Genomic DNA, 288358 nt, shown 5'->3' with positions numbered 1-288358 from the left:
ATTAATTGTTAAGAGGGTATTGTGATCTCTGCGTTAGGAAGAGGAGGGGATTGTTAGCCTTGGTGCAATGCTATAAAACTCGCCACCCTCCATGATGCAGAGACTGTGTATTACCTTCCTTGTTCCTTTTTGCGATATTGGGAGAAAAAATGGTCTTCATCTGGCTGGCCCAAGGCCTCCGGCAAGACAAAGTTCTGTATAAGGTGTGTGATCACCTCGTTCAATTCGACACCCTGTAAAATCGGCTCCTCTGAACGGCTTCATCAGAATAATCAGAGTCTGGCTTGTTAGAAGTGGAAGCTCTTGGCACTTGGGAGGGTGGGGACTGACCGCCGTAGGCTGCTAAAGGTGACTTCTAAAACATTATTAATCATGTATTTAAGCAGATCCATGTCAGGGTTGCACTGCCTGCACTGCAGCTGGCACTTCTTCTTCAGAAGAAATCTCAAGGACATTTGTCCTCTTCGAAGAGCGCTTTCCAGCCATTGTAATGTAATATAAGGTGGATTTGTAGAGCGCTGCTAGTCACCCGTGAGGGTATCAAAGTGCGAAATAGGTGAGTGTAGGTCTGTGGTGAGGCTGGGCCTGAATACAAGCAGTCTTGATGGTCTCGCCAGAAGACTAATTGTTAAATTCAAGAAGTGAGGAGAAGACCCTGATGTTTTGGGGGAGGTCGTTCCAGGATTTGCCAGCTTGGTAGGAGAATGTTTGACCTCCTGTTCTGTGGTTGTGGGGTGTGTGTGCGGGTGAGAGTGATGCTGAGCGGAGTTGTCGGGTGGGTTGGTGAAAAAGAAGCCGCTAATTGAGGTATGCAGGTCCCATGTTGTGTAGTGACTTGAATGCGTGTGTGAGATGTTTGAACTGGCAGTGCTTCTGGATGGGGAACCAGTAGAGCTCTCGGAGGAGTGATGTGGTGTGGGTTTGGTGCGGGAGGTTGAAGACAAGTCTGGTGGGAGCGTTTTGGATAATTTGAAGTCTGTGAAGAAGATGGGTTGTGATGCTGGTGTAAAGTGTGTTGCTGTAGTCCAATCTGCCTGTGATTAGGGCATGAGTGATGGTAAGTCTGGTGTCTGGTGGGATCCACTTGAAGATTTTACACAACATGCAGAGGATTAGGAAGCATGAGGAGCTGACGGCGTTAACCTGGGACTTTATGGTGAGTTTGGTGTCCAAGATGAGGCCTAGGTACCTAGAGTGGTCAGTTGGGGTCAACGTGGGTCTGAGTTCGCCGAGCCACCAGGTGGAGTCCCAATGTGAGCTCTTCAGTTTGTCTTAGTGGTGATGTCGTCTGAGAAAGAAAAATGCGCTTGGTGTCATCTGTGTAGATGATATTGATTCCGTGAGATCTGATGAAGTTAGCCAGAGAAGTCATGTATAGTATGAAAAGTACGGGGCTGAGTGATGATCCCTGTGGAACTCTGCAGATGAGATCCTTGGGTTCTGCTGTGAACAGTGTGAGCCTGATTCTTTGTGTTTTTCCGGAAAGGAAGGAAGCTATTCGTGTGGGTGCTGGTCCTTGTATTTCTGCTGTGTGTAGTCTGGGGATGAGTGTGTGGTGGGAGATGGTGGCTGAGAGGTCAAGGAGGATGAGGGAGACAGTCCGTCCACGGTCGATGCGTATGTCGTCTGTGACAGCGATTAGGGCTGTTTTGGTGCTGTGGTAGTTTCAGAATCCTGATTGCGAGTGTTTCAGGAGTTTGCGGCTTTCTAGGTGGTCAGAGAGTTGTCTGGTAGTGGTCTTCTGACTTTGGCTGGAAAGTGGGCAGCAAGATAGGCCATTTTGAATCACACAAAACTATTCGGGGAGGCACTTTAAGAAAATGCCAGAACCAGCGTTTTTATGTAGCACCTTGCTGCTTAACAACGGGGACACAGTAATTCCAACAGAACTGCCACACTGCTAAATCACTCAAAACCCATTCACAAAATGAAGAAGTAAGTACCCACAATCTCCAGGTGCTTAGCTAAGCAGGATGTGACAATAACTGGAGCACTAGCGGTGGCTACCTCCTAATTGGTTTGAAGGAGGTAACTTATTCCATTCTCATTACCTGCCACTGTTGTACTGAGGGCGGCTTCAGAATTTCAATGTTGGTCGTTACAGCCAGCCAACAACGACAACTAAAATATGAATCTGACATTTAGAATAACAATTACAAAAAATATTGGTCTTGTTCGTGGCTGTCGCCGGGCAGGAACGAAGAAAAAACAGGAAATGCGGGCAGGTTGGCTCCTTCCATAGGGGTCACAGGGTGTTGTCTTCATGTGGCGGCCATATAAGGGGGGCTACTAGTGGGATCTTTTTTACAGTAGTTATACTGACTGCTTCCACTCCTAAACTAAGGTTGCCACCTTTTCTATTGAAAAATAGCAGACGTCTGTTCATTCCTCAAAGGCCCGGAGGTGATACAGCTTGTCTATAAAATCATCTGTATTCATTTTTAACAAAGCATTTCTGTGTTTGTTTAATTTAATTATCAGTCAAGGGTTATTAAGGCAGCTGTAGAACACATTTTAAAGTGTTTTCTTCTAAGATGTGCTGTTTGCAGTATGTACTGGTAAGGGAAAAATACCAGCTTTAGGTTACTTTGCAATTTTTTCTATCAGCATGGATATTAAAATACTGGTCATGCGGTATAAAATTGGCCAGGTAGCAATCCTACTCCTTTCATTGAAGAAAGTCCTGCATATTAGAGCAACTCTGGTAATCGCTATCCGTCAACAATTAGTTGGTGTCAACAGATGACATACCAATACTGTCAATCCTAGTAGTGACAAAATCGTACAGCAGAGCCTTGCTGTCTACTAATGATGGGAGATGGGTTTTTGCTACATGCCTCTGCTACCCATAAAGACTGGGCTGTTAGGTCCCATGCAGACATAATACATGGAGAGGTCTGCCCACAGTATGGATGCATGGTTTATGATGTCTGTGTTGTCATCACAACAACAGCTTACATGTTGTGTTAGGCATCCAGGAGACAGTGGATGGTCCCTTAGCTGTGCTATCCTCTCAACCCACACAACAACCCCACAGTACTGTAGGCTTCACCCAGGGATGAGTCATTGTCTTGACACACACAAAAGAATGTCTACAACTTTCAAAGTGATTTCTGCACCTAATACACAAAGTAAAGCTTCACACTTAGCAAATGTGCTACTCCTATCACTACACCCAAGCTAACATTCATCACTGTGTAGTTATAGTTAGGTCAGAGTTTCCAGAGAAAGCGATTTTTGTTCTGCTAGTAAAGTTGGCAACCTTCAATAAAAATAGCATATACCTCAGCATCTTCATGGAAAGTTTTATGCCGATCTATCAGGTGGGCCAAATCATTGAAACTTTTGTTTTCTTATACAGAAAAAACAACTGAATAAAATTACACCAAATATGGCAAAAGTTAAAACTTTACCAAGAAAATGTGCTTTTAGTGATTTGATTTAAATCCGTAAAGCCGTTTTTGAGACAATTGCGTTTAAAAAGGTGCTCGAGTTGAGCTTGAAGGTGTTAAAAAGTTAGGTAAAACTGGACTGTTGGTCCCGCTAGAGTCCTGCGGAAGAAAAAATTAAAGAAAAGGGCCATCTGATTAGTCGAGACAGCTTTTTTCTTCTGTTGCCCATTTTGGTACTGTGGAACTGGGTCCTGCCTCACAGAACCAAGCTTCTGATTAGCTGGCAGCAACTAAGAGCAAAATGTTGCTGTTACCATTACAGGACTCTTGGACTTGGTCCCAGCGTCCTGAAATAATTTGTGAAAAAGGGTATAAGAGGGCAGTGTACTGGACACCGTGTCCTCTAGGCAATTTTTGGGCTACTCAGAGAGAACCCACAGGGGCCACAATGTTTTAAAAATAAAATTGTGCCACTGGTACTATAGTACTCCTACAGGACCCAACACAGCTCAACGTGAGGTACCATGCAACCTTAATCATTAAATAATTTTTATTGGGTGTTATCAACTTTAGACATTAGCAGATGTAGCAGGGTGAGATCAACAAATAGGCAATTGTAGCAGGTTGAGAACAAAAACAGGTAGCAATTTACCGATACAATACAATTTGAGTACATTAAAGAAATCAATGTTCAGTACCTGTTCAAACAATAGGCTAGTAGTAATTTCCACTGGCTAATAATGATGTAAATGTCAGAGTCCTTCGGCCACGTGCTGCCATGTAAAAACAGTATTCCTATGTGTCCTAGAAGGCTGAGGGGGACTCAATGAAAAATGGTGATGGGTTGAAGAATTTGGAAAAAGAATCCAGGAGAAGGACAAGCGATAAAGGAATAATGCTTAGCATATTATGATGTAGGGGAGGGGTCCCGGGGACCTGTGTCCTTTAAATTTGCCCTGTGAGGGAGAGATGTCCTCTTCAGCCTGTATTTTGTATTTAATAAGCATAGTATTCCAGGCAGCGGCTATAGGGCGCCAGGGTATACAACGGGCCTCCTCCCAATGCAAAGCGTTCTGCCTCTCTCCCTCTAAGTAGTGCCATGCACCATTGGGAGAAAGCCGGGGAGTGTTGGGCTCTCCAGGGCATGGTTAGTAAATGCTTGGCCAGAAGGAGGGTGCGGTTGGCGAAGCACACCCGAACCCTGTGATTTTTTTGTCTGTGGAAAATACCTAATGCGTTGATAAGTTCTGTGACGGTGGTTATTGAAGTGTGTATTGTGTGCCAATAACTTGCTATGCTGAGGCAAGATTAAAGCATGTGCCGAAGGTTGCAACCTGGGTAAGACATTTAGGACAAGTGAAGTTGGCTGCAGGGAACATAGGATTAAGTCGAGAGGGTGCAAGATATGCCCTGTGAAGGATCATATATTGGATGCTTTTAAAATTAGCATCCCTCAAAAGTCTTAGGGGACTCCAGGGCTCTGGACCACTCAGTATCATGAAGAGGTCTTATAAAGTACTCCTCCCAGAGGCGATGAAGGTGAACTAGATAGATGTCCACGTGTTCCCTAAAAGCTTTGTATAGCCATGTGATGAGATGCTGACCCCCCCATGAGGAATTGAGTATGTATCACAGCGTGGGTAGGCGGTTCTTCATCTAATGCTCAACATATTGATCGGAGTGCCACCAGCAATTGTACATATGTTGGTAACTGTACCTTAGGAATATTATGGTCCTGACGAATTTGCTGGACTGTAAGGATCTTGGCATCTTAGAAAAGGTCTCCCACCATTTTCAAGGAGTGGGCATGCTCTTCCAACAGCTGCTGATCCATATGCAGACCTAAGCATTCCGGTATTCCCAGGAGGGGAATTATGGGGGGGTATAAGGTGATTTTACTCATAAGCTGGAAAACCCTAATTAGACATTTATAGTCGATCCACCAGTGTAGGGACCACCAGCAGTGTATTGTGATAGTGGGGTGTAAGAGTTGGCATATTCTAAAGGAGGGGAGAGGACCATCCCCTGTGGTTGTCTCCTAAACATTTGTTCATGGCCGCCATCAGGATACCCATTGGAGCTGTGCCGCTAGGTAGAATGTTTCAAAGGATGGAACCCCAAGCCCACCTTGACCCATCAGAAGCTGATGTTTTTGAAGCGCCTCAAGTCGCCTCCTGTTGTTCCATAACAGGTACCCCAACAATTGATCCAAATGGCAGAAAAAGCTGCGTTTGGGTAATTTACAAATTAATATAGGAGGAGGGGGAGGATGATTATTTTAGAAAGTACTATCCTGTCTGTGAGTGCAAGGGTGAGCAGCATACTATGCTATTGTGCTAGCTTCCACAAAGCTTGACCGGCAGGTACCGCAGGAGTACAGCAGTACCTGCAAACAAGATTAACAAAAAAATTAAATATGGGTTGGCCATCTGCGAGGGGATGGGCGTCCAAAGAACATTGGGTGCACACAGCTCAGGCGTACCAACCTCCCTGGTATACGGCCATAGGCAGTGCATAGCGGGGGTTGGCTGTCTGCTTTGCACGGCCAACTGGTATAGGTATGGGGATAAAAAAACAGATATTCACTAAACAGCAAAGCTTAAAGTGACGTTATATTTAGGTATGGTAATGATATCTTCTGTTACGGTAAAAACCAACAGAAATTAACTGAAAAAAACAAAGGTCAAACTGACATAATAGTTAGGTTTAGTATATTGACCAAGAAATCCACTTAAAAAAACACAAAGGTTAAAGAAATTATATAGTTAAGTGTTAAAATGTGATAAAACAAATGTTTTAAAATAGAAAAAACACTGAAATTTACCAGTTACAGTTTACTGAGCTAACCATAATATGCACCTCAACCATGCACTGCATCACCTCACATATTTCATCGCTCATTACATGTTAAATGACATCATTGCAGATGTTACATATGACCTCACTGTTACACCAAAGTGATATAAAGCATAGAGTTACCCAACAACTTCCTGCTTGAAGGCAGCGGGCAGACCACTCATGCTCCGCTGCTAGGATGCCACCCTCCTCCTCCCCGCGCACCTCACGATGTTCTTGCCTTCTGCTTCTGAGTCATACCGCGGAGATACGGAGACCGTGAGACCAATAGCCCGATAGCTGACGGTGTGAATCGGGCCACAGTGCCGGTCCTAGTGCTTCTCAAAAGGTAAAGTCCTGTCTTCGAGACATTAGGGTCATCAGGAAATGCTCCAAACCTCTGATGTGGGCCTGCCCATGACTCTACAGATTTCAAGCTGAAATACTGCGCCAATGCAGTCCCAGGACAGTGGCTCTCAGTTTTCATTGCAAGCTCAATGTGGTCCACCATTTCAGTGGCTGAATTCAGCCTCCAATTCAGAGATGGTTCGGTTAGATCAACCCTAGCCCCAGGACACAGTTCTACCTAGGCCCCAGGAGACATTACAGGTGAATGGGCAGCAAGGCGAAAGGGTTTACAGCAAAGTGGGATATCAAAACTATGTTGATTGTAATCTTGGATGAAGTTTGGGAACTGAATGCTTCTCAAGCTATCGAAACTACATCAACAGTCATCTAAAATTGAAGAAGCAATGAACCGTCCAGGAAAGAATTCAGGAGGTAGAATCTAGAATTTCACATCTTGAAGATCTGGTTAGCACAATGCAGGAGCAAGTTAACTAAGTAAGGAATCAAAAGTATTGTTTGGAGAATAAAATCAAAGAGGTGTAAAATCACTCTGCTGCTCTAATTTAGCCTTATGGGAGTCCTGGAGGGCTGTGAAGGCCAGCAGGTCCTACAGTGGGTAGACTAGTTCATCCAGAGACATGTTTTTCTGGAGTAGGCCAGGGATTTTACAATCACACAAGTACATAAGGTCCCATCACAGCCATTCCCAAACTCAAAACTGCCACGCACCATATTGTTGAACTTTGTGGACTATCACATTAAAGAGCAGGTGCTAGCTAAAGCGATAGAAAAGAAACAGTTTTCATTTAATGAAATACCACATTGTAAATTTTGTTCGGATATGTCGGCTGCAGCAGCTTGCCGCCATAAAGAATTTGGCAAAATGTTGTATCTGTTTAAAGCACAGGGAGCTCAGGTAGCAATCGCTCAACAATCGAAATTGAGAGTATTGGTTAAAGGGAAGTTTCCTATGTTCACATATCTTGTTGAAGCTCAAGAGTTTCTCCAAACAATTTCTAACTGTCTCAAATTCAGAATATGGTGACATAGATGATTTTATGTGACGTACAAAGGGGGTAGGGTGGACTCTTTTTCCATTATAATTGTTTTGAAAGATGCTTTGGCGGTGGGGGTCTGAGGGTTATGTGTCCACGAGAGGTGCTTCACCATGGCACCCAGTGAGGCCGATCACCCTTGTGACAGTGGTACTGAAGGCCTTTTGTCTTTCGCTTGGGTTTGGGGCTTGGCGGGATCACAGGGTAAGGGGGGGTTGTGGAGGATGGGGCGCATGATTAGGACAAAGGAGCACAATCATAGGTGTATAATTGGGATGTTATTTGATAAGGAGGACAGTATTTAGAGTATGCTACTGGGGCAATGGGTCTCAAAGCCTGAATTATATAGTGTAATTCCAATGGTATGTCCAATTAGCAGAAGTATGTATGGCTGGTTAGAGGGCTAACCTCTTTATCTCCACAAGTCTTATTTCTTCAGAAGACTCACCTTAAAAACAACTCAACGAAGATTTTTATTCCTAACCATGATTCAAGGATTTATTTTGCTTCAGCTGGGTTGGCGGTAAGGGGGGTAGAAACCTATCTTGCTAAAGGGGTGGACTGGGTGGTTACTCAAATATGTAGGGACCTTAAAGGCAGATGGATCTGGCTTAAAGTAAGCATGAACCGTAACTCTCTGAATTCTGTAAATTATTATGCCTCTTTAGCGAACGATTCAAACGCAATTAACCAGATGAATTATAGGCCTATGGTAGCCGTAGGTCCAATTATTCTAGGGGGGAGGATTTTAATGTTATCTAAAATGTGATATGGGATACATCCAACAAAACTAAAAAACTGTTGAAGCTGAATGCCAAAATGGTATTAGATGCAATGAAGCAGGATTACCAGTTAATTGATCCTTGGCGCAGAGACCATTTTGGAATCTCACAATATACCGGCTTCTCGCATCATCTTCAAGCAGCTTCCCGTATTGACTATTTCCTTATTCCATTCTCCCAGAAATGTGTAGATTCTGATATCTGGGCAAATTAATTTCAGACCACTATTTGGCTTGCATTGAAATTGAATTGAAGGTAAGGAGAAGGGAGAGGTATAGGTAGCAGATGGATCGTAGCCTCCTTGCCAATCAAGAATGGGTATTAAGTATGAAAATATTTATTGGGGAGGTTTTTCAGCTGAATAAAGGTACAGCCTCACTGTTCTCTATCAGGGGAGTTTTTAAAGCAACTAGCCGGGGGAAGATGGTGGCATTTATGGCTTTACAAGCTAAAAAACAGGCACCGTGTATAGCTGAGCTTCAATCTGCAGGTGACGCTGCTTTGCAGAAGAGGAATTGCTCCTAGGGGTCACAAGTATTAAAAGACACACAGCTGGTTAAAGGTAAAGATGGATTGAAGGAATTTATTTTGTAGGAGATGAATCGCTCAATGGTATTCCAACAGCGGAATTAGGAGGAGAGCCAGATAGTTGGTAAATTTCTGGCCTGGTCAACACGGGTTAAACAGGAGGCTGCACTAGTTACTGAGTCTCAGAAGCCAGAAACCGAGGTAGTGGTTAGTGGTCAGTAATAGCGACGAGGTCTCAAAGGGTTTCTTACACCACTATGAAAACTTTTATGAAAGTAAATATTTGGTCTCTAATGAAAACATAGCCTGGTATTTCGAGTCTGTCAGACTGCTACAGTTGGCAAATTCTCAGGCAGAGAAAAAGGTTGCAGATATATTAGCGGTGGAGATTCAGCAAGCTCTTACACCCCTCTTAATTGAGCTTTTTAATTTTATAAAAAGGGGGGGTTTCTGTCGAATTTTAAGGAATCGACAGGTGTTAGTTTTCTAAAAAAAAAAAAGGGCAAAAATGTAAGAGATGTGAACTCATACCGACCGATCAGTCTGCTGAACACAGATTATAAGCTTTTAATGAAAGTATGGGCAAACAGAATTACCCCTGTAGCCCAGTTGGTTATATATACCGATCAAACTGGGTTTTTGGCTGGGAGGGCGATGTATGTCAATACATGTTTTAGTGCATGCACTATACTATTTTGAGGTAAACCAGACCCCTGCAGTCATAATGATGGTCAATGTAGAGAAAGCTTTTGACCCAGTAAATTGGGATGCCCTTTTTCATGGATGGTTTATTCCATCTCAATTTATTGCAATGCTCCAAAAGCTTTATGAAGGGGCTCCGGCAAATGTATTTGTGAACTCAAATTTAGCAGAGATGGTCAATATAAACAGGGGGACGTGTCAGGGGTGCCCTTTGTCCCCAGTTTTATTTTCATTTTTTATAGAAGCCTTGGCAGCCATGATTCGGGAAAATGCGGGGATTGAGACATCAATAGCAGGGATGTCAAAATGAAAATTATTTGCGGACTATATCATTCTATACCTTAGACTAGATGAGCAGAACATACAAAAAATGTTGGTAGAATATGAGAAATTCCAAATGATCGGGAGATATAAAATCAACCAGAACAAAACAGAACTGCTGTTATTTAATACATCTCTAAGGAACCTCTCCTCTACCCTTCATCAGCAGGTTAATTCTCTTAATCTAATTTGGTATTTAGGCAAACATGTAACGAACCACTATTCTGAGCTTTTTCAATTAAACTATCAGGTGAGGATGAGGAAGATCAAGGGCCAATTGGATAAATGGACATTGTCTTCCCTTACATTAGTAGATAGGGTAGCCCTTAATAAAATTGACAATTTTACCCTTATTGATATTTCTTTTTTCTAACGCCCCAATAAAAATCAGTAAGGCTTATTTTAAAGAACTTGAGGCCCTTTTTCAACGCTTTGTAAGAAGGCCTCAAGGGTTAAACTCCCAGTACTTCTACTCAATATAAATCAAGGCCAGCTGGCACTACCTCAGATGTGTACTTATTATAAAGTTCTCATCGATATACTAGTACAAACATCGGATGCGAAAGGGGCTATAGACTGTTTTTTTCTGGAAAATGGTGCAGGAGGCAGGATCCCAGCTCCCAGTATTTATCAAGACAGCCAAACTTCCAAAGAAAACAAGGTATAAAGTAGGCCAGGAATTTGGCACGAGACTTCAAGCTTTTTACTTATCAAAAAGTATATCAGCAGGATATAAGTATGTGCAGCTTAATAAATGTAAATATCTACTTCTAAAAATACTACGGAGTCATTTGAGGTTTTGGAACGCGAATGGTTTCAAAGAATTGGGATACTTTTGGGTGAGGGGAAATATATCACTTGACAACATCTTCTAGCAAGGAGTGGTGATCGATGTTAGCTTTTTTTTTTAGGATTTCAGCAGATTATTCAGTTATTGAAAAAAATGCTGCCTGAATCCAGTTCACTCACTAACTCTATATTATCTCCTTTCTTCAAGGTAAAACTTAGGGGGATTGGTAACTGGTATAGTTTATTGCGGAACCAAGAAGAGTGCCACCTGGTGAAAGGTTGTTTAGACAAAACTAGCCCGGTTGACATAATGCACTTTCTCAGAGGCAGAGTAGCACTCAATATCATTATTAAGCCACAAGGCTTTAAGAGCCGTAGATTTTAAGAGGATGTCCTTTTTATCTCGTTGGATGGCATACTATACTCCAAGAGCTCTTCAAAGAATGTACCTTGGGGGCGTGGCCAAGATGGCGGGCTGAGAGGACGCACTTGCCGAGAGCTTCCGAGCCCCTGGAAACCCTGCACCGCTTACATCTGCTGATCCCCCCCGGATCGAGCGGTAACCACACCTGGTGACCCCCGTGGTGGTGTAGAGCAGTCGGCGAGCCCCAGGTGTCCCGCCACGGTGGTGATCCCGCCCAGATACCGACTGAGACGGCGCCCGCTGATCGGCTTGTGGGGAGCCCGAGAGCCGCGAGACCTTCAGGCTTAGGGTCCCGGCGGCGTGATCCAGCGACTGCGAGTGACCTGCCGGAGTACCTGTGCTGCAGCGACCGAGTGGGTGCCGAGGCGACCTTCGCCGGCGGAGCGGTGCCGAGCGGAGACAGGCGACGGAGGCGTAGCCGGCCTACGACTACTACGCAAGACCGGGGCTCGAGAACGCCGGCACCACGTAGCTGCTCTGGCCCCCCCTGGCCATGGCGGAGTAGAGTCGCGCCTCCAGAGTATTTGTACATCCGGGCGAGCCGGCCCTAGTTGCCTCTCGCCCTGCGGGCCGGCCCTTCGACTGTGTGTGTCGCATTTGGCTCCGTGACGGAGGTAGGCCTCATTCCCTGGGCGTTGGCCCCACTGACTGTAATGGGCGGCCATTTTGGAGACCTCGGACCAGCCGCCCGGCCTTGATCGGGGCCTCTGCGCAGCAGTGCTTCCTGACCGACGACTGAGTGCCCGGCCGGCTTCTGCCGCTCGGCTGCCCTGACCTTCGGCGCCTCTTCACCGAGCTGCGGTCATCGGTGACTCCCGCCCCGCCAAGATGTCGAATGCCAGGGGTCAGAGGAGAGGCGACCGTACTTTGCCGGACATGTTGGGACGTGGTGCCCTGCGCAGCGGGGGGAGCCAGGCCGCCCCGAGCTCCCCGGCCCATTCCAGAGGCGCTGACGGCGGAGAGCCCCCAGTGACTCGATCGTTCCTGGAGTCGCTGTTTAGCTCCTTGAGGGAGGATTTTCAGACTTTGAAGCAAGAGGTGGCCGGAGAGGTCCGGGAAGTCCGGAGAGAGGTGGACTCCCTGGGGGAGCGAGTTAACACTGTGGAGGAGGCCGGTCATTCCAGAGATGAAGAGATCACCCACCTGCAGCAGGAGGTCTTGCGGCTGCGGGAGCAACAGATTGAGCTGCAGGCCCACGCCGAAGACCTCGAAAACCGGTCCAGGCGGAACAATATCAGGGTCCGGGGCGTCCCGTCCAACGAGGAGGGTGACGACGTGACCGCCTACCTGGAGGCCCTCTTCCGTGCAATCTTGGGGGAGTCAGAGGACTTTCAAGTCCGTATCGACAGGGCGCACAGGGTGGGCCGCCCTCGCAGAGCCTCGGCGCCCCCCCCGGACATTTTGGCCTTTCTGCCGGACTTCCCCCTGAAGGAGCGGATTCTCCGCGAGGCGCGGAGGCAGCAGCCTTACCGCTTCAGAGATCACCCAGTGGCTCTCTATCAAGACTTATCCACGGTCACGCTGCAGAAGAGGAAATCTTTTAAAATTGCCACGGACTTCCTTCGGGAGCATGAAACAAAGTATTCTTGGGGGCACCCCTTCCGCTTGATCTTCCGGTGGAACGGGACATTGCACCAGCTCCGGTCCCTCCAGGATGTCTGCGCAGTATTGGGAATCACGGCTTCGGATGCAGACACCCCGGCGCCGCGCCGCAGGTGAAGCACTCGAGACGGTTGGCAGCAGGTCGGGGAGAGGCGCTCCCCGCCACCGGAGCGGCCTGACTCGCCCACGATTCGGGCGGACATGTCGAGCGCTATCCAGGAGGCCTCCAGGGCAACGGCGAACAGTGATGTGGCCTTGACGGCCTGAACTTACTCCGGGGGGAGTCTACATTAGCTTTTCATCATTGCAGGTGCGAGGGTTCTGGGGGAAGGGGGGGACGGGGGTGCTGGTGGTGGTGGCTGGACGTCCACTCAATCGACTTTCCACAGCCTTGTCCGATAAGGACCGGACTGGGACAATGACTTTTTTGAATGGCTTGAGAAGCGGGGGGTGGGAAGGGGAGTTGCAGGGGAATGTTTCGAGTTGGGGGTTTGTTGGGGGGATGGGAGTTGGGGGCAGTGTGGAGCTGGATGGGCGAAGTTCCGGGGGAAGGGGGGGTCCACTTGGTTGGGGGGTTTTGGAGTTCGGGGACTGTACTGTGCCGTAGGGATGTTTGCTTTCGCTGTCTGCTGAGGTTTTTTGTGTGGCCTCTGTGTTTCGCCCGCTGGGCCTTGCCAGCCTTCATGTGCGTTTCTGGGGTTCCCCTCCTTGATGGCTCTTAAAGTTGTTACTCTGAATTTGAAGGGGCTGAATAACCCGGTTAAAAGGCGGGCCGTCCTGTCCCTGTTGGAGAACTCTCAGGCCGACATCTGCCTACTGCAGGAGACCCATCTGCTGGCCAAGGATTGTCCCAGAATGCGTACCCCTAAGTTCCCCACGCAGCTCTTTTCTTCCAGTGCTTCTAAAACGGCAGGTGTGGCGCTCTTGTTCTCTAGAGGGTTCAGAGGGGAGGTTTTGCAGAAGGTAGCGGAACAGAAGGGGAGGCTTCTGGCATATAGGATCAAGGTGGGGGGTTTGGTGATGACTGTAGGCTCTATATACGGCCCCAATGACCACCAGGACCAATTTTTGCACAGGGCATTCGAAGACGTGGCATCCACCTCTGACAGGCACATAGTGCTAGGGGGGATTTGAATCTGGTCTTTGATGCGACTCTGGACAGGTCTGTGCAACGGCGCCACCAGTTGGGAGAGCTTTCGGGCTCGGTTCGTACCCGACTGGAGGAGCTCGATATGCACGACATGTGGCGCCGCCTCCACCCCGCGACCCGCGCGTATTCCTATTTCTCTCATGCACACAAGTCCTACGCGAGACTGGATCATCTCCTAGTGACGGGCCCGATGTTCGCACTAGCCTCGAATGCCGATATGGGGGTCCTCTCTCTCTCCGACCATGCGCCGGTGGAGGGTACCTTCAGTCTGCCCCCGGTGGCTCGTCCGAGAGGGGTCTGGCGTCTCCGGGACACGCTGCTGCACAAGCGTTCGACGGTGCAACAGATCCGCGCGGCCATAACGGACTTCCAGCGGGTAAACGACAACGACGACACCTCCCGCGCGACGCAATGGGCTGCCCTGAAGGCTGTGCTCCGGGGCGAATTTATCGCTATCTCCTCGGCGGAGAACAAGGATCGCCAGCTCAAGAGGGACGAGCTCACTCGGCAGGTGCGGGAGCTGGAACAGGTACATCACAGAACGGGCGCCCCCAGAGTTTGGAGGCAACTGAAGGCCGCCAGGAAACTCTTGTCTGCTCTTGACACGGACCGGGCGGAGTATGCGGTGCTTCGCTTGAAGCACAAGTATTACACCGGTGGAGACAGGTGCGGCCGGCTCTTGGCGCACAAGCTCAGAGTGCAACATCAGCAGCACCGGGTGAAAGAGCTGGTTACTCCTACCGGAGGGTCAGTCACGGAGGACGAGCAGATCGCGGACGTTTTCCGTAACTTCTATGCTGATCTCTACACTGGCGAGGCCCCCTCCGCCCGGGCAGAGGCGGACTACCTGGAATCGGTGTCGCTTCCATCGTTGACGCCGGATCAGGCCCAGTATCTGGAGCGGGAGATTCGGATCGAGGAGGTGGTTACGGCGATCTCCCGGCTTAAGACGGGTAAAGCCCCGGGACCGGATGGCTTCATCCCTCTTTTCTATAAGACCTTCTGTCAGGAACTTGCGCCTCTGTTGACACGCCTCTTCAATACGTTTTCGGAGCCGGGTGCCATCCCCCCCCGAATTTCTCCAGGCCACGGTCTCCGTGATCGCGAAACCGGGCAAGGACCGGATGGCCTGCGGGTCCTACCGCCCTATCTCGCTACTGAACACGGACCTGAAGGTTTTCACTAGCATACTGGCAGCACGTCTGGCACTTCATCTCCCGGGCATGGTCGATTCGGATCAGGCCGGCTTTGTGCCGGGCAGGCAGACAGTGGACAATACGAAGAGGGTGACTCATATTCTTGAGAAGGCCTCCAGGATTCCCGGGGAACGCATGCTCCTCTCCATAGACGCGGAAAAGGCGTTTGACAGGGTGCATTGGCCCTATCTAGAGAAGGTCCTGGGCAAGTTTGGGGTCGGCGAGAAGTTCCGGCACCTGATTTTCAACTGCTACCGGTTCTCGTCCGCGGTGGTCCGAGTGAATGGGGGCAGCTCCCGACACTTTCCAATAGAACGTGGTACGCGACAGGGATGCCCACTGTCCCCTCTGCTCTTCGCTCTTTATATGGAGCCGTTTGCTCAAAGGGTCCGACAGAACCCCGATATCACAGGGGTCAAGATGGGAGAGTTTCATCATGCGCTTAGCCTCTACGCGGATGACGTCATTTTGACGCTCGATGACCCACGGAGGTCCCTGCCTGCATGTATCGCGGAACTGGACCTCTTTGCCGCGGTGGCGGGCTTCAAAGTGAACCTCGGGAAGTCTGCTGCCTTCAATATCTCGCTGACTAGCGCCACCAGAGCTGACCTGCAGAGGCTTTTCCCTTTGAGCTGGTCGGGGGACCAGATTCCGTATCTAGGGATCCTCTTGGCACCCTCACTCCCCGCGATGGTCACGGCCAATTACACGGCTTTGAGCACGAAAATCAGAGAGGAATTGGCCCGGTGGGATAAGGGCACGTTATCGCTGCTGGGCAGGGTGGCCGCAGTGAAGATGACCCTTCTACCTCAGGTGCTATACCTGTTTAGGGCGCTCCCGCTACAGCCCCCCAAAGGATGGCTCGCGGAGACTCAATCGGCCATCGCACGTTTTGTGTGGCAAGGCCGTAGGCCTTGGATCAAACGGACCATAGCTACGCTGGCGCCTGAGTCTGGAGGACTAGGGATACCAGACTTGCAGAAATATTTCCAGGCCGCCCAATTGCGCTATTTGGTGGAGTGGAGCCGGTGGGAGTCGGATAAACACTGGCTGTTTCAGGACCAGGCGGTAGCAGGCAGAACGTTACAGGAGGTGCCTTTCCTGAGACGGGCCCATCGGCCCCCTAACCTTTACGCCTCTTTTGTGACGCGGGTCCCGCTTCGGGTGTGGGACTCAGTGGCTACTAGGCATGAACTCACTACCTTTCCCTCTCCCTTCACGCCGCTGATTGGCAATCCGGACTTTGGCCCGGGTATGGAGCCTGGCGCCTACGATCACTGGCGGGCGATGCGCTGCTACACCTTGTATCATTTATATGGCCCAGAGGGTGTCGTCCCCTTCCAGGATCTACGTCGGGATTGTGGCCTCCCCGAGACGGAGCGCATGCGGTATATGCAGGCGCGCCACTGGGCGCTACAACCTCAAGTGCGCGCGACGGCAGACCGGGAGATCACGGTGTACGAGCGCTGGCTAGTCACTCGCACGTCGGACACTAAGCTCATCTCCGATTTGTACAAGATGCTGCAGCCCCCCCCCTTTCATATCCACCACCCGGGTAGGGAGCGCTGGGAGCGGGAGCTTGGTCGGGTGCTGAGTCATACTGAATGGGACCACATCTCCTACCGGGCGCGCCACTCTGCCTATCACACGGGGCTCACGGAGACCTTCACCAAAATTTCAACCTATTGGTATCGCACTCCTGAGAAACTACAGGAGATGGATAGATCAATACCGGGGACGTGCTGGCGTGACTGTGGTCAGCATGGCACGCTTACTCATATCTTGTGGACTGTCCCCTTTTGGCTTCTTACTGGGAGGAGGTCCTTAATGAGGTTGACAAATGTTTTGGGATAGAGCTGCCCCGCTTCCCTGCCTACGTTCTATTGGGATTGCCGAATGGATTGATGTACCCTCTCAGATCTAAAAGGGGTAGACAGATAGCGATAGCTTTGGGGTCAGCTGTACAGAACATACTCATACACTGGCGCTCCACCACGCTCCCCACTGTTGTCGGCTGGCTGCACAGACTGTGGCATGTCCTTGGCATGGAGAAGCTGTCCTTAGTGGTGGCAGGGGACGTTGATGCTTTTGAGGAGCTGTGGGCACCTTTCCATAATCTGTTGTGCTCTGAATTCAAAGAAATCACCTGCCCTAGGTATCTCAGACTGCTGCGGCTGACACCGCCGCCGGACCCGCCTGTTTTATTGGTCTAAACCGGCATCTGGTAGAGGGGGCTAATGATAGGTTGCTGCGAGGGGAGAGCAAGTGGTTGATGGCACAGTACAGGGGGTGGGGATGGGGTGTGGGAGTTGAGGGGTTGTTGGTTGGGTAGGAAATGGGGCAGGATTGTTTTCCCCTCCCTTTTTTCTTTCTCCTTTCTTCCCTTTCGTTCCCCCCCCCCCCCCCCCCCCTTTTTGTCTCCACCCACAGGTGCGCGAGCTGTGTTTCCAAGCATGATGTGCCCATTGTGGCGAAAGAATTGCTTTGATGTATCTAATGTACCGTACGCACTGAGTATGAGGGCACCTGTGGTTTTCTTTTTCATGTACTTTGTTCTTTCCTTCCTTACCCTGCTTCAATAAAATACTTTAAACCCAAAGAATGTACCTTGCCTCAGAGGATTGTTGTTTTCGTTGCCAGCAGAAGGAAATGGGCGACTAGTTGCACATAGTTTTTATGGCGCAGGTTTGAGTTAGGGTGCTTTCTGCCCTTAGTCTAGGGTTGCAGACTAGGCTTGATCCAGGGGCTAGTGTTGCACTTTTTGGCTTTTTAAGATAGAGGCAGGACACCGCAATAAGTAAAGGGGGTCACAAGTTTATCGTAATATCTTCATTAGTAGCTTGCACCTTGATGCTTCAGAATTGGAAGTCATCTAGAGTACCCAGATATCAAAAGTGGCTCATTAAAATGAACCAAACAAAAAAGTTTGAAGAGGCATATGTGAAAAGGGTGGGGGGGCGCTAAAAGGTTATTGCATAATGGCAGTTTATGGAGGTAATAGAAGATGCCAATAGAGCAGGGTAGTCCTTCATGTCATGATATGTAGGCATTCTAAGTTGTGTATTGTTAGACCTGGCATCTTTTAGAATATTTGCCCTGTCTTTTGCCTTCTGACCTCCTGTTTTTGATGGTATGCTGGACTTCTTTTATTGCTGGTTTAGTGTATCAGCGCACTTTTACACTGCTATTCAGTGCTGAAGTGCAAGTGCTCCTACTGTAAATTGTGGTATGATTGGCTTTACTTAGTAAGTCCCTAGTAAAGTGCACTGTGTGTGCCCAGGCCCTGTAAAGCAAATGCTACTAGTGGGCCTGCAGAACTGACTGTGCCACCCACACAAGTAGCCTTTTACAGGTATCAAAGACCTACCACTGCAGTGTCTGCGCACAGTTTTTACTGCCATGTCGACCTGGCAAATGCACCAACTTGCCGGGTCCTAACCTTCGCTTTTCTTACATGTAAGTCATCCCTTAGGTAGGCCCCAGATATCCCTATGGGCAGGATGTAGAGTATGAGAAAGGTAGGGCATGTAGTAGTGTGTTTTACATGTCCTGATAGTGAAATAGGGCCAATTTCGTGTTTCACTATTGAAAGGCTTGTAGTGTAGTTCCTATATTCCCAATAGGCTCTGCGCATTGGAATAATATACACTATAGATTTGACATAGGACTAAGGTCAGTATGTCTCTATCGAGTATACTAAACTAAATTGTGTTTTGACAGCTAGCTCAGAGGTCACTAGAAACTTTCTCGAATAAACAAGAAGGTATTAGTTTCTGACAACTGCATAAACATGACAACTTTGTTTCCCCAGGAATCGAAACGTATCTTCAGAGTCGTGGAAACAATAGATAACCATTTCACTCAGTCAATCGTGCATGCTTCTTTTCCACAGAGTTTGCACAGAAATAGAGAGACGGGCGTTTCAATAAAAAGGGGTTCATTGAACAGTCCTCTTTCTCATGCAAGAGAGGTGAACTGCTAGACAGAATGAGAAGTATAATGCGTACAGGACCACCTGATATTACCGGATCAATCTGGATTCGTCCCTGGCAGATCCACCTCCCATAACCTGAGGACCCTCTTCAGGTTGCTGCATAATGTGGGTCCTGAGCTATCATTTGCAGCGTTTTTTTGGGACGCAACGAAAGCTTTTGATTCGCTAGAGTGGTGGTTCCTTTTTGGAATACTAAAACGCATGGGTTTCCCACCTTTGTTTTTATCATGGATACGTCTGTTGTATCATCAGCCTGGTGCGAAGATACTGATCACGGAGTTCGATCTACAACACGTGTGACTTCAAGGGCTGAATTATTTCTGGACCGATCACCGGGACCAATGCCTGTTGATGCAGCCCCTTTAGAGCATACAGAAAGGTCCACGACCCCCTGCATTTCCAAGGTACTGTTTACGGGTCTTCACAACACCGTACCTGGCCTACGACTGCGCGATTGGCCTGAACTGTTGGATTTAGTTGTTCACTATGCCGTGATAGCCCAGTACGGAGCTATCAACGTCAGGGAACTGTATTTTAAGTCTATTTTTGCCAAATTTGTATTTTGATTACGGTATGTTGGATTTTTATTGTTTTAATTTTGTTTTACACAAATATTGGCTATTTTTCTAAAACTGATCTGGCGTCTGCTCGTGCAAAACTACCAAGATGGTGAGCATGGGTTATTTTATAAGTGTAATCCCCCTTATCCTGACTATAAGGAATGGTCCCTTCTTGGACAGGGTACAAACCTGCCAACCAGAGAGCCCCATTTCTAGCATGTATGTATTGTAATATCATATCCTTATAGTTATAATGGTAGCTTAGAATGTATTTCATCAAAGCACGGTTGCACTTTTTCTGTTCGCCATTCATCATCATATATTGTGTGTCACTCATGTGATTAATCTTGATAGCTGATATCGTATAAATGTCAAAAGTTAGTTGGCTATAATAGGTTCTGTATCTTAGACACAGTTGCACTTTTTAATGTTGCTGCTATCTTTGTGGAGAAGTGTGGCTCAATGGTTAGAGCGGCAGACCCTGATGCAGAGGTCCAGCCCAGGACCGTTCAATTCCCCGCCTCGGCCCCACTCTGCAACTCTGGGCAATAGCTTGCTTAATCTCCACAACGGCCCCCACAACGCTAAGGATGCCTGGCCTTCCCCCTGGGGGTGCCCAGGAGTGGACGCCTCACAGGGAAAGCCAGGATGGGTTCCACAGCGGTATTCCTACAAGCGCCTTGAGACCCTTGCGGGTGAGTAGTGCACTATACAAGTATCAATTTACATTTTTAGGTAGAAATCCGAGGCTGGCACAAAGGGACTTTATTGTTTATATGTGTAAATACTAATGTTTAGTAGGTTTGGCCATTTTTTAACAGTGTCTGGTCTTAAATTATGCTGAAGAAAGTGGATGATTGTTTATTTGTACATTACGCATTCCAGTGTTTTTTTAGGTATTCAATTTTCAATCTGACTCTGATCAATAAAAAATATTTTTTTTTTTAAAAGGATAGAGTTACTGAGTGTAAACATGTGAGTTCTGAGTCAGCCCTGCACTCGTGATTGGATGGCTTTTTGTCTATCTCACTACCCTGCTCCTGATTCAATAGCTTTCACATTCAATCTTCTATTTGTCCCGCCTATCTTTTTTTCCCAGCCCTCTTCCTTGTTCCCTCGCCCCCTTCCTAAAGCTGTCTGCATAGGAGAAATGAAAAAGGAAAATGAATCAATTAAAGACTGTAGGCCTATGGGCTTTTGCCAGTGTTGGTCTACTGACTAGCTTGAGTAAACAGAGAAAACAAATTTACTTGCAAATGCCTGCTGTCGGTGGGGCAGAGAGAGACAGAGGGAGAGGAAGATGGGCGAGAGGGAAATGGATAGGGTAGGGGTGGGGTGTCTTGTGACCAAGATGGAGATAGATATTAAGTGACAGAAAGATCTATGAAGAGAGAGTCAGAGTGAAGGAGGTGGGACAGAAAGAGAGGGGATGAGGAGAGAGAGAGAGTGCTGGAGGGAAAACAGACAGAGGGAGAAATAGAGGAGGAGGAAAAGTGAAAAATATGCACTAAAGTACTTGCCGACTAAACACAGGTTTAATAAAGATTATTTAACCACTAAATAGATGTATTTTACAGACTCATACAATTAGGATTTCTTTTTCATAGATCAACCGGTTCATTGTTGTGAAGTAACTTTTGGTGTGATGGGCTGCCAAGTGTACAAGCTCCAGAAACATATACATGGAACGAGACAGGCTTTATGATGCTAACATAAATTCAACAATAATTTCCAGCTCAGGGGAATTTGCTTGCAAATGATGATCCCTTTGGAAGGAAACCGGGGTCAGAGGCTGAAAGAGTTCAGTTGACCACAGAGATCCCCTGTTACTAAGTCAACATAGAAAGCCAGACTGAGGGGTGGCCATGGACGCCTGGGAAAGTGGAATTATTTGTATTACTAAAATTATGGCTGGAAATATGTGCAGACAGATGTCAAACATAAATCTGTTACCCATTACATGCATCGATTTCAAATGCAGATCGTTTCCTCAATGTAATTATCCGGGCTATTCCCAGTGCGATCCCATCCCTAGCTATCAACACCAGTTCCAGCGCTTTTCTTACTCTATCATCTAATTTCGCTCTTCTTCGTATGACGTTAGGACGTATGGTTTCAACGCTCAACGAGTAATTTAATAGTTTACGTAAATACGATTATAAATTTAAAGAGATGACAGACAGAAAAACGTCAGCCCTCTCTAGTCTGTTTACAGTTCAAATGCTGGTGCAGCACCTGGACAGCTAATGTTCTCTTCGACTTTATCCTGTCTTTACCTAAACTCTTAGGCCCACATGCATCAATATCGGCTTTTGCAATTTCTAAATTGCGAAAAATAGCGATTCGCAAGTTAGAAATCGCAAAAGCCTATGCATGATTATTTTTTCATTTTTTTTGCAATTCAGTAAAAATTGCTATTTTTACCGAATCGCATAAAAAATGCGAATTTCAAATTGCGAATTCGCAATTCCCATTCATTCCTATGGGCCAAAATGCCCATAGGAATGAATGGGAATTGCGAATTCGCAATTTGAAATCGCAATTCATCAATCCATTTCAAGGGTGGAGAGGGGGGTCTAAATGACCCCCCCTGCACCCATGAAATGTACTTTTCAGTAGAAGTTACATACACACATGTCCTAAGGACATGTGTGTCTGTAACTTAACAGTTAAAAAAATGCATTTTTGTGCATTTTTAAACAATTTCGCAAATTACCACGAGGTTGAACTTCGTGGTAATTTGCACTTCCAATTTGAAAAATCGCAAATTTTTTGGAAATGATGCATAGCATTTAAGAAATCGCAAAATTGCGATTTCTTATATGCTATCGCAATTTTAGAAATCGCAAAAAAGTTGCGATTTCTAAAACAGCATGATGCATCCCAAACAGCACTTCTGGAATCGCAAACGGCCGATTTTAAGGAATCGCACCATTTGCGACTCCAAAAATGCTTGATGCATGTGGGCCTTAGGGCCTCATTTATGAAAAGTGTTGCATCACTGCAGGAAAACAGTGATGCAACCACTTTCATAGCACCATCTTTGCGACACCACGGATGCACCGTATTTATTGTACTGCGTTCAATGTCGCAAGGATTTACAGATATGTCAGTATTTCTGACATATTTGTAGGAGCAAAATTGGCACATTGCTGGAGTGTGTTCGAAAACAGACGAAACTCCAGCAATGTGTTTTTTCACATGGGGCAAGCCCCATGTCAAAAGCCCTGCGCCACTCCTTACTGCGCCTTCAAGCAGGCGTAAGGATTTGACATAGTGACGCCCGAGAGGTGCCATGAAATCTCAAAGATTTTGCTGCATCACTTCTACGTGGAAATGCTGCGACAGAACACCCACCCTGCATACATTATAATTGATACAGTTATAATGTAGCGCAGGGGTTTACAAAGTTTGTAAAATGGTGCTGTGTGGCGCATTTTTTATGCCGTCGCAGGGTCACAAAAAAGTTACGCAGCGGTGGTGTAAGTGCCTCATAACTAAGGCCCTAAGGACCCAATCAGAGTTAGGTTTAGCGCTGATGGCGCTTAGTACGACAATCATGTTTCGGGCCCCCACTGGGCAAATGTGCCCCTCATCTATCTCTCCAATCAGAAGTTATTGCTAAACATAGCCCCCAATTCACCCCCCCCCCCCCAGGTCAATGCCCCCTCCACAGGTCAGCGGCCAGTACCGCCGCACTGCTCTAAAGCAAACCCTGGGCCCAATTCATAAAGCCAACTAGACCTATAAACTCAATTTGCATGCTCACAAGGTGTTTCTATGACAGTAGTCACATTTGTGATTCACCTAATGCATGTTTACATTTGAAATAGCACTTCCTTACACTTTTCTTGTGCTTGATACATTTTCTTCTTGGGGCTTAGAGTAAAGGCTTTCCAGAGCTGGAATTCCCTAGATAGGTTAGACACAATCACAAATGTACTTGTTTGTGGCTGGTCATAAAAGTATCCGTGTCCTATTCTGTCCTTGAAAATGGTCTGCGATTTACTTCAACCAAGGCATGAGTAAATCTGTAGCCATGGCAGGAATGGTGAGGGAAAATGCCAAAAATGGATTGCAATTCTAGAAGTACTTTCTTGATGGCCAAAATATTTCACTAATGCAACTTATTTTTACATTTGTAATAATACATTATGTAAATGTATTCACAAGCATAAGCGGAAATGAACAAAAGTCACGGGTTTGCAGGCATACTACATGAAACCTTTGTGAATAATGAACAATTGTGAATCCTGCCCTTATTCTTCTTACTTCTCTCTGTGCCTCCAGCGATGTTGCTGTGGCCTTCCTCATCCCCAGCAAAAAACAAAAAAAAACACACAGCACCTGGATAGCTATTTTATGCAGTCATAACTCGGAAAAGTCCCCTTGGCTCTCTAAAGGTATATTTACATCCTGCATATTCATTCTCTGCATCGCCTACGCTTGAAGGCCATGTACAAGTTAACCTCATGCGCTGAATGCTTACCACACTACCCAAATGTTCTCAAACTAGTGTTTTATCTCTATAATGTTCCATATACCATGATTTAGCCAAGGGGAGTGGTGAGACCCCTTAATGATTTTTCAGCTCTGGGTTCTGCAAGGCGACCCACATGGATCCGAGGGCCACAACAATTCAAACCAAGAGTGGCCAAGGAATGAACACTTGGCAAGCAAAAAGTGATCCCACACAGTAGATACATTAATGGGGCTGCTACCGAGCATCAGTGGTCCCAGATAGTAAACAAGAATGAAAACGGAGGTGCCCACCAGTGTCTTCAGCATGTACAGATGGCAGGATGAATCAACTGTTTCCTCAGAGGATGAGGGGACTGCAGAAGGGACAGTAGGCATCCAGAATAAGGCTACTGGCACGCGCTGCCGCATCTATATTGCTAGTGGTTGAAATATAATCATATGCTCCGGTACAGGGTGCAGTGGGATGTAGAAGGAGATCCAACAAGTTTAAGCGTGGGACCTCTTGATGAACTAGATAGCTGATGTTGAAGCCCCTTTGCTGCATAAATGTTTTTTATGTTCTCACTGGGAAACTGCAAACATATGGCTCTGTATGCATGAGATGCTCACTGCAGAGAACAGCAGCAGCAATATGGAGCAAGGAAAGGACTGAACAGACAGAGAAGTGAGGCAGCGGACACCAGTGGATGTGCAATTTGTTCTTATTCTGTAATCAGTGGCGGCTGGAATATACTGAAGGGGGTGCAAATGTAGGTGTTCGCGCGGTGCCAAAGAAAATAAAATATAAATAAAAGAAAACCACTTACCAGATCCTGACGGACGACGGTCTCCTAACTCCGACCTCTTCGGCTGGTACTGCAGTGAAGGTCCCAGCAAACTCCCTCAACCAATCCTGGCCTGCTCACAGGCTGTTAACCAGCATGTGAGCAGTGCCCTGATTGGTGGGAGCGGCCTCTCTCCGCACTCCTGAGGGTGCTGGATGCCTGCATGTGCTCTAAACGTAGCTGTCTTAAGATAGCTGGGTTGAGAGCTTTACAGTGCGCATGTCTGGCTGGCTGTTGCATGACGGCCGGCCAAAAAGACATGCGCACTTTGAACAAGTGCCAAGCAGCCCTGTGACCACCACTCCTCCCTTCCGTCACTCTGCAGGCCCCACCCTGCCCTGAAGCTCGGCTCAGGATGGGACGATGAAAAATAAAATGGTAATGAATTACCATTTTATTTTTCATCCCCGGGTCTTTGGGGGCACGTAAGTGGGGCGACGCTCCTCCGCTCCAATGGAGGAGCCAACCCTGTCTGTAATAAACTAAAGTTGCAAGCGTGGAAGCACGATTTGGCTAAGATTAGCTGTGCCCTCTTATGTGTACCCTCTTGGACGTCAGAGGGTAACTCGACTGGACTCCCTTTATTCAAAACAATGAGAATGTGCCTCAATGCGAATGAAATACCAGGGGTTAAATATCAGTGGAACCCAAAATGTTCCTTTCTCAGAGAACAGCAACGATTCGGAAAATGTTTTTGGAAAAGGGGTGTTTTAAGAGCGTTCCTTCAAAATACTGATTACTTAAGGTATGTGTTAATGTTTTGAGACCGAAATGTGGTTGGAAAACATTCATATTTTACCACCAACTCAAAGGGAGTGGTAAACCGCTCGCAAATGGGAGGGGGTTACCAACGAACCCCTTCCCTTTGTGAATGGTGAAAAAACATGGACCACTGCCTAGTCATAAAAAAAGTTTTTCTTTTTTTAACCCCTCCCCTGCTGATGACGGAACCGCTCCGTCATCAGCTACGGTTGGGCTGTGCTGATGACGGAGCGGTTCCGTCATGGCCCGGCCACCGCGCCTGCGCGGCACTGATTTTGTGCAGTTTTAATGAGCGGGGCGGGTCATGACGGAACCGCTCCGTCACCAGCACAGCTCAACCGCGGCTGGTGACGGAGCGGTTCTGTCACCAGCATGCGGCCGCCGAGTGGCCGCCCCGCCCACTTAGCGCTGCGGCGGAATAGCCGCCGCAGCGAAAGGGTTAAATGCGTCCCTTTTTCCTTTTAGGAAAACAGGCTGCATTTTTTTTAAAGTTTGCTTTATTTGAAATCAATCACAGACATGGTGAACTTCTTGCCCCAGCAAGTCACAATGCCTGTAATCATACCAATCATAGTGGGTTGTAATTTGCAGCCTACCTCATTCATATTTATGAGGTAAGTCGTATTGCGACCCACTACGATTCTGTATTTGTAAACCAATCTATTAATACATTAGTTGGTTCACAAAATAATTAATGTATTCGGTTAAAGTAGGTGTGCAAATTGTGACCCCTTTTACCTAATTTATTCTTTGTATATCAAGCCCATAGGGACTAGGGGCCTCATGTGCAAAGTATTTTAACAGTCCCAGATCCTCACATTCGGTAAATCTGAGTGTTTGCATTTGCTAAAACGCTTTTTGGAATGTTCTAATGCCAATTACTGATTTAGAAACGACTTTCTGAATCGTTAAATTAGTGTAGGAAACAATAAGGAATGGTTATTTGTAGGGGGAATGTTTAGGGAGTCCCTTCTAAATACTGAGGACTATATTTATGACCAAGTCTCGCAGTGCAGCTCAGAAAGTCACCTTACAGTGCTGCACTGCTTCACAGGGAAAGGGCAGGAATGTGCTGTATGTAAGGAAATATGCTGCATTCCTACCTTTTTTCTCTGCACTGGCGCCGTTTTGGCTACCTAGCGCCAACACATGCACCCTTGCACTATGGCACTGTGCTGTAACAAGGATTGTTTTTGTGAGGAAAAACAATCCTCTGAGGCTTTTTCCTCTTTCTATGTGTACTGGAGAAAGAAGCAGACATAAAAAACAGGAAAAAACTAGGAAAAATAAACATATTTCTTCTCGTTATGCCTCTCCTGGGGTGCAGTAGGTTTTCGGGCCCATTCCTAGGTCTACCACTTCTGGTAAATTTGGGAATGCGTCAAAATCCATGGAGGTAGCGTGGGAATAAACACACAATGCCAATGGATACTCGTCCCTGGCGCAGAGTAATTCAATGCGGCAATTTGTGCTGCGTTGCATTACTCAGGGCTAAGCAAGATGGCCTCGCGTAGCTTCATAAATCTCATTTTTAATTTGTTCTTGCACCACATTGAGTGGTGCAAGAGCAATGCAAAGGGGCTCGTAAATATGCCCTTAATGATATCATACTTAATGGTATGTATTCTTGTTTTGCAACCGATGTTCGGTTGCAAAACATTCATATTTTACCACAGACTCAAAGAAGGTAGTAAGTCATTTACAAACAGGAATGAGTTCCAAAGAGACCCCATTCCCTTTGCGAATGTTGACAAAAACATATTTTAGTAGTAGGCAGTGCCCAGTCCTAAAAAAGGTTTATATAATTTGTATTTTTTTAAATGCATCCCATTTTCATTTAAAAAAGATTACTTTATATAAAAGCAATCACATGCATGGAGTTCTATAGATTCCAGTAGGCCAGTATCCATGTCATTGTGGCATACATATGAGGTAGGTTGAATTGTGACACACCACGGTTCTGTATTTTGAGAACAGCCATATTAGCACATAGGCCAGGTCGCAAAATGCAAATGCATTCAGTAAAAGTTGGTGAGCAAATTTCCACCCCTTTTACCAAATGCATTCTTTGTACACGTGGCACCCTTAGCCTCTACTATGTCAGGTTACAAATAACATTTTAACCCCTTGGCAGCTGGGGTGAGTCCCACACGGTGCGGGGGCGGTCCGCGGCTGAGCTGTGTTCATGACGAGCTCAGCTCGTCATGACTCATAGTGAACCTGTGCTCATGACGAGCTGAGCTCGTCACAGACATGCCCACTCATTAATTCTCCAGCACAGGCGGGGAATTAGCCATGCGTTGGCGGGCTGCGGCCGTTATGACAAGCTCAGCTCGTTATGAGCACAGCTCCACTGTGACTCATGATGAGCTGAGCTCGTCATGAGCATGGGAGGGGTTAAAGGAGGCAATGGAAAGAGATAATGTCTTGTTACTTACTGGTAATCTTCATTACCCAGATTAAGGTCCTCCTAGTTCCAGTGCTTACCATGTGAGGCAATCCTACCTCACAACAGCCCCTCCCACCCACCACTATGCCTGTTATCAACAAGTCCAGACACAAACACAGTGGGAGGGAGGGAGGGAACAGGACTGGGACGAGGAAGACCTTAATTGGGATAATGAAGATTACCGGTAAGTAACAAGACTCCTCATATGTCCTCCTCGTCCTAGTCCTTACCTCGTGAGGAACTCACAAGCATAAAACCATGAAGAACAATGCAGGACACCAGAGATCCATGCAAAAGTACAAGTATATTCAAACAAATGATTACGGCACAGCAGCGTTCAAAGCGCCAACAGCAAAATTGTCCACAGAGGCATGCAAAACATCAAGACGATAATGCCAGACAAACGTGTGATGGGATTGCCAAGTGGACACCCTACAAATGCCCTGGATAGAGACCCTTGCCGCCTCAGCCCAGGAAAGAGACACAGAAAGCATCGAATGACCCTGCACCTGAGACGAAGGAGGCAGACCCACCGACTTATAGGATTGGCAGACCGCCAGACGCACCCAAAGAGTGATGGTGGAAGGAAAAACCTTCTTCCCCTTAGCCACACCCCACAGGAGACAAACAGAGCAGGAGAAAGACAAAACCTCAGGGTATGTTGGAGGTAAACCTGAAGGGCTCTGCGAACATCCAAGGATGAAGGAATACAGGAATACCCATTCCCAGGTAAATCAGGAAGGACCACCTCCTGTTGCAAATGGAACTCGGAGGAAATTTTAGGGAGAAATCCAGGTCAAGCCACAAAACAACCCTTTCCTGCAAGAACTGTAAATAAGGGAAGGAGATAAGCAAAGCACCCAACTCACCCAACCGCCGTGCGGAGGTAATGGCCAACAAAAAAGCCACCTTTGCACAACAAATCAGCGTCCAACAAAGCCTCAAAAGGGGACAACTACAGACCCCCCAAAACAGTTGGCAAGTCCCATGAAGGCACAATCACAGGAGACCAGACTAAAACTACGCAGAAGCTGACTCACCAAAGGAGCAACAACCTCCAAAGAGTCCCCCGGATCCCTACATGCCAGAACCGCAGCCCATTGAGCAGACAAGATGGAAAGGGAAAGGTCCTTCAAAAACCCATCACATAGAAAATCAAGAATAAAAGCCGGATCCCCAACCACAGGATCCACCCCACGAGAAGAACAACAGACCATGGCCGCGGGAGCCGGATGCTTCTAGGAGACTCCAGAACCAGAACGACCCGAGGCTAGAACGCCAAGGAGAGATCCCCACCCCAGCCAAGCACACGCGCAGGGAGCGCGCCCCGACAACTGAGCAGGAACGCGTCCTACCGGAACACCGGTGCGGCCACGAGCAAAGGAAGAATCACAATACTAAAACACAGTTTGCAAGAAAGGTAAAACTCCCTGCACCATAGTCCCCCAGTCAGCAGAAATAATGTTGAAACGGGAAAACACAGTATAGTAGCACACCAGTGCTCCGACTGACGTGTCGGACTGCAAAAAAAAGGCATAGCAGTGGGTGGGAGGGGCTTATATTATAAAAAAAAATACTAGCGTTCCTATTGGCTGTCGTGAGGCAGGATTGCCTGACATGGTAAGGACTGGGACAAGGAGGACATATGAGGGGGCAATGTAACCTGGAACTGTTCATCGATAGTGGGTTGGAAGGAACACTCCACAACAGGGGACTTTGGGGCTCAGCATTCTATGCATTCAAAGAAGCAGCCAACATTGTTAAAATACCTCTTTTAAAGCAAGCAAAGGAAGTGAACTTGAGTTTAGGGGTAGCGTGTTTCAAATTTGAAAAGGTTCTTTTGCTATTCCATGTTTTGGCATATTCGATTTGATGATCTGTTAATTGGCACAATACCACAGCAATCACAGTATTTAAAGTCGCTTTTATTTTTTCAGGTGCATGAATTACGAGTGGCATTTTTTTGTGGACATTTAAAGGTGATGTTATATTTTAATTGTACATGATTTACGAGTGGCCTTTTTTGTGGACATTTAAGGGTGGTGTTATTTTTTCCTTGTACGTGTTTTACGAGTGGACCTTACCAGGTCAATTTATCATAGTGTTAGATAAGCATTGTCAATGGTTTGGCTATGTATTTGTCGCCCCTCCAGTGTTTCTATCACTGGCAAACGTTTTTCAAAGGCGACTACATGATATGCTGCTGGGAGAAATATAGCTCACGGACGCTATGCTGAATTACGAGTGTTGGAATATCCATGCTTTCCCTTTAGAACTGTCTGGCAAAACTGTGGCTTGCATTTGGAAAATTGGGATGTAATTGTACCAGTTGTCAATTTATCATGAATTGGGGGATTACATCCAAACACACTGCTATGGGGGAGGGCGTGGGCATGGCAGAATCTTTGCAGCATGGGAAAAGTCTGCGTGTCATGTTTGAAAAATGCAATTTTGTGTTTGAAGTCCAAGGCAGATTTGTCATGTATAGTGCTTAATTTTATAGGAAATGCTCACTTTCTCACATCTCACCTGTTTCAAAGTGGCCCGGCCTCCATTATGCTGGCCACCCCTAGAGTGGGGCAGACCGCAAGCAGGCTAGGACGTACAGAACCCTCACATCATCCCGCCTGAGAGAAACTATGGTGTATGCTACATGTGTTTAAACGAGGGTGATTGTTGTATCGGGTTCATGCACGAAAATTCCAGAACTGCATGGTGTGGAGCAGGATTATTTCTAAAGAATTTATAAGTGATATGCCACATATTTCCTTTTTTCAGGCTCAAAGAATATTGAATTTTCCACAGACCGTTGCTCACTAGGAGGCCCCCAGAGTCTAAGTGAAGGAGATAGGTGCTGAGCTCATCAACCAACCAGAGTGAAACAGGAAGAGAGTGGTCTTGGAACTGGTAAAACAGAAACACACCGTAGACATTTAAAACAGGCATCAAATGATAAAGAGGTGCCCAGTCTGACTTAGGCCTTGATTATGAGTTGGACAGTAGTGGGGGAAACAGTAAACCTGCAGGTGGATGTGCCGTTACCGTGTGGTAAACCTACCCCAGAACCATACAGTTATGAGTTAAACCCCCTGGAAGGGGGAAATAGCACGAAGGCCCAATTTGTCCATTCATACAACCATACTGAATTCCCAGTGCCTGGGGTGTAGCGCATATATTAACTACCTGCTCTGCACAGGTGACAAGTGTATGTGTGGACATCTGGGTGGGGTTGGGAGTGAGGAATGGGAGTAAGGAATTAGGGGATGGACAGACAAGGCAAAATCTGGCAAAAAAAAGGGGAATGACACTTAGTTGCAGTCAAAGTCTCACTCAATTTTTTCAGACAGGTTTACAGGCCGGAAATCGGATATGATTTGCCCATGCCTTGGGAAAACAGATCTGGAAAAATCTACCTACTTATAATCAGTTTGAGTGGAATTCCATGAGTCAATTCCGCTCCGTCCGACTTGTAATTAGGGTCTTTTGGACTGAATTAAAGTTGCGCCAACAGTCTGATGGAGGAGGAGCCATTGGTGTAAGACAATGTACCACCTGCCATATTAGATGCACAGTCTGATATTCCTTTATTTCTGTTCAGGACCACCAGGGAGAACCGGGTGGTCTCGAACAGAAAAAAATAGCAATGAGCCTGACACCCTGAACGAAAACTCCCAGAGTTTCAGGGGTCATTAGTCATTTATTTTTCCAAAACTAACTCCTGCTTTGGGAGTTTGTTTCTGAAAAACAAAATAAAATTGGTGAGTGACCTCCTGAAACATAGCTGGCGTTCACCAAGCTTTCTGTGCCGTCACAGGAGACGCTATGGCAGTGACTCTTGTGAACATATAGAGATCGGCTCTGGGCCAGGAGTATTCTCCATATATGGCCATCCTCTGCTCATCAGTGTGGCGGATGTCATATCCTCCGACAGACAACCAGAATAAATACTGCCATACTTCAAATTGGGCCCTTATCGTGTTGCAGCGCCAACAATTCGCGCTATATAAAACGCGCTAAATAAAATAAATAAACAAAGGAGTAAAAATGATGAAACTAAGCTTTGGTATAGGCAATGAGGTGTACTCAAAGCTTTAAGATTAGGGAAGGAGTTGCTCGAATTCATATAGCTTGACAGAGGTATCATAGAACAATTGTAATTAGCAGCGACCTGTGATCTACCAGGGCCTAAGACAATGATCTCAGTCCCACGAGATTTGGGCAAAAAGCCAGGTCAGGTGTTCTCAGCTCTCCTCTACAAGACTTCACGAATGCAGGGAAAACTAGAAATAGTTCGACTGGGCGTTGAGATTTAGGCAGAGGTCACCAGTGACAAGGAAGCTTTCTTCTAAGTTCAGCTCAGAAAGAGTCCATGAACTTGTCAAGACACAGAATGTAGACATATGTAGCAAGCTCAGAATTTATGATGACATGAGCTCCCAGGGGGACTCCAGAAGCGTTGCCTGTTGGCAGAATGCCTGGATATCTTTGTTTCACAATACATAGAAATGTAGCTCCTTTCTTTTTCAGGAAAGAGGGGGAAATAAAACCTAAAATTACAGTCTTCTACTCGAGATCAAATATTACATTTATGAATAGGAACCTATGAGAAGTAGTGATCAGCCTTTGTGGTCTTTGGGGTGTTGGATGGAATGTGCCGGCCACGAGGTCCATACATTAGTGAGATAGGTGGTTGATAGTGGAGCTATGCACAGACCCTCATAAGCATGCTTAGTTTTCACCATTATCAACCCTCGCATGTGAAAAGACAAGGCCAAAATGATGTTAAACAAAGGACTAGGATAAATCTTTATGCATGTAACTTCTTCCCTGCTTTATCTTACACCGGGGATTAACACAGGAAATGCTCAGAATGCTGCTGAGGACCACCCAGAATGGTCTACTGCGTAGCACGGCTCAAACATCAGACCCTTTCCTTCACTGTATAAATGTCAAGTGGCTAAGGGCCTTGTTACGACTATGGCGTCGCAGTGGGGGGCCAACGACCGCCACACTGCGGGACCGCCCGCAGTATTACAAGCACACCGTGCAGGAACTTGCAGATGGCGCTATCACTGCATCAGTCTGCATCTAAGGCTCTCCGGTGAGCCTTACAAACCGCCGCCGCTGCAGCACCCTCTTGCCACCGTCCGCCACAGATTACAATCGTTCTCCAGTAGGCAGTGTGGGCATGGCTTTGGCGGTCCTCCCGTGGGGCGCTGGAGTGGCAGCCACAGCCCACTGGAGGACTGCCAAAGTCATAATAAGAGGATATAAAGAAAAACAATGGTCCTTGACTATTGATCAAAAATAATTCTTATCTGAAAATCTTCTCTAATTTTGGAAATGCAATTAAATCTGCATGCTTTAACTCAAGCAGGTGGGGGAGATATATTCAATTTCACACTGATTTTATACACATTAAATGCAAGAAAAAAGGCAGTACCCAAGATTAAAGAAAAAGGGATTGTAACCACACTTCGGATATTTGTGCTAACCAAATTTACATATTTATTTACAGTTTCATAAAACAATTGTAGTTATAGATGGCGCAAGTACAGTGAGGAAAGGAAAAGGGTGCTCAAGTGTTTAGAAGGAAAAAAGAAAAGCGTGTTATACTGTACAATTCCAATATTTACAACAAACAAAAGCGGGGAACCTTCCTCTTTTAGGTTGGCCTGTCCACACGGTTTTGAGGAGAAAGGGGTGGGACAACATAGGTACAGGCACACAAGTTGAAAGGCGTCGACGTTTCGACCCTGGTGTTCTAGGGATATTTGGGGCCTCGGCTGCGGGTCTTCTTCAGGACAAGGGACAAGGATGGGATTGGTGGGGAAGCTTGGCCGTGATCAGGCAAGTAGTCTGGTTAGGAACACCTGAAGTTGAAAATGAAGTGGGTATTAGAATTTGTCTGATATTAAGTATTTACAAGAGTGTCATTCAAGGGGGTACTTGGTACATTACCAATGAAGCTTGTCAGGGGAAAAGGAACTTCGTCCCGGCTTCCAGGGGGTAAGTCACCTGTAAGGCACAGAATCGGAACTGAGTCAGTGCCCATCTCCCAGGGGCAACTGATTGCAACCAATATACTAATCATCATGGATCTAGACTCACCTAGTGTTTTGAAGGTGATCTGGTATGGATTTACTTGACTGGTCAGCTTGTTCGTTGGGTAAAGTGACCTGTGGGGAATGGACAATTGGTGAAACCCCCATCCTAGTTATTAAACTCATTAACCTATAAGTGAGGACGACTTGTGACTTACCACTATATATGGTTGAGATGGAAAGTCCTACCGGTGCCCCCACGGGCGGCCCGGTGGTGAAAGAGTTGGAAATAACCACGTTTCCTCTTTGTATATATTTGATATATTATATATATATCAAAAATATAAGGTTTTGACAAAAAATTCTCTTTCTGAGTAATTAATTGAAATACGCTGGTTATCAATTGTTTATAATTGCTATACTTTAAATACTTTGGAGTGCGCTTGGTAAACTAGTGGAGTTTTACACTAGAGGTTGATTATTACTTTTCGGGCTGGCTGCCTCACAACCAAGCAGCACACTAACATGGTAAAAATAATGTATGATTAATTGAAAAATTTGTACTAAATAAGGGAGTGCGCAGATAAGAAAACAATTTTCTTAACTTCGTTGCCACATACACTTACCCGCAGCACCCCACACAAACTCATTTGAAAATGTCTTTTGAAAGTATATCTAATCTTACTGAGAACAGAGCTGACACAAGAACTTATACAGACACACAATTTCAAAGCATTTATTCACTCATTGAAGAACATTGTATCTTTAGTTTAATGTACGCAAGCATGAATTATTTACACATTGTCTTACTTTTGCAGTGCCCCTGAAGAAGGGAATCCTCCCGAAATGCATTGGGCCTACTTCTCAACTATGTTTTCTACTGCATCAAAATATTTTCTGCATAATAGCTTCTATGGATACATTATACTCTTGAAATATTAAGTTGTTATTTTTCTAATTATGCACTTACTGAATCTATGATTGAATTGTTGAAACAAATAAGATTTATATGCAAAAAGCTATAAAAATATAAGGTTTTGACAAAAAATTCTCTTTCTGAGTAATTAATTGAAATAAGCTGGTTATCAATTGTTTATAATTGCTATACTTTAAATACTTTGGAGTGCGCTTGGTAAACTAGTGGAGTTTTACACTAGAGGTTGATTGTTACTTTTCGGGCTGGCTGCCTCACAACCAAGCAGCACACTAACATGGTAAAAATAATGTATGATTAATTGAAAAATTTGTACTAAATAAGGGAGTGCGCAGATAAGAAAACAATTTTCTTAAATTCGTTGCCACATACACTTACCCGCAGCACCCCACACAAACTCATTTGAAAATGTCTTTTGAAAGTATATCTAATCTTACTGAGAACAGAGCTGACACAAGAACTTATACAGACACACAATTTCAAAGCATTTATTCACTCATTGAAGAACATTGTATCTTTAGTTTAATGTACGCAAGCATGAATTATTTACACATTGTCTTACTTTTGCAGTGCCCCTGAAGAAGGGAATCCTCCCGAAATGCATTGGGCCTACTTCTCAACTATGTTTTCTACTGCATCAAAATATTTTCTGCATAATAGCTTCTATGGATACATTATACTCTTGAAATATTAAGTTGTTATTTTTCTAATTATGCACTTACTGAATCTATGATTGAATTGTTGAAACAAATAAGATTTATATGCAAAAAGCTATAAAAATATAAGGTTTTGACAAAAAATTCTCTTTCTGAGTAATTAATTGAAATAAGCTGGTTATCAATTGTTTATAATTGCTATACTTTAAATACTTTGGAGTGCGCTTGGTAAACTAGTGGAGTTTTACACTAGAGGTTGATTGTTACTCTTGTAAATACTTAATATCAGACAAATTCTAATACCCACTTCATTTTCAACTTCAGGTGTTCCTAACCAGACTACTTGCCTGATCACGGCCAAGCTTCCCCACCAATCCCATCCTTGTCCCTTGTCCTGAAGAAGACCCGCAGCCGAGGCCCCAAATATCCCTAGAGCACCAGGGTCGAAACGTCAACGCCTTTTAACTTGTGTGCCTGTACCTATGTTGTCCCACCCCTTTCTCCTCAAAACCGTGTGGACAGGCCAACCTAAAAGCGGAAGGTTCCCCGCTTTTGTTTGTTGTAAATATTGGAATTGTACAGTATAACACGCTTTTCTTTTTTCCTTCTAAACACTTGAGCACCCTTTTCCTTTCCTCACTGTACTTGCGCCGTCTATAACTACAATTGTTTTATGAAACTGTAAATAAATATGTAAATTTGGTTAGTACAAATATCCGAAGTGTGGTTACAATCCCTTTTTCTTTAATCTTGGGTACTGCCTTTTTTCTTGCATTTAATGTGTATAAAATCAGTGTGAAATTGAATATATCTCCCCCACCTGCTTGAGTTAAAGCATGCAGATTTAATTGCATTTCCAAAATTAGAGAAGATTTTTAGATAAGAATTCTTTTTGATCAATAGTCAAGGACCATTGTTTTTCTTTATATCAATTTATACCCAGGTCCTTTGATTCTATGGGTGATACCCCATTGATTTTATAAAGTTATAATAAGGCCCTAAGTTTGTAGGCCTCGTTTGCACAGAAATGCAACAAGAGTCGACGCCCAGAAGAAGAATGATATAGGGACTGTGGCCATACATTTAAGCTCCTTTTAGGAGGTGTGCATGTAGACCATTTTCATCCCAGCTCACTTGTTCTGATGTAATGGGCCTATTTTAATGCATAAACTTTAAACATAAATTAGACAAGCTGCATGAAATGCGGATCTTTCTTTGAGTGCTATGGATAGTTCTGATTAAAGATTCCCATTGAAACATCAATGTTTCTCTTGTTTGTTTCCCCTAATTCGGTGCTGTGTGGATTACAATTATCTTGATGCTGGTGATAGCGAGTGGGTGGTTACTACGAAAACCATATGGTAAGAGGTAGAATGGTTACCCAGCCATATAAAAATAAAAGTAATTTGTTGCATATATCCATAAACCCCAGGATGTTGTAAGGATGGAGACTCACAATTCATAGTGCTTGCTAATTTGGGATGCTTAACAAAGCAACAACAGGAACTGTACCGTATTAACGCATGGGCAGTTGCCCAGGGTCCTCACGAGCATAGGGGCCCCATGCAGACCGGAATTTAACACTAATTTTCCGTTAAACATTTTTATTTCTGTGAGTTGTTGTGTAGGCAGGGCCCAGTGCATAGCTTTGCCCGTGGGCCTATAATGCTGTTAAGACGGCCCTGATTAGGAATTGCTATTTATTTGTAAACTTGAGAGTTAGCATTGCTTGAACCACGTGTACTGAATCCCGAATCTAATTCCTGCTGGAATAGCCGGCTGTGGCACTAAGAGTTCAAACACCATTAATGATCTCCAGATCGTTGCTAAGAGCCAACTGGTGCAATGGTTTGTGTTTCATAGAGCAAGTACAGCTTCCAACTGTGATGAGGCACCACAGGTAGAGAGAAGAGATGATGTGAGTAGGATCTGTTGACAGGAGAGGTTCCATTTTTGTTCTGATGTATCATTGTTACAATACTTCTTGCTTAATTTTCTTTCAAACAAGTGTGAAGCATGGTGAATGCTGCTAAACCCTAGCCTCAGATTTTCAATCCTTTCTGACAATTCAATCCTTTTTTGATGTCTGCCCTCCAGGGTGCACATTAGACATATTTCAAAGACAGATAGCTATCAATACAACTGGGAGAGCTGACATTTTCTTAATCCCTGATATGGCTCAAGAGTATCATTGAAAGTGATTTAAAAACCGTTCAAATTCTGGTCTTGATCACCAGCGTAGGGCCCTGTAGGTACAAACAAAAAATATACAGATCTAATTTTAAGGATAAACCTGAAACATTGGGATAAAACATAAGCTAAACTTTGGGATATATTTAGACTTGGAGCCTAATTTGGAGTTTGGCCGATGGTTTACTCAGTTACAACATGACAGATTTCCCGTTCACCTTATTACAAGTGCCATGGGATATAATACACTTGTAATTGAATACTTTAGTCAAGAGCAGGGGTCTCCATCCTTTTCTGTAGTGAAAGCTAATTCTGCTCAAGGAAAGTCTTGCTGAGCTACTGCCATATTTTATCACTGTAAAATGCTGATGATATGTATTAACATTACACTATGACCACCCTAAGCACAGTTATCAGTAGTAACCACCCAAAAATTCCAGGTGAAGTTATCAGCATATTGCTAGGAAAACCTTTATCAATATTAAATGCTTGTAATCAAGTAAATCCAAATCATCACATGCTGTGTGCCACAAAGGGTATTACCACAGCAGTAAGTCTCCCCAACTCAAATTGTATTATCATTCAGCTAACAACATTAAATGTGTTTTAGAATTGCAATATTTTGTCTGCATTTAGTATTTTGTCATGCATATCAAGAACAGTGTTCAGGCATCCCTTCTCTGTGTTTGACTGGATAGTCCCCCGTGTCGGTGTCTCCTAGCTCAGGGTGTTGTCAGGTCTGGGTGTTGAAATGCCGCTATGCGCTCCCCTCATTCTTCCACTATAGGTTATTTCCTTCATCCTGTTTTCCTCCAGCTTCAGTGCTTTGTATTCTCTGCAGACCCACAGTAGGAGGTCCAGCTTCCAGTGAGTATGAGGTGGGCCCCTGTCTGCTTTCCTGTCAGAGGTTAATTTGTAAAAAAATATAAGTGCTGGGGCTGTCGTCAGGAAGCAGCTTGCAACAGCCCATTTCTCCTGTTAGCGCCACCTAGAACAGAACCAGCTACTAACCATTAAAGTGGGGAGACGATGTGGTGTAATGGCCAAAGCTGCTGACTTCAGAGCTGGGGAACCAGGTTCGAGTCGCTCTCAACATCCTGTGATTCCGGGGATATCACTTAATCTCCCCTTAAATGAATGGGTCCTTAACTGGTGCTCGTGAAAAGTGATGGTGTTGATGATTAAGTGCTGATGCTGAGCACCAGAAACTACTGGCTCAAATTAAGCACTGCTTCCAGTCCATAGCTATACTACGCATCACCAGTGTAAGGGCTAGAGCCAGGAACATACCCCCCAACTGTCACACATTGGCAATGTGTGTGAGTCCTACATTCTGGTGAGAGGGGGCAATATGATGTTTACTGCCCTGACCAATCTGTATAATCTTTGTTGAAGAACTATAGTGTTTCAGAGGAATGGAAACATGCTATTTTTCGTCCATTACTAAAGAAACCTCATTTAGATCCTGAAACTATCAGGAATTACAGGTCCATTTCTCTACTGCCTGGTGTTAGCAAACTTCTGGAAAAATGATCAATAGAAATATCACAGATTATTTTAAAACCAACAATATTCTTCACCCAAACCAGACAGGTTTTCGTGCTGGTTGCAGCACAGAATCAGCTCTCTTGAGGACTACAGAGGGTCTTTAAATGATTACGGGACATGGTGGATCAGCAGCACTGAACTTTTTGGACACGAGTGCCGCCTTTGATACGGTTTCCTACCCTATCCTTCTTGGTTGGTATCATAGGAAAGGCCCTCAGGTGGCTTGTCTCATTTTTGGAAAAACACAGTTTTCAGGTTAGTGGAGGGCAATTTATGTAGTCCAGCCATTAGCTGTTCTGTGGAGTTACACAGGGCTCATCTTGGAGCCCTACACTTTTTGAAATTTATATTTGCCCATTGTCAGACATTATCTGTTCCTTTGGCCTGAAGATGGTATCCTATGCAGACAATACCCAACTGATTGTCACACTGGCACCAGACATGGACACTATTGCCGTGAGGCTTAATAGCTGTTTAGAAAAGGTGTCTGTGTGGATGACAGCCAGCTGCTTGAAAATGAAGTTGAAACAAACTGTTGTGTTGATACTAGGGAATAAATCAATGCTGTGTGATCATATCATCTGACCATCTCCTCTAAGGCAAAGTCCAATCACCAACTCAGAAGTAAAGAGCCTAGGGGATGATCCATGACAATCAGCTATACATGCCCTCCCAAGCAAAAAAGGTGTCTGAGAGCTGTTTTGGCATCTTGAAAGCCCTGAGAAAGGTGCTGAAATGGCTCCAGATAGAAGCATGTAGAATTACGATTCAAGACCTGATCCTGTCTCTGTCTGCCTCTTGGACCGCATGTTTCAGTTGCTACAGAGGGATACTGCAACCCAACCCCGTCACCAAGACTACTGATGGTTCCGTGACCTGAAGGCACTGCGGAGGGCACCGTCACACTTCGCACTGCAACCCTGGTCTCATTGATGACAACGACCGCCGCCGTCATCAAGCTGCTGCTTGCACTGCGACCAGTGGGCACTGCACTCTGCACCGCCTCGCTTCACTCCGCCGCCATGGTCGCACCAACTAAGCCGTTGCCAGCTGACATCGCCGCTGTGTTCTGCACCCTGGCCTGGGGGCACTGCTCATAAGCTACACGAAGCACCGACCCGTCCCCACACTGCAGCCCCAACGCCAGCCCCATTGCCTGCCGATCTCCAACAGATGTCACCGCTTGCAGCATGACTGTCAGCCCCATGATGAGCACTGCCCCGCTCTGCACCGCAGCTCTGGTCTCACTGACATTGCTGAACGGCCGCCACCGAAGGGCACTGCACACCGCACGGCTACGTTTCACACCGCAGCCTAGACCGCTGCCGACCCACACAGCCACGGTCGCCCAGAACAAAAGGTACTGTTCACAATTCTACTAACATCGGCGCCGGTCTGCACCGACACGGTCGACCAAAACTGTTGGATTTGGTTGTTTTCAGAACCTCAGTAGCATTGGCTGGGGCTACCGACTTCAAGAAACTAAATTTTTAAGGTTATTCTTGCAAGTGCATATTTTTGAATATTGTATATTGAATTTGTATCATTTTATCCTTGTTTTACATAGATCAATATTGGATATTTTTCTAAGACTGTTGTGGTATCCTTTTGTAGTGTTTTCACTGTGTTACTGTATGTTATGTGTAAATGCTTTACACACTGCCTTCTGAGAGAAGCCTGACTGCTCGTGCTAAGCTACCCAGGGTGTGAGGATGAAGCTCAGCCGTCTGAAACTGAACTCAGACAAAACGGAAGTCCTCATCCTCGTTCCATCCCCCTCCGCCTGGGACGACTCCTGGTGGCCTCCTGAACTGGGCACGCCCCCAAGCCCACGGACCACACACCCAACCTGGGTTTCACCCTGGACTCCTCCCTCACGAAGACCAAGCAAGTCAACGCCGTCTCCTCCTCATGCTTCAACACCCTGCGCATGCTCCGAAAGATCTTCCGGTGGATCCCCACCGAAACCAGAAAGACAGTCACCCAGGCCCTCGTCACCAGCCGACTGGACTACGGGAACGCCCTCTACGCCGGAACCACAGCCAAACTACAGAAAAGACTCCAGCGCATACAGAACGCTTCTGCACAACTCATCCTGGAAATCCCCTGAGGAAATATAAATTTTGGTCATGTTATGTTCCCTATCGTGTACCCCACCGACTCCATGTATCAGCTTAAAGTACATGTAACTTCCCTCCTGTGTCAGCTATGAAGACGCAAACACATTTGCATCCAACGTTAACATGTCCTCTTTCAGACCCACCCTGAATGGGTTGAATAGTCCGTTCCTAAGTATGCCATGCCAACGTCTTTTTGTGGTGTACTTCTACGTTTTTCAGCTCTAGCTGAGTAGGCCCTGAATTTCTGCCATCGAGCCTCTTTTCTGGCTTCTGACTCCGAGGGCCTCAGTCCAGGCTGCCTCTGTACCCGTGAACTCTGACTTACTTCCAGCGCGGCCCCTCGCGCTCAGCTCAGCCTGTTTTCTGCCAAGACTGACTTCAACCTTCGAATTATCTGATCTGCTCCTCGAAAATGCATTCCTACCTACTAGTTTAAGTAAACATCCTCCCAGCTGCAGAGCCAAAGGGCCGGCCTGTCTCTGTGCAAGTAATTCAAGTAATTCATAGCCTCTGTTACCATGCTCCCATGGAAGGCCCATGCCCCCACGCTTCTCCTGCAGACACTTAGGCGCTTATACACGCACTCTCAGTCAGTATAGAATAACTTCTGCCCCAGAGACCTTTCCGCCCAGATAGCTTAGTTCCTACAACATCAGATATCAGATATGATAAAAGTACAAGTTGATCTGACATGCCAGACTTCTGTCTCTTTCCGTCAGTTCGAATGTCAAGTCCCCTGCACCCTCCAGCTTCACGTCATTCACACGTCATGCAGCTGCGCGCGCATCCAAGTTTCCAATTTCTGCTGACATTGTCACATTTCTGCTTAAGTGCCACCCACCTGTGACACCTAACTGTGACGTTTCTAGCACACACCTCCAGTTCACGCCTAGTCCACGCCTCTTGATTACGTACTAGTAACACGTGGATACTGTTATCTTGTCTTCTCTCAGCTGTTACGCCTACTGCATTACTTCTTATGGTGTAAATCAAGTATATAAGCTATGTATTGTCAATAAAATGTTGCTCTATCCCTTCTGACACCCCTGTGGTGGTCAGAATATGATATCCTGGTCTTGACCATTCCTTTTTAAGGAATAAAACCCCTAAGAAACTCTAACACCACGGACTCTGTCTTTTTTCTTCCGATCTGAGTTATTATTGATTAAGTACTTACCTGCATAGAAATTAAGATAGTAAATTAATTATTTACGTCATTCTGGCGCCCGAACAGGGACCCCTCCCCCACCTCACGCGCCGGTAGGTGCATTGCAAGCTCTGTCCCCTGCCATCAGCTAGAAGGAACTTACGCGTACCGGCAGGATTTCCTGCATCTCCCTCTGGTCCACGGAGGTGACGAAGACTGCGATCAGTACCCAGACGAGGCGGTGAGGAGTGCGGAGGATCCCGACCAGAGCCTAGCCGAAAGAAGCAAGGTCCGAGGTGTCAAGAGGCCCACCAGGTTTCCGAAGTTCTCCGAAGTTTTTCCGAAGTTTTCCGAAGTGTCGAGTCGAGTCCAGTCGAGTTTTCCGAGGCCTTCTGTTTTCCGTGCTTCCCGGTGAGTACCATTGCTGGGACGTATCTAGACGGGTTTGGGTACACAAGTCCGGTCTGCACTGTTTTAGACAGTGTATCTGTACTGTTTCGCAGTATATCCGATGTTTTCAGTTCTTGCACTGTGCTCAGCAGTGTATCTGTGCTGTTTAGCAGTACATCTAGTGTAGGGGGGTAGTTATATGTGCCTTTAAATGTTTTGCCATGTGATTAATGTCGTTGTGTGAGTGACTGTTTTAATGTGTACTATTGTGTTCTTGTATAACTAGCTGTACCCAGTATTAAGTAAACCAAGGATTGAGCATTCAGTACTAAGTAAGCAAAATGCCGTTTTTCAACAAGTTAAAGCAGATAGGAACTAGGAAAGGGATACTAGAGGAAGAAATTCCTATCCCCCCTAGGGACACTCCAGGTAACTTTATGTACCACAAGCATGGCATAGATGCCATATTATATCTAGATTTATGGGCCGACTACACTAAACATCTAGACGAAAGACACAGATGGCCCGCTACCGGAACATGGGATGCCGAGTGCATCATGAAGGTAGAAGAAGCATTATGGAAAAAGAAAGCTAGACAATCTCAGAAAGACGCCATAGAATTTTGGCGTAAGGAAGCACATAAGCGTGCTGAGAAAACACTCCGTAGAGAAGACAGACTTAAAGAATCAGGAAAAGCCCAAGAAAACGAATTAGTTACTGAAGGGATCCAAGTCAAAACAGAACAAATAGACCGTGCACGAAACAATCTCGTAAACGGCATGTATCTTGCGGCCGAGGGTTCACCTGAGGCCATATCAGAAATACCGAAAAACCTACCGTCACCATTGATCCCAACTAAAGTAATGCACAAGACCACTAAAGATATATTCCTAAATTCTTATCTAGAGGATGTAGCACCGGCTTACACCAATCTGCCTGTTCGTGCCTTGCCTACTAACAGGGACGGGGGCGGTAACCTGCCCCCAGATCGTATTCCGCCAGTACCACGACAGACGTCCCCTGTTCCGCCAGCCCCACCACTTCCCGCACCCAAAATTGACCTACCGAAACCACGTTTACCTGACCCTACTAAAAGACAAATTCAAGTTCAGATACAGACTCCACAGGGAGATGATGCCCAAGCTTCCGCTTCAGGAGGTGCGACGGCGGGTCTCCGGACCCCGCCATTAGCACGCAGATTCAATCTCAGGGATATGCAGAGTCCTCTCACGTTCAGGTCACCCCGCCTTGACATATTTAAAGAAAACCTTTCAGTTTGCAGATATGATCCAGTACCCGGCAAAGATGATAGAATGATGATGGCATCACTACGGTTAAGATCTGCTACGGATTCCCTGCTGTGCTATGCAGGAATGAAGGAGCGCCTAGATCGAATATATAAGTTTGTTCAGACTGGAATAGACCCTGACAGTAAGGATGCCATGGAGCATCAGAAAGTCGACATTCAAGCACAGATATTACGATTTTTCATAAATTGTCTAATAAGAGAACGAGATAGGCCTGGGACAGATCAGAGTGAATTAGATGCACTAAGCAAGTGGGGCCAAAATATATCTGAAGGAAAACATGACAAGGGGACTTGCATAGCCACTATGTACAGGAAAATAAGAAAAGCAGTGATAGAAGCACACCAAAAGGAGAAAGAAAAGGCTTCCTCCGAGGAGGAAGAGGAAAGTGAAGAACCAGAAAAGACTACAGATACTATAGCATATGTAGGTAAGGGAACTTACCTTAGGAAGGGCATTCGTCCAGACAGCAAGAGAGTTTTCTTCTCTGCCTTAACAAACCCGAATTCTTCTGAACATCAGTTTCAGGAGACTGATAAAAGACTTCGAGACCGAATGGGGTACCATGTACTCAATTCTATGGATGAACAAGAACTAGCCCGGTCCGCCATATTATGGGCCGAAAATCCAGACATATATAATGATGACACCGTAGCACAGACGTTTCTGAACCTCTCCCCAGACGAGCAGAAATTAGCAGGTGTATACATGATTCAGCACCTCCTCATCAAGTACAGAAACCATCATTCTGACCCAGGTCCTTTACACGAAACACTAGAAGCACTACTCATGGATAGATGGAGAGGCTTAAGTACCAAGTTAATACAAATAATTCTGGAACAACGACATAAATATAACACTTTTGTAAGCTCTGAATATGTTCCCGCCCCGTCTCCAGAAAGGAAAATGTATCACATGCAACGCCTGGGTGGCATTGAAAGTCAGAACCCCTTACGAGAAGTGCACCCTGTTATGGGTGAAGATCATGTCTTGAAACGCGTGTATGTTCACACGCCTCTGACCAAGTTAGAACTGTTAGAAATGAAGAAACTAGTCCCGTGTCATGATAAAGACCCTGCAGGTTTTCACCGAGAGCTTAAAGACATGTTACTAATGGGGGATTACACGTATGAAGATATCATGAAAATGTTGAAGGTACTGCTGCCCACGGGCATCTACGAGAAATTAAGGGAAAAGGAATGGGAGGTGGGGGACAAAAAGATTGCATGGGCAGAAATAGAAGACGAAGAGAGTAAACGAGTCCCAGGGGTAGGCCTTGGGGAGAAAACTAAAGCATTACCCAGTTTGATAGTACAGGTCCTGCCAAGATTATTGACAACTAGAAAGGAAGATTGGGACGCCATCTCGTCCTGTAAACAGAAACATGATGAAGATACTAGTGACTTCTATTCAAGATTCGAGAAATGTTTCATTATTAATAGTGGTCTCAAACCAAGTAGCGAGTCATATCCGCATCTTTTTGTATCAAAATTAGTCGAGAATTCCCTACCATTAGTTAAGAATCGAGTGTACAAAGTTGAAAGTACTTGGCAGGCAAATACGCCATCCCAGATGTTACAGATGCTCCAATACCATCAGAACAGAATTAGAGAAGAACAAGATCAGGAACAGAAACGCATGAAAGACACGAAGATGAAAATGTTAGTAGCCCAGACGGTCCCAGCCGACGGTCAGAGAAAGGGTGGGACCCAGACAAGTCACACTACCGTTCCCGTTAAAGGGACATGCAATTACTGCAAGCAGCCAGGTCATTATGTACATGAATGCCCAGTCCTGAAACATAATATAGCAACAGGTAAAACTAAAGAAAGACCGCATCCGCCTAGACATGACCATGGGCATCAACAGACCTCACAGAACGAACAACCCATGCAGAATACACAGCTTATGCATGCCACATCACACACAGCACAGACAGTAGCGGTACCACAGCCACAGCCCATTGCCGCGACTCAGCAAGTTTCGCAACAGATGTACCAGTATGCCCAGTCTGCATACCCAGATTACCCCCGATATACATGAAACAGCCTAGAGAGGGAAGGTGGCTTGCCTCTTATTGAAATTCCTGTAGATCAAGAAGGTCCTTATGTACACAGTCACGTATTGGGAAAAGACAGAAAGTTTTTAATTGACACAGGGGCAAGTCGCACCACAATCAGCCATGATGAAGTCCCAGGGGCACCCCTCTCAGGCTCACAGAATGTTTCCCTTGGTTTTTCAGGACAGCCTATTGTAAATGAGGTAACGCAACCCGTTCCCCTGGCTGTGGGTCCATTATCACGTATTACAGACTTGTTGCTTACGAAATCATGCCCAGAAAACCTGTTAGGAATAAAAACTCTGAAGGCTCTAGGAGCTATAATATGCTGTTCCCCGGAGGGAGTTAGACTCTTTCTGCGGGATTTCAAGGGTCATTATGTTTTGCGAGAGTTTGATGTCAGATTGAAAAATGTGCCAGATTACTTGTGGGCAAAAGGCCCAACTGATGTAGGTTGCATGCATATCACCCCATACCGTGTTACCCTCAAGACAGGTGTTGTTTTACCCAGAATCAGACAATACAAGTTACCACCCGATGCTGTAGTGGCTTTACTGAAAATCATTGAGGAGCTCATTGCCCAAGGAGTGGTCGTAGAGACCGACTCCAATGTCTGTAATTCACCCATCATTCCGATTCTTAAACGCACCGACCCCAATGCACCGCCAGTATATCGGCTGGTGATTGATCTAAGAGAATTGAATAAATGCATTGTACCACAGTACCCTGTGGTTCCCGATATCTCTTCCCTATTGACTGCTATTGATTCTGAAGCAACGTTCTTTACTGTAATTGACCTCAAGAACGCCTTCTTTAGTGTACCTATTGACCCAGACAGCCAATATCTCTTCGGATTCAGTTTAAATGGACGAAGTTTCAAATTTTCCCGCGCACCTCAAGGATTCACAGAAAGCCCCAGCATCTACAGTCAAGCACTGAAAAGACAACTCGATTGCATTCAAATGCCAGTTAACACCGCTTTACTGCAATACGTCGATGATCTACTGATCACCGCACGAAGTGAGCCCGAATGCGAACAAGCATCACTGACAGTTTTACACTTTCTGGCCGACAAGGGGCACAAGGTGTCCCCTTCGAAGCTACAATTCTGTGTTCAGCAAGTTGTGTACTTGGGTCACTTGCTGTCCAAAGTGGGGAGACAGCTCACTCCCGATCGCATTCAGTTAATTGTAAATATACCACAACCCAGGTAAAAGCGTCCCCGTAGAGCAAGGTGGATTTCATCCTCCCGATCACCCTTTTGAAGTCCTCCAAATGGATTATATCCAGATGAACCGTTGTCGAGGATTCAAGTATGTCCTTGTAGTTGTTTGTGCACTTTCCCGTTGGACCGAAGCATACCCAGTCTCAGACTATACTGCTCCGACCACTGCCAAGCAGCTGGTTCGTGAATTCTTCCCACGGTACGGTTTGCCTCGTGTCGTATACTCAGATAACGGACAACCCTTCTCGTCCGAGCTAATGAAGCAAGTTTCTTTACTGCTAGGATACCAGTGGAAATTCCATTGTGTCCGACATCCCGAAGCCGCAGGCCTTGTAGAAAGGCATAACCAGACACTAAAAATACGCCTTGCAAAAATATGTCAGGAGAAAGGGGTCGACTGGATAGTCGCCCTGCCAGTGGCACTGTTCTATATGAGAATGGTTGCCCACTCGAGATCAGGGCTATCCCCGTACGAAGTGGTTTTTGGCAGACCACCAAATATGTGGGGGACGCCCATTCCGAAGAAAATCACTGATGTTGATTGTAATATGTTGACAGATTACCTTGCCTCCTTGATGTCTGCACTCCAATCATGTCGTTCACAGGTTGCCGCAGCCTTCCCTGACAACACTGATGTAAAGCCGCACGATGTCCGTCCTGGGGATCTAGTATTGGTGCGAAATTTCGATAGGAAGAGTCCGCTGGAGCCCCGCTGGAAATCCCCGAAGACCGTCCTTCTCACTACGAGGACCGCCGTAAAGATCGAAGGGAGAAAGGGGTGGGTTCATACGAGTCATGTGAAAAAATTCCATGAACTGAAACCAGACCGAGACTCGTCCACCCCCACCAAAGACTGTGTTGAGCCAAAAGACTTTACAGTTACCGAACGAGAAAAAACTCCCCAAGAGGAGTACAGGTCGAAACTCCGATCTAGCAAGTCAGACAGTTTAATTGTTTAAGTCCTCCCCTAGGTGAATCGGTTAAATAGTTTCTGACATGTATCCCCTAGATCGAGATAGAGAGAGAGAGAGACGATTCAAAAAACGTGCATATTGTAAATCACTTCGTAGTCACTGTATAGTGACACTATTAATCATGTTTATTCTGAGTATTTTAACTATTGTTGCTAGTATTCTGCTACCTATCTACTGGCCTATTTTCAAGCGTGAACAATCTGCTTACAATGTATCTGCTGAACATTCTTTTAGCGAATTGCCTCCACATGAGCTTTCTTACAGACTTGCGCTGCGCAACAATACATTCATTAGTATGTTACATCACTCTCATCAGACCAGCAATGCTACCAATTGCTGGGTATGTGGCCGACTCCCTCCCCATCAGAAATACCAGGGAGCTCTGCCTCTTTTTCCGTATCCATTCTCGCACAATGGCTCCTGTGGTGCATGGTTTAAAATACTTAATAAAATACTTAAATCTTTAGGTCCCGATATTGCCGTTACCCCCGAAGGGGAATGGATTTGGGGAAACCTGAATTCCGTCCTATTCTACGCCTGTTACCCTAATAGTGAAGGTCAATCTGTTTCCGTAGGAACTGATCTAGAAAATGAAGTATATGGGTTAGGCAATTACACAGAAAACCTTATGATTCTTGCTATTGAATCCGAAGCTGCACCCGCCCTTCCTGCCATGTCAGTATTACCAGTCACCGGTCACCTCTGTGTTAGAAAGAAGGGTTCAATACACTTAGGTCATAGTAAATGCACTACTGTAGTCGAATTCACTGATGAGGGTAAGTCCTCATTCCAAGCTAGACGACATACATATTTTGTTTGTGGCCATACCGCATACATAAGTCTACCTCCAGATTGGGATGGTACCTGTTACCTTGCTTTCCTTCTGCCCCCTGTTTTCTTAGCTCCCCCTGATTATCATCGTAATCCAAATCTAGTAAACAATAGATTCCGAAGAGACCTCCCGCTTGTCGATTATACTGAAACGGCATGGGAGCAATACACAGATTTTAATAAAGGATTCTTTTTCTTTGTAGGCCCCGTCCAAAATAGTAAAACAATACGTAGATTAACTAGAACACTTGAAGCAGTAGTACATGAAACCGCTTCCGCCTTAGGTAACATAACAGAGGAACAGTCTGCTATGCGGATTGTTGTCCTTCAAAATCGTCTTGTGATTGACGTCATCTTGGCAGATCGAGGTGGAGCTTGTAAGGTCATCGGGTCAAGTTGCTGTGTTTTCATCCCAGAAAACGCGCCATCTGTATACAAAGCTATCACCCGTCTTCATAAAATTGCAACTCTGATACATCAGAATCCAGGCACCTGGACTTGGTCCGGTTGGTTCTGGACAACGTTAACTGCTTGGGGATGGAAGATCCTATCCTTCCTAGGCATTGGCCTAGTCATAGTATTCAGTTGCTGCCTGTGCCTACAGTGTGGGCCAGCGATTTGTGGACTGTGTGCCACATCCTGCATTGAACATTCCAGTTTTCTCTCAAACCGCCAAAGAAAGAAAGATCAGCAAATGATGCTGCAAGAACAAACTGATCGATTCATGAGGATCGAGATTTCATGAAGGGTCCGTAGGGAACAAGGAGGGAATGAGGAAATATAAATTTTGGTCATGTTATGTTCCCTATCGTGTACCCCACCGACTCCATGTATCAGCTTAAAGTACATGTAACTTCCCTCCTGTGTCAGCTATGAAGACACAAACACATTTGCGTCCAACGTTAACATGTCCTCTTTCAGACCCACCCTGAATGGGTTGAATAGTCCGTTCCTAAGTATGCCATGCCAACGTCTTTTTGTGGTGTACTTCTACGTTTTTCAGCTCTAGCTGAGTAGGCCCTGAATTTCTGCCACCGAGCCTCTTTTCTGGCTTCTGACTCCGAGGGCCTCAGCCCAGGCTGCCTCTGTACCCGTGAACTCTGACTTACTTCCAGCGTGGCCCCTCGCGCTCAGCTCAGCCTGTTTTCTGCCAAGACTGACTTCAACCTTCGAATTATCTGATCTGCTCCTCGAAAATGCATTCCTACCTACTAGTTTAAGTAAACATCCTCCCAGCTGCAGAGCCAAAGGGCCGGCCTGTCTCTGTGCAAGTAATTCAAGTAATTCATAGCCTCTGTTACCATGCTCCCATGGAAGGCCCATGCCCCCACGCTTCTCCTGCAGACACTTAGGCGCTTATACACGCACTCTCAGTCAGTATAGAATAACTTCTGCCCCAGAGACCTTTCCGCCCAGATAGCTTAGTTCCTACAACATCAGATATCAGATATGATAAAAGTACAAGTTGATCTGACATGCCAGACTTCTGTCTCTTTCCGTCAGTTCGAATGTCAAGTCCCCTGCACCCTCCAGCTTCACGTCATTCACACGTCATGCAGCTGCGCGCGCATCCAAGTTTCCAATTTCTGCTGACATTGTCACATTTCTGCTTAAGTGCCACCCACCTGTGACACCTAACTGTGACGTTTCTAGCACACACCTCCAGTTCACACCTAGTCCACGCCTCTTGATTACGTACTAGTAACACGTGGATACTGTTATCTTGTCTTCTCTCAGCTGTTACGCCTACTGCATTACTTCTTATGGTGTAAATCAAGTATATAAGCTATGTATTGTCAATAAAATGTTGCTCTATCCCTTCTGACACCCCTGTGGTGGTCAGAATATGATATCCTGGTCTTGACCATTCCTTTTTAAGGAATAAAACCCCTAAGAAACTCTAACACCACGGACTCTGTCTTTTTTCTTCCGATCTGAGTTATTATTGATTAAGTACTTACCTGCATAGAAATTAAGATAGTAAATTAATTATTTACGTCACCCCCATCACAGCCACATCTCTGCCCACCTGAGAGACCTGCACTGGCTCCCCGTCAGCAAAAGGATCACATTCAGGCTCCTCATCCACGCACACAAGGCTCTCCACGACATGGACCCGAATACCTCAACAACCGCCTCACGTTCTACACACCCACCCGCCAGCTCCGATCCGCCAGCCTCGCCCTCGCCACCATCCCACGGATTCGCAGAACCACCACCGGAGGAAGATCTTTCTCCTACCTGGCGGCCAAAACGTGGCACTCCCTCCCCACCCACCTACGACTGACCCAGGACCATCTCTCCTTCAGGAAGCAACTCAAGACCTGGCTCATCGATAAGTAGCAGCACCCGCCACCCCCCACCCCATTTCTCCCAGCGCCTTGAGACCCTAGCGGGTGAGTAGCGCGCTCTATAAATGTGTTGATTGATTGATTGAGTAGGGGTCATTTTAGAAGTATATCCCCCTTATCCTGACTAGGAAGAAGGGTCCTTAATAGGCAGGGTAACAACCTGCCAACTAGAGACCCCCATTTCTAACATGCACACTCTTCAAACTTCTCAGGCACACATGCAAAGCTCTGCACGATATAAGCCCCTCCTAATTCACACCTGCATCAATTTCCACACCCCAACTAGAAACCTCAGCTTTGACAGCTCCTTGCTCGCACACATCTATACATGCCAACAAACCAATTTAGGCAGGAGACGCCTGATTTATTAACCCAAAAAATTGCTTAATTTTAACTGTCTCCCGTCTGAAATTGCCTCTGCTACAAAATATGTTGATGGGGAAAATACATTCTCCCGATTTTGTTTTCAAACCCCCCCTTTTCTGGTCTAAAATGTTGACATGTATGCACATCCCCTGCATACGCAAAGCCAGAACTGGATATTGATTTTTTTCATACCTTGCTCCTAAAGCTTGGAACAATCTCCCCCTACACATCAGAGTCACCTCCCTAGTCCTTGAGTTACACAAGTAAATTAAGACAGGGATCTTTAACCAGGTCAAACAGGATTATTTTAGAAGCCATCCCAGAGTCATTAGAGGATCACCCAACTATTTAGAAGTCATTTTCACATCATCAGACATCGACAAGCACATAAAGTCATCAGCAGAGTTTAAAAACTTGATACTGATGATCTGAGATTAATTCAAAATGAGTATCTGATGACTTCCCAAGATGTGATTGATGCTGATGATCTGAGGATGAGTATTTGATTACTTGACACAACCACATTGTTCCTGATTATCTGAGAGTGACTAGAAAATGAGTTTCAGATTTTTTTACAAGCACTTACAATATCAAATAATAATTACCTGTGATTCATGGGTGATTTGCTGAACATTTGAGAAGCCTATCCACCATTTTGCTCCATATTGTGTTTAACATGTTGACTAGTTGGATGATTTTGCAATTATTTGATTGCTGCACAATGAACTCCATTTAGATATCACATGATTTTTCAATTATCTGCAAATATGCAAATAATCTGCTTCAGGATACTGTATAGAGTCAGTCATTGGTAATACGAGGCCTTGGTGAAATTTACATTACGCCAGCATGATTTGCACCATTTCGGGAATGCTGCATTATGTGAAATTTCAAAATTAAGCAATTACTTTACTACATGTAATTATGCGCCATTCACAGTAAAAACTTACTGCGAATCGTGGCATTTTTAGTTAACATTTACCACTAACACAAAGGAATAAAAATAATGTGAGCGCCTGTTGTAAACAGTGCTTTTGTTTAAATGCGTCTTTGCGCAAAAATTTTACACAGGGCATTTTGTGCTAAAATGTATCAAGAAAAGAGATTATTATTGGTCATTTCGTGTTATTTAGGTGAAATTTCGTGTAATTATGCTAAAGCAATTTACAGCAATTACAACATTTACTACTTTATTTGTTACCATGTCACAGCCACAAATGCATACCGCTGAACCACTTGACACCACTTACTACTCACTAATATCATTCACCCATTTTCAAAGCACTAACAAATCCAATCAGAGCCACCCATTTAACACACTAGTCACCAAGAACCTACTGTACCACCCACCTAATTCACCCCACATCTCCCATCATGAAAGTCACTCAACCTCACACTCACCACCTCAGTGTTAACTTATGAAACTTCTTGCTCTCACCACTTAGTCATACCACTAGACCTCCTACATATAGTTATCATCCACTGAAAATCCCACTCTACTCTTTTGATTTGTACTCACCACTTACTTGCTGGTCAGCCTCTTCACTCATGGCCACTCCTATCACAACTCATCTTCACAAAACACAGTTACGCCACTTACCACCACACCCACATCAGTATTCACCCTTGCAAAACAAGCTTCTCACATTATTTTCTCGCCACCAATATTTTATAATATCCCTCAGTTGGGACGCCAATCTCACCTTGATTTATAACACATCCACACAATCACCCGCTCACCTTAGCCCATTCCCACACCACACCACTCTACACGCTCAGCATTATGGAACACCGCTCAGCCTCTCATGCTTCCAGCACAACTCATCCACTGGCAACACTACTCGCATAATTTGTTTGCAGCAGCAATCACTCATCTCACTCATCCACAGTATAACACACCTTTGCCAAAACACCAACTCAACCTGCCATTGAACACACCACTTGTTCTCAGACAATATTGTTAGCCAATGGTAACACTAGAGAGTAACATCACCACAAACTGAGACCACACAAAAATTAGTTTATATCATTGACTCCTCATTGTCATGTTATACCACTCACTTCACCAAATGTACATACATCATGTAGTATCATTCACCTTGCCACATCTCATTTACTCACAACCACTTAGAAACATAACACACATTCTGCTGTATGCAACACCACCCATCCACTCACAACACACTTTTAGCACCAATTGCTGGCTCCATTCACTTGCCTTCAGGCTGGTAAAATAACACTTACTATCAGCACTGATCTTTCACACTATTTCACAAGCACTAAAACACATGACAACTCATCTGATCACCATCACTAACATCATCAGTCGCCTTGTTACTCTTTCAATTGCATTACTTGGCTGTTCACAAAACCAGTTTCACTATACACCTCATCTGCAGGCACTCAACTATGTCAGTGTAATACTCTGTCTCCACACCACTACCCACAACTCACTTAGTTCAGCCTTTAAAATATTTCAATGAATCTACTTGCCTTTAACTACTTACAACATTCTCCCACAACAATTCATCAATATCAGTCAATCACCCTACTCCAATCACACTAGCAATCCACACAAACCCACTTGCACACTTCTTCAACCTCAGTTATTGTCAACTCTGCTCATCTATGTACCTACTTACTGACATGTAGTCACAAGTCTCATGCACTTCCACGAACAACCACATTCAGCCTCCTGCAGTAGGACCCAGCCACTCACAACTCCACTTTCACATCTCATATGCCCAACCCACAGTCCCATTACTCATGTTAGCCACTTGCACCACCCAATCACAGCTCTGCCTTAAACTGCAGCTCACACCATTTGTGACTTAGTTTTTGCAAGAACTCAAACTGCTTATCCCCAGTTCTTTACAGCATCAACTAAAAGCCATTCAGCTATGGCATTCCACAATATTTGCTCAGACTAGCAATGTCCTTCACAGCCAGTTGAACTACTGATCACAACTTTACTGAAATCATTCACAGCACATCCAGCACCCTTTCCAGTGTCTCATAATGCTACTTTTGTCACTAACTGTCATTTATACCAAATCGGTGCACTATTAATTCACATTCAAAAGACTGTTTAATTACGCTAGTTACCTGCTCATGCAGTCACCCACTTGAAACTAAAACCTACTTTCCTTTATCCACATAAACCTTGTAATCATACTCAGCCAATAATGCTGCAAATCACTATTCACTCACAACACATCCACCACTTCATGCAGTACCGTTCATCAAAAATTATTTTTAAGCTCACTCACTACTCACTTCCGTAATTTTCTCCGCCCCTCATCCTCAGTCCCATATACCTCCCTAGTTTTCATAATGAGGCCAAATAACTCTAAGCCGCACAAAACACTTTTCTTCACTCACAAGGACAGAGGCCACCCAAAACCAATTTGGTTAAACTACTTTCCATGAGATATTCTTTTAGACCGAGCACTCAGCACAAACACTTGCCATAGGCTTCTTTCTATAGAATCTCTCAATCACACCATATCTAAATTGCAGCAGAGCTGTCAGACAATCTGAATACTACTGTGGCCTAACAAATGAATTTTCGTCATCTTTAGGGTTATTGATACCAGGGGTACCAGTAACTGTAAGGGAGGGGGCAGTCAAGGGCAGAGAGGGTGTTTCATAATCATTAAGAGTTGGACTATAAGTGTAATTCTTGGAACGAGTAACTCTGGTAATTCCTCATCTTCCCACAGACTTACACACAGATATTTCACCTAACTTAAGCAGCTTAAATCTCAGTGTGAAAGTAAATTATGTATAATTCTGATGGGGCTGGTGCCAGCTGTTACTTGCTTCACTGGAGTTTATGGGCCTCTTGTAATACGGGCTTTATAGGCTTTTTCATACACCCAACACCAGCTCATCACAACATGTCTCTCCTACAATCTCAAACTCATGCACATGCAATGGTTCCCTCTAGACAAATCCTTCACTGATTGTAAGAGCCTCCATACTTCCAGTCACTTGTTTACATCTGCCCTCAACATAACTGCTTGATCGAGATGCCCAACATCAAAATGCGAAAGTAATGTAGACTCAGGATTAAAAAGAGTGCAATAACACTATTGACTTGTTGGTTCTCTGCTTTGGTTAATTCAGATGTGCTTTGAAGTTGTAATATCAAAGTTGTCAAACTTAGGATCTCCTGAACTAGTAATCATGAAATTATCCTGGAGTAAAAAAAGTATCATGATGGGCTAACAGGTTGGGCTATGTGACTGTTTTCTGATAAAGAAAAATGACTGCTCATGTTAACCCGCCTTTTACTGGACCCACTTCAGTTTACCACAAACAGACAAAGTGAACAGCCAACAGTAGCTTGAAGTGCTCTATGAACTGCTAAGAGATCAAAAGCCCATCCATGTAGCCACATACATTATATGACTAGATGTGCAGAGAACAGAACTAGAGTAAATGGCTTACCAGAAGCTGATAAGATTGGGCTCACCACTGATTACCTGGCATCAACCAATCAGAATGGGTCTCTGTGGTTAGCCACTGGTGTCTGAACACCATCATTGGATGATCCTGCAGTAGTAAATGATCATCAGATGTTTCCCACTGAAGTAATCACGAGATCATCCTGGAGCAGGTATTGTGATTACTCTAGTCATCTCTTTAAATATTTCACCCTATACACATACTTGAAGGTGGTTTCAGATGATTTCATCAGATAATTACAGGAATAGCCCAGCTACAGTAATCAGATAACTTCTAAAGAAGTCCAGATGATCTTTCTACACCACTCCAATCTACACCCCTCACTGTACGCCACTCCACTCTACTTTATGCGACTCTACGGCACTCCACTGAACTTCACGGTATTCCACTCTACTCCACTGCATTTGATTCCGCTCTACTCCAGGACACTCCACTCTATGACCATCTACTCTACAAATGTCTACAGCACTCCACACTGAAGGACCGGGTTTTTAAAACCCAGCGGCGTCAGGGAGAATGCCTGAAACCTTCGAGTTCCCCTGTCTTGGCAAACAGAGACACAGGATACTTCTTGATGACGTCAAAGACCAAAGTTTATTGGCTGCAACCAGGAACAGAGATCTACGAAGTACACACGGGTAGTTCGTCAGAGACTGCACAAATTCGATAAGCGGAGTATGGTCTTTTATGCCAAAAATCAAGCCTCAGGCAATATTCCAATTTACATTCGGTGCATCAAAAACTGACCAATGGCAGTGCAACATTTCAAAAGTAGCGAATGACGATAATCAAAGACAATCCCATTTTCCGTTGTCCAGCCCACCAGAAGTGACCACGCACATTCACATTCTTGTTCGATCAGGCTGGACAAACCCATCATAAAGCCTTCAACCCAAATCAATGATTATGTCGTAAAGGAAAGGCAGAAACAGATTGGAAAGGAGATAGAAAGGTGGGAGCAGTGTACCATAAACTCGGGCAAGTCCTGCTCTTTGATCTTTATCAGGCCAGCTGCTGAACAAGGAACTGGCTCAGCGAGGTCAGCCTCGGGCAAGGAGTCAGTTCGGCCAGGACACCCAGAAGTCAGCTAAGGCGTACGTGTCTCAAAAACTTGTTCGGCCACAGTCATCGGGCCTATGTTAGGGCAACCACACAAAATGGCTGCCATATACAAAATGGAACCCGAGGGTTTGGACTAAATCCTCGAATACGGAGTGTTCTCTTATATCGATTCATAAGAAAACACTCAGACACGCTACACTCGCCATTTGCGGTCTGCTGACACCAAAATCGTCCATTTCCGACGATCTTTGTTGAACGGGTTCGGAACCATCGAACCCAGTTCGTAAACCACGGAACCACAGACCCTCCTTTTGCCCTAACATAGGCAACAGACCCAAACCCATGTTAATCTGAATCCGGATCTATATTCATCAGGTCATCGATATGTTGCTGTAGCATCATCCTATTACATAGTACCTCTCTCTGGACAGGTCTCCTTGCACACGAAGTAGCACAAAGGCCACAAATAGCTGGAGCACACTGTACACAGAGACAGAACATAAAAAGGATTGCTAAGACCATCCCAATGACCATCAAAATCTTCCAACCCCAAGTGGATATCAATCCCCATAACCATCCCATCAATGACCAATCCCCTTTGTCCAAATGGACAGAATCTGAGATCTTATGTAGCTTGGAAATGGCCTGGAAGACTGATGGAGCGTTGTCTGGAATGAAAACGCAGCAGCTCGATTGAATCAGCTTACAAACTCCACCTCGATCTGCTAGAATAACATCAAGGGCAAATCTATTTTGTAGTGTCATAAGTCTATCCGACTGGAGCTCAGCAGTCAGGTTACCAAGGGCACCGGCAGTTCCGACTATGGTGGACTCAACCACTCTTGTCAACTGGCGAATATTCCTACTGTTAGCCATAGGTCCCCAGAACAGCAGAAAACCCTTAAAGAAATCACCCAGTTCTTGTCCTGCAGTGTCTTCTTGACTAAAGACACCTCTAGCAACTCTCGTCTTATGGTAATCTGCCGCAGCTGTAAAGATGGGAGGTAACAGAAAGGAAACAAAACATGTGCCCGAGAAGTCGGGGGGCAACCATGTATACGCTTTGTCATAGCAAACAAAGTAAGTGCCCTTAGCAGCTAGGAACACTGGGGAAGACTGAGACGCAAATACATAAGTCTCAGCGCAAACACTCTTCCCTAACTGAGCCTTCCGATTATTGCCATTACCCTGCAGACAAAAGTAGCCCTGATGGGGCACTATCCAAATCGGTGGAGAACTTTTCGCTCGCTGGTTAACACTCAGACTAACTCCATATCCAGTAACGTCCCAACCACTATATGGTTGCTTCTCATCTTTCGGAATAGTCTCAACTGCATTAGTCCCTTTTACCATGTCGACTATGCCTCTAGCTAAAGCACTATTCTTCGGATTGTCTTTCGGTGAATGTAGGGGATATACGCTATGGGCATAGATAAATATCGTTCTATAAGCCCAAATCGAACCATTAATGCTAAAGGGCAAAACTAAATAAGGAATACCCTTATCGGTTGTATGAGGCATCAAACCACAAATCCAACAGTTTGTCATGTTCATCACCAACTGATGTTGATGCAAAAGTTGGATGAAAGAATTGTTAGCAAATTCCAATGTAAATGTAAATGTATTGCGATTTATATAGCGCACGTATCACCCGAAGGCATCAAGGCGCTTGCCTTGGGAACCCGTCCTGGTATTCCCCTGTGAGATAACCCTAGCAGGGTATCCACAAGGTAAAAGCCAGGCATCCCGCCGCGAGGGGCCGTAGTGGAGATTAAGCAAGCTATTGCCCAGAGTCCCAGAGTGTGAACCCGTGAGTCGAGTAGGCACCGGAACGAGAATTATCGAGTCCGTGGAATTTTTGAGCCCAAGACCCGCCGAGGCGGGGAATTGAACCCTGGTCCAGGACCGATCTCAGCTTCCGGGTCTGCCGCCTCTAACCCCTGAGCCACACTTCTCCACTCCAATCGTCTAACTACCTCGTGGTCAGGCAAAGGATGAAAAGAATGAGAAGAAATAGTAGGTGAAGGTGTAGGTTGCACAGTGGGATTAAACGTCATTTTAAAGGAAAATGTTACATAACCAGCTATAAATATCATTAAACTCAGTAGTAAAAATACACATGGTATCAAAAAACTTTTCATCGATATAATTTTACATATTCGTTTTCTAAAAGTCAGTGTCTGTACAGGTCTCTCCAACTCAAAGAAATCCATCCTAAACTAAATGTGCTGCCCGCGGTGGTAGGTTGATTCTGCTCAGGAATGCCTCTGCTAACCCAGGAAGACTGCCCTGATCCAACAGAACCCTCGACCTAGTGTCTCAGGCTTGCACCCCCAAGACTGTGGCAACCGCGACCCTAGCAGCAAGAACCGGATGGCGGTTCAAGAAAAACAAAAATGAGTAGATCCTTGGTGGAGATTTAACCTGCAAACAGAAAAAAATCAATCTTTATTAATTTTTATTTGTCCGTAACTCTCGATCTCAAATTATATCAATTTCTTCCAGCTAATTCTTGGTCAGCAAACAAAAGATGAGGCTCTGAAGTGTCCAATCGATCTGCAGGAGGTACTGATGCTTGCAAAATCCTTTCACTCTCTTTCTCTGAGTTTGTTCCAATCAGTCGAGCATCGCTGAACGGTATAAACCGTGGGATGACTTCTGTCTCAGAGTCCGCAAGTCCCTCCTGGACCCACTTATCGTAAGGCAAGGGCAAAGGTGCCCTTTTGGTGTGCGATCCGTGGATCCAGTTACGTTTACCCTGCACTCGTACCGCAGATCTTGTTGACAGGAGCACTTGATAGGGTCCCGTCCAACGGGGCTGTTCGTTCTTGGTCCGCTGGAAGTTACGCACAAAGACCCAGGTGCCAGGTTCGATGGAGTACCCTGGATCCTCTGAAACTTGTGGAAGGCTGTCATGCACCTGTTGGCGTAAAACACCAATTTTAGTTGTCAGTTCACGCAAATAGTCAAGCAGCACAGGATACTCGAGGTCTCTGAACCTCGTTGGTCTTGGTACGCCCCAAATGTTCGCCAGGCGACCAAACACAACCTCGTACGGACTCAAACCCATTTGTGAATGCACAGTCATTCTTGTGGACAAAAGTGCTAATGGCAAAGCATCTGGCCATTGTAAACCAGTGCTCGCTTGGATTTTGGCCAATTTCAACTTAAGAGTGCCATTATAGCACTCGACTAAACCAGCTGATTGGGGGTGATTTGCAGCGTGGAACTTCTGCCTAATCCTGAGACCCTCACACACTCTCTTCATGACTTGACCCACAAATTCACTCCCGTTATCACTCCAGACAATTCTCGGCATTCCAAATCTCGGGAAAAATTCTTTTATCAGGACCTTTGCTGTGGACAAGGCAGTATTGTCCTTAAGGGGGTAAGCTTCTACCCATCTAGAAAAAGAGCAAACAACCACTAACACATATTTCAAGTTGTTGCATCTTTCCATATGAATGAAATCTAGCTGCAAAGCCTCGAACGGATACGTAGGAGGAGCAAAATGACTAGCTGGTGTTGGAGTTCCCTTACCAGGATTATGCATCAAACATACCATACAGTTTCTGACCAAATTCTCTGCACATTTGGGAATCCCCACATTCTGCCAAACCGGGGCCAACAACTTGCAAATCCCTTTCACACTAATATGTGCCATTCCATGAGCCATTGTAACAACCGGAAGCAGATACGCGTTAGGCAACAACCATCTCTGATATTCTGACAAATCAGTCCAACAACCATTTGAATCCAATCGACCCTTGCTTTCTCTCCATTCATTCAACTCTTTCTCTGTGGCTTCACTCTGAATCGATTTCACGCACTCAATGGTATCTTCACACATACTCTTCTCTGGAACCCATCTCGCCGGACCCGCAACATACATTCGACTCATCACATTCCTAGCAGTTTCTTTCGCAACTTCATCCGCAAACGCATTACCACGACCAACATCATCCGTAACCTTTTTATGGGCACTGCATTTCACAATCGCGACTTGCAATGGTAATGTAAGAGATTCAAGAAGTTCATTCACCAATTGTCCATGTTGGATCTTCGTCCCATGCGATGTCAAAAATCCACGTTCACGCCACAAACGCCCAAAGCTATGAGCCACACCAAACGCATACTGACTATCCGTGTACACATTCACTCGTTTTCCTTTCGCCAACACACATGCTCTCGTAAGTGCGATCAATTCAGCCGCTTTTGCGGAGTTGTGTGGGATACGTGCAGCTTCAACAACCGTATGTAAAGTCGTCACAGCATAGGCTGCAGTCGTATCACCATTCGGCAACTTAAAGCACGAACCATCAACCCACAAAGCATCATCACAATCGGGAAGAGGAGTGTCCCTAAGGTCCACTCTCCCTTTTGTCTCTTCTTCGGTTCTTAGGAAACAATCATGCTGTTCTTCACTATCGCCATTTGTCTCAAGCGAAATTGGTAACAATGTAGCTGGGTTTAAGATATTGCACCTCCTGATGTGCACATGACTTGCTAACAGTGTAAGCTCATACCCTGACAACCGAGCACTAGTTAAGTGCTGTGTCTTGGTACGATTCAACAAGGTATCCACTGCATGTGGAACCATAACCACTAACGTATTATCCATAACCAAACCAGCAGATTGTCGAATTGAAACAGCCGCTGCTGCTGTAGCTCTCAAACAACTCGGCAACGCTCTGGCTACAGGATCCAAAGTCGACGAAAAGTACGCACATGGGCGTTGCTTATCGCCAAACTGCTGAGTCAAAACTGATAATGCACATCCCTCTCTCTCGTGAACATACAATGTGAAAGGCTTACTGTAGTCGGGAGTACCCAACACAGGAGCCGAACACAACGCATTGCGTAATTCAGAGAAACTTTGCTGACATTCATCAGTCCAGGGAATAGGATTTGGAGTATCCTTGACAGTAAGAGCTATCAAAGGCTTCGTTAACAGAGAAAAATTGGGAATCCACTGTCTACAATACGACGTGATACCCCAAAACGCACGAACTTCTCTCTGTGTCGTAGGAACACTCATTTTCGCAATAGCCTGAATTCTTTCTGGGGTCAGTTTCCTTCCCTCCTTCGATAAGAGGTGACCTAGGTAGGTAACGTCTTGACGACAGAATTGTAATTTCGAGAGAGAGAGACTTTATGGTGACAATCAGATAAGTGTCGCAATAAAGTCAAAGTGGCATCTTTAGAAATCTCCTCAGTATCTGCGGCAACTAGCAAATCGTCAACATACTGAATAAGGGCTGAACCTTCAGGTAGAACCATCAGATCAAGTTGTGTCTTTAAGGCTTGACTATAAATCGATGGACTCTCGCAATAGCCTTCAGGAGCGTGCTTAAAGCGGAAACTTCGTCCTCCTAAACTGAATCCAAAGATATCCCTGCTCTCCATCGCAATCGGGATGCTGAAGAAAGCATTCTTCAAGTCGATCACCGAAAACCACGTGGCTGTAGCCGGAATCAAAGTTAACAAAGCGGTGATATTAGGCACAACAGGAAAATGTGGAACAAGAATTTTGTTCACTTCGCAAAGATCGATGACAAATCTATATACAGGAGGCTGTGAAGGATCAGTTCTCTTTAGGACAGGCAAAACAGGGCTATTACACACGTTACCTCGCGTCTCTTCGATGACACCCTTATCGATCAGATCATAAATGATCGCCAAAAGTGCACGTTCACCATCACTTGAGATACGATATTGCGGAATGCGCGGTAACTTAGCATTCGCCTTCAGCGTCACAACATATGGGGAATATCTAACAGGCCCACATCATTCGGACCCGTAGCCCACAATGAATCCGGTAACAAAGACAATTCCGATGGAAGACAATCTTTCGATACATACATCGGAGAGATCACATTCTCACCCAAGGTAAGATGTACTCCTGCCGGAGAACAATACAAAGTCGCATACAATCTCTTCAATAAATCCAATCCCAACAAATTCTCATTACAACCTGTAGTCAAAAGAAGGGGTGCTTCAAACTTACGAGGACCAACAGAAATAGGCAATGGAACAGAAATCGGATTTGTAACGGGGGCGCCAGAAAAACCTACAGAAACATTATTAAAGCCAGACAAAGGTGCGCCAGGGAGTTTAGCATGCATAATCGAACTCTTCGTAGCACCAGTGTCTAGCAGAAAAGGCTCTGACACACCTGATGCAATCACCTCAACGTAAGGTCCACTCTGATCTACTGGAACTGAAACAACTCCCTCACTTTGTCCATGGCTGTCCTAATAATCACTACTATTTGCTTTGTTACCTTCAACATAATAATCATCTACGTAGTACTGTGCTGTCCTACCAGATGAATTCTGCTGTTGATCAAAACTATTCATCGAATTCTGCGGAGGCAAAGGACGCACATTCTGGCCGCGACCTCTACCTCTAGGCGCTTGCTGTGCACCTCTACCTCTCACACCAGGAGCGCTATTCCCTAGTTGCAGCAAAACCGGACAACTATTCTTGTAATGACCCTCTTCTTTACAATACGCACACTGATTAGGACCTTACGACGGGAAACGCTGTTGAGAAGACTCGTTCCTTTGCGAGTTTCTCAAATACTGTTGAGGCTGCTGATAATCACGCTGATTATTAACACGGGGTGGATAAGCTTGTTGTAGAAGAACTTTAGTCTTCAATTCCTTAGTCTTCTTATCCGCTTTCTCTAACTCGTCCTTACGTCTATTCTCGTAGTACTGAGCCGTAGCTAAAATCTGCGCCGATGTAGAAACAGTCCAAGCACTCTCAGAATCCTTCAACTTAGTGCATAATTCAGGAAGGAGATTGTGCACAAATTTGTCGACAAACAACCTCTGACCACCCTCTGTAGCCATATCCTGCCCACTATGATCGACAAACGTTTCTTCGAAACGCGTGAAAAAATCTGACACAGTCTCATCTTTCTTCTGCTTACACGCAGACAACTTGTCCCAATTCACACGTACTTCAGGCATCAAGGTCTTCATAAAATTAATAATCCTACCAGGAAGTTCAGTAATGATATTTTCAGGTTTAGCACCTCCAACTTGTCTATCGTTCGCAGCAACAAGATTAACCCACGAATCACCCAATTCATTATCATGATCTGTATGTCGAATGACATTCCAGATGGGCTGTGGAACAACATTCCCAAACAACATATCTATGTCCGCCAAATTCATGATGCACAAACGCACTGTTTGCGTAAGCTCTTTATAATATCCCGCTGGATTTTTCCGCGGATCAGGCAAAGTCTGCTTAAGCGCTAAAACTTCGGCACGCTTCCAAGGAACATGCACCCACACTCGCTGAAAGTGCGCAACAACAGGTGGCTGAGCAGTTGCATCAGCAGGTGTCCAAACTGGAGGAACCTCTCGCATCGGGTACTAGCATACTTTCTTCTCAACTAGCGAATCAGACTCTAACAACCGTTCAGGAGAAACATTATTGCGAAATGACAACAACGTCGACACCGCTCTCTCGATGTCGAGGAAACTCACAATCGTCCCTTTCGCAAACTCAGAACGCAATCAAAACAACTCTTCAAGGGGTTTACCCACGTCACTCATCCATTGGTAATGGAGAAACGCACACATGACCTCAAAAACATACCGTTGCTTAGGTGGTTCCCATTGCCGGAAAACATCCATGATACCCTCAAGATCGTACTGAGACGTGTACGTAACCCATCTACGTGCCATGTGATCCAAAACCACTCGCTCATCAGTATCAGGCAACTGACTACGCGACTGTCTACGCTCACTCACAGGAGACATACCCAATTGTCCCAACCAAGGAGTTAGGAAACCAGAAAAGGCAGCAGTCATCCGCTGTCTAGGAGAAGGAGTAGTCGGAAGAATAAGGGAAGACGAAACAGTAGAAGATAAACCACAACTAAACAAATTTCTAAGACTGCTAAAACCAGGCATCTTGCTCACTAGTCTAGCTTCAAACAACAAGGGAAATCGAAAACGATAGTCTCGTGAATACACGAATCCCTTGGATTTGGGGCCTGCAGGTACCAAATCAAAGCAATCCACTAAAGGATACCAAACAAACTAAGAACTAGGAGACGCTCCACTTATACTTAACTGAAATGTCGATGGCGTCACCAGAAGACCCGACAATCGTCTCGCTCTACAAACGTCTAAGGCTCCAAAACAGGGCGACAGTCAGGGCAGCAGTCCTTCGTAGCCGTCGGAAAGCGGGAAACCTCGCAGCAAAGACTTTCGGACCACAACGACATACAGGGGTCGATGAAGTGGCTGACCTTCCTCCAGAATTTTCACACGAAGCTTCTCACGAACCTCTGGCTTGGACCGGTATCGCTGAAGTCGCCCCACGTTGGGCGCCAACTGAAGGACCGGGTTTTTAGAACCCAGCGGCGTCAGGGAGAACGCCTGAAACCTTCGAGTTCCCCTGTCTTGGCAAACAGAGACACAGGATACTTCTTGATGACGTCAAAGACCAAAGTTTATTGGCTGCAACCAGGAACAGAGATCTACGAAGTACACACGGGTAGTTCGTCAGAGACTGCACAAATTCGATAAGCGGAGCATGGTCTTCTATGCCAAAAATCAAGCCTCAGGCAATATTCCAATTTACATTCGGTGCATCAAAAACTAACCAATGACAGTGCAACATTTCAAAAGTAGCGAATGACTATAATCAAAGACAATCCCATTTTCCGTTGTCCAGCCCACCAGAAGTGACCACGCACATTCCCAAGTTTCTTGTTCGATCAGGCCGGACAAACCCATCATAAAGCCTTCAACCCAAATCAATGATTATGTCGTAAAGGAAAGGCAGAAACAGATTTAAAAGGAGATAGAAAGGTGGGAGCAGTGTACCATAAACTCGGGCACGTCCTGCTCCTTGATCTTTATCAGGCCAGCTGCTGAACAAGGAACTGGCTCAGCGAGGTCAGCCTCGGGCAAGGAGTCAGTTCGGCCAGGTCACCCAGAAGTCAGCTAAGGCGTACGTGTCTCAAGGACTCGTTCGGCCACAGTCATCGGGCCTATGTTAGGGCAACCACACAAAATGGCTGCCATATACAAAATGGAACCCGAGGGTTCGGACTAAATCCTCAAATACGGAGTGTTCTCTTATATCGATTCATACGAAAGCACTCAGACACGCTACACTCGCCATTTGCGGTCTGCTGACACCAAAATCGTCCATTTCCGACGATCTTTGTTGAACGGGTTCGGAACCATCGAACCCAGTTCGTAAACCACGGAACCACAACTCTACGACACTTGTCTATGCCACTCCACTCTGCATCACACCACTCTACTCCACTCTATTCTATGCCACTCCACTCTATGCCACACACTCTCATCTCCTTCACTCTATGCCACAACACTCTACTCCACTCTATCTCCCTCTCCACCATGTCACTCTACATCACTCTACTCTGCGGCACTCCGCTCTATGTATGAAACTCTACGTCACTCCACTCTATGCCACTCCACTAAGACACTTTTAGTCATGCTTAGGAGCAGCCACACTGGTGTACAACATGGCTAAAATAATATGTTGGTGAAGGGTTTAGATTTATGCACAGGAAGCTTGTGCGTGTATGAGATATACTTGTGATTGATGAGTATACGGTGCAAACAGGTCAGGGGAGAACAAACCCAAATAAAACAACCCCTGCACTTGTATGGTTGTGAGTCCACACGTACAATTGAACAAAAAGTCCTGTGCACACGTTTCTATGTAACGGGTTTTGGTGTAAAAAACGATTATCAACACATTGAGCTTCCGAATGATTGTATTCATTCATTATGAATCACGTGATCAACACACATTTGGTTCTCTATGTATTAAACAGTCACCATTGCTATGCAGAAAATGTTTTCACTATAGGGTTTTCACTGCCAACAGGGTGTTTCCATGCAATCCCTCTCTTGACGCCATTTCTCCTTGTCTAATTTTGTTATTATTTTAGTTTTATTAATTTGAGGTTTACACTAACAAGTCGGAAATCTTGTTTCCTTCTTTTATTTATTTTGTTAGGTCTCGCCTGTCGATGCGCATGCGCATCGAGCAAGCGAGACTATGGGGGCTTATCCACTCTTTATCCACTGCAAGGAATCGTGGCGATTCCTTGCAGTGCCCGTGACTTTTAAGCTCAATGCGCATGCGCATTGAGCTTAAAAGCGCGTGCACGTCCGTCTTGTTTTACCCGCTCCGCCCCCTCCTCTTCCCGCCGTGTCGCATTTCTCCTCCCCCCTCCCCTCTCCTCCGTCCGTCTTGTTTGTTTAATTTAACCCGCTCCGCCCCCTCCCCTTCCCGCCGTGTCGCATTTCTCCTCCCCCCTCCCCTCTCTTCCCTCCGTCTCGTTTGTTTAATTTAACCCGCTCCGCCCCCTCCCCTTCCCGCCGTGTCGCATTTCTCCTCCCCCCTCCCCTCTCTTCCCTCCGTCTCGTTTCAGACTCCCTCCCAGAACCCCCGATCGCTTTCTCCTGCCAGGCGGCTGGCGTCTCTCTTTTCAGGCCTGGCAGGCGATAACCACCCTCCTCCTCCCCGTGCAGGAAAGGCAGGCGCTGCTGCCGCCAGTAAATAGAAGCCACGGCCGGGGTTCCATTCTTGCGCTATTTGGCCATTGAACCGCTCAGTACGAGCCTCCATATTCTCTTCCCTCAATTTTTCCAGGTGCCATGTTAATGCTCTATTTGGAATCACCCTGGTTGGTCAAACTGCAGGGTAATGTAATGCACGCTTAATTACCCTGCAGAGGCAGGCACTACAGAGCGGGGCTTTCTGAACTGTGCTTCACTTCACTGAGTTTAATGTTTCCGGCTTAGTTTTGCCCCCGATTCTTTTTTACGATGCTTGCCAAAGTTTTTATTTTTATAATCTTGGAGCGAACCTACCGCATTCTTGCGTACTGTATTTGCGGTTTTGTTACCCAAAGCTAAGCTGCTGTTTCTTTTAACTTTTTTTTTTAAAGCGCCGTTTTTATTGTCGTGTTTTGTGATTTCGCGACACTGTAGGTTTGCACGACTTCCGTTCACGCTTGCTGCGCTAAGTTGGTGGTTTTAAGACAGTCCCAGCCAAGAGGTGGAACCAAAGTTCCACTTCAAACATCCGGTGAGATAGCTCTGCTGAGTTTGTTTGGCTGCGGAAATCTGTTTGGAGGCTGCGGACAACCCGTTCTGCCCTGAACGAAAAGGGAACAATAGAGTAAGTTATTTATAGCTCAATGAAGGTGCAAGAGCGTGGCAACAGACGCTACATGACACAGGCTCTTAGCACTTATGCGAGGCCATGCTGATGACAGGAACACGCATACGCTCAAGCTACCTATATCTTTATGTTACTGTGTTCTTGGATGGGGCATCGGCCTCGATCAGTCGTTAGCCGTGTGAATGGTGAGTGTAGTGGGCTCTCTCTGCCTTGTACTGGTTCGCAGTAAGGGGTTGCGTTTCGAGGCCCTTCGCCCATCTCTTGGCATCCCACATTCGTTGCATGCAGATGGGGTTCATGTGGACGGCCTGTGGGGGCGGGGAGTGGGCAGTGCCCTTTTATTGTCCTATCGTGGCGAGAGCAATCAACAATATTGTGATGGGCTACTAGCCTTTCTAGTATGGTAAGCAACTTTTCAATAAATATTTTACTCTGAGTGATAGAAGGGGCTCTGTTAGTAAAAAGCTGTTACGTACTTTAGGATGCAATTTAATCACTTGTTGAGTAACATTTTGAACCCCTCACCCTTCCTCACCCTCACCCACACTCACCCTCACTCACCTTCAACACCTCACCCTCACTCACCCTCACCCACACTCACCCTCACTCACCCTCAACGCCTCACCCTCACTCACCCTCAACACCTCACACTCACTCACCCTCACCCTCTCTCACCCTCTACCCTCACTCACCCTCAATACCTCACCCTCACTCACCCTCACCCTCACTCACCCTCACTCACCCTCACCCTCACTCACCCTCACCCTCACCCTCACCCTCCCTCACCCTCACCCTCACTCACCCTCACTCTCACCCTCACTCACCCTCACTCACCCTCACTCACCCTCACTCACCCTCACTCTCACTCACCCTCAACCCCTCACCCTCACTCACCCTCAACCCCTCACTCACCCTCACTCACCCTCACCCACCCTCACCTTCACTCACCCTCACTCACCCTCAACCCCTCACCCTCACACAGTGCAATAGGTCTCGGAGCATTTGAGTTAGAGCTTTTAGAAATGTTTATGGCTTTTTTTTTAATTCTTTAGCATTGGCTACAGGAAACAAAAATGCTAAAGATTTACAAAAAAACCCATAAACAATTCTAAAAGCACTAACTCTAATGCTGCGAGACCTATTGCATTTCCAATGCTTGTTTTTATTTTGTGTCCTTCTCAGCCCTGAAGAGTCACAATTGTAACACGTTGTGACGAAACACGAGTCGGCTGGTAGAATGTACTTTGTACTGATCTGGATTGATTTATAAACCCTTTTGCTGAAACTTCCAAGGCCTCAACCGTCATTTTAGCACGAGTTCATGTGTTGATAATATTGTTTTTTACACCAAAACCCATTACATAGAAACGTGTGCATAGGACTTTTTGTTCAACATGGCTAAAATAGCTCTTACATAGGTGAGGCCTATTGGCTTAGCCAATGCTTGTTGACTTGGATACCTAGACCCCAGACACGGCCAACACAGGTCTCTCTTATTAGCGCCATGATACCTCCCAGGCTAGTGGTGTGCTTTACTAGTACCCATCATATAATTTAACAAAACATACCAGTTATCAACACGCGATGAATGAGTGAGACTGCGAAGTCTCTGTATATTGTAATGATACACGAGCTTAACACGGTGTTATGTTGTGCTTACTTTTATTCTTTGTGTGTTGCTTTAAGGCTCGTGTTAGAGCGAGCCACTCTGCAGAATGTTATGTATTACTGTCAGGTTCGTATTCCATGTGAGGGCAGTTGAAGCCTTCCTGAGCTGCTGTATAGCTGTGCTTCCTGGCTCCGCCTGTTTTATCATTTATCTTAATAAACCTTAAGAGATTCAACTTGCCTCCATCTCTACTTTACAATTGGCGACGATCGGGATCGACACCCTGCAACCTACAACCTTGGATTTTTTTTTTTCTTCTTTTTCCTCGTCTGACAAGAAGAAGAGAATCGCTTACAGAAATGATTTTATCTCTACTCTACTGTTGAGCCATCTACATTTCAATGATCCAAGCTGGTTCGTATATTTACTTTTTATTACAACGGAGACTTACTGACTTACAGGCTCCGGTTGGTCGCGCATGCCGGCATCTTTCAATCGGGAGCCGAGTTCCAAGCGCGATCTCCCAACGCGCGACCACAGAATGCCTTACGTCTGTCACACGCTCCTAGTTTAATCGCGTGATTTCGTATTCGCGCTAAGGTCACGTTGCGTGACCTTGCGTGGCGGCCATTTTAAGTTGGTCGAAAATATCTCGGAAAGTCAGTTACCGAGGCTCTGTCACCGAGGGAGTTCATATTAAAAAAAAAAAGACATTTGAACTTTATTGAACCGGCGCTAATCTATCCTCGGCTCACAATATTGGATAACGTTCTTTCAACTAAGGAGGACAAAGATAAACAGGTGAGACTGTCGGGGCACTTGTTTTCCTTTTAATCAACCTAGTGTGTCATTGTAAACAAGGTACTATTTAACAAATATTATATATATATGGATTCTGGGGATCAATCCTAAAGTGAAAGTGGCTCTGAAGAAATAATGGCTCAACAAAGTTTTGTTATTAGTCCCCCACAACCTTTTTGGTCTACTGGTTCACAACCTGACATGAAGTGGGTGGAATGGAAAGAATATTTTAATAACTATATATGTGCAATTGACGAGAATGCTAAAATGAAACCGGAACAAAAGAAAAGAATACTTCTACATTCTTTAGGTCCTAAAGGTTTAAAAACGTATTCACGCATGCAGAAACTAGCTGATGCTGATTCAAGTGAATTTGACAATGCCATTGCGGATATGGACAGATATTTCGCACCTAAAGTCTGTATAGGAGTAGTGAGACACAAATTCTTCCAAAGAAAACAAAAAAAAGATGAATTAGTTGATGAGTGGGTTGATGACCTCAAAAAACTTGCTATTGACTGTAAGTTTGGAGACCTACATGACGAACTAATTCGAGATCAATTGGTTATGCACAACGACAATTCTCCGATTCAAGATCGCCTCTGGGTAAATGGTGATGCACCTCTTGACGATGTACTTGCAATAATGAGGAAATCGGAAATGTCAGGGAGGTGTGCTACGGTAGTTAAAGATACCGTTAAGGATTCAGACAAGGCATCATCTGCTGTCTTCAAAATCCAAGGAACACCAAAATATCAGAATAAGCAAGTTCAAAACAAACACTTTGGTCAACCTTTCAAGAATCAAGGAATGGATAACAAAGTGGAAGATAAAAGATGTTACCGTTGTGGTAGCAAAGAACATATGGCTTACTACAAGTCATGCCCTGCCCTACGGAAAAGGATTATGTTAAGTAGTTTATTAATTCCCTTTTTGTTTTCCTTCCTCCTTCCCTTATTCCCCTGCCTCTTCCCTGCAGTTCTCTTTTCCTATTATTGTGAGGGGGGGGGGGGGGGATGTGTTATGTTGTGCTTACTTTTATTCTTTGTGTGTTGCTTTAAGGCTCGTGTTAGAGCGAGCCACTCTGCAGAATGTTATGTATTACTGTCAGGTTCGTATTCCATGTGAGGGCAGTTGAAGCCTTCCTGAGCTGCTGTATAGCTGTGCTTCCTGGCTCCGCCTGTTTTATCATTTATCTTAATAAACCTTAAGAGATTCAACTTGCCTCCATCTCTACTTTACACACGGAAGAATTTCTCTAAATAAGGCAACTAAGTCACCACTTCCATGTACACAGACAACTAGCAGAACGTTTACGAACTCCAACAATGGATGTCAAAGTACTGGGAAATATAAATAATACAATTTGCTGTTGTACTACATCCCATGTGCAGCACGTATAACTATTTCGTAACGGTATTACATTTTTTTCGGTTCAACATCTTCTTATGGAATCCTAGGATATATCGTTTCTTTTAAATACAAGAATCAGAGACCTGTAAACCGCTAGTTTGATCTCCGTTTCCCCCACATCGACGCAGCTTGCGATGCAATCTATATTGTGATGCTCATTAAAGATGGCCGCCAGATTCCACCACATCTTCCACTTAAGCCCTTCTCTAGTTCTATCAACTCCATGAGTGTCTCCGGCAAGCTGTCCGTACTGTGCGCACCGGGACTCTGTGACGTAATACCGTCACGCGCGACGTGTGCGCCGCCTCCTGTTTGGAACTTAGCGGCAAGCAAGAAGACACTGAAAACCAACCATGAACCAGCGCCTGCAGGAGATCCGCGAGAGGCAGAAGCTGCGCCGCCAGCTTCTGGCTCAGCAGGTGAGGGAGTCTGGCTGTCAGTCTGGAATGAAAGTCGCCGCGCGTTTGCCGCCGCTTAAAGACGTGTGATTTGCATCGAAGTCCAAGCAACGTAACAGGCGTATTCCATTGCCATTCTTCTGCCCATCATTTGGAGGTGACACCATCATCTGATGGGCTGTACTTTCATTTTGAGCGTATTGATTTTTCGGAACTCCTCTGCATGTTACAATGAAGCAATATCGCCCACAGCCTGCAAACCTTTTCCAAGAAAACGTAATCTTCATTGGGATAAGTTTTCGATCATTTCTGATGTCACCCTCTTTGCGGACTCAAACGGTTGAGAATAAAAGCTCCCAGCATCGGTCCTGGCTGCATGTGGAATAAACTGGAACACAGTAGAACTTCTGTATTGGTGGAATGGTGCTGTGAAACTGAATGTAAAACATTTGTTGTTAGTATATTTTACAAGAGCTTTAGAGACAACAGTAGTGACTCTACATACTCACCATGTGCAGCACCTTTAGCCTGCCCTGGGTTTTAGGTCAACAGCACATGCTGTGCTTTTTGGGACATGCTAACAATGTTAAAAGCTGAACTATAACTAGTAGAATACATCGTAGGGGTGAACTATAACTAGTATAATGCATCATAGGGTTGTTAAAAGAATAGGAGTGATTGACTGTGTCACAGATGAAACAGTACCACTTTGTTACAGTAACCCATATCCAGTTTGAAATGTGCAGCCATGGTAGTGTAAGGCGGGGGTGAGGGTAGAATTTGAGAAGGCTTATACTGAGGAAACCTGCTTAGATGTGGTATTATGCAATGGGTGATGATGTGGTTGGATTTGTTGTTGGAGAAGTTTGGTGAATTACCTTTGAGTAGAAGGTTGTTTTTTAGGGTGGCTAATTTGGGCTGTTGGTCCAGTGTTCCAGGTGGGAAGTCTGATGTGAAAGTAAGGATTGGTGGGGGAAGGGTGGCTGCAAAGCATTGTTGGGTGACAGTGTAGGGGACATGGAAGGAAGTGAGCTGGGGTGCAAATAATTGTGTGACTTGCAAATGAGATCCAGAGATCTATGGGTGCCAAACCTGTTCGCTAAACGTTGAAAAAGTGTTCCAGCTACTTAAAAGTTTGAACCACCAAGGTTTACAATACATCACCGAAAAGCAACATTTGCTTGTGGCCTCCAAAATCTATGAAGCAGATTTACTTCTCCATTCACAGTATGTTAATATTGAAACAATTGCACTTGACACAGTTTCCCCTTTATAGAAAAGATAATAAAAAAAACATTAATTTGTAATCCGTCTAAATGAAAGATCGGGTCTGGAGCAGACCGGTAAATGCTTTAATTATGGTAATGTGGGCAATATGGAGCCTAGCCGGGTGAAGGGGGCTGTTAGGAAATAAAACCCAATTGTAGGAGGTGCAAAGAATGCATGAGTGAGTGCAGTGTTCCAGGGTTGTGGTACCACTGGTATGTCTTCTAGTAGAGTGTAGGTTAGGATATGTGGGGTGAGGGTCAGAAGGGGTTATACATAATCTGTCCATCACTGAATCCTGGATGAACAGATACTTCAATTTCGTCCTGGACTCTTTAGTCTGCCAAAACTGTGGTAATTTGTAAGTACAGACGATCCAAGCTTGGCGGTGGCACTGCAGTGATTAAGAAATCATCAATCAAATGGACACAAGGATATCCTTCACCCTTCTTTGACTGCTGCAAAGTTGCAATCTAGATCTCTCCATCTTACACCCCCTTCTTACACATCGTCTCTCTCAACCTGGTTTTAAACTGAAAATTCTGGAATAAATCTTCTCTTGCCAAATGCTGTCAAAGAACGGTGTTCAACTTGGGGAATTAAAAATGTAAACTCTTCAGTCCTGTAAAAACCCTTCTTCCAACTGCGTGACCTTCAGCAGCACACCTCTCTTCCTATACACACCCAAGGCTGGCTGGATCCTTGATCTCATCATTGCCAATCCTGTCATGGTTTACTTCATCTTTCCAATAGAGGTAATCTGATTGGACCATTACCCATCTCCCTTTCATTTCCTCTAATCACCAGTCACACAAATATGGAAACAGTGCTTCAAATTATGTGAATACACAAAAATGCCTCTTGACGCAAAAAGCGAAAAAACAGGAGAGAGTTTTCCCGAGAGGACCCAGAAAGGACTGGGAAATAGTGACAACAAAAGAGGGGGGTTTCCTTTCTGTGGTTATTTCATAATTATTGTACAATAGATCAAACCAATAGATCAAGACACCTGTTATGAGACAGTTTTTAACTTAACATGAGTTACAATATCCTCAAAACCACATATACCTTCAGACCAACAGTGTTTTTATTCGTCTCCTTATGTTTTATATTGTAACATTTGGAAGAAAAGTATATGTATGTAATCGTATGATATTGTTGAAATCTTTAATATAAATGCTTGTGTCTTCCTTTTTTAATAAATGTGACTTTTTTGATACAACTTTTGGTCTGAAGGTATATGTGGTTTTGAGGATATTGTAACTCATTTTAAGTTAAACACTGTCTCATAACAGGTGTCTTGATCATCTTGTCCCAAAAAGCCTCACTCCTCCAAAATTGCAACATTGAGCCATCGATGATACTTACAACCAACTTCTTTCTCGGGTAGCAAACACAGTGATGCTAAAGCAAAACATGCCTATTTCCCTCTAACCTTGGTTTTCCTTTACACTAAATATTAAAAGAACAAAATTCTTAAGTAAGCAATTGACTGGAGTTTTCATATGCGTCCAATTCATCCATGCCAACATCTCACCTCTGACACTAGTCTTCCAACAAGTGTAATGAATTTCTGGACTACTTTAATACCAAAATTATTTTTCTGTGAGCGTGCTCTGCTCCCAAGAACCGGTTCATCCAGCCTTTTCCTAAGAAGACAAATACACCAAATTGCTTCATATTAGTTCAAATTGATGACCTCACCTTCATCATCAAAAATCAATTCTTACTACAGTGACGCCATACCAGCAACCATAATCAAGGCAAATGTATCTTGCATTGCTGATGCCTGGTGGGAAATCAGCAGTGCTTTTCATAGCCAAGGAACTTGCGGTCGAATCACTCCACTTACTTAATAGGAAAAACAACGGAACCATGAGCTGCTGTCCAACTAACCACCCCATCTCAAATATTCCTTGACTAGGCAAGGACTATTTGAAAATGTATCCCTTTACAGCTATGAGATTACATCAAGGCTGGTTAATTGTCTCACTGCATCAGTGAGAATTCGGAATGTGTAATGACATTGACACTGCCTCGTCAAAGGTTCCGGATGTTATGCTTTGAATGGTTGGGACTCCGGCCTTCTAGTTCAACTGGACCTCACCCATGTGTTTAATACAATGGCGCATAATACTGTCTGCTATCTCTACATAAACAGTGCGTCAGGGTTAAGGCTACTGTACTAAATTAGTTGAGCTCATTCTTATCCATCTGGTCACAGTTTGTAACAGGCATTGACATGCGGCTGCAATGGTTCATTTCTTTTGTTTTTACATTTTTATTTGAAGAATATGGCATTAAAAGAAAAATGAAAATAAAACAGGCCACCATCTAACTGTAGCCACTCTGTATGCAATAAAAACGTTCATTAAAAAAATCGTTCACTATCTAGGCTTTCAGTTGTACCAGGCATTTTACTTTTTTTTTATTTTTTTGTGCAGAGGACAAGGAAAAAATTCATCTCCCGACTACACCCTTAGATTGTTGGCAGCTACAATGTCACTTAAACAATTGACAGTTGAACAGACAAAGGAATGAAGCCAGATCACCAAAAGTCGCTCAGTGTATGTATATTATATGTGAATTATTTGGAAAACCGGTTTGGCTAGATAGTTCATGGCTAGATCTAAACATTGGAAATAATATCTCTGAGTCTACTTCCATCACTTGTGGAGCCCCAATGGTCTATCTTATCCATCCCATTTAACAGCTTATACCTGAAGCCACTCTCTGGAGTGTGTGAAGGAACAGGTGTCTCAATCCATGCATGCTCAGATGACACTCAAAGCTACCACAGAACCTCATCACTACTTGATGACTCATTGTCCGATTTATTATTGTAAACATGCAGAAATGGAATTCTGAGATTTTACTCTCATTTTCCAAAAACAAAATTCATCTTGTTCACACGAAAACACAGAAATAAATACAACCTAGAGTGGTTAAAACAACTAAATATTGTAGACTTCCACTTTCACCCACAGTTACTTCACTTGGGGTCCCACAAAACTCCTCCTTATCCATGATCACACATGTAAATAAAATCAACATATGGCAAACTCATCTTCGAACATCAAGCCTTTTTTTATCCTTGCCCTGTAGAAAACTCAGCCCATGCTTCAATATTGTGATGGCTGAACTTTGGTAATGCTTCTCTAGCTTCCCTCTCTCATAAGTCCCTCTTGCCCCTCAAAACTATCCTTCGTGGCATATTCACAATTATGATTTCAGAGGAAATTGGATCATACCACTCATGTCCTCAATGAGTTACAATCGCTCCCCATTTATGTGAGATTACAATTTAATTAGGATGCATAGCTTACAAATCAGTACACCCCAACCTTTACCTAACCATGCTAGTTTCTTCAAACTTTCAGGTTGTGTGAGAAGGCTCCGAAACATAAACAACCTTCTACCACAAACCTTAAGCTTTAAATCCACTTATGTACTGCACCAATCCTCGGCAGGTGTGGTACTTTCTGTGGAAGTCCCCAGTGGGCGTGGCACATGTTGAAACACCCAGCGGTATACATACATACATACACACGCATTCACCTCAAGCGGTTTACAGAAAGAGGCTTAGACTCTCGATGCTGCACCTATCTAAATGTAGGGTATAGTATAAAGAAGTGGTGCTTTGATCAGGGGAGTAGAGCCGCCTGGGTCCTTACTAGTGAATACCATCCACACATTTATATACAAAAAATCGATCCGCACCCACTATCTGTTAAAAGTTTTTACTCAGTTTATCTGTTCTCATTGATTTGTCCAAAGAAATCCTTAGTTAATGAAATCGAGGCCTTCAGTATTGTGGCGTGTGTGCACTGTCTCCTGGTTTGGAGTCTCCAAACCCGGAGATGCACATACACCACAATACTGACCTGGTTCCATTGCTGATATGCGTCAGTATTAAAAAAGTTGCTGGTCTTGAAATTTGAAGGCTTCAACTGAAGGTCTCGATTTCATTAACTAAGAATCTCTTTGACCAAATCAATGAGAGCAGATATCCTGAGTAAAATTTTTCTAAAGGACAAAGACTCTTATAGAGTGTAATTGCCTCCCTGTGTGGGTTGTGGGGGGTGGGGGGTTGGTAGTAGGGGTGTGGAGGGAGGGTGAGGGTGGGGGGGAAACTTAAAAAATGAGCTTGATCAGTAGTACAAGAAATCTTCGAAATCTGCGAATCTCATTACTTATTAGGAACTACTTGTTGTTTATGTTGATCAATTGGAATTTTGATTGGAATATTAATTTTGAGGCTGATATAAGCTGCTGTATGTTTTACTGCCTAGAAGGCGCTGGGTTGTTTGGGGATAACCTTAAATGGGGAGGTTAAAATTGCATTGCTGGAATGTTGCCGGCCTCAATGACAGAAAAAAAAGGGCCCAACTTTTTCAGTCACTACGTCAGGACCCTGTCGACATCCGATGTATCCAGGAGACTCATATAGCTGAGAGTGATAAAGGTTTGTTAAAGATTCCGGGGTATAAAGTGATTGCATCAACATCCCAAACATCTAAAACACGGGGGGTTGCTATTTTGGTAAAACCTGGCTTGGGGGAGCCAGACGCCGACTGGTTGACAAACACGGCAGATGGGCTGTAGTCCAACTGGAGATAGGCATCACCATCTGTTCACTTTATGGCTCCAATTTGGACGATCCGCAAATGTTTGGCGACCTTGAGATAGAATTGGCCTCCTGGTCTGGCCCCCTTATCCTTTGTGGGGATTTTAATGTGGATCTAGGGGATTCAGTAAATAACCAACTGCCCCAGAATTATAACGGCCGCAAACCCAAGGTTTATAGGGCAGTACGTCACCTGATGGACAGTCATGATCTACTCGACGTCTGGGATATGCTGAGGCAGAGCGATAATGGCTTTACCTATTTTTCCTATCCCCACAACAAGTACGTCCGAATAGATTATATCATGACATCTTTGCAGAATTCGGCCCTATTAGATATATTTAAATCCCCCAAAACTATTTCTGACCATAATGCGCTCACTCTTGTCTTTGATATGGATAGTTTTAAAAGACCCAATATCCAATGGTCATTTGATCGCAAGCTTCTTGCTAACCCAGAATATATAAATCAGATAACATCGTGGGCCCAAGCCTTTTTTGATTGTAATCAATTTAGTGCACTTAGGTTCATTGTCTGGGATTGTTTTAAGGCAGCGATGAGGGGGGAAACTATTTCGTTTGTAGCTAAACGCAAAAAGGCTCAGGATAGTATCAATACTCAGCTCAATCTGGAACTCTCTAATCTTGAAACACTGCATGCTAATCAGATTCAGCAAGGAATTTCAACTTCTGATACACTGCAAAAGTTATTGATTTTAAAAACAGAATTTAATAGCTCGTTAATTCAAAAAGCTGCTGAAACATATCAAGCTAATAAAAATAATATCTATAAATCAGAAGAAAATGTAGGGAGACAGTTAGCCCTTAGAACTCGACAGAAGCAAACCTATAATAAAATAAAGTGCATTGAATATGAGGGACGACAATACTCTTCCACCCAGGACATCGTAGGTCTGTTTCAAAAATACTATCAAAAGCTTTATCAAAGAGAAGACGATCATCAGCCTACCAGAGATACGAAAACCTTCCTCAATGACTGGCTGCATGAACCAGAGTTAATTAGGAAAATCGATCAATCAGTTAAGGAAGACCTCGTAAGGGAAATTACAATCACGGAGCTTGAGTTGGCACTTTCGGACCTCGCTAATTGTAAGGCCGCTGGTCCCGACAAAATTCGATTGGACCTATATAAGGCACTAGGCAAGTAGATATTACCTTACCTATTAGATCTGTTTTTGGGGGTACAATACCACTCAACATCACCAGATTCTTGGAAAAATACCAATATAGCGATATTCTTTAAAAAGGGGAAACCCCCTCAGGTTCCATCTTCATATAGGCCTAGCTCTCTCTTAAACTCCGACTCAAAGCTATATGCCAAGATTCTTGCAAATCGGCTGAGTGGGGTCATCGAACATCTTGTATCCCCGTAGCAGCACGGCTTTATACCCGGGAGGGGCACGACTGATCATACTCGCAGAGCCATTTCCCTATTTGACATCATGGGTGCCACGGGGGGAGAGATGTCGATGATCCTACTCGATGCTGAGAAGGCGTTTGACCGTGTATCTTGGCAGTTCTTATGGGACATCATGGAATTTAACAACTTTGGGTTCGGCTTTATTAAAGCCATAAAAGCTTTATACATTGATCGAAGGGCCAAACTTTCCATCGACGGCTTTGAGTCGGAGTTTATAGAGATACAAAGAGGCACGAGGCAGGGGTGCCCATGCTCTCCGATATTATTTGCTTTGGTTATTAATCCATTAATTTTAAAGCTACTTACCGCCCCTGTAATCCAGCCAGTTAAGGTGGGCCCCTATTCAACTAAAATTCTGGCATATGCCGACGATGTCGCCGTGCTTACAACTAATCCGGCCGACGCAGTTTCTGAAATAGAACAAATTACCCAGTTGTTTGGATCCTACTCTGGGTATTCCCTAAACAGGGATAAAACCATGGTTCTGTGTACAAACAATACCTCATATGATAGCCCTTATAAAGTTAAAAATGCAACCTATCTTGGTGTAAATATATCTCCTGAGGTGAAGGAAATCAATCGGCTTAACTTTGATCCCTTGATCAAAAAAGTAAAAACCAACCTCAGGAGGGTAGACAACCTACACCTCTCTATAATAGGGAGGGCGAACTATATTAAAATGAATATATTCCTGAGAATACTTTTATCTGTTTCGGGCCATTCCCCTGATGGCTGATGGTGGCACTATTAAAATACTAGACTCCACTATATCCAAGTTCTTATGGAATTTTGGGAAAATTAGGAGAGCTTTACCATTACTGACTCTTCCTCAACATAGAGGAGGCCTTGGTATTCCGAATTTGACACTATATCTTTGGTCAACATTGCTTCAGTAAATGGGCCCGCTTTTTAATATTAAACCTATCCTTCCGACCAATATAGATTCACATATCCCTTCTATTTTCGAACTTGGATTAGGTGATGTGCCAAGGGTTATTCTTGAGACAAGTTGAGGCGTCATATTACAAAAAGATTAAATTTAAGGTGATTAGAGATTCATGGAAAATATGGAAACTTGCCTCTAAACATCTAGGTATTCCTAAATTCACTAAATACACTCCTCTATGGCATAGCACGATCCTACCGGCTTGTCTAAAGGATAACATCTCCCGGAAATGGGAGAATCTTGGCATTTACACACTAGGTGATTTTTTTTGGACAAGATATGTCCCCATCCTTTGAAGGGCTCCAGCGGAGATTCGCTATTCCATCTACAGATTATCTAAAATACATTCAAGTGTTTACTAGTATTCGTAACTCTACACTCAACATCAATCTAGATAGTTTTCACTTCTTTTCTATTATTGGGAAACGTTCCACCATGATAGGAACTCTATATGATACACTTTCTGAATATTCTGTTGACGACCTAGATCGTGTCGAGCGAGCTTGGGCACTAAAACTCGGAAATCTAGATGTGGATATCGATTCTTCCCTGGCACTCTCAGCAACATTATTTTTAGCCCCCAATCTTAAAACTGTCTATAACCTTTATTATACTCCGTTCAAGCTTTTCACTTGGGGTTTGCGGACAGATGATAGCTGTCCAAGATGTGGACAGGGTCAAGCAAATCTAATTCACATGTTTGCTGATTGCCCCAAACTTGATATTTTACAAACAATGATTGGGGGATTTTGGGCTCAAGTTTTTGGTCGGAGTCTTAGAACTTCAGCTACTTTATATCTTTTTGGGTCATGATGAATCTTTAGGTTATAATGCGGAGGAACGCAGGATTGTCTTTTTAGGCACCGCCGTCCTTCGTATTATACTTGCTGCCCGATGGAAGGATCCAGATGCACCCACTTTTCAGATGTGGCTTAGCCGATTCCTTGCCACATACAAGCAGGAGGTAGCTATATATAGTACGAGAGGAAGAAAATCCAGAGCTCTTGGTGCCCAGATCTGGGCTCCAATTTCAGATTGGTACTCTAATGTAAGATGTCCCTCTTGATCTGATTTGAATTGATTTGACTTTATTTATGTAGTTTCTCTTTTGAAACCCTTTTTTTAGGTCTCGTAGCGAAAACACAGCGCGTAAGCGCTGTGTCTCGCCAGAGATCTTTTGTTACTGACTCAGCTTCCCAGGAGACAGCACCTGGCGCGCATCTCGCAAAAGGTGATTTGGCTGTCTCCTCGGAAGCGCAACAAACATACACAGGCATACTTCTCCCTGCACGCATGCGCACACACAGAGACATACACGCACACATACAGAGACGCCCATCGCACACACACACACACACACACACCTTCCCCTGCACGCATGCGCACACACATACACAAGCACACATACACGCACGGAGAGACATCAACCCCCCCCCTCCCCTCCCACCCCTCCGCAGTCGCACACACAGACACACACACACATAAATGCATCCCCCCCTCCCCGCTCACCGGTCACCGGCACTCCGGACTTGTGCAGCCTCCGACCGCGGGGCTCTCCCTCGGTGCTCCTCCAGGCACTCCGTGGGCGCAGGCTTCACAAAACGGAAGTCCCGCCCCACGATAGGTTTCGTTTTGCGTGCGCACGTCTTCTTAGGAGTGGGCTTCGTGCACAAGACGGAAGTCCCGCCCCCACCAAAGGTTAGTTTTATGTACATGTATTTCTATTGTAGGGGTTTGTTGTACTTGTGAGATCCACATGTATGTCCATTTGGCTTCTGTGCGCTGCGTATTCCTCTCTCCTCCCGCCTTCTCCTCTGCGTTACTTTCTGCTGTTTTGACACCCCTCTTGTTTCCCCTCGCTCGTCCCTTCCTACCTGCGTGCTACCAGCAGGCGTTAGTTTTTCCCCGTTTCATGGAAACGAAAGGTGGGCTGTAGTGAAGCTCACTTGCTTTCAGTGCGGTCCTCTTTCTTCCCTATATCAAATGAAGGCCTGATTGCAAGAAAGCCTTAATTAAAGTACTTCCTTTCTTTCTATGTCATATAAACCAAAGAAGGACCCTTGCCATCCTATCTTTATTTGGTATAGAAACAAAAACAGGACTGTATCAAAGGGTAGGTGCTTTCCTTAATTAGCCAGCCTTTGTGTCTCAGACCTGTTAGTTTTGCCATAGTTTTATAGTATTTATTGTTACCAGTTTTGTATTTTTTTTATTTACAATGTACTTAAAGTTGCCTTTGGTTCCAACCAGAGGAATAATACAGTGTAACCTCATGCGCTTAGCCGCGTGGTACGTCCTTCTGCTTCCTATGGGGTGCTTGCATTAATGTGCATGAGGGACTGTTATGCATATGAAAAATACAGTCACCAAGCGTTCAGCTTTTTATCTCACACATGCATTAAATATGTAAAGCAATCTTTTGTATTCGTTTTTTACAGCAGTTGTTTTTAGGTCTCGTAGCGTAACACATGAATTGGGGTCATTTTATGCCCTCCCAGGGTTCTGGTGACACCACTTTCTAAACGCCAGGGCGTGCTTGACCTGCGGCCCCATTACATCATCGGTAACCCTATACTGCCACCTGTGCACAAGTGTGCCAAACCCATGTAAGGCATAATTCTCGTATGAGAGCATTGCAAATGCTCGCTAATCAAGTCGTACGATTTCTACCGAGATATAAGCAGGAACATGACCACTCAATTATGGAACATTTTCTTTGCTCTGGTTAGATCCTAAAATCTTTCCTAAAAAATATTGCAAGGCTGGGCGCTTCCTTAGTTCAAATGGTTATTTTATTTTCAGCCTCTGTAGTATTTTGAAAAGTCGCTGTTTTTCTTTTAACAGTCGAAATTGTGATTTGGTATGAAAACGCTTTTAACCTCATAATGAGATGTTCAGTTTAAATTTAAAATCAGAATTCTAACACACCTAATTGCCTCCAAGAGAAATGCCAGTTCGCTGGATTATTTTGCTTGCAGGTCGTTTATGAAACAGCTTTGGTTTTTTACGTCACACAGCTGTACGTGTGGTACAGCAAAATGATTATATTGTTGATTGTAACAATAATTGCCAATGCGTATTACAGACTGCGTGAATAATAACAGCTGTGAGCAACAGCACTCAAACTGCTCACCAATTCAAAGTATGCTAAAAATGTTATGCAACGCATTGTCATACACAATGCCAATAACTCAAACTTTAATGCTGCGAGACCTATTGCATTGCAAATGCTTGTTGTATTTTGTATTTGTATTGGTTAACAATGCTTTCTCTTTTGCCTTTTTTGTATTTTCTGTACTGAATTATCCGATGCATTATTGTTATCTCATGCTGTCACTCTTTTGTAATGAATTGACAGTCTAGATTTCTACTCATTTTGCTCAATTAAAAAAAAAAAAAAGTACAAAGCCCTGAAGAAATCTCGAGGAAAGGAGACAAAACGCTTTGGCTACGTTGATGTGAACAATTTTGTATACTGGCAAATAAGAATTTTTGACATATGACATGTCTGAAAAAAAATGAAATGAATTTGAACATTCTGGAAGTAAGCCACGCTTACTAAATAATGTCTGAACCCAGCATTTGTAATCAAATGACTTCTGACGAGATTAGATGCCATTTGAAGAAACAATATATAGTGGGTGCCGATCTCTTTTTTTGGTACACACACATTCACCTTCCTCCCTCTTCAGGTGTCCCTGCTATCCTCGCCATTGTCCTCCCTCCTGTCTATCCCAATTCTTTGTTATACGCCTTGTTTGCAATTGTGTGATTCAGCTGTTTGCTTCTGCCTACCCCAACTTTCTCTCCTCTGTCCTTCTGCTTCTCTAGCTCACTCCCCCCCCCCCTCCCCCAACACACATTTCAGCCTCTTAGTTTGCGCCTCCTAGCCTTTGTTTCCAACAACTGATCTTGGTCCCTACTCTTGCCTTCATGCTCTTCTGCTGTACTTTCACTTGCTGATTGTGGTTATTATGCAGCGCAAGACCATAGTGTCATTGTAATCGTTATATTAAAAAGTGCACTTATGCCTCATGTTGCATGAGCTTTTTAAGTCTGTTAAATGCAAGGACGTTGTTTCTGGGAGGTAGTGTTATGCCACAAGGGGTAGAATTAGTGGAATGGCGGTGGGCAGAGTTGGTGAGACAATGATATTGGGGAGTAACCAGTGGAGAATAGATGAAAACCAAATGAAACTATACTTATTTACAGCTGAAAGTTAATTTGATAGGATAAAACTGTATATTGCAATTTGTATATTGTCTGGTTGCCACGCTCTCTCCTCACCATTTCAGCGCAGAGACCTAACTTACCTGCTTGGATGTTATGTATTTTGTGTGTGGTTCTGCTGCAGTCTTGTTTGTGATTTGTAAGCTGACTGTCTGTGTCCGGTCAATTATGTGCTTGTTTATTTAGAGTGTGTTGATAAAGAGTGCTTCAGCATCTCCTGGAAAACTAGGTGGTCCTACACTGAGGGAATATTTATGGGGAGAGCATTCCAGTCATTCACTGCCAGTACAGGGAAACACCTATCCCCTAATCTATTAGTTCTTGAAGGTGGCTATACTTTTTAGAGGGCATAGCTTGATTTCAGTGTGCAGGCATGAATGTTTTTTTTTTCTCATCGTATATAAATTTGCGTTCTTTGCTATGATATTCTCAATGTGTGAGACTGACAACTGAGATATTCTCTCATTGTGAGTCTACCTACCTGTGTAACGTTGTTTTGATGCATTTTATACCTTTTGTAGTGCCCTTTTAAGTAGTCTGTCTAGGTCACCTAAAACAGTATGTTGACATAATACAGACTTGATATGTTCAGGGCCATCCCACATTATGACCTTTGAGCATAAGATAGAATGCTGTAGATGGATCAGCATTACTCAGTTACCAGGGGTGTGGAATTTAATAAGATATCTACTTGTCCATGGGGCAGGCTGCTTAATAAATCTACTTGTCCTGTAACAAAATCCACTTGTCCCCTTTGTGCCATGTAATGCGGCAACAAATTACGCAGCAATCTCATTATATAAGAGTTCTGATAAAGCCTCTCTGATTATGCCAGGGTTCATACCATAGTAGTGTTTGAATACTAGCAATTCCCTTATGCTGCTATGTTTCTGCAGGTCTACATACTGGGGCTGAAGGTTGTGGTAAGAAATAGTTCCAGGGTTGGAATGCCCTTTTTAGTATGTGCAAACCTACTAACGTGCATGTTTTAAGGGTTTTCAACAATTCCTCTCTAATCATTTCCCATACTGAGAACGGTTGGAAATTTACTACTGACAGTGGCAGACTTAAAACTTCTTCCAGGGTTGGGAAAAAAGTGGTTGGAGGAAAAGGGAACTTGAAAACATTCAGATTTTCACATAAGCAAATCTACACCTGCATATTTGCTCATGCTAAAATGCAGTTCACAAATATTTTCTGGGAGTACTATTTCTTGGCCTACTTCTGTAAATTCTTGTGAACTCATGCAAACTGTACATATGCACTTAATGCAAGGATATATACCATGGATGCACTTTTGAGACTTTCTTTAATAATTGGGCCTCTAATTAGGCCTGGCGTTAACCATGACCTTTTGTTTTGTTTTTTATTCTGTCTCTCTCCGTCTGTCTATCAGCTGGAGTTCCTGTAAGTGACAGTATTTTGCTCTTTTAGAAGGAGCATATTGGCACACAAAGTAGTTTTGTTCAGAGCCTAGAACCACTGTAGCAATGTGGCTGAGACCAACATTTTTTTGTTTTGCTTTTGCCAATGCTTGTTAGAATGGTGAGGAGCCAGCAGCTCCCACACTGTTAAGGTTTTACAAAAACCATGCCTAAACAAGTCACGCCTTGACAAAACCAAAAGGCTGACCATCAATTTCAGACCCACTAGCTTTGCCAATGCTTGTTTATTGTTGTTTTCCATATTCGTATTTAAACTAGTTACACTGATTTTCAATTCTGAATATTTTTGGGAAATACTAACATACATCAACATGTTACTAAATGATGCTGCAAAGATACTGTACATGAAATCTTCCAGTAGTTTAGCTAAATGTTTTCGTTTCTTGCATGCATTTTTTTGTGAACTTTTAAAAAAAAATTATTTTATTGGCATTTTGGAGAAATGTACAACCATCACAATCATCGGGGCATTCCATATCAAAATTAGGTATACAGAATGCGTACACAAACACAACGCTAGGAGTATATTGGTAAAAGAAGCATCACTTGTATATGACAAAAGGCACTATTCACCATGCCTCACAACTGGGAGCCCAGTTATTGCAGATGAACTGACCACCTCCCCATCGTCTAGGAAAGCACCCGTTGGTCACTCCACCAGAGAACATTCCACCTCCCAGCCCGTGGTGTATCTGTGTTAATCCGTCTGTGAGTTGGCGTCAACAGTCCCAGTCAGGGCGCCCCCACTCACTTGTCTGTCCGTTAGCATCCTCATCCTCCGTAGTGTCGCGCGCATGGACCAGAAGTTTTTGGGCCTATTACGGGGTGGTAGTAAGTCGTTATATAGCTCTGTCTGCGTGCTGCAATACGTCATTTCCCTGGACCATTGTGCTAGTGTAGGGGCTGGTCCCCGCATCCAGTTGCGGGCGACATCTTCTTGCCAGAAGAAAGGCCATATCAACCAGTCTCCTGTACATTGGGCGTAGGGGCTTGGAATAGCCCAATATGGCTAATAAGGGGTCAGGGGCCAGTGTCAGCTGCGTGATCTCGTTTACTTTTTTGTACACTAAGTGCCAGAACATTAGGATATCTGGGCAGGACCAGGCTACGTGTATAAAGTCAGCAGATTGATCCCCACACCACTCACAAGTAGAGTTATCCCTCAAACCATATCTATGTAATCCATCAGGGGTTTAGTAAGTTCTATTTAGATATTTAAAGTGCAGTAGTCTATGACAGCCATTCAGAGATCTCTTCCTCGTACTCGTGCAGCAATACTGCCATATCTCTTCCCCTAGTTCTGTTTGCAAGTCAGCCTGTCTTTCTAGCTTCGTCTTGGCATATTCCTCCGTTCTCTAAGAGAGAGCAATACGGTACAAGTTGGTAATCAGTTTAGTAGGGGTCTTAGTGTTGATAATGTAGTCAAAAGATGTAACTACCATGGGTTCCTCCATATCTTCCCCTAATAGGGCCTTGAGAGCGTGTCTCACTCTATAAAATTGGAAGCGCGACAGCAGGGAATGGGAACCAGCATCGATCTCAATCTCATTCCAGCTGCGGGCTTTACCTTCAGCAAACAGATCACCCATGGTATGTATTTGTAACCCTCTCAGAGCTTCCACAACCCCCTTATCCCTACATGGGGGCAACCATGTACACCAAGCTATGTGCGCCTTAGGGGCGTATAGTAGGCTGCACGCTTGGGCGTCTATCATTTGGTGCCATGCATGTGTGACCGCATTCAGGGAATCCAGGAGGCCCGTTCTTCGGTCTCGGGGTCTTGACCGCAGCGTAGGCAAGATCGTAGGGTCCGCCATTATCGATTCAATGTGCGGGATGTCCACTGGGCCATGTATCCAATGGTAAGCGTGTGCGCTTTGAGCTGCACGATAATAAAGTTCCAGGTCGGGCGCATTCAGTCCGCCTGACGCATACGGACGCACCAGTATTTTCCATGCGACTCTAGCCTGTTTTCCGACCCATGCCAGTCGAACCATTAACGATCGTAGCTGCAGGAAGAAGTGATTCGGTAACACCATTGGAATATTCCTAAATAAAAACAGAAAGCGCGGCAGCACAATCATTTTCATCAGTGAGATCCGCCCCAGCAGCGATAGTGGTAGGGCTATCCATTTATCAACTTTCTCCTCCAGTTTCGAGACGGCCTTCCCATAGTTCTCCCGTAATACTACTTCGGAATCCGTGTGAAGTCTGATCCCCAAGTACCGTACCGCGTCCGTGGTCCTTTGGATGGGGTATTCCGGTTCGAATGGCCGTGTAGAAGGTGTGAGAGGGAACATAAGGAACTTCTCCCGGTTAACATGAATGCCCGAGAGAGAGCTGAATAGGACCACTTCGCGGAGCACCGCAGACAAGTGTACCTCCGGATCCCTGATATATAAGAGGATATCGTCCGCGTACGTGGATTCGATTAAGTTATATGTGGGGAACTGAATGCCCCTGTGACCATGGTATTCTCGCAAAGCGCAGGCCAGTGGCTTTGCTACTAGAGCATATAATATAGGGGAGAGGGGGTATCCCTGCCTCGTGCCTCTTCCTATCCTTATTGGGTCCGTGATGAGAGAACCTATTCGTATACGGGCAGTCGGGGCAGTGTACAGCGTACCCAATAATTGTAGAAACGGCTCTCCCACACCCATACGGCTCAGGACTTGTCTCAGAAAAGGCCACTCGACAGAGTCGAAGGCCTTTTCCATGTCGAGAGACTGCAACCGCAGAGACCTCCGGGCGTGTATGCTGAAACGACGCAAAAACCGTCCTAAGGTTAAACGTGAGATTACGAGTAGGGACAAAGCCTGCCTGTTCCGGGACCACCAGTGTGGTAACCATGGGGGCGAGGCGATTGGAGATGAGTTTAGCAAATATCTTCGCATCAACGTTCAATAGTGACAGGGGGCGATATGAAGCGCAGTTCCCCGGGTCTTTACCAGGTTTGAGGGTAGCTACCAATATAGCTCTCGCATAGTAGGCGGCATAGTATCTGCCATATCCTCGCAACGGGTAAGCAGATGTGGAATCAGTAATTCCGACTAAGCCTTGTAGAAGGCAACAATGAGACCATCGCTTCCCGGCGCGCTACCAGCCTTCATAGCCGATAGTGCCAGCATGATTTTCTCTCGCTCTATCGGTCGTGCCAAGAACTCGCGGTGCCTGTTAGAGAGCCAGGGGAGCTCTATGTTGGCGAGATAATCAAGAATGCGCTCCTCTGGGGTAGGGCCTCTCGAGGCATACAGTGTTGTGTAATACTCCCGGAAGCTCTCCGCAACCTGTGCGACCGGAAGCTGCTCTTCAGTCAGTGAGGACCTCATAATAGGTATCGACATTCTGCTCCTGCTTCGCTTAGCCAATTGAGCCAGCACCGTGCCAGGGCGCTCTCCCTCACCGTACGATCTGGCTATAGCATATTTACCTAGATGCTTGACTTCAGAGTCAGCCTCGTCGTATTCGCGCAACGTTAGAGCTAATTCGCGGGCAAGGGTCTCGCTATCATCGTGTAATCGCTTCTGTTCTATTTCCATAAGGTTTGCTTCTAATGTACGGAGCCTGCCCCTAATCGATTTGAAGACCCCAGAGTGCTTTGATATTGTGATCCCTCTGATATACACCTTGAACGCCTCCCATATAGTCTGAAACGAGTCTACCGAACCCACATTGGAGTCAAAGAATGTTACAATGGCCGTTGCCTGCTCCTCCCTGAAAGAGGAATCCAGCAGTGAATATGGGGGGAAGCGCCAAGCAAACGGCGGGATACACCCCGACGCAACAGTTGACGTCAATGAAATGGGAGAGTGGTTCGAGTATGTATGTGGGAGTATGGTACAGGTCTGGATCGACCGGGTAAGGCGTGTTGTCGCAAACCAATAGTCTATCCTGGTATGAATGTTGTGTTGGGCCGAGTAGTGAGTGTAACCCCCTTGTGTCGGGTGTCTGTGCCTCCACACGTCGCATAAGTCCAGCCTGACCATTTGTGTCTCTAGCACTCTAGCTGAAGCCGAGGGACGACGGTCGGAACCATCTGATCTATCAATGTGCGGTTGTCTAGTCATGTTGAAGTCGCCCCCCCCAGAATACATCCCCCCCCCCCCCCGAGTGAATTGCTACCTTGGCCACCAACTCTGTGTAGAAATCCGGGTAATCATAATTAGGGCCATAGGTGTTCACTATGCAGAGTACCATGCCCCTACCACTGCACCTCGTTATAGTGTAGCACCCGTCTCTGTCAGTCTCTAGAGCTGTCATCCTCAGGAGAGTCTTCGGATTAACCTACGTGAGTAGACCCCTGGCGTGTGACGTAAACCCAGCTGCGTGAATGTTCCCCTGAAAGCCCCTGTTTCGAAGTGTGCGGCTGTCTGGGTGCAAGTGCGTCTCCTGTAACAATGCAACATCGACGCCATGTCTCGCAAAGTATTGCAACACCTTCCGGACCTTCCTTAGGTCCTTAGGTCCCCGGACATTCCAGGTCATCAGTTTGAGAGAGTCCGAATTATGCCCAGATGTGGGCATCCTATCTACTGCGGTTTGTGTGCCTGTTCCGTTAAAAGTGCCTGTGCAGACATCCCAACATTGTGTCGTGTCCCAGCCATGTGAGGTAACATACAGAATACACCCTGCAACTGCAAACATTCCCCTCTTCGTGCCATTAGAACTTCAAAGTGCCCCCCACCCCCCCACTCCCACCCACGCCTGCCCATCCCCAACAACCCCACTCCCCATCAGAACCTCTCTAGACCCATAGGCCCTCCCCAAAAATTCTCCCTCAAATCCCCTTCATGCCCCCCCTCCCCACCAAACAAAACCTTTATCCAAACTCAGTGGAGTACACACAGGGGCAAAGGTAGCCAACAATATGCAGTCTCACTGTAAAGTCAAAGCAAAAAGCCGCCAGCCCCTCCCCGTCTCAGTGTAATTACTTTGTGCATGTAACCAATGTCACTATCATGGGGCGCTCCAGACTGGGTAATAGAAATTATGCACTTTTCAAAAAACCAAATTATAGTGCACAAAGAATGGCCTGCAATCCTCAATTCTCTATAACAGCCAAATCTAACTGAATGTGAGCGCAGCAGGGCAGTCAAGTTGGAAAATAATAAATAATGTACCTCTGTGGTTCTTAGCACTCCTGCTGGTGCGCACCAATGTCCATACAGCACCCCCAGCACCCAGCAGCCCGGCCTCGCATCAACAGGCAGTCTAATGGCTTAAACCCTCCAACTTAACTGTAAAGAGTCCAGACCACAGCTCGCCCCGCTCCCCTTCCCCCCTCTCCCATCATTTCTCACAATACAATGAAAACATATTGCTTATCTGCAAGAGTCGCTACAACAAAGGTACCAGAGGGTCAAGAATTTTACAAAGGAATGTTTGGATAACGGTTGAGTGTTATTACCACTAGCCATACAACAAATCTTCTTTGTGAAACAGACAAGAGCCAGATCAGTGTCTAGTCTCTAACACCCATCAGTCACCACTCGGAACCGCCCTTCATCATTTGGGGTTCTGAGGACCAACACATCACCTGGTCTGATCTCTATCAGGAAGGGGCCTAGTAGATAGTACACGGTCCTATTTGTAGGCAGGGCGGGGTCACTTTCTGTTGAAAGAATCTAATTGTATCTGAGTGATGTTAATGACGGGGTAAATTGAAAAAGTGCAGTGCAAAGAACAATGTGATACCAAGGGGTAAGGAAAAAGTGAGTAAAATTGGTTTAGGAAGCAAAAGATTAAATTTAATTGGATACAGCTTCCAATGCCAATATTAAAAATAGCCAAGACAGGGAAAATGTATAAACTGTCTAGTAGTGGAACGTGGTCAACATGTTTCAGCAAATAGGGGCCAAGTAGCCTTGCTTTCTTCAGGACCTTATCATAACGACTAATGCTACTGCAAACAAAAACCAAAGTGTAAAGGAATAGTGTTTTAAAAATGAACAACGTGGATACTGGTATATAAGTCACCTGGACCTCCTAGGTGTACTGTTCCGTATCTTCTCACAAATTCAGTTGTTAACTGATTTGTAAGATGTAGAGACCTCACCCCACCTGGCTGCGGCTCAGGACATAGGTGAAGCACCGCTCTTTCCGTCGGTACTCCAACGCGGCACCTGTGCCTCCCCAGACGGCATATTTTTGTGATCTAAAAACCTGTCAGTCAGATTACCTGCCTTACAACTCTAGGTGCTTCCGCCACAGGTACTCCCTTAGCCTATCTTTGATCAGAGGTTGTACACGCTTCCTCTGGGAAAAAACCCAGATGAACTGTAGGTATAATTTATAAAACATGCTTTGACCTACGGGAACCATGAGATTTGTAGATGCCCCAGGGAGCTTAGTAGCACCTATAAACGGGCCCTATAAGCCTAGAGTTCCTCGGTGGTCCAGGCTCTCTGCCAGTAGAGCCACAGTCTCAGCCTCTAAGTGAAACTAGCATTTGCAACGCAATCTGCCTCTCATTTACAAAACTCTCGTAAATGCGAGACCAATTGCATTGCAAATGCTTTGTAAAAGCGCCCATGTGGCGATTTCACTTTAATGTCGGCCGCGCCCCTTTCCTTTGATGAGCCACGTCTAAAGAAAGGGGCGCGGCCACCATTAAAGGGAAAGAGCGGTCGGTATGCAGCACTTTAAAAAAAAAAAGCATTTGTTTGTCAAGTTGGAGAGGGAATGTATTGGTTGAGTTGGAAGGGGTATGGAGAACATGTCATTGACTTACCTTTTCCTGAGTGACTGATAGCTAAAGCTCATCTCGACTTGAAAAAATCAGTTTTGTTAAATTTTCAACAAGAGGATATAAAGTCCACATGACCAAGTCAGAATTAAACTTGTTACTTGCATTTCGTACAAATCCAACTGATAACCAGTTTCAAAATATGGTACTACACCATTAAATCGTGAGAATTCTCTGTACCATCCTGATACATAATGATAAAATTAAACCAGCATTGAAAATGCAATAGGTCTCGCCTTTGATTAAGTTAAGCCATTTGCTTTGCTAATGGTATTGTATAGCAAAACAAATGGCTTCAACTTAATGAAAGGCGAGACCTATTGTATTTTTAATGCTTGTTGTAATGTGTTGTGGTAACTGGTCAAACGAGAACAACGTGTCCATTCAGTGAGGTCTGCGTTATGCAAATATTAACAGTAAAGGGGATAAGGTTAGAAGTAATAAAATAATGTTTCCATGGTCTAGCAACTTGTATTGTACCTCCCAAATCTCTCATATGTATGCGTGTAATCACGTGTGTGCATGTCTGTGCGCGCTCACAGTTTCTTTGTATTGGTTTTACTTTATGTATTTTCCTGTTTTATTCCTGTGTTTTCGCGTTTTGCTTAATATTTACGTTTCTCAATGCCCACCATAGATGCTAGGACATAACTCCCCTCTCATCCAGGTCCATGCAGGATCTTACCAGTGGACTCTCACCGTGGTGTTCCTCGCCAAGACGGCTTTGTACATCATGACCCTCTGCATGGACTCAGCTGCCAGACCAGTTCGTGCTTTCAACATTTGCGGCCGAAAAATAAACACTTTTGATTTCTGAGCACCCGTAAACCCCGCGTGGCGGTGCCCTTCGATAAAATGAAGACAAAGTGGGCTACCCTCCCTTAGAAGGGGCTCTTTTCATGTGGGAAATGTGATTTACAGCATGTGAATATTACAGGAAACAGACTGAGTGTACTTATCCCATGCAGGCTGCCTTTATCCTCTGCCCTCTGACATGGAAACTGTGCCCTGAGCGGGGCAGGTCATCACCCCGAAGCCCTGTCAGGGCACGTCACGCAGGGCGGCCTCAGCCCAGGTGTTCTCCGGGCCCCCTGATGGAGCCAGTCAGGCTCAGAGTAACCTATGCAGACTGCCCTCTGACACCTAAAGCGAGCCCCGAGATGGACAGGCCATCTCAGGGCATTTCATGAGGATTGCCTCTGGGTATGAGGCGCAGGCTCACTTCAGCCCTAGTCTTTTCCGGGCATAGAGCAGGGCAGATAATTATACAGGAGCCCTCTCTGGGTATCTAACACAGTCTCTGCCCCTCTCCCTCTGACACAGAAAGCGTTCCCTAAGAAGGGCACGGTTGGCAACGCCGTAGTCAGGCTAGGGGTTTGACATGCAGGCTGCCCTGACATGGACAGTGTGACCTGTAATTGGCAGGCCGTCACATCCAAGCCTTCTCGGGGGATTTCACTGGCCTCGGCCCAGGTGTTCTCCGGGCGCTGATGGTGTACCCTGATAGGGGCAGTCGGGAACACCGGGGCCAGGCTCAGGGTAACACGTGCAGGCTGCTTTCCGACACCAAAATGGTGCAATGAAATGGGCAGTCAGCCCAGGCTTTCACCGGGTACCGAGGGTGTATCCTGAGGGGGCCAGTCCTTAAAACCTGAGACAGGTTTGGGGGTACCTATGCAGACTGGCCTTCCACAGCCCAGGCGCGTGGGCGCCCTAGGGAAGTGTCCTGCGCCGTCCGAAGCTAGGCTCGGTGTAATCCTGCAGGTTGGCCACCCAGTTTGACATGCAGACAGGCCTTCCACAGCCCTGACGTGTGCACGAAGCAAGGGTTGGCGTTTTCATGCAGGTTGGCCACCCAGTCCTGGATTTCTGAATAAGGAACCCTGAGGGGCACCTGCCCTAACCTGGATCTTCTGCGACATGGAGGGGTTAGCCCGAGGAGGGCAAAGTGTCACAAGATAGCCAGGCTCAGAGTATTGTATGTAGGCCGACTTTAACCCAGTTGTTTGGAAATAAACACAGGGTGTAGCAACGTGCCTCTAGGAATTTTGGGGGCCTGGGCAAAAAATATATTGTGTGCCCATGGTCGGACCTATTTCAAATGTATTTTACCCATTATCTGGTAATTGAAGCCATGTGGTGCCATATACTGTTGAAATATTTGTGAAAGGCTGAAATTGAGCAAAAGGCGGGGGGGGGCTTGGAAGGAGGAGGCCATGACCAGTTGCCCACTTTTCTCATGCCTTAAAGCGTCCCTGGGGTGTGCCCTGAGGTGGGCAATGCTTCACTAAGGAGGCAGGTTCCGATTATCTCACGAAGTCCGGCCTACACCCGGATTTTCTCAAAATGGCTGGTGTGCAGTGTGTCACGAGGGAGTCCAGTTCAGGTTATTCCATGCGTGCTGGCTTCCTCTTTTCTTCTTCAGACACCGGGCTGTACCCTAAGAATGGGAGGCCCCCCTAAGGGAGCCATGCGGTCTAAATTCCGTGCAGGCTGGCCTCAGTCCAGGTCTTTGCTGTAAACTGAAGAGGGCAAGCGAGCCAGGGACCGCGGAGCCAGCTCGCTGCATCCCCCGCACGCTGACCTCAGCCAGGGTACTCTGCGGAAACTGAGGGGGGTGCCCTACCGATGGTAGTCCCTCCTAAGGGAGCCATCACGTGCCACGCAGACTGTCCTCTGCCCAGGTCTTTGCTGTAAACTGAAGGGGGCGAGGGAGCAAGTCTCACCGGAGCCAGCGCACTGTACCCCAGGGCTTTAAGTGGGATGAACCCACTGGGGGGGTCTCTTAAAGGGCTGTGGCCGATGTAATTAAGGGCATGGCCTAAAAACACCCAAGCTAAAAATCTGTGCGTAGCTTAGTCTGCTGCCCATCTGGCATTTTGCTGTTTCTATCGTTGCATCCAGATAAATAATAAAGCAAGCAACATTACACTTACAACAAGCCAGTACTATTGGCTTTGCCAATGGTTGCTAGCTGCCAAAGAAAAATAAGCAATAACTATGGCTGCGTTGTATATAATATTGAAAATGCATTCGTTCCAAAATGATGAGACAGTGAAAGAACTATAAACAGTCTTTTCGAAGTTACACCCAAAGCAGTGAAGGGTGTTACTGCCGCAGAGTTAACATTTATGTGTTCCCCGAGGGTGAGGGCACAAATGGAGAGCCCGATAGGGACCCGTCTCGGCACCTGGTGTAGAACTGCCGGTGCTGGGCACAAGCAAGACCCGGTCCACTTAATGCCTTGCTGTTCCCCATGCACTGACCTCAGCAAGTACCTGCTCGGCAGGCACCGAGGGGGTGCCCTTAGAGGCTGCCCTCCTTCGGTAGCTGGCCTCGGTGTGCTACATACAGGCTAGCCTCCGCCTTGATCGAAGGCAAACGCTGGGTGTACCCCAAGACTAGCACTATTCACTTGCACAAAAATGCGACTTTCAGAATTGTGGTCATCTGACGAACCCCGATGCACCCTGGTTAGGAATCTGTACCGTTGTATTTCATTCATTCCTCGTGTCATTCATTCCACTCTACATCCAGGAGCGATGTTAAATGACAGATGGCTCATTACATCAAGACGGAATACTTTGCACTTTCATGGAGTAAATGTCTCGGGTATTAGGACACTTTGCAGCTCTTTAAAGGACGCACAGCGCAATACCGCAGCACAACAGCCTGGATAGAAAACAGCTCGTATTTTGCGTTTTTAAAGTGAACGGGAGACGTTTACTGTGGAGGGGTACATTATGGAAGATGTTATCAGTCCAGGGGCTGCAGTGGAAAGGCTCGCCTGCTTGTCAGCTTGCAGTGGAGCCGTAAATGAAGGGTAAAAAGTAGTCTACAATTAAGCGGGCGCTGTGATTAAGCATGGTGCCCATGCATATTAAACTACATTGAGCGGGCGCCAAGATTATGTGCAGAGCTGTGCATAAAGTATAGAGGGCGCCGTGTTAATGATGAAGCCTAGCCTGTCAAATTCTGAAATAGAAAACATTTTTTGACTTAGACTTGGACCGCGCTGCAGCCGGATCTCTTGTCTTTATGGGGCCATGTGTTTGAAACACATGGCCACATAAAGATAAGAAAACTTTTACGACGCACGGAAAGCAGGTGAGCTCGTCCAAGTGGGCCGTCCCAAAAAGCCAAAGGGAGGCAACATACCAAGCTCTTTTCCAATGGCTGGCCACCGTTTAGCATAAACTGTAATGCCAGCCAATGGAAATGAGGGGCGGGGCTTAAAGCCCTTTTCTAAAAGTACTCATTTACATTAAATCTCGCCGAGCGAGCTGCGCATGTGCGCAGCAACGCTAGCCGAGACCTAAAAAGAAGAAATGGGCAGGAATGAAGAAAAAGAAAACCGAGTAAAAAGGAGTGCAAGCACTAACCGTACAATCGCCTGAGTCTATGGGATCTATTTAGGGGAAGTTGTTCAACTCTGCACAGAATCCCAACCTTATCTGTGGCATCTTTGGCCAATCCATGCAAGTGCATACAGACCCAAAATGGTTTGCAGATGTCTCTGGGACGGTAGGCGGCCGGCATCAGATCCCAATAAGTCCTGACTGATTCTGGGAGTACAAGGCGTCTCTCAGCCAATCCTTTTAGCCGCATGCATTGTCTGCGCCCCCAGCACATCGCAACCCTTCTCTTACCCAGAAGCAGTGACAGCTCAACTAACTCGCGAAACTCTGGCAGGAATTCTTGACATATCTCAACAAGGCAGTGAGTGGTGTGCGATCTAATCTTAGCCCCGTCATCTCTTCTATAGAATCCATAATAGATTCCCAATATCTCCGAATTGCTAAGCAATTCCTTGCCATATGCAAAAAAATGTGCATATGGGTTTGAGCATCTACTGCAGCGTGCCTCATCTAAGCGCCCCCTTCTGCAGAACCACTCTGGCGTCCGGTAGAGCCTGTGCAGAAACTTAAAATGAATCCGTAGTAGCCTGTAGTTAGACGAGAGTGCCCTCAAGGGCGCACAACAGAAGATCCATATGTTTTCAGAGATGGGCACTCCCAGTGAAATCTCACATTCTGAACAGGCAGTAGGGGCTCAAACGGGGGCAGTGCGCTGCATGTCCGAGTATAGTCTGGTTATCAACTTTCACGGGGAAGGGTGTGCTGGAAGTCCATCAAGTGCATGCAATTTTCAGGGGCGCGGCAGGGAAGGAAGCATATTTTACATGCATGGCAGCTTTAATCTGATAGTATGTGAATCTGTGAAGCAAGTTCATTGTGTCCTCTTAAAATAGAAGCTGTGGCAAAATGAATACCCCCTCAGGGAACACTGCTCCCACCGTAGTAAGCTGGAATCTTAGTCTATCACCCACTCTTGCATATTGAGTGCAATGTAACCAAGAGGGACAACACATTCTCCAATATAGCCCAACAATGGAGTTCATGCCATGGCCAAATGTACACCCAATCTTGTCCACCTCCGTCCGCTTTTGAGACTGCATCCTTTATAGCACCATAGAGAGTGATTCGGGTGCCAAAAGATCATGGTCAGTTGCTGTGTGTGCCATAAACTGTGTAGGGCACAACCAATCAAACAAATTGCGCCTGCGCACAGTAATAGTATAAATACGTATCGGGCGGGCCTATGCTCCTCTGCTCAATGGCAGGGTAAAGACCTCCCAGGGGATCCTGGGCTGCCTTTCAACCACATTAATGTCACCAGCCTCGGTCGCAACCAATGCCTAAAACTACTAGTGAGTGGCAAAGAAAGGCTGATTTAAGCAATATGATTGTTTTAGCTATAGCCATCTGCCGGCCATAGAAAGAGGAAGGTGAGCCCATGCAAACACTTAACTCTCCAGCCAGTCCGTCACATAATCCTAGTTAACTCTTCAAAGGACATCCAGCTCTCGGCTCAGCCATATTCCCAAATACTTAATTGGTTCCTTCGCCCAGCGAAGGGGGAAGTCCGAGAAGAACTCCTCAGCGGCATCTGTGAGTGGAAAAACCACTAACTTAACCCAATCAATGAAGGTGCCAGAGAGCATGCCTATTCTTATGAATTCCCTGATAAGAGGGTTCAAATTTCTAGCAGGGTGTTTAAGATATAATGTGTCATCATCTGCGTACATTGAGACCAGCACCACCCTGGGGTGAACGCCAGGCCTGATGCGCATGATGCTGTCGGAGATACGTGGCATGGGGTTCAATAGCAAAAAGTATAGGTGATCATATCCCTGCCGCGTGCCCCAAGAAAACAATGGCTTGACGACTCCATTAATCCGAAGACTTGCTGAGCGGCTCGTATAAAAAAGACCAATCAACTGAATACATTTAGGGCTAATACCTAAGCGAGTCAGTGAGGTAAACAGGTACGGCCATTCAAGTGAATCCATTGCCTTAGTGGCTTCCCCAAAAATTGCTGCCTCTGCGAGCCACAGCTCAATCTCTTGGAGGACAGAAAAAAAGGTGCGCAAATTATGCACAGTGGCTCTCCCAGGAACACATCCCGATTGATCAGGGCGGGCAATTAAAGGAAGCAGCAGAAGGTGCTGTGAAGCAATCAATTTGGCCAACATTTTATTATCCACTTTAATATTCTGCGGATCCATATTGGGTTTTAGAATAGTGATGACGAGTTCCTCTCTAAGTGTTGGGGGCAATACTCCTTTCTCCACGGATTCACTAAATATGTTAATCAAATGTTGTGGCAAAATAGGCGCATACTCTTTGTAGAATGCGGCTATTAAGCCATCCAAGCCTGGATGCCTTGTCGCCAAGGAGAGCCATAATTACCTCAACAACCTTTCCTTCCATGAAGGATTCATCTAAAAAACTGCGATGACCACCCAATCCACAGTAGTCGAATTGAGTCAAAAAATGCTGTAAAATAGGGTAAGGGTCCTGCATGTGCGTTGTCTGATGCAAGGAGGAGTAGAAGGGCAGTATTTCCTCCTGTACAGCTACCTGGCCAGTTACCAATTCTTCCCTATCCTTAAGCAGTTCAGAGATGTAATCATTGGCCGAGGGTTTTCGCAATAGGCCAGCCAGAGCCTTCCCTGTTCGGGCACCCTCACTGTACCGTCTGGCCTGCTCCTCTTGTCCCAAATAGCGTCTTTAGCGCACTGCAGTTTCCTCAAACTAGTCCATTTTACTGCGTAAATATGAACCAGCCGTTCTGCTCTTAGTATCGTAGTATTCGCACTTGCGAGCTCGTATCTCATTTTCGAGGCGGTGTAAATCCCGTCTAAGCCCTCGGAGGATGCCCGCCTGCTTATCGATACATTCTTCCCTAATCAATGCTTTACAAGCCTCCCAGAGTACGGAGGTGGACTCCACCGACCGCTTCATGGAATACCTAGTCCCTCAGGGCTCCGGGCTCAAATTGCCATGCAAATGCCCGATCAGGGTAGTTTGGTACAGAGACCTCAAGGAGCACCGGAGAGTGATCCAAGAGTGTCTTCGGCAAATGAGAGACAGAAGTTAACCATGTGTATACATCTCTAGTGGTAAGCCAGTAATCAATTCTTGACCAGGAGGAGGTCGCTGAAGAAATGCATGTCCCCAACGCTACATTTACATGCCTGACCCGCCACACATCCATCAGCCTTTATCTGTTATTAGAAAATCTCCTGCCCCCCACACACTACGGCCCCGGGTCCGAGTGCATCCACTTGCCTCCAAAGATGTGTAAACAAATTGGTTTCATCAGTGTTAGGCCCATACACTGAAATGAGCCTAAATGGGTGCCCCTCCAAGATGCCCGCCATCATTGCATATCTCCCCTGTTGGTGGCAGACCATCTTCGTAAGAATAGCTACCCCCCTTGCATAGTTGGAATAGCACGCTACATGTTGTTCCCCTATCCAGACCAATTGCAAGTGCAAAGCAGTTTGCGTAGTCAGGTGTATTTCCTGAAGAAAACAAATATCCGCATAATGGCTGTTTAAGTATGACCATACCAATCTCGCTTTGCGCCTGTCATTCAGGCCTCATACATTCCAGGTAATGATCCTCTGGGACGCCATGGCTTCAGCTGTGCCGCGTACCATAATGTCTGCCCTGTATCTTAAGCCGCCCAGTCTCTCCCCTACTCAATGAAGTAAAGAAGTTCAGTCAGAACATGAAGGAAAACAATAGACAGATTCCAGAAAAACAAGAACAGCCCCTAACACCCATTCACCAACTTTAAACCCCCACCCACAACAGCCCCCCAATGGAGCCGAAAGCATCTCCTCACCCTAGCAATAGCCAAGAACGGCCAACAATACACATCAACACCGGAATCCTCCCACAAAGGAACACCAGGTGCCCAGCACTTCCCAGTCAGAACCGACTGGGTGGCCGAAACAAGGAATTTGCCAACGTCTCCAAGCCATGGTAAGTCAGGGGAACCCCAACTTAAACCACAAACCAGCAAACATATCATTGAGGAGATCATTGTGCAATGTGCCCCATACCTCGCCCATTGCCCCAGACAGGAGCAATCCACAACATTAAAGTTTAGTCTGGCAAACTCAGTCATTGTTGCTGGTGCCATCATTGCCCTTCGCAGCCCAAAACCCATACGCACCCTAAACCTTAAAATTCCCTTGCTATTCCAAAACCCATACCCTCCATAAACCTTAAAATTACCCTTGCCACCCCAAAACCCATAACCACCCTAAAATTACCCTTGCCATCCCAAAACCCATGCCCACCCTAAAAATGCCCTTACCACCCCAAACCCAACCCTAAACTCAAAAATTACCCTTGCCACCCAAAAATCCATACCCACCCTAAACCCTGAAATTATACTTGCCACGTAAAAACCCATACCCATCCTAAAGTGCCCACCCTATACCCTTTTTAAAAAAACGTTGCCTAATATATACCTGAAACTTACATTTTAAATGCAACTCATACCCACCCTAAAAACGCCCTCCCTAAACCCTTTAAATAAAGCTTTCCCTATATTTTTCAACGAAACCTGTTGAAAAGGATGCCCAGCCTAATGGGTCGGGCCTGGGCAGCGGAGTGACCGCTTCTTACTGCAAACAAAACCTCACATGTTTATCATAGCGTGAGAAACAAGCCCTCCAGTCGGGAGTGAGTCAAAGCAAGTTTTATAATTCAATACAATTTCACCCACTTTGCCCTTATAATAGGCAAGTGGCTATGCTGTGGAAATGCAACAGCGTACCTTTTACTTCTCAATTTAGCTAGAGTCCATCAAGTGGGTGGAGGCAGAAGACACAGCCCTAATAAGACCAACGAAGGCCAGGGTAACAAACCTGTAGACTGCTGACTGGGATCCAGTACTACTTGAAGTGACAGAAAGGTCCATAGTATGCCCGCTTAAAAGAAAGGCAATTTCTGTGAACAGGAGTAGTGAAAAAAGACACTGAACTTGAACATGGGACCACCTTCTCACTGATTTAGTGGGTTTCTTGTGGTTGGTGCGGTGTTCCTTAATCTTACAAAATGTTACTTGATGACAGCCACGTAATCCAAGTAATTCTCCGATCGTATGACACATACTCCATGATCGGCTGTTTGATTTCTAGCATACTATACCTGCATACTGATTGTCTCAAAACCACCATAAAATGTAAAAAGCCCAATTTCCATGCCACATATGATTGCTACTACTGAATTGATGTCTCTTTGGTTGAAGGGATGGGAACTTATGTATTGACCAGACATTGGTTGTTTGCTAGTTGTGCTTATTCCGTATTACAACCTTAGTGACATTTGCTCAAAAGGAAGAAAATGTATAAATTTCAATAAAGAATCTGGGCTATCATTTGATATGGTTCTTCTCTGTGCCTGGTAAACAGAACTCTCTTTGAAAGGGTTGAACATAAATGATTTTGAAAAGACCTAGTTGAACTTTTCTCAGACCAGCGAATGCAGGTCACACAACATGTTCTCATAGCAGTTTCATTTTACTTGCAAACAATTACAACTGGTGATGCATATTTTTACCAGCATCACTGTTGGTGTTTGCATTATGACATGGCATGTGGTAAAATGCATTGGAAAATGGACATAAGCATTCATTTAGTTTGCCATTGTATTTTTACCTGGGTCCTGAATCAGAGTATTATTTGATGTTTTATGTTATTTCCAATTTCTTCAGCTGGGAGCCGAAAGTGCGGACAGCATTGGAGAAGTATTAAACAGTAAAGATGACCAGCGGGAAATTGCAGAAACCAGAGGAAATTGTCGGTGAGTTTCCAACCGTGCATTTTTTTTACTTTTTTGAAGTTTTTTTAAAGAAACAATAAAAGGCAAGCCAAAACAGCCGTACAGTTTACCGTGAAGTAACTTCATGTAGATCAGTAGCCGAGTAATCATTTTACCTGCTTATCCTATATTAAAAATATAAACTGTAATGTAAACTGGTAGGAAGGAAAGATAATTGAGCGATAGAAGGAAGCAGACGAGAGAACAACTGGAGAAGTCTAAGAAGCAGACTACTAAGTAAAAGTTTTAGCATGAGTTGGGAATATTAGAGGGTTCAACTTCCAGCCGTTTACTAAGGGGTGGTTCACTTACTGGCAGCTTCCCCTTGGTGTGATGGAGCCAAAATTATCCACCTGTGCTTTTTTCTGCCCATCACCTGCTCTTCTCCATGCAGTTGACTTAGTCTTGCTAGTCCGATGCGGAATGAGTCTGAGAAGCTGAGAGATGTGCTGAAATAACCTGCATTTCTACATTGCTGCCCATTTGAGAGACTCGGACATGGCACACACTGGAGTTTATCTGCATCTCACACCCATGCAAAAATATAGGTGGGTAATCAGGACCTTCGGCTGCCTAAACCTTCTTGTACGGTGCACTGACCTAATCAGCTACTTGCATGTGTGACTGTGTATGTCTGTTCCTGAAAATATAAAAGTACTTTGTGCATTTGCTACTCCTTTTTTATTGGAAAAGTATCAAAGGGTAAAATACAGATACCATAACAACAACATAAATACAGTTGCAAATTTCATAACCTTACTGATATAAGCAAAACATTTGTCATGCAATCATAATACCAAAAATGGTTATAAATAAATAGAGAAATCAATAAAAGTGAATTTCATAAAAACTCATGTAGGTAGTAACCAGGCATGTGCAGCACGGATGTGTGAACCCCTCCCTAACAGGTGCCCATTGCTTCATCAATTTGCGTCTACTAGGTTTATTCTGTATATTGTACATCTATATATTCAGTAAATTCCTCCCCCCATGCACTTAGATCTGGGAACTCGCTTCATAGCCATGCTAGTTCAAGGCTCAATCTTGCTACCGTTATTGTAACATAGTAAATTTCAACCAAATGATGGGGTATCTCCTTGGAATTGCCCCGCATAATAGCCTTAGAATCCAAAATAACATCATGCTGTAGCAGTTTATTCAATTACAAAATCTAATACTACAGCCCAAAATGGGTGAAGAATTGAGCAGTTTGAAAAGATATGAGTAAGATCATCTGACCCCATGCACCAAAAATAGAAGTTTCTCTAAAACCCATTATAAACGGTCTATAAAGTATATAATACATATTGTATAGCATCTTCAGAAAAGAGACAGTAAGCATATTTTGAGCAATCTCGATACTGAGTCTGATATCAGAAGAAATCGTCCAGCCCGAATTCTTAGCTCACTTTGTTAAATACAGAAAATATTGTTCATTGAAGCCCTAGTGCATAAGAGTCTGATAAATACAGCAACATTTAGACAGACGACAAAACCTGTCCAAAAATACGCTATGCTCCATTGAGACTTCATTAGCAGAAGGCGAGCAATAAAATCTCTAAGCTGAAAGTATCTAAAAAAAAAAAACCCTTGCCATGTCAATGTATAGCATCTGAGTTTTGCAATGCTGCAAAAGAAAGGACTAACCCATCATCCCATAATTCGACTGAGCCGCCATATATCAATATGGTATTAAAACAGTACAAAACCCTCCTGCAATAGCATAGGCATGTTAGGGTCGCATCCGAGGTATATGTACCTGTTAAAACTAGATATATTACAATGTTTTCAATTGAAAACTAGATCTGGTAAACTGAATCAATCACATGCTGCGAAAGCTACCAAATATAACTGAAAATCCCATACTCTGTAAAGAGACTCGACAATTGCCAATCATGTATACCCATAACTGCCGAAATTCTCCAGCCAGAGGAAGAAATAAAATATAGCCCCATCAAAGAGAGGGCCATACCCCCCTCAAAGATAAAAGAACCGTGGCAAGATGACCATTTTGATAAGGTTACACCTCCCAGTCAGCACTAAATAAAGCTTATCCCATTTGCGAAAGTTAGACAAAGAATCATGATGGAGCCCCTCCTAATTAAGGCCTACAATATCCTAATACAAGAAGAGAGCTGAACCTCTACATATGTAGCTTCCCTGGCCTACCGAGAATATAGGGAGCCCATGGATAGGCTTGTGACTATTTGTGTTTTACCCTTATTTAATTTGTATCCTGATATCTCGCCAAAGCACACAGCCAGCTCCTAAATACCAATAAGGGCTTCAGCTGGAAAAGATGATAAAATGGCAATATCATCCGTGTAAGCCATAACGTTAGCTGTAAACAGATTAAGCTGCAGGGGGGGGGACACACTCTCCATAGATTTTAACAGTGATAATAAAATGAATTCCTAACCCCATTTTAGCCATTGCATCCCAGAGGAGGCACCACTAAACCCTGTTGAAAGCTTTCTCTGCGTCCAAGAGGATCATTCCCGCAGGCTTCTGAGACCTTGTTGCCACTTCTAAAGCTGAGATGGCCAAAAAAGGAATTGATCTGTGACAGGAAGGAATTGATCTGTGCTGCATAGTGTCTGCTAAGCTAGAAATAACCAATGTCAGTTGATTTGCAAGGATATGGGTATAAACCTTTGTGTCCATAATTAAGAGGGTAGTTATCATTTTTGTATTTCTGCTCTTTACCACCCTTGTGACCACACACACGGCCCTTGGCATTTCTAGCCTATCCCTAGCTTACTGCTGACCCTGATATAATGTGTGTTTATTCTTGTTAATATGTGCTTATTCATGATAATATGGTGCACTCATCATGATGCTTTCCCCGGTATAGAAGTGATAATTCATGGCATTTTGTGTGCTCTCTTGGCACTGTGCCCACCCCTGTCCTAATACATTTCCTGGCACAATGGTGGTAATCCTTGGCATATTAAGACATGCTTGTTGTAATAGTGCTCACCCTTGAAATCATGTTCCATCTTTCTAAGATTGTGCGTCTTTCACCTATTATGGGAAGTTGGTGTCATAGGCCCCCAGAGGCAAACTCTGACATGAGGTGTACCACTGGCATAATGTTGTGTCTTACACACAAAGAGAAGTAGGAGTAATAAAATGTCGCTTTTTAGAAGATGTTTAAGAGAACACCGACAGGTTGGAAAAACTGCCCTCACCCACAAAACTTTTTGGCATACTTCATCATAGGGCTGCTAAACACACCACCGCGCAAGCCAACGACAGAGGTGGAGCAATAGGGTGGGGGAGACAAAACAAACATAAAGAATAACGGGATCAAAGCAAAGTGCAGAAAAAAACACTGTTAAAACTAACTCCGGGATCTCCAACTGCCCCTTTATTGATGGATTCCCTGGTTATGGTTAAAATGGTTCCTATCAACCAGTGAATGATGGTATGTTTGGTCTATAATGAACCTTCTACCCCTCCACTCTGCAAGACTGTCGACATGTTTCAGCCGGCGGCTGCTTCTTTACCGGCTTTCATCAGGACTAGATAGATCCCTGCTATCAGCTATGACCTGCTACAGCTAAAGCCTTCCGGCCTTCCGTGCCACTATAGTTCTACTCCTGAGGTTCTTTCTAATCTCCCACGTTGTGGTTGCTTTCAGGAGGGTCATGAGGTTTCTGGTCTCTCCTCGGCCCACTGTCTGTCGGGAAATAGTTGTAATTTGGGAGGTACTGTCTTGAGGGAAAATGGTTTCTTTATCAATGCTCGTTCTTTAATCAATCACAACGTTGCTTTTAGGGATTTTGTTCTGGACAGAAGACCCACTTGGGTATTTATCACAGAAACCTGGGCCAAAGATTCCTCGGGTCCTGACCTAGTGGAAGCAGTCCCAGAAGGCTACTTCTTTGCGAGGCTGGATAGACCAGGACGTACAGGAGGTGGGTTGGGCATCTTATATAGGGATAGTCTACTATGTCAAACTTCATCGCTATCCGACCCTCAGGATGCTGTTCAGGCCCTATATTTTTCTTTAAAAGGTACCTTTGAGATTCCTTTCACTGGTGTCCTAATTTACCGCCCCCCTGGCTCTAGGACTGAATTTGGACAAACCCTGCTAAATATCCTAGAACCTTATTTCGGCTGCGAGCATCTTACGGTCCTGAGAGATCTGAACTATCATTTAGAGAATTCGGAGTCCAGTGATATCACCTCTCTGCTCGATGCTCTGTCCGCCTGTGGGCTGAACCAGCTAGTGAGGGGTGCCACCTATCAAGCGGGTCATACGCTTGATGGAGTTTTCTCAAACGATGGAAGGTTGACAGTTAATGATCCTTTCCCTCTCTCATGGTCTGACCACTATGCTGTTCCAATAGAATTGTCCTGTCTCACTATGGATAGCAATGAAAAGGGCTTCAGCAAGATGGAATCTCGGCGAAACCTTAAGAACATTACTGATAGCACCCTTGCCCCTAGGATTCCCAGTATGACTATCTCTCAGGAAGAAGACGTATGTCTTGCGGTCTCTCAGCTAGAAAATGCTGTTACTATGGCGCTTGATGAACTTGCCCCCGTCCGCATGCGCTACTCTGCCAGGAAAAAGCCATCGGCCCCCTGGTTCTCGGAGCCATTTAGACTCCTTAGGCAGGGAGTCAGGAGGCAGGAACGCCTATGGCGGGCCTGTTGGGATCTGAGGGAAAAAGAGGCTCACAAAATCTTATTGAGGAGCTATGAGGTGGAGGTAATAAGAGCTAAGCAAGAATATTTCACTGCCTGTACCACCTCACTTTCCTCCCCGAAAGAGCTCTTCAAGATTGTTGATTCCCTGACTTCCCTTCAGATTCCTGATCCCGTTATTGGCTCTCAGCAGTTGTGTAATAACATAGCCTCTTTCTTTCAGGCAAAGATTGCTGATATCTACTCGGCCTTAGAGCTTCAGAAGGCCTCAATCTCTGATTCTTCTGGACCCTCTGAACTTGCCTCAACTTTGGCGGAGGATATTCCCTCAGGACGCCTGGCCTCTTTTCCACCTCTCTCACTTCAGGAACTAGAGAACCTGCTAAATAAGACCAGATCAGGCTCCCCTCTAGATCCTTGTCCTCTTAAGCTCCTCAAGCAGTGCAAGGAGACTCTCCTGCCCCCCCTTTTACATATCATGAATAGGGCAATGAGAGATGGCACTTTTCCTCAGCAATGGAAGAGGGCAGTGGTAAAGCCACTGCTGAAGAAGCCAACACTGGACCCAGGGGTACTCAAAAACTTCCGCCCCATTTCGCTGCTCCCTGCCCCTGCGAAGATGCTGGAAACCCACCTCAAAAAGCATCTCGCGGCCTTTCTGGAAAACTCTGGTCATCTGGATCACTCGCAGCACGGATTTAGGAGGGAACATAGTACCGAGTCGGCCCTTACCATAGTGTTGGATAATATCCGTTCCCGAGTTGATAAGGGCCAGACCACCCTCCTCATCCTGTTAGACCTTACGGCTGCGTTTGATACCCTTTCTCCCTCGGTTTTAACATCTCGCCTGAGGGACATTGGGGTGGAGGGGTCCGCTCTTAGTTTGCTGACCTCCTTTCTTGACCAGAGGGAACAGAGTGAAGCTGGGGGAGTTCCTATCTCCATCCCTGTCTGTGCATTGTGGGGTCCCTCAGGGGTCGGCATTAAGTCCGACCCTTTTTAACATCTATGTGACCCCACTTGCCAGACTGATAAGATCTTTTGGGATAGAGGTAGTCTCCTATGCCGACGACACCCAGATCCTGGTCTCTCTCTCCCAGTCTGTCAGCGCGGCTGCCTCCAATTTTAGACTCTGTATGGAGGCAGTCGCCCAATGGATGATTCACAATTCATTGAAACTTAATGGTGAGAAGACGGAGATCTTGGTGTTCGGAGGAAAGGAGGATATCTGGTCGGCGACTTGGTGGCCTGCTTCACTGGGAGCTTGCCCGGTACCTACCGCTTTAGCTAAAAACCTAGGAGTCTTCATTGATCCTACCCTCAGTATGCGTCAGCAGGTGAATAGAACAGTCTCCACCTGCTGGGGCATAATTCACATTCTGAGGAGGATCAAACACTATCTTTCCCAGCAGGCGAGAAAGCAAGTTGTCGTTGCATTCATAGGCTCCCGACTCGATTATTGTAATGCGCTGTATACAGGACTCAACAGGGGGCTGCTGCAGCGACTACAAATGGTCCAGAACGCGGCGGCCAAGTTTGTGTTAGATTTACCCAAACATGCGTCAGCCACTAACGCTAGAAAGTCGCTACACTGGCTCCCCATTGAAGACAGGATTTCTTTAAAATCATGTGTCTGACCTATGGCGCCTTAGCGAGAAATAGGTCATCTGGGATTGGTCCTCTCCTTGCCCCCTACAGCCCTGCTAGAACTCTGCGTTCTGCCAACAAGTCTCTGCTATCAGTACCACGTATTCGCAGAGCTAAATGGGGAGGCAGAGCGTTTTCTACCATAGCACCTAAATTGTGGAATGCTCTTCCTGTTGAAACTAAGTCCCTTCCCACTATGCAGTCCTTTAGAAAGGCCCTGAAGACTCGGCTATTTGCTAAAGCATACCTGTAGTTCTGTTCTGCCTTCTTTGTGATTTATTTTGATAGGCGCCTTGATGCCTTCGGGTTTTAGTTGTGCATTATAAATTTTCCTTCATTTCATTTCATCCCTAAATTGCTCCCCTGTCTCCTACCTTTAGGAGTAGATCGGAGTCACAGCCTGTGTCAGTGCGCAGGCCGTGCAGCTTTTGTAAGCACACTACGTGAAATTACCTGTAACCAAGAAAATATATGTACACATAAACATAACACACACAGTGAACATAATAGTCAAAAGCGAGAAACTATTTGTGAACCAGTGGTCTTGTCCCTCTAAACTAGTTAAGTGTGACACAGTGGTCACACATTGTGATTTTAGGAACATTCCGTCTAACAGGACAAATCGTCCTTAATGAACGTGAGACCATTACTCGAAATGCTTAAAAAATGTGGGCTATCATTACTCGGTCCACTCCTGTGAGCGTTATCTCGGTACCTCTTACCGAGTTCCACTTGAAATCGTGTTTGACCTGGTGGTGGGTGGGGATGAGAACGGCTCCCTGTAGTCACACACTAAATAAGTAGATGGAAGACAAAATAATAATATATGGATGGTTAAATCAAGGTACGATCTATTCGCACTGTCAACCGTACTTCATGCTCTGTCAACCACCACTAACTGAGTAGTCTCACGTGCACCATTGCTCAGAGACGTGCCATGCCACACTGACTATCGTGATTAAATGGTCATTGATCAAGAAGTGTGAAACAGCGGGCATACGGGAAACCCACTTGCTCCTAGGTCCAAACCTCACGCCCCCCAGCTTACTTCATCAAGGTGAGTCCGTTTCGGTAGCTGTGTGTGCGCGCCTCCCAGCGCACGTAGGTACCTGGAGACCTTCTCGCCACATGCTTCTTACCCACGGTGTGCCCCGTCACGTGATCCCGAACGTGACCAACGTGGCTCAGGTATGCCCAAGGGAAGAACTAGATTGGTAACCCTCGCCGCCATGTTGAGGTTGTGCGAAACTGCATGGGACCACATACCGGTTGCTGGTGCGTTCACTATGGGTTTTGTTACCCATAATCGGAGCTGACCCCTTCGTTCAGTTAAATGTGTAAGGCCTAGGATATTGATCAGCCGTTTTCTCCATAGGAAATTATCAGTGTATAGGTATGTGTAATCAGTAGTTGCTTCCCATAGGGGATGCTGCAACATCCTTTAAGATGATACCCTTTCTGCACAAAGGCGTCTCGTGCCATAAGCCTAAGTGTCTGTAGCTGGGGTGACCCTACACTGCGCCTACTACTCCAGCGATCCTCCTTCTTTATGATGTATATATCTAGGACAAATGTGTTTGGACCCCCAGTCTATGGTTACTGACCCAGTCACGAGTGTTTTAAAAAAGAAAAGAGGTATAATAGGCTAGACTTTTTCTTTCGTGTATATCCTCAGATGGTAAGGGATCAATAGTGCAATGTCAAGGCTTGGTTGATTAAAAGACTGTCCATACATACAAGTAAGAAATGTATTATGTCAACCACCGGGTTCATCTACATCCACCAAATAGCCAGAAAGACCATTGACCTCTGGGATTTCATTGTTATCTGTTCAGGGTATTTCAGGGGATATCATCATTCAAGCTAATCTCATGGCTTCGTACCCTGTATATCCTCTTTTGTTCTCTTATAAATAAGGTCCTTTCTGGATTACGGGTAGTGGTAGGGATGCAAGGTTTATCTAGCACCGTCCAAAAGGGGTCAATGACTGAATGATTTTTTTCTGCATAATGAGTGGTAAAACATGTCATTGACTTCTGGCACCTGATGGTGGATCTGTGTTCCATTATTCTGACTTTTACTTTCTGGGTTGTCATCCCAATGTACATTAAACCACAAGGACATTTAAACGCAGGTCCACATTTTTTTGCTATGCATTACACTGCAAAAAAAGCAAAGCTTGTTTCATTTATTCATGCTTACTATTCTGTTTACCTTCATGTCCATAGGGCATCTCTCTACGATGCATACTTTTATCCATATCATGGTGTCCGGTAACTGAGGCATGCTCATGCAGCCCAAACCACCCAAACTTTCCAAAGTTGAGTGGGTTGGAATCAATGAGCCCGGAGGTCCTCGTGTAAGATAGTTTTTGTGTGTCCTGCTAGACGTTCAGTTCTTCCTCCGGCTATAGACATAATGAATAGACGATCCTGCCTATAAATGGGGTCAAGAAACTTGAAAATTTGCAGGCGCAAAAGGTTTTGCAGGTCCTTGTTACTCCAGGCAGAACAGGAATTCTCTTTTCTCCTCATTCTTCTGCATCTTGGTCAACATTTCAACCAAGGTTTTACCAGTTTCTCTTCTGCTTCTGAAGAAGCAGACAATGTAAACTGCAGAAAAATAAATAGGTGAAAGAACAGATATCCCTATCCTACTATAGCAGAAAATAGATATGACTGATTAGTATCATACAGAGCCTTGTGTGCGCCAGAGTGTTTGTGGCTTTTAAAAGGGCATCTTATTCCCCTTTGGTCTGTTAATACTTTCAGTTAGAAAAATAGAAAAAATGCTTTCCATGTTATTTTATTTTAATGCGATTGTAAACCAGAAGCTAGACTCTACCAACATGCTTCATTTTGATTGCCTCATAAATGTTTGGTATCTACCAATGAGATTAATGGGTAGTAGTTGAGACAAGCCTTACTACTTTATCAGTGCACATATTGCTATGCCCTTTTCCCCGGACAAATGACTTTTGGATCACTGGATGCTAAAAAAGAACTAGAGTGTGCACTAACTTGCAGAATGTGCTCATATGGAGAGTCATGCTAGTGGAGAAGACAGCTTTACAGGCATTGACATTCTTGTGCAGAAGGCTGAATATGTAAATGGAAATGGTTCTCAGTTTTCCTGCAACAAGTTCCTGAAATAAATGAACCCCTGGAAACTTTTACCTCCATGAGTTTTTATTATAAATTGTCAGTGTTCAATGTGTAAACGTGTATGGTCACTAACAGTTTCTACTGTGTTTTTAACTGTCTGATTTACAATGTTATTTTAAATTTGTTTTAATGAATTGTCTTTGAATAGAGTCAATAAGGTATACAGAAGGCCATTATAATGACTTAAATAGGTTTAATCATTTCCTTACCGTATATTTAACATCCAGTGAAAATGATTTTGAAGCCAGTAAAGTTCATGTTTAGTGCATGTTCATGCATAGGACACATCTAATCCTTTTAACTATGACTTATATCTGCAGATACCTTCTTTCACCTCTAAAATTCTTCTGCCATGCAATTACATGGAATATTGTCAATCAAAGTGTTATTATTTTAGAATTAAGCAGGTACTAAGTAACAAAGTCAATGGATAGTCTGCCGAAACAGGCGTGGAAAGGGAATGGTGGACTTCGGTAGGGCTTTCTCTCATTAACTATTTTTAACCCTTCAAAAATAAATATTACGCTCCAAGACTAAAAGCCCATACTTAGGTTTATCAAATCCTAGTAGAGGTTCAGAATGTTTTACAGGGTTAAATCTCCTTGCACCATAATCTTAGTCTGGAACCAGCAATAAATGGTTTATATTGTGGCTAATCTGTTATTACCCTTTCAGTATGTTCCTTTTTGTGATCGTCAAAACCAGGTGTTCATTGAAGTGCATTTCAGCAGGACAAAAATGGCAGGGACTTAATAATTAATCCCACAGTATGCTTCTTGTAAGCTTCGAACTAAGAAGTGCCATGTAAAACACTCTATGCTACAAACGCATTTTCTGAATTTCACACAAATTGTTTAAGAATCTTATTTAGAGTAGCAATTTTATCCAAAGGGGAAGAGCATTCCAAGGTAGGTTTTTACTCTGGTGCAGTAGGGCCCTCCTCACTCCACCTCAGTCAGTGTACCGGGTATTTGCCGTCCCCTTCAATATTCTTCCCTAATTAACACTAAGGGCCTGATTACGATGTCGGGAAGACCGGAGTCTGTCAGATATCGTTTGGGAACTGGAACCGAATGACCTCCTGACGTCCGGTTCTAGCCCAGCAAGTTAGATGCGACCGAACACTGTTGGGTCGCAATCCTGTTCTTTACAATGGGAGCATGAATTCCAAATGGAATGCATGCTCTCATTGTAAAGAGCAGAGGTGCAATTCATCCCTGCATCCCGTGGCAGGCATCTCAAGGTGCCTGCCACTGGGTGCAGGGATCAACAGCCATCCGGAGGCCTTGCACCCTTGAAGGCCCTGCTAGCGGGGGCCCAAATCCGGATTCCCACATCCTTTCTGTGTCAAAGGCCGGCACAGAAAGGCTGTGGGAATCTTCCATTGTAATCCCTCGCCAGGAAAGAGCCGCCCAAGGTATTGATGAAGGATTTCCGAATGGCAGCCGGGCTCTCTGTGGCAGCCGCAGGCCATTTGGAAATCCGGTTCAGATTCCTTTCCGACTGACCCCATCTAAATGGGTCGGTCGGAAAGGAATCTGAACGGGACATTTTGATGCAGTCGGAACGGCGTCGACCGACGGTCGGAGATGTTTTTGACTGCATTGAAATGGCCCCTAAGAGTATAAAATTGACGGCTAATCTGCACAGTTCCTTTGTGGGCCAAAACTATTATTATATGCTTTGCTCTGGAGGCATTCTATGGGATCCAGCTTCCTATCCCCTGGGTGTGCCTTGTCCTGTTTTGCTTTGTTATGGCCTCATCCCTCTATTGCGCTCAGTTCCCTGATGCTGAATTTTCAATTTATTCGGTAAATAGTGCACCTAGCATTTTTTAAATGATTTTTTATGTGATTTTTTGCAATGTTAAATTCTAGCCTGTGTTGATTTATATTCACTTGTTTGCCCTAGATATTTTTCTGTACTGACCATTTTCTGTTGGTGCAAAATTGAGTGCCATTTAATGTTGTACGTTTGTTGTAGTGCTTTCATGTACATGCAGATATAACATTAAAAAGGTTTTCACTTTCCTAGTACATACCCCAAAGTCCATGCTGAAAAGCATACTTTGGATCTGTTCTTATAATATTTCCTTTATGCAGTTTACTGTTTTGATGTAGGGCTGAAATTTGTTGTTGTATGATTACAGTTATACATATGATAGCTCGTCGCCAAATTCAAAACGTAAATTTCCAGAGGAGGGCGAGGCTGAAGAGGAAGTCATTGAAGAATACAAGGTAAATAAAGCATCATCTCCTCTCTCATTAAAATACTATTTGCATTTTTAAATTAGTTTGGTTAATAAACCTGATGTAATAGAATCTCTGGGCTGTTGTGTTGCTGAAAGTGGATCGCTCTTCTTTTCACGTGTAAATCCATTAGATTCAAGCACTTTATTTTAGCTAATGGGTATACTAGTTTTCACAATAGTTAGAAACTGATAGTCGTGTACAAAGAGATATATCTTCGTTATAGTAGACTAATCCAACAGTTACTAAAAATATCCTGATGTGGCTTGCATGATATACATCTTTGTGCTGACTGCTTCCTTGTTAATATTTTATTATGAGCAATCAGCTTAGACAATCATTTATTAGGTGCTGTAGATTCGTTTTTTTTTAAATTAGGGAATCAGCAGTTTTGACATGCCTGCAATTAACATACTTTTGAAAGCTACAAATGCGAACTCTTACGCCAAGAAGTAAACCTGGGACCAATAGACTTTCAAAGTCAGTGATAAGAAAATGAAACTTTTTTCTTTAGCCACGGACATGTTACTTGGAGGGTATCTCGGTTGCCTGACGTTTGTTGCCAAGCAAGGTGGGAAGATGTTCTGTCCTCAACTTGTATATTTGTCAACACAAAAAGAAGGATTCCACTCTAATTATGTTGTGTTATTTGCAAGAGATAGTACACTTATTTGTTAATCAAAGATAACATAGTTCCTAAAATCCATGCCCGCTTACTCTCCTCTTTTTGGAGTCATTAAACGTCTTTGCCGATTCCCGGCATACACAGCAGCAGAATGTATTTTTTTGGTTATATGCAAAGGCTTTTCCATACCAATGTGTTTAATTTTCTAGATCTAAGTTTTAAGTGGTGTATTGGGAATACTATTCTTTTATATGTTCATGCTATGAAGAGGAGCAGGTGGATTTAATGATGTCAAAACGTGATACTGGAACTTATATTTTTTTCATATGGTAAAAGACAGAAGCCCAACCACAAAATGGCATCCCATTCGGCTGCTAAAAATACCTTGAGAATGAAACAGCGATATTCTGAAAAATTGTTTCTTTTTTCATTTTACTAAAAGGATGAAATTGAGCCACAGCAAGCAGAAGAGAATCTACCTTATGAAGAAGAAATATATAAAGATTCAAGCACGTTCCTTAAAGTAAGAAGCGTTCATCACAGAAAAGTTGTCAACTAGTGGATGATTTGGGTCCCGATGACTAATTTTTAAAAATATATTTAAACTTATAAAAAGGCAGAAGAACGTCTTTCTGCTGCAATGGCTGTACTTCAGACACACTGAGATGCCAAGCATTGATTTGCCAGACCTGCTACGTAAAATTGTTCACAAATAGAAGTGCTTGATTTTCAGTATCATCATTTTTATATTGGCCCTGGATTGTGTGGATTCAAAATGTTGAGTAGACTTGCCTTAAGAATAGGTCGCCAGTTAAATTGTGCTCATGCCGGAAGTGTGAGTATACATAATGGGGCTGGAAATCACAGCCAGCACAGTATTGTGCATTGACATCAGAACAGTTGACAGTCCACCATTATGCCAGCTGTCAGAGAGAGCAGTGCACCTCACTCAGGGGTAGCTGTTGTGATATATAGTTAGCTTTGGTACTGTAAAGATCTAGAAACTATTTAAATATTTTGCATATCATTGCGGGTTTATATCTTGGGTGGCACAAATCAAGACCTGGAACCGGTGCTTATATGCAGCAGGAGCGGGCTCATTCAAATGATTGATATTAAGAGTTTGGAGGAGTCCGAAGCTAAGGTGACTAAAGTATTTATCTATTTTGGCTTTAAATTGCAGAACCTAATGACTCACTAATCTGTAATGGGGAATATGTTAATCAACAAAATATTGAAGCCTGTGGGACTCCTCTTATCTTAGAAATGCTGTATCCACAGAAAGAACCAATACAGATCTAAGTAGTCTGCTCCTGAGAAAGTGCTCTTTGGTCAGCTGTTCGTGGTCTTTTCATCAAACCTTATTCTTAACTGTTAATTTGGGTATCGAGGAGGAGAGGTGGGGGAAGAGGCTAAAGACAAACACTTTGCACAAAATAAACTTTATATTGCATGAACCATTTATGACTTGTGTTAATGTTGTCACCACAGTGTTAGTGTGTCTGGGAACTCCATTGCCTCTCTCATTGCCTACATTGACTGTAACACATTTATGGAAACGGGCCTCAAATTATGTCCGCTAATGACAATTTATTATAATAATCTGGACTATCACTGCCTATCCTTGCTATCCCACTATGAAGTACCAGTTGCCTTTTTGCATAAGTCTATTACTGTATAAATTGTTGAGGTGTTTGAATTATGGCATGAACATTGGGGCTGCTCTTGACAAACTACAATCAAATCACTTTCATCTCTAACCACACTAAGATGCTGGTGGCATAACTATAGCACCTGTTTAGAGCCTCTTCGAACAGCAAACTTGTAATTTATTTTTTCTCTTAACATTTCCACATTCTAGTGTCCATACAGTCCAGTATCATCATCATTCATTTACAGGCACAGAATATGTGGATCTGGTCTCAGATTTGAGGGTCAGTCGAAATGAGTTGGTGACACAACAGTAGGGAATCTCCAAATCTAAGCTTCACTTAATTCCTTGTTTATTACGACACATGGAGTTACTTGACCCGTAAAGAAATAATTGTTTAAAACATGCACCTACCCGTGGCGTTCTGCAGATGTTGAGCCAGGAGGCAGACTTTTTCAATTTGTTTTTAAATTTCAAATGTGCAGAAAATTAGACTTCTCATTGTTATATAGGATATGCAAGCATCTGCCCAAACAGAAAAATGGGCTTCTTAGTATTTTTAACAATTTTACCACAAGGAACCCCTTTTCTGATTCCACCGTGCTGCACTGCCACACTCATGGTTTGAGTCCAATGTATCAATTTCTTGCAATTTACTCTTAATGTAATCCTTATTTCATCATGCTTTTTAATCCGTTTACTCCACATTCATTATCTATTCATTTTACTCAATCTTGTAAGCGTAGGTATTTCATTAAAGCGCAGATTTCTATGTAGGGTTCCACTTGCCATGATTTTAATATAACAACCCAATGCATTTCGGGAAATCACTTCCCTTCATCAGGGGCATCTATAAATACAAAAATATGTCATTTTAAAACCATATTCATACCAGTGAACTTAATTGACAATGTAACAACAACGTTTTGCGAAACCAGTTTACACAATGCTGCACATTCAGGACCATTATCGTTCTCTATTTAGTTTCATCATTAGTACTTAACTCTAAGGTTTCTCAATCCATCCACCCCGGTTTACGCTGCTCAATGCGGCAGTTTTTAACTAAGACATAAATGCAAACGTAAGCCATTGTGCCCTTACCATAACATGTGAGTCCCGCGTTTGTTAAAATAAAACCTTCCTTCCTTCTCTGTGTGCCAGAGCTCTGCTGACATGTAACGAAACCTTTTTGTACCGAACAAACTTTCACTTTTATGTTCCCGCCCGTACTCTAGCCTCTAATTCACAACATGTGTGTGCCTAAAGAATTGTACCACTAACATTAACGGAGGACTATTCAAAACTGCGGTTACTGCCGCACATTTGTTCCTACAATTCCCACAATGCTTTATAATCGTACCCATTATCATTCTTTGACTCCGTAATCGCCATGTATATTACACTGCATTATTAATAATAAGTTCACTTCTGTCTATTTTACAAGAACAGTCCCTTGATTAGGCACTTCTCACTCTCTCGTACTTCAGCATGAAAGGAAGCCTGAGGTCTTTGCTTATCGCCTTTTAAATTTTAAACTTGTTCTTCCCTGGTAATCCTCATGTCTTCATATTTTAATCCGGGGTGCAATCTCATGGCGAGATGAAAAAATCAAACTGATGAGTAAAGAGATGCACACCATAATTAATCAATATTCTCATGAACTCATGTTCTTAGTGTTTTGCCATCTCCCTAATAGATTTGTAACTTTCCTTTACAATAGCTCCCATATAAATAAATATTCTTATCTGGAATACACAATGAATTGTCTGTGTCATATGTTTGTTTTAGTTGCTTAACTCCGTGGTTCTGAATTTCAGCGACCTCCGAAGAATGAGAGTTTGCCAGCCCATCAGAACCATTGAGAGCGGAAGTATCCTCTGGTTACTTGTGTAATGTCTCCTTCAGCCACCAAGGTCAAACAATCTTTTTAACTTCAGCGCTAACTAAGTGGGGTCAAACCCATCTGCTTTATTTTAAGATGTATATTGGGAAAATCTAAATTCTAATGACACCTGGCTGCAACACAAATTGTCTCAACAGCCCTTTCCTTTAAGCAGCTTACCTTATTATGGGGCTGTGAGAGTTTCGCTAGCATTGCAACCTCGCTCTCCGTCTGTGTGTCACAAGAACTTGTAGTAGCATGACATTTGAAATAAAATGTAAAAGTATTAATTTATCTGGCAGTAAGCAACACTAGTGCAAACATCACTCCTCTGCACTGCATGAAAGCCAATCATCAGTCTTTTTTCAAATTAGTGTCACATTGCACCGCATATTCTTTTCAAGTGGCCTACTTTTACCAGAAGCACAAAGGTTGGGAATAGTCCCATGATTTGTAAAAGCTTCAAGAATTTATTTTAAAAAAAAGGCTCTACAGGACTTTTTAAAGCACGACTTTCAATTGGTGACCTTTATAAATGGTCTGAAGGTAGCTCATAAATTTTTCTAAGACCCCAAAATCATCCCTGTCTCTAGCTAGGAACTGTGTGGTCCATAATGTCTTTTATTGGGATTGTATAACATGGGCCTCTCACAATGACAGATGATGCTGATTTGCAGACATTATTGGTCCTGTCTGATTAAGTGGGCATTCATTACAGCAAGGTGTGACTGATTTCTTTTGCATTAGTCATGCAAGACCACTTCAAAGCTTGGGTAAATTGTATTGCAGTTATTAAAAACCACACACTTTGCGCTTAGATAGCAAAACATTAAAAGAGATATACGTACATAAAAATATACAACCCATTCCCCTATAAGCCATAGATGCACTCTAATCTGAAATACCGATTCCCATTGAAACAAGATACGTTTTACAAACACAGGTGCCCACTGAGGGTCCATTGCTGTGCTCTCTCTGCTTCAGTCTAAAGCACAAAATGCACAATAACATAATTTTAAAAACTGATAGTTTAACCCCTTCGCTGCTGCCGCGATTTTACCACTGTGCGGTAAACAAAAAAACAGGGCGGGGCCGTGACAAACCCCAGCCGTCATCAGCACACGCCCACCGCGGGGCGTGACGGCTGGGGTTCGTCACCAGCATGGGAGGGGTTAAAGCTCTTATACATAGAAATTTCAATGCTAAAATGCAACAGATTATGCCAACATCTCTATAATGTCAAGTGACAATGGTCATAAAGGCGTGTATACAAAAGTTCAGCGTGGTCAACCATCTGTTAAAACCATGTTAATTAATTCATAAATAAACATTGCAAATCGGCAGCAATCATTATAGATGATGAATAAAATATGGTAGGGCAAAGTGCAAAAAGAAACCAAATTGGAACCTCATTCGCTATATAATACTTTTCTTTTAGTAATCGCTGTCCTAAACACTTACTGTATCAGCGCATTTGTAAATAAGGCAGTTTAGGAACAAATTCCAAATCCCAAGATCTTAGTCTAAACAGTTACTAAATGTCTCTGCAAATTATATAACGTTTTCAAGGGCTACTGAATGAAACTAGTAAATATTTACTGCTGAGGACAGGCTGCTCCTAACTAAAAGACACACCATTTTCCCCATAAATTTTATAAAATGTACTGTCACCAGATGAAGGTCTCCTTTCAAGCAGAAGATGATTGCATGATCTTATGCTGAACTGAAGGAATAGTAGTCGCAACTAATATCTTCTTTTAGAATAGAGGCAGTGGCAGATACAGAGGAGTTGAAAAAAGGTTTCTTGATGAAGCAAACGCAATCTACATCTATTTTTGGGTGGTGTAGCCACCCAATTTGGCAGCAGATCTAATGAAGTGAATGTTACAAAGCATAATTGCATCAGCCTTATTATGAAATAGCATCTATAACTTTTGACTTTATATCTTTGATTTTGCAGCCGATTGTAAAAATTAAGACACCCAACTGTGTCTTCTTTTCCTAATATTTTCTTTATCTCCCGAAAATGAAAGCCACTTTAGTTGCTTGTCGACTGCTAGTTTAAAACGAGTATATGGTAAGTTTTGATTCCATGGTATTTTAGCCTGAAGGGCTATCGGGGCAGAAGTCTGCTCTACACTCCAGGAATTCTTGGAAGCCCCCATCTAGATCTTTCTGTATGTGTTCTTTAAGTGTACCAGCATCTACGTGCACAAACAAAAGGAATACTTGATCGAAGAGACCTTCTGAATTGTATGCTCAATGAGGCCAAATTGATGCCTCGCCTGGGCATCTGATGCATTATTGGGGCGATGAAATAACAAATGGTACACTTTGCTGTGACAGACATTTAAAAAGTGCCCAAGCATTGCTGGAAGTGCTAAGGAACCATAGGATAATGCATGGGACTTGTTTTGCCTTAATTGCCTGTAACAGAGTGATTAGTGAGGAGTTCAGCAATTTACAGAAAAGCACCTGAAAAGCATACATTATTGCGGCCAACTTAGGTTTCAGTGCATTCTGTTGCAAAAGATGTGACCCACGGTCTTGCAACCACACTCTTGGGTATTTGTAACTTTGGCTTCTTTTGATTGTAATCTTGCCTAAATGCCAAACACTCTTCTTATTCACCCTTTTGCAAAGATTACAATGTTTGTTTTGTCGAAATTAACTATCATATAATTTTCCTTGCAATATTCATTTACAATATTTAAAAGCCTCTTAAGACCCACACCTGCCTGATTTAAAGAGCACAACATCGTCCACATATTGTAAAGATGACAGGAGCTGGCTGATGAGTGGGATGACGCTTGATCTAACAGAGAACTTAAATCTGAAAATAAACGAGTTAAAAAGAATAGGGGCAAGCATGTCTGGTTTTAATCCCCTATTCTTAGGCACTTTTGGAGAGAGTGCATTGTTATCTTCCAACTTTATTTGCATTCAGTTATTAGAGTATAATAGTAGAATAGTATACAGCAGAGTAGAAGGAATATTCCAAGCAACCAGTTTCCTCCAAATCAGGTTCCTACCGACATGATCAAAGGCTTAAGAGAAATCGATTAAGCAGGAGTAGAGTAGCTGTTTTCATAGCTTAAGCAATAAAAGTGAATTGAGAAATGGAAAACGAGGGTTGGTCTTGAAATCAAGATTCAGTTATGGGTGAGATGGTGAGCATGTAGAAGAAAGAAACCAGGCTGCAAATCTGTAATTAGTAATGGACCAGTAGTGCACAGTGTCCCAGGCATTTTGTTGCTAGTTGTGGGAGGTGTGGCTAGATTTCAAAAAGGTAAATAGGTTTTGGGTAGAACACGTTTGTGCTTTTTGATGAGTTAAGAGTAGCGCTAGAGAAAGATTGTTTTTACAGTAATGCAGTTTGTTGAAGACTAGGGCATTGATGGTTTTTACCAAATGGATTGTAAGATGAGGGTATGTTTTAAAGATACCCTGTGGTTTATTAGTTGGCAAGAATTGCATCAACTCCCTATGTCCCAGTGTTACTTGTGCAGCCTGGGGAAGTATGAGTCTTTGAACTGAAATGTCCAAGAAGGAAGTGAGACCATAACATAGTGCCTTAACCTCTTTCAGCTCACCTTCCATAAAATGATAAGTGGGTGTAGTCATTTTGATCAGCTGGACAGGAGAATTTTTATATCTTTTAAATCCTTTACTTTTCAGCCTGTTTCACAAGTTAAGAATATCCTCTTGCCAATCTATCCTGTTATCCCCTAAGTGCATTGAGACATGCATAGTGCCCTAATTTTCTTCAGAAGTCATTGCAATATCTTAAACCTCTTAAGAGTCTAGCTAACATGTTGCGCAGGTGTACACAACATTTAGCCTCACATCCCCATTGCTCTTAATCTTACCATTTGACTATTGAAGTCCTAGGGCTTGGACATTTTTCTAATCTTTCCCAAGATTGATTTGACGTATTTTCCCAATCCTAGGTGATTAACTATGACACAAATAGAGTACATTACATTATCAGCTGTACACATTAAACACTTAAGGGTCTTAATTTTTCTTCTGCAGGAGTGCATATTTCCTATCTCTGCTTGCCCCTCAGACCTGCCATCTTTAAAAATATATTTTTTTCATCTGAGAAAATGAGAAAGGGTCTTGGGTGGGGGGGTTTGCGGAGGGGGGGAATTAGTAGAGTTTGGATAGGGGGTGGGGCTTTGAGTCAATCAGTGACTTTCCAGCTCTGATGAGGTTGTGGCTGAGGGGGGCGTTAGGAAGAGTAGGCACAGTTATGAGCCCAGTAGGAGTGAAGGAAACGCTCCTACCCTCCTCCCAAAAACAATACAAAAGCCTGTCACCCTGCCTCTTCTAGTAGGTTTTCCCTGCCTAAAAAGAGAACCCAGTGGGAACCACATCTTTTAATAAAACAAGAAGCGTCTGATTGCCATTACTGTTATACTGTCCACACAGTAAGGCTGCGTTATAAAGTAACAAAGTATGCAATTGTTTTGCATGGTCAAAAGTGCCTTGCGATTTCCGCAGTGCTCATTGATGGGCAGGGGGATTAGAGGGTCAGAGTCAGCCAGTTGCACACATTATGCACAGGATTTGGTTGGTATTGAAAAAAAACCATTAAAAGATGTACAAGTTATTGCAGGTGAGATTGGGTAATTTTTTTGGATGTGTGTGCTGAGGACATTTAAACAGTAGATCTGTAAAGGGAGAATGAATGCCAATTTTATCAGAAAACATAGCCCTTCTATAACCTTGACTGAAACCACTAGCAGCACGTCTTCTTGTGTTATAACTCCTGCAGAGCTTTGTCGCCGACTCCACTGCTGCTTAATGACACCATTCCAGATCTGCAGGTGAGAATACAATAATCAAGGTCACTTGACTTGTTATTTGTGTTTGAGGCCTGTGTTGTCTGCCACAAGTTCTAGAAATGACAGTCCTGAACATGTTGAAAGCAAAGGCTAGGTCAATTGCTTTAAGCAGATGGGAGTGAAGAAGAGGCACAAAAGACCGGGGAAGCAGCGACTTTTGGGGTAGTAGTTATGTAACCAAGATCAAGCCTGTTCACGATGTTCATGAGTAAGGCAATCTTATTTGCAAATGAGCTCTGGATCCAGAACATAAGCTTAATTTAGAATTGCAAAATTCCCAGATACTTCTGCTTCTTGTAAATCCAGCTTGGCAAACAAATACAGAAACTATTTTGGAAAATTCATTGCTTACCCTTTTTCAAATTTTGTGGCACACATAATGTTTGCTATTGGTGTTTGTGTCTTTTCTAGGGTACACAGAGCTTAAATCCTCACAATGATTATTGTCAGCATTTTGTGGACACTGGACACCGGCCTCAGAACTTCATCAGAGATGTTGGTAAGTCTGAAATTCATTCAACAAGCATTCGATCTTTGTTTTTCAATGAAATTGTAGGCTTCTCTTTCTAGTTGAGAGTTGAGTTCCCAATATTATTGTCTGGTCTAAAGTGTGTATATATGTTTTACTTTGTGCAGTATGCAGTTTACACCTCTCTTGTTAAAGCTGACACTACACAACAAAGAATAACCTATTTTTGACTTGCAGATAACTTTGCACCAAACCTTCAAAAACAAAACCAGTTTGGTATCAAAATAGTCATTGACTGTCACTTTTGATGAAAACAAGCTTGTCACTGACTGTATAATACTTGGGTTATTGGTTGAGGGGGTATTTAGCCACCTCAAGTAATAATCACAATCTTTGTCAAGCTGAACCTCTAAAGTCATTAAGTAAACTTGAGCTTAACCCCCTGATAGCCATGGCATAGAGGCTTAGCTTAGAGGAAATGTGTAAAGCGTTTGTGCAGCACTAAAATAGTAATTCAGTCGAAATGCAAAATAATAAAAACCCCAAAACATATTAGGAAAATAGAGTATATTTAATGTTTTCCTGTACCTTTAACCCGTTCCGTGCTCGCGTTGGCCTACGGCAGTCGCGAGAACTACCTCGCTAGTGCTGCGCACTTCCTTTGGCTGACGCGACCCCGCCCACTCATTAGAACTCCCGCACCGCAGTGGAATTTGCGCCGCGGTTAAGAAGTTAACAGATGGTCAGCCTTATGATCGTTGATAAACTTCTTTGTCCTGGGTCCAAGAGGTACAGTGGTCTACGCTCTTCTCAGGCTGCAGGTTCAGTCTTTTTCTGATCTTGCAAAAGTCCAGGAGTGTTCTAAAGTGGGTGGATGGAAGTGCTCTTAAACATAACACATGAACACAATAATGCTTGCCACAAGGTAATGGGTGTGAATGACTCCTGTGGAAGCCCTAACCGTTGGAGTGAAGGTTCCTGGGGCTAACTCTACCCACTTTGGAATTTTTCAAAATGCCTGAAGTCTTCGGACACACAAATCTTGGGCTTTGAGGAATGAAAGTGTACATGGTGAGTATACTATGATAATCCCAATGATGTCCTACATCTAACACCAAAATCCATACAGTTTAATACAGACCCTGTACTCCTAACAGTATTCAAGACAGAAGTCTGGTAAATCAAAGCTGACCTTTAGACAGCCAGAGAGTGGACACTGTGATTTAGCTTTCTGTTTCCCTCCGTTGAAATGTAGCCCAAATATTATATGCACACCCAGAAGACCCTTCAAACAGGCTATTATACTGTAGTGTCAAAATAGGCCGGCTGTGATTGGGGCCTGATTAGCTGGGGAGACAACGGAAGGGCCCTGCTCAAGTGTCTGTTAACATTTGCCTGTAACAGGTAAAGACACTTTGAAGTGCTTCCCAAATGTCATATGAAAAGCCCCAGCAGACCTGTCAAGCAGGTATAGGCCTGTCGTACCAAGTTACTTTGATAGGTCGCGTTTGAAATTAAACCCTGCACTGCCACGCTACTAGTGACAGGCCTTTAGTTGTCACTGTAGTGGATGGCACAATGGGTGCTGCTGTCCACTTGTGACCTTTAACTTGCATGCCCTGGGTACACTTTGGTACCATATACCAGGGAAGTATAGGTAAGTAAAATATGCCACCAATCAGGAGTATACTCATTTTACCATGTTGAAAGGAGGTGCACAAGAACCTTACTACTGGTTAGCAGAGTTAAAATTCTGTAACCAGCAAAAATAGGATTCAGTAAAAAGGGCAAAATGAAATCCAAGTGTCGCTGCCGAAATTGTAAATTTCCAACAGATGGGTTGCGATAGGAGTAAGGCATAATATAAAGGAATGATTAAGGTACAAATCGAAAAAGGGGTATGCAACGGTTACCACGCATTTTTTACAACGTGGTACCGTTAGCACGCTACTTTTACCACGCAGGTCGTTACAACGAAATGCGCTGGGGGGCGCTCCAGGATAGTAAATACTTTAATTTACTATCCAACTCCTTTCCCTAGAGGCCACGGGGACTGGAGTTGGAATAGTAAATTAAATAATTTACTATCCAGCGCACCTCCACGCAAGTCGTTGTAACGACTTGCGTGGTAAAAGTAGCGTGGTAACGGTACGCGTTGTAAAAGTACGCGTGGTACCGTCATACATCCGGAAAGAGTTAGCCAAAGGTTAGCAAGTTTAGTGGATGGGAGAGATACCGGGATAGCGTTTCTGCTATGATCAACAGTACTCTGGGTTTGATGACCATCTTTGCCACACCCTAAAAAAGGAATTAAAAAACACTGGATGGTTATTTTTGTGTGTTCTCAAAACAATTATTGTGAAAGCTGTCATCATTGTATGGTATGATTCTCGAGCCAGTTTGAGAACCTTCTTCATGTTTATGTGATCTCAAACGCTTTTAAATGGTGGAAATTCTAAAGCAGTAGTTAAGGAAAGGGGTAGTGACTAACGATTTGACAAAATGACATGTTGTGCTTCTGCCATTAGGACTGGGTGTATTGTATTGTATTAGTGTGAAGTTAGCGTCATACTCTTCATCTGGTATTCACTGTGCAAGGCAAAGATGTTGAACCCATCTATGAGGGAAGGGCCAACCTCCAATGCTTCAGGATATACTTAGAAACTGAGTTATTCATACTTGCCTTTGATAAAACTACAGATTCTATGCTACTAGGCATGGAATATCAGATGGGTTTCGTACCCTACATTTCCTTAGGTCTCCTAATGTCCAATAACCATGGACCTGCATTTCGGCATGCACAATGCACTGAAATAACTGTCCTTCAACATGCAGCATTCAACCACTTCTTTCATTGAAGATTTCCCAGTTTATTAAAATTGTGCAAATTACTGAGTTATAATTATGTACTCTTTATGTATTGCGTGGTAATTGTATTTTTTTAAGTTACTGGGAATTTCTTATGCATGCTTTTTCTCTCCCAGGTTTAGCAGACCGGTTTGAAGAATATCCAAAACTAAGGGAACTCATAAAGCTGAAGGATGATCTAATCAGTCAATCCAACCCTCCTCCCATGTAAGTTGAAATCGACAGTGGTTTTATCCCATTCTGGTTGCATACTATTTAGCTACTCCTGGGCAGCTTAGGCAAGTGCATGCACTCAGTCCTCCTGCTTTTGTTCACTGGAAGGAAAGCCTTTCCACACTCCTATAGTGCGGTAACTACAAAGCTACTTATTTATGTACAGTTGCTAGCATGCAAGTGAGTGAAAGTGTGCATGTGTCTTGGTTAAGCCCGCCTGTGGCTTGGTTACCCCTCTGGTTCAAACAACGCATTAAATGGTTAATTGTTTTCTTACTCTGTTACGTAGAATAGTAACTCAAATGATGTTCGACTGTTTTCTTTTTAGCTTAGAAAATGCCATAAAATAGAGCCTGCATGTAAAATGCCAGCTTCGTTTTAAAACCTTTGTTGTCCTGCAGAAAAAGTGTAATTTCCTGTCGCCAACAGGATATCTGCCATCCATATATGGCCTTTAATGCTGGCTAACCCTTATCACCGATTGTGTTAATCGGTTGGTCGATCCTGGCTGTGAGATGGAAGGAACTCCTCCAGTATTTATTGGTCTGGCTTAACAGCACAGCTATTGTTTCCAATTATTTTAAATGTACATTAAGTGGGCTTTCGCTCTTCCCAGATAAGTTTCTCACCTCATACATCAGCTGTCTGGTGTATCATTTCCTCTCCTCTGGCTTACTTGCATTAGAATGCGTAAGAGACCATTTTATATATCAAAAGTGCATCGAATCATCACACTTTTTTGTTTTTTTGTTTAAATCTCACAGATGCATCATTGTACATAAAGCAATAATTGTTACTTTCTGTTTTTGCTGCCGGTGGCATTTTTAGGTTTCGCCTGGCCGTAGCACTGCGCAGCAGTGCTCGCGCAGGCGAAATCTTTTGATCCTACAGTATGGGGCTTTGTCCCGCCCGCTCTCTTCCATTTGCTAGCTCCATAAATGGAGGCTAGCCATTGGAAGAGATTGGTTGTCAATCACTCTTTCCCCGTCACGACGCGATTCAGGGGCGTTTCCGTGTCTTTTTTTAAGTCCCGCCCCCCCACACCCTCCCTCTCGCCGAGGAGTTATTGTGCCGTTGTTGTGCCTTGTTCCTGGTTGTTTCCTACAAACGAATCGCCGTCGAATAGTTTTATAACAAAACAGCATGTATTAGGAGCCTCGGAAGCTGCCATTCAATAGGATGCTGCCGGGGGATAGACATTCGTTGAAAAATCATGTTTAAATGGGAAAGGCTGCTTGTCCGTGTACGCCGGCCTTCGTTCAGAAAAGAGAAAAACGTGAAAACAATTAGAGGGGAATGTTATAGCGGTAGAAGCATTAGAATGAAAGTACTTCGCTGTTACTTACTCCCCAAGCATTTTCGGGTGCGGTGGGGGATTGCTTGGACTTCTTTTGGTGGGCGTGTGCTTGCTTCTCACTTCTTTTCAATGGCGGTGGGGCTTGTTCTGGTTTTCAGATCCGGCCACACACTGCCGGTGTTCAGCTGAGCAGGCGCAGCGCTCTCTCCTCCTCCTCCTCCCGGACCGCGAGACACCGGCAGCCGCCTCCCTGCAGCTCCAGGCGGCCTGACCCGGGGTGAGTGACCACGCTGGGCAGAGGGTGGGAAAACAGAGAGTTTGTGTGGCAGCGCCGTGGGTGAGGCACAGGCATCCCTGGTGACACGCATGGCAAGGAAAGATGCGCACTTGTCTCTACTTGTGCTGCACATGTAGGTTTAGGACTTGTGGACTGCAGTGAGCTTGCACGTGTAGTAGCACGCAGGCTGCCACTGAACGACATGTCACCCGTTGACTTCAGAGGACGTTTGCATCTGTTATGGTCATTCTGCTCTTCATACATGTGGCCTCCAGGGAGGGGCAGGTCTGCCCCTGGAGCATATGTGCCGGCTCGGGCTCAAAGTTGCGTGGGTAATTGCTTTGTGAAGACCCCATGCAACCCCCCTCCTTCCCCCATTGAGCTTTCCCCTCTGAGAAACACTTGTCTTTTGGGACATAAAGGGCTTTCACTGATGATACGTGAAATTTCCTTGTGCAACGCCACACGTCCGTGGTCTTGCTATATAGAAAAGTACACCGGTGGTTCACCGAATTTCTGGATCACAGGCTTCCTAGGAGGGATACCTGGATGGTAGTGTCTTAAGTGCAGGGCAGTTTGTTCAAAGTATGAGCCGTCGTAACGGCCAGGGACTCTGTTCCAAGGGGATGTAGGCGATAGTAACCGGGCACATCACCTCGGGCACTTATTTCATGTTCCCAGTAAATGGTATTTCCTTCTTAAGGGTCAAACTGACAAACCTTCTATTGGAGTCAGTCCTCTTTGGTTTCTGGAATTTGTATTTTTAGAATCGTGTTAATAGTTTTGCCCTACACCACAGCAATACTAGATGTGATGTTATATGTCCCATTAGAGCACCATTTATTGTTTATTGACCAGAACAAAAAGTGGTTGTTGCTTCCTATATATCTAGGCGCACTGGTCTAACGGCCCCAAAGAATGTCCGAATTCTGATGTACACTGTCGGTCCAGCCAGTGTCTACATAGTTAAATGTTGATGTTTTAGTTTAACACGTATTCTATTGTTTCTGTATTGTGACTAGGGTGCGTGTGCTAGTTTTCTGTGCTTTCTGCGGAATAGTTGTGTCTGGATGGGTCCCTCGGTCCAGGCAGCTGCGGATGCTGCGTTATTGTTGTTCATTCGGACCAATCTGGGTTAACAACACTGCCGGAGCACTGCTCACGCGTTGTCATCGGTGCCTGGATCTAGTTTCCCGTGGGTCGCAGCCGGTCGGTCACCCCTTTCTGTTTTGTTTTTATTAATCTATGTTTTTGTAAACACGGATCCTGAGAAGGGGCGGTGCACAGTGGGCTGCAGCATTCACAATCATGTGCTTCGTCTTGTTTTGGGGAATTACAGCATGGCTGCGGGCTCTGTCATGCTCACGCATCCACCTGACCAATGTATTTATTATCTAATGTCCGCCCGAGTACAGGAGCATCTAACCTGCCCGGTGTGCAGAAGGTAGCCGAGGTTATGGTTCCTCGTGCGCTTTGTTTTCCCACACAGCTTCTTTGGCGTTTAATAGAGATATAAGTGTTGATGTTGCTTGGAGCCCGTCTGTATTCCTTTTGCACACTTTGGCTGATATATTTTTGGGTTGGAGTGGTGTGCATTGTTGGGGGTACCGAGACAACTTTAATTTTTGTACTTGCTGTAAATTAATATCAAACATTATTTCGTGATTGCTTGACATGTTGCTTCCGTGCACATGTGTCAATGAGTAGCAATTTCAGGGCTTTAAGTATGATGGAAACACGGGGGGAGTTCTCTCAAAGGGGTGTGGTGGATGTAATTAGGGTGTGGCTTAAAACACGGAAATTAAAAATCTGTGCTTTTGGTAATTTGCTGCTTCTGTCATTGTATCCAGATATATCATATAACACGTACCATTACACATCTAACAAGCCAGGACTATTGGCTTTGCCAATGGTTGTTAGTTGCATAAGATTAATAAGACACAACTATGGCTTTGTTGTATAGAATATTGAAAAGGCCTCAGTTCTGAAATGATGAGGCAGAAATAAATATATTGCGTCTCTTTGAAGTTGCATCGAATCAGTGAAGGGTTGTACTACTGCAGAGCTAAGATTTTTTTCCACCCTGAAGGTGAATGCAAAAATGTAGCCCAATAGCGACCCATCTCAGCATCTGATTTTTGGAACTGCCGGTGCTGAGCACAGAAAGAACCTGGGCTACTTCAAGACCTGAGCAATTGTATAAACTGAGTAGTATACTTAAGATGATTATAAAGATTTGTCGCATGGCGCTGGTTGATGCAACATGCCTTAATGCTTAGCTCGTTGAAGATGTCAACACATGTATTCATTCATAAGCTGATGAATGGATTATTGTGCTGTGCAACCAGGTTTTCCGGTCTTGTTACCACTGAGGTCCCATGCGTCTGAAACTATTGTCTACTTCAAGCCCTGACCGTATGGTTGCCCAGTCCAATGTTCACTGTTAACACTTACAAGATTACCAATTTTTGTTTTGAAAGGGGGCTCTTGTGGGTAATGTAGAGCAGTGTTTGGGAGGGGTGCACTTACTCTTTGAGATGATCATGTGCGATATTTTAAACACCTACTGATGGCCTCATGAAAGTAAAGAAGCTTTTTCCAATAACCAATCCTAAATAGTCTTTCTACAGCAACCTACTGGCTCTCCCTCACTAGGGTCTTCACTTTCTTTTATATAGCCAGAAACTAATTATGGGGCTGATTGGCAAGACTGGACATCTAAGTTTAGCATTATACCAAATTTACGAGAGATATACCGGCATTTGCGAGAGATTAAGCTATTGGCATTGTAAATGACAATGCCATTTATTTATCTGTTTTCAAAACCAACACTTAAATAAAAATGTTGTAATTTACAATGCCAATAGCTCTAACTTTTGCAAAGGCGAGACCGTTGCATTGTAAATGCTTGTTAACATTTTAGTCAGGGGTCAGAATGCAAGGCGGGCCTGTTGGTTTTGTGAATGCTTGTTAGAGTTGAATGTTAGTTGTAATATTTTCTGTTGCAAACCAGACGATCTATAAACATCCTAGGGGATTCTGTTTTGCACTTTTTGACTGCTTTAGAGCTAGCTCTTTAATTTCTTCATGTTTTCTACAACTAGTTCTTAACATTCTCAACATTTACTGTAGAATGTATTTTTACAGGGTTTCTTGTCTTCAAATATCCAACTCCTGCTGGTTTAAAATGGACATGACATGGATACAAGGATTATAGTTTTCTTTTCGTGTAATGAATGCAGACACAACACATGGGAATTTGCTTGTTTCTAGGCATAATGTTTTGGTTGTCCTTTTGTCATCTGAATACAAACAAACCCCTGTACTATGGTTGTCGTTTTATAAAGGCAATTTGAACTTTATGCAGTCTTTGTCGCCTGGGTAAGAAATGTCCCTGGCAGTCTGGAATGCAAATTGTTTTATTTTGGATCTGCCAGTCCATCTCTAATGCTATTCCACCATGTTCGCCTCTGTTGTAGAACACTTCTTCTGGAAGTCAGCTTGTCAACTCGCTGAGGCATTTCGCCATTGGTGTCATCTGCAGCTCAGCATCTAAGCCGCTTTAGCAGATACAGATTTCTCAACCTCTCTATGGAGAACACTCCATTTTGCAGTCTGTGATTGACGTCGCCATTTAGCTGCCCATCTTTTAATCTCTTCATGCATTGGAAATTGAGGTTGATGTATTCTAATTTAGTATGAATGAATGAATGTCTTTATTGCATAAAATATTAAAATATTCATTACAATAATAAGTTACAGTAAAAACAAATTAAACACCACAAACGTTATAGAGCTTCAATAAAATCCACATCTTGTTTGCATTTCCTTAAGGCACCAAAAAGTAAAATATAAAAAAAAATTGGTAACTTTCCCAATCCATTTAGTCTTTTGTGTGAAAACAATATGCAGCAGCCTCCTTAATAGATCTGCAATTGTTGAAAGAAATACATTTTTCAAATATTTCTTCCTCAAGTCTAATAGGCTGGACACAAACAAATTAAATGCTCAATTGACTCCTCCTTATACATACAAAGACGACCTGCCTTTGAAGGTAAACAATTAGCATCCCATAACCCTTCAAATTGGGATATCGGGATCATCATAAGACGAAATCTTACATAATTTAATTTACATCTTTGAACGTCTTTGATTCAAATGATGATATAAATATTCTTGTTCTACACTAAGATATGATTCTGTTACATGGTGAAAATGGCTGTATTTCTTTAATGCTAACAAATCAGCAGCCCGAGTATTCATCCTCAAATTGAGCCTTTTTAGCCTCTAAAACAATTTAATCGGGTCTAATAATTACTGAAGATTATTTTCCATATTTACTCTATTAATAGCTGCTGAATTTAATTCAGGATACAAGTTGCACTGCAGGGCTTTAAGTGGGATGAAAAAAATGGGGGGTCTCTAAAAGGGGCGTTGCTTATGTTTAAGGCTATGGCTTAAAAACACTTAAGCTAAAAATCTGTGCTAACCTATTGTGCTGCCCGACTTGTATTTGCTGTTTGTCATTGTGAGAAGGTGGCCTGATATGCAGTGGTCACTATTCTAGTGCCCACTATGTATCAGTCCAGCAACCCTTATTGATGATTGGTTGTAAGTCAACCTTATAGACCAGCTATCCTAGTAGCATGGATACGAGCAGTCTAAGGCTAAAGACTCGAGAGGGCGTGTTAAGCCAGCTGTTATACCACACATATACCCCTTGAATACCCAGTGAAAGGACACCACACAAGTGTTATGAAAATAAACAGTTATTTATTAAAGATCACAACAGCCCTGTACTCTTTATGAGGACAGGGTACTAAGCACAAACCAAAACTCTTACAAAAGTACTTAAGTTAGCACAGTATATACAAATGCCCGAGGGGCACGGAAAACCATATACTCTAAAAGTGGAATGTGAAATTCCTAGCAGGTAAGTACAGTACTAATAGCTTTTGGAATCGCTAGGACTTGACTAGGGAATCGTTAGATTACGACTAGGAGGCCTAGGGGACTCGGGTGCAGTGTGTGCACTCTCACGCGAGATGCGGACAAAAGTCTATGGTAGCTAGGAAATAGAAAGTTAGTGTTCTCGGGCGAACCCGACCTGGTAGGGAGAAAACGAAAGTAGATTCTGACCCTTGGATAGTGAGGCTATGCTGGGGCACCGAAATGCCGAAGTTACCTAGCCCAGGGGCTGCAGCTGCATAGGTCTGAAAAGACGTCGGGAATCCTCGTAGACGGACCAGGAGCCGGAAGAAAAGATGCTGGCCGGTGACCAGTGAAGAAAGTTCAGTTGGATCCAAGCCTGGATCTCGAAGATGGATGACACCTGAAAGCAGAGGGGACCAAGTTCGAGACTACTAGCCAGTAGTCAGTGGGCACCAGGAGGGCACCGGATGGTAGCCACCTCGACAAGGTGAGTGGGTGACGCTGGGGCTCGAAGATCTCACGGACCAGGAGGCGTTGTCGGCGACCAGGATGGAGGATCGAGCTGTCCCACGAAGATAGAAGCTGTCGGCGTCGCTGGACCCAGGATTGGGCAACAAAGCCTTGGCAAATTCAAGCCCACGCGGTGGACCTAAAATGGCGTCTGGGGTGGACCAGGAGGGTCCGGGGTGCCTCTCTTGAAAAAGGAAGCAAGGGCCAGCCTGGAGCAACCAGACCAGCAGAAGAGTTGTCGTCGGGCGTCGTTCAGAAGGCCACAAGCCAGCCGGCTAGTAGCCAAACAACGCGGTGCACAGCAAACAGCAGAAGGGCCCCACGCCGATCGTGGAGATGCAGGGAGGCTGACCTTGGTTGCTGGAGCTGCGCTGGGTCGGGGCTTCTCGGACCCCAAAGCACTCACCAGTGGAGGACACGGTGGGCTTGCAGTAAAGATGTCGTGCAGTCTTGGCGATCGTCGGTCCCTCGAGGTCTCGTCGCACTCACGGTTCTCAGCTTTGCTGTAGAGGTGAGTAGAGGTCAGAGGTGCCAGGGAAGCCGGGTCTCGTCGAGCTGGGTCGTCGGATTCGTGATGAAGGACTTGCAGCAGACCGCAGTGTTCTTTAGGATGGTGCCCGCTTGATGCAGGGTGACTACTCCTTAGCCACAAGGGAGAATCTTGAAGAAGAAATCGTGAAGTCCTTTCGAAGAAAGTGGTATCTTGATTCCAAAGATGATCTAATTTGAACAGGGGGCCAGCTCCTATCTTTATACTGAAAAAGGGGGCTGACCCGGTGACTAGGTCCTGCCTATGGGTGGGACCAGGAGGGGGGTGGTTACACCCCTCTCCCCTGCCGGACTTCCCCAGGCCAGGGGCTGGTGTGCCCCTGGAACTGGTTCTGACTGGCCTATGCGTAGTGAGCACCGGGGTGCCACTCAGCAGTCACCTTCCTGAAAAGCCCTGCCTACCCAGGATACACAAAACCATGTCTGGGACGGTGCTAGCACCGCCCCTGACAGGAAACCCTTTGTCCAGGCCTCCCTCGCTGGAAGGACTCCCAGCAGCAGGAGGTCAGACTCGTGTCTGTGGTGGCAGCATCCATTTTGTGGAGCTGAGGCTTCAGTTAACTTTAACCGGGGTTCACAGTTACATACATGTCGTGTCCCTCTAGAAGGGTGGAATGCTAACCCCGTCGCCAGAATTGGCGAGGGGTTAGTATTCCAATTCGTATGACACCTTACTCGACATGTTTTGATAAAGCAATACCAAAGATAGCATTTAACCGCGAGGATTATAATGCACTTAAGAGTATATGGTATGCGATATCATGGAACAGCTATTAGGACTTGGTTCCGCAAGCTGCAGACAGGCTCAGCTCATGCCAGAGCACCATCTCACACGATTCCAAGCACTCTGCCTTCAGGATTGTCAAGGCCTGCCATAGGAGTGACTGATAGGAATCTGTGTGTCCATTTTAGGGTTAGGTATAGGTATACTACACCTACAGCAAAGGGTGATTACACGACTTTGCCCCAGCTGTCATGCAGCCAGTTGTGTCAAATTTAGGAGGCCAGCCAGGGGTGGCATAATACATGCTGCAGCCCCTGGCAGCCCTGGGTACACCCATGCCCTGAGTTACAGGGTCTGATAGGGTGGCCCAGTACCAATGGGAAATGTACCTAGGGTACATGGAATCCATTTTAAAGAGAGAGCAGTAGGCCTGGGGTCCTGATTGGCAGGGTCCCAGGTCGACTATGTCCAAAACCAGCTAAAACACAGGGCAAAAAGTTGGGGGCAACCATAGTCAGGATGTACCTTCCTACACAACCCCCCCCCCAAACGAAAGGAGATAAGGCTATCCTTGTCCAGGTAAGCCTCTATTACCTAAGTGGCCATATAAGGAAGGACCAGCTCTGGCTTGGTTTCCCCCTGTGTCATGGTCCACTAGGCAACCCCTCACCCTAAGGGTATCTGAGGGTCTCCACCATAGGGAATCTCTGTCTCTGGTGTGTCTTGGGAAGGAAGAAGGCTGATGCTGGGATGGAGTACTGAAGTGAGGCTCCTCTACCTTTGGGCTCAACTTCCTCCAATCACCATTCATCATGTGTGCCTTTCTTTCTTTAGCTGAGATGCACTGAGCTCTCAGGGTCAGCCTCTGGCTACCTAAAGCTGGAGGCTGAGTCCCTCTGTTTGGCTTACTGGAGGGACAGGTCAGGTCTGGGGTTTTTAGGCCCCATGTTTGGCTGTGCCCAACAGTGTCCAGCTGTGGGAGTTCCCTAACTACTTTTAAGGGGGATCCCTCAGGAGTCTGTTCTATTTTCACTTGGCTAGGTTTACCAGCTTCAGTGATCCTAATCTGCTGATTAAGGGGTTCTTTTGGACAGGGGGCCCTTTGAGGTCCACCACTGGCCTCCCTGACCTCTTCAGCCCTGGGCTGACTGAGGCAGGGTAGAGAGGTGCAGGTTACCTGCTCCAGACTGGGTCCCACCTGGGAAGGGTCCCCTGCCATCAGGGGTTCTGCCAGGCTAGGCCTGACTACCTCTGGGGCAGTTCCTTCAACAGGGGTAGAGTCAGTTCCCTGAGGAGGCTGGCTCTCACCTAGTGTCTGGGAGGGGGAAGACTCTTCTTCCTCCTCAATGCTCTCTGTTTGAGTGGAGTGATCCATTGTTTCAGGCTTCACAACCTCACTATCTGTTTGAGTAGAGGCTGAGACCATCTCAGCCTTGCCAACCTTTTCAGGAGGGCACTCAGTCTGTGTTTGGGCTGTGACTGTCACAGCCCTCCTATCCTGTTCTGGAAAATCTGTCTGAGCCTGGGCAGTGGCTACCACTGCCCTTCCAACCTTTTCAGGGAGGACTGGTGCTTGGACTGGGGCTGTAGCCATTACTGCCCCACTAACCTGTCTGGATAGGCCTATCATTCTGGAATGAGTCTCTTGTTCCACCTCAGCCCATGCTGAGAGTTCCAGGTCATTCCCCAGTAAGCAATCTACAGGTAGGTTATCTGTCACTGCCACTCTCATGGGCCCTGTGACATTACCCCAGCTGAGCTTGACTACTGCCATGGGATGCCTTCTCTTCATTCCATGAATGTCTGTCACCTGATAAGTAAAACCAGGGGTCAGTTGAGCAGAGGGGACCAGATGGTCACTCACCATGGTGAGGCTGGCCCCAGTGTCTCTGAATGCCTCAACTTTCTGACCATTCACTAAAACTTCTTGTCTATACTTTCCCAAAATGTGGGGTCCAGTAGTGAAGTTGGCAAACCCCATGCCAGTCTCACAGACAAGAGTGTGGTCAGGGAACCTGGCTAGGCCATAGTCCTCCTGATTGCCCAAAGTAATGCCCACCACATTCTTGGGGGCACTCCCACCACCTGGGGGATTACCACTAGTGGTAACAGGAGGTTTAGGAGTATTACCTGGGGGTATATTTCCCTTATTACCATTTTTAGGGCAACTGGCATCACTTTTGTAATGACCCACCTGTTTACAGGTATGGCAATAGGGTTTCTTCTGTTCTGAAGGAGTGTTCTGGGACCCACCACCCTTGTTGGAGTTTTGGGGCCCTTGGGAAGTCTTCTCTGTGGATTTATCCCCACCCTTCTCTTGAGGCTTGGTTGATTCCTTTTTCTGGTCACCACCCTGGTTTTTAGGCCTAACCCTGGTTCTGACCCATTTGTCTGCCCTCTTACCCAATTCCTGTGGAGAGGTCAGATCAGAGTCTACCAGGTGCTGATGTAATAACTGGTTCTGACAATTATTTAAGATTTGCTCCCTCATAATTAGATTATACAATCCTTTAAAATCAGTAACCTTACTACCCAGTAGCCAGCCTTCAAAAGCCTTAGTGGCACAATCAACAAAGTCAGTCCAATCTTGAGACTGAGTTTTCTGGGTGTCTCTGAACAGCATCCTGTATTGTTCAGTGGTTAAACCAAACCCATCAACCAGTACATTCTTCAAGATTTTGTAATTGTTAGCATCCTCCACCCTTGTGGTGAGGAGCTTATCTCTACCTTTACCATCAAAGGAGAGCCACAAGATAGCTGCCCACTGACTTTGGGGAACACCCTGCACAGTGCAGGCTCTCTCCAAAGCAGTAATCCATTTGTGGATGTCATCCCCTTCTTTAAAGGGGGGCACTATCTTATTCAGGTGCTTTTTATCAAAACTCCTTTCCCTATTGCTAGGATTATTGCTGCCACCAGTGGGCTGTAGCCCACATAATTCTTGCTCTCTAGCAAGGGCAAGTCTCTCTTTGGCCAGGGCAAGTTCTTCCCTTTCAATCCTCAGTTTGATTGCCCTTTCTTCAGCTTCATACACTCTCCTCTTAGGGGAAGACATTCCTCTGTGAGAAGAGTTGAGAGAGCCATTGGTTTGAATGGATCTGTTAGAGCCTCTTGATAGAGACCTAATTCGTCCATTCCCAATGTTAAGCTGACCTGAGAGTGGGCCCAGGGGTCCCCCAGTACCAAGCTCATGTCTGCTTAAGTTGGACCTGCTTAGTCTTCTGACCTCTACCTGTCCCTTATCTGCCTCATCCCCAGACAACTCATCCTCCTCCTCAGCATCATCTGCCTCATGGAGGGGATGGATATCAAAGGGACCCTGTAAGGAGGGCAAACTTCCTTCTGGATTAGAAGGGTCTGGGTTACCAGCCCTACTGGCATCATAAGCCTCTAAGAGACCAATCAGAAAGGAAGTGGTGGGGTTAGACCCCTGTTTTAGTTTCCTGAGAGTACACACTTGTCTCATCTCATGGAAGCTAAGAGCAGCATATTTTGAAGTGACCTGTGGAGGGTCCACTGACACAAGGGGATACTCAGAGTTTCCTCCTTTGTCTGACATGCTGATTCTAGTGTGGTGTAAGTGATGCACCTACCTACACTATGTGTTACCTACTGATCCCTTGCTAGAGTTGCAGCCAAGGTGTGCTAAGCCTTGAGGAGCTACAACAGCTGGTTCAGTAGAACTCAGAGTATTCTAAGCTTTAGTTATATGTACCTAGCAGTACTTATGTGATCTTTCAACAAGATATTCTTAGGATACGTGTGGTAAAACAACAGCAAGCTCAAATCCCAACCGCTGCCCACCAATGTGAGAAGGTGGCCTGATATGCAGTGGTCACTATTCTAGTGCCCACTATGTATCAGTCCAGCAACCCTTATTGATGATTGGTTGTAAGTCAACCTTATAGACCAGCTATCCTAGTAGCATGGATACGAGCAGTCTAAGGCTAAAGACTCGAGAGGGCGTGTTAAGCCAGCTGTTATACCACACATATACCCCTTGAATACCCAGTGAAAGGACACCACACAAGTGTTATGAAAATAAACAGTTATTTATTAAAGATCACAACAGCCCTGTACTCTTTATGAGGACAGGGTACTAAGCACAAACCAAAACTCTTACAAAAATACTTAAGTTAGCACAGTATATACAAATGCCCGAGGGGCACGGAAAACCATATACTCTAAAAGTGGAATGTGAAATTCCTAGCAGGTAAGTACAGTACTAATAGCTTTTGGAATCGCTAGGACTTGACTAGGGAATCGTTAGATTACGACTAGGAGGCCTAGGGGACTCGGGTGCAGTGTGTGCACTCTCACGCGAGATGCGGACAAAAGTCTATGGTAGCTAGGAAATAGAAAGTTAGTGTTCTCGGGCGAACCCGACCTGGTAGGGAGAAAACGAAAGTAGATTCTGACCCTTGGATAGTGAGGCTATGCTGGGGCACCGAAATGCCGAAGTTACCTAGCCCAGGGGCTGCAGCTGCATAGGTCTGAAAAGACGTCGGGAATCCTCGTAGACGGACCAGGAGCCGGAAGAAAAGATGCTGGCCGGTGACCAGTGAAGAAAGTTCAGTTGGATCCAAGCCTGGATCTCGAAGATGGATGACACCTGAAAGCAGAGGGGACCAAGTTCGAGACTACTAGCCAGTAGTCAGTGGGCACCAGGAGGGCACCGGATGGTAGCCACCTCGACAAGGTGAGTGGGTGACGCTGGGGCTCGAAGATCTCACGGACCAGGAGGCGTTGTCGGCGACCAGGATGGAGGATCGAGCTGTCCCACGAAGATAGAAGCTGTCGGCGTCGCTGGACCCAGGATTGGGCAACAAAGCCTTGGCAAATTCAAGCCCACGCGGTGGACCTAAAATGGCGTCTGGGGTGGACCAGGAGGGTCCGGGGTGCCTCTCTTGAAAAAGGAAGCAAGGGCCAGCCTGGAGCAACCAGACCAGCAGAAGAGTTGTCGTCGGGCGTCGTTCAGAAGGCCACAAGCCAGCCGGCTAGTAGCCAAACAACGCGGTGCACAGCAAACAGCAGAAGGGCCCCACGCCGATCGTGGAGATGCAGGGAGGCTGACCTTGGTTGCTGGAGCTGCGCTGGGTCGGGGCTTCTCGGACCCCAAAGCACTCACCAGTGGAGGACACAGTGGGCTTGCAGTAAAGATGTCGTGCAGTCTTGGCGATCGTCGGTCCCTCGAGGTCTCGTCGCACTCACGGTTCTCAGCTTTGCTGTAGAGGTGAGTAGAGGTCAGAGGTGCCAGGGAAGCCGGGTCTCGTCGAGCTGGGTCGTCGGATTCGTGATGAAGGACTTGCAGCAGACCGCAGTGTTCTTTAGGATGGTGCCCGCTTGATGCAGGGTGACTACTCCTTAGCCACAAGGGAGAATCTTGAAGAAGAAATCGTGAAGTCCTTTCGAAGAAAGTGGTATCTTGATTCCAAAGATGATCTAATTTGAACAGGGGGCCAGCTCCTATCTTTATACTGAAAAAGGGGGCTGACCCGGTGACTAGGTCCTGCCTATGGGTGGGACCAGGAGGGGGGTGGTTACACCCCTCTCCCCTGCCGGACTTCCCCAGGCCAGGGGCTGGTGTGCCCCTGGAACTGGTTCTGACTGGCCTATGCGTAGTGAGCACCGGGGTGCCACTCAGCAGTCACCTTCCTGAAAAGCCCTGCCTACCCAGGATACACAAAACCATGTCTGGGACGGTGCTAGCACCGCCCCTGACAGGAAACCCTTTGTCCAGGCCTCCCTCGCTGGAAGGACTCCCAGCAGCAGGAGGTCAGACTCGTGTCTGTGGTGGCAGCATCCATTTTGTGGAGCTGAGGCTTCAGTTAACTTTAACCGGGGTTCACAGTTACATACATGTCGTGTCCCTCTAGAAGGGTGGAATGCTAACCCCGTCGCCAGAATTGGCGAGGGGTTAGTATTCCAATTCGTATGACACCTTACTCGACATGTTTTGATAAAGCAATACCAAAGATAGCATTTAACCGCGAGGATTATAATGCACTTAAGAGTATATGGTATGCGATATCATGGAACAGCTATTAGGACTTGGTTCCGCAAGCTGCAGACAGGCTCAGCTCATGCCAGAGCACCATCTCACACGATTCCAAGCACTCTGCCTTCAGGATTGTCAAGGCCTGCCATAGGAGTGACTGATAGGAATCTGTGTGTCCATTTTAGGGTTAGGTATAGGTATACTACACCTACAGCAAAGGGTGATTACACGACTTTGCCCCAGCTGTCATGCAGCCAGTTGTGTCAAATTTAGGAGGCCAGAGGGGTGTGGTGCTACAAATGCTTAAGCGATGCTCGCCAGATGTAGTTTTTCTACAGGAGACCCACTTGGTGGGTCATGCTTGCAAGGCCTTGAATAGACGGGGTTACAAAATGGTGGCTCACGCAGGGTTCTCTTCGGGCTCCAGGGGGGTGGGCATAATGGTGCGCGCGTCCCTTCCGTTGGAGGTGGCGTCTGTGCTGGCTGATGATAGAGGCAGATACGTGGCACTGGTGGGTAGATGGGAGGACCGCACGCTAGTTTTGGTTTCGGTTTATGTACCCCCGGGGCTGCAGGAGACTACATTCAGGGACCTGGCTGGCGCCATCTTAGGTCTTCCCGAGGGATTGTTACTGGTGGGCGGGGACTTCAATTCGGTTGTCTCAGGGGAACTGGACCGTTTCCCTCCCAGGGATCTTCGCCCTTCCCAGTCTTGGATGCCTGACTTTGTATGTTCCATGGGGATGATTGATTGTTGGCGTTTACTACACCCTACTCAGCGACAGTACTCCTTCCTCTCGGGTGCTCACGGTAGCTTCTCTAGGCTGGACTACGTCCTAGCCCCGGCGGCCCAGGCACAGTCTGTTTCCACCGCGCGCCTCCTGGCCCGAGGTATCTCGGACCACTCTCCGGTCTGGATTTCGTTTGACTTCCAGGTCCCTGCATCCTCGCGAGTTGCCCCCATCAACCCGTGGTACTTTCGCGATCCGAAGACCCGATCCCTCCTGACCAAGGCTATGGACTGGTACTTTGCTGAGAATACCGGTTCCGTAGACTCCGCCGTCTCCCTCTGGGAGGCTTTTAAGACTGTTCTTCGTGGCGAGGCCTTCTCTCTGATCGCGGAGGCACGCCGCCGCCGCGATGAAGACGTGGTGCGGCTGGAGTCTGACCTCGCAGACTTGGACACCCAGCTGGAACTGGGCCCGTCACCCGACCTGGTCCATGCCATCTCGCTTAAGCAATCCGAACTCCGGGCCACCGCCACTGACGCAGCGAAGGCCTTGAGCAGGGAACAGCAGGGAAGAATTTATGATTCCGGTGATAAAGCTGGTAAGCTCCTGGCCTGGTTGGATAAGCGGGAATTGGCGTCCCGGGTGGTCCCGGAACTGGTGGGTGAGGACGGTTTAACCTTGACGGACCCGGCGGCTATAGCCGGGTCCTTCGCTGAATATTTTGAAGGGGTTTATTCCTCCGCAACTCCCCTCCCGGAGTCCGCTTCGGCCTCCTATCTGGAAGACATTGACCTCCCCTGCCTGTCTGATCTTGACCGTGAGGACATGGATCGGGACCTGACTGACGACGAGGTTGCCCTGGCGATTCGCTCGTTGCGATCTGGCAAAGCGCCGGGTCCTAACGGTATCCCGGTTGAATTATACAAGCTAAAGGCTGACGTGTTGGCCGCGCCGTTGCGCAAAATGTTCCTCGAGGCCCGCGAGCAGGGGGAACTCCCCCCCGACCAGAGACTCGCCACCATTGTGGTGATCCACAAGGAAGGGAAGCCGCGGAATTTGTCCCGGTCCTACAGGCCCATTTCACTGTTAAATGCCGAACCCAAGATCTTAGCGAAACTACTGGCCAACCGGCTGGTGGGCGTGATCACAGATCTGGTACATCCGGACCAGTCCGGGTTCATACCACACCGGAACACGGCGCTTAATTTAAGGAGACTTCACGCAGTTCTGGCACGCGCTCACTTGCTTCGCGACCCGGCGGTCCTGGCTTCACTTGACGCTACTATGGCTTTCGATTCCCTAGAGTGGAATTATTTGTGGGCAGTTCTAGCCAAGCTGGGCTTCGGGCCATCCTACATTGGATGGGTCCGACTGTTATATTCTGCACCGCTGGCTAATGTGGCTGTTAACGGTAGACTTTCGGCCTCCTTTGCACTGCACAGAGGTACCAGACAGGGCTGCCCGCTTTCGCCGCTCTTGTTTGCACTAGCGCTGGAGCCCCTGGCGGCGAAGCTTAGAACCCACCCTGATGTTTCAGGGATCACGTGGTCGCCTGGTTTCGAGGACCGAGTGTCGCTTTACGCGGACGACATCCTCCTTTACCTTACCTCTCCTTGTCGCTCGCTCATCGTGGTTTTTGACCTGCTGGGTACCTTTGGGTCGTTCTCGGGACTGGTGATCAACTGGTCTAAATCCTCACTGTACACGTTGTGTGGGGATACTCCGCGCCTCCCCCGTGGGTGCTCGATTCAGGTGGCCCAACAGGGCTTCCGGTACTTGGGCATCTACGTGTCGCGCGACCCCCGAGCCCGCTACTCACGCAATCTTCTGCCACCGCTCGAGCGCTTACGGAGGGATGTCGAGATTTGGAAGAAACTGCCTATCTCTTTGATGGGCAGGGCAGCGCTGTTTAAGATGATGGCGTTGCCCCGCTTCCTGTACGCTTTGCAGAATTCTCAGGACCCGGTCCCGACCAAGTACTTTGGCGAGATCGAATCCCTGCAGCGGGCACTGCTGTGGGATGGGCGGCCGAGAATATCACTGCTCAAATTGACTATTCCCTGTTATGACGGTGGTATCGCACTACAGGATATGCGGCGTTATTATTGGGCGTCCCAGCTTGCGGCGGTTAACCATGGCCTCTATGGCCCAGCGGTAAGCCCGGGCTACGCTATGGATCGGTGGCTAGTTAACGACGGTAACTACTATAGAGCTCTTTACTCCAGGTCGTTGGATCGTAGGCTGACAGGCCCCACCAGAACGATGGTACACGTATGGCGTGCAGTCACGGACACCCTTGGCTGGAAAGATAAGATCACTCTGGCCACTCCCCTGTATGACTCAGATGCGCTGGGGAAACTGTGGAAGACCAAAGGTTTTGACCGGTGGGACACCATCGGAATATCTAAAGTTGGTGACATGGTTGCGCGGGGAAGGATCAAGTCGTTTGCCTCGCTGCAACTCGAGTACCAGCTGGCGTCGACGGAATACTTCCGACACGCCCAGCTTAGCCATGCCCTCTCCCCCCACGTCTCTGATGGTGGTGCTATCCCTGAGTCCTCGCCCCTGGAGGATCGGGTACTGGACGGCCATATGCCGGACAGCGCCATTTCCCTGACCTACAAAAAACTGATCAACGTGAGGGTGGACTTGCTTGAACGACTGCGGATGCACTGGGTGAATGATGGCATAGAAATGGACGACGAGGAATGGCAGTCAGCGGCCTCCTCCCCCAGGGAGGTGGCCATATCGGCGCGGTTGCGTCTGGTCCAGTTGAAAATTCTGCATAGAGTGTATGTCACTGGCCCCAGGCTCATCCACATGGGGCTTTCCACGGATGGCCTGTGTCGGCGGGGTTGTGGTATGCTTGCTACCTTCCTACACATCCTCTGGGAGTGTCCTGGTGTGGCCCGGTTCTGGAAGCGAGTGCATGAGGTGATGGAGGAGGTGACTGGAGTGGCCCTGCCGGCCGAGGCTCGACGCTGCCTCCTAAATGTGTGGTGTCCGAATGACTACAGTGTGGCCCAGACCCGATGGGTCACCTTAGGCAACATGGTGGCCAAGAGGGACATTGCCCAGAAGTGGGGTGCGCCCGCTCCCCCTTCCCTTAGCCTCTGGGAGAACAACATGGATTGGTGCATGCTGCGGGAGAAAGCGGTGTATGTAGCCAGGGGCAAGCCCAAAATGTGGAGATCAGTATGGGGTGCCTGGAATTCGTATCGGGGCGAATTATGCGAACCCCCGCTTGAGCCGGATTTGGAGGTCCATTCCTCCCCATAGATTGCTACCCTTCCCGTTATTCCAGACAGAACATCCTGGAACGATACCCCCCCCATACCTTTGTGTCGCAATTGATATTCTGAGCTATGTTGGATGTGCGGCCCCAGGCCCCCTCCCGCTGTGCCCCATTACTACTTATGTACTGTCCTCGGCCAAGTCTTTCTCTTCTCTCTCTCTCCTACTTTCTTTCGTGCCTAGGCACTTCGTTCTCTGGTGGCCTTTCGGGGCCCTCATATTCTTTTTGGGTTTTTTCCTTCCAAGTTGTTCGTAATTGAAAATTAAACCTGACTGCTTCTGCGCATTGTTTTGTACATGAGTCTACCTGCTACCTTAATGCTGCCTGGCCTCCGGGATGTATGGCTGAATAGCGGTGTACTTTTTTCTATAAATAAAGGTTTCCCAAAAAAAAAAAAAAAAAAAAAAAAATTTAGGAGGCCAGCCAGGGGTGGCATAATACATGCTGCAGCCCCTGGCAGCCCTGGGTACACCCATGCCCTGAGTTACAGGGTCTGATAGGGTGGCCCAGTACCAATGGGAAATGTACCTAGGGTACATGGAATCCATTTTAAAGAGAGAGCAGTAGGCCTGGGGTCCTGATTGGCAGGGTCCCAGGTCGACTATGTCCAAAACCAGCTAAAACACAGGGCAAAAAGTTGGGGGCAACCATAGTCAGGATGTACCTTCCTACAGTCATTACATCCAGATAAGGTACAACAAGTAACATCATACCTACAACAAGTCAGTACTATTGGCTTTGTCAATGGCCGTAAGTCGCATAAGATAAATAAGCAGCAATTACGGCTTGTATATAATATTGAAAAAGCTTCCACTTAAAGCCCTGGTGACACCACAACAATGTTGCTGCTCCTGAGTTTCAAAAAGAGAAGGGAAATTTTGAGAGAAAATGACTGTCTTTAAAGGATTTCCTTTCGCCCTACAACGCTCACCTGGCATGACGTCATGCCATAACTTCTCCACTAGTGAGAAGTATAAGCAGTGTGAGCAGCGCACATCAGTGTGCCTGCTGTCACTGCAGTCCGGAAAAAACACGGACCGCCTGTGCCAGGGACAAAACAGAGCCTGATAGAGACCTGTTTCGAGCCGCCCTTTAAAAAACTGCCGTTGCTCAGCACCAGCGAGTCCCGGCCCTCTTAAAACCCTGCTTGTTTATCTTGTTAGTGTTAATCAGCGATCTTGAGGAATACTTGTTTGCGATTGCACAGTCACAATAATAATTTAACCTTGCTGAAAGATATCTTGCAGTTAATTATATCGCAGATAATGGCATTCTCAGTTGACAATGTGAGATTGGCAGGCGAATATTTAGTAGAAACGTTAATTTGTTTATGTAACTTTTATCCAAGTCCTTAATACATTTTCCAGGGAGCACTATTGCTCCATATAATGTACCGGGGGCTAAGTTAGATTCGAATGCCTTAAGAGATTGATAAATTGCATGGCCTCCATGAACTTTCATAAATCTTCTAACTGGTTGTGCGGCTGTGCAAGCCTTAGTTTTCAAATTCAAGAGACGAATTGACCATCTAAGCTTAGTATCTATCGTTCGGCCGTGATAATTATACCTTGTGACTTCCTCCAGAACGTGCTCATTAATTTTTAGATTAACATGATTCAGATATTTATCAAAGGCCATAACTTTTGTTTTACAGGGATTAATTTTAAGGTAATTTTCCACGTTGAATTTGTTTAGTTTATATCACTATAACTGAAGGCCTAACAGGGCCATTGAGAAAAGAATAAGATCATCCACATATGCCAGATAGGTTATTGTTTTACCACCAAGATTTGCAGACAATGCCTCCGGATGGTTTAAAACTTTTGACAGATCCACAATGTATATAAAAAAAAAGTGGCGCTAAAATGCAGCCCTGTTTGGGTCCATTTAATGTTGATATTTTTGCTGATAGGGCATTTTTTGTCAGCTTAAACTGAAGCCAGATATCGGCATGGCGAGATATAAAAAAAAATGTAGAATAGCATGTTTGATTCCACATTTGGACATTTTTTCACAAAGTGTTTTTCTGATTGACCTTGTTGAAAGCTGATATATAGTCAACATAGCATACGTATAAACTAAGATTCCTTTTTGAAGATTTATTTACCAAAAGTTTTGCATCAATGATGTTATCAACCGTCGAGCTTCCCGGTCTTAAACCAGTTTGCTGCATAGGAATGTGAATATTATCAGAGTCCCTCCATAAGAAGTTAACACACATGAATTTCGCAAAAAGCTTTCCTTCGGCATCTAAGATGAGAATGTGATGATAATTATTTAGGTTCTGCTCTGAGCCTTTTTTGTGCACACGAAGAGAGTAAGATACCAAAACCTTTGTAAATAAATCATCCCATAACAGAGGTTTTGCTTTTATCACATCAGTTGGCATACCAGTAGGGTCCGCCTCTCTAGAGAAATGTGAATTGTTTATTACCATCACCATCTCAGTTCTAGTAATCCAAAGATCACTTTTGTAATAACATAGAATTTCAAATGTGGAGCTACTGCAAGCATAGAGATTGTCCACATGCTATACTTCATATGGTATGTAGAAATCGTTAGCCGGTTTAAGAGAACCCGTACCCCAACCAACCAAAGACCTGAATAGTCTTGTATTATGAGTTTTAATAGTGGTGCAATCTCATCCATGTTGACTCCTGATTCCTTAGGCGGATTTCCTGAAGTTCATTTCATGATTGTTTTTTCCTTTTTTTAACTCCATATCTCTCCAGGCAGATCTCAGTTTCTTTAAAATAACTCATTTGTTTCTGATGGTTTCTTTTTGCTAAGATTATAAAGTGATCTTTAGTTCTAGGACAAATAAACAATCTATTGGTTGTGTCTATTGGAAATAAAAAAAAATATCTTATAAAAAGTTCATCCAATGACTACTCAGTTTAATAGATTTCTGTGAAAAATAGAGATGTATCTAACATTGATTAAAACTGGCATTCCAATTAATTGATTTTAAATTAGTTAAAGTGCTGGTAATTTAGTGAGCTCCCTCGATACACAATGAACATAACCCTGAACAGTATGTTGTGTATATGTTTCGAGGAAGCCTAACGACGCCACTACAATAGCTTTCTTATATTGATTGCTTATCTTTTGACCCTGTATAATCTTTCAGGTTTGTCACTCATGGAACATGGTGGCAACTTCTCCAGATGCATGAACTGAAAACTATTAAGGTGCAGATTTCCTAACATTTGGGGCAATGCAGCAAGTCAACTTGCACTGCTTCAAACGGAGAGGGCAGGAATGTGCCATGTTTACTTATGCATGTTTCTGCTCTCTCAGCACTGGCACACAGTGCAGCCTAGTGCCAAAGCAGACACCCTTATTCTATGGTGCAAGGGTGCCTGCGTTACTTGGCACGTAGGGTCACCTTCCTGCACAAAAACAATCCTCTCAGGCATTTTCAAGAAATACATGTATTTCTCCTTGTTACGCCTCACCAGGGAAGGTATAGCATTTTGTCGCATTCCCATGTTTAATAAATCTGGTACTGTGGCAAACACCATGGGTGGATGCGTTGGAACACCCACGCTCCACCCATGGAATGCCTTTCCAGCATAGAGTAACACAAAGCAGCGGCATTTACTGCCTTGCGTTACTCCAGATTTACTATGCCACACATAGCCACTCAAGGTGACTCTGCGTGGCATTGTAAATCTAATTTAAGGGCTTGCGTCACTTTGCGTGACGCAATGGCGAGGTAAACCATTAGTATATCTTGGCCTAAATTGTTTGTTCCCTGTTCCGAAAATACAAAAGCTAATCTCCATTAACTCTGCTGAGATGTGTCTGCATGTTATTCTTTTTTTAACTTATTTAACATAAACCTAATTGTAATGAGAAAAGGAAAGCAAAGGGTCCATGCCAAAAAGCTAGCTCATAAACCGTGAAGAAACCAGCTCATATTTTTAAAAGTAAGTGGCTATCGGCACATCTTGAGCGGAAGTGTCTACCCCTTCCAAAATTTAGAAAACAAAATTATACACAGACTTTTGTCTGTTCCCCAATACTCGTCTACTACACAATGTCACACCGAGGTGGGCCTCAGTTTTTTGGAGGATTGCATAAAAATACAACTACTGTTGTTATGGTTAAAATATCTGTAGGAACCCAGAAGAGCATCTTACCAGTTCCATAATATCAAATCTCTGTGCTTTAGACAACACGGCGGGTATACCGTGGTTGTCCTACGTTAGGAAAGGCTTTAATGAACTGGGTACTCCAGAGGGGGTTTAGACAGTGAGAACTCTGCGCTTCTGGCCCCAGCTTTGGTGAAAGCTTTGTTTTATAAGCAGTGTTACAGGGTATGCAAGGCAGTTCCGTGTGCAAGGGTGTCGGGTACACCCACTTGGAACGTCACGGAGATCAACCCGAACAAACCTAAAACTCAACTCTAATGAGTGGAACAGATTTCTCCTAACTAGGCTTTGTCTTAACTAACTACACTTTTTGCTGGCTTTTTCCATCCCGGGGTCATGGTTTGCATTACTCCTTACATGTCCCCGCAATGGCAGCCCCATTCAACGCACAATGCACTTTATAATATCCTTTACACTTTACACCTCGCAAATTAAATGTTTTCTTCTTCGAATTTTACTTGGATCTAAAATGAGATTGCAAAGAGATGGCCTTTGCCTTTTTAGAGCCACTAGGGAGCAGCCCCGAGGTGCGTTATGCCATGATACATTTAAAAAAATCCTCCTTATCAATCGGAAAGTGATATTGATATGGACTTGTATATGCCACATTGTTTTTATTGTAATTATTAGTGTATATGCTATTTTTTTTAAAGATGGTTCAAGAAAATTTACTTTGTTTTTGATATGCACTTTTATGTCTCAATGTTGCCAAATAAAGTATGATGACTGACTGACAATGCCGCTCGCAAGCCGTTCTCTGCCTAAGCATCTTGGGACTTCACTTGCCTCTACCATAAGAAACATTTGGGACTGAGAAGCACGCCGATTTGGGGTGAACTAAGGCGAACTGCTGGGTCGGGACTGCGAGACCCAGCGCTCACCTCGCCTTATCCACTCAGCGCAGCTGGAGTCTCTTCCCGCCCCCAACGCCCTTTACTTAAACACGCCCCCTACCGCGGATCGCGGGACGCGCACGGGGCGAAGCCCGGGCAAAGGGCGGGCCGTCCAAGGCCGTCCAAGGCCGATCAAGGCCGGGCTGGGCCATCCTATTTAGTTCTAGGTCAGTTTAATTACATTATCATACTGCCTTTTTAGTTATAGACACGTCATATCTATTGTAACATTTATTCTTTGATCAGTGTTTCTGTCATTATGGTTTTACGCTCAGGGAAAAGCAGATTGGTCACTTTAAACACAAACCCTGGCCTTGTTACGGGCTCCCTGGATCAGTTCTTTAAAAGGACTACCAGAATATTAGAGAAGGAAATAGTCCTTACAGAAAAGCGTTTGTTGATTGACCTTCTGACTGGCAAGCGGTCTTCCCTGGGTGCAATCGGGTCTGCAGTAACTCCGGCCCATGGCAACGAGTTGGCCCCCTTGGTAGTTACTAGTCCAATTCCCTGTCTACTAGAGGAGGACTCAGTGGGTTCTGTTAGTGTGACTGTATCGAGTTTAATTGCACTTGGTTCCTTTTCGAGTGACGAAAGCCGTAGAACATCAACAGCTATCCTACCTATCCCCCCTATTTCCGTTCCCCTCTTAGAACAAGTTAAAGATCAGGTAACGGACGAAGGGAACGACAATGGTTCGGTAACCCCCAAATCTGGGAAAAAGAAGAGAGGGGGTGGATATAGGAAGTGTAGTGCCTCTAGATTAAGCAGATTACCCAAATCCCAAAATCTTAGGGTTTTTTCACAGCCGGTAGTCGAGCCTACAATTCCAAACATTATTTTAGCCAAGAATGTTTCACCCCAGATTCCTCAGAACCGACCGAAATGGTTTGACGCAGAATGCTCTGCTGCTCAATCAAGTTTAATGAAGGCTTTACATCAAGTACTACGGGACTGAGAGCTTGTTAGAAAATCTAGGAAAATTTATAGAGATGCGATTTAATAGGCGAAAATCAGAATTAAGGGCCAAGGCCTGGGAAGATCTGGGGATGGCGGCAGAACTGAGGTTATTTTGGGAGGTAATAAACCGACCATTTTTAAGGAGTGAAGATAAGGGCAACATGATAGTTCATATACCGGGGGACACCTGGGTAACACATTATGGCAAAAGTCAGCCAAAACACTCTTTCAATCACCCTCTCAGAGATATAGATTGCTTTGAGGAAGGGCACCCCATTAAAGGCCCCAGGGCCAGATGCAGTCCCTCTAGATTTTTTCAAACACAATGTGGAGGTGTGGGCGCCACTCTTATTAAATGTTTTTAGAGCAATTGTGGTGGGGCGCATCCCAACCTCTTGGAAAGAGGCGGTAGTGGTACCGATTTTTAAAAAACTCAACAAGGGTGACCCGTGCTGCTACAGGCCAATATCAATAATAGATGCTTCCTGCAAATTGATGGGCAGAGTGATATTGCCACGCCTCGAAACATGGGCGGATTCTGCAGGTATTATAGTGGATTCCCAGTATGGGTTTAGGAGAGGTAAGGGAACCACTGAGCAGTGTCTCAATTTGGCATTAATAATGGGTAAGTACATGAGGGCCAAGCATAGTTGTATCCACTTGGCCTTCATGGACTTATCTAGTGCATTCAACACTGTATGTAGGGGTAAGTTGTGGCAAATGATGGAAACCATGGGGTTTGAAGAACCGCTGGTCACCCTGCTTCGTAGACTCCATGCGCCACATCAGTGAGAGTTAGATTCGGTTTAGGTGGGGAAAAGACAAAATCTATTCCATCCACCGAAGGTGTCCGTCAGGGATGCATCTTGGTCCCTTTTTTATTCCTGGTATACACTAACGGTCTAGAAAGCTTTTTGCTGGATAGTGGTGTCGACTTCCCCCAGGCTAACGGTAAACGGATACCGATGTTGTCATATGCAGACGACACAGTTTTAATGACCCTCACTGCTAATGGCATGCAGACTTGTCTAAATGCCTTTGAAGTCTTTATGGAAGGTTTAGACCTCAGGGTGAATTTTGCTCAGTCTTTTGCTATGGCCTGCGGTCCGAAAGCGGTAAAATCTTGCAGGTACATGGTGAAGGACTCAATAATTGCGAAAGTTGACAATTTTAACTACCTGGGCAATCTATTTAACAAAAAACTGAATTGGGATCCCTTAATCTCAGCCTGTGTACAAAAGGCTACACAATCGATTTAGGCTCTTTTTCGCTTCTCTAGTAAATTAGGTCAAAGGCCGATTCTAGAATTGATAACTCTATACAAAGCTAAATGCCTTTCTGCCGCAACATTTGGGGCAGGATTGTGGGGGACCCAAAACTGCGACAAGATGCAAGTTATGGAAAACAAATTTATAAAGCGTCTCCTATCTGTCCCCTCCGGTACCTCAAATAGCTTTTGCCATGAGGAGGTGGGTATTGAGTATGTGAGCGACATCATCCATGTGTCTCCTTTGTTGTTATGGTCTAAAGTATGGCAATCTGAAGAACTGAAATTGACAAAGGAAATCTTGCAAGACTGCCTTAAACTTGACCATTCTATGGAGATCCCATGGTTGCTGTATGTAAGGGATACTTTTTATAAGATTGGGTTGGGGCATATGTTCCAAAATCCTGATATGGGTGGTAAGGACTCCAAGTTGAAAATTAAAAATGCCTATTACACCAGTTTAGGTATTTTGAGCTGGCATTATATAAGAGGGGTAAGCTGCAGCAGCAGTTTTACCTATCAAATATTATGCACACACAATGGCGCTTTTATCTGACAAGGTTTCGACTTAGCTCATTACATTTTCTTTTTGCTTTTCCAAAACAAGGGGGGTGGTGTGAGAGGCTATTGTATAAGGACACAAGAAATCAGTTTAGTGAGCCTGTTTTTTAAACCCTAGGATCCCGTTATTATAAAGAGGGCTATGAACATTTATTGACCTTGTCAACTTCGGAGATATGTAGTGCTGTACTCAGTTTCATTAGAGTGGCCCTTGTTATTAGAAAGCGATACTGAATAGTATTAGGAGTGCTAATTTCCTGTAAACGACCACTACGTGGATTTCCTACTGAAATGCATATGCACTTTATGGAATGTGCACAAATTTGAACTGTTTGTTTCAAATGTACTGTAATCATAATATGTAAATATGTACTTTGATTCTTATGATAACTTTAGGTTTTAAAATTGTATTGATCTTTTAAATGTATGTACACTTTTATGATTCTATCCATGAATCTAAATAAAGTTATTTGAATCAAATCAAATTGAATCGACTGACAATGCACTCTAGACAAGCACTCCCAATTAAGCATTTGATTTGTATTTTTTTAAGGTATTTGCAGGCTGACATGGAAACTTTTGACCTAAGGGAACTAGGATCTGAGTTTGATGTCATTCTTTTGGAACCACCGTTAGAAGAATATTACAGAGAAACTGGAATCACTGCCAACGAGAAGTGCTGGAACTGGCATGATGTAAGTGCAGCTTGAGTGTGTGTGTGATGGAGGAGTATGTGCTTGTTATTTATAGGGCAAGCTATTCTCTCCACGTATTGTGAACAACTTTTCAGTTGTATGGATTTTGAAGTTTTTTTGTATCTGTTGGTCCTGTCAAGTAAAGAAAAATATTTGGGAGATCAAGTTATCTCAGATTCAAAAGAATTCAAAAACCTATCTCACTCCGTCTGCATCACTCACTCAAATATCAACATGTTACTCGGGGAACACTTACCAAAGGAAAAAAACAATATTTATGTAAAAATATACATTTTATTTCAATACAAAACATATGAATCCATTTGCAGTTATAGTTAAAAACACATACAAAGTACAATAAAACCACCTAGTGTGGAAAAGGACAAAAATGGGAAAAGACAATAGAATTTGTCTTAGTCTTGTTAATTCGGACCCTCTGTTTGACAACAATGGGAAGGATTTTCCTTCCTTATACCCAAATTGTTTGCTGACAACTCCGAATTTAACCCTTTGTAAATGCGTTGACGCGTTTCGGAAGCCTTGAATGTTTATGGCCTCCTTTCTCAGGACAATGTCTATGATTTTCTCCACAATCAGTGTATCACCTATGCGATTGCATCATGGTGAATTGTGTCAAATGTTTTTCTCTGGGGTCGTTTTGGAGATTGCACGATTTCCCAAACTCCTTTATTTAATAGGACGATGGAAAGCCTCAAATATGGTGTCATTCAGTTTTTTTGCACCAGTTTTCGATTTTCCTATCGTACTCCTCAAGGTATCTTGTCTGTTGGTCCTGTACATCAAACGTTTGTGGAAAGTAAAATGGAATTTTAATTTTCGGTACATAGCATAGGTGATCTGTTCTTCTTTGTTCTTTCAATGAGTTGGTAATATTTCTTTCTTAGGAACAAAAACAAGGAAAATTGAGGATTCTGCAAACAGATTTAAGGACTGGTCAGCACTTTTGTTGCACATTCACTTAGCAGGTCTGCACACTGTGCTGCCAATACCTAATATATTGTGTTTTTGTAATAGTGGCCCTTTGTGTAACTAATAGCATAATGGCCTTATTGGCTATTAGATGTTGTTTCAAAATTCAACAGTCCTCTCTTTTTTTTAATACTTAGTGATATTTATGTTCATATTTTAAGTAAAACAGGCATATGTCAAAGCAGTGGCTAATAAACATAATCGCCCAAGACTTTTTAACCATTTGTTTGATCTTTTGGGGATCCACACATTACCCAAAGTGCTAGATGTCCTCGGGGAAATTTGAGATAGCCTATTCAGGGATATCAGGGATACATTTACAAGTAATGTTTCCTTCTTTTCTTCCTTTGAATGCTATATGTGTCACCGATTACCCTGCCATTGCCCATTTCCCATAAATCTATGTTGCAGTGAAGTCAAAGACTTCACCAGCATCTATCACTTGAACTTGTGGTGTGATGATTTTTGTCTGGAGGTGTAAGCAATGGTGGAAGTAGTCCAAGACAAACAGACTTGGTTCTAGCTACAGGTAGAACAAAGAAGAGACGGACTAGCTGTCTTTCAATGCCTATTAATTACAAATTGAGTCCTATACTCAAATGAGGATTAAGAACCCTCCTTTATTGTTAGGTCGAGGACCGTAGGCTGCGCTTGCGCAGTCTCGGTCAGAGATTTAATGATTCTTAGTATAGGGGCTTGAACCCGCCTCTCTTCTCCATTGGCTGGCCTCGTAAATGCTGGCCAGCCATTGGAGGAGAGGGGCGTCACTCGGTTCAAGCCCCGTCTTTTTCGGATTCGGGGGCGTGTTTTTTCTCTTCTTTATTTTCGTTCTCTCCTCTTCCCATTGGCTGGAATTTTACCTTCCAGCCAATGGGAAGAGGAGAGAACGAAAACCACGCCCCCGAATCTGAAAAAGACGCTGGTTTCTCCGAGGCATTCCTGCCTCGCCTTGGAGAAACGTGGTCGTGTGGAGCGCTCCTCTCTCGAAGTAATTTCTTCCCTCTGTTCTCTCGTTTTTCTTGCCCTCTGTTCTTTCGTTTTTCTTGCCCTCTGTTCTCTCGTTTTTCTTGCCCTATGCGCTCTCGTTTTTCTTGCCCTCTGTTCTCTCGTTTTTCCTGCCTTCTGTTCACTCGTTTTTCTTGCCCTCCGCTCTCTCGTTTTAAGATTGGCAGGAGCCGCCAAAGGCCAACAGTCGCGGAGGTATAGGACTGTGTCCCAAGGTGGGTGGCAACGAGGGGTGAGGCAGCCTGGTGCGGAGTTGTTTAGTTGCGGGTAAGACTGCAAAGGGTCCAGTTCGCAGGACCCTCCCGAAGTGAGCTGTTCGCAGGGCCCCCGGTACCACCCCTTCCGATAATATTGGGCTGTTCGCAGGGCCCCCGGCACCCTCGTGGCGCACAAGATGGGGCGGACATACCCCCCCCCCCCCCCCTTCCCCCCTCACTGGAAACACCAACGATGATGCCGGACACAGTGGGCTCGCGAAGTGCGACCTCGCTTCCCCGAGGGACAGAGCGGTGGCTATCACTCAACCCCGCTGGTGAATACCCTACCACCACCCTTTGTGGAAGGCAGAGAGCCGGGCGCCTCGCAAGGGTGGGGTTGTGGGCAGAGACTCTTGGGCGTTGCGTACGGCGTTCTTTGCCCCCGAGGTATAGGACTGTGTCCCAAGGTGGGTGGCCACGAGGGGTGAGGCAGCCTGGTGCGGGGTTGTTTAGTTGCGGGTAAGACTGCAAAGGGTCCGGTTCGCAGGACCCTCCCAGAGACACAGGTGTTCCAAGTTGCAGGCCCCAGAGCAGGGTGTCGTTGTGGGGCTCTGTGTGTGTGTTTGGGGCTCTGTGTGTGTGTGTTTGGGGCTCTGTGTGTGTGTGTTTGGGGCTCTGTGTGTGTGTGTGTGTGTTTGGGGCTCTGTGTGTGTGTGTGTTTGGGGCTCTGTGTGTGTGTTTGGGGCTCTGTGTGTGTGTTTGGGGCTCTGTGTGTGTGTTTGGGGCTCTGTGTGTGTGTGGGGGGCTCTGTGTGTGTGGCTCTCTGTGTGTGTGTGTGTGTGTGTGTGGCTCTCTGTGTGTGTGTGTGGGTGTGTGGCTCTCTGTGTGTGTGTGTGGCTCTCTGTGTGTGTGTGTGTGTGTGTGTGTGTGTGGCTCTGTGTGTGTGTGTGTGTGTGTGTGTGGCTCTGTGTGTGTGTGTGTGTGGCTCTCTGTGTGGGGGTGTGGCTCTCTGTGTGTGTGTGGCTCTGTGTGTGTGTGGGTGGGGCTCTGTGTGAGTGTGTGTGTGTGGGGCTCTGTGTGTGGGGCTCTGTGTGGGGGTGTGGCTCTCTGTGTGTGTGTGGCTCTGTGTGTGTGTGGGTGGGGCTCTGTGTGAGTGTGTGTGTGTGGGGCTCTGTGTGTGGGGCTCTGTGTGTGGGGCTCTGTGTGTGGGGCTCTGTGTGTGGGGCTCTGTGTGTGGGGCTCTGTGTGTGTGTGTGGGGGGGGGCTCTGTGTGTGTGTGGGGGGGGCTCTGTGTGTGTGGGGAGCTCTGTGTGTGGGGGGCTCTGTGTGTGGGGGGCTCTGTGTGTGGGGGGATCTGTGTGTGGGGGGCTCTGTGTGTGAGGGGCTCTGTGTGTGGGGGGCTCTGTGTGTGGGGGGCTCTGTGTGTGGGGGGCTCTGTGTGTGGGGGGCTCTGTGTGTGGGGAGCTCTGTGTGTGGGGGGCTCTGTGTGTGTCTGGGGGGCTCTGTGTGTGTGTGTGGGGCTCTGTGTGTGTGTGTGGGCTCTGTGTGGGGCTCTGTGTGTGGCTCTGTGCGTGTGTGTGGCTCTGTGTGTGTGTGGCTCTGTGTGTGTGTGTGGCTCTGTGTGTGTGTGTGGCTCTGTGTGTGTGTGTGGCTCTGTGTGTGTGTGTGGCTCTGTGTGTGTGTGTGGCTCTGTGTGTGTGTGGCTCTGTGTGTGTGTGTGTGTGTGGCTCTGTGTGTGTGTGTGTGGCTCTGTGTGTGTGTGTGTGTGGCTCTGTGTGTGTGTGTGTGTGGCTCTGTGTGTGTGTGTGTGGCTCTGTGTGTGTGTGTGGCTCTGTGTGTGTGTGTGTGTGGGGGGCTCTGTGTGTGGGGGGCTCTGTGTGTGGGGGGCTCTGTGTGTGGGGGGCTCTGTGTGTGGGGGGGGCTCTGTGTGTGGGGGGGGCTCTGTGTGTGTGTGGGGGGGGCTCTGTGTGTGTGTGGGGGGGGCTCTGTGTGTGTGGGGGCTCTGTGTGTGTTGGGGGGGCTCTGTGTGTGTTGGGGGGGGCTCTGTGTGTGTGTGTGGGGGGGGGGGGGGCTGTGTGTGTGTGGGGCTATGTGTGTGTGGGGCTCTGTGTCCGCGAATACTCTCTACTACTCTCTAATGCTCACCTATTGCCATTGTAAATGACAATACCATTTATTTATGTTTAAAAAAAAAATGTCATGAGCAATGCCAATAGGTCTACCTTTAATAATGCCGAGACCATTGCATTGTAAATGCTTGTATTACATTGTGTTTGTTTTGTTCTTCTGTACTTTTACAAGGGATACTTGCAAATCATGACACTTCAAACGCTTAATGGTTACAGTCAAGAAATGGATGGTTCCAACAGATATGCTAAGGAGAAAGCAGAGTTCAGAGGATAGGGTCCGTGGGTGTTTGATGGAGATCACCAAAGTGGAACGAATGATTGAAGCATTGCAGTTTAGGCCACATTATACTGCTTTCATCAGAAATATAAGTGCAGTGTTGAGTCTTAATGAATCTAAACTTTTTATTCTAATAGGAAATTACAACATTATAAATGAAAGCAATATATTTGCCAGAAACATGCCTTGCATGCTAATCTTGGTCCTTAACCCAGAACCCAAATTGGATGTTTGTGAAACATAAGCTATTGCCCATCTATCTACTAACCAAAACGCTGCAGTGCTCTGTTCTGTTATACAGGGTCAGCTCCAATAAACCCCAACTTCTCCAAGGTCTGCTGGAAGAAGTTACAGCCCTGTTCTTGTACAGTTAACCCGTCAGCAGATTCCACTAGCATGCAGTATAAAATAAGAATATTGCCAGCCCCTGAATTCTATGAAAACTTCAAAATAATTATTATGTCTTGTTCTTGACATGTGGAAAATGAAGAACCTGCTCTGATCTCGCTACTCCTATTACCCAGCACGATATCAACAATACTTGTGTATCAATTTGCCTTTGGATTCCTCAACTTTTTCAATATCTGCTGTAAAGAGCTGTATTTCATAGACATAACACTTTGTGCCCAGAGCATTCGTAGCAATCAAGAAAAGTGGGGGGACCGCCTATAAATGACCCTTAAGTCATGTTATAAAGCCCTTCCAGAAGTTCTGAACGGTGTCCAGTATATAGAAGACCTAGTGTTGTATGCCCTCACAAATAATTCTACTAGCCAAATCACAAGTGGGAAAATCTATTATTGGGGATTAAACATATTCATATGATTTGAGACTCAATTGTCATTAAGATAATTACTGAAAAACATTGAACTTTTACACAGTTGTACTGGGAGCACAGCCATTGCTTGAAAATAGGAACAGAGATTGGGTCCCAATCACAAATCATTAGTTGTATAAAATGGCATTGCTAATCCCTCTGAGAAATGGATGATACATTTAGTAAAGTGTTAGCAGATATGGCAGGATAGAATCCTGGAACAGAATACATGCACGGGATGACCATTACTGCTGCTTCAGGGATTACTGATGTATTCAATCTGATCATGATCTGTATTCTACAGAAGATGTGTATACTTTTTTGTTTTAAAAAAAATATATATTTTTATTGATCAGCAGTTTATCCCAAACGCAGGGCTACACAATATATTGCATCCGTAGTGTACAATTACATAGGGATCTCTGCCAGTGAAAAGCGTAACAGAAACAATAACAACGAAAGTGACCGGTAACAGTACAGTCGCTGTGCAATTCCATTGTAATCAATGATACTTTACAAGAAATGTGGTCTTTTTTCTCCTTTCACTTAGTCTTCACCCCCAAGTCTACCTTTAGCGCTTCCAGTGCAGCAGCAATTTGTCACCCAACCTGTAAACCCTCAGTCCCCACTACGCTCAATGACTGAATAACTCTATAGTTCCCCTTTCCCAGATGTCATTGCTCACCTTGATCCTGAAGCAGTTGCAGCTGCACCCATGTTCCCCAGGGTATTCCCTTGTGCGTTTGAGGATTCTGTGTCTTGGAACTGCATACTTTGTTCATCACCCCATCCCAAGTCGTGTGCATGTTCTCCCGTAACGTGGCTGAGATTTCTAGATCCTCCTGTAATTTATCATCCCGCTGGTTGGGCTTCATGTGTACCTACTCAGCAATTTCCCACTCGTCTACATCATTGCACCACAGTGTGATGGGGGGGGCTCTTGTACACAGCTAACCCATGGTAGCCCTTCTTTTAGCCCGTACCAGTGCCAACTGTAAGGATCTACAATCCATTTACCTCCTCTGGGTTGTTTAATAATACTAAGCAGACACACCTGGGCCGACTCCTAAATTGTTACTGCAGTCACCTTCCTCAGCCTCACAATCACCTGAAGCCAATAATCATGCACCCACTGGCTTTCCTGTACCAAATGCAAGAAAAAGGCTTTATCTACCCCACATCTGGGACAGTCCACCCCCCCCCCCCCCCCACATACATTCTGATACTTTTGATCAGTGTTTAGAACTTGCGGTTGAAATGGGCCAATTTAAACTAGCATTGCACAAGACTTTCTTCACCAGTTAACAGGTTGTGTTCAATTCTAGATCAAGCAGGGGTGCTGCCAGTTCCCCACACGCTCGCTGAGCCACTGGTTCACTCCGGACTCTTATCTGCCTTGAGGGCCTTATAAATAGATGTTTGTCACCATGTGCCTAGTCGACCCAGCATTCAGCAATAATTGCTTTAAACAATACTTGCAGGGTGTCAGTCAGGGCGTGTTCAGGAAATCATTTCAGATTCAAGTCACCCAGCTTCTTGCACCCTTCCTCCATATCACCACGGACATAAATTCCCAAATACAGTTGAATGGCAGCAGTATTCATAGGACTAGTTCCCTGGTGAAAGGCAGTTTTTTGAATACCCCACCTGTCGGAACAAGTGGGGGGCATCAGGCAGTGTGCGTGGGCCACGTATAAGCGGGGCCAACAAGGAGTGTGCGCCATAGGTGCTGTTCAGCAGTCTTGTCTCCCAGTTTTTGTGCCCGAATGCCCACCAGGATGCGTGATGCAGCTTGGAGTCATAGTAGTAGAGTTTCAAGGTCAGGAGGGCCATGGCACCCTCCAGCTGGTCTCGCTGGAGCTGTGGAAGTGCCACCCTGCTTCTTATGCCAGCCCTCAAAACGGAAATCATCAAGCTGTCCAGCGTCATGAACAGATTGCACGGTAGCGTGTAAAGAACATTTTGGATCATATCCAAACATCTGATAAGAAACACAATTTTTGCCACTGCAACTCTCCCATTCGTAGAAAACAGCAATGTGTTCCAAAAGTGGACAGATTTAGTCAATCCGTTCACCAGTGGCTCAATGCGGTTTTGGTGCTGACTGTCTATTGTATATCCCAACGTGATACTAAGATACCAAAAGGAAGAGGTCTCTCATCTGAGCCCCAACTGAGCTACTTCTGCTTCAGGAACGCCCTCCAGGGGAAACAACAACGACTTTTGCCTATTTCGCAGACCTAATAGCTCTCCAAATTCCTCCAGTTGTCTCAGAAACAGCGTTGCCGATTCTGCAGTCAGAAACAGCGTTGCCGATTCTGCAGGGTGCTGCAAATAGAACAAAACATCATCTGCATATAGGGATACCTTATGTGTGACATTCCCTATCGTGATTCTGAAGTCAACTTTGCCATTCCAAAGCTTTCCCCCCAGTGGTTCGATTGCCAGGGCGAAGAGGAGAGTCAAGATCGGGCAGCCCCGCTGCATGCCCTTCCGCACACAATACTCATCAAACACCATTCCCCCCCCTTTGCACTCGACTGCTGGTCGCTTTGTATAGAATCCTCACTCTTTTACAGAAATAGTGACCAAACCCCATCTTTCTGAGTAGGAGCAGCAAATGATGCCATTCCACTATGTCAAATGCTTTAGTGATATCCACTGAGACCAGCACCACTTTCCTATCACTCTGTTGTTCTGAGTGTATCACATGTTCGAGTATTTGCAAATTAAGAGCTGTGCTTCGCCCAGACATAAAACTACACTGGACTTCATGCACCAGTGTCCCCTATACACCAGCCAGTCGCTCCGCTAGGACCTGACACAGTACTTTCGTGTTCACATTGAGCATGGTGAGAGGCCTGTAGGGTGACTGGTTTGTTGTATATCCTCGAGGATTTGGGGCCATGCACACCACTTCCTTCCAAAGGGTGGGAGTAGCATTCCGCCTCCTGAAATAGCTCAAGCAACAGACCTGCCAACTGTGCCGTGCACACCTGGTAAAATTTTACTGGGACAGAGTCACTGCTTGGGTTTACTCCCTATTCATTTTACTCATGGCTTCCCTGACCTCTTCCAGAGAGATATCTGCTACCATTTCGTGTAGTAACATGGGAGGCAACACAGGCAAGTCCACACTTCCCAGATAGTTGACCAACAAAGCGCCGTCAGCTGCCCATCCCTTCTATAGAGTTCACGTAAGTGATCCCCTAGAATGTTATTAATAGTCCGTTGGGATGTAGCCATGGTCCCATCATGTTGTAGAAGAGCTACTATTTGAGTTCTATCAGTCTCCTGCTTAAGCAGTCAGGCCAGTTACCTATTAGGTTTGTCCGCCTCTTGATGCAACCTTTGTCTATATTCCCGACTTGTGAACTTGCCCAGCTTGCCCCACATGTCTCCCAAAGCGCCTCTTAATATCAACAATTGCCACCCTCTTGTCTGGTTCCCTGTGTTGGGCCTCCGTCAACTTATTCTCCAGGTCCAAGTTCACTCTTCAGTTTCTGACACAAACCGCACACCTTCCCAAGACATCCCTTCCCAATGACTGCTTTTAGCGCTTCCTATTCAGTGCCCCTACTACTCGTCGCACCTCATTTACCCCCCAAGTATTCTGTGATCTTTTTACCTAACATCTGCTTTCCAGTTGGGCATTAATCTGCAGTCACCAATAGCTCGGTCTGTCTGGAGTCCACGCGCCACTCTACTCCAGCAACAGAGGGGAGTGATCAGATAGGAACCTTTTGTCAGGCTCATGTTTGTAGGGACTTCTCTTTCAGGTTTCCTGATTTTGCACCCTCATTCGGCTAGACCGGCAACCGCGAGGACCTTAAACAAATAGAGCTTATCTGACCTATCTTCACTGCATGAGTGCCACAGCTCAGCTACCGACAAAGCGGCTGTGCCGCCTTGCTCCCAGGACACTTGTGACTTGAGCACCCCCGTTGGGAGCTTCCGGACTAGTTCCCAAGTCCCCCTCTGCTGCCTTTTTTAGGTGGCCCCCATTCTTTCCCCAGCATAACGTGCAAAGTTACCAACCCAACCAGCACCTCTGCACCCAGACACACCAGGGCAGGTAACGAGTAACTGCTGGAGGTACTTTTGACCATGGCCCCTTACAATCCTAAGTCCCAAAGGAGCCCCCCAGAAACGGACCTTAAATAATTGTATGTGATATATGCATGTTCGAGGCATGTGGGCAGCTGAATTCATATCTGTGCATAGATCGCCGCCTAGTGTTGGGTCCGGATGATCGCACATTGTTGTCCTGGAAGAGTCTTTGAAGTATCATGAGATAGGTGTTTCCTCCCCTGGACTGCAGTGTGCATGGGCATCGACTCCATCCTCAGATTGTTTTTTACCACCATTGGGTTCGCATGTATATTGGTTCACTCTAGTCTGAATCGATATAAAAGTTTTCTTAAGGCCAAAAGGCCTTTAGTTTTTCGTCGGTATAGTCTTGCGTTCGGTGCCCGATTCTTCCAGCTCAGTTCTGAGCCGGATTTCCAGGAGAGCCGCGTGCTTTTCGACGCTGAAGGCCCGGTCGACGCCAGAGGCCTTATCGACAAACCATCATGGAACGGAGCCCGTCCAAGAGATGTCCAGTGTGCAACTCCAAGTATCCCCACATCGACGTCCGCCCGGTGTGCAACAAGTGTCTGTCGCCGGATCATGATGAAGCCAGCTGCATGGCTTGTTCCCGTTTTCGATCCAAGAAGACTCTTCTGCATCGACGCGCTGCGCGCAAGGAAGCCCAGCAGACTGCACCGGCGCCTGTGGACATATTCAATGCCGGGGATGATGAAGGAGCAGACCGGGAGGTTCGTGAGAACCTGTCGAATTCCGCATCAGAGGTCGACTCCAACTATGACGCGGATGTTGAAATGCTCGAAGCGGAAGAAGTCGTTGACGAGGTAGGAGACGACGACGGGGCCTTTGGGGCCATGGAAGATAGCTCGAGCGAGGAGCTAACTCAAACTGACATTGGGGCCGAAACGCTTCATAAGGCTCAGGTCGAGGGATCACCACTAGGCCTTACCCAAGATCTTCCAATAAGTTCTACGGCCCTGCCTTCGGGCTCGGCTTCGGACATTACTAAGGAGCTGCAACCTGCGAAATCGAAACCGAAAGTAAAAGCTCCGGTCTCGATGCAAATGAAAGCACTGCTGCCTACATCGAAACCAAAAGTGCGTATTGCTTTGGTCGGCTCAAAGTCCTCGGACCTGTCGGCACGGACTAAGCAGAAGAGCGTTATCGACCCGAAGAAACAGCTCAAGGGCGTCGAGACGAAGTCCAGCGCGCTGAAGGCAAAGGTCAGGGCAGTCGACCCGAACAAATCGGCGCCGAAGACTGTCGACACTGACAAAGGGCTCGGTGGTCCGAAGGTTCTCGAGCCTCCGCGTCGACAGGACAAGGCCAAGAGCGGACCGACCCAAGAGTCCACGTCTTTTGGTGCCTCGAAGGATTCCGTCGAGTCGACGCAGCCGTCCGCCTCATTCTCGAAGCAGGTGGCAGACTCCCTAAAGCGCATCAAGGACAAGGCCTCAAGTGACGGGCCTAAAGATCCTTCACCTTCGAAGCCTGCCGATAAACCTCAGAAGACGTCGACCCCCATCCACTTCACGCTGCCGCCGAAAGTGGTGTCGAAGGCTTTCGCCCCTAAAATGGCCACCGACGTGCCCGAGAAGGTGTCCTCGGTGCCGAAGTCAACAACAGTGGTCCCGGCCGTAAAGCATCGACAATCCTCATTGGAAGAGCAACAGGAACAGTTTATCGATGCCGAGACAGGCAGATTTTCTCTTTATGAGCGGAAAATCTCCCCGGAACAGCCGATGGAGTCCTATAAAATTCCATTGAAGAAGAAAAAGGATTCTACTTCGACGCCTGTTCTTGTAGAACCGGTATCTCCACGTGGCCATGATGTCTCACTCACTTATTCAGATGTGGACACCGGGGAAGGTGATGATGATGAATATAGCTATCCTGTATACACTCATCCAGATGATACCAATGAACCCTGGGCAGCTGCTGTGACCCAGGTGATCCTCACTCTACTCCAGACACTCAAATGTATGCTGTAGAAACGTCGCCTACTGAGGATTCAGCAGCGTTTAATGCCCTCATTGAAAGGGCAGCTAAGAATCATGACGTCCAGCTCCATGCTGACCCCATTGAAGTAGACTTTCTTTTTGACACCTTTTCCGTCTCAGAGAGGACTGTCAAGACTCTGCCTATGTTGAAGAGTGTCTTGAAGCATGCTGGGGAAATCTTTAAGGAGCCTACAAGAGCCAGGGTGATAAACCCCAGAATTGAAAAGAAGTACAAACCGGTACCTGGATACCCATACTTACATCAAGGGACAGTTGCCGTTGGACTCTCTTGTTGTTTCTAATGCCCTGAAGAGGGCTAATTCACAAACAACGGGTGATGCTCCTCCCCCAGATAAGGAATCTAAGGTGTTTGAGGCATCAGGGAAAAGGGTGGCAGCTCAAGCGGCCAATATCTGGCGCATTTCAAACACTCAGGCACTTCTAGCCAGGTATGACAGGGCACATTACGACACACTTGAGACCCTGTTACAGCACCTGCCAGATGAATGCAAAGAGGCGGCTGAGATGCTCATCCAAGAAGGGAAGCTCATATCAAATGCTTCTATCAAATGTGCACTGGACGCATCAGACACCGCGGCCAGAGCTGTTAACACTAGTGTCATGCTGAGACGACATGCCTGGCTCAGAATCTCCGGGTTCAAGCCAGAAATACAGACCACCATTCTCAATCAGACAGTAAACCCTGATCATCTATTTGGCCCAAAGGTGGACACCACCTTGGAGAAAATCAAAAAAGACACTGAAACTGCTAAGTCCATGGGGGCTCTACAGTCCCAGCAGTTCCGGGGTGGTTCTTTTCGTCGCTCAAGCAATAGAGGTGTTTCCAGAGGCCAGCTCTCCCAAACCACACAGTACTATAAAGGCGGCACGCAGACCACATACACCAAACAAAGTTGAGGTGGATATCGTGGAAACCGCGCCTAAGGCAGAGGTCGTGGAAACAACTCCAGATCCTCCGCCACTAACAAACAGTGACACCTTGTCACTGCCCCCCGACCACGCAACACCTGTCGGGGGAAGTTCCTGCCAGTCTGGAAGTCCATCACCACAGACAGGTGGGTCACACAGCTTATCCAGTACGGTTATTGTCTGGAGTTAATATCCACTCCACCCAACATACCCCCAAGACACCGTCCTATGTCCGCCGAGCATTTGCACTTATTGCAGCAGGAGGTCCTAGTCATGCTGCAAAAAGGGGCAATCGAGCTCGCGCCTGTGACAGAAAAAGGCACAGGAGTTTGCTCACTGTACTTTTTGATACCAAAAAAGGACGGGTCCCTCAGACCCATACTGGACCTCAGACCCCTCAATCAGTACATTCTATCGGAGCACTTTCACATGCTGACACTGCAGCAAGTCCTACCGTTGCTCAGCCAGGGGGATTTTCTCGCAACTTTAGATCTAAAAGACGCGTATTTTCATATTCCGCTGCACCCGTCACACAAAAAATACCTCCGGTTCACCATCCACAACCAACATTACCAGTTCAAGGTTCTACCTTTCGGAGTCACCACGGCACCCAGGGTGTTTACAAAGTGCCTGGCGACGGTGGCAGCACACCTAAGGAGACAAAACATTCACGTCTACCCTTATCTGGACGACTGGCTCATCCAGGCAAAGTCAGCCCAGCAGTGTGCCGCCCACATGTCCCACACCATTCACCTTCTTCACGATCTGGGATTCTCACTGAATTACCCAAAGTCCCACCTGCAACCCGCCCACATACGGCAGCATCTGGGTGCGACGATAAACACTCTGGCAGCCACAGCACAGCCAAATTCAGTGAGGGTCAGCAGCATTCAATCGCTGATACAGAAATTCAGACCTCAACACTCTTCGGGCACGAGTGTTAATGCAGTTGATAGGCATGATGGCCTCCTGCATCTCCATAGTCCCGCACGCGAGACTACATATGCGTCCGCTTCAGGAGTGCTTAGCACACGTCAGTGGACTCAGGCTCACGGACAGTTGAAAGACCTAGTGTTGGTGACCGGTCGTGCATACAACTCTCTGCATTGGTGGATTCCACAAAACCTCTGCAAGGGCCGACCGTTCCAGGAGCCTGTGCCACAGATCATTCTAACGACGGACGCTTCTCTCCAGGGTTGGGGAGCTCATGTACTCCACTACACTGTGCAGGGACTATGGACACCACAGCAAAAGAAGATGCACATCAATGTTCTAGAACTGATGGCTATCTTCATGGCAATAAAAGCATTCAAGGTACATCTGTGCAACAAGGTCGTGTTGATCCGGACGGACAACATGACAGCCATGTACTACATCCAGAAGCAGGGAGGTACACACTCTCCACAGTTTTCTCATCTGGCTCAGAGCATGTGGAAGTGGGCCATCCAGAGGAACATCTTCCTCATGGCGGAACACCTCCCGGGCAAGGACAATCAGATGGCGGACCTGCTCAGCAGGTACAGCCACCAAATGCACGAGTGGGAGATACATACATCAGTACTCCACCCGTACTTCCTAAGGTGGGGTCATCCAGAGTTAGACCTGTTCGCCACAGAGGACAAGGCAAAATGCCCAAGCTTTGCCGCCAGGTTCCCATACCGCATCAAAGGCTGCGCCTCACACCCAAGCTTTTGACATAGAGCCATGGCGCCATTCAGCATCCAGATCCGCAACAGCTCAACCTGGCGATCTGGCTCCTGAGGTCTTAGAGTTTGGCTACCTCAACTTACCTCCTGACTGTATGGACATTATCAGGGAGGCAAGAAAGCCCACCACGGGGGAGGAGCCAAGACGGAGTCCAAAATGGCAGCTTAGGAGACCGGCTCCACCATTCGCCCTCTCCCTCCCTAGCATCCTGACATTGATCCTGCATCTAATCCATACCCCCGCACAGCTGAGGTGGCGCGGTGCCCGACCGCGTAACTCCGAGTTCGTGGTCGCCTCGGATGACCGAGAAACGTCGATGCGAAGATTGTGGCCTGTGCCTGTTGTAATCCGGGACCTCGAGTTGTGACGTGGCCGGAGAGGAGTTGAACAACAGCGGCCACGGCCGGGCAAGGTGGACCGGTGGACCCAGACGGACGTTGCAATTCGCCGATTTTACTGGCGGACACATGCGGAGTATGATGCAAGTGCCCCAAGCCTCGCAACACGTATTTGGCTGATTCTCTCTGCAGTGGGCGTCCTGGGAACCGACGACAGTTTTGCCGCCCGCATCGGACTTCTTTGGTGGACTGCCCGAGGTGACCTGGCCCTCAGTGTGACCGTCTGCCGGCCGTGGCCGATGTCGGAATATGGATCTTTCTCCTAGGCATGGCTTGTAAGATGTTGGTGGTACTGTACTACTGAGTGCTTTGAAGTGTTCCGCTCCAACCCCAACATACACTACTAGGAGACAATAAGACCCCGGATGCCTGATACGATGTGCACTATCCTGTCCGGGGGGTACCCAGGGGCGAGGAGCATTGCAACATCCGACAGCGGAGAAAGGGAGTACACACTAGGAGATGTCCTTCTGGCTATCAATGATGTTCACTCCTCCCTGAGCCGTAGACTGTTGGCCCTCCATGACTCACTGGCGTCTATTGCTCCTGAAATGGGACCTGGGGGCGCAGATGGGAGTGTGATAGATCGGGCACCCGGCTACGCTCAGTTGTTGGACACCGAGTACTCCCTGGGTCGCAAAGTGCTGGATTTTGAGGACAGTGAGCTCGCCGGCCGGATTTGCACGACTGACATTCTTTTTGTTCTCCCGACTCATGTGCTAGCCACCATACAACAACGCCGGGTACTCTTAATATTGGAAAGCGACTACTGGAGAAGCGGTGTCGTCACTGTTCTGCTACCTCCGCCGAGCACTTGGGTGGCTCTTAAGAAGCAGGTTTGGTCACCAAGCTCGACTGCCTGTGGAACTGTTGGGCTGGGGAGTTTGCTTACTCCTGCTCGAACTGGCCAAGGATGAACATTGCCTGATTGTGTTACTGCGTTGGTGATTCTGGTGGTGATGCAGGACTCGGTTTGTTATTGTAATTGTGGGGGGGTGAGATGGACATATGAAGATGGCCGCTTCCTTTTTGGGGTGCTTACATACTCTTCTGGGATGCGGTGGGGTGGGGGGGCGTTGGGTCGGGTGCGAGGGTCCTCCTCCTTTTTCTTGTAATCGGGGTTTCAGTTGTTGGGGCGACAGGCATGCCTATAGGGGGGGGTGGGCCGTAGCCTTCTGCTGGTATGCACAGTGGGGGGTCGGGGGATGAGGTTTGTTTTCGTTTCTTTTTCGTTTCTATGGCCCTTTTTTTCACTCTTTCTGCTCGTACTCTTTCTTTATTTCTTATATACCTTTGATCGGATGGGGGGTTAAGTCTTGTTCTTTTTGGGAAGAATCTTGCAATGTGTGCTTATGTTTTCTCACAGTGTTTGTTGATCCTATGGGTAGGACACCGAGTTAGCGCATGGTTATTGTATGCGTGCATATTCTGATTTTCACGTTCTTAAGCCAACTTTCTAATCATGCTTATACTGACGGCGAATATCCTATTGCACGACTTGCTCCGAGTAAGACTTTGCTAGATTGTATGTCATTGGATCCTTATCCCCATATTATAAAATGGAATCCTCTCAAATCCTGATATTTCGTGGACACGCTTCAATATAAATCCTGCTTTTACGATTTGCTATGACTCCGGACCGAGAGATACTGGGCTGTGTCGATTTTTTGCTTTGTAAGGTTTTGACTCTGTCTAGCGGCCGGCCCTAGGGGTTGTAGGCCCATGCCTGTATTTGTCTGCAGCAATATATATAAGGTTTTCCAAATAAAAAAAAAAGAAAGCCCACCACCAGAGCATGCTATGCGGCGAAATGGAAGCGGTTTGTCATTTATTTTGCAGACCACAACATTAACCCGCTGGATGCATCTATTCAGAACATCATTTGTTATCTCTTACATCTGTACAAATGTAATCTGGCCTATGCTTCCATTCGTAAACATCTATCCGCAATGGCTGCTTATCTCCAAAACAGACAGCACCTCTCCCTTTTCAGAGTGCCTGCCATTAAAGCCTTTCTGGAAGGACTCAAACGAGTCATTCCTCCCCGGACACCACCAGCTCCCGAGTGGAACCTAAATGTGGTCCTCACCAGGCTGATGGGTCCGCCTTTCGAACCACTGCATTCCTGCGAGATTCAGTTCTTGACATGGAAAGTGGCTATCCTTATAGCGATTACGTCGCTACGACGAGTTAGTGAACTCCAGGCACTAACTATCCAAGAGCCATTTATTCAAATTCATTCAAACAGGGTGGTGCTTCGCACTAACCCTAAGTTCCTTCCTAAGGTAGTTTCTCAGTTCCATATCAACCAGACTATAGAACTACCTGTGTTCTTCCAAAATCCAGAATCAGTTGCGGAGAGGATGCTCCACACACTTGACGTTAAGAGGGCCTTAATGTACTACATTGATAGGACCAAAGATTTTCGGAAGACTAGACAACTATTTGTTGCCTTTTCGCCACAACACAAAGGCAACCCCATTTCCAAGGCTGTTATAGCCAGGTGGATCGTTAAGTGTATTCAGATCTGCTATCAGAAAGCCAAGCGCACTCTCACCATTCCACCTCGGGCCCACTCCACTCGGAAGTTGGGGGCCTCCATGGCTTTCCTTGGAAATATTCCTTTGGAAGACATATGTACAGCAGCCACATGGTCTACCACACACACATTTACTAAACATTACTGTGTTGATGTGCACTCCAAACAGCAGGCAGCTGTAGGGCAGGCTGTTCTAAAAACACTTTTCCAAACTACTGCAGCTGGCACAGGCGGCCGCCATTAATGGAGGGACTGCTATGTATTCTATACACAGATATGAATTCAGCAGCCCACATGCCTTGAACCGAATATGCTACTTACCAGTATGCATCTGTTCTTGGCATGTAGGGCTGCTGACATTCATATCGCCCGCCCTCCTCCCCGGCGCCTGTAGCGGCTGCAGCATTCACACATACTTCTAGCATGGTCATCATTCACAGAGTTTCACTCCGTCTTTGCCACAATGGCTAAAAACAATCTGAGGATGGAGTCGATGCCCATGCGCACTGTAGTCCAGGGGAGGAGCCCCCTATCTCGTGATACTTCGAAGACTCTTCCAGGACAACAATGTGCGATCATCCGGACCCAACACTAGGCGGCGATCTATGCACAGATATGAATGTCAGCAGCCCTACATGCCAAGAACAGATGCATACTGGTAAGTAGCATATTCGTTATTCGGATAGGAAAGTTAGATGTGATTCTGTTTGTGATGCGGGGCAGCGCTGAGATACCTCACCCAGGGTGATTTGTGCATGTTCTAAATGAAAGTAACATAACCATAACAGTGCTGCGCAAAAGCGCATTTAAGTAACTGTTTACTTGTGAAAATTAATATCTATAGAAGTACTTACTTGATAACAGAGTTCTTGGATTCGAAATTTATTTTAAAAAGTCCACTTACTTTTCTAAATGGTCTCCGATTTATTCTTGAGTGTCTCATTGTAGGAAAGTGCCTCTTTTTGCATGGCTAACCCCACTCTTTGCCTGACATCTAATGCAACCTGATTTGATGTGCCCTGGGTCCCTGCCAAACAGGTTCCTAGGGCCTGTGTTCTTTCACAAGACTGTACCTTTGTACCCACAATTGGCACATCTCTGACCACAGAGAAGGCCCTTGTAAAAGGTACCATGGGTACCAAGGGAACTGTGACCAGGGAAGGCCTCTAAGGCTGAAGCACATTTTGTGCCACCCTTGTACCTTAACTCCCACACACTGCCATTGCAGGCTACGTGTTCTGGTGCAGAGAAAAGTAAAGAGTTGACATGGCACACATCCATGTGTGCCAGGCCTGCAACCCACTGCCTGATGCCTAGGTAAGTCACCTCTGTAGCAGGGTGCACTAGCCCTAAGGTGAGGGTACAGTGGCATGAGCCCTATACCCCTACAGTGTCTAAGCCCATTCTTTGACATTGTAAGTGTAATAAAGCCATAAAGAGTATATAGTCTGAGAGTTGGACATTACCAACTCAACAGCTCCATAATGGCTTTACTAAAAACTGCAAAGTTTTGGTAGCAAACTTCTCAGCACATTAAACCCACAATGATGTCAGTGGTGAATTTAATGTAAAATGCACTGGTGTGGTTCCTGAATGGCTGGCCGCCATTTGCCTCCACCAGACAGGTTTCTGGACCCCTGGGTATAGAGCCTCCACTCTCTGGGTCTGGAAATAAACACAGCGGTGAAGAGGCAAGCCCCATTGGTGTGAACCACCTTCGGGACAGTTGTGTTCTTAGGGGTTCTCCCTGCCCGCCGCCATTTCGAGTTCACTAAACCAATAAACTCATATTTGCATCCCATGCTAGGGGAACTGCCTCCACATGTTGGGATCGCTCTAGGCTCTGAACCCCGGTAATTGACCAGACTAAGAGAATGGGGGAGCTTGACTGTGACTGATAGAAGTCCTGAGGAAGACCGATGTGATCCTCTATTGTTGGCATATTAACACGGTCGAAACATGTTGACATTGGCAGTCTAAGTAGGAAGTACCTAGTAATCTCTCTAACACGCCCATCCTACTATTTTAATCCTGAACGTGGGACCCTGGAATAAAGGTGATCGATAGGTTACCCACAAACCAGTTTTGACCTCTTTTTTCACTGTACTTGTTTCTATCACTGTCCCTAGTCGCTGGTGGTAGCACTTTGTACACACCATTTTGATTAATTTTTATGTTGTTTGTCTCGCCCCATCCCTATGCTCCATCCTGTGCGTGGCTACGTCAGGGTGTTTTGTAAGCAGACCCGAGGATGAAGCATGTCACACATATTTGTGTGTGAGTGAGGGCAGTTTTCATTAACACAATTTGTGCCACTGCATGTGTACCACTACGGTTTCCTCTCTACCCCTCTTGGTGTGAGTATGTTAAATAAGGTGATTTGGGGTAGATGAGTAGCTGACCCTCTCCCCTTGTTTTTGTGTGAAGTAGTCTGGAAACAAAGCCCATCCTGGGCAGAAGTGTCATGCCTCCTCTCCCAGGATGGGCTGGGTCCATGAAAGGGCTGCCTTTGGAAGCCTTACCTGCCTATTGCTTCCCCCACAAATGGCTTCCACTGGTTCTGGACCCCACTTTTGGCAGGAGAATTGGTGGGAAAACCAAGCTAGGAAGAGAGGAGTGCCAACCTTTGCCAACCCATCAGGTGGGGGAGGCGAGGTGAAGCACACATCTCTGTCCCATCTATCTTGAAGATGGGGGGACTCAGCCAATTGGGGAGAGGCTCCTGCCCCCTCCCACTGGAGTATGGCATAATAGGGGGTGTACCCACCTCAAGGAAGGGACCCATTGGTCTCGACCTGCACGCCCGTTAAAGCTCTAAATGTAGTATTTAGGGGCAACCCTGAAACTTGCCTCCGATTCAAGGAAGAAAGAAGGACTGAGGAGCCATGCTGACCCAGGAAGAAGAGGACATCAACTGCTTTGGCCCCAGCCCTGCCAGCCTGTCCTGTCTAGAACCTGCCTACAGCAAGAACACCAGTGAGTCCAGCAGCCAGCAACCCCCAGAGCCTGGAGGGCTTGCCCTGCAACCATCTAACAGACTCTGTCTCCAGTAAGCACCAGCTTTGCTCATGCGAAGACTCGCCCACAGAATCTGGATTCCGGTGACTCAGCGATTCTGCACCCAACGCCCTCGGCCAGAGTTTCAGTGGCCCAACACCACAAGGAGGTCTCCCCAGCGATTCTGTACTTGGGATCTAGTGATCCCTGACCTCCTTCAAGCTTCAAGACTTCCCCTGCAGCCTCAACCTGAAGGCTCCCCTTGACAGCGACCAAAGCTGGTAAGAAAACCCAACACCCGAAGATACCCCTGCACCCGACGCCCCACGGCCTAGGGTGGCCCAACCGAGGGTGTCAGGCATCCCCCAAGAACTCAACTTACCTCTCCAGCTGGTGAGCACCTTCAAGAAGTCTCCCTGCCCGAGCGTGCAGCAACTTCACAGAACCGAAGGTCTCCATTGAAAAGCTTGGGGTCGGATGTCCTTTTTAGGTCGAACAATTTATTGCTCTGAACCTATTACATGTGACCGAACTCTCTTGAACAAGCCCGGATTCCATGCAGTTCATGAGAAATGCGCGTGCACAGAAATCCGCTCCCCCACCAAGCAAGACAAGCCAAGAACATCAAAGCGACCGGCCGCTTTTGAGTCCATTTGCCACCAGCCACTTCACGCGCTACAAAGGTCATACACAGGACCATCTGCTCGTGAATGCTGGCATGCTTGCCCAGCCCCCTCACAGCGCTCGTGGCACATGCATTCCTTGTTTACTTAATCAGTCGATCCTCATTCACGGTCTTCCCCATTCCATTCTCTCCCCCACGCTCCTCATTTTTATTTCTTTGTCATCTCGTCTCCCATTTATCCACTCTTAATCTCTTACTCGCACACGACATCTTCTACTCAGCATTAAACTTATGAATTCCAATCATGTGGAACTCTTAAACGAATTGGGAAACTTGGCAGGACTGAAATGTCCGTGCTGCTGCTCTACTCTACTGGACTGCTGCCACTGGGCAGCAGGCGAGCGCGATGGATGGAAGTGGCTTGACTTGTCACGTGCTGAGAGCCCTCTTGCACAACCTTAGCTCTCTGAGAGCTTTTCATGAGCTCCAGTTGCATAGACGGCCACAATCAGTTTGTCATGCACGGTCAGTTTAATGATTTGCCCAGCATCACGGGTTGTTGAGCGGCCCTGACGAGACTCTAGCCGCTAGGCCACATCCTTTCTCTCTTTTGAAGGGACTTGTATTTGTAGAAGGGATTTGTATTTTTGCATTTAATGGAATTGCTAAACACTGGTTTCACCTCACAGCTTTGTTAACGGCACAGGAGCAGCAGAATGAATTTAGAATGGTCATTATTACCGCCGGCTAATTAACCCTTTCGATGCTGATGACGAGCTCAGCTCGTCATCAGCCACGGGTGGCGTGTGCTGATGACGAGCTGAGCTCGTCATGTAAAGCGCGATGATGAAAAACGCCGCACAGCGCAAAAATCGCCGCAGCAGCGATGCGGTTAAAAGGAAGAGGGATCTCCGCCCACACGTCATTGTGTTGAGGTGTTTGCTGTCATTTTAAGGCCTACCCTATGTTTCCTGCGTGCTATTGTTTGCTGTGGATTCTCTTTGATCTCCGCTTAATGGTGGGTAAAGTGCGGGACACTTTGAACTCCAGTTACGCTAATTTCGGGCTAAAGCTGAAACCGCCAGCGCGGAGCTCTGACAATGAGGCGTTAATTGGCTTCACTGCGGATCCCGGGGCAGAGTCGCAACAGGCGATTGGATCTGTTCACAGCTACAGCATTCCACCTCAGACCACCACAAATACCGGAAAAGCAAGTTATTTGCCCCAGCATGTTTTCAGACAAACTCCCGATGCTTAAACAGAAACAATGGTACCTGTTCCTGTGTTAAGTAACATTTTACATGTGAAGAGCTGGTTCCTCTATATTCATATTTTTTGGTTGCGCAAAATGCCAGGTGAGTATGTTTTAGCACGGGTTGTCTTTGTTTTGGATTCTGGTTGTTGAGGAAACAGAACAAATTTTTCCAGGTGCATACTTCAGTAGTATATGTTTGCAGTCTGAGACTGCTAGTTCTCTTTCTCCGATTATGAAATTGGGGCTACAAATTTCCAGAGTGCAAAGCAAAAACCTGACTGGTGTTGTGTTTGGTTGTCTGCGAGTACCTCAGCCAGTAAGTTATTAATTTTCTATTTTGCCGTTGCATCTCACACGCCTGAGACATGGTGAGTTTATTCTGTTATTGTTCATTTCCTACTTATTCATTTAACACAGTTCAGCAAGGTCGCAGAACGTAGTCAAATAGCCAAAATCAATGCATCTAATTAATCGCTCCCACCGACATTGTGGCTTTCCTGTTCTCACTCGCTCTTCCTTTTCACACTCTCTTCCTGTACTCTCTCTCAGGCCTGCTTTCCACCACAGCCTTATTTAAGCTGCTTTTCCCTATTTTCGCCCAACCCTCTCTCTCTCTCTCTCTCTCTTACACTGTGTCTCCGAGTCCATGCCCGCTTTGTTCCCCTTATGCTTCCTTCGGCACTATTCACTATCCCTCTTTCATAGAGAGTTATTAACTGAAAGGGCAGAGTTCAGAGCGGACCACTCCAGTGGACCGTTTATGGCAAAGCAGTTTAGCTTCACTGATATTTACACCACTGATAACCGCGTATGTTTGGGCCTGTGTCTACTAGGATGTTAGCTTACGTTAATAAAAGATGAAGCAGGTGAGAGGTTCATCTTTCCTCAATCCTTATCGCAGTCTAAAAAAAGCTTCTTACATTTTACGAACTAGTCTTTCAAAACCTAATTCAGCCTTAGTAACTACAACCGCCAACAATGACATGTTTGCTGAAACATTTCCAAAGTTTACTTTTCATAAACTTTAACCCCTTCCATGCTGATGACGGCCCCCCAGCCGTCATGCACTACGGTGCTCGTGTGCTGATGACGGCTGGGGGCCGTGACAGAGTAGAGGGAAACGGAGGTTTATTCAAGACCAGGTCGTCCTCCTAGGTACAGTTACAAAAAATGAAGCCAGTGTCTGGGTTCAGGGACCTGTCTTGTGTGTGGGCTATCTACCAGGAGTGTGTAGGTGTAGCCACCCAGAAAGAAAAGAAATTTTCTTTCTTGTTATCCCCTCACTCACCGGAGTTTCCTCACGGTGACATGCTTTATCATCGGGGTCATCCCAGTTCTCTACGAAAAGGGGCGTGCTGCGACTCTCGAGCGACGAAGGAGCACTATGAAGTGAAGGACTATGTGTAGTGAGAGTAAGTGGAGTGGATGTGTGTGTGAGTGTTAAAAATACCGTGCTAGTGGGCCTCAATGTTTTATTCTGCTCCTAGACCGGTATGTTAAAAGTGGGGTTTGTACTGTGGACCAACCAGTGATGTGAGTTGGTTCAGTACCTGGTCAAAATTGACTAGCACGGTATTTTTAACACTCACACACACATCCACTCCACTTACTCTCACTACACATAGTCCTTCACTTCATAGTGCTCCTTCGTCGCTCGAGAGTCGCAGCACGCCCCTTTTCGTAGAGAACTGGGATGACCCCGATGATGAAGCATGTCACCGTGAGGAAACTCCGGTGAGTGAGGGGATAACAAGAAAGAAAATTTCTTTTCTTTCTGGGCGGCTACACCTACACACTCCTGGTAGATAGCCCACACACAAGACAGGTCCCTGAACCCAGACACTGGCTTCATTTTTTGTGACGGCTGGGGGCCGTCATAAACCCGCCCACTCGCGATTCTGCCGCACAGGCGTAGAATCGCGGAAGCATGGAAGGGGTTAAGATTTGACATGTGAAATGCGTCATAATAACATAAAACGGTTATGAAGGAAAATTTACAAACATTCTCCTGCATCATTCAACACCACAGCATCACTCGGCACCACACAATGCCACAGCACCACTCAACGCCACAGCACCACTCAACGCCACAGCACCACTCAACGCCACAGCACCACTCAACGCCACAGCACCACTCAACGCCACAGCACCACTCAACGCCACAGCACCACTCAACGCCGCAGCAGCACTGAAGGCCGCAGCAGCACTGAAGGCCGCAGCAGCACTGAAGGCCGCAGCACCACTGAAGGCCGCAGCACCACTGAAGGCCGCAGCACCACTGAAGGCCACAGCACCACTGAAGGCCACAGCACCACTCGGCACCACTGAAGGCCACAGCACCACTCGGCACCACTGAAGGCCACAGCGTCACTCGGCACCACTGAAGGCCACAGCGTCACTCGGCACCACTGAAGGCCACAGCGTCACTCGGCACCACTGAAGGCCACAGCGTCACTCGGCACCACTGAAGGCCACAGCGTCACTCGGCACCACTGAAGGCCACAGCATCACTCAGCACCACTGAAGGCCACAGCATCACTCAGCACCACTGAAGGCCACAGCATCACTCAACACCACTGAAGGCCACAGCATCACTCAGCACCACTGAAGGCCACAGCATCACTCAGCACCACTGAAGGCCACAGCATCACTCTGTGCAACCATTCAACAACAACTGGTTCTTATATGTTCTCTCAATGTTTCAAGCTTTATTACAAATGTCACAAAAAGATGTTAATATTTCACTGCTGTTCTTGGATGTTTATCACAATAAAATATACAGAACATAATCTTCCCAAAAGTTATTTACAAAAGTTTAAGCCCTTGCCATTATAAATTACTATAACTTTTAAGTATTAATTATCCCAAAAAATAAAAGCCATTGTTATTTGTAATATTAATACATCTAAGTCATGTAAATGCAACACATATTGCATTGCAAATGCTATAGTATAGGTGTCACGTTTCCAAAAGTTAAAACTATTGGCATTGTAAATGACCAAGCTATTAATTTCGCTATTTTCAAAACCAAGCCATAAATAAAATATTTGTCATGTACAATACCAATAGCTCAAAATGTCCTAATGCGAGACCTATTGCATTGCAATGCTTGTTGCACCCTGCAGCTGACTGCCCCAGTGCCGCTGGTGGTGTAGCTCCTGTGTGGGTCGATGGCCCCTGCAGGGTTGACCTTAACCCCCAGAACTTTGCTCCCACACCTGATTGGCCTGCACGCAAGCAGTCCCTAACCGAAGGCCCCCTTTGCCCCTTTGGCTACCATTGGGCCCCTACACTCTGCACCTTTCCGCCCCAGTACACTGGTGGCGCAACTCGATTGCCCTTCTAGACCTTTGAGAACCTTGGTCCTAACCCCTAAAACTCCCACTTGTAAGTCATGTACTTACCTGAGAAATCGCTAACACTTATTCTCCCATAGGAACTCTTGTTAAGAGATTTTGAGCCTAAATTTTCTAAGTGTTGAACTGATGTTTCTATGGAGGAAAGAGAACTAAACCGAATAGTAATTACAGAGAGAAAAAAACGGTTGACTATAGATTTCTGTACCTCATGCCAGTTCTAATGTCCAAGCCGATCCGACGCAACAAGCCCTGGCATCAACAGTCTATTGGTGCCACTGTGCTCCAGATTCTCCAATTTACAATTGGGTGGGCGTGCGCAGAATAATAGAGTCCAATGGATAACAATTTCTTTTTAGTTAAGTTCTTTTATTTTGTATTCAGTATCAAAACAGCTTTAAATTCCAGCCAAAGGCTTTTGTTCACCATCGGAGAACTTCATCAGGGCTTAAGCGTATAGCAGCACCGTTCAGTGCGAGGCCTGGGGCTATCTGAACCTTCTCAGTTATAAAACGTGTCTAGGGTCCCGAGCGTGTTGTCTTAATCAGTCTAATTAAGCTGGCGTCCCAAGTCTTGAGCATTAGCATTTCACTAAAAGAATGGGAGGCGCAAGCAGGATGTTACGAGAAGGAAGACGTGAGAGTAGTTCCTGTAAAAGCCTGCATCGGATCGCAGTCCATGCGAAGACTAAATTATAGTCTGTGTACGCCACTCACAATGCGATGGGAGATTGAAAGGTGACTTTGCTTGATGGCACATTAACGCGGTTATCTATAAAAGTCTGAAATATTCAAGAATGGAACCAAAAAGGTGTGGTCAACGGTCCATGTGATAAGCTATAGTATTATAAGGGGAAAAGTTCCCAAGGCTGTGATAGGCCTGTTCGTTTTGTCTGCGAGGTCGGAGTGCCGAAAAGTATAAAAAGTCTTACTTATCATGTATTGTGAGATCCTAAGGTGTGGTATCTAGGCATACCACCCCCAGTACTCGGTGTAGTCCAAAATTAACTAAAAAGTAATCTGAAAGTAATTACTTTGTAATTCAAACTGCATTTTAAAAGTGATACATGTAACAACTGCAAATCCATCCTCAATTGCATTTCTGTGTAAACGTCTACAATTGAAAGTATAGTTTACGTACCTGTTCCAAGTCATGCTCGGTTCTAGAAATAAAATACAAGTATACCTTTTATTTATGCTTATCCACTTGGTCTGGATTCAGGCTCTGAGTGTGTGCACCAGTCATGAATGAGTGCATACAATAAATGATTCGCACACCCTCTAGGTAAGCCTAATTGCTTGCCCACACTACCACAAAGAGAGCTGTTAGTATCTACCTAATTTAGCTTTTACTATACCTCTGGGGACTCCCTGGGCTCTGTGGAAATTATACCTTACTTTGGTATAGTATATACAGAGCCAGCTTCCTACACTCATGTATTGCCTCTGAGTACAACAAATGCTTAGCACTACCCTATTATTAGCCGAAACTGCTCTCCCATGCAAGACATAGTTAGTGTTTCTCTTTTTGCCTCTGTAAACCAATAAGGATTGCCTGGACTCTTTACACAGTGTACCTCATTTTGGTTTAGTATATAAAGAGCCAGCTTCCTACAGTTCCCCTTCCGGTCCCAGGGCCCCTGTCTGGTGCATGCTGCGCTGTGGCAAGCCCTGCTACAGTGTGTACAGAGTGATTGCGTTACTCTGATGGCCTTTTGCCGCTTTGTTTTCCCCATGTTTGGCTTTGGGATTTTGCAAACTGTCACTCCTCAGCGCGCTTCCAGCTATTCCCAGTGTTCAGCTGTGCATTAATTTGTACCCACCGATATTTGGGCCGCCTGGTGTTAGAGGATGTTTATGCTGTAGTTGTAAACGATGTGAAAAACATAGCGTTCACACACCAAAAATTTGTTACATCCTTTTCAGAATATTGGAAGCCAAGTGCTCTTTAGAAGAAATATATGGTTTTCCCAGTCTGCCAAAATGGTAAAGCCAGATATACAGATTTATATTTCTATATGCAGTTTAAACCTGTAATTGCTCCAGTTTGCTAGTTTCGCTTGAAACCAGCTTGAGTTTTTCTTTGTTGAAGACCAAATGACTACAGTACACAGAGTGGGCTTTTGGTGTTCGCCCCTTGATTGTCATTGGATGGCTCATTATCTATCTCATGCACACCAAACGGAGTACTTTCCGGCCTGGGAATTTTTACTGATACTATCATGGACTCATGATTTTTATTCTCCACACCTAACAAGTGATCATCCTATTTACTTTGGATGCACCCAGTGAGTCTCTTACCTGAGGTTTGAGCCTTTTACGTTAACTTGTTTAGAGATATCTGAATGATTTGGTACTTCAAAATGTACCTGGAGTGCTCCCAAGAGGGGGCCATAAGGCTACTCGTGTACAAGATGTTTCTGGTGGTTTGTGGATCGATTGGATTGTGGATGTGAACTCGTTAGTCAGCCCTGAAGAAGTCATTGTGTGTAAATACACACGACGAAACACATGTTGACTGTAGATTGCTTTTTTTTTTCTTCAGAGTTTTATATAGCGCGAACTTGAACCGAATCGGGTATCTGAGAGCTTTACATAGCACCAGTTACGTTACATTAGGACACACAGTACATTCATTTTTGTTAGGCACAGGGATATTAAGTGATTTGCCCAGAATCACAGGATGTTTGGCGTTGTTACCGAGACTCGAACCCAGGTCCCCAGGTCCATATAGTACATATATGGTCATTCATGGTTGTGTCTGTAAGCGAGCATTAATGCACAATTTGTAACTGCAAGATAAATATCCTGGCAAATTACTAAAGAAGCACCGGTACCATTCTCACTCAGGTAATGCTCCTCACTGAGTCGTCTGCTGGAGTTAACGTCCGTTGGGGTACAGGCCTTCATTTTCTTTTGCTCTCAAAGAAAAAACACAGTTTGCAATCATAGGACCCAGAGTCATCAAGACTTGATTAATTTCCTTCGTCAGATTTCCCCAAAGATTGGTCTGCCATTTGTGTAAAAGCACCCACTCCTCGTGTGAGAAACAGGCAACAACATCTTGGAATGTATGCAGCGCTTTTGCTGACTCCCGCCGAGGCATATCTTTTCTACTCTCCCTTTCAACCTTTCCAGTGAAACTTCCGAGACCGAGCTGTAGCTGGCCTGCGGTGAAAAACGCCGAGGCCACACAACTGTGGAAGCTGTATACTGAATGAAAATGTACTGTTGAACATCAGACGCTGAGTACCCGAATAAAAAGTGGAACAAAAGTACAATAAGAGACTTTATTGCTGTTGGACTAGTCATTTACAATTCTGAGTGCTCAGGGAGCAACTTTATTATCTATCTCAATTCCCTGTTCCTTAATTAAGGACTTTTCCTCCCTATTCTTGTTTGTCCCTGAACCCCAACCCTTGCCGTCCCCACCGCCAGAAAGCATTGTTGCTTTATATTTTTCTGGTTCGCTCAGTTGTATCCTTGCACTGCTATTTTCAGGGGACTTTTTTTCTCATCACATTCCCTCTTGGTGCCCCTCTCATTCCTGCCCTCTTTGTATGTTCTTTGTTACCCCATCAGCTGTTGCTTTCACATCCCTAATCTTTTCTTTCTTTTTTTCCCCTCTAATTTCAGTTGTTTTCTGAGGGGCACATGCTAGCTTCATCCCCATCCTACTCCCTGTGTCTTAAATTGTATTTTTGTTTTTTTTTAGAGGGCCTGCAGGCCTAGATAAATCTATTTGCTATGGTGAGTCAGGCATTATCAGGACAAGCTATTTTAGGCCTTACTGGCCTGATCTGGCCACATAGCTGTTGGCCTGGCATATTTTCAAAGAATAGCAACACAAAAAGATGATGGACAAAATGCTGAACATTGTCGAACATTCCGAACCCCCCCCACATCACTGATCTGGGTTAAATCCATTGTTGTTTTGCTCACAATGCCAAACCAGATTGGACCCAGCCATATGCAAATTAATCTCGACCCTGCTCCACATGGGAACAGTTCAGCCCGAAGTGCCAGGACAGGTCCTCCCTGGACCGGAAAAGAAGCATCCTGGGACTGCTTTCGGGGCATCACCCCTCATCAGCCAGTGACATAGCTAGCACAGCACCCACGTCTGGGCATACCCTTGTCACTTAAGGGCAACTATAGCAACGCAACAGATCTTTGTGCTGGGGGGGAGGGGGGAGGTTGAATGTTTGACACTGTTCAGCATTCGGTTCATCATCTTTTTGTGTTGCTATATCTTCAAAGAAACCTTTGATTTATCAGGTGGACTTCAAAAATGGGATCCAAACAACATACCAATATGTGAATATGTAGAAGATTAGCAATTTACCACCAGATTTATAAAGATGCTAAAATAAAACTGGAAGGTTTTACTATTGGAACTCACTAACGCATTCCAGATTTATCATCTCCCATCTCTCAAATTCATTCTAAGTTTGCATATGAGTGGGTCCACGTGTAAAGCATTGTATGCCATAGGTCCACCGAAAGACGTTTTTTGTATATAATTGCAATTCTTCTTGCAAATGAAGTTGACTTAGCAGGTGCCATTTATGGATACTCATCCTAAGAGGTATGACTTGCCCAAAATATCTCTATAATACCCAAAGAACCTGACAGAAGTATTAAGTAGAGACCGTAGAGATTGAATTTATCTAGCTGGTTCAAAATACTTCAACAACATATTTCCCTGCATGGAACAATCACCTACCAACTGTGACCTTAATGATAACTTTGTGTCTAATTGCTAGCAATGCAAAGGCCAAGCAAGCTGTGTGATAAAAATAGACCTCTTTGTTTGGTGTTCAAAGACCTCTGTAAAGGCACAACCATAACGCCATTAGTGCAGTTCTAAAGTAAACAATTGAAATAAGCAGCTGATAATGTATGAAAAGGGCCACTTTGCATCAACTATTTTGTTTTGAAACCACATTACGATGCATTTCTGTGTTGTACCAAGATGTCTGCGAGGGCCTCCATATTGTTTTAATATCGGCACTCATAAGCAAGAACATTTGATTCCTATTAACTCAGCTGACTAACTTCTGCCTTATATTTTAGTTTCCATGTCTTTAGACTGTTTGTCATAAAAAACAAGAGACACCCATTCTTGCTCTTGCTTTCTGTCTTAAGAGAGTATATGGGGCCCTTTACCCCCTTCAGTATATTCAGCTATCACACGTGGTGGGGATATCCCTGACTCATGGAAAGGTGCTGAAATTCTTCCCATGTTTAAAATGGGCGGCAAGGGAGACCCGGGAAACTATAGGCCTATTAGCCTTATAGATGTATCCCAAATAATATTCAGGAAAATGATCTTAACGCACCTCCAAGGCAGGATGGAGGACTCCTATATACTTTCTCATCTGCAGGCTGGTTTTAGATCCTCTACGAGTACTCTAGATCAGGTGTTTTGCTTTTTACTATTAATTTGGAAGGAGGTAACTATTCTGAAGGGCCATTTATACGTCTTATTCGTTGATTTGAAAACGGCGTTTGACTCAATGGAGCGTTCCAAGCTGTGGGTTGCCTTAAGTGATCTTGGTCTCCAATTGGGGGGCTGCTCCAACTCCTGGCCCAGTTGCACACTGGAAATGATGCAAAAGTCAGATGGAATACAGATGGTAGCAAAAAACATCCCGGTTTTAAAAGGGGTACGCCAAGGCTGTGTCTTTGCGCCAACCTTGTTCACTTTATATAGGAACAGGCTTATTAAAAATCGCCATGACTGGAGGGGATCCACCAAAACTGTCGGGCAAACAAATCCCCTGCCTTCTTTTAGCAGATGATACGCTGCGGGGATCCAGAAAGTACTAAGTTTGCAACTGCCTGCAAAGAAAGAGGATTCAAAATAAATTGCTCAAAGTCTAAGTTCCTGGTTTTTAACCTGTATAAGTCTATAAAGAATAACTGAGGCTAGACACCCAAAGGTTAGACCAGGTCAAGGTATTTGACTACTTGGGGGTTAGAGTAAGTGAGAACCTGACTTGGATTCCTCAAATACAAAAGAGTGTACTATCTCTGCAACATGTAGATTATGCTAAAATTAAGAAAGCCAAAGGTTCCCCTTTCCGTCCAATTCCTCCAATGTTAGAAATACATTGGGCAAAGGGAAAGGGTGCAGATGTATACGGGGCAGAACTTTGGGGGATGGAATAATTGAACCAATTAGAAGTTTCAGAAAACAAATGTTCGAGGCATGTGGGCTGCTGAATTCATATCGGTGCATAGATCGCCGCCTAGCGTTGGGTCCGGATGATTGCACATTGTTGTCCTGGAAGAGTCTTCGAAGTATCACGACATTGGTGGCTCCTCCCCTGCACTACAGTGCGCATGGACATCCTCTCCATCTTCAGATTGTTTTTTTCCACCATTGGGTTCAGATGTACTTTTGTAACTCGGAGTTCGGAATCGATTACAACTTTCTAAAGGCCAGAAGGCCTTCGGGGTCGTCGGTATTGTTATTCGATCGGTGCCGACAACTTTATTCCTGTTGTTTCTACTCAGGACGTCGAATCGGGCCGCGTGGCCTTTTCGACACCAAAGGACCTATCGTTGATGGAACGAAGTCCATTCAAACGATGCCCCAACTGTAACTCTAAATACCCACACCGACTGCTTAGCTTGTGCTCAATTTTGATCTTAATAGACACTTCGGGTTCGACGAGCAGCGAGGCAGAAGTCAGCGCCTGAGCCGGAAAATATCTTTGAAGACGACGAAGAGGTCGTCGAAGCTGAAGACTCAGATCAGCAGTCGGAGCAGAGGTCAGAACATGACTCTAACTACTACATCGACGACGAAGAAGACATCATCGAGGTAGGGGACGACGATCCAGGCATCGGAGCTGTCGAGGACGACTCCGGCGAGGACACTGGGCCAACCGTGAGTACGGAACCCAATACATTTACTGATACGTTTCCAGAGGCTCAGGTCGATGCATCGCCGGAAGGCCTTAGCCAAGATCAAAACATCGATTCTATAGCCCCGCAATTGAGCCCGGCTAAGAATGTAATACAAGAGCCATCGGTACGACATTACCAAAGCTTGGGAAAATCGAAACCGAAAGTGGTGGAACCAAAACAGAAACCGAAACTGATAGACTTCACAGTCTTCGGACCGAGAAGTGTGGATCCATCGGAGCCGACCAAAAAGAAAAAGGTCGTCGACCTGGCTGGGTCGCATACAAGGGTTGTCGAGCCGAGAGCCAGTACACCCATGTCCACGTTCAAGCTAAAGGCCGTCGAACCGACTAGATCGATGTTGACACCAAGCAGCACAAACAAAGGACTCAAACAAAAGACGGTTGTCGAACCGAAACAAAAAGTCGACAAACCAAGTCCGGTGCACACAAGGATCGAACCGAAGGGGTCCGTCGAGCCAAGGCAACAAAACATCGCTCCGAAGCAGCAAGCTCCGAAGACGACACAAGGCCAAAGAATGGTTATCGAACAAACAAGAACAGTCGGATCGATAACAATGACGGCTCCGAAAAAGTTCATACAGACTAAAAAGACTGTCGAAACACCTGAGTCTCTCGGACCAATCAAATTCGGACTTCCTACACACGTGAAGACAAGAGCGGTCGAACCAACAACCAGATTCGAACTGACACAAACAAAAAAGGCGACATTGGGGGAAAGAGCTAAAACACCTGAACAGCAGGAGCCCTCAACAGAGGAACAGTCAAAACTGTATGTTGACCCCGATACTGGCAGTTATCTTATTAAAAAAGAAAATCAGACCAGACACTTACGCTGAGTCCTATAAAATACCACTCAAAAGGAAAAGACACACTTCAACATCTCCAGTTCTCTTTCAGCCTATCACACCATATGTGCAAGAAACGTATACATATTCTCCCACACGCACTGATGAGTATGGGGAGTATGAGGATAATGAACAGTACAATTATCCAGTGGACAATGACCAGGACATCCAAACTCAACCATGGTCTGACCCTGTAGATCCTGGAGACTCTCAGCCAATTCCAGACAATACTGCATACCCTGTTAAAGCTTCGCCTACAGAGGATACAGCTGCCTTCAATGCATTGATAAAAAGAGCAGCATACAATCACCATGTGGAAATGCATGCAGATCCCATTGATGAAGACTTCCTCTTTGACACTTTCAACACCTCAGAAAAAACTGTCAAAACATTGCCAATGTTAAGTGGTGCTTAAACATGCAGGTGACATATTTAAAGAAACAACCAGGGCACGGGTCATTAACCCTAGAATAGAGAAAAAATATAGGCCAGCACCAGTGGACCCTACATACATTAAGGGACAGCTTCTTTTAACTGTAAACGTGCTAATTCACAAACCTCTGGCGAAGCTCCACCTCCAGACAAGGAGTCTAAGATTCTGGAGGCTTCGGGCAAAAGGGTAGCTGCTCAAGCAGCTAACATATGGAGAATTGCAAACACACAAGCCCTGTTAGCCAGGTATGACAGGGCGCACTATGACAGACTAGAGCAAATTCTCCAACATCTACCTGACCTTTATAAGGAACAAGCAGAATTCCTAATACAATGTGCCTTAGATGCAGCAGACACAACAGCCAGGGCTATCAATACCAGTGTCATGCTCAGAAGACATGCGTAGCTACGCATCTCTGGGTTTAAGAATGAGGTTCAGAGCACTTTACTCAATCAACCTGTAAACCCTGATTTTTTTTATTTGGTCCTGATGTGGACACAATATTAGACAAAATGAAAAAGGATACCGAGACAGCCAAGTCTATGGGAGCCTTGCAGTCACAACAGTACAGAGGCGGCTCCTTTCGTCGCTCCGGCAACAGAGGAACTGCAAGAGGAGGCTCAACACAGCAAACCTCCTACAACAAAGGCAACACGCAAAACACCTACAACAAAAACAGTAGAGGTGGATACCGTGGCAATAACACCAAAGGTAGAGGACGAGGGAATAACAACACCAGATCCAACACCAATAATTATCAGTGACTTCTTGTCACTACCCCCAGACCATGTAACACCAGTCGGGGGAAGATTACAGCAGTTCCTGCCAGTCTAGGAAAACATAACTACAGACAGGTGGGTGAGGCAAATCATACAGCATGGCTATTGCCTAGAATTAATCTCCATACCACCCAACATACCCACAAGACACCGTCCTATGTCCGCAGAACACCTACACTTATTGCAGCAAGAAGTCATCAGCATGCTACAAAAAGGGGCCATAGAATAGTACCCTTAGAACACCAGGGTACAGGGGTGTACTCTCTGTACTTCCTAATCCCCAAGAAGGACGGGTCTCTCTGACCAATTTTGGACCTCAGGCCCCTAAACCAATACATCTTATCAGATCATTTCCACATGATCACTCTACATCAGGTATTACCACTGTTGCGTGAAGGAGACCTCCTCGCAACACTAGACCTCAAAGACGCATATTTCCATATACCAATACACCCGGCACACAGGAAATATCTCAGGTTTACAATACAAAATCAGCACTACCAATTCAAAGTCCTCCCTTTTGGGGTACCTACAGCCCCAAGGGTGTTCACCAAGTGCCTAGCGACAGTAGCTGCACATCTCAGAAGACAGCATATCCATGTCTATCCATATCTGGACGACTGGCTGATACAAGCACAGTCAGCCCAGCAATGTGCCAGCCACATGTCACGCACTATTCACCTCCTGCACAGTTTAGGTTTCTCGCTAAACTACAACAAGTCCCATCTTCAGCCTGCCCACGTACAGCAGTACCTGGGAGCGACAATAGACACACTGGCAGCAAAAGCCCAGCCAAATTCTGCCAGAATAAACAGCATTCAAACGCTAATCCAAAGGTTCAGGCCCCAACACTCACTCCCAGCCCGTGTGTTTATGCAACTGATAGGCATGATGGCCTCGTGCATTTTCATAGTCCCTCACGCGAGACTTCACACGCGTCCGCTGCAGGAGTGCCTAGCACGGCAGTGGAACCAGGCTCAAGGACAATTAAACGACCTAGTGTTGGTGACCAGTCGTGCATACAACTCTCTGCATTGGTGGAATCCACAAAACCTTTGCAAGGGACGACGGTTCCAAGAGCCTGTACCACAAATAGTGTTAACAACGGACGTATCCCTGATAGGGTGGGGAGCCCATGTCCTCCACCACACAGTTCAGGGCCTATGGACCACGCAGCAAAACAAAATGCACATCAACCTGCTAGAGCTGATGGCAATTTTTATGGCAATGAAAGCTTTCAAAGTACATCTGTGCAACAAAACCGTGTTGATCCGGACGGACAACATGACTGCAATGTACTACCTTCAGAAACAGGGAGGAACACACTCTCCACAGCTGTCACATCTGGCTTAGAGAGTGTGGAAGTGGGCCATCCAGAGAAACATTTTTCTCATGGCGGAACACCTCCCAGGCAAGGACAATCAAATAGCGGATCTGCTCAGCAGACACAGCCAGCAAGTGCACGAGTGGGAGATTCGTCCCACAGTACTACAACCATACTTCCAACAGTGGGGACAACCAGAGATAGACCTGTTCGCCACAAAAAAAAATGCAAAATGCCAGTACTTCGCCGCAAGGTTCCCACACCTACACCTGCAGTCTCAGGGCAATGTGATATGGATGAACTGGTCAGGCAAATTTGCCTACGCTTTTCCACCAGCACCGTTGATACCGCTGGTGGCACGCAAACTGCGCCAGCATTCAATGACGCTAATCCTGGTTGCTCAAACATGGGCGAGGCAACCGTGGTACACCACATTCCTAGAACTTTCCGTGGTGCCTCATCAAAGACTACGCCTAACACCCAGTCTCTTAACGCAGAGCCATGGAGACATTCAGCACCCAGATCCGCAGCAGCTGAACCTTGCAATCTGGCTCCTGAAGTCCTAGAGTTTGGCTACCTAAACTTACCTCCTAACTGCATGAACATTATCAAGGAGGCAAGGAAACCTTCAACAAGAGCATGCTATGCGGCAAAGTGGAAACGTTTCGTCATTTATTGTAACAACGACTTAAACCCACTAGACGCGTCAATTCAAAATATCATATGCTATCTTTTGCACCTACACCGCTGCAATCTAGCCTATACATCCATATGGATACTTAGCTGCCATAGCTGCTTACCTTCAAAACCGGCACCACCTTTCGCTATTCAGAGTGCCTGCAATTAAAGCATTCGCATTCATGGAGGGGCTCAAACGAGTGATTTCCCCCCCCCCCCCCCCCCCCCCCCCCCCAAGACACCCACCTTCACCTATCTGGAACCTAAACGTTGTTGGGACCACCTTTAGAGCCTTTACACTCGTGTGAAATACAATTTTTAACATGGAAGGTGGCTTTTCTCGTAGCTATTACTTCGCTTAGAAGAGTTAGCGAGCTGCAAGCCCTAACTATTCAAGAGCCATTCATTCAAATTCACGCAAATAGGGTCGTGCTTAGGACAAACCCTAAATTCATGCCCAAAGTGGTATCCCACTTCCACATCAATCAAACAATAGAACTGCCAGTGTTCTTCCCAAATCCACAGTCAGTACCTGAAAGGGCCCTACACACACTGGATGTTAAGAGGGCTCTCCTATATTACATAGACAGGACAAAAGATTTCAGGAAGACAAAACAGTTTGTTGCCTTTTCACCACAGCCCAAAGGCAGTTAAGTGCATCCAAATATGTTACATTAAAGCTAAACGCACTTTAACAGTTCCCCCAAGGGCGCATTCCACACGGAAAATGGGGGCATCCATGGCTCTCCTAGGAGACATTCCTCTAGAGGAGATATGTAGAGCAGCCACACGGACTACCATACATACATTTACCAAACACTACTGCGTAGATGTACACTCCAAGCAGCTGTAGGACAGGCTGTTCTCAAAACTCTTTTTCAGACTGCTGCAGCTGGCACAGGCAACCACCGCTAGGGGAGAGACTGCTACACATTCTATGCACAGATATGAATTCAGCAGCCCACATGCCTCGAACGGAATATGCTACTTACCAGTATGCATCTGTTCTTGGCATGTTGGTAAGTATGAACAGATGCATACTGGTAAGTAGCATATTCCTTTTATGAGCCACCTTAAACCTTCCATGGAATACGCCATTAATACCACTCCGTTTAGACCTTGGTCTAAGCTCTATTGCCCATTTCAGCTGTCCTGAAGGTGCTTCTGTTCTGGATTAGACTCTGGACCAGTAAGATGCAGATTCCTGTTTAGGAGGCAACAGAGGAGCTTCTAACTTATCATAGTCAAACTGGGTGCCTGGTATGGTTTTAAAAAGTAAAGGTCTGGCTCTATAAACCTAGACCGGGTTTTATGTGGGAAGATCTGAAATCTATCACAAAAAGATGGGGTCTCGTTTAAAAAAGAGATTTTGGGAGTGTGTTGATTCCCAATGTATTAAAGCTAGGACCACCGGTTCCCTAACAACGTGTTTTCTAGATGTTAAAAGTTATTTTAAGCTTGAATCTTATAGGGATGAAATTGAACTCCCTCAAGCATGTGCACTTTATATACAGTTCAGAACCGGGGTTCTACCATTAAACGCGCTGAGAAGTAATTGGAAGAATACATGTGTAATTTCGCTTTGCCCCCTATGTAATGTTAGCCCTGAAACATTAGAGCACTTTATATTCTTCTGTCTGTTTTATACAATATTGAGGAAAACCTGGATTATTCCAACTTGTCGTGTGTTATCTTTCTCACGTCCTAAAGAAGCACTGCGTGTCTTTACATCAGACACTACTAGGTGGCTTGTTTTCACACTATCTAGATACTTGCTGTATGCATGGTGGAGAAGATCTAGATTCGGATAGAGCATGAAATCGGGGCTAATACTGGGAAAGGAAGAAGTTATGCCCTACTGACTGTTGATTAGAAATAAATCCTGTGGCCATTAATAAACCCATATTATAGGTTTTAAAGATTTGATAGATTCCTATTGTATTCTTATTATTACATTTCACAGAGTATTGATTGATAACCTCAATTTAATCTTAATCTTAACGTTTTAAGCTAAATCGAACTGTATGCATATAAATGATAAGTTGTAGTTTTAATTCTTTTTTAACCGATTGCGATGTGTGTTTATGAATTATATGGCTAATTTAAAGTTTTTAATGAAATGTTGGTTTTCATAAATGATCATGTTATTGATCGAAATGAACTACTACTACATTGCACTATGTTTATCCAGATATATCAAAGTAACTGAAAGACAGAGTCTTCTTTTTACTACTTGGGTCATGTCTGTACAGTAATACCTTTTGCACCTCTGTTGGAAGGTGATAGAATGTAATTGAAGTACAAAGTTGCCCTAAGAAGTTGTCTCAATTCACTCAATTGTGTTCTTTTTGCCTTCATTTAGAAGCCTTAGAGCATGCCATCTTGTATGGATTATCACTTTAATTCTGTGATCATTTTGGACTTCTCGAGATGCACTTCATTCAACTGTCCATGCTTATATTCAATTTTAAGATTCATACATGAGGATATCCTTTCACTGATTTCCGTTAACTAGCTGTTTAAAGTTTGGTGTCACACATGTGCTTTCATCTGCCTTTATAATCTTTATATTGCTACAGTATTCACTTGTTTTCTTGTAGGTAGGTGATCTTGCTTCGCTCTTGGTTTTTTTGCATTCACCTGGAACCCATTAGTTCAATTGCTGCCATGTAGGCCAAAGGCTCACTCGTTTGTATAGGCCTAAGAGGGTGTGTGGCTCTCAATGCTTAAACGCTTTCTCCTGAGGCAAGTTGCTTGCTGTACTCTTTCAAAACCTTAGGTGGATGCAAAGCTTTATCTCTACCGGGCTCTGAATATGTGTTGTGCACATTGAGTGCAGATTAGCATAACTGACATATTCCTCAATTAAGCTATTTTGTCTGCCTAATATTAGCATGTTTGCCCTATTTCTTTACCTTATGATGCTTTGCAGTATTTAGAGCTGGTGGACGTTTAGGCTTTAAAAGGTTTTTAAAACCTAATATAACCTAGGTAGAGCTTCCAACGCAGGTATGAATGAATGAATAATTATTTATAATGCGCAAACTTAACCCAAGGGCATCAAGGCGCAGACTAAAACATAAACTATGGCTGGACAATTTACAGATACAAAAAAACGGACAGCAGATAAAAGATTCAGTGACAGGCTGGGAGAAGAGCCAAGTCTTCAAGAGCTTCCGAAACGTATTCAGGGTACCGAAAATGTATGTTAAACGTATAGTTGTGGGGAAGTTTATTACATAATCACCCAAGGAGTTTGTTCATACTCCATATCATAAAGGATTCTTCTAGCTTGTTCCTCTCTCCTGATCTAGTAGGTTGTTCCTCTCCAGAGCCATACAAGGCTCTTCTTATATCTCTCACAATATGTTTCTAGTGGTTGTGTTCCATCAAATTGTGCTCCATTTTCCGCAAATCTGAGAGCAAGAGGCGCACAATAATTGTTTACCACTCAATTTTACTCATGTTCGTAATGAAGAGAGATTTAATTTAGTGACAAGCTGTCGTTAATCAAAGAACACAGCTTTTCAGCCCTGGCTTTCTGCTTTTATTGTGTTTCCTTTTAAAAGAATCCTATCAAATGTTATATAAAAAAATGAATATTTCAATTTTACTGCTTACTCCCTGCTCCAAGCATCCCAAATAGACTGGCACATCAGCGTTCAAGTGTTTTTTTAATTGCTGCAGTTGAGCTCTATTGTATGGCTTAGATTTTCGAAAATGTACATACTGGTTTTTAATATTCTCAGCTCTTGTTTCCAGTACCCAAACGAGAAAAATCAGTTACCATATTTTGCAATTTAAACCAACTCGCTTGTCTAACACTTATCTAGTTGGAGTAATTCTCGTATACATTAATCATCTCCTTTTGCACTGAGTTTATTCTCATGAGAAGGATAATTAGGAAATAGAGAAAGGAATGGGACATTTGTGCCACCCCCAGTTCTTATAACTTAACCGAATTTCTGGTTTTTTTTTAAAAAAAAGAAGCTGATAATGAGCTGTGAATAGTGGTTGGTTATGGGAAAATGAACAAATTCGTGTCTGGGAGTTTTGGAGCTAATATGACAAGAAGCTGTTGTTTACTCAGTAACTCATCCCTGGTCTATTTTGTTTCAGCCAGATGTTCAAGTCCGCAATTCTATATCTTGAGAAAGCAGCTTGTAATGGGTATCCCTTAAGAAACCATTGTTCAGTTTGTTCTGGATCACCACATGAAAACAGTTTGCTTAACCCTGTTAACGGGTAGAAAGACGTGAGCAGCCAAAATAGCATACATTTTTTTTGTACCCGACTCAAATGCAGGATACAGTTAAAGTGTAGAGTGTAAGTTTAGAACTGCAAGTATTTTACAAAAATCAGAGAATCATTTTGCTGAATTTTTTACGCTTAAACTGTTCACAGCAGCAGTGAATTTGTAGTGGTGGCTTATAGGATCTGCTTAAGGTAAAACTCAAGTTGTTCTTTGTCGGTTCGAGTTCTTCAGTTAGTACTGGGTTTTTCAGCAACAATGAGGTAGTAAAATGTTCGACTGGAAAGTGTTCCCACTTGCTAGCCAGTGGCTAAAATTATTTCAAACATTCCTTCCATCACGTTGTTTGTTGCAGTAGATGCACGAAGGGCAACAGTTGTGCCTAAGATGTCGGTCCAATGCTACCTGTGCCACTAGTTATGTTTCATCCTCTGGACCTTAGTAAGCCGAAAACGCTCTGGGTTGCTTAGGTTCACATCTGGATGAGACCTCACCTGGCAGTTCAGGCTGGACTATTCGTACTGAACCAGGAACAATACTAATTTGCACATGGCTGGTCTCCATTTATGGTGGCATATTTGGTGTACGCGATGGACTGGAATGCTGCCATAGTTGTTTTTAGTGGCTGAGATTAATTTAAGCATTCTTTCTATCATCCTGTTTTTTTCTTCATCTATTACAATTAGAACACTGGTGGTCAGGTATTCAAATCAACCATCAAATATATCCTCAAGCAGTGGGTCAAGTGAACCTTATTTACTGGTTAGCGGTTAAGGAGGACAAGGTGTGTGCTTGCCTAAAATGATTTGGAATAGAGAAGGATTAGAGAAAGAAGGAAAATCTTTGCAACTGACTTTTGTTATAGTGCTAATCACCTACTGATGCTTGCTTTTCATTTTTCCTCTGTACCACACCCCTTCTTTTGTGCATCTTATATAAGCAAATACATTTCCGCTTAACCATCTTCCATAGCTTCGGATGCAATCATTGATGTCCTCTTCGGATGTAGTTGCAATTGATACTCAAATCTAGTAGGATTTCCTCAACTTTAATGTATTTTGTTTGATACAGTAATGACCTCTCTTATATACTTGAGATAACTCCTTAACCAATCCAGCGCACTGTTTTTTAGGTCTCGCCTGTCGATGCGCATGCGCATCGAGCAAGGCGAGAGTATTGCGAGTTATCCACTCTTTATCCACACTGCAAGGAATCGTGGCGATTCCTTGCAGTGCCCGTGACTTTTAAGGTCAATGCGCATGCGCATTAAGCTTATGCGCATGCGCATTGACCTTAAAAGTCACGGGCGCGTGCATGTCCGTCTTTGTTTACCCGCTCCGCCCCCTCCCGCCGTGTCGCCTTGCCTACTCTCTTCCACAGCCTCCCCCAGCTCCGCCCCCTCACTACTTGATTGCACGGCCGCTAGGCCGTGCCTCCCCTACTCTCCTCCCCCCTCCTCCTCTCCTCCCCTGCCTGCCTGCCGTGTCGCACCTCTCCCCTCTCCGCCCCCTCCCCCGTTCCGCCCCCTCCCCTTCCCGCCGTGTCGCATTTCTCCTCCCCCCTCCCCTCTCTTCCCTCCGGCTTGTCTTCAGTACTTGCGAACCATTTACCAGTTTTTGAAAAACTTGCGAAAATGGCCCAGATTTTCTACCTTCTAAAGCTGGCAACCTTTTCTGCAGTTGGGCAGTCTTAACTTTCCCACTCTACAAATTTGAAGAAGCTAACTTTGCTTAAATGACAGTGGGTGCAGGGTCATATTTGACATTGTTTCTTTACTCTGATCGTGCGGCAATGCCACAAATGTGAGCAGAGCCTGTTTCACTCGGTGCTTGCCTGACCTTTGAAAATGCAAGCAATGTGTTCGCCTTAAACAGGTACCCTCCCAGTGGGCCGGATGAACAATCCCAGTGTGTTCGCTAGGTGGATTCCAAACACTGCCCGATTGTCTGCCCCGATCTGAATGGTCCTCTTGAAAGATGGAACAAAGTGATGGACTCGGATTCGAGAATCCTACCCCGCCATCAGATGCCTTGCGCTGTCTGCCATGATCTCTTAACCTCCCAGCTACGGTTGGCACACAGGAATGCTTTAAAAATTAACTGGAGTCTTTGTGGACGTCAATAACCAAGTAACTTCATTTTCCGCTGCAGGAATGAAGCGGCCCTGCTTTCTCCCACCCTGGAGTCTTCGGTTCTGTTCCTGTTTCTGAAATCAAGGTAATTCCTGGCCTTCGCTTCCACCACCACTGATCAACATTCAACCATCAGCACATTCTGCTTCTTACCCAGGCTGTCAACTGCATTTCAAATGTGAGGAAAATTCGGATATAAAGTCGCACCTCTCCCCTCTCCGCCCCCTCCCCCGTTCCGCCCCCTCCCCTTCCCGCCGTGTCGCATTTCTCCTCCCCCCTCCCCTCTCTTCCCTCCGGCTTGTCTTCAGTACTTGCGAACCATTTACCAGTTTTTGAAAAACTTGCGAAAATGGCCCAGATTTTCTACCTTCTAAAGCTGGCAACCTTTTCTGCAGTTGGGCAGTCTTAACTTTCCCACTCTACAAATTTGAAGAAGCTAACTTTGCTTAAATGACAGTGGGTGCAGGGTCATATTTGACATTGTTTCTTTACTCTGATCGTCTTCCAAGCATAGCGAAGAGCACTGCTTATGGAGAAGTGTGAACCAGTGATCTAGTATGTTTCGTGTCATTTTCCAACCACCCAACGTGGTGCATCACGCTAGTCTAAAGTCTTGAAGTAGACGTCTCCTCTTTAAAGCCATCATTTTGCGATTTAATAGAAGTAACGCTTTTGGATTCCCCATTCCCAGATTGAAGCCTATACCCTATTAGCCTTCCTACACATCCCATACATGCAGCAATTTGTGAGCCTGTGCTAACTGCTGATCTAGAGGAGTGCCACCTCATTTTGAATGCTTTGGCATTCCTAGCACCTACGAGGCCATACCACATGCGGCCAAGTACCGATGCACAATGAGAAACCACAGCTCCTTGTTAAATCAACATCAGCTACCATCAAGAGCCAGCAGCGTCAACAAGGGCGGCATGGGACATTTGCGGGTTAATACGTTTCAGTCTCGTTGCAGCTCTCTAAAATGAGAAGTGGTATGAAATCCATTCAAATGATTCTCACCCTCTAACTGCTAATGCGCTTCATTGCTAGCGTATTTTATGATAATTGCAGACTTTTCAAACAGGCAATTAACTTCTGAAATCCAATTTCAATTTACATTTTTGAATAAGTATGGTGGGCCTCCAGCATTGCCGCAGACGCATGAAGGTGGAGATCACTCTGGAAAACATTCATATTTTTCCCAATCTGCCAGCGTTTGAAGATGTCACGCATGAAATTCTAAAGTTCACGTTATTCAGTAAGGTTGGCCAAACTTTCATTGTACGGTAGACTGTGATAGCTACTACGTCATACCACTGCTTCTAACAATGTTGGATCACTACTGTATACCTCACACCACTTTTTGCTAGAGTGTACAGAAATGTAACAATTAAAAAAAAAATGAATTGCGACTGAAGGACCCGTAGTATACATCCTTGCTTTTCTAAAGCCATTAGGCAACACACAGTGGGCATACCAATGGACGCAACACGCCTCAGCGGATTAGTGCGCGAGAGTGCCCGGAGCGGTAGCGCTGTATGCACACTCGGCGCTGTTTCTGCGTACAGTAATTATGAATACATAACTGGCTTGCAAACCTACAAACCTGGGTCCTGGTCCTCATTTGGTGGAAGTAAGCAACATTACACTTAGTTACTTACTGCTACTCACTCACTAAGAAGCTCCGGGATAATGTGTGCGGCCGCAGCCTAGTGGCCAAAGGCTGGTCTCATGAAACACTCCCTCCATCCCCCATTCCCCACCTTTCTTCTGACGCAGGAAAAATGTCAATTGAGTTGGAATCTGACAACATGGAGGCTGCAGGAGATTTAAAGGCGCCACCTCCCTCCTGCTTCCAGGCTGACAGCGAATCCTGCACCCTTGGCCGATGGGGTGGGTGTGTTGAGCACGCACATTGCTCCCCGTTTGTAAATAGTGGTTTGTTTCCCCACCACCCCTTTCCAAAATGGCCTGGGTGCCTGCACACTCTTCTGACATGTGAGATTTCCATTTGCACGTATGGGACCATATGACCTGTGTTTTTATAGGGTGCTGTCTCAGTTCTCAACCACTCACTCACCCTCACCCTCACTCACCCTCACCCTCACTCACCCTCAACCCCTCACCTACCCTCACCCTCACTCACCCTCAACCCCTCACCCTCACCCTCACTCACCCTCAACACCTCACCCTCACCCTCACTCACCCTCAACACCTCACCCTCACTCACCCTCAACACCTCACCCTCACTCACCCTCAACCCCTCACCCTCACTCACCCTCAACCCCTCACCCTCAACCCCTCACTCACCCTCACTCATCCTCACTCACCCTCAACCCCTCACCCTCACTCACCCTCACTCACCCTCAACCCCTCACCCTCACTCACCCTCACCCTCAACCCCTCACCCTCACTCACCCTCAACGCCTCACCCTCAATCACCCTCAACCCCTCACCCTCACCCACCTTCACTCACCCTCACTCACCCTCACTCACACTCACCCTCACTCACCCTCACCCACCCTCAACCCCTCATCCTCACTCACCCTCAACCCCTCATCCTCACTCACCCTCAAACCCTCACCCTCACCCTCACTCACCCTCAACCCCTCACCCTCACTCACCCCCACTCACCCTCAACCCCTCACCCTCAACCCCTCACCCTCACTCACCCTCACTCACCCTCAACCCCTCACCCACCCTCAACCCCTCACCCTCAATCCCTCACCCTCACTCACCCACACTCACCCTCACTCACCCACCCTCACTCACCCTCACTCACCCTCAACCCCTCACCCTCACTCACCCCCACTCACCCTCAACCCCTCACCCTCCCTCACCCTCATTCACCCTCAACCCCTCACCCTCACTCACCCTCAACCCCTCACCCTCACTCACCCTCAACCCCTCACCCTCACCCACACTCACCCACACTCACCCACACTCACCCACACTCACCCACCCTCACTCACACTCACCCTCACTCACACTCACCCACCCTCACTCACCCTCACCCTCACTCACCCTCACCCTCACTCACCCTCACCCTCACTCACCCTCACCCTCACTCACCCTCACTCACCCTCACCCTCACTCACCCTCAACCCCTCACCCTCACTCACCCTCAACCCCTCACCCACCCTCAACCCCTCACCCTCACTCACCCTCAACCCCTCACCCTCAACCCCTCACTCACCCTCACCCTCAACCCCTCAGCCTCACCCTCACTCACCCTCACCCTCAACCCCTCAGCCTCACCCTCACTCACCCTCACTCACCCTCAACCCCTCACCCTCACTCACCCTCACTCACCCTCAACCTCATGCTAAAGATTTACAAAAAAACCCATAAACAATTCTAAAAGCACTAACTCTAATGCTGCGAGACCTATTGCATTTCTAATGCTTGTTTTTTTTTGGGGTGATAGCCATTACTTACTGATTTAATGTCATGCCAGTTATATTAGATAAAAAAAAGCAAGATTCTGCTGGCATTTTCATACGGAAACCCTCTCATATCATATAGCAATTAATCAAATTAATGGTGGGCTTACAAAAGTTGTATTTTTGAAAATGTCTGCTAATGTCACACTTATTTCATTTGAGTAAGAGTGAAGGCCGTGCAACTCAGTCATCTGCAGCCAATTTGCCACCCTTTTTGCAGGGCACCTCTTGGGACTACCGAAGGCTAAGCAACTCGCACATTGTTACCAGACATCTACACGGCCAGATTCATTGACTTAACGATTAATGTCCATAGAGCCAGATATTATGGTTTGAAAAAAAATGCTTTGACTTGAGGCAGTATGTAAGGGCTGCCATGTGTGTCAGTGAGAGTGTTGTCTTTGGGTATGTACAATCGTGTGCGTATGAATGGGATATATGTGAATGAGTGACTGAGAGCCTGTAATTACCAAAAATTACTGGGATGTTCCTTAAGCTAGAGGAATGTACGTGTCCCTGTGGCATGAAGGATGTTGTAGGGTCCCAATGGATCCTACAGTTGGGCATCCATTATGTTGGATGTAGTGCCCTCACACACCCTTTCAGGTGTCATGCTTCATCATCTGGGCTTGCTCCTCGTTGGCTCGGCGGTGCAATACCCAACGGGCGACACCTCAAAGAGGGGCTCTTTGGCAGAGATCTTTTATCCATCTGCCGTTTAGATGAAGTGCGGGTGTGGGGCCAGAAGTATGTAGACGTGTGAGTGTTTGTTAAAATAAAGCTTAGGGTACCAGGAATGACTTTATTCTGGGGGTCCCATGCTCTAATTAAAATGAAAACTATCCGGTACTCGCTGGAGTATTATGCTTCCTGTTTACGTTTCACGGTTTAGTATGTGCTGTGGTCTGTGGGCATGTTTATCGCTCTAAAGCAAATGGCTAGCGATTCTTCAGGACCTATTCGTAGAAAGTATACCTATGGTGTTAACTGTCTACGTCCGTGTGGTTAATGTCAAATATTCAGACAAACATTCAAGAGTGTGTAGCTCACAGAAAAATTGGTGTTTCCTGCGTGTTATTTCTGTCGGACTGCATCTACCTAATTGGTTTAGTATACAGACCCCAACAGTAACCGGTGGGTTATATAGCTTAATGAACCTTCAAGTATTTGGTTGCTCCTGCGCTGTCTCGTCTATCACCTACCACTCGCCGCCGTACCCGTGCCCTTCTTTAAACAGACTTCTCCCTCTTTTTCGTTAGGATGAAAAGGATCTCTGTTTTGTGCTCTAAATCTAGCTCCTTGCTCCCTTTAACATCTTCTCTAATGAGAATGAATACCTGGTACGTAGGGCAGGGAGGCTGAAGAGGGGCCTTTAAGAGCCACAACATGAATTGTGCCACCCAACGGACCCCTCAGCACACTCCTACAAACTGCCATTACAGGCTGTGTGACATGGTGCAGAGAAAAGTAAAGACACAACATAGCACCCTCCTGTGTTCCATGCCTGCAGACACTATATGTAATATAAGTAAGGCACCCCCACAGCAAATCGTACAGCCCTAAGGCAGGAGTCATATTATTACACAGGAGGACATGTCTGCATGTGCAGATATGCCCCTGTGATGCTCATGTCGATTCTTGGTAATTGCCAGTGAACAGTAAGCCTTCTTGAGTATATGGTCTGGGCACTAGTGATTACAAGTTCCCCAGCTACATGATGGCTTCACTGAAACTAAAGATGCTTGGTATCAAACATATCATAATAATAAGCCCATCTAATTTCAGTGATGGATTTATTAATACATGCACCCAGAAGACACTTTAGAGGTGCCCCCTGAAAGCCTACCAACCTCTAGTGTACTGGCTGACCGGTGAAGACCAGCCTGCCACCACAGACAGGTTTCTGAACCCTGCAGGTGAGAGCCGACGCTCTCTGACGACAGAAACAATGCTTGCTCCGGCTGGAAGTATCACCTCTTCTAAGCAGAATGGCCATATCCAGGCAGGAGGCTTCAAAGGTCTTTGCCGCTTTTGATACGCGATCCAGGCTTACTCCATACTTGGGAGATGTCACCTCCTGCCCTGAGACCCAGTTGACACCACGACAGGTGAGGAAATTAGCTAGTCAGGTGGCGTGTTCTCTATCAGGCTAGTACCACTACTAAGGTGGGCTACCTGATGTGAACACGAAAGCAAGAATTCCACCACCTTGGTTTTTGGTGGAATTAGGCTCACTGAGTCAGGGTTTTGCCTACTTCCCACATGAAGTGGTCATATGGCGGGTGTAGTCACCCTACAGGTAAGTAGCCTATTGGCTACTACCTGTCAGTCCCCTTACCGCCCCTAAATTGAGTATTTGGGGCACCTCTGATCCCAGGAACTCAGATTTTTTAAAATTTAATTTTGAGGGATCCAGAAGAAGAGGACAAAGAGCCACAAGAGAACGAGAACTGAAGATCTGCTGTGGACATTTGGTGCCAAATCCTGCCTGCCTGCACCAGCCTCTACAAATATGACTGAGTGACTCGTCTGGCAGCTGAGCAACAGGCACTAAAGAGTCCGGTTTACCATGTTGCCGCTTCCGGCCAGCCTGATGCAGCAGCCCCTCAGGAAGAGGTACCTGTGCTCCTGAATGTCAGATCTGTTTCTCCACCGAGTGAGAGAACACCAGGACTGACCGAGGCACACAGCACCAATATCTGGGGTACCGGACCCCTTACAGCAAAAAAAGGCCTATTAAAGTCCATTCGGGACTCTTAACAGCACCAAGACCAAGTAGCCGTCGAAGGACGTCCGCACCGCAGAGACCCTATTCCACAGTTGCCCTGCTGTCCTGATTTTGCACCTTCCACAGGCAAGACCGGCATCTGCAAAGGCCTTAGACGCACAGAGCCCAGCCGACTTATCTACTATGCACCCGACCTACCAACCAGGCCAGCACCTCTTCACCTGGATGCCCCAGGTTAGGTAATGAGTAACTTCTGATGGTAGTTTTGACCTTGACCCCCCTACGACCCAAAGTCCAGAAGGAGAGCCCAGAAAAGAACCTTAAATAACTGTATGCAACATATGCCTTTTTTCCCATAGGAAGGCAGTGCTGCGAAAAGGATATTTTGAGAGCATTTTACTTGCCTCTAAAAAACGATATTTAAAAAAGTACTTATTTGATAGCGAAGTCCTTAGTATCAAAATTTACATAAAATGCAACTTATTTTCCTAAATTGGTTTTGGATTTATTCTTGAGTGTGTGTTTCATTTATTGTTTTTGTTAGTACAACCGATGCTTAGCACTACCCTATGATGAGCATAAAGTGCTCGCCCACACTACCATAAAAGAGCATTTAGTAATGGCATTTTTGCCTCTGTAAACCAATATGGGTTGCCTGGACTTTTTACACGGTGTATCTCGTTTTGGTCCACTATATACAGAACCAGCTTCCTACATTTATGCAGGCAATTTCCTATGTGTTCCTTCTAGTTGATAGCTTCATCTTAACTCTTTTTACCTCTATTTTCTTTAAATCCTGATAGAAATAGTAATGGTGGTTTCCTTCTCTATAGTTCTTCTGTTCCGATTTTAAAATCGAGACGTAAGAATGATGTAGGTTTAGGCACATAGCCTAGAGGTTCCCTCTCTGTTTTTCAGATTTGTTTTACTGACTCCCCACTGGTGTTTAGCTCCCCGTTCAAGAGTTTTCAGACTCCCTTCTTTGGGGTTACCCTGTTGCTTTATCTGAGTCAGGGGACTTGTGGGACTTAAATTTGGGAATCTAAGTGAATATCTGTTTTTCTTAATTCTCTTCCCAGCCTCTGACCCTTTGTCCAAACACTGAATGTTATTTTCCAATGCAACATCGTCCTCCCATTGCCTTGATACTCTACATTCACCTACTTCCACCAAATGTTTTACTCTGCTATTCTGTAGCAAAGCCTCCAGTTGTCCTTTCAGTAGGAGTTTTCCCTGACTCTTCCGACTTACGGTTTGCTGTGAATTGTTTGGGCAGGTTCCTGCATTCTTGTTTCCTCCCTGCACCTGGTGTGCAGCTACTGTGTGGACACTGCATATGCTACCGTAGAAGGCTATCCGCGGCACTTCCTTCCTTCCTTCCTGTCCTGGTGGAGGTGCTGTGCTGCTCTGACCCAGGTGACTGACTGAGTCATATTCCGGAGTCCCATCTTCTGCTTGCAGGATGTATGGGGGAGCATTGGGGAACAACTTAGAAACGTAACCCCTCCCATGCTGGTGACGAACCCCAGCCGTCACGCCCCGCAGTGGGTGTGTGCTGATGACGGCTGGAGTTCGTCACGGCCCGCCCTGTTCTTTTGTTTACCGCACAGCGGTAAAATCGCGGCCGCAGCTAAAAGGAAGTTACACTCCCAAGAGACAGTAAATTTGAAAACAAACTAATAAAAGCTTTTGCGCTTCATACTACTTCCTCGAGTTGTGCGAGGGTCGGATCATGGTCTTGCGATAGGTCGCTTCAGCCTGCCGCCATATTCCATGATGCAAGAGAGATAGAGAATTTGTTTGTCACAGTTCATGAGTTTTCAGGATGTTTTATTTTGTCAAAAACTGTTTATTGCTTTCGAATTTGCTCTTTCTGTTTTTTATACATCATTTTACCTTCTGTCACTTAAATGTAGTTTGTACCTTTTTGCCTGGTTAAAGATTTAGACTTGACAATTCAAGTCAATATTTTATTGAGCAGTAAGTATACACCCTTTTCTTTACCAAAAGAAACTCTATGGTACATTTGTTGCCATCCGCTTAGACAGGAGATGCTCATAATTGCTCATGATGATTTGTCTTAACTTGTTTTCAGATTATGAACCTTGGCATTGAGGAGATTGCAGACCTCAGAGCCTTCGTCTTCCTGTGGTGTGGCTCCGGCGAGGGCTTGGATTATGGTAGAGTGGTAAGTAGGCTCCCTAGCATTCGCATTTATTCTTATTGAATATTTTTTTTAGATGTGTATTTTTAGGGCAATCGTGTGCTGGGCAGATAGTCCCATAAAGGCTATTACATTCTCCTGCCTTAGTTCATTAATTATTGCCATTGAGTAATGGGAAGGAAGAAATTATACATGAAGTGGCAACATTAATAACACTTTTAGGCATTACACAAAACAGATACTCATCAAAATGGCAGCTTACTCATCTGCTTCACTTAATTTGCACCTAAAATAAACACGTTTTCTTCTTCTAGATTGACATTTCTTTCAACTGTCTGATGTTTTTGCTCTTCCTGAAACACTGCTTAATTATATGTTGGGAGTTGCTGCTGTTCAGGAAACACAAGATGGTTACAGAACACGTTTGCCACACTTCACTTAATTCTGGAATCATTCCTGCTTAAGCACCTATTGAAGTGAAAGGAGTGATCATTGTCCAACACCAGTATTTACACACTTAACGTTCTGAAATCTATTGGTAGAAACCTGATATGAGTTCTTTCAAGCAATCCTGTTGGAGTTATTCATTCTGGGTTCTACTTGGAGGTTGTAATCTGTGGCTTGAGATGGTAAATGTCCCGCCCAATACAGAACTGTATAATTTTAAGTAAATTGTAAGTAAATAATAATTTGAATCATGATATAATTCTCAATTGCTCACACTTGCATATAAGATGTCATTTTTAAAGGCGTAAGCTACAAGAGAAAGATATCTATTATCATTTAACCAGTCAGCATTTTGATATAGAACACTGTTTTGTGCTGTGTTACACAACAAAGGGCAACCAAAGAAGGGCAGAGTATATAATTCAATTGATAAAAATGGACTTGACATTTGAGTGGGAGTGAACTATTACTTCAGGTGACCTAATGATGGCACTTGATGTTACAATCCTTGCTGCCTAAGGTGCCTTTGCATCTTTAGAGTGCCTGTGAATTACACTAGTTCAGGCAAAGGTTTTCCTGATTGTGCAGCCAGTGAAGAAGAAAGCTGGGAAAGCAGAAAGATTTTGAAGAAAATAAACACCACTTTATTGAAAAGAAAACATCTGTCATGGTACAGTTTCAAAAACTAAAAGGATGCTATAATTATTGAAATCCAAAATGTAGAAGGATTACCAGAGAATACTCTTCAGTTAACTTATTGTTGTGCATGCATTCCGATGTGTACTTCTGGACTCTGAGTTCTTGACTTGCAAATCTTCCCAGGCACTACACTGGATCAGGAAAACTTTTGCAAAACTCCTGCATGTCAACAGGTGGGAAAGTTGCCCCCAAAGACCGTATGCTTTAGACTGTTTCATACATACTAGGAGCAGATGTCAGTTACATATCTGCATGATGTCTGCTTGGGGTTCCCCCACACCAAACATACTAGTAGAGCAAGTGAAAAATGCTTCCGATGCCCTTCAAAACCATCAGGGAGAGGGTTCCTAAACTAAGCTGCTAAGCAAAAGAAGTAAGACTAGGACCAGGAACAAACCAGGTCAAAAGAAATGTTCCTTGTCCAGATCATCAACATCAGGAAAGTCAAAAGACAAGTAAAAAAGCATTGGAAAAGTATGCATGGCTGTTGATGCCCAGAAATTCCAGGTCCTTGGAGAGGTTTCTCAGGTGGCTTTTCAGAAACCAGACTCCGTCTTTACCTTCCTCCTTGGATCCAATGCCAACCCTGAATTCAATGTGCTCCAAATTCCCCAGGCCATTGTCGACGCTACTGCAAGTTGAGGCCTTCATATAGGCCATGTTGCAGATATTTTTCCTCCTTTTCTGGCCCCCACAAACCCAGCAAGGACTCCATCCAAATTATTCACTAGCTGGCCCTCCCTCAGTACCACCTGACCCGGGGCAAAGCCTGCTTGGACCACTTTGGATTCTGACACGGGGTCACACACCACAGTCTGTGCTACTAGTTTCTCCGGTCATTCCTCCACTGGTGCTACCACCGACTCCGCAGTACTGGGATCCAGCTCTGTCTCGTATTCATATAGGCTTCAGCCCACATACGCCTCACCCTTTGGAGCCTGGTTTCTTGGACTTAGGAACTGTACTATAAAATGTTAAGTGGGTGATGGAACAAACACCTTTCAAGTTTTGTCCGCAATGCCATTCAAAATACCCTAGGACTGACCTACATTGGGTCTGTAACCTTTGTCTATCTTCTGAGCACAACGAGCTTGAGTGCAACGTTCCTTTAGATCCAAAAAGACTCTTTGTGACCATTGAGCCCGACGTTTAGAGATGTTCCAGAGGGGCAGTGACGGTCCGGTGGACCTCTTTGGTGGGGAAGAGTGTTCTGAACACCATGCCACGGCGCCAGCAACTGATGAAGAAGTGTTCTCTTCAGAGGAAAATGACAACACCCACCTGGAAATTGAGGAATTACCAGCTGCACAGACCCCTACACAGAGCAGGCCTTATCGAAAGGCCATGCATGGGCTCAAGAACATCTCAAACAACCCAGTGGGCCACCACTACCTTCAGGTCATTGTATGCACCGAGGACATACTTTGAACATTATGTCCTGCCCTAGCTCGGCTCCCGAAAAAACAGCTAAGCCAGTTTGCTCGGCACCGACCACGCTGGGCTGTGCACCGAAATTGTTGGCAGTGAAATTGGCAGCAATTAATTCTCCATCGGCACGGATTCCTTCTGAAGCCTGCTGGCACATCAGTCGAAGCCAAAACAGTTGAGCCATTCTTTCCTTAACTCCAAAAGAAAATAGATGCCCTTCAGAGACCCTTGTTAATTCAGAGACAGGCGGGAAAATTATAACTAGACCATCGAAAGGGACCGCTTTTGTTAAAAAATGCATTAGATAAAGCCCCAGTGCTAAAAGCAAAGAAGAAAGAGGAGAAGACCACCAGCCCATTGCCTGAACCCCTTTTACCATTCCAACAGATACAGGAACCACCTTCCATACAATCCTCACACTGAGACTCTCTCGCATATACACCACAAGGATCACCAGTTCTGTTACATGAGAAATAGGAGTGTGAAGAATTAGCCCCTATATCACCACATCTATACCCCTGTTAGCAGGCCTCATTGCTGAAGCCCCTGGAGACTCTGAGCCAGACCTCTACCCAGCTCGGCAATACACTTTAGATTATTTGTCCACTTATGCAGAGCTAGTAGCCAGAACAGCACTATCTCCCTAGGCTTAATTGTATGTTAAGGCACACGGGGATATCTTCAAGGAACCTGTCAATGTATGGTGATTATACCTCCTGTAGACAAAAAATACAAGACATCTCAAGCAGATCCACCTTATGTTAAAGGCCAACTTACACCAGACTCTCTTGTGCAAACAGCAAAGAAAAGGGCTAACTCCCAAACTAAAGGGGAACCTACCCCCTCCACACCTGACAATGAAAGCAAGAGAACAGACACAGCAGGGAAAAGACCAGCAGCACAATCTACTATCCAATGGTGGATTCTGTAATTCTGTAAAGCAGATATGACAGAGCCGCATGGGACAAAATATAGAAATTCCTCCGATATCTTTCCGAAGAACACTGTGAAGGAGGGGCAAGAGTTGGTGTCTGAGAGAAAGCTCTTATCAAACACTACCATAAGATGTGCCATTGATGCTGCTTAGCAGCTCGGGGCATCAATTTAAGCCTCATTCTTAGACAGCAAGTATGGCTTTGGGTATCAGGCTTTAAACCAGAGTACAACAGAACTTGTTGGCTCTCCCATTAGACAGGGAACATCTGTTTGGGGGCCACAAGTAGAAAACATCTTTAAAAAATGAAAAAAGACACAAACTGGGTGGACTTCAAACACCTTCTTTCCGTGTTTCTTTTTGACGCACTTCCTTTTGTGAAGGCTCAAAGAAAATACGGCAGGAAACCTCTACAACAAATAACCGGTACACCCTGGCGAGTAGAGGCTATTCCAGAGGCACATATAGGGGAAATAATTCAAGAGGAAGAGGCAAGTATCCCTCACCCGAATCTACCCTTCTACATCCACCAAATCCTGACTTTCCAATCTTACCCCTGATCACATAATGCCTGTTGGGGGTCACTTACAATAGTCCCTACCCATTTGACGAAACATCACCTCTGACCAGTGGGTACTGGACATTATAGCAAAAGGTTATTGCCTGGAGCTCATTTCCACACCTTCCACAATACCACCTCGCAAATACAAAATTTCACCAAAGCACATAAAGCTGCTCATAGAAGAAGTACAACCCTTCCTTCTCGAAGAAGTGCCACCACAACATTCGGGATTAGGAGTATACTCCCTGTACTTTCTAATACCCCAAAAAGATGTCTCACTCGGGCATATTCTTGATCAAATGCATTTGTTCAGATTATTTCCATATGGTCACCCTTCAAGAAGGTATACCTCTTCTCTAGCAGGGAGACTTTGACCACACTCAACCTCAAATATGCTTATTTTCACATACTAGTTCACCCAGCGCATTGGTGTTAATTCGGGTTTTTGGTCAATGGCAAACACTTTCTGTTCAAGGTAGTCCCATTGGGGGTCACTACAGCTCCCAGGGTATTCACAAAGTGCCTTGCAGTAGTAGTCGCCCACCTAAGAAGACAAAACAGTCCCGTCTTCCCTTATCTGGACAACTGACTTACCAGACGTTCAACCCATCAATTATGCAGCATACACACTCTGGAGACTTTACATCAGTATAGCAAAATCCCACTTCTAACCACAACAAATTAAACCATACTTAAGAGCAATTCTAAATGCAGATAAATGGTTGGCATATCCAAATGCTGCAAGAATTCAGTCTTTCCAGATGATCTTCAGCGCTTCCAACCACAATCTCAGGTAACAGCCAGAACAGTTACACGTCTTGTAGGCATGATGGCTTCCTGCATTGCAATAGTGCCTCATGCAAGACTGAATTTGCGTCCACTGCTGGAATACCTAGCGCAATAATGGACTCCAATGGAGTGTCACTGGGAAGATCTAGTGTTGGTCAGCCGTAGCTACTCGCTCTCATCTGTAGTGGAACAACAACAACAATCTGTTACATGGGCAGCCTTTTCGCCACCCAATTCCGCAGGAGACCATCAAAACAGACTCCTCCCTTATGAGTGGGGAGCACATCTAAACAATTTTACCATCCAAGGACATGTGAAATTCCTGATTTCTGGGTTTCCAATCAATTACCTAGAGTTCCTAGCAGTACGGCTAGCGGTAAAAGCTTTTCTTCCACACCTAGTGGGAGAAGTAGTTCTAGTTCGAATTGACAACACCAGAACCATGTTTTAGGTATGGATACAATGGGGGACTTAGTCTCCACAACTCTCTCAGCTCTCGCAACAAATCTGGAGGTGGGCTCTACGTCACAAAATAAACCTACTGGCGGGACACCTCCCAGGAACACAGAACGATTTTGCGCACCTCCTCAGCAAGACGCTGCAACTAGCCCACAAGTCCTCCACCAATACTTCCTACGGTGGGGCTTTCCTCAAATAGATCTATTCGCAACCGCTGAAACCGCAAAATGCTCAGACATCGCTTCTGGGTTCCAAAACCTATAGTCCAAAGACAATGCTCTCTGGATGACCTGGTCGGAGATATTTGTTTGCACTTTTTTTCTTGTCCCCCCACTTCCATTTCTGGTTTGTAAGTTAAGGCAGACATCCCTCACCCTCATTTTAGTAGCACCAACTTGGGCGCGCCAACCATGGTATACAACACTTCTGGAACTGTCACTGGTCCCTCACGAGATCAGATCGGACATTCTTGTACAGAACCCTGGAGAAATACACCAACCAGACCCCAGGACATTCAACATTGCGATTTGGTTCCTGAGGTCCTAACATTTTGCTACCTTTAACTACCACTTGGAACTAAGGCCTAATCAAAGAGGCAAGTAGACCTACTACGCAGCAAAGTGGAAACAATTTGTTAACTATTCTCAATCTAAACAAATTGACCCACTCACACCAGCATTACAGGATATTGTCTGCTAACTGCTACATCTACAAAGCTGTGGATTAGCATTTACTTCTCTCAGGCTTCACCTAGTCGCAGTGGCTGCATATCTACAAATTAGACAGCATATGTCTGTTTTCAAGATTCCAGTAATCAAAGCTTTTATAGAAGGCCTCAAAATGGTAACCTTAACATTGTTCTCACTAGGCTTATGGAGCCCCCTTTTTGAGCCCCTTCATCAAATCCAATTCCTTTCTTGGAAAATGGCTTTTATAGTCGCTATAGCTTTCTTAACCGCATCACTGCTGCGGTGATTTTTCCCCTACGCGGCTTTTTTTCAAAAGCCGCGTTAGATGACGAGCTCAGCTCGTCATCCGCACACGCCCCCGTGGCTGATGACGAGCTGAGCTCGTCATCAGCATCGAAGGGGTTAAGATGTGTTGCCGAACTCCAGGCATTAACCTTAGAAGAACCTTTCTTTAGTCCTTTTTACCAACCCAAAATTTTCTACCAAAGGCGGTGTCCCAATTCCACCTCAATCAATCTATAGACCTTCCGTTTTTTCCCTCAAACAGAATCATTTGCAGAAAGGGCACTGCATGTACTAGATGCCAAAAGAACACTCGTATTCTATAGATAGCATAAAATCATTTAGAAAGACTCAAGGTATTTGTTGCCTTTTCAAAACCTCACAAAGGGAAGGCTGTCTCGAAACTGGTATTAGTAGATAGATATTCAAATGCATACAAACCTGCTATGCCGAAGCAAAGAGAACCTTAACAGTTCCTCCAAAAGCTCACTCCTCTTGCAAGAAGGGAGCGCCCATTGCCTTCCTAGGGAACATTCCAGTAGCTCATTTTGCAAAGGATCTACCTGGTCTACACTTCATACCTACACAAAACACTACTGTGTGAATGTATTAGCTAGACAAGAGACCAGGGTTGGCCAAGAAGTACTACGTGTGCTCTTTCAAACAACTGCAACACCCACAGTCTAGCCACTGCATTAAGGAAGACTAATTTGCTGTCTATGCACATCATGTGTATCTGCAGCCACACATGACTTGAACAGAAAATGTTACTTACCCATTAGACATCTGTTCGTCGCATGTAGTGCTGTAGATTCACATGTGCCCACTCTCCTCCCCGAACACCTGTGGCCTTTGCAGCAATCTTTCAAACTCACACTTATTCTTTCTATGGGCATCCATCTCTACATAGCTTAGCAAATCACTCCATCCTCACTCACCGCACGGCAGAAAACAATCTTCAAGGCCCATGTGACTTACCAGCAAGAGGAAGAATCACCGAATCTCATGACTTGATTAATTTCTACGACGAAAAACAACTTACACATATCCGGACCCAACACTTGGTGGAGGAAGCATGCCCAGCATTTGAATCTGCAGCACTACATGTCACAAACAATTGTCTAATGGGTAAGTAACATTTTCCTTTAATTGCTGCCACTTTTGCATGTAATGTTAGTATTATAGCATTTTTAAGAAATTGAAAAATAAACATTGCTGAAAAATAAATATAATGTTGGATCTAGTAAGGATGTTAAAATTAATTCAAATACATTTAAAACTAATTTAATTTAACATATAAATGTATGTTTACTAACATATTTTAGTTAGTCATTTTATTTAACATGGATGCTGTTTTGCTGTCTGTTCACTCCTTTTTCTTCCCCCTCCCAACCTGTTCCTCTGTTAAATTTTCTTTTCACACATCTGCTGAACGAAGATATCTGATGCAACTTTGTGTGAGATGTTGACTTGGTATATGATGCTCACTAGTTCTAGTGATCACCCTGTACCATGCCAAGCAACCCTTATGATGATTGCTTGTAAGTCAACCTTATAGACCAGCTATCCTAGTAGCGTGGACAAAGCAGTCTTAGGCTAAACTCTGTAAAGGCATGTGAAGCAAGCTGTTTTACCATACACAAATACCAAATGAAAGTACACCACACAGATATATATTGAAAATATATATATATATATATATATATATGTTCGAGGCATGTGGGCTGCTGAATTCATATCTGTGCATAGATCGCCGCCTAGTGTTGGGTCCGGATGATTGCACATTGTTGTCCTGGAAGAGTCTTCGAAGTATCACGAGATAGGTGGCTCCTCCCCTGGACTACAGTGCGCATGGGCATCCTCTCCATCCTCATATTGGGTTTTTTACGCCATTGGGTTCGGATGTTACTATCTTAGCTCTTTCTACAAAGCCAAAAGGCTTTCGACAGCGTCGGTATCGTTTCGTTCGGTACCGGTAACTTTGCTTCGAGAGGACATCGAGGAATCAGATGGTTTTTCTTTCCACACTCGACCCGATCTTCGATCTACGATGGAAAGAAGCCCATTCAAGAGGTGTCCACTTTGCAATGCAAAATACCCGCACATCGATGTCCACCCGGTGTGCAACAAGTGCCTGTCCCCGGATCACAGCGAAGCCAACTGTAAGGCCTGTGCCCGGTTCAGGTCGAAGAAAACTCTTCGGATTCGACGCGCGGCTCGATTAGAGTCGCAGAGATCAGCGCCTCATCCAGAAAACATCTTCGGGACCGAAGACTAAGAGGTCATTGATCTGGAGGATCGGGAAGAACACTCGGATCCTGTTTCGGAGCATGACTCCGAGTATGACGCCGAAGATGAAGAGATATTGGAAGAAGAAGAAAACGTTGTCGATAAGGTAGGAGACAACGCAGAGGCCCTTGGGGCCGCAGAAGATAGCTCAGGCGAGGAGCTGGGCCCAACCGTTCATACGGGGGCCGACGATGAAGTACTCGATGAGGCTCAGGTCGAGGGATCGCCACAAGGCCTTACTCAAGATCTATCGAATCGTTCTACAGCCCCGCATAAAGGCCCGGCTACGGACATATATAAAGAGCCATCGGTATCGAAAATGCCATCGGTCGATCCAATGAAATCGAAACCGAAAGCATCACTACCAAAAACAAAAGTGCAGCTAACTCTGGTCGGTTCCAAGGCCTCAAACCCCTCGGAGCCGAAGAAACAGAAGAAGGCCATCGATACTGGGAAGTTCAAAAAGGTCATTGAGCCGAAGGTTGGGGCACTGAAGACCAAGGTCAAGGCTGTCGAACCAAAGAAGTCCGCGCCAAAAAGAGTCGACGCAGACAAAAGGCTGGAACCGACAGAGGGGGTCGATCCTCGGACAAGGCCGAAACCAAGACAAAGACTGTCTCCAAGGAGCCTGTTGAGTCGACGCAGCCGACCCCATTCGTATGTGTAGAAAAAGCTTTATTCGATTTTTGTAAATTTAAAAAATCATAAAAGCAACAGCATCAAAAATCAATACACATGTACATACATAAAACAGTACAATGAAGGAAATACGTAACAATATTTACATTGAATTAAAAACGCAGTACATTTTTCCTTTTTAAAAAGACACTCTTTAAAAAACTAGTCATAGTTGCCACACAAAATTCATCATCTAGTAGCTAGAGATACATCAAAGCAGGACGACAATGTCGCCATGGGCCATATTTATTCAGTAGAGGTTTGATCCAACGGGCTCTTTCATTTTGATAAAAACCACAAAAACAGATCACGTGCAATGTTGATTGAACAGAACTCCCGTCACAAGGACAGTTAAGTTTTTTTGACCAATCATTAGTTTGAGGGAAAGACGCTAAGCGGTAAAAAATGTCAAATCTAAATCTGGTGAGTAGGTACCTATCAAAGCCCCCAGAGCACCAGATCAGATAAGACTGCATATTGTCAGAGGTGAGCAAAGAATGGTGCCGCAATACCGAGACTTTGTTGAACTCAACTGCTAACCTCAAAGATTCCAAGTGAGCCCAGCATTCTTTCTTTAGGGCTGCCCTCGTGATCCTACATAATCCCTTCGGATCAATATAATACTCAGGTTTGCCCAAGTCATGGCAAAACTTTCGAATATAAGTTAGCCATGGTATTTTGTGAGAGTTATCTAGGGCCATTACGTCAAGCATAATTTCTCTATTTAAAGCTAACTCGTCCGCGGTCCAGACCCGGTGCCAGAGGAGTAAAGGTTGCATCGCAATCAGATCGCTAATATGGCGGACACCCAGCTCAGCGTGGCAATTATATACAGAAGTACTAGGCGGAACAGCTAAAATAAACCTTAAAAAAGCATTTTCTACAAATTGTAGTTCTCTAGAATCAAGTATGCCCCAGACGCCTGCCCCATATATCGCTGTACTTACACATTTGGCTGCATAAATCTTAAGTAAAATAACTGGGGGTCTTTTTCCCATTTTACGCGAAAAGGCCATAAGTGCTGCTGTGGCCTTTTTAAACGATAAAATTCTACTCCTAATTGCTGGGCCCCAGTGTCCAGCACCCTCCAGAACTACTCCCAAATATGTGAAAGTTTTAGTGGTCTGCACTTTATCCCTACCAGCAAACAGTTTGCATGTTTTGGACTTTCCTCTGGAACAAACCATCACAAAGGTTTTCTTTACATTTAGGGACAAACCCCTAGAATCCATAAAATTAATATACGTATCTAGGGCTAGCTGCAGACCCCTCTCGGTTCTGGCCATAATAACGGCGTTGTCCGCATATAGTAGGGACGCTATTTGTTTAGAGTTGATTCTGGGTGAATCGATAACCTTGGACTCCAGGACCTCTTCAAGGTCATTCGTATAAAGATTAAAAAGTAGGGGCGCAAGGACACATCCTTGTCTCACCCCTCGTTTCACATGAAATGGCTTGGTACATTCCCCACTGACACCAAATCTCAACCTAGCCCTAGCCCCAGCATAAAGTTGCCTTAAAAATGAGATAATGGGCTCATCAATTTTAAGATTTTCCAACACCTCCCATAAACGATCATGCCTTACACAATCAAACGCGGCACTAAGATCAACAAATTCCGCATAAAGTTTTTCAGCCTTAGCCTGTACATATTTCCCTTGGAGAAGTGTAAAATGTAAAACCTGTTCAACAGTGCCCATCCCTTCTCTAAAACCATATTGAACCTGGGATAGGACTCCTGCATCTTTGGCCCATGATAATAGTCTGTTTAGGACAACCCTTCCCGCTATCTTCATAAAAGAATCAAGAAGGGAGATGGGACGATAACACAAAGGATTCTCTCTATCTCCCTTCTTGAAAATGGGAATAATGATGGAGTCGGACCAAGTTTTAGGGAGGCCCAGCTCACCGCTTGCATCCATCACTCTTTTCAGGATAGGGGACCATAAATCAGCAGAGTTTTTAAACAAATCAATAGGTACCCCATCAATACCCGGGTCCTTACTTCCCTTACTCTGCTCAATGGCTAAAGTTATTTCGCCAGTTGAAATTCCCAGATTAACTTGCTTAAAGGACCGAGTTGCCTCTTTTTCAATACCCTCCATGTCAACTAGTTTTAGGGTCTCCCCAGGGTTATAGACTTCCGAGAAGAAGTTGATCCAGGAAGTTTCGCTAATGGCAACCTCTATCCTCGCGTTCGTTGATGCACTGAAAAACGGTGCATTAACTGCACGCCAGAATTGGGCACAATCCTTAGATTGAGCAGCGAGAACCAAATTGTTCCAGGCCTCCTGTTTGATGTTTTTCTTACATTTACTTCTGGACAATCGATAGATTTTTCTGCAATTTGCCACCTCTACTGGGTCCCTAATCTTTTTGTGAAGAGCAACCTTCAAGAGGGAATGTGCCTTAGAACAGGCCGCGTCAAACCATGTATTAGCCGATGTCTTGAGAGAAGAATCTCGCCCGCTCCGTGACAAACTATTTCTGATATTGTATGAGATAGTTTCAAAAGAGTTTCAAAAGCTTTCAGCACATCTTCGCTAGAAGTCTCTTCATCTAAACACCTCTCAATTTGGGCAAGAGATCCACTGACAATCTTATTGTGCATGATCTATGCGTCGATGTTACTCCATTTAATAGTATACCCGTTTAGTCTGGGCATTTCACAAGATTTCAGCCATGACAGTCTCTCTATCAGGGAATTGTGTTGTGCCTGTGGAAATCTTATGGAAAAGGAGAGGGGAAGATGATCGCTAAACCCTACCGGGTGGGTGAAAAAATCTGTATACCAGGAGGCGTGACTTTCAGAGGCTATGATATAATCAATAGTGGTACCGTAACCTCTCCCCACAAAAGTTGCACCAAAACCAACACAGGGAGTGCATATTCTATTTACAAAGTTTAAATTATGAGATGCCATCAGTTCATTCAATGAATCCCCCCGTCCTGATGGGAAAAATGTGGGGATAGATCATCTACACCTTCCCCGATAAATCCACACCCCCCTGCTGTTAGGTCACACAAATTAAGGTTAAGGCCCCCCCCCACCTACAATAATACAATCCCTCCCCTTTGGGACGCAAGTCCCCAGTAAAGCCTTGTTCAGTGCGAAAACTGTATCAATTAATATACATTTATTCGGGTTATTATAGATGTTAATCAGAATAATATCGGCCTTTACAGCCAACCGAATTGAGAGAATCTGGAAATGACTTCCCTGGTTAACTACCTTAATTTTCACAGCACCCAGAAGGTTGGAGACAAATATACAAAGCCCACCGCTGTTCCTCCCACGTTTAGATGGAAGAGCCGCAACATGAAATGTGCTATACCCGTTTAGATTGACCGGATCAATGGACCAAGTTTCTTGGAAACACAGTATACCAAATGCATTTACAAAATCAATCCAGGAGGAATCCAAGGCCCTATCCTTGATACCTGCAATATTCCAAAATAGAAAGCTGTAGTTGGGAGCTGTTGTACTCATACACCGTGCAGTTGAAAGCACGCTGGCCTGCCCAATTGCTCCAGCGGCAGGTGCTTCCACGGGTGCAAAACCTAAGTTACAGATGTTAACTTCTGGGTCGGTGACATGGTCTTCTGGAGTAGCAAAAGCCAAATCATTGGCGATTGCTAAACCAGGTTCCACACAAAGCCCCAAAGCATTCTCAGTGGTTGATCCATTACTTTGACCTACTAAAACATCTGGGCCAATGTCACGAGAAGTCAAAATTGGGGAATGTATCGAACAGGTCAGTACTGGAGATTTCCCACTCAGTCAGTCCCCCCCCTCCAGGTCGCGCAAGCCATCATAACGATTATGGATGGGAATTTGGAACTGGTTAGAAGGCCAAGGGACAGATGGAACAAATGCATTACTAGGGTGCAGGTTCCAAAGATCTGAGAGGGCCTGACGAGCAGGGTAAGCAGGGGTTACAAACTGTGGTGCCATTGGTGGTATAGGAACATTATGAAAATCTTCTGGATAGTAATAACGAGATCTCCTTGTATAATTGGTCTGTGGATGCCTTAGTGGTCTAATAGGTCTCTCCGTTTTAGGAAACCATGTACTTGGCTTCCTAACCGGGCTTAACAAATCTCTGGGGTAGAAGTAGGGCAAATCTCTTGGAATAATTGAGCTGCCACCTGAGGGGGAAGACCAATTCAGAATGTAACTGGCCGCCCTTTTATCCTTGAAGCTGATTATAACGATGTCCCCTGGGATATTTTTTGGGCTGGGACCCAACCACGTAAGACGTCGTACCATAAGTATTTCGCCATGTAAGTGTGGGGGTAGTGGCCGGTTCTGTTTTAGCCAGTGAATGACTTTATTCTTAAGTTGAGATTGGTCTTCTTTCTTACCCGGTTCTGAAACTGGGAAAGCCGTTAGAATCACTACGAAAGGGGCTGCCTCTGGGGGGAGGTTTACTCTGTCTTTTGGATATATGAATCTTAGCTGGGTCATTTGCAACTACAGGCCTAGGTATGGTATTACCTATAGACGGACACCCCCTTATTTCACTATCCGGCTTATTGGCTACTTGTCTAAAAGATAAACCAGCAGGTGACACAACATTTCTGAGCTGTTTATCCTGGGACCGTGGGGCTGAAGCCTGGGGGACGTTACTGGGAGTAGGAACGAGGGGTATCACCGTAGAACCCTTAGTGCTCGTATGGGACCCCTTAATAACTTTCTCTAACTCCTCTAATTGCACAGTTATCTTCTTTAACCTCTCTACCAAAGGCAAGGTGAAAGATCTAAACAATTTCTCAATACCCTCCATAAGGTCAGAACCCTGCTGAACTGGGGCCGGGGTAGTGATCGCAGGGGAGGAGGGTGAATTTAAAGATAACTGGGCTGACTTTTTAGTACAAAGGGGGGGCACCGTTTTTTTCTTAGCTAAGCCGGGTCCCTTTCTACGCCTTTTCTTAGGCGGAGGACCAGGACCACGGTGAATGGCCACATCGTCCGGTCTACCATTGGTCTTAGGAGATTGCGCAGTCACTAATAGCAAATCTTCTTTCAAAAGTTCCACCTCGTCATGGATGCTAATTAGCGAGGCGGAAAGATTAATGATAGAGTTTGGGGCAGGTATAGAAATCGGGTAGGGATCCCTATCTTGAAGTAGTAGGGGAATACTGGAGTCCAACGAGAGCTCAGGGGACTTAGAGCCTTCGGCTCTGTCTGATACCATTGGCGAGGCAGGGAAAACAGGGCCTTGTGTGGATCTGTTGTTTTTAATGAGCTCAATCGAACGGCGCCTATTAGCGCGTCGCTCGGCTAAAACTAGATCCCTATCGGCTGTAAGAGCCGATCTGATAACAAAATTATCCAGAGTGCCCTGTTTGGCTCCCGCATCCTCAGTTAATATAGGGGTGGCTAAAGACATTTCCCCAAATCAATTTATCAGGCCAACAAGGGGAACACAGAAGACAAATTACTTATAGCCTGGGACAGAATAATAGTCCGTGTCCTACCAGACACCGACAAATACAATAATATAAGAGAAACAAGGAAACGTTAGAGCACCTCTCAAATGCGTTGCCAGCACAGGGACGAGCAGAAAGAGGGGAGCCCAGGCCAGGCTCCTCTGGCCTCTGAGGGCCTCAGAGGGCCCGCCCTATGCCCGGGCTTAGCCCCGGGCGCTACCGCGCAGCGGTTTCCTCTACCAGTAATGTAGAGCTAGGGCGGGGGGGGCGTGACCGGCAGGGAGAGCGGCCTCAGGTGATAGGAGCAGGTACTCCTGGGAAGTTGAGTCTCTGCTATGTCACTCGCAGCCCTGCCGGTACCTGCAATCACCGTACCACACAGTCCCGCAAACCCCTCAGCCCCGCAGCTCCAGACAACGCAGCGGGACCCGCGGAGCGGGTCCGGCAAGTAGTTAGACAAATCCTGCCCTCACTGCCTCACAGGGAGAGTCCGCTGCAGGTAAGATCCTTGTCAAATTCCACTGTTGGCAAAGCGTTCGTGGTCAGAGGCGTTTCGTATCCAAACAGGTGTCGGAGTCCCTCCAACGCATCAAAGAAAAGGCTGCAGCGGTCGAACCAAAGAAGGCCCCAACCCCGAAGTTGGTCGGAAAAATTCAGACCGCATCGACACCAATCAAATTTGCGTTGCCACCGATGGTGCGACCGAAAATGTTCGAACCGAAAAAAGGTATCGGAGCTATTAAAGGAGTGTCGATGGGACTAGGGGCTACAGAGAAGCCTGAAGAACAGGAGTCGAGGCAGTTCATCGACTCGGACACTGGTAGACTATCCATGTATAAGAGGAAAATAATACCAGAAACACCCATGGAGTCCTATAAAATTCCATTAAAGAAGAAGAAGGATTCACCCACATCACCAGTTCTTGTGGAACCTCTGCAGTCCTATGGACAAGAACCTCAGTCTTTTTCACCCACATACTCAGATGTGGATGCAGAGGATGACGATAATGAGGATGACACTTATTTGGACACTGATCCCGACGATCAGAACCAACCATGGGCAGACCCAGCTGAGCCAAGGGGATCCACAGAATGCCCCTGACACACATACATACAATGTAAAAACTTCTCCTACTGAGGACACTACTGCCTTTAACGCCCTTATTGAAAGAGCGGCAGGTAACCATGATGTGCAACTACATGCTGACCCTATTGAGGAAGATTTTCTGGTCGACACCTTTTCCACTTCGGAAAGAAACGTCAAGACTCTGCCCATGCTGAAAGGGGTCCTTAAGCATGCGGATAACATTTTTAAGGAGACCACCAGAGCAAGGGTGTTAAACCCTAGAATTGAAAAAAAATATAGGCCGGCACCTGTGGACCCTACTTATATAAGAGGACAGTTGCCATTGGACTCATTAGTTGTTTCTAATGCACGTAATAGAGCAAACTCCCAGACTACAGGTGATGCTCCTCCTCCTGACAAGGAGTCGAAAGTACTGGAAACTTCGGGAAAAAGGGTGGCAGCGCAGGCCGCTAACATCTGGCGCATTGCCAACACTCCGGCACTCTTAGCCAGATATGACAGGGCCCATTATGATACCCTTGAGACACTGTTGCAACACCTACCAGATCAGTACAAGGAGGGAGCGGAGCTACTAATCCAAGAAGGGAAGCTTATAACCAATGCTTCCATCAAGTGCGCGCTAGACGCAGCTGACACTGCAGCCAGAGCCATTAACACTAGCGTCCTGTTAAGGAGACATGCCTGGTTAAGAATCTCGGGATTCAAACCAGAGATACAAACTACTATCCTCAATCAGCCAGTTAACCCGGACTACTTATTTAGACCTGAGGTTGACACCACCCTTGAAAAGATTAAAAAAGACACTGAGACTGCAAAGTCTATGGGGGCTCTCCAGTCACAGCAGTTTCGGGGGGGCTCCTTTCGTCGCTCCAATAATAGAGGACCTTCAAGAGGCCAAAACACACAGCAGACACAGTTTAATAAAGGAGGTACACAAACCACCTACAATATACACAACAGGGGTGGCTATCGTGGAAACAACATCAAGGGCAGAGGAAGAGGAAACAACAATTCCAGATCCTCTACCAATAACAAACAGTGACGCCCTGTCACTGCCCCGACCATATAACACCTGTCGGGGGGCGACTGCAACAGTTCCTGCCGGTCTGGAAATCCATCACCACAGACAGGTGGGTGAGAGACATTGTCCAGTACGGGTACTGTCTAGAGCTGACATCCACTCCACCCAACATACCACCAAGACACCGTCCTATGTTCGCAGAGCACTTACACTTATTGCAGCAGGAGGTCGTCAGCATCCTGCAAAAAGGAGCCATAGAGCTCGTGCCTGTAGAGGACGAAGGCTCAGGGGTGTACTCTCTGTATTTCTTAATACCCAAAAAGGATGGGTTTCTCAGACGCATACTGGACCTAAGGCCTCTAAACGGATACATTCTGTCAGAGCATTTTCATATGCTCACCTTACAGCAGGTTCTACCGTTACTCAGTCAGGGAGACTTCCTCGCAACACTAGATCTAAAAGATGCGTATTTCCATATACCCATACACCCATCACACAGAAAGTATCTCAGGTTCACTATTCAAGACCAACATTATCAGTTCAAAGTCCTCCCTTTCGGAGTAACGACAGCACCCAGGGTGTTCACAAAGTGCCTGGCGACAGTAGCAGCACACCTAAGGAGACAGCACATACATGTCTACCCTTATCTGGACGACTGGCTTATTCAAGCAAAGACGGCCCAGCAGTGTGCCAGCCACATGTCCCACGCCATTCATCTTCTTCACAGTCTGGGATTCTCGCTGAATTATCCAAAGTCACATCTCCAGCCCGCCCACGAGCGACAGTACCTGAGCGCGACAATAGACACTCTGGCAGCCAAAGCTCAGCCAAATTCAGTGAGGATAAACAGCATGCAATTGCTGATACAGAAATTCAGAACCCAACACTCGCTTCCAGCAAGTGTTTATGCAGTTGATAGGCATGATGGCCTCCTGCATCTTCATAGTCCCGCACGCGAGACTACATATGCGCTCGCTTCAGGAGTGCATGGCACGTCAGTGGAATCAGGCTCAAGGACAATGGAAAGACCTAGTGTTGGTGAGCGGTCGGGCATACAACTCTCTGCATTGGTGGAACCCACAAAACCTTTGCAAGGGCCGACCGTTCCAAGAGCCTGTACCACAAATAATACTGACGACGGACGCATCTCTCCAAGGATGGGGAGCTCATGTACTCCATTACACAGTGCAGGGACTATGGACGACACAGCAGAAGAAGATGCACATCAACCTTCTGGAATTGATGGCAATCTTCATGGCAATGAAAGCTTTCAAAGTACACCTGTGCAACAAGGTCGTGTTGATCCGGATGGACAACATGACTGCCATGTACTACATACAGAAGCAGTAAGGAACACACTCTCCACAGTTGTCTCCTCTGGCTCAAAGCATGTGGAAGTGGGCCATTCAGAGGATCATCTTCCTCATGGCGGAACACCTCCCGGGCAAGGACAACCAGATGGCGGATCTGCTCAGCAGACACAGCCACCAGAAGCACGAGTGGGAGATACATCCATCAGTACTCCAACCGTACTTCCAGTAGTGGGGTCATCCAGAGATAGACCTATTCGCCACAAGGGAAAACGCAAAATGCCAAAGCTTCACCGCCAGGTTCCCACATCCGCAGTCACAGGGCAATGCGATATGGATGAACTGGTCAGGCAGGTTTGCGTACGCGCTACATGCCAAGAACAGATGCATACTGGTAAGTAGCATATTCGTTATTTACTACAAATATCCCCTATACTCTTTATGAGCACAGAAGCAAATGCGTTAAAACAAAACACAGTTTAAATACTCAAAAGTTGCACAATATGGATGAGCCCTAGGGGCCACCTAAACCGTATACTAAAATAGTGGTATAAGAACCACCTAGCTGAAAGGAAGTAGGCCTAGGGCCTTGGGAATCGCTGGAGCTGTTCGGGACAGTGAAGAAGTCGGGAAAGGCCCGCGGGACTCGGGTGCAGCGCTTAAAGTGCACGCATACACCAATGCAATGTCAATGCTGCGTAAAAGTTAGAAAGTTAGTGTTTAAGGAACCTTCCGACTGATCTAGAAGGACGAAACTTTAGACATATACACTAGAGGTGTGTACCAGTGTAGGAACACCGGCGTTGCTGAGTTACCTCACCCACAGGAAGCGGGTGCACAGGTGCAAAGTAATGTCGGGTTTCGTCACGCAGGTCGATGGTGCCTGAAGATGAAGATGCTGCAGGCGGGTCGTCGGGGAGAGTTCCGGTGGATCCAAGGGTGGATCTGAAGTGGTGAAGACCTGAAATCAGAGGGGACAATGTTCAAAGTCACTAGCCAGTGACTACCGTGGAACCAGGATGGAACCAGGCGATGTCGGGTGCAAACAGGCGATGAGGTGTAGCTTGTCTCCGCAGCCACGTGGACACGAAGAGGTCGAGGACGTCCAGGAGTCGATCACGAGCTGTCCCATGAAGGCTCTAGCTGATGGCGGTGTCGGCGACTTGATCGGAGCAAACAGGCCTTGGCTAATGCAAGCCACGCAGGAAGTGAAGAAAGCTTATCACTCGGATCAGCAAGGTCAGAGCAGGTGCTCCTTTTCAGGGGAGCGAGGGCAAGTCTGGAGCAACCAGACCCGCAGTGTTGATTGTCGGTTTCGTCGCCAAGATGGCCGCTAGCCGCGTGGCAAGTGGCCAGGATGGCGCGTCGAGTGGCAAAGTTCAAAAGGGCCCCACGCAGATTGTGGAGATGCTGGAGGGCTGATCTTCGGTGCAAATGCTGCTCAGTGGTGGGTCTTCTCAAACCCCAAAGCACAGCGTTGAGGGTGCCTCGGGTGCTGCGCAGTCAGCTTCTCGGGGGGTCTTTCGAGATGGCCGGTCCCACGTCTCTCGGTGCCTCCACGGGTCTCTTCTTTGCAGGGACTGTGGATCGGGCTCTGAGATGTCTGGGAGTCTGGGTCTCGTCGGACTCTGGGCTCGGGCTCCGACAGGAGGCGGCGGCAAAGCAGACGTCGAGTTGCTGGATGGTGCCTGTGTTCACAGGGTGGCCACTCCTTGGCCACAAGGGAGATGCTCTTCAGTCCTCTGTGCAGCAGAATGTCGAAGTCCAGTCTTCTTCTTGGTTTCAAGTTGATTTCAGGATGATCTGAGGTGCTATGGCACTGCTCCCACTCTTATTCCCAATCTGAGGGGTGGATCACCTGCTAGGTCCCTCCTCTGGGTGGGACCAGGATGGGGGGCGGTTACACCCCCTTTCCTTTGTCCAGCTCCGCGCCAGGACTGGGGCTGGAAAGCACCGGTTTGGACTGGCTTATGCACGGGGACACCTTGTGTGCCCCAGGCATGTCTCAGTCTATTCAGCCCTGTCCTACCTAATACACAAAATCCTGTCTGGGGTTATGCTCACACCTCCCAAGGCAGGAAACCCTTTGTCCAAGCCTCCCTCGCTGGAAGGACTCCCAGCAGCAGGACGTCAGACTTGTCTGTGGTGGCAGCATCCATTTTGTGATGCTGAGGCTCTGGTTAACTTTAACCGGGGTTCAGGTTATGTACATGTCATGTCCCTCTAGAAGGGTGGAATGCTATCCCTGTCGACAGGACTGTCGAGGGGATAGTATTCCAAATCGTATGACACCTTACTCGACATGTTTTGATAAAGCCAAACCAAAGTTAAATATAACCGCGAAGATTATAATGCACTTAAGAGTATATGGTATGGCAATATCCCGGAACAGCTAAGGGAGTTGTTCCCGACAGCTGCAGACGGGCTCAGCTCGTGCCAGAGCGTCATCTCACATGAAACCAAGCACTCTGCCTCCAGGATTGCTGAGGCCTTCCATAGGAGTGGCTTATAGGTTAACATGTGTCCAGTTAGGGTTAGATATAGGGATACTATATCTAAGTAAGAGGTGATTACACCACTTACCCCAGCTGAGTGATCAGCCAGTTGTGTCAAATATGGAGGCCAGGCCAGGGGTGGCACAATACATGCTGCAGCCCCTGGTAGGCCTTGGATACACCTATGCCCTGGGTACCTGGAGTACACTGTTACAGGGGCCTATAAGGTGAACCAGTTCCAAATCGTAATGCACCTAAGGTACATGGAGTCCATTTTAAGGAGAGAGCAATTAGCCTGGGGCCCTGAATAGCAGGATCCCAGGCCAACTAAGTCAAAAACCAGCTAAACACCAGGCAAAAAGTTTGGGGGTAACCATAGTCAGATATCCACCTTCCTACACTTTGTATATATTGTGAATGAACTTTCGAGTGATGTAAATGTTCCAAATGTTCAGGGTCTTTTCTGCTGCAAGTTCTGTTGCTGGGTTAGCACTCTTCGGCTGATGTATGGGTCATTGTCAAGTCTTTCATTTTAGTTGAACTTTCTGTGAGGATGTGTTGCTGAGGCTGCAAGAAGCTTACTTGGAAAATAGTCCTTTAACTCTCCCTTGATGGGAATTAAGAAGCCGAATGGCAAGTGGAAAATCGTACAAGATCTCAAAGATTTACAAGATAGTGATTCCATGTTGTTGAGTGCTACCGGATCTAGCAGTAATTTTGTTCCAAATTTCATCAGGTGCAGAATGGTATACAGCTATCGACTTGTGCCAAGTGTTCTTCTTGATTCCTTTGCAGGAGTACTCCCAATTTCTTTTACTTTCTAATTTTTTAATAAATGTATTGTGTTGTATAAAATCCCACAAGGATATACTGAAAGGCCCTTTAGCCAAATCTTGAAAAAAGATCAAGAAGGTTTGCAATTCACTGTTGGTACAATATATTGATGACCTACTAGTGGTATCAAAAATAAAAGAAGATTGTAAACTCAATGCAATTGCACTGTTGAATCATCTAGCATAGATTGGGTATAGGGGTCTCGAACTAAAATGTGGAATTATTGAAAGGAAGTGATTTATCTTAGACACATATTGAAAAGGTGTGAGGAAAGGCTTAAAAGAACGTGTTTTTGCAATTCTGAAAATGAAACAGCTGACCACTCAGAGGTAGGTTTGGATGTTTCTGGGAACTGTTGGGTACAGCCATCAGTGGATTCCAACCTTTTCCTTGATTGTCAAACCTTTAGTAAGGTTGACATGCGGTGGTTAACATTCACGCTCCAGTACTACGTGACAAAGAATGTCCATGCTAAAAGAGTCTTTTGTCAAACACCCGCACTTTAGATGCCTTATTACAGTCTTTAATTTTATTTGTATTGCCATGAAAAAGATGGATGTGAATTTTTAATTCTCACGCAGAGGCATGGTGTTCTCTTGACCCCTATGGCCGGTTTGTTAGCTGTACTAGATCCCTTAGCAGCAAGTCTTCCAGAATGTTTGAAATCAGCTATAGCTGTTTGCATTCTCACTAAACAAAGTGAAGGGATTGTGTTAGACCATATTTAAATTATTTATGTCCCACACTCAGTGGTGACCTTTTTGACTAGTGCTCAGCATTTTACCAATAGCAGGTTGATACGCTATGACCAAGTATATTTGTAGCTATAGATATCTTTATAAAGAGATGTAGTCCATTAAATCCAGCAACACTGCTTCCTATTTCAGACGGAAGTTGTGAATACAGGGAATTTAATAATGATGAAATTGAACCTGAACAAGATTGTATAGAGATGACTGATTTATGCACAAAACCAACACCTGATGTAAAAGAAACTCCTCTAGAGATGACTGATCTGACATTATTTGTTGATGAGTCTGGTCTAAACTAATATGGTGCACTGAGAACTATCTATGCAGTGTGCACTGTTCCAGAGACCTTGGAAGCCTCTTCTTTGGTGAATGTAACTTTAGCATAAGTGACTGCGTTAGTTGCCTTGACAAGAGCTTGTTGCTTGTCTGACAATTTGAATGTGACAATTAATACAGCCAGTGTGGATTTGGAGTTGTGAATACATTTGGCCAACTCTGGTCACAAAGGGGTTTTAGAACTTCTTCAGGAGCACCAATAAGAAATAGTGCCTATATACTAAATGTGTTGGAAGCCATGCTACTGTCAAAGGACATTGCTGTGGTAAAATTTGTAGCACATGAAACCGGAAACAATTGGGAACAAAAATGCAGACTAGCTGGCAACATACTGTGCTTTACACGATGACACAGTTGTGCAGGAAGGTGAAGATGATGGATCGAGAACAAGTACAGTACCAAATGTAGAAAATGTAAAAAAAAAAATTATAAGTTTGATTCAAACTTCTCTGAGTGAGCTAAGGCATCTCCAGATAAATACATCTGATGATGAGAGAGAGATGGGAAAACGAGACTGCAAAAAGAATTATCTGGATTTATATGTAAGTAATGAGTAAACATGTCTTGTGACTCTACATTGTACGCAATGTGTAAGTATATGCACAACATGTGATATAGGCAGTCTAATCAGAATCTTTAAGAAATACTGATAAAATAAAAAATTCAGAAAAGCTGCTGAGGATGTTTATGCTGGGTGTATGAGGCAAGCAAAAGAAGACTGGGCTGTTCCTGGAGGGTCAAACGGTCACTAAGGTGCAGGGGGGAGTGCTCAGTGAAGAACTAACCCAGGGTATCCATTATGTTGGATATAATGGCCTCACACACCCTTGCGGGTGTCATGCTTCATCATAGGCAATGCTCCTCGTTGGGTAGGCGGTGCAATTCCCAACGGGCAACACCTCTAAGAGGGGCTCTTTGGCGGAGATTTCTTTATCCAACTGCCTATGGGTGAAGTGGGGCCAGGACAGTGTAGACGGTGTAAGTGAGGGTAAAATGAAGCAAGAGGTACCGGAAAACAACTTTATTCAGGTGGTCCTTTGCCTCAACTAAGATCAAGATTAGTCTGTATTTGCTGGAACTTAGGTTTCCACGTACGAGACAGTACTAAGGTGTAAGAGATATGGTCAACATGTTTCTCGCTAAACGTTCATTGACATGCGATTCTTCAGGACCTAAAATAAAGCAGAACTACTGTCTACAAAACATGACCTACATAAGTGTCAGTTTACCAAAGCACAGAAATTGTACTACCTGTTGAACAACTGCTCTTGCCTAATAGTCAGAGTTTATATGTGTCAACAGTGCCCAGCGGGTCAGACATCAGGGGTGAAGCCAACGTAGCTTAGGTTCATCCGCCTGTGTCCGTTCCGTATTGCCTACCCCTCACTATCCGGGCCCGGCGGTGAGGGGTAGGCAATAAGGAACGGACACAGGTGGATGAACCTAAGCTACGTTGTTTTCCGGTACCTCTTGCTTCATTTTACCCTCACTCACACCGTCTACACTGTCCTGGCCCCACTTCACCCATAGGCAGTTGGATAAAAAAATCTCCGCCAAAGAGCCCCTCTTAGAGGTGTTGCCCGTTGGGAATTGCACCGCCTACCCAACGAGGAGCATTGCCTATGATGAAGCATGACACCCGCAAGGGTGTGTGAGGCCATTATATCCAACATAATGGATACCCTGGGGTAGTTCTTCACTGAGCACTCCCCCCTGCACCTTAGTGACCGTTTGACCCTCCAGGAACAGCCCAGTCTTCTTTTGCTTGCCTCATTGTCTAGGGCTCCGACTGTGGCTGGACCTTCCGCTCACCTTTTGAGTGGTAATCTAATCCCTCTGGATCCCAACGATCTCCACTCTCCCCCTCTTCTCTTTTTTGTTGAACTATGCTGGGTGTATGTCATGCCAAATAAATGATCTAGCCAAAAGTACAATCGAGTTCATAAACCATAATGGCAAAACAGTGGGCCCGTTTACATGATTTCAGGCAGACTTTGAGATGCCTTAGTGAAATGGTTTAAAACACATTTTGTTAGTTGCCTGCCTTTTTCTGTAAGTGGGTGAGGCCTGTCCCACCCAGAGATTAGATAGCCTTACAGTTTTTTGAGGGAACAAATATCACATTTTGGCGTCCCCACTGTTATTGACGCAGATTGTGGTACTCATTTAAAAACGAAAGCTTTGCAAATCATCTGTACTGCATTTGAAGTCAAACAAAAATTCTACTTTTATTGTCCACAATCTCCCAAAAAGTTTGTGCTTCAGCTGGATTGAAATGGCAAGATACCCTTACTCTTTTATTGACGAGCATGATAAGTACACCTGACAGACTGTTTTGTCGTCCCATGAAATTATCATGGGCAGATCAATGAGCACTTGTTTCGGTAACTGACATCATTGTACTGGATTACTGCGAAAGTCCAGCTGATATGCTTTCTCATCGGCTGAACATCATGATCTAAGCCCAGGTGACTGGATAGCAATTCCGAAAAACACATGAGGAAGAGTTGCTTGGAAGAGAGATTGGAAGGGTCCCTGTTAGGATATTTTGACAATGAACACAATGGTTAAACGCCCCTCTCTACTCCATATCCCAGAGCTCGGTATTCAGACCCGCAGCTACTCGTAGGTTCCCGAGCAGCTGCTTAGACCTCTGGCAGGCGGTTGCTCCCCACAGGTCAGGACATTGCTTCCTGACCCGTTGTCCATACCCTTGAAATTCTCCGATCCTTCCATTGGTCGTTCGACTCTCCTCCAAGGACTGCCTCATAGGATTTTTTTTCCTTCCCTGGATCCAACTCAGGCTACCTCTCAGGCATTCAGCTTCCTTTGTCCTGATAATGATCCCCACATTATAAGCTGGGATTGAAACGTCGTCGACACCCACACCGTGACTCTGATTCTATGATGATTAATAGGGTGCACGAGCTGTTTCTTGTACTATGACTTTAAATAACATGTATCGTTGATTGTCACTTTTTTGAGCTAATGCCTGAGGTTAGGAAATCTATCGATTTCCATACCCCTCCACTTTTACCTACTGGATTGTAATTGGATTGGTTCTTGCTTTAACTATTCGTTTTGTGTGTTTAAATAGATACTTGTTCGAGGCATATGAGCTGCAGATCTTACACTGTGCATTGATCGCCACCTGTTGTTGGGCTCGGATGATTGCATGTTGTCGTCTTGGAAGAACTCTTTTGTAGTCACGAGATAGGTGTCTTCTCCCTTGGACGATAGTGCGCATGGGCATCGGCTCCATCCTTAGATTGTTTTTTTCCGCCACTGGGTTCGGATGAAACTTTTCCGCTCCGGTTCAAAATCTACTTTTCAAGTACTTCGACACGTAAAAACGTATTCAAACTTCACCATACTACTTTCGATATCGACAAACGTCGTCTCGACTCAATCAGCTCGATTCTGGTCGTCGACGCGGGCCGTTGGGCCTTTCCACGCCGTGAGGCCGACACCGCATGGAAAGGACGCCATTCGAAAGATTGTGAAGCAGTTTTCACACAGTGACCATCACAAGGCCTGTAACCTGTACCTGTGCTTATCCCCAGAACACGACGAATCCAGCTGTACAGCCTGTGCGTCCTTTCGATCCAAGAAGACCATTCGAGATCGGAGGGCCCGTCGACACGACATGCAGAGATCAGCTCCGGTACCGGTGGATATCTTCGACGAAGAAGTTCCGCTCATTCCCGAAGAAGATTCAGACGATCTCCCAATCGTATCCGAGGCAGACGACTCCGATGACTCCATAGCATCGGGTCAGTGTGTGAGTACTACTGCCCCTGCCCCATACCCACCACCCAAATCGAAGGCAACAGTCAACACTCCGCCTCCGGGGCCCAGTCGCGACTGAAAAAACACTTCGAAAGCCCAGCTCCAAAGAAACTACTCAAGCCTTCCGGTAGCTCCTTACCGAGCAAGCCGCACATGCCGATCCCACCAACTCCCTCAGCACCGAAACTGAAAAAAGTCCCGGCTCCGAAACCGTCGACTTCTAAAAGACAAAACTATGAAGGAGCGCCTGACACCTCAAGGCCGACAAGACCAGCTTCCACTCCGAAGCCAATATCTTCGGTACCCAAACCTACAAGGACTGATTCCGATGCGCTCAAGCCCTCTAAACAGTCTACTACTCCGAAAACAATACCTTCGGTGCCGAAATCTACGCCAAAGGACACATTAACTCCTACGGTTAAAAACGAGCAGCAACCACGCCCGTAACCGTAAAAATCGGCGCTGGCAAAGGTTCCGCAAGGAGAAGACCTTTTCCAACCTGATCCTCTACAAAAGAAGCTCTACATTGACCCAAAGACCGGTCATTTATCCACTACACCACACAGGAAGAGGAAATCAGATGCAGCACTTACACCTGCAGTGCCTGTCAAGAAGGACTCTGCCACATCTCCTATGCACCCTTCTTCTCCTATACTTCCTTCTCCTTCATCTCCTGTTCCTCTTAACATTTCACCTCAAAATTCTCCTCAAAACTCTCCTCCTCATTCTTCACCACATAAACCTCCAAATGATGATGAGTATAGCATAGGGTGAGGGGTAGATCCAGATGAGCCTTTTCCCTACCCTGTTGATGATCCAGATTGGGAGTACCCAAACCCACAAGATGTGCCAGATATTCCTGACCCACATTCATATCCATCAAAACCTTCTCCCCAGAAGACAATATTGGTTTTGGGCACTTATGAATAGGGCTGCCATCTATCAGGGGGTCACCATGCATTCAGATGAGGCAGAGGAAGACTTTTTATTAGATACGTTTGAACAATCACAACGGTCTGTTCAAATTCTTCCTATGATTAAAGGGGTCATCAAACATGCTCCATAAGTATTTAAAGATCCAGTACGTGCTAGGATTCTAAACCCTAGAATTGAGAAAAAGTATAGGCCTGCTCCTGTGGATCCTGTCTACATTAAAGGACAGCTACCCTTAGATTCCTTAGTAGTGTCAAATGCTAGAAAAAGAGCAAACTCGCAGACATCAGGTGAAGCACCACTCTCTGATAAAGAATCTAAGGTGATAGATGCTTCAGGCAAAAGGATAGCTGCACAAGCTACCAATACATGCTGTATAACTAATACACAAGCCCTCCATGCAAGATATGACAGGACTCACTATGATCAGTTAGAGACATTACTACAACATCTACCTAACCAATATAAGGCGCAGGCAAACTACCTTATACAAGAAGGCAAGTTAATTTCAAATGCCTCAATCAAGTGCGCACTTGATGTAGCAGACACTACATCTAGAGCTGTAAACACTAGTGTCCTACTTAGACGTCATGCATGGCTACGCATTTCAGGATTTAAGCAGGAAGTGCAAACTACCATCTTAAATCAGCCATTCAACCAACATCAATTGTTTGGACCAGAGGTAGACACACGACTTGAGAAAATGAAGAAAGATACCGATACAGCCAAATCTATGGGAGCTTTGCAATCCACACAAGCTAGAGGCTCTTTTCGTCGCTCCTTCTATAGAGGAGGCTCCAAACAGACTGGGGCAGAAAATACATCTTCCTTCAAATCCAATACACAGACATCCTCCAGTAAAGGATATTTTAGAGGAGGGTATAGAGGCAACAGCAATAAAGGAAGAGGTTGAGGTAACAACAATAATCGAACCTCTTCCACCACAGAACAGTGACTTCCCTCTGTTCCCCCAACAGCACTTCACTCCTGTGGGGGGCAGACTAACACAGTTCCTACCTGTCTGGAATTCCATCACAACAGACAGGTGGGTAAGACAAATTATCCAGTATGGCTACTGCCTCGAACTTACAGCTACCCCTCCACACATACCACCCAGGCAGCATCCAATGTCTGCAGAACATCTTATACTGCTCAAACAAGAAGTCCTATCACTTCTTCAAAAGGACGCAATAGAAAAAGTTCCTTTACAACATCAAGGAACAGGGGTTTACACGCTGTATTTTCTAATACCCAAAAAGAACGGGACACTAAGACCAATTCTCGACCTCAGGCCCCTCAATCAATATATACACTCAGATCATTTTCATATGATTACTCTATATAACAAGTGCTCCCATTGCTGCAACAAGGCGACTTCCTTACAACACTAGATCTAAAGGACGTCTACTTCCACATTCCCATACATCCTTTTCACAGGAAGTATCTGAGGTTTGTACTGGAAGGACAGCATTATCAATTCAAAGTCCTTCAATTCGGGGTAACAACTGCACCAAGAGTGTTCACAAAGTGCCTAGCAGTAGTAGCAGCACATCTCCGAAGACAACAGATACATGTCTTCCCATATCTAGACGATTGGCTCATAAAAGCCAAATCATTCAATCAGTGTGTCCAACACACACATCAAACAATTCATACATTGCACGACTTAGGCTTCACAATCAACTACACCAAGTCGCATCTACAGCCCTCTCATGTACATCAATATTTAGGGGCTACAATAAACACGTCAACAGCTCTAGCGTATCCCAGTCCAGCAAGGATACAGTGCATTCAAGCCTTAGTCACAAAGTTGCAACATCAACACTCTCTCCCAGCCAGAGTGTTCATGAGACTAATAGGCATGATGGCATCTTGCATCTTTATTGTACCATATGCAAGACTGCAAATGCGTCCGTTACAGGAATGTCTATCACACAAGTGGAATCAACAACAACCAACAGACCTGATGTTGGTAGACAGCCTCACACATCGCTCTCTGCAGTGGTGGAACACCAAAAACTTAACAAAAGGGTGGCCGTTCCTCGAACCTGTTCCACAAATAGTACTTACAGCAGACGCATCTCTCACAGAATGGGGAGCCCATCTCCTACATCATACAACTCAAGGGCAATGGACCATTCAACAAAGAACGTTCCATATCAATCACCTAGAGCTGCTAGCAATATTCTTTTTTATAAAATCTTTTTATTGTAAAGAAATTTCAGCTCCATAACAGTGCACATCAGTTTACAGCAGATGTTCATTGGAAAATGCAATCAATTCAATCATAAAAACCTCCCCCTTCGGTACCAAGATCTGCCTACCCACCAGAATCAAACTCTGAAGCCATCCCCCCATTTTAACAAGGCCTCTCCACTACCCCAGATTAACTCCCCCCCCCCCATACAGATAACCACCCCATCCTGCACCCTCCCCATCCCTCCCCTGCCATGATATGCCTTCCTTCATCCACAGTAGCGGTCCATTAAACCCCTAGGGTATGGAACAACCCACTTCTTCACTACAAATAATACACACAGGCAGTAAAACATTGTCTGCCTACATACTTTTAAGACATTACAGACCCATTTTGGGTATCCCTCCAGCCCCCCTATATCGCCTCCATGCCGTCCAGATTTTCTCCCATTTCTTGGGGCAGCCTCGGCTTTCATAAATCACTATCTCCGCCCTCTGGCACCAATCCAAGTCCCGCTCCCACTCTTCCACCGTTGTCAATTAATTACTCCCCCCCCATAACCTCGCTATATTTCTCTTGGCTACAGTACTTGCCAGGGCCAGCCATGTCTTGTCCCATTTCGGCCAGGTAGTGTCTCCCGTCACCCCCAGGATGTGCTATGGTGCCTGTAGCGGGACCTCCACCCCCACCATCTCCTCCATTATACCTTTCAGTCTGGACCAATATGCTCTAATTTTGGTGTAGTCCCATAGAATGTGGAAGAAGGTGCCCTCCTCTCCGCACCCCCACAGACAGAATCGTGAAGCTACATATCCAATCCTGTACTGCACCGTGCGTGGAGTGTATGAGCTATGTAGGATAAGTAGCTGAACCAGCCTAAATCTGGCGCGGATCGCCACCTCCAGGGGACATTGCAGTGCCTCATTCCAATCGACATCCTCTAGCAGTCCTATGTCTGACTCCCACTTTTCCACCAAGGGTCCTAGTGGGTCCGGGAGATTGTTAAAAAGCTTTTTGTACGTTAGGGAGATAGCCTTATCAATCATGGGGTCTAGCAGTAACCTATCTTCCAGCGGGGCCTGTTCAGGTAGCTGGATTCCCTGGCTCATGTGTGTGCGTATGGCATGTCGAGGTTGCTGATAATGCAAAAATTCTTCATCCCCCATTTGGAATTCTGCCTGCAGGGTCGCAAAGTCCACCATATTCCCCTCTTCCATACATCTCCCAGTGTGTCGATACCTATTAGGCTCCACTGCCGTAGTTCACATAGTTTTGCGGCTTCCTGGAGGAAATTGCCAGCCCATAATGGCGTTTGTTCCGTGAGTTTCTCCCCCCATCCCAGTAGTTTCGTCGCCCGCTTCCACGCCCACACTACCACTGCTGTTTGGGACGGCCAGGTCCGAACGCACCTCCCCTTAGTATACAGAGCCGCTAAATAGGTAGCGCTACCTAGGGCCATCCGGTCCACTCTGTATGCAGGCTCCTCCTGGGGGGCGAACACCCAGCCATTGATGTTAATCAGTTTCGTCGCCCGGTAATATAGACGGATATCTGGAATAGCTAGACCTCCTTCATATGGCCCCCGTTGCAGTTTCCTAAGGGCTACCCTCGGGCAGCCTCCGTTCCACAATAAGGAGCGCTGTTCCGAATCTATCTTTCTAATCTCGTCGTGGGCCTGTCAACTGCACACCCACCGGTGAGTGGTCAGAAATCCCTCTTGCTTTGTGGTGTCTGCCCCGAAAGAGACCCATACAGCCTGTGTGTGTGTGAATAAATAATCAATCCGGGAGACTGAGCCGTGAATATATGTGTGTATTGTCGCACTTGCGGGTTGTGTGCCCTCCATAGGTCAACCAAGCCCATAGATTACACAAAATCATGTAGGTGATTCGACCCTGACCTAGTCAGGAGGGACTGCGACTTATCAATCTCCCTCACCATGACTTCATTCATATCTCCTCCCAGGATCAACGTCCCATTAGGCATCTCTAAGAGCAGTTTCCCTACATTAGGGAGAGTAGTGCTGTGCAATTTCGGAGGGATGTAAAGGGAACAAATGTTCAGTGTTCTGCCCTCCCATTGTGCCGACAACGCCACATCGCCAGGGGATCCAGCCATCGCCGCCCTATCACCAATGGTAAAGAGTTCCTGATGAGAATCCCCACTCCTCTGGAGCCAGTGGTGAAACCAGCATGCGCGCGCAGGGTTGTAACCAAATCTATCTAGGGCCTTACAGTGGTTTCCTAACAGGTGAGTCTCCTGGAGGAGGACAACATCTGGGGCGTGTCTGTGAAGGTACTGAAGCACCATAGTGCGCGTGATTTTATTCTGGAGGCCATTTACATTCCAGGATACTATATTAACTTGCTGTGCCCTTGGGGTAAGCATCTCTATCATCTGACATCCCACCCGTTAGGGGAGGCAACCAAGCCCCCCTGCCTCCCACCTTCTGCCTGCCTACCGATAGTGCTAAAGAAGCCATAACATGTGTACAATAGAAACGCAAACTCATCAAACAGAAACAATAACCCTTACCCCCCCCCCCCTACCCCCATACCATCCCCCCTCCCTGCTACGCCGGCCAACAGGGCCAGACATCCCCCAACAAGCAGAGCGCCTGTAGCCCTTACAACAAAAAACCTAGGGGATCAGTGCTACAACCAAATCTCCCACCTGAGGCTCTCATCCAACCCCTCGCCGTTAGGCGTTAGCCATCTCACCATGTGTCGCAACGGGTGGTCAGCGCCCCATGTAAAGTAACAATACCCAGCAAAAGGGGGTTTTGTCGATATGGATGAACTGGTCAGGCAGATTTGCGTACGCTTTTCCGCCACTACCACTAATACCATTAATAGTGCGCAAGCTAAGACAACAGTCGCTCAACATGATTTTAGTAGCTCCCACATGGGCACGCCAACCGTGGTATACAACTCTGCTAGAACTATCCCTAGTTCCACACCAAAAGCTACGTCTGACACCATCCCTGCTAGCGCAGAACCATGGAGACATCAGACATCCAGCCCCAAGCCAACTGAATCTTGCGATCGGGCTCCCTAGGTCTTAGAGTTTGGTTATCTTAACCTACCACCAGACTGTATGAATATCATTAAAGAAGCCAGGAGACCTACTACTAGAGCTTGCTATGCTGTTAAATGGAAAAGGTTTGCCATTTACTGCAACAATAACCAAATTGACCTCCTAGATGCTTCCATCCAAAATATCATTTGCTACCTTCTACATTTACAAAGATGTAACTTGGCATATTCATCTAAATGCCTACATCTGGCAGCAATCGCAGCATATTTACAAAATAGACAATATCTGTCTTTATTTAGAGTGCCTGCTATTGAAGCATTTATGGAAGGATTAAAAAGAATAATTCCTCCCAGGTTAGCACCCTCTCCAGTGTGGAACCTAAACATTGTTCTTACAAGGCTCATTGGACCACCGTTTGAACCTCTACACAAATGTGAACTGCAATTCTTCACATGAAAAACAGCTTTTCTAATAGCTATTATCTCTCTTAGGAGAGTTAGTGGGATTCAAGCTTTCACTATACAGGAACCATTTTTACAATTACATCGTAATGAAGTGGTTCTTAGAACAAATCCTAAATTCCTTCCAAAAGTCATTACTCCGTTTCATTTAAACAAATCTGTAGAGTTACCAGTGCTTTTCCAAAACCCAGACTCTGTAGCAGAAAGAGCTCTACACACACTAGACGTTAAAAGAGCTCTCCTCTATTATATAGATAGGACCAAATCCTTTCGCAAAACAAAGCAATTGTTTGTAGCTTTCTCTGCACCACATAAAGGCAACTAATCTCTAAAGCTGGAAGTGCAAGGTGGATTGTAAAATGTATACAAATATGCTATCAAAAAGCAAAACGTACATTACAGTTCCTCCTAGAGCGCACTCCACACACAAACTAGGAGCCTCCATGGCTTTCTTAGGGAACCTTCCCCTAGAAGACATCTGCAAGGCAGCAACATGGTCTACAACACACACCTTCACTAAACACTATTGTGTTGATGTGCAAGCTAAGCAGCAAGCTGCAGTAGGTCAAGCTGTCCTCAAAACCCTCTTTCAAACTACTGCAACAGATAAAGGTGACCACCGCTAGGGGAGACACTGCTGTACAATCGATGCGCAGTGTAAGTTCTTCAGCTCATATGCCTCGAACGGAAAATGCTACTTACCAGTATGCATCTGTTCTTGGCATGGTGAGCTGCAGATTCTTACACGCCCTCCGCCTCCCCGGGACCTGTATCTATTCCAGTTTTATGTTAATTAGATATACATGCATGGACATCCTTTCTTCTTTCTACAAACTCCATCATTTCCCATCATGGCGAAAAACAATCTAAGGATGGAGCAGATGCCCATGCGCACTATCGTCCAAGGGAGGAGTCACCTATCTCGTGACTACAAAAGACTTCTTCCAAGACGAAAACAACATGCAATCATCCGAGCCCAACACCAGGTGGCGATCTAATTCACAGTGTAAGAATCTGCAGCTCTACATGCCAAGAACAGATGCATACTGGTAAGTAGCATTTTCCTTTCCATTGAGATATATACCAACACAGCTCTGAATTATAGTTCTGTGGTTATAACCGTATGTTCCTTTGGTTGGGATCACTGTCTCTTGTAATATGGCAGAGGAGCACCTGCTATTTATAAGGCCTGGAAGGGATTCCCACAGGAACCAGACCTACATGTTCTAAATCGAGCCTTGCAGATATGGGGGGAGAAGGCAAACTTATCACCAGGTTATATCTATTATTCCTGCTAAAGGACGCATCTTGTATAGTTGTACTAAGATCACAATGTGGGAAGCAAAGATTGGTGAACCACTGCGAGACGCGGAATGGAAGGCTATACTGGGAAATTGTTGTAAAGTATCTCATAGTGCGACTTACAAATTGATCCATTATGAATAATAGCATAGATACTAAGCTAGCTAAATGCACAAGTTGGCCCCTGCTAAGCCAGATACCAACCCAACATGTAGGTATGTTGTTGGAACATATATACACATGTGGTGGGAATGCCAAGGGAGACAGGCGGTTTTGGGAGAGGTCATTAAGACTACAAAGGATTTAACAGAGTTGCCTTTGCAATGCTGTATCCAGGTATGTTTGCTGGCTTTGATATCACCCATTACTAGACATGCTGAAAGAAATGTTGGATTGTGATTAGTAACTGCGAAGAAATGTATAGCAAAATGCTAGATTACATCTAAAATCCCCCAAAATAAGTATTGGTGCAAGAACATATATGATGGCTGTGGGCAGAATGTGGAGTAATGCATTAATTAATTCGGACTGAGTAAAGCTAAGATGGCAGGATGATCTGGGAACTGGCGGAGATGCAACTCCAGCAAATTATAGATAACTCAGCAAAGATGATTAAAGCTGTAACAACTGAAGTTTGAGATTATATTGTTATAAGCCTGTTTTAGGATGCCGCTCATGCAATTGTTATAGTTTGATATCTGCACCCAAAATTATGCTATTCGATAATATGGTATATCTGCAAATTACATGTATAGTTTGCTCCCATGTTATTAGGGAATGGGTGGTAATTGTTAAATATCATTGTCATGATGCAAAATACAATAATAACATATCGGGGAAAAGAAAATGTGTGACAAAACCCCCCAGAGGAAGAACAAAGTTCACAGTGAACCAAGTAGAAAAATCTGGCTACGGTTCAAGTCTAAATTCATGTTCAAGTCTGAGTTCAGCCCTAAGTTCCTTGGGAGATAAAGTGTCTCTAACAAAGACTGTTGCTGATCAGAGTAAAACTGAAAAAGATATTCCAAGGAAATGAACTTGTAAGAGAATACAGTGTGGATCAGTTAAAAAGCATGAGAGACAAACGGGCTGAAACTCGTGAACGTGAATCACCAGTGACCAAAAGATTTATCTGAAGAAGAGTATCTCTAAATATAAAGTATAAGTCTCCTGAATGGGTGTATCTAGCCAAATTAGCTGAGGAAAAAAGCAGATCTAGAAGATTATAGTGCATTAAATTATTGCCAGTATACATTTTAATACTGAAGCTGACAGTGGAACAGAGACTTAGGAAGTGGACCGACCTTGAATTAAGACACTGTTCAGATTAAAATAGATTAATGAGATTAAAAGAGAAAGGGTATGTTGAAAATTCAGGGAAATTACTGAAAAAAGACTGGTGAACTTGAGAGGGGAATGAGTGAATGTGAAATCCACAGTAGAAGGCTGAGACAATGAAGGAACAATGATAGATGAGTGAAAGATGGAATGGGTGGAGGCGTAAAGTATTGGTTGTAAGCAAGGAGTGAGAAAGATGAGACTTCATTTATATGACACGGCAGAGGTGCAGGTGGGGGGGGTAGTTTGTGTGTGTGTGTGTGTTAGAGCAATGAAATAAGGATGTCTAGGCTAGAATAGATTTAGAAAAGGGGGTGGTGATGAACAGAGTGTCTGAGTTAAACAGACCACTCTTACCCAGTCCAAAGATCAGAGCTTGATCCATCACCGTTATTTATCTCACTGCCCCATCCCAGCTCAGAACCTGGCTATATGCAAATCAGTCTGTCCCTGGCCCAGTGCTTCATGGGAACAGGGCAGACTAAACTACCAAGCCAATTCTTCACCAGAAAGGAGACAAGCTACCGGGGTCCGGTTTCTGGCATTTCAGCCTTCTTCGGCCCGGCTTGCTTGAATCTTGATGGAGCAGTGAGAAAGGGACTCATGTCTGAGTATACCCTGCCACACCTATAGTGGCCAAAAACGATTTAGAAAAGGGGGTGGTGATGAACAGAGTGTCTGAGTTAAACAGACCACTCTTACCCAGTCCAAAGATCAGAGCTTGATCCATCACCGTTATTTATCTCACTGCCCCATCCCAGCTCAGAACCTGGCTATATGCAAATCAGTCTGTCCCTGGCCCAGTGCTTCATGGGAACAGGGTAGACTAAACTACCAAGCCAATTCTTCACCAGAAAGGAGACAAGCTACCGGGGACCGGTTTCTGGCATTTCAGCCTTCTTCGGCCTGGCTTGCTTGAATCTTGATGGAGCAGTGAGAAAGGGACTCATGTCTGAGTATACCCTGCCACACCTATAGTGGCCAAAAACGATTTAGAAAAGGGGGTGGTGATGAACAGAGTGTCTGAGTTAAACAGACCACTCTTACCCAGTCCAAAGATCAGAGCTTGATCCATCACCGTTATTTATGCCAGAAACCGGTCCCCGGGAGCTTGTTTCCTTCCCAGTGTAAGAATTGGCTTTTGTAGTTTGGTTTGCCCTGTTCCCATCATGCACTGGGACAGGAACAGACTAATTTGCATACAGCCAGGTTCTGAAACTGGGATGGTGCAGTGAGCTAAAAAACGGTGTTGGATCTAGCCCTGATCTCTTGACTGGGTGAGAGTTTTCTGCTTAATTCAGACACTCTGTCCCTCACCACCCCTTGTTGTAAATATTTTTGTCCACCCTAAGCGTGGAAGGGTATACTCGGATGTGAGTCCCTTGCTCGTTGCACCATCGGGATTCAAGCAAACCGGGCCGAAGACGGCTGTAATGCCAGAAACCGGTCCCCGGGAGCTTGTTTCCTTCCCAGTGTAAGAATTGGCTTTTGTAGTTTGGTTTGCCCTGTTCCCATCATGCACTGGGACAGGAACAGACTAATTTGCATACAGCCAGGTTCTGAAACTGGGATGGTGCAGTGAGCTAAAAAACGGTGTTGGATCTAGCCCTGATCTCTTGACTGGGTGAGAGTTTTCTGCTTAATTCAGACACTCTGTCCCTCACCACCCCTTGTTGTAAATATAGGCTAGAATAGAGAGACTGCCAGAGAGATGGAACGGTGTGAGAGAGGTTTGAAGAAGGGAAAAGGAAATGGAGGACACTTTATACTTATGAGCACTGAGGACTTTGTTATGGATCAGTTCCAGGTATATAAAACGAGGTGTGATGTTTAACCTAATAGCAGTGAAAGCTCAGCTACAAGAACTACTTGGATAATTTATTAAATGGAGATCTGCGTTTACATTTCAGATGTGGCACTTAGATCTTATGCAACAGAGACTCGGCTCTTAGCAGCAATTGACTCTTACTTGGTGCAATTCCAACAGAGGTTCCCATTTTGAGTTGAGGGTTAGTTATTGAGTCTGTCACCGCTGATACGGCATGTTGTGTATGCTCGAACTGGATCCTGTGCACACTATTACTGGAAACAAGGTATATCAGACTCATAAGCCCTTAACAAGGGTGAAACTGGTCTAGATTTGCTTGGGTTCTGGTTTAAGAAGGACCTGGTCCAACAGTTCGAGCTGTATTGTTCCCATATAGGCAGGGTCAAACCTTATTTATGTATAGCAGGGTCTAAACTGAAGTGGCATAATGTGCCAAATAACAATGGACTGGGATGCGGCCAGAGTGATTACCAGTGACTGAGATTAATTGAAGCATTTTATTCATCACTCTTTTATTATACTTTAAGAAAGCACCTTTATTCTGAGGCAACCATTCTCACCTTGAGTCTTAAGCAAGTATATGAGATCATAGAACCTCAACTGGTGTGACCAATCTAAGATTAGCATAATGAACTAGCAGTCCCTCCAAAAACTGGGATTTCGAAATGATTTTAGCTCAATTGGCAGATGGAAAGCTTGCAAAGACGCACATCCATTATGGTGTGCTTTTAAAAACAGGCATGGCTGTCTTTTAGAGCTGTGCATGGTGGCAAAGATTTTGCTTGTCTAGTAAGGGGCAGGCAAGGCAAAGGCACGCTAATAAGGGAATTGAGAGTTGCCAATGCCACTTTTCTAGCTGGCCTGCCATCCCTTTTTTGCAGCTTTGGCTTTTGCACAGTTTTTGCATTTATGGCACCATTCTGATGCAGCTGTTAAGGGGTGTCCCATTATCTGTTATGATGGTCTGGTATTGGGCTGGTGAATGAAATGCACTTGGGAAAGGGAAAAGAATAAAGAACATTTGCCTCCACACCTGTCCTTGCTATCCTTTTTTGCCCTGCTTTTTTTAGTGCTGGCCTGGGTACACTTTTTGCTATGAGCTTGAGGGTATTTACCTCATTTAAGGGTGACTGTGAAATGGGTGTGCCTCTTCATTGACGTGTGTGTGTGTTTGTTTTTGTTTTTTCCAAGCGTTTTCTTGGCATTTCAGGACTTCTTAGTATTAATAGGAATCTTAAGCCAAACACCAGTAGCAGAATTGCGATTTCATTAGAAGGCACCTTGCCAGCTTTCTGATCCAAAGTTTATCCAGCGGGAGTCGATGACGTCCATGCTAGAAAGAAACTGTAGACTGAAAGAAGGCCTTATCCATGCTTCACATTTTTTTTTAAACACATTTTATCAATTTTCCTAATACAATCGTTTGCAGTATTTTTAGCATACATCAGATCAGTTTAATACCAATAATATAAAAGTATACATTTACATAGTAAAGTATGGTTCAGTAGCGATACAATCCAATGATTTGCATATGGTTTTTTTTAAACTTTCAATTCTTTACATTGCTCAGTAGGATTCCAGTAGTCTAGTACACATAATGTATTGTAATGTTTATAATAGTCTAGTCAGTCCCTCCCTCCCATAACTTTAACAAACCAACTGTATCCCTCCCCCTCCACACAGACTCCGTTATCCATGCTTCACATTTTGGCAAAGTTCCTCTTCACGATATTGTCTAAGCCGTAGAAAGCTCTGCACTGCTTTTGGGTGCAAGGCATTTGTATTACAGTGATGTCTTGCTATAGATGTATAACTGTGCCCTGCATGATTGTCCGCGGATGAGAAAGGCCTACTACTTATGCGGCCTAGAAGCGAGACCTACAATTAATATGAACTTCGCTATTCCTGCAAATATGCTTCTTTTTAGTAACCTCCACTGTGGTTTTCCTTACAGGGCAATCCCTAGCTTCTGTAAATTATCCTCTAGCCATTTAAAGGAAAGCATGCAGATGTACCATTGTATGTATTGTCTTCCTACCCTTGTTTAAGATGAGATACTTTCATGGTTAATGTCAATACATGTTAATAATTAAAATGTATTTTTTATCCTTTTAAAAGCAGTCTCATTTTACAATCTAAGTCGCGCGGCTACAGTGTATTGCCAAGATGAGGTACATTTGTGCAGCCAAGGCAAATTGGAATGTCCGTTCACACAGTGCAGGATATTGAACACTAATTTTTAATTTCCATCTTATCCTGAACCAAATTAAATATTTCTGAATAATTGACACAAATGCTTTAGCTTCCCTTTCCTTTGCTTTCTGATGTTTATTACTTTCTCTTGATGTAGTTAATTGGCATTTTGCGATAACCTTATGCGCCGTAACAGCCAATTCCCCTTTTTACACTGCTTGAATAACATGATCAGTTGACTGAACTGCAACTGCACTGGTGTGATAAAATGGTATTGATGATCTAGAACCATGACTTCTAAGGTTGAGTAGTACCCAGGAAGCTGGGGGGGGGAGTTAGGGGGGGGGGGAAGAACTCTACTTGTCTTCACACAGCTCTTGAGTCAGACGATCGAGGAAGAAAACCCTTCAGTTTCTCAAGGACAGACTGCTGTGCCTCAAAGCTTTGTTCTAAATTTAGGCTCAAGTATTCAGAAAGTAACTTGGAGAGTGGCTAAGTACGCCAGTCTGTGGCTTTGAGCCCTCTTAGTACCTCGAGGTGGGCTATCTGAAATACACAAATTAATTAAATGGTTCCCTTTGCATTGAATCCCTTTTTTTTTTTTTTACTCTTTGTGATCTCCTGTGCTACCTCAATCAGAAAGGAGACACCTGTATGTATGACAGAAAACGTTTCTATTCATTTGCTCTAATTTTTTAATAAACATTTCAATTTTTCACATGAATAGCCTTCATTTTGGTAACAATGCTTTCATTGATTAAAGCACAATTGAAAACCTATTTCAATGGAAAGTATTTTCTTTGTTTATTGATACATCTCTTCAAATGCAGCTGTCTCGATGAATACCGAAACAATGTATATAATGCAACGTATGTTAAAATGCCTTGACTTATAGCAAAGCCTACGCCAGTATAAGGGACTAATAAACAACAAAAGAATGCAATAAAAATAGCATTTATTCTCGAACGCTCTCTCCTTTCTTCACACTATACAAGCAACTGGACTATAAAAAGGAACATATTTACAAACCGTAGCTAAAATAGATGTGGTTCAAATCACAAAATGGACCTGGTATAGAAAATAAAATGGCAATTTAGATGTCTTCGTGTTGTTTTTTTTTTCAATTCTGTGCACAGAACTTCACATCTGCGAAGAGTAAAAAAAGGCACAACGTGTATCTGAAGACGAGTAGATTTAATCCAGTAATGCAAATACTTTCAAAAATAACGTTTTTTCCATTGTGGATTATGATGACTTAATGCTAATCAAATATAGAACGTTTTAACTAAAGACCTTTTTTGTGTGGAAGATTGAAATATGTACTCGGCGAGGAGTGCATATGAACTATCACAGACAAACACCTTTCTGATTGCGTCAAGAAAGCGTTCTGGGATAGATCACATGAGTGAAGATATTGAAAAGTGTATGAATTTAATGAAGATACTTGTGCTCAAGAAATTATATTGCAAGCAGGTTATTATTTTTCTCTGAGTTGATTTGAGTACGTTGCTGAGAGATAATGCTTGCGCTATGCTTTAAAGTTATTTTATGAACCTGATGTGGTTGTTCAACATTGTCATGTGTGTGGATTGTTATTTAACTCCTTAGTCATATGATTTGTTAAAGAAATGAGCATCGCAACTGACCACTACTTCTTTTGCCAGTCTCTTCTGCGAGACCAAGGACAACGTTTGAAAACGTAACTGATTGAACAGCGTTGTTGCTACTTCTATGAGTACTTCAAGCCGTAGTGCTCTCCTTGATATCACATTTGCCAAGCAAAATCATGCATACAAATTTATCCTAAGACTTCAACTCACCATGCAGATCTGCTTGTACTTTTCACTGTCTCTTATCTGTTACATTAATTTGTGTGTTTTTAGCTCTGTTATAATAGCATTGGAATTAAACTGTACGGTTTCTTACCTAGTTCAGCTACTGGGTCAGTAAGTGTGCAAACAATGTTGCCAGCATTCCAGATTTTATGATTTAGTATGATCACTGTGCCGATGCTACTAGTGTCATCAAGAAGGCCGGTGTTATCAATAATGGATTATCTTGAGAGCTAATGCCAAGAGACCTTGTGATGTTCATCTCTTGGAGCAGAAAATGCTTATTGAGATTGGCAACTAACAAAAAGCTGCTAAGTTTGTGAAGGACATCCCTCAGCAGACCCCTCTTGTTGGTTTCATGTTCACAGTGATATCAGTTTGACAATCCTAATGGTGTACTGAGCCATCAATTTGTTGTTGCCTTTTGGGAACTCTGCAAACAGTGGAGGTTCTGTCAAAGTTGATTGTATGGACTCACTGGCCAATTAGTCGTTTCATTTTGTATGACAGTGCTTAAAATATATCAATATATTCAAGTAGTGGATGTTTAACTAATTCTCTTCATTTAAACGTTTGATTTCAGTGTTTACGGAAGTGGGGTTTCAGAAGGTGCGAAGACATTTGCTGGATTAAAACTAACAAAGACAACCCTGGCAAGACAAAGACTTTGGATCCAAAGGCTGTCTTTCAGAGAACAAAGGTAAACATGTTGTTGATATGAGAACTGTGTTCAACTGTAACTGCCAGCAAATGAGCACAGTGGCATATTTTTGTTTTACTTAGATCAGAAGTAGAGATTTCTCAGAAAAGACTGCTCTGTTGCAAATACTGAGTTAATAGCCGAAGGAACAACATTAGTTTGTGCAGTATTTTAACGCACATGGATACAGTTGCTAGAAAAGTGCAGCAACTATTGTTGATTCAATGTAATCCTTAAGGGACCTGCTGGTATTCGATTCAAAGTGAATGGTGCAACATTTATTTATTTTCCTATTGTGGTGCTCAGTTGTGTTAACAGTTGTCATAACGTATCATGTGTGTGTTTGATAAAAACTTCCTTCAATTGGTAAACTAGTGAAATCGACACTCTAATGGTTGATGCCCACATTTTACATTTTTGAGCAAAGCAATTTTAAGTTGCTAGTAATTGCTTATCACACTTCTGCTGCTGATGTGTTCTTCTAGCAAGTGGGGTGTTGTCTGGATTAAATATCCACAATTTCTCGCTAGATGGCGCAATTATGCACAGCATGTGAATCTATAATGCACTAGCTGCAGAACATTGTTTCAGGTAAGTAACTTTTTCTTTGTCTGCTGGCCTTAGGTAGGCAGAACTAAATGAGACATATGAGGCCACCAATCCAGTTCATGAAGCCTTTACTCACTTTCTGTTAAAAGCATTATGTAACAAGAATCTTGAAGGTGTTTCTACATCTGTGTCTGAAGGTGAGGTACCTTGATGAAGTGATCAGTAATTTGTAACCCAAACAGAACTAGCCTGGTTTTACGGAAGGCGTTGATTGTCCTCCTGTGCCTGCTTCCCAAACCTCCAAATGATTGTACTCAAAGCGGTGATGGTCATACTATCGTCTACTGCCAACTGCTTTGTGTTGAAGGACCGGGTTTTAGAACCCAGCGGCGTCAGGGAGAACGCCCGATGCCTTCGAGTTCCCCTGTCTTGGCAAACAGAGACACGGGATACTTCTTGATGACGTCAAGGACCAACGTTTATTGGCTGCAACCAGGAACAGAGGTCTACGAAGCACACACGGGTGGTTCGCTAGAGACTGCACAATTTCAATGAGCGGAGCATGGTCTTTTATGCCAAAAATCAAGCCTCAGGCAACATTTCAAATTAGCATTAGATGCATACAAACTGACAAATAGCAATGTCACAATTTGAAAGTAGCGTATGACGACAATCTCCGACAATCCCATTTTCCGTTGTCCAGCTCACCAGAAATGACCAAGCACATTCCAATATCCTGTTCGATCAGGCCAGACAAACCCATCATAAAACCCTCAACCCAAATCTGTGATTATGTTGTAAAGGAAAGGCAGAAACAGTGAGATAGAAAGGTGGGAGCAGTGTACCATAAACTCGGGCACGTCCTACTCTTTGATCTTTATCAGACCAGCTGCTCAACAAGGAACTGGCTCAGCGAGGTCAGCCTCGGGCAAGGAGTCAGTTCGGCCAGGTCACTCAAAAGTCAGCTAAGGCATACGTGTTTCAAGGACTCGTTCGGCCACAGTCATCGGGCCTATGTGAGGGCAACCATACAAAATGGCTGCCGTACACAAAATGGAACCCGAAGGTTCAAACTAAATCCTTGAATACGGAGTGTTCTCATATATGGATTCATACGAAAACACTCAGACACGCTACACTGGTCATTTGCGGTCTGCTGACACCAAAATAGTCTATTTCCGACGACCTTTATTGAACGGGTTCGGAACCTCCGATCTTCACTCGCAAACCACAGAACTACAGAACCTCCTTTTGCCCTTACATAGGCAACAAACCCAAACCCATGTCAATCTGAATCTGGATCTATTTTCATCAGATCATCGATATGTTGCTGTAGCATCATCCTATTACTTAGTACCTCTCTCTGGACAGGTCTCTTTACACACGAAGTAGCACAGAGGCCACAAATTGCAGGAGCACACTGTACACAGAGACAGAACATGAAAAGGATAACTAAAACCATCCCTATGACCATCAGAATCTTCCAACCCCAGGTGGATATCAATCCCCATAACCATCCCATTACCAACCAATCTCCTTTGTCCAAATGGACAGAATCGGAGATCTTATGTAGTTTGGAAATGGCCTGGAAAACTGACGGAGCGTTGTCTGGAACAAAAACGCAGCAGCTCGATTGAATCAGTTTACAAACTCCACCTCGATCTGCTAGTATGACATCAAGAGCAACTCTATTTTGGAGTGTCATAAGTCTATCCGACTGGAGCTCAGCAGTCAAATTACCAAGGGCACCGGCAGTTTCGACTATGGTGGACTCAACCACTCTCGTCAACTGGCGAATATTCCTACTGTTAGCCATCGGTCCCCAGAACGGCAGAAAACCCTTAAAGAAATCTCCGAACTCTTGCCCTGCAGTGTCTTCTTGACTAAAGACACCTCTAGCAACCCTCGTCTTATGGTAATCTGCCGCAGCTGTAAAAGTGGGAGGTAACAGAAAGGAAACAAAACACGTGCCCGAAAAATCAGGGGGCAACCATGTGTACGCTTTGTCGTAGCAGTCAAAGTAGGTACCCTTAGCAGCCAAGAATGCTGGGGAAGACTGAGACGAAAATACGTAAGTCTCAGTACAAACGCTCTTCCCTAACTGAGCTCTCGGATTCTTGCCATTACCCTGCAGACAATACGACCCTGATGGGGCACTATCCAAATCGGTGGAGAACTCTTCGCTCGCTGATTAACACTCAGACTAACTCCATATCCAGTAACGTTCCAACCAATATACGCTAGTGCCTCATCTCTCGGGATAGTCTCATACAAACTAATTCCTCTAATCATGTCGACTATACCCTTGACCAGAGCACTATTCTTCGGGTTGTCTTTCACTGAACGTTGGGGATAGACACTATGGGCATAGATAAACATCGTTCTGTAAACCCAGATCGAACCATTTAAACTAAAAGGCAGAACTCAGTAAGGAATACCCTTATCAGTCGTATGGGGCATTAGACCACAAATCCAACAGTTTGTCGTGTTCATCACGAACTGGTGTTGGTGCAAAAGTTGGATAAAGGAATTATTAGCAAATTCCAATCGTCTAACTACCTCATGTTCAGGCAAAGGGTGAAAAGAATGAGAAGAAATAGTAGGTGGAGGTGTAGGTTGCACAGTGGGATTAAACGTTACTTTAAAAGAGAATGTTACATAACCAATTATGAACGTCATCAGGCTCAATAGCAAAAACAAACATGGTATCAAAAAACTTTTCTTCGATATGAGTTTACATATCTTCTTTCTAAAAATCATTGTCCGTGCAGGTCTCTCCAACTCAAAGAAATCCATCCTAAACTAAATATGCTGCCCGCTGTGGTAGGTTGATTCTGCTAAGGAATGCCTCTGTCAACCCAGGGCAACTCCCTTAGGCCAACCAGAACCCTCGACCTAATGTCTCAGGCTTGCACTCCAAAGACTTACGGCAACCGCGACCCTAGCAGCTGGAACCAGATGGCGGTTCGAAAAAACAAAAAATGAATAGATCCTTGGTGGAGAGCTAACCTGCAAACAGATAAAGCATAAAACTTTGTCTTTATTTATTTGTCCATGATTCTCGATCGCAAATTATAGTGGCTTCTTCCAGGCACTTCTTGATCCTTAAACAAGAGTTCAGGCTCAGTAGTGTTCAATCGATTCAGAGGAGGCACTGCTTCTTGTAAAATATCATCACTTTCTTTCTCAGTGTTCGTACCAATCAGACGAGCATCGCTGAATGGTAAAAATCGTGGAACAATGTCTGTTTCAGAATCTGCAAGTCCCTCCTGGACCCACTTATCATATGGTAAGGGCAAAGGTGCCCGCTTAGTATGCACTCCGTGGATCCAGTTTCGCTTGCCTCGCACTCGGACCGCAGATCGTGTCGACAGAAGTACTTGATAGGGTCCCGTCCAGCGGGGCTGATCGTTCTTGCTCCGCTGAAAGTTACGCACGAAGACCCATGAGCCAGGTTCGATAGAATGGCATGGATCCTCTGAAGCTTGTGGAAGGCTGTCGTAAGCCTGTTGGTGTAAACACACAATTTAGTCGTCAGTTCACGTAAGCAGCACTGGATGTTCGAGGTCACTGAACTTTGTTGGTCTTGGTACGCCCCAAATATTCGCCGGGCGACCAAACACAACCTCATACGGACTCAAACCTATTTGTGAATGCACAGTCATTCTCGTGGACAAAAGCGCTAAAGGCAAAGCATCTGGCCACTGTAGACCAGTGCTCGCTTGGATTTTGGCCAATTTCAATTTAAGAGTACCATTATAGCACTCGACTAAACCAGCTGATTGGGGGTGATTTGCAGCATGGAATTTCTGCCGGATTCCTAGTCCCTCACACACACTCTTCATAACTTGACCGACAAATTCACTCCCATTGTCACTCCAGATAATTCTCGGCATTCCGAACATCGGGAAAAATTATTTTTCCAAAACTTTCGCTGTGTACAAGGCAGTATTGTCCTTAAGGGGATAAGCTTCTACCCATCTAGAAAAGGAGCAAACAACCACTAAGACATATTTCAAGTTGTTACATCATTCCATGTGGATAAAATCTAGCTGCAAAGCCTCGAACGGATACGTAGGAGGAGCAAAATGACCAGCTGATGTTGGAGTTCCTCTACCAGGATTGTACATCAAACACACCATACAGTTCTTCACCAAGTTCTCTGCACATTTTGGAATTCCCGCATTCTGCCAAACCGGAGCCAACAACTTGCAAATCCCTTTCACACTGATATGTGCCATTCCATGAGCCATTGTAACAACCGGAAGCACATACGCATTAGGCAACAACCATCTCTGATGCTCTGACAAATCAGTCCAACAACCATCCGAATCCAATCTACCCTTGCTTTCTCTCCATTCATTCAACTCTTTCTCTGTAGCTTCAGCTTGTATGGATTTCACACTCTCAATCGTATCTTCACACATACTCTTCTCTGGAACCCATCTCGCCGGACCCGCAGCGTACATTCGACTAATCACATTTCTCGCAGTTTCTTTCGCGACTTCATCCGCAAACGCATTACCACAGCCAACATCATCCGTAACTTTCTTATGGGCACTGCATTTCACGATCGCTACTTGTAATGGCAAAGTAAGAGATTCGAGAAGTTCATTCACCAACTGTCCATGCTAGATCTTCGTCCCAGGCGAAGTTAAAAATCCACGTTCACGCCACAAACGTCCAAAGCTATGAGCCACACCAAAGGCGTATTGGCTATCAGTGTACACATTCACTCGTTTTCCTTTCGCCACACACATGCTCTCGTTAATGCAATCAACTCCGCTGCTTGTGCTGAATTATGTGGGATACGTGCAGCTTCAACAATCGTATGCAAAGTCGTAACAGCATATGCCGCAGTCATATCACCATTCGGCAACTTAAAACACGAACCATCAACCCACAAAGTACCATCACATTCAGGAAGAGGAGTGTCCCTAAGGTCTACTCTCCCTTTCGTTTCTTCTTCAGTTCTCAGAAAACAGTCATGCTGTTCTTCACTATCATCATCTGTCTCAACTGAAATCGGCAACAACGTGGCTGGATTCAACGTGTTGCATCGTTTAATGTGCACATGACTCGCTAACAACATCAACTCATAACCCGACAACCGAGCACTAGTTAAATGCTGCGTCTTCGTACGGTTCAACAAGGTATCCACTGCATGTGGAACAATCACCACTAACGTGTTGTCCATAACCAAACCAGCAGACTGTCGAATTGAAACAGCCGCTGCCGCTGTAGCTCTCAAGCAACTCGGCAACGCTCTAGCTACCGGATCTAAAGTCGACGAAAAGTACGCACATGGGCGTTGCTTATCGCCAAATTGCTGAGTCAACACTGACAATGCACATCCCTCTCTCTCGTGAACATACAATGTGAAAGGCTTACTGTAGTCGGGAGTACCCAACACAGGAGCCGAACACAACGCATTGCGTAATTCAGAAAAACTCGTTTGACATTCGTCAGTCCAAGGAATAGGATTTGGAGTATCCTTAACAGTAAGAGCTGTCAAAGGCTTCGCTAACAAGGAGAAATTAGGAATCCACTGTCTACAGTACGATGTAATACCCAAAAACGCACGTACTTCTCTCTGTGTCGTAGGCACACTCATTTTCGCAATAGCTTGAATTCTTTCTGGGGTCAGTTTCCTTCCCTCCTTCGATAAGAGGTGACCTAAGTAGGTTACTTCTTGTAGACAAAATTGCAACTTGGAGAGAGAAACTTTATGATGACAATCAGACAAGTGGCGCAGTAGCGACAAAGTGGCTTCCCTGCAAATCTCTTCAGTACCAGCGGCAACTAACAAATCATCGACGTATTGAATAAGGGTGCACCATCAGGTAAAATCAACAGATCAAGTTGTGTCTTCAAAGCTTGACTATAGATCGATGGACTCTCACAATAGCCTTGAGGAGCGCGTTTAAAGCGGAAACTGCGACCTCCTAAAGAGAATCCAAAGATGTCCCCACTCTCCATGGCAATCTGGATGCTGAAGAAAGCATTCTTCAAGTCAATCACCGAAAACCAGAGTCAACAGAGCTGTAATATCAGGCACAACAGGAAATTGTGGAACAACAATCTTGTTCACTTCGCGAAGATCGATGACAAACCTATATACAGGAGGCTGTGAAGGATCAGTTCTCTTCAGAACAGGCAAAACAGGACTATTGCACACATTACCTCTCGTTTCCTCAATGACACCCTTTTCGATCAGGTCATAAATAATCGCTAAAAGTGCACGCTCACCATCACTCGAGATACGATATTGTGGAATGCGCGGTAACTTAGCATTCGCCTTCAGTGTCACAACATATGGGGGAATGTCCAGTAGGCCCACATCATTTGGAACAGTAGCCCACAATGAATCTGGTAACAGAGACTAGTCAGGTGGAAGACTATCTGTCGACACGTACATCGGAGAGATCACTCTCTCACCCAAAGTAAGATGAACTCCTGATTGAGAACAATACAATGTTGCATACAATCTCTTCAACAAATTCAATCCCAGCAAATTCTCATTACAACCTGTAGTCAAAAGAAGGGGTGCTTCAAACTTACGAGGACCAACAGAAAGAGATAATGGAGCAGAAATCGGATTCGTAACGGGGGCGCCAGAAAAACCTACTGAAACATTATCAAAGCCAGACAAAGGTGCACCAGGGAGCTTAGAATGCATAATAGAACTCTTCGTAGCACCAGTATCTAGCAGAAAAGGCTCTGACACACCTGATGCAATCACTTCAACACAGGGTCCACTCTGATCTACTGGAACTGAAACAACTCCCTCTCTTTGTCCATGGCTGTCCTAACAATTATCACCATTTGCTTCGTCACCTTCAACATAGTAATCATCCATATAGTACTGTGCTGTCCTACCAGACGAACTCTGCTGTTGATCAAAACTATTCATCGAGTTCTGCGGAGGCAAAGGACGTAAATTCTGTCCGCGACCTCTACCTCTAGGCGCTTGTTGAGAACCCCTACCTCGTACACCCAGAAGCACCATTCGTGCGTTGTAACAAAACCGGACAAATATTCTTGTAATGGCCCTCTTCTTTGCAATACGCACACTGATTAGGCCCATACAGGAAACGCTGTTGAGAAGACTCGTTCCTTTGCAAGTTTCTCAAATACTGCTGAGTTTGCTGATAATCGCACTGACTATTAATACGGGGTGGATAAGCTTGTTGTAGAAGAACTTTAGTCTTCAATTCCTTAGTCTTCTTATCCGCTTTCTCTAACTCATCCTTGCGCCTATTTTCATAGTACTGAGCCGTAGCTAAAATCTGCGCTGACGTAGAAACGGCCCAAGCACTCTTAGAATCCTTCAACTTAGTGCATAGTTCGGGAAGTAGATTATGCACAAACTTGTCAACGAACAATCACTGACCACCCTCGGTAGTCATATCCTGACCACTATGATCTACAAAAGTTTCTTCAAAACGCGTGAAGAAATCAGACAGTCTTGTCTCTCTTCTGCTTACATGCAGACAACTTGTCCCAATTAACACGCACTTCGGGCATCAAAGTCTTCATAAAAGTAATTATCCTACCAGGAAGTTCAGTAATAAGATCTTCAGGCTTAGCACCTCCAACTTGTCTATCATTCGCAGCAACAAGATTAACCCATGTATCACCCAATTCGCGATCATGATCCGTATGTCGAAGCACATTCCAGATAGGCTGTGGAACAACATTACCAAACAACATGTCTATGTCCGCTAAATTCATGACGCACGAACCCACAGTTTGCGTGAGCTCTTTATAATATCCCGCCGGATTTTTCCGTGGGTCAGGTAAAGTCTGCTTAAGTGCTAGGACTTCAGCGCGCTTCCAAGGAACATGTACCCATATTCGCTGGAAATGTGCAACAACAGGTGGATTAGCATTGGGATCAGCAGGTCTCCAAACTGGAGGAACCTCTCGCATCGGATATTGACGCGCTTTTCTCCTAACTGACGAATCAGGCTCGAACAATCGTTCAGAAGGAGCATTGTTACGAAACGACAACAATGTCGACACCGCTCTCTCGATGTCGAGGAGACTCACAATCGTCCCTTTCGCAAAGTCGGAACGCACTCGATACAATTCTTCAGGGGCTTTACCCACTTCGTCCATCCATTGTTCACCAATGAACACACACATCATTTCAAAAACGTATTGTTGCTTTGGTGCTTTCCATTGCTGAAAAACATCCATAATACCCTCAAGATCATACTGGGAGGTATACGTAACCCATCTACGTGCCATATGATCCAAAACTGCACGTTCATCTGCATCAGGCAATTGACTACGCAATTGTCTACTCTCACTCACTGGAGACATACCCAATTGTCCCAACAATGGAGTCAGAAAACCAGAAAAAGCAGCAGTCATTCGCTGTCTAGTAGAAGGAGAAGTTATTTACCTTTAGTTGCAAGGATCACAGAGCCTTCGGAGGAGGGGTCAGGGACAGTGTCTGAGCTTGTGACATGTATAGAATGCGTGGGAGTAAACTCATTATAGCTGCTAATTGGCCAGTCCAAGAAAGCCTAAGCAGTCTCCATGCAGCTAGCGCTCAACGTGTCTGGGAAATGAAAAGCCTAGTAATTATAAGACAGAGTCTTGGAAAGGGTTCCGTCTAGTTTGATACTAAGGTAATCAATGGAGTCCCTTGCCCACTCATACAGAAATTGAGCACACAGGGCAGATTCGTGAGTGGAGTCAACAGAGTGGTTCAAAATCTGCAATTTCTGTAAATTTGCTTTAAAACCAGAAACTTTGCTGAATAGATGAAGCTCAGACACCAGCGCAAGGAGTGATGAAATATGGTTGGCTATTGATATAATGCTATCATTAGCATAAAGGCTAACAAGATGCTGGTCACCTCATACGCGACACCACCGATGTACAGATTATCAAGGCTCCATATATAATGCGAAGAGAAGAGAGGATAAAGGGCACCCATGTTGTATGCCTTGAGATATTGGAAAGATGAAGGAAGAGAGGCCATTGACCCTCGCTGACGCTCTAGGTTCGCTGAGGATGCAGTGCATCCTTTAGCAGAATTTGTCCCCAAAGCCAACCAGTGTAAAGTCGCGAAAAGTTCCGGGCCAGTGGATGCGGTCAAATGCTTTTTCGGAGTCTATGGAAAGGAGCAAAGCTTCTCTCAGAGATCTATGGATTTTATCCAAAATATGAAGAAGGCACTTGGTGTTATTGACGCACCATAATAAATCTGGCCTGGTCTGGCTCAATTAAACCCGGCATGGTGCACCGCGATACCAGTAAATAATTTAGCATCTATATTCAATTTAAAAAAATGGTTCTATAGGGTCCACATCAATTCGGATCCTTGCCAGGTTTCCCTATGACCAAGATAGCAGCTTCCAGAATTGAGAGCCAGAATCTGTGAATGAGTTATACAGCCAGGTAAGGTCTTGGCAGAACACTGTATAAAAGAGGATGCCAAAACCATCAGGTCCCTTTTTTAATTTCAAAGGCTTCAGGTGGGAAATCAACAAACTTGCATTGCCAATTCGTATAGGTTGGTCCAAAGCCTCAAGCTCCGTGGCAGGAAGGGCAGTGAGAGTAGACCCATTAAGATAAGGGAGGGGATTTCCCTGGGGGCTATCCACAGTAGAATATAAGGAGCCATAAAAGGCCCAGAAAGAAGACTCAATCTTTACATAGGAGCAAACTGTTGAGTGAGGCCCAGAGCGAATCCTTCTGATCCTACCAGCATCGGTTTTGCTGCCAAGGCGATGAGCTAGCATCCTCCCACAGCGATTGCTGCAGAGATAAAAATTTGTCTTTGAGGCGCACCAAGGCCTATCTGCCCGATCGTGATCAGGATGCTTAAGGAGGAGGCGCTGCATCTCGTGCTCCCTCCAAACCCTGGTGGCCTCTAATTTGGAGACCGGTAGCCGGGCGTTTTGGCATGCTGCCAAGCGGGGGGCTGATGTCACTGCGGTTGAGGCTAATTTTGTTGATGGAGACCTGCGTGTGCTTTGAAATAAACAAAGCAAAACGAATTTCGTTCAGCACACGTAGGTCCCCATCAACGAAATCGGCCCCCAGCTTGGCAGCATGCCAAAACGCCTGGTAGCCAGTTGGGCCCTGGGAGGCATGATCCGACATTGATCGGGGAGCAATGACTGCCTCAGTGATGAGGGCAAGAGATTCGGGGTTGTGAGGAAGTAATCAATGCGCTCAAAGGTTTTATGGGCCGCTGAATAGAACGTATAGTCTCTAGACAGTTGATGGAGACATCCTGTAATCCGCAGTCTGCTATCAACTGTAATCCTGAAACAGAAAAAGCTCCTGTTTGGTCAGAGCGCTACCCAAAGCGGTCTAGATCGGTGTCCATTACTAAATGATAAAGATGGCTGAGTCTGGGGACCTGAGGACATAAGTCGGAGAACAAATGATGAAGGGTTCTTGAGATTCATTAGGTGCATATAAGTTCACTAAAGTAAAATGAAAGGTACCCAATTTAAGTCTAACTGCAAGAAAATGCCTCTTGATTTTGGTGACTGTGTCTAGAACCTCCCCTTTAAATCCACAGGAGAAGAGAATGGCTACCCCTCCCCTCTTAGAAAGTCCTGAGACCGGATCTGACGTTGGAACCACCGGGAGTGCATTCTGGGTGTATCTTTTGAAAGTAGATGTATCTCCTGTAAAAGGCTAATATCACTGCCAAGCTGTTCTAGTAATGAACGCACAGCAGCCTGTTTGATTGGATTGTTAAGGCCCTGCACATTGAGGCTGATTATCTTAAGGGCCTGGGATATGAGAGGGGGGCAAAGGCTGTGGAAGCGGATGCCTCTCGAGATGAGAGCTCACAGCAGTGAATCCTTCAAAGCAAAAGAGAATTGTGTGGTCGCCCAGACTAGGGCCCAGAGAACGGTCCGTCTGGAGGAGCAACAGAAAAAAGAAAACCCCAACAAAGGAAACCATAGGACAAGAGCATTCAAAATTTACGTTTAACAGGAAAAGAAGTCCATCATGGCAAGGTGCATAGTCGGGAACAAGAGCCAGATAAGGGCAGGGAAACGCAACCATGGCCTCAGGAATGGATGATCCCAGGGAAAGTAACAGCAAGGTTATTATCCAGGTCGAGTTGCCAGACGCACCCCCATTCCCGCCAGCAAGGTGCCCTCCTGTCCGGCATTGTAGTGTATAGAATAAGAGGTACAGGCAGTTATGGTTGTGTCGGACATGTCAGTGCCCTCCATTAGCGTCTTCAGGACCGATTTAATTTCTTGAGCTATAGTTACATGGTCTGTTTTCGTAGTTGCAATGGAGTTTGCAGCTCACCGCCAGTGGAAACGTTTACAAGTCTGGTGATCCTGTGATCGTGAGAGCAGGCGCAGTGGGGATCTTCCAGTGAGTTTGTGATTCCAAGAACCCTACTTCCCTCGGTTAGAGATCTACGTTTTTACAGTTTGCTCTGACGGCAGAAAATCACAGAGGCTCGAACAAGTGCACAACTGGGCACTCCAGCCGCAAGTTCTCCTCCAATACTTCCAGCATTGGGGACAACCAGAAGTAGACCTCTAGCCTGCAGCAGAGAATACCAGGTGCCCAAACTTCATCTCCAGGTTCCCACACCCCTACAGTTCATGGGCAATGCACTATGGATGAGCTGCTCCGGGAAATTAGCTTATGCTTTTTCCCCTCACCTACTGCTTCCATTTGTGGTTCACAAACTTCAGCAGAAATCTCTCACTTTCATCCTGGTGACTCCCATATGGGTACGGCAACCATGCTTCACCACACTTCTCGAACTGTCAGTAGTTCCCCAGGAACCACTGCCAAACAGGCATGCCCTTCTCATGCAGAACCATGGACAAATCAGACAACCGGACCCCAGATCACTCAACCTTGCAATCTGGCTCCTGAGGACCTAGTATTTGGCCACTTTAATCTCCCACAACAGAGTATGGACATTCATAAAAAGGCATGCAAGCCTACTACTCAGGCATGTTACGCGGCTAAATGAAAAAGATTTGTTCACTATTGTCAGTACAAACACATTGATCTCTTAGGAGCTAAAGTACGAGACATTATTGCCTATTTACTTCATTTATATACCTCTGGTTTAGCTTTTACATCTGTGAGGCTACACCTCGCCGGGGTAGCCGCATATCTACAAAATGGGCAACACACTTCCCTCTTCAGGATTCCAGTTGTCAAAGCCTGGAACGTCTTAAGAGTCATTCCTCTTTAGGGTCCACCAGCTCCCAGATGAAATCTCAGTATTGTAATAATAAGATTAATGGACCCTCCATTTGAAACCCTCCACTCCCTCAAGTTTTTATCCTGAAAGGTAACTTTCCTAGACTTTCTCACTTCACTTAGATGTGTCAGTGAGCTTCAGGCATTAACTTTAGAAGAACCCTTCTTCCAAATACATAAGCATAGGTTTTTACTTCGCACCTACCCCAAATTTCTTCCAAAGGTGGACTCACAATTCTACCTTAATCGATTGAACTGCCTGTCTTTTTTTCTCCAACCTCAGTTCCTTGAAAGAACTCTGCATATGTTAGAAGTAAAAAGAGCTCTCATGTATTACATTGACAGGACTAAATCATATAGAAAGATACAAGAACTTTTTGTTTCTTTCTTAATACCTCACAAATAAAAGGCCAATTTGAAAACGGGCATTGCAAGATGGATTGTTAAATGCATTCAAACATGCTATGCTAAAGCTAAAAGAACTTTACCCATTCCTCCTAGATCTCACAGCACTCGTCAAAATGGTGCTTCAGTGGCCTTTCTAGGGAACATACCTATAGCTGACATATTTAAAGTAGCAACATGGTCTACACCACATACGTTTACAAAACATTACTGCTTATATGTACTGGCATGTCAACAAGCCAATGTGGGTCAAGCAGTTCTATGTGCACTGTTTCAAACAACCAACTCCCATGGTCTAACCACCACTTATGGTTTACAGTCCATGCTAAGTATGTGCATCTACAGTCATACATGCCTCAAACAGAATGTTACTTGCCCGGTAAGCATTTGTTCGTGGCATGTAGTGCTATAGATTCACATGCACCCACCCACCCACCTCCCTGGACGCTTGTGCTTCTTACAGTTACTTTCACTGCTTTCGCATGGACATACTACACTTTGCTTCACGTTCCATCCTCACCCGCCATGCAGGAAAACAATCTAACAATGGAGTGGATTACCATATGCATTACCAGCAAGAGGAGGAGTCACACTACCTTGAAAAAACGTTCTTCGAAGAAAAACAACATGCATACATCCGAGCCCAGCACTACATGGCAGGATTATGCTCCGCATGTGAATCTACAGCACTACATGCCACGAACAGATCTTTCTGAGTAAGTAACATTTTCATTTCTGTCTGAGATATCGAATGATGAATACTTCTGTGTGAGGGTAAGAAGATCTCTCTTGGACAGTGACGGATTTATGGGTACATTGTATCTCTGGATTACTCAAATGCTTTTGAACTATTACAAGTACAAACAAAGGTGGAATGATAAACGAAATCAAAGGAAATAATACAAGAGCCAAAGCCTAAACTAATCATTCTTCTGTTTCCACAGCTTTGAAAATAAAAATTGTTGCACAAGAATGTGAAATGGCTCAAAAACATATGTACTTACAGAACTCAGACCTTAGATTATCAGCGTTTAAATTAAATCTGGTGGCTTTTTTAACTTCTTTCAAGGTGCCAGTGGACCTTCCTGATCCCACTAGTGTTGGGATAGCACAGTGAAACACAAAGCCTTGATATATGTGTTATTGTCTGTTTTCTGCTTTAAATCTAATCCTTAATCCAAAAAAATACTAGTTAGAAGTTTGTCTGCTTTTTATGGCAATAATCATTGTTTTCCACATACATTTTGTTGAGCTTTATTTTTGTATCTTAGGAACATTGCTTGATGGGAATCAGGGGAACTGTGCGGCGCAGCACCGACGGGGACTTCATCCATGCCAATGTAGATATCGACCTCATAATCACAGAAGAGCCTGAAATCGGCAACATAGAGAAGCCAGTGGAAATTTTTCACATCATTGAACATTTCTGTCTGGGCAGGAGACGACTTCATTTGTTTGGAAGGGACAGCACCATCAGGCCAGGTATATGGGGATTTATTAAATGTGTTTGTACTGTTTTATAAAACACTAGGTTCCTCTGACATTGCTTAAAAGTGCTGATGAATATGAAATGCTATTTGTAAGACCCTTTCATGATAAAAGATGCTGAAATAGTGCGTTCCTTACTGAGTAAGAGTGAGTGAAACTCTACTGGTGCTTGTTGGTGACAGTAAATTGCTTGTAAACTGTAGAGGTTGTTCTTTCCGAGGCACCTCTTTGACCATTTGATGCCTGACTTGCCATTTTTCCAGGCTTAAACATAATGGGGAACTTTTGACTGGGGGAGAATGTTTGCATTGTCAGCATTCCGTCCATCATTTGTTTGCTGTAGAACTAAGCAATCTCGGCAATGGGTTGTGTGGGTGGGTTCAGTATTTTATCTAGCTTGAAGATCCGAAATGTTGTGCTTTCAGTGATATGCGACTAGCAGTCCATTACGTTTAAGGAGTCTGGTCATGACTCAAATGTATGTTAGTTTTTCTTTTGTGGATCATTTATTTTGTAATTTGTCAATTATTCTACAAGACATCCAGAAACTTCCACGTCAGTGCTTCAGTTTAAACATATAAGTTTTTGTATGTGTTTAAGATGCACGATTTTTACTGTGCAAAATTAAACCTTCTTTCTTCATTCCGGTTTGTGTTTGCTTTCCCCCAAACAAGCTAAAAGTTAAACAATATAGTGCCTGAAAAAAAGAATAGAACCTGAAACTGCAGCTGGAAAACACTAGTTGTGCACAAATGTTCAGATTCTAGTACAGTTTTTGAAAATGCTGATGTGAATTCAGGCAAGTGATGAGCCTAAAGTAAATTCTCAACAGCTGTTTAAGCCCACACAGTGAAGTACTGAGCTAAACACCAAATAACAGTTGCACACAGCTGGTTTGGTGATGCAAGCAAGATGGATTATTGGATAATTGTTCTGTTCTCAATTTGCTACAGGCATGTTTATAACGGCAGGCCATCTTTGACAGTACTCTTGCCTCCAGCCTTTCCTAGTATGTGTAAACTGTACCTTCCTGATGACAGTAAATGAAGATTGTGCAGAACATGCAGGGCAAGGCCATAAACAACTTATGTAACGGAAAAGACCGGTCATCTCGGGTTGGCAAGTCTTTCTCTAGTCTTCTGTTTTATGAGGCCACCATAAGCGCAGAACAAGACCACATTACATATCCCAAGAAGAGATGCGGAGGTCAGTGTTCAATAGACTTAGCCAGCATCTTCCAAATATAAATAAGAAATTTAGCTACAGTAAATATTAGGTGAAGCTTCATCTACCCTTTTTATCACCAGTGGCCTGTGATATCCCAGTGTCCATGGATCCTTTCAACCCATTACTGTTCAAGACTGTGAATCCAAAACTCTCCTGCTGCATGTTTCCCAAATAAGTATGCACGCATCCACAGACTTCTTGTTAATACTTGGAAAAACCTCTGAATGCAATTGAGCTGGATCTGGTGGAGTTTAGGTCTTCTAATCTGCATACTAGGTTGTGAAGATGTCCGGTGTAGGCCATGTACCTGCACTCCTGCTTAAAGGACACTTGTTTCACTTTTACAGTTTGGAAAATTCAAAGATTCTTCTGTTGTTGGGCCTTAGGGTAAAGCAGGAAGCCATTGAGGGTGTAGGACCGGCCAGTAAATGTACATTTGAAAGATTTGTGACTTTTCGGTGCACCATTCAGTCCTTACTAAAGTTTTCTATATTTTTAAAAAGGTGGAAATATGTGTGTGTGTGTGTAAATATATATTCACTGAAAAAACCATAGGTTTCAGGGACGTTATAGTTAGAAATTTGCATTTAAAAAACCTCTGAAACTCACTGAAAAAATCCATAGGTTTCAGGGACGTTCTAGTTAGTTGGACATTTCACTCGTACAAAACAAGAGAAATTCCGCCGTTCTAGTTAGTTCAGCTAACTATAACTCGTGCCCCTGCAATACACATCACATATTACATAATTCATGACATGGTCAGTGACATCACTGATGACATCACTGATATCATCCATGTGAAAATCTGATGCACCTCCTCACACCCTAATATAACCTTTGATACACCCACTCTAGAATACAGTCTACCATTTTCGAAACCATAGATACACCAGTACCACTTACTATATACGCACATACTGAATCCTAGGTTTTTTAAATGGTAAATTCTAAATATAACATACCAGTCGCGTTTCCAGAGTGGTGGAGAAAGGTGAGCGTGGCCTCCGAAACACCTCTTAGCAATCCCACTGTGTGGGATTTACTGGAGGTAACAGGAGGAGTAGTTGGCCCTCAACGTCAACCTTGGGGGCCAACTACCCCTTTTATTACCAACAGTAAGTCCCACACAGCAGGATTGCTAACTTCTTATATCAGGCCCACCCCCTCCCTACACCACTGTGCAAATGCGCCCCTAGCACGTTGTAAGTTGGGGGATTAAGTCCCCTTGAATACGGAGGCTCCCTGGGTGCCAACTAGCCCACCAGGTACCTCCAGTAAGTGCCACAGAGCTGCTTTGCAGAGAGGTGGACCGAGGCCACGCCCCTTTTTACACCTCTCTGCAACACAGCTCTGTGCCTGTGGGTGTGGCACTGGCATACTACAGATTTACGAAATCCAGCACGGAGATGTATAGCTGCTGAGTGAGCTTAGCACCATGAGGCTTGGAGGCAGGGCACCTTGCAGCACAGCTATCATCTGTCTCCCTGTTCAGTTGGGGGCTTTAGGCTAGTTTTGTTTTTTGAGGTTACCACTTGTCATGCTTGGGTAAGGAACACTTGGGTCCCAGCACACGTATGGGTCTCTTTAGAAATACTGGACTTACTAATATAGCAATTGCAAAGCTGTGGACTCGTTATCTTAAGTATAACTGTATTTGCACTGTCCTACATTAAAGCAGTGACTAATGTAGTACCTATGTTTTGTTGAACGAGCATTTGGTGTATACACCACCCCTCACACAGAGTGCAAGGAAAGGTCTTTTTATTAAAGATTCAACTCTGTGGCTGTACTGTTTTTTTCATCAAGTTGCAGTTCCTTTTTATGGAACAGAGACGACTGTGCGAGGATCTTTTGTAACAAATAGCAAGCATTTGCATTGCAATTGGTCTTGCCTTTGCGAGAGTTCGAGTTACTGGTATTGTAAATAACAATGCCTTTTATTTTTGTGTTTTGAAAACTTACAAGCTGTGCGTAAACATGCACTTTGTACTTATAGTCCTTGCTTACGAAAGGCAACGCTGCCAGTAAAAGAGGTGCAGTTACTGCCAGCCTTGCTTCTCAATAGCATAGACTATATAAGTACAAAGTGCGTTGTTAGGCACCGCTTCGAGGTTTTCAAAACGCATAAATAAGTCATTTTCATTTACAATGCCAATAGCTGAAACTCTCGCAAATGTGAGACCTATTGCATTGCAAATGCTTGTTCTTAAAAGGAAAACGGCGTACATTAAAAAAAAGTACACCTTTTATTTTTTAAGAGCAGGCAGTAGTCTTGGACGACTGCCTGCTCTCAAAATACTTTTTCAACCATTCTTAAAAGGTGAAATGGGTGCTTCCCATTTGCGAATGGGTTACAAACAACTTTGGGTTGGTGGTAAAGTGCAAATGTTTTGCAAATGCATTTCGGTAGCAAAACATTCATACATATCAATGCGAAACAGTATTTGGAAGGGGCGCTCTAAATGCGCCCCTTGTAAATACTGATTCCCAAACACAAAATACCATTCAGTAGCATGGACTTTGTACATTTGTAAATGTCTTTTGCTTTCCCAAATGGCCTGATTTGCAACCGCAAATAGCCTTAGTACATCTAGCCCCAAATATACAAGACAAATGGAAAAGTTTGGCATAGCGGGAATTCATATGCCTGCAGCACAGTGTGAGTACACTTTTTTGTTGGTGAACTTTCAGTATGCGACTGCTAAAACTATTAGAGTTGCAACTTTCAATGTGAAGTAAAATATCAACCACTGTCTCTTTGAAAATAAATTGCTAAAAATTGCTGGCGAGCTTATGATGAAGTGTTCTTTGCATCTGTTTGACAGCTTATACTGAAGGACTGTAAAATGAATTCAACCAAAACCCGTGCAAGGATATAGATATTTTTTTTTTATGTTTGACATTTTATGTGGAATTTGATACAACCAAAAATTATGAGCAGTTTTAATGGGACCTGTCTGAATGCACTTCCATGTCCCTAATGTGCTTAAAAAGAATAATGTCTCTTAGGTTGGACTCTGATCTCTGCTTCAAAGAAAATTAAAGCGCACTCACGTCTGAAATAGTCCTTTAGGTGGCCTATAGAACAGTCCTCCCCTAGACCATTCAACATTTAACTTGGAGCGGGCACAAATGGTACAATTGGGGGGGTCCTGCCTGCACTACCATTTTTGAGTTGGGGGAACTCTGCATCTCCTTCCGGCCACGATAGCAGTCTGGGATAAAGCTGTGAAAATTATTGGATGGCACGGTAAACCCACAAGAAAAACATAGTTCTGGAAGGGTCACCGGCTTCTCAAAATGTAAAATAATGCAGGAATTTGAGGCCTGGTTTCTGCTTGGGATCTCTAAAGTGGGAGACCTACTTGAGGGAGGCACTATCGTGCTGTTCTCTTTACTTCAGTGAGATTATGGGGTGAATGCAAGTCAGTTCCTCATATACGAACAAATAAGACATGCATGGAGTGCGGAAGGGCTTTTTGGGATGGGATCCTGGAATATGCCATGCAGAGGAGGTGGGGAAAGGTGTGATCTCCTTAACCTATAGAACCCTAAATAATAACATGCCAGTTACCCTACATAGGCTGCGGGAAAAGTAGGTGATGGAGTTATGGGAAATTAGAGGACATCGATTGGGAAGCAGCCCTTATGCACCTGAAGGAGGTAGCAATCAGACCCCAGCTATGTCTAGTACATTTCAAAATAGTACAGAAAGTGTACTATGATGGACGTCGAATGTATGCCATGCGTTAGGCGCAGACCCTGCATTGTCTGAGATCTCGGGGAAAGGATGGCTTTCTTCCATATGATCTGAAATTTCCCCCTGATTCAGGACTACTGTGTTGCAGTTATTGGGGAACTTGGAGTGTTCTCGGCACATTCCATTGGATGCTAAATTCCTTCTCTTGGGGATCCCTAATGACATTGACCTACCACAGGCTCAGCTTCTGCTCTGCGGCCGTGTCATGACCAAGAGAGAAATAGCTCGATACAGTGGGGCACAGGAGTGCCCCCAACACCACAGGAATGGAACCGGGATATGGACATGTACATGGTGGCTTGGGCTGCCCAAAACAATTGTAGGGTTGGGGGTAAATGGATGCATTATTACTCTCAGGAGATGCTAGAGGACAGTGGGAGATAAGGTTGGGAATTGTCCTGAAGACGCCGGATGGGTCGTTACCTGCTGTATTGATGTTTACAAATTGGTTTTGATTCCTGCTATTGAATCTGTACTGGCCAATGTGTATCTGGGGAGGGGGTGGTGAGGGTTTCAATGGATGTTCAGTGTTGTTGTTACTACTATGCAGTTACGAGGGTTCGCCTCCAGATTTGTTTTATTTGCTTTTGCTGCACTGTTTTGATAATAAAATAAAAAATGTATTAAAAACAAGAGAATCTCTCATCACCTATCCGTTATTAGGTTTAAAAAGGACACAGATGGATTCCATTACCTTTGAAATAAGAATCCTTATTGTGAATGCTTAAAACTCATCTTTCAATGTGACTTTTTGCAGATATTATTGTACCTATTTTATTGGATATATTACTGAGGGCATCAAGCCAGAACCTGCAACGCTTTAGAAATATTGAAGAGCATGCAACATCAAGATATTTGTTTACAATATAGGCCCCTGTTCCAGTCTTGGGTTATCCTGTATCCTTCTGACCTATGCCTCAAATCAGTTTCACAGAGACTAGCTCATTTTCTACAAGTGTCCTCCCGCAGCCTTGGAATTGTCTGTCACTCTGATGAACCTGGAACCTCTACCACAGCATTAGCTCCATGCTGGCTGAATGACTTCATGGCGCTGTGAGCCATAGTGCAAGAGCTTGGCAGATTAAGGTTAATTTAATGGTCTGAATGACTTTTGTCAGCATTCCATAAAGCAGTGGCTGATTAAAAAAAAGGCTGTGCTGCTCATAATAAGGAGGTTTGGATAGTTTGGTAATATCTGCATACTGCCTGTCAATGGGAACTACTAGTTAACCCAACCATTGTGGCTGTAAGCGCTGATCTTAGCTGACTGCTCACCCACCTGCAACACTCAAGATAATTATTGATAATTGCCCTCCACATCTACCCATGTCAAGCGGGATTACTTTAAAAGCCATCCCAGAGGCATTGGATGTCAATACAACCATATTAGAAGAAAATGTTCAAATAGTCAGATATCATCAAGTAATCAGCAAAGCTTAGAAGGTTGTGCTCGATGATTTGAGGATGACTTGAAAATAGGTACCCATTAACTCCTCTAGATAAGATTGTTCCTGAGGATTTTAGGATGACTTCACACGATGAATTTGCTCTTGATGATTTGAGAATGATTACAGAACTAGTATCTGATGTAGTACTTCCAAAAAAACATAAACACAAAATCAGCAGGCAGAGCACCGCTCCATGGTTCTCCCCTAAGTTGAGAGAACTGAAACAATCATGCAGCAGGCTTGAAAGGAAATAGAGAAGGAATTATTCAAACCTTACTAAATCAGAATATAGGGAGGCAATCCGATTCTACAAATTTGAAATCATAGCTGCCCAAGCTGTCTTCTACGAAGATAAGATTAATCTATCCGCAAACTCCCCCAAGGAAATTTTTCGTATCGCTAAGACCGTCACCAAACCGCCCTTGAAACATGCCTCGCCGGATGGCGCTCTCACCCGCTGCAATAGTCTGGCAGAATTCTTTTCACAGAAAATTCAAAACATTTATCTGTCCTTTCCAATTTCACAGAACCCTCACTCTGTCACCCATGCCAGAATCACAACCTGGAACCCAAACCTCACTAGAACAATTCCTCCCCCTTGATCTTGTTCTGTTGGGCCCAATTATGACGAAACTTAAATCCGGTTCTCCAACAGACCCTGCCCCTCCTCAGATACTCACATTAGCCACCAACATCATTTGTCCTGCTATCCTTCGCTTTCAACTCGCTGCGAATCGATAGGTAGTATTCGCTTCTCTCTTTGTTTTATATATGTGTTTACTGTTGGTAGACAAGAGAATACAAATAAAAAGGTTCCTATTCTTGTGTGCCCAGTATTTGTTGTGTTATATGTTGAACGTTGTTAGTCCTTGTCACATATAAGTTTGTGTACACTGCACCATTCACTGTCTTTTACTTTTGGGAGTCGGACACGTTTACGTTAAGCTAGTTGACACCAATGATGAGAACAGGGCCACCCTGGTGAGTACCAACCAGGGGCCCCAATGGTGGTGCGCCCGTGAGGTGTCTTCTAGCTACTCACACATTTTTTCAGATGTCGTCTCTCTATTGAATGTTTGTCCTGTGTTGTCTAATGTTAGGTGTATCAGAGATTGGCTACTTTTATAATTTTTTTGGCAGGTATCTGGAGTCAGACACCTATTGCTAGATTCAGAGGTGTGTTTGGAATGATCCCTTGACATATCCACATATACCCACAGATTTACATAAAAACTATTGCCTTGTGGACTAGGTTATTGTGTTTTTTGACTGTATGAGTGGAGGGCGACCTAGTCCTATAAATCCCTCTGTACTCCTAGTATATGAACCTGCTATCCTTGGCCTCGTGAACTCCTCTGTTTCATCTGGCATAGTTCCCATCGCCTGGAAATGTGCTATAGTCAAAGCCTTCCTAAAGAAACCTAATCTAAATCAGGACGATTTCTCCAACTACCGTCCCATTTCTCTTCTTCCCTGAGTGAGTAAGATTCTTGAGAAACGCAAACACTATTATGGTGGATTTTCTGGAATCTAATTATTTACTCCATTTCTCCCAGACTGGTTTTTCGCCCCCAATTTGGGACAGAAACCGTCCTCCTCGCAGCAACTGAGGAGGCTAGGAGGATCCTGGATCAAGGGGGTAATTCTGAGATTATCCTCCTTGATCTCAGTGCCGCTTTCAACACTGTAAACCGTAACACTCTGATCCTCGGACTCAAAAACCTAGGAGTATCCGGTACTGCTCTAACCTGGTTACAATCCTTTTTAAGTGAGCGATCATTTAAGGTCTTCGAAGGAGTTGTTGTCTCCAAGCAGTGGCCTCTTAGCTGTAGGGTTCCTCAGGGCTCCTCCCTGAGCCCCACACTGTTTAATGTTTACATGAAACGCCTGGCAGAAATCGTCTATCCCTTTTGGCATAAAAATCATCACCTATGCAGATGACACTCGGCTCGTGGTGGCGTTAAATCACCCTAAGCGGTTATCTAGCACCCTACGTTGTTGCCTAGAGGAGGTCGCCAGTTGGATGGAGCTCTCATGCCTTAAACTCAATGGGGACAAGACGGAGCGCCTGCTCCTGGGCAACTCCCCCTCCAACAACTTTGCCTTGCATTGGCCCAATTGTCTTGGGCCCCAGCCCCAAAAGGCCAGATTAAGAGACTAGTCATATGGCTTGACTGTTCCCTCACTTTTAACCATCAAGCAGCGAAAATTTCAGCCACTTATTTTGGCTTACTTAGGATGCTGCGTAAGATCCTTCCTCTTCTCCCTTTCCAGGCCAGAAGGATCATGGTCCAGGCCCTTATCCTTTCCCGCCTGGATTATGGGAATGTCCTCAATCTGGGTGCCCCACAATACACCATCAGTAAGCTCCAGATCATCCAAAATGTTGCTGCCCGCCTGCTCCTACAGATCTCTTGCAAAACCAGCCCTGGAGACTTTGCTTTGGCTGCTGATTAGGGAAAGGATTCAGTTTAAAGCCATGTGTTTGGCCCACATTGCCTTCTGGAAGAACGGCCCAGCTGTTATCCAATCCTTGATCACCCCATACCAACCTAGGAGGAACCTTCGCTCAACGACCTCCTTCCTCTCCTTACCCCCCAAAATAATGAGCTAGATGTGGCAGACGGTCTTTTACCTACAACGCTGCCACTCTCTTGAACACTCTCCCACTTTCTCTTCGACAGGAGCCCAAATACTGGCCTTCCGAATGCTTCTAAAAACATGGCTCTTTAGGAACTGTGTCTAACTCTTGCTTGCTCGACCATCCGCTGTGGCGTCTGTAGCGCTGGGAGGCCTCAGGGTAGCCATTGCGCTTTATAAATTTTATTTCATACATTCATTCACTACTGCACAAGGATCGTTTGCATTAAAAAAGATGAGCGTTCCTAAATGCTTGTGGATAATTTACTGATTTTAAAAACAAGTTTGCCATTTTTGTTTCAGATTTGTTTTAAAGTGTAACCAGTTGGGTTGTTTCTGGAGTATTTGCTGTTAATTGCACAGTGACCTCATGTCATATCTAATGATCAGTATCTGATATACATCAAATAGCGTGTTAATTTAGTAACAGGTTAGTATTTTTACTGGCTTTTGTTACTTACAAATCAATCTTATTAAATATAATTGGTAGAATAAACAATTCAAAGCTTATAATGTTCAACATATAATATTAATTATGCAAATCAGACTGCGCAACACAAAGCCTTCACTTAAAGGGCCATAAGCCTTTCTTTTGTTAAAGTTTCTTCTTGGTTGGGGGCTTTCTGGCGCCTAACACCTAGATGCTAATGGAGTGGAGGGACACCAGGGCACTCAGATTATCAGTTCACAAGTGATTAAGAAAACCTATAATTTTGAGACAGGTTTTTGATTTAGTTTAACACTTTTATGTACGAAACATGCGTGTACTGTAAAAATGGCAGATGCATCTGTATGGCTGTTACCAGGACTGAAAGCAAGCTAGAACGTTTGATAGTGTATTGTGATTAATGGTACATAATGGACTGTATTTCGGGCCTGAATAATATGTGTAAAAATCAATAAAATATGTTTGAAAAAAGGGGTTTAATACATTATTAAGCTAATGATAATAGAGTACCTTAACCTCCCGCTTGACTTAATGCAGAGTGCTTCAGTGTTCCTACTATGAGGCTTTTAACAGGTCCCTGTTGAGATCAGAGGATTAGACTTTGAGAAGAGCCCCCTGACCCATGCCATTTGACGAGTGACCATGACCTTAGTTTGCCAGCTTATAGCTTTGGTCATTTAACTTTCATTCAATCAATTACTTTTACGTGTTTAGCCTACTAGATGCAGACTCTTGCATGTCGTGAAATCTGAATATGATCTGTCATTCTTTAATGCCTGCTACACAAAGCTGAAAGACACACCATGAAAGTATTTGACCAGATGTATTAAAAGGCTGTAGTAAGAATCTTTGAGGCACTCTGCATATCAAAAGAGCAAATGCAGATGCGAATGACGAGTGTTGCACCAACAATGTACAGTTGGAGATAAATTAGTAACTCCAAAAAGCAGCGGTTTTCAAATATTCCTCCACAGCGCACTGCTAGCTGGAAGAGAAAACCATTATTTGGCCCATGCTGCATTTTGGGACCCTTGGTCCCCACTTATCCTATTACTTTCTTGAATGCAGGCCTGGATTTTGACAAACCGGGCAAGTAGATGAGGAGACATTTCGAAAGTCATGGGGAAGAAAATCGTCCCGGGCAGCACAGTAGTGGAAGAGGTATTTGGTGCCACTACCAGTGCAGTAGCTTATTTCTCCATGGTAGCAGCATCCCTTTCCCTTTCAGCTTCTCTACCACTGGACATTGAGAGTACCATCCTCCTTTCCATATATCCTGGTATGTGCAACAAAAATGGAGTCCCTGGCTTATTTTAGCTTGTAGATCCCCCAAAGAACTTTGTGGGTGACTTCAGACCACTATCATCAAAGGAAAGCAGATTGCCTTTATTTTGCTTAATTGTGCTCCTGGGCACTTGCTACAGCAACCCAAATCCTGATCTGTAGGGTAGATTTACATTATTTGGCTCAGCTTAATTTGTCCTACTTCTCCTTAATTAATCAAGGAAATGTCATGAACCTTCCCTTTACCCAGAGTAAGCTGAAAACTTGATGCAAATTCCTAGCAGTAAATGCAAAGCTCGTTTAAGCCTACTCTGAGGTCCTTTCAGGGTCTTAAAGCTTTTGACTTTGAGGAAAATGCAATGTCACTGTAGGGTTTTTAAGGTTTCCCCAACTGTCAGAACGACAAACATCGGTCGAACAAAGGAGGATGTACCTGAAGTACAAAAAAGCCTTTTACCTCTTCAACAAGCATTTCTTTCCATAGCAACTGTAGAGCACAAGTAAAATTATTTCCCGTTACTCACCTTATCAATAAATGCATGCAAACAATTTTTTTGTCTTCTTTTTCATCCACACTTCAAGTGTTTCTGGTGAACATGAGCTGTGTATGCAGTGCCCAATAGGAATAAACGCCTGTGTCATTCTTTACTCCCACGTCTTCAGTCTCTTGCTCCCAAAAGAGTCTTTTGAATTGGAAACATTGGGATAAATGGATATATCCTCTCAGCTATCAAGCAATATTTATAGTGTGCAGTTGAACTAAGATTTGCATATCCCAATGGGCATCTAGCACGGGCCAATCCCTGCCATTTGTGTTGGGGCTACTTTTCAAATGCAAGACACTCAACTGGGGTTGGCCTATGGTCATTGGGTCTTAGCCAAGGATTTGGTGGTGGTCAGTGTTCATATCCAGCAGTATCAATAAACTTGAGAAATACTCCTAAAGCCCTACAAATGAATGTTCTTAATCGGAGTGGGTTGTTCATAGTATATTCTTGCCCCAAGTAATGCTGGTAAGTCATCAAACACAGGCATACTTTCAGCTCCATTGCATCGATCACCACATGGTGGTCCCTGAGGGCTCCCTACCCAAGTTATTGCCCAGATTGTCGTCCTGCTTCAAAATTCTAATGCTCTTAGCAGCACAAACAGGAGTTTGATCCTCAGTGGGCTTATATTCCTGACTGTTGGAAGATATCGGGCAGCATTCCTTTGTGGTTCCATGAAGCAAACTAGTTGTTCCACCCCCCCCCCCCTTAGCTCTTCTTGAACCACCAGGGGAGACAGTCTGTCTGCTGAAAAGGAAACTTAGCCCATTTTCGGTGCATGACCTTGTCTCTAAAGACGCATCGGAAAGACTGGATTGAACACAGTTTCTTTTGCCCTAGAAGTGTTTCTGCTGTTCTACCAATGGCAACATCATAGTTCTCATGGACAATGCGAGTACCATGGTCTAAGTCAAAAAGAAACCTAGGCTTCATCATCTTATCTGCCGATCTACAAGAATGTTGCATAAAATGGTGCAAAAGGGATCCTGGGTAAGTAGTTTCTTAGAAAGGTTAGTCAGAATGGCTGAATACTGTAGCTTCTGCAGAATGTATACTCTTTTTGCTTTTGGCTCCACCACACCTTCCTTCCGTTCCTTCCTTATTATACATTAGAAAATTCCCAAACTTGAAATATAATGGGAAGACATTCATATCTAGTGTAGCTAAATATTTTCTTGGTAAATGCAACATCTTCTCTGGAACTGACTTACAGGTGGTAGTGTTCCTAGCACATGTGGTGGCTTTGCAAATACCAAAGACATCAGCCTGTCTTAGAAAGGTGACTCCATCTTTGTTCAAGATGATGGCTTTATGATAAACATTGATCCTTGAAATGTACTCATCTAAATTGATGCTCATTTCAAAGTACTGTCTCCCGCATACAATTTACGGTTATACTGCAGCAAAAAACGAAAGATGTATGACGCGTATGTACATCGCTACAAAAGTATCATATTTGCACTTCTTTCTATTTTTCTTAGTGTCGCCTCACTATAGATCAACTCTAGCATTGGTATTAGCAAAGAAATGTGCCCTTGAGCAGAAAGTTGGACGAAGCTTCACATTTGCCCACTACTCTCTTAAAATTCTTTCAGGACTGTTTTATACTATATTTACACATCAGCGTAAACATAACTTAGTTTTATTATTTTATTCATTTTTCTTTTAAAGCACTAGTAAACACCCAAAGGCTGCCTCAGAGCTGACCACAGCAGCCGTTGTACGACCAAAGCATTTTCCTTGCAGTGGGAACTCGCATTTAAGTAATTTCTGTGTCATTAACTTATTATTATTATTATTATGTTTCTTATATAGCGCCAGAATCGACCCCCGAAGGGGTATCTCCGCGCTTGCCTTGGGAACCCGTCCTGGCTTTTCCCTGTGAGATAGCCCCTACAGGGCATCCCCAAGGTGAAAGCCAGGCATCCCGCCGCAGGGGGGCCGTTGTGGAGATTAAGCAAGCTTAATGCCCAGAGTTGCAGAGTGTGAACCCATGATTAGGTCAGGCACCGAAGCGAGAATTATCGAGTCCATGGACATTTGAGCTCAAGACCCTGCCGCGTCGGGAATTGAACCCTGGTCCCGGGTCTGACCTCTGCTTCAGGGTCTGCCTGCTCTAACCAGTGAGCCACACTTCTCTATGTGGTGTGATGTAGTGATGGAGATACTCATCAGTCAAGATTTCAGCTGGCCCTTCCTGCTTTTTGTCCTATTTCTTAAATCTTTCTTTTAGCTACTTTAGTTTCTAACAAAAACATAAAGTAGCCGGCTTTTGTCTTTAAACCCTGTTTGGGGAAGTGTCCCCCATGTAAATACTGCCTAGCTAATATTTTCTTTCACATAAGAATTATCTAGACTAAACCAGTTCTTTCTACAAATTGTAGAGGTTTTGTGATTTTCTTTTTCCCCCCATGCAAAACAGGTAGTGTATTTCAAATGTATGTCAATTTCTCTTTGTTGAGTAGTATTTTTTAATAGCTTTCTTATTTTTCAGTTAAAACAGGCAATTTAGGTTAAATTCTGTCTGACTTTAACAACAGTTGTCACAATTCTAGACATTAGTTTTGTCAACAATACTAGTTACCAAAATGATATGAAAATCAATGTTTACTCATTGTAGATGATTGACTGGTTGGTATCTCAGATTAGAGCAGGCATTAAAAATAGTAATGAACCTAGATCGATTTTTAGAAAGTGGTCCTCTCTTTTTGCATCCTGTTTCTATGACTAGGAAATACTACTTAGTGTTCTGTTCTCATAATGAAGGGAGGTCTTATGTTATTCTAGTCTGGGTATCACCATCCTATTCAGAACCCATATTCCCTACAACCCCTACTTATTGTTTATCTTCCTCGTTTTTAATTTTGTGTTAGAAATGAAACATCTATTCTAGATGCACTGCTTCTAAGAAGACTGTGCCTAAGCAAGCTCCATTCTTAGAAGTGGAAGTCCTATTTTCTCTTTGCGGATTTCAACTGTAAAAAATGCATTTAAAATTAAAAAGAAATGGTATATTTTTATTTTGAAGTACTTTTTCTCTAGTGTATCCAAATCCCCCTGGCTGCACAGGGATTATTCTTATTCTCTTATCTCGGTTGTTGCTTCCAGAAAAACCGGAGTGGAAGCAAACATGCACTGGTTAATACACAAACGGAATTAAGATGGATAAGTGGTAGCATAAAATCATAGTGAAGATGCTAAATGTTGCACTTTGGTGATATTTATGATGTTGGACAATTAATGTGTGTGAAAAGGTATGATTTTTAAGTGGTGGCTGTGCAGGCTGTTGACTGAAATATTTCACAACTTTTATAAATTACTCCTCATTTGTTCTCATCCCATTCTCTAGGATGGCTTACAGTGGGGCCCACGCTCACCAACAGTAACTTTAATGCTGAAACGTATGCTTCCTACTTCACTGAGCCAAATTCAGCGTTGACTGGCTGTACGGAAGAGATCGAAAGGTTACGGCCCAAATCTCCTCCCCCCAAACTGAAAGCTGATCGAGGTGGTGGACCTTCCAGGGGAGGCGGAAGAGGAGCAGCCTCTCTTGGCCGAGGGGAGAGAGGCAGAGAAAGAATGAGAGGAAATTTCCGTGGAGAAAGAGGATTCAGAGGAGGACGCGGAGGTGCACAGAGAGGAGGTTTTGCTCCTCGCTGATTGCAGACCCTGGCAGACACTCCTATTCATTCTTGTCTTAGTCTCTATTTGTTTCTTTACTCTAGAACCCTGTGGAGAATTATTTTTACTTATCAAGTGCATCCGGCCATTGTAAATTGTTGTACCTATTTCATGTTTTCTTGAACAGAAAGCAGGGCATTTTCACGAGGATAAAAACTCTTATGCTTCTAGAGGGCTTTGGGAGCAGAACAAAGTGGTGCTTTTCATATGATGTAACCACACACTGTGAACTTTTTGTATTGTGTATAAGACCATAGTATATGTGTGGATGACCTTGGACCACATTAGCAACATGGGCTGGAAAAGGTTTCCAGTGCTTCACTCCCTTGTGCTCCAGAGGAAAGACTGCTTTCTCAACCTTTGAAATGCCCACTTTGTTTTACTTTGAGTTCAACAATAATTCACTCAGATTTGCCAGAGCACACGGTTTGTAAATTTTCCAGTGTTGATCACGTATGCATTACAAATGCATTTCTTACTTCTGGAGTCTTTTATCATAGAAATTTTAAGCCAGAGAATTAGAAAAAAAAGAATATTTCTGGGAATTGCCAAGCAATAAGGATGTTAATAACCTGAAGGACCGGAGATGGTTTTACTACTGGAGGCATGTCTTCAATTGCGGAAATTGAATTTGAATGTTCAGATTTCATTGATCAGTATTTTACTCCTTCCCAAGTTTACAAGATGATGTCCTTGCAAACCATGTCAAATAAAAGCGTACACATGTTTTGATAAAATCTTTTTTCAAAATAGGCGTTTTGAATTTGTTTTTTTATGTAATGAGCCATTTGATGTCTATTTTTGTTGTATTTTAGCTAGCTAGTTTGTATTATGTTTATTTACAGTGCTTTTCCATTGCACAGCTTCACCTTCAGGTATTAGTCCACTTCACATGGTACTGCCCCTAAAGTATATCAGATATGCTCAACATTAGCAAGAAGATCAGTTGAGCAGTGTCATATGTTAAGATGATCAACTGAATTGTATGGTGGTCAGGGTAAAGCTGATGGAGAGTTAAAGATATGCTGAATGTGAATTACAAGACAAAAAAAATTGGTTTGAGCAGTGACTTTAAGGAAGAAAGGCACATAGGCCTTGAAAAGTATGGCTATAAAGGACATGATACAGAAATCCAAGTGCATAAATCGTAATGGTGTTGGATATCGTAAACCTCAGTGAGCGAGTTCTTGGATTAGAGTTATATTAACAGTTGGGACTTAAGTCTGAAAGAGTTGCCATTCTTAAATGGGTCTTAAGGGAGATCTAGTTCAAAGGGACTGTGTCTGAAAAAGATTGTGTTTGAACCAAGGGAGTTTTGAATTGTGGGTGTTTGCTAGTGAAACAGTCCTAGATGCTTGGGATTCTGAAACCGCCAGATATTTTTGACAATTCTGTTAGATATCACGTTCTGCCCATATGGATGATTTAAACGGGAGACAGTAAATTTAGAATTTGTATTTTGTCTGCCTTTGTCATGGTTGGTCCTAAAACACCAGACCTTTTTTGGTTAATATCTGATAGAGACTTCTAGCTGCAGATTACTTACCTTAAAATAGTTCCCAGGTGTCAGACTGGAGCCGGACGTTTTTTAAGCAGTACCCCCTACACACCGGTAGGTGGCGTTCTGCCCTCATCGCCCTCGCCTGAAATGGCATGTGCAGTAATTATATACGTGGTACCCCAACGCACTGAGGTAAGTTCTTTCCTTTTAACGCCGGATAGCGCTAATCCGGTCAGAGCTACCATCAGTTACTTTTTGACTGGCTTTTTTCCAACTATTTTTGTAAGTTGTTCTCTCTTTGTGTGGGGATGTCACCAAAGAAACCGACTTGTTTCAAACCATGTGGTGCCTGTCAGAGACCGATATCTGTGACAGTCCCCACTTGGTTTGCTTCTGGTACTTGGAACTTGATCCCTGCTCCAAGACCTGTGACTACTGCCGCACCATGCACCCGAACGAAGGATTCCCTCAAGTTTCTCGCTACCTGATGTCAGACAACCCAACGACGGTAATAATCCCCATTGCGCGAAGGACCCGGAATAGTTAACAGGGCTGCACCAGGTGATCGCCGTTGCACTTAAAGTCCTACAAGCATAAAAAAATCAAACCAGTCGAAAAGGTCTTTAACTTCATCATCCCCCTCTTAAGTCATCCAATGAGGCGCAGGAGCGTCGGCACTCCAGACATTGCTCTTTGGCGGTGCTCGAGTCACTCTGCGTTTCCGTGATTTTCCCAAGTCTGGAACGACACCAGCCCACCTTAAAGAATTTTGTGATGCCATGCACCTCACATATGAGCTGCCCGGCCCCTCAGGAGCGTCTTTGAGCCCCTTGATGGATCCAAAGCCAAGCCAATTGCAAGACTGAGACCTTTCCTGGTGCCTGCTCCAACACCCCATGGCAGCACCATCCCCATCATCATTGCCGACAAAGAGCCAGATGGGCATTGTCTGGCGCTGGTTCCGGTGCCGACTGGGACCATGCTCTCCCGATTGGAGCCAGTGCCATTTACTTTCGACAGTCCTGGGGCGAGAGACGAATTGTAGGGGGTGTGGGGACCCTTATGGATAAGACCCTCCCATAGATGAGAGTGAGGAAAACTGGTACGAAGAAATGGTGGAGTGCAGTAGGTTAGACACCTCCTCTGACACTGGCTTAGTCTTTCCTCCTACTGTGGCTTCGGAGGGAGCTTCTTGATGTGGTGTTGCGTAGGACTTCTGAGGTCTTGGACCTTCAGCTGCCCATGGTGGCAGTAAAGACGAACGTCTTGGCAAAGTGCTTCAGCTGGGAGTCAGCCCCTCTGAACCTGCACTTCCTTTTAATGAAGCCCTTACTGACATGTTCCTCTGGCTTGGTCACGGCCCTGCACAGGAGCTCCGGTGCATCGGTCAATTGCCCTCCGCCATCACCTCATTCTAGGGGACCCCAGTTTCTATACCCAGCACTCCACTCCAGAGAGCTTGGTGGCCCAAGCCTCTACCTTGAGGATTACCCTAGCGCGTTCCTACCACTCCACCAGATGGGGAATCAAGGAGGCTGCATACTTTTAGTAAGAGAATGTTATCTTCTTCCAGTTGTGCACTGCTGTTAGTGAACACCGCATGCCTTTTCAACCAATATTCCCATACGATCTGGGATTTGGCTGCTCAAGTGCTGCCTATGGTCTCAGAGGAGGTCCGTACCATACTCGGGAGAGATAAAGTTCACCATACATTGTGGACTCGACACTACTGACTTGCTGAGTAGAGATACTTCATTGTCAGTGGCCTTACGGCGCCATTCCTGGCTGCGAACAACTTTTTTTTTTTTAGTGGATGTCCAAGCCTCTCTTATGGACATTACCTTTGATGGCTCTTGTCTTTTTGGAGAGAAGGCAGACTCAGTGCTGGGGTGCTTTAAATACAGCAGTGCTACAGACTGCTCCTTGGCTTGTCTATAGCCCTCGCCACCCCCAGTCTGCCTACCTGTGGTTCACAGTGGGCCAAGAGCGCTTTCAGTTTGCTGTGATGGCAGTGGTTGCAGCTCTTCTGCAGAGGTCAGGTGTTCCAGTCTTCCTCCTGCCTTGACGATTAGCTGATTAAGGTGGGCTCGCCCCAGGCAGCTGTCTCCCACCTCCAGACTATGGGGAATCTTCTGCACTCACTAGGGTTCACTATCAAAGTGCCAAAGGCACACCTGACTCCTTCTCAGACGCTCCCTTTATCGGAGCTGTTCTGCAACCAGTTCAGTTTCGTCCCCCTCGTCCGAGTCTGCAAGTCTAGGATATTCAGGCTATGATACTGATGTCTCAGCCTGTATCCTGGATTTCAATGAGACTGATCCTGAGTTTGTTGGGCATCATGGCCTCTTGCATCCTGCTCGTTATTTATGCCTTTTGGCATATACAGGCTCTGCAGTGAGACCTAAAGCTCTGCAGTGAGACCGAAAGTACCAGTTGGTGCAGAAACAGGGGAATCTCTCAGACAGGTTCAGATTTCGGAGAGAACTGCGAGAGATCTACTGTGGTGGGTGAGCCCTCTCCCAACCAGAGCTGACTGTGGTGACAGATGCTTCACTTCTGGGAAGGGGTGGCCATCTGGGAGAGGTAGAGATCAAAGGACTCTGGTCTCCAGCAGAGTCCAAGCTCCAAATCATCCTGTTTGCTTTGCACTGAAAAACTTTCTTTCTTTGATCAGTGGTAGGCTGTTGCAGGTGTTCACAGAAAAACCACTGCCATGTCGTACTGCAAAAAAACGGCCAGAGCGGGGTTGTGGGCCCTTTGCCAAGACGCTGTACATCTCTGGACAGGACTAGAATGCCATGGCATTTCCCTGGCGGTTAAACACCTGGTAAGTTCTCTGAACATCAGGGCGGACTAACTCAGCCAAAGGTGCTTAGCGGTTTACGACTGGCGTCTCCATCCGCAGGTAGTGCTAGGACTCTTTCAGCAGTGGGAAGAACCTTTGTTACATTTGTTTGCCACTGCCGAGAATGCATAATATCAGCAGTTTTGCGTGCTGCAGTTTCCAAGACAACTATTGTTCTCAGACTCTTCATCTTGAATGGCGCTCTGGCCTCCTGTACGCCTTTCGCCAATACCAAGTTATTCTTGTGGCTCTGGATTGGACAAAGAGAATCTGGTATCCCGAACTGTTGAGCTTGACCATCGGTCTTCCAATCAGACTGCCTCTTTAAGAGGATCTTCTGTTGCAGCAACAGGGGAGAGTTCTGCACCCAAGCTGCGTACCCTTCAACTTCATGCGTGGAGATTGAGCGACCTCCTGAAGTCTGTGATGTTATTCTGGCAGGCAGACATCCCTCCACCAAGTCTGTATACACCTGTTGTTGGGATGACTTTGTGACATGGTTTGATTCACAGAACATTCACCCCCTTTCTGCACCATTAGCCACGGTTCTTCTGTTTGCTCCATCCTTAGCCCAGCGAGGCTCTGCTCTGGGCACAGGTAAGGGTTATCTTTCAGCCATTTCGGCATTTTTGCGATTTACTGGACCAACCTTCTTTGTTTAAGTCTCCTGTTGAGGCCAGGTTTCTTGCAGCACGTTTCCCCCCCCAGGCCATTCATCTTGCTCCAGTGGGATCTGAATCTTGTAGTCACCTTTTTGATGTGTGTACTTTTTCAGCCTCTGCACAATTGCCCTTTTAAGCTTTTTACCATAGACTACTTTTCCAAAGGCCATAACATCAGCCTGGAGGGTCCGCAAATTACAGGTAGTCTCAACACACCCTCCATACACCATCTTCTACCCATACAAGCTGGTCCACCTTGTGAGAAGTTGGCCTGGTATATGATGTTCACTATTCTAGTGAGCACCTTGCACCAGTCCAAACAACCCTTATGGTGATGGTTGTAAAGGCAACCTTATAGACCAGCTATCCTAGGGGTAGCATGGACAAAGCAGTCTTAGGCGAAACTCAAGAGGGCATGTGAAGCCAGCTGTTTACCATATGTAACCCCTTTAATACCAAATGAAAGGACACCACACAGGATATATATAAAATATATATGTTATTTATTACTAGACAAACCCTCTGAACTCTTTGAGGTCAGAGGCACAAGCACAATACAAGATATTTAATCAGAACACAATAAGTTGCACAAAATACAGTAGGGCCCTAGGGGCACGCTAAACCATATACTAAAATAGTGGTATAAGGACCACTACAAGAAAAGTGAATAGGCCTAGGGAATCGCTGGGGCTACGCTGAGCTACCAGGAGTTAGGAAGCAGGAGACCCACGGGAGGTGTATGCAGTGTCTAATCACACATGCATGTTACCATAGAGAATGAATGGGAACGTAAAAGTTACAAACTAGTTCTTTTAGGGTACTTCTGACTGGACTCAATGAAAGTTACTTGAAACCTAGACAGTTGGATAGTTGATACCCACAGGAGCACCGAAGTACTCTTGTTACCTCACCAACAGGAAGCGGGTGCATAGGTGTCAGTGTGTCGGGTTTCGTTGTCGAATCCTATGGAGCCTGGAGAAAAGATGCTGCAGGCAACGAGGAGAAGTGTCCGGATGGATCCAAGTGTGGATCGAAGATGAAGAGGACCTGAAAGCAGAGGGGACAGAGTCTGGGTCACTAGCCAGTGACCAGGAAGGAGCCAGGGAGGAACCAGGCGATGTCGTGAAGCAATCTGGTGCTGATGGGAAGCTTGTCTCTGCAGCCACGTGGACCAGGAGGCGTCGACGACGATCAGGAGTCAGGCACGGACTGTTCCACGAAGGCTCTCGCTGTCGGCGGTGTCGGCTTCAGGATTGGAGTAAAAAAGCCTTAGCAAAGGCAACCCACGCAGAAGACGAAGTTGGCTTCTTACTCAGACCAGCAAGGTCTGAGGGGCTGCTTCTTTTGAGGGAAGCAAGGGCCAGTCTGGAGCAACCAGACCAGCGGTTTAGATTCAAAGGATCGTCGCCAAGATCGCCAGTAGCCAACGGGCAAGTGACCGGGCAGACTCGTCGAGCAGGAAAATGCAATAGGGCCCCACGCAGAACTCTTGGAGGGTGCAGGGCTGATCTTTGGTGCAGATGCTGCTCTTTGGTGCAGATGCTGCTCGGGGCTGGGGCTTCTCAATCCCCAATGCATAACTTCGAGGAGGTTTCAGGGGCTGCTCAGTTAGCAGGTCGCAGACTTTTCAAGATGGCCGGTCCTACGGCTCTCGTCGCCTCCACGGGTCTCAGCTTTGCTGGGACTGTGGATCGGGCTGTTGGATGTCTGAAGTCCGGTTCTTGTCGTGCTCGGGCTCCAGTGGGAGGCGGCGACAAAGCAAGCCGTTGATCGCTGGATGATGCCTGCTTGTGCAGGGTGGTCACTCCTTGACCACAAGGGAGATTCTTCAGTCTTCTTCTTCAATTAGATCGTCGAAGGTCCAGAGTTTTGTTTCAGAGTTTGTCAGGATTAATCTAAAGTCTTGGGGACTCAGCTCCTACCTATATACCAAATCTAGGGACTGGATTACCTGCTAGGTCCCTCCTTTGGGTGGGACCAGGGAAGGGGGTGGTTACACCCCTTTCCCTTTGTCCAGTTTCGTGCCAGAGCTGGGGCTGGAGTGCCCCAGCACCGGTTTGAACTGGACCATGCATGGGACACCTGTCTCATTTCTTTCAGCCCTCCCTGTCCCAATACACAAAAGCCTGTCTGGGGTGGTGCTAGCACCTCCCGAGGCAGGAAACCTATTGTCCAAGCCTCCCTCGCTGGAAGGACTCCCAGCAGCAGGAGGTCAGACTTGTGTATGTGGCAGCAGCATCCATTTTGTGATGATGAGGCTCTGGTTAACTTTAACCGGGAATAGTAGGAACAACATGTCTTCTCCCTCTAGAAGGGTGGAATGCTACCCCCGTCGCCAGAATCGTACGACACCTTACTCGACATGTTTTGATAAAGCCAAACCAGAGTTAGCATTTAACCGCGAGGTTCATAATGCACTTAAGAGTTAATGGTATGGCAATATCCTAGAACAGCTATAAGGACATGGTTCCGAAAGCTGCAGAAAGGATCAGCTCATGCTAGAGCATCATCTCACATAAAACCAAGCACTCTGCCTCCAGGATTGTTAAGGCCTGCCATAGGAGTGACTTATAGGTGTAGATGTGTCTAGATATAAGGTTAGATATAGGTATACTATATCTAAGCAAGGGGTGATTACACAACCTTGCCCCAGCTGAGTGATCAGCCAGTTGTGTCGATGTGAGTGGCCAGCCAGGGGTGGCATAATACATGCTGCAGTCCCTGGTAGGCCTTGGATGCACCTATGCCCTGGGTACCTATAGTACACTGTACAGGGGCTCATAAGGGGGCCCAGTATCCAATTGGAGATGCACCTAGGGTACATGGAGTCCATTTAAAGTGAGAGCAGATAGCCTGGGGCCCTGATTAGCAGGATCCCAGGCCAACTAAGTCGAAAACCAGCTAAACACTAGGCACAAAATCTGGGGTAACCATAGTCTGGTATCCACCTTCCTACACACCCCCCCCCGCCCCCCCCCACCACGAAAGGCGATAAGGCTATCCTTGACCAGGTAAGCCTACATTGCCTAAGTGGCCATATAAGGAAGTACCTGCATTAGCATGGTTGCCCCCTGTCTCATGGTCCACTAAGTAGTCCCTTACCCTAAGGGTATCATAGGGTCTCCACCATAGGGAATCTCTACCTGTGGTGTGTTTTGGCAAAGTAAAAGGCTGGTGTTGAGGTGGAGTACTGAAGTGAAGCTCCTCTAATGTAGGGCTCAGCTTCCTCCAATCACTTTCCACCATATAGGCCTTTCTTTCCTTGACTGAGTTGCACTGTGCTCTGAGGGTCAACCTCTGGCTACCTAAAGCTGGAATAAGGAGAAAACAATGGTCCAGGACCTAATTCTTTACAGCCAGATTCAATCAGTATACATTCATACAATAGAAATGTTCCTGGGCGTTCCAGCCGGATCCGCTCCAAATTAAATTATTTCACATAGTCAAACAATTATGTATATATACCACTACAACAGAAACTCAGAGTACAGTATTTAATTTATTGTCTCTACACAAATGAATAATGATATACAAAAGTATTTTTAGCTTTTTTGAAGTAAGAAGGTTGCCCAAAAAGGCGTGCACAAAGAAGTGATCAAAGAGAGTGTACGGTGAATAAGGAAAAGAAAAGAATTCAAAGTAATAGGATAAAAGTATTCACAATTTAATTCTATAATCACGGTCACAATTTTCCGTATTGGAACCTGGTCCACAGTAAAATGCTAAATGCCAAAAGATGTCAGTATAAACTAAACAGCGACAAACAAGTTAATTTTTTGTGCACTTTTTTGGCAAGAGTGGATCCTAGGTTTTGAAAAATATCGTCGACGTTTCGACTCGACTTATGGTCAGCCGGTAAGTTAGACCTGGACCGTGCGAGTCTTCCTCAGGACAATTGGTAGGGCAACCAAGGGTTAGAGATGACCCTATAAAGAATAAAAGGGGGATTACCCTGTTGTAGTGGTATAAACTAAAAACGGGGACCAAGGGCCCTTTGGGGTCCACCACTGGCCTCCCTGACCTCTGCAGCCCTGGGCTGACTCAGGCAGGGTAGAGAGGGGCAGGTTACCTGCTCCAGACTGGGTCCCGCCTTGGAAGGGTTCACTGACATCAGGGGCTCTGCCTGGCTAGGCCTGACTACCTCTGGGGCAGTTTCTTCACAAGGGGTAGGGTCAGTTCTCTGAGGAGGCTGACTCTCACCTAATGTCTGGTGGGAGGGAGACTTTTCTTCCTCCCCAATGCTCTCGGTCTGAGTGGAGTGATCCATAGTTTCAGGCTTCACAACACTAAAATCTGTTTGAGTTTGGGCTGTGACCATCACAGCCCTACCAACCTTTTCAGGAAGGAACTCCGTTTGGGTGTGGGCTGTGACCATCTCAGCCCTGCCAACCTTTTTCAGGGAAGTCTGTCCGAGCTTGGGCTGTGACCATCACAGCCCTTCCAACCTCTTTAGGAAGGAATTCTGCTTGGGCTGGGGCTGTGGCACTCACAGCCCCAATAACCTCTTTTGGAAGGCCTACCATTTTGGAATGGTTTCTTTTTCTACCTCAGCCCAGGCTGAGATCTCTAGTTCATTCCCCAGTAGACAATCAACAGGCAAGTTTGTAGATACTGCCACTCTCTTGGGGCCAGTGACACCTCCCCAGCTGAGATTTACTACCGCCATGGGATGATCTTTCTGCACTCCCATCAATGTTGATCACCTGATAGGTGAACCCAGGTAAAAGTTGTCCTGAGGGAACTAGACTGTCAGTCAACATAGTGATGCTAGCCCCTTTATCTCTGTAGGCTTCAACTTTCTGGCCATTGATGTGGGGCTCCTGCCTGTACTTGCCTTAAGTGTTGGGACAAGCAGTGAAGTTGGCAAACCCCATGCCATTTTCACAGACAAGAGTAGCTAAGTTAGGGGGGCGTGGTCAGCCGGGCAACATGGCAGACTTGATTCCTTAAGCTCCGTCCACACGGCCCTGTTCCATCAATTATCCTGATTGCGAGGAAATCTCCTCCGCGCTGAGCGGAATTGGTGTGGGAACACCTGCACAAGCCGCTGACGAGACCTGCGGTGACTCCTGAGGCGGCAGGGGCATCGGAACGAACACTGCCGTGCAGAGGCGCGGAGAGCCAAGGAAAAAAGGCGCGCAATCCGCCCGGGCTGCAGTAATCAGGAAACGAGTTCATCAATATGAGGGAAGAGGAATAGCTGTCCTATCTGT

The 288358-nt window shown here is 45.2% G+C and overlaps 1 protein-coding gene across 1 annotated transcript; it reads left to right on the top strand.

Annotated features, from left to right (window-relative positions):
- Positions 1 to 73154: 73154 nt before the first annotated feature.
- On the top strand, positions 73155 to 278887 carry METTL14 (methyltransferase 14, N6-adenosine-methyltransferase non-catalytic subunit). Its single transcript, XM_086961446.1, has 11 exons — positions 73155 to 73307; positions 104063 to 104151; positions 115786 to 115873; positions 116953 to 117033; positions 125305 to 125392; positions 128347 to 128437; positions 155145 to 155286; positions 206237 to 206329; positions 248321 to 248437; positions 262885 to 263095; positions 277806 to 278887. The coding sequence occupies exons 1-11, from the start codon at positions 73242 to 73244 to the stop codon at positions 278114 to 278116; spliced, it is 1377 nt and encodes a 458-aa protein (XP_086817572.1). The 5' UTR covers positions 73155 to 73241; the 3' UTR covers positions 278117 to 278887.
- The last annotated feature ends 9471 nt before the right edge of the window (positions 278888 to 288358 follow it).

Source organism: Lissotriton vulgaris, chromosome 3_1 (assembly GCF_964263255.1).
Source record: "Lissotriton vulgaris chromosome 3_1, aLisVul1.2, whole genome shotgun sequence".
In the NCBI taxonomy this organism is placed as follows: Eukaryota; Metazoa; Chordata; class Amphibia; order Caudata; family Salamandridae; genus Lissotriton; species Lissotriton vulgaris.
The sequence above is the reverse complement of the archived record's forward strand: the minus strand, read 5'-3'. Positions and strand labels throughout refer to the sequence as shown.

Coding starts and splice junctions, on each gene's coding strand:
- METTL14 (XM_086961446.1), top strand. CDS start 73,242: ATGAACCAGCGCCTGCAGGAGATCCGCGAGAGGCAGAAGCTGCGCCGC. Junction 125,393..128,346: donor GAACTTCATCAGAGATGTTG/GTAAGTCTGAAA, acceptor TTTCTCTCCCAG/GTTTAGCAGACCGGTTTGAA. Junction 206,330..248,320: donor GCTTGGATTATGGTAGAGTG/GTAAGTAGGCTC, acceptor GTTTGATTTCAG/TGTTTACGGAAGTGGGGTTT.